The following is a 244,613-nucleotide window of genomic DNA, read 5'->3' as shown; positions in this document are numbered from 1 at the left end:
GCTCCCCAGAGGTGGGCTCTTGCCCTGCTCCGAGGTCTGGGCTTGCAGTCAGATCCCACTGTTGACGCAGCTGAGCAGGTCTGGGGCACTCAGGAGCCAGGTGCCTAATCCAAATCACACAACAGCCGTGCGGCCGATGTGCTCATGATTTGTCTTCTCAGTCAGCGGCTCTTTGCTTCCTGGGGCCTTGCAGGCACCACTCCGAGCAGCCAAGGGGTGGGGGCGGGGGCGCCGGTGCTGTGGTCCCGACTGGACCGCCTTCCCCACCGCGGCCTGCCTGCTCCAATTTCCTCTCTTGTGGCAGCCAGGAGCTTCCTGTCCTCCCTGGCTGTCTGAGCAGCTTCCTCATTTCTCTCCCAACATCTTGCAGCAAGTGTCTGGATCGCTTCTGCTTGGAAACTCAGGCTGGGGCCAAGCAGAGAGCCTCTGGCCTTGCTCAAAGGGGCACCAGGGAGGGGACGCGGCCTGGCAGGGCCGGCGGGGCTGGGGTAGCCAGTGCAGGGAGCCGGCCCTGTTCCTGAGCCGCGGCTGCTCCTGCGGGCCCCGCCCCCCACGCGCAGGCCTGTTTGCAGACAACAGAGTCGCCCCTGAGGTAGGGCTGCCAGAAAAATACAGGAAGCCTAGTTCAATTTAAATTTCAGACGGACAGCAAATAACTTGTTTACGTCCCACATAGTGCACGGAGCATACTGATACCAGAGAACTATTTGTTGTTTACCTGAAATTCACATTTAACTGCACATCCTAGATTTTTCTTTGCTAAATCTGGCAACTTGATCCTAAAATGGCTCAGTTTTCAAAGTTCTAATCAGATTTCCCAGAAAGGAAAGAGGGGGAGGAGGAGACAACACAAAAGGAAAGAAAAAAAAAAAATCCCCCAGAGAGGCATGCCTGTGACTCACGGCACCCCCTGGGTCGGGGGACTGAGGGGCCACCTGTGTGCCCTGGGATAGAGGGCCAAGCTAGGAGGGGGCACCTGACTCAGCCACCAACTTCCTGTTGGGTCACCCTGGGCAGTGGCTGGGCGTCCCTGGCTCCTAGGCCGGAGCCTTTGGCCTCCAGCACTCATTCATTCATCACACTTGTCCTGAAAAGCCCCTCCATGTGCCAGGCTCCGTCCTGGGAGAGGAGTGGGACTCCCGGGCCCTTGAGCAGCTGGCCAGCAGCTGGCATGTGGAGGATACAGACACGATCCAGGAAGATAGAATTTCTGCCTCTCTTTCAGCTGGAGAGTTCCTTGGCCCCCAGCAGGCCTTGCACCTGCCCTCCGCCTGGTGCCAGTGGCCGCTCAGGAATCTGCAGGGGCTGCCTACAGGTAGCGTCTGCTGCGATGGCACGCCTCACAGTACCCAGTGGTGGCACTGCCATTGTCAACAAAAAGCCACCCGTGCAAACTTTTCTTCTCCTGCAGCCCCCAGGATGGCGGGGGTGAGCTTGGTGAGCAGGAAGGTGTTGTGGAGGGACTTGCTTTCCCTGGACCAGCTGGACTAGGTTGGGCTGAAGAAAGCCTGTGTCTCCTAGACACCCACCTGTAAGTGTCCAGGGGCTTTGAATCACCTGGTGGGGCAGGGATGAAACTGAGGTGGGAGTCTTTGAATGGCAGGCGGAGAGGATGGTATGGTCAATACTACCTGCTTTATCCAGCTTGTATGGATGGCAGGAAACATGCAAGGAGAGAATATGATTTTTTTTCCAATTTTTTTTTCCTTTTACTGATTTTTAGAGAGAGAGGAAGAGAGAGGGAGAGAGAGATAGAAATGCATGCCCCCCACTGGGGATCGGGCCCACAACCTGGGCATGTGTCCTGACTGGGAATCGAACCAGAGAACTCTTGGTGCATGGGTTGACGCTCAGCCACTGAGCCACACTGGCCGGACAGGGAATTTGATTTTGATGACCGAGGGGACAATCCAGAAGCCACCGTTTTCCACACAGCAGCCAGAGTACTTTTTTAAAAAAGTTTTTAATCCTTTGAGACGACATGGAGGGACCTGGAAAGTATTATCCTAAGCGAAACAAGCCAAACAGAGAAAGACAAGTATCATATGATCTCACTTATTTGTGGAATATAATGAACATAACAGTCTGAGGAATGGAGTAGTCCCAGAGACATGGAAGTGGGGTACAGACTAACAACCTCAGGAGAGGGGGTAGTGGGGGAGAGATAAACCACAGAACTTATATGCATGTATGTATGAACAATGGACATGGACAACAAAGCTGGGGACAGGGTGGCGAGGAAAAGGGAGGGGGGTATCAGTGGGGGAAAAAAGAGAAACATCTGTAACAAAAATAAATAAATTAATTAATAAAAAATAAATAAATAAAAAAGTTTTTAAGCCCGCCTGTCTGGAGTGGATCAGTGGTTGAACGTCGACCCCATGCACCCAGAGGTCATCAGTTTGATTCCCAGTCAGGGCACACGTCCAGGTTGTGGGTCCAATCCCCAGTGGGGGGCATGCAGGAGGCAGCCAACTGATGTTTTCTCTTGTTGACGTTTCTATCTCTCTCTCCCTTTCCTTTTCTTTCTCTCTAGAAATCAATTAAAAAAAATTTTGTAACAAAAAATAAATTAATAAAAATTGGGAAAAAAAAAAAAGTTTTTAAGCCCAGTCAGTATGGTTCAGTGGATTGAGCATTGTCCCAGGCACCAAAATGTTGCTGGTTCAATTGCCAGTCAGGGCACATGCCCGGGTTGCAGGGTCTATCCCCAGCAGGGGTGTGCAGGAGGCAGCCGATGTTTCTCTCCCATCCATGTTTCTATCTCTCTCCCTCTTCCTTCCTCTTTCTCTAAAGAAGTCAGTAAAAACATATTTTTCAAATGTTTTTATTGTGGTAAAATATATGTATAATATTAACATTTACTATTTAGGTGTACAACTCAGTAGCATTAAGTACATTCACACTGTTGTGTAACCGTCACCACTATTTCCAGAATTTTTCATCATCCCAAACAGTAGCTCTGTACCCATTAAACAGTAACTCCCCAGTCCTCCCCCTTCCTTCTGTGGGGGTTCAGAGCTAGTCACCTCAAGGTATGCTTCTGTGGTATGCACACTGTTTTGAGTTAAAGGCAACTTCAGTTAGAGGGCAAGGAGCTGGAGTACCGCCGAGCAAAATCAAGGCCAGGAGAGGCAAGTCCTCCTCCCTCCTCTCTTAGCTCATGTAATAAAGGTGTTTGTTGTTCCATAAACAAACAAACAAACAAACAAACAAACAAACAAACAGGCAACATTAGCTGCAGGCTCAAGGGAAGCTCTGTCCACCCCTTCGCTACCTAGAAGAACTTGAATTAGGGGTCTGGTCCCTAAGAAGAGATGAGCAGAGATAACCTCTTTTGACCTATCTACAGGGCAGGACAAACTTCAGTTTACCAAGAATCTGCTCTTCTCATCATCCTGCAGTGACCCTTTGAAGCCCCCAGGCACCCACCTCATCCCTGGCTCAGGGTGTCTTACATACCTCAGTCCCCCTTTCTGTCTCTGAACCTCTCGTGTGTGTGGGGTCTCTGATTCTCCCATGTATGTGAGAATATGTATGTATTAAATTTGGTGATTCTTCTCTTGCCAATCTGTCTCATGGCTATTTGATGATTAGACCAGCTAGAAGAAGCTTGAGGGCAGAAGAAAGTTTACTCCTCCCCCACACCTCCCAACTCCTGGTAACCTCTAATCTACTTTCTGTCTCTACGAACTTGCCTGTTCTAAATGCCTCATATATGTGGAACTGTACAGTATTTGTCCCTTTGTGTCTGACTTCTCTCACTCAGCATGTTTTCAAGATTTACCCATGTTGCTCAGTTGGTGTGGCTCAGAGGTTGAGCGACGACCCATGCACCAAAAGGTCGCTGGTTTGATTCCTGGTCAAGGCACATGCCCAGGTTGTAGGCTCAATCCACAGTGGGGGACATGCAGGAGGCTGATAATTGATGTTCTCTCTCCTCAATATTTCTCTCTCTCCCTCACCCTTCCTCTCTCTAAAATCAATAAAGAAAAAAATTATTAAAAAAAAAAAAAAAAGCCCGGCGAGAATGGCTCAGTGGATTGAGTGTTGCCCCATGGATTGAGAGGTCCTGGTTCAATTCCCAGTTGGGGCACATGCCCGGGTTTCAGGCTTGATTCCCAGTGGGGGCATGCAGGAGGCGGCTGATTATGTATCTCTCTCACATCGATGTTTCTGTCTCTCCCTTCCTCTCTCTAAAAAAATCAATAAAAACATTAAAAAAAAAAAAAAAGATTCACCCATGTTGTAGCATGTATCACAACTTCATTCTTTTTTTTTTTTTGGTATGTGTCCCTAGCGGGAACCAAACCCGGAACTGTCTGATGCTCCGACCGCTGAGCCAAACCGGCCAGGGCACTTCATTCCTTTTTATGGCTGAATAATATTCCACTATATGGATATACCACATTTGCTTATAAGTTCATCTGTTGGTGGAAACTGGGTTGTTTTCACCCTTTGGTTATTGTGAACGATGCTCTGATGAACACTGGCACACAAGTGTCTGAGTCCCTGCTTTAAATTCTTTAGGGTATGTTGCTGGGTGAAAAGAAGAAACTCTGTCATGTTTCTCCTCTATTCCACTATAACACTCTACCCTCTGGTCATCAAACATGTGGGGTTTTCCCACACCAAGTAATTCTCAATTGTCAGCTGGGTGTCTTACAATTTAACTCAGTTCTGAAACTTTCTACCTGGAGATAGCCTCAGACCTCACAAGTTAAGGGCTTGGTCCCACAAGACTGCCCCCAGTTCAGATGCCAATAGCAAGTTCAGGTTGTCACCTGAGCTGAGGGACTGGCTATAAATTGGAGGTTACCACAACCCCCTCCTTAGGTTCAGTCATTTGCTAGAGTGGCACATATATTAACCCAGGAAAGCAGTTTACTTATTAGATTTCTGGTTTATTACAAAAGATATTAAAAGATACAAATAAAGGTTCCCATTTCTCTACATCCTCACCAGATGAAAAGATACAAAAGAGCAAGGTCCAGAAGGGTCCAAAGCACAGGGACTTCTGTCTGCGTTGAGTTTAAGGTGTGCCACCCTCCTGGCATGTGGATACATTCTTGTTCACCGACCTGGAAGCTTCTGAACCTATACTGCAGGGGTTTTTATGGAGGCTTCATTACACAGGCACGACCCATTAAATCATTGGCCACTGGGGATTAATGCAATCTCTAGCCTCTCCCTTCTCTCCCAGGAGGTCAGGGAGCAGGGCCGAAAGTTCCAATCCTCTAATCACATGGTTGGCTCCCCTGGCAACCAGCCTCCATCCTTAGGTGAAGTCCAAAAGTCACCTCATTAACATAAACTCTGGGGGTAGTTGAAAGGGCTTGTTATGAATAACAAAAGACACCTTTATTGCTCCTAACCTTTACGAAATTCCAAGGGTTTAGGAGCTGATAACAGAAAGACAAGAGAAAGACCAAAATATATATTTCATATTATATTACACTATCACACTGGGTCATGTGATAACTATGTTAAGCTTTTCAAAAACCGCCAGTTGTTTCCCACGCGGCTGCACCATTTTGCATTCCCAGCAGCAATGCATGAAGGTTCCCGTTTCCCTACAGCCTCACCAGCGCTTGTTATTTTCTGTCTTATTTGTTATAATAGCCATCCTAATGGATGTGGTTTGATTTGTATTTCCTTAATGATTAATGATGTTGAGCATCTTTTCATGTGCTGATTGGCCATCTGTGTATTTTCTTTGGAGAGAGGTCCCCTCAAGTCTAACCATTTCTTAGTCGGGCTGGTTGTTTTTTTGTTGTTGTTGAGTTGTAGTTCTTTATATTCCCCACATAGCAACCAGAATGATTAAAAGAACCTTTTTTTTTTCTTTATTGATTTTAGAGAGAGAGGGGAAGTGAGAGGGAGAGAGAGAAACATCAATGAGAGAGAACATCGACTGGCCGCCGCCTGCATGCCCCCCACTGGGGATCAGGCCCACAGCCTGGGCATGTGCTCTGACCAGGAATCGAACCCTGACCTCTTGGTGCATGGGTCGACGCTCAACCACTGAGCCACACCAGCTGGGCCAGAATGATTTTTTTTTTTATCCTCACCAGAGAACATTTTTCCATTTTTTGTTCAGGTAGAATGGGAGGAGGAGAGGAACATAGAGAGAGAGAGAGAAACATTGATGTGAAAGGGACACATCGAGTGGCTGCCACCCGCACGACCAACCAGGGCTGGGGACAAACTGCAACCGAGGTACGTGCCCTTAGCAGGAATCGATTCTAGCCTAGGACATGATTACCTGCCTTAAACTGCTTTTAGTTAAATTTTAATTTCAGACCATCCTTTATGGTTACTTTAGGTCTCTGAGTTTGCAAGGCTGCCACGTAGGCCTCCCCTGAGCTTGTCAGGTTAGTATGTGACCCCTTTTCGTCCACAGAGAGAAACATCATTCTCTCCCAACTGGGGATCAAGCCCACAACCAGGTATGTGCCATGACTGGGAACAGAACCAGTAACCCCACAGGACATCACCCAACCAACTGAGCCACACTGTCCAGGGCTCCAATTCATGTTTTTGTTTTCTGGGATTTTTTTTTTTTTACATTTTTTTTTCTATTGATTTTGCAGAGAGAGGTAGTGTGGAGAGAGAGCTAGAAACATTGATGAGAGAAAGAAACATGCATCGGTTGCCTCCTGCACACACCCCAACCAGAGATCAAACCCAAAACCTAGGTATGTGCCCTGACCAACTGAGCCACACCGGCCAGGGCTCCAATTTATGTTGTTTTTTTAAAAATACGTTTTCATTTATTTTTTTTAGAGAAAGAGGAAGGGAGAGAGAGAGAGAGAGAAACATCGATGTGAAAGAGAAACATCAATCCTGCATGCCCCCCACTGGGGACCGAGCCTGAAACCCGGGCATGTGCCTGGCTTCAATTTATGTTTTAAAAAAAATCATTCTGCCCTGGCCAGTTTGGCTCAGCGGTTAGAGCATCAGCTTGCAGTCCCCAGAGACCCAGGTGGACATTTTTCCTTTTTTTTTTTTTGTTCAGGTACAGTGGGAGGGAGAGAGAGGAAGAGAGAGAGAGAGAGAAACATCGACGTGAAAGGGACACATCGAGTGGCTGCCACCCGCACGACCAACCAGGGCTGGGGACAAACTGCAACCGAGGTACGTGCCCTTAGCGGGAACCGAACCTGGGTCTCTCCGGCCCGCAGGCCGACACTCTAACCGCTGAGCCAAACCGGCCAGGGCGCATCTTCTCTTTTTATTGTAATGTATAAAATAAGGTGCAAAACTGCCATTCTCTGGAGCATTATCTCAATTTATTGATATTTTGCTTCCTGGCAACTGTCAACAGTGGCTCAAACGAACTCACAAACATTCTCTATAGGTTTGAATGTTTCTTAGGTTGACATCTCTCTCTCCCTCCCTTGCTCTCTCTCTAAAAGTCAGTAAAAATATTTTTTAAGAAAAGATATCTGTACCCCCATGTTCACTGCAGCATAATTACGATTTTTAAATTGATTTTTAGAGAGAGGAAGGTAGAGGGACAGAGAGAGAAACATCGACGTGAGAATGCAATACAGATCGGCTGCCTCTTGCATGCTCCCTACAGGGGATCAAGCCCTGATCAGGAATAGAACTGGCAAAGTGCAGGGGACGACGGACGCCCAACCAACTGAGCCACACCTGCCAGGGCCACCGCAGCATTATTTACAGTAGCCAAGAGAATGGAAGCAAACTAGGTCTCCATTCATAGATGAATGATAAAGAAAAAGTGATATATACACAATGGAATATTATTGAGGCATTAAAGCAAAAAGACAGGAGATCCTGTCATTTGTGAGAACACAGATGGACCTTGAGGGCATTATGCTAAGGAAAACAAGTTAGTCAGAGAAAGACAAATACCCATATGCTTTCACTTACATGTGGAATCTATAAATAAAACAAAGCCCAGAGAAAACAAACTCATAGATACAGAGAACAGACTGGTGGTTGCCAGAGGCGGGGGTGGAGGAGTTGGGTGAAAAATGGGTGAAGGTGGTCAGAAGGTAGGAACTCACACTTATCCAATAAACAAGTCGAGGGATGCATTGTGGGCATGGTGAACAAAAGAGGCTTCAAGAGGAATGGCAGATTTCCTGAGCAAAGGCTTGTATCCCAAAGCTTGTAAAGCATGACGTCTGGAAGGCTACAGAAAAGAAAGAAAAGGACCTTCTTTTTTCTGTGGGATATTCAGGAGATATTAGGAGCTTGTGTTTCAGCCATGTGTTCAATAAGCTATTTTTCAGAGGACAATAGCACATTGTGTCATGTGCTCTGAGAGCACCTGCTGGGCCGGGACCGCCTGGGGAGGCTGCACAGAGAGGACCCATCCCCGGGATCATAAAGCAGAGCAGACCCCTGCCAAGCAAAAAAAAAGGGGGAGGAGGTGGGGGGTGCACAGGGGTAGCCAGGCGAAGGCCTGGGCAGTACCGTGGAAGTATGAGAGGCTACAGAATGCTCTGAGAACAGTGAGGACGTGGTTTGGCTGCAGTCCGAGGCACACTGGGAGCTACTGGAGTGATCGTTGGGGGCTGGGCCTTGGCTGCAAGAATGAGGCTTGTGGATTTCCTCCTGGGACAGCGAAGCCAGCACAGCCAGGCTTAAGCCAGGCCTGGGGCATGCTCAGAGCTGTGGGTGAGCAGGGCTCTCTTTTTCAGATGCCAGTTTCTTAATATATGTGTGCCAAGCACTGTGCTATAATTAAGGATTGTGGCAACGTCTCTCATTAACAGTTTTTAAATGTGTTGTGTGTATGTGTGAGGGTATATGAGAGTATGTATATGTATGTGTATGAGCATATGTGTGTGATTATATAAGCGTGTGTATGTGTGTGGGCATATGTGGGTGTGAGTGTATGTGTGTGTTTGTGTGTATTCCTCTGGTCCTTCCAGCTGTGGTCTCTGCTAAGGTCCCTTCCCTGTGGATTAAGAATAGTACTATGCAGCGGTAAGAAAGAAAGATCTCTTATCCTTTGAGACGACATGGAGGGACCTGGAAAGTATTATCCTAAGTGAAAGAAGCCAAGCAGAAAAAGACAAATACCACATGATCTCACTTATATACGGAATATAATGAACATAACAGTCTGAGGAATACGGTAGACCCAGAAACATGGAAGTAGGGCACAGACTGACATCCGTCAGAAGAGGGGGTGGGGGGGGTGGGAAGAGATAAACCACAGAACTTATATGCATGTATGCATGACCAATGGACATGGACAACTAAGCCGGGGACGGGGCGGAGGTGGGGTGGGGTGGGGGGTGCCAATGGGGTAAAAAAGGTAAAATATCTGTAACAAAAAAATAAATAAAATATTTATTAAAAAAAAAAAAAAAAAAGAATAGTGTCTGACCTTGGAGGGTTTGGTTCAGTGGTTGGAGCGGACCGGAGAGTCTTGGGTTCGGTTTCTGCTAGGGGCACGTACCAAAAAAAAAAGAATAGTGTCTGGTTCCGCCGGTGTGGCTCAGTTGTTGTGTCGATCCATGCACCAAGAGGTTGCTGGTTCGATTCCTGGTCAGGGCACATGCCCAGGTTGTAAGCTTGATCCCCAGCAGGAGGCAGCTGATTGATGTTGATGCTTCTCTCTCACTGATGCTTCTATCTCTCTCCCTCTCCCTGCCTCTCTCACTATAATGAATAAAAACATATTAGAAAAACAAAACAAAACAAAGAATAGTGTCTGGTCTGGACAAACCTGAACTGACTGGCACCCATTTTTTTTTTTTTACTTAAAAATTTTTTTATTTGATTAATTTATTGATTTTAGAGAGAGAGAAACATTGATTTGTTATTCCATCTATATACACATTAATTGGCTGATTCTTATATGTGCCCTGACGGGGGGTGGGGCTCACAACCTTGGTATATTGGGGCAATACTCTAACCAACTGAGCTTCCTGGACCGAGCTGTTTGTTTGTTTTCTTCTTTTTCTTTCTTTCTTTCTTTTTTAAAAATATGTTTTTATTGATTTTTTTAGAGAGGAAGGGAGAAACATCGATGTGAAAGAGAAACATTGATCGGCTGCCTCTTGCATGCCCCCTACTGGGGATCAAGCCCACAACCTGGGCATGTGCCCTGACCAGGAATTAAACTGGGATCTTTCAGTCCATGGGATGATGTTCAATCCACTGAGCCACACCGGCCAGGCTATTTTTTTTTTTTTTTAATTGATTTTAGAGAGAGAGGAAGTAAGAGGGAGAGAGTGATAGAGACATTGATGAGAGAGAATATTGATTGGCCACCTCCTGCATGCTCCCCACTGGGGATCGGGACCACAACCTGGGCATGTACCCTGACCGGAATCGAACTGATGACCTCTTGGTGCATGGGTCGACGCTCCACCACTGAGCCACACTGACCAGGCTGTTTTTCTCTGTTTCAAATGTACCTCTCTTCTCCAAACAACAGGGAAACCAGAAGAGAAATTCTCCCTGAGCCTGAAGTTGCCACTGCTTTTCCATCTCTGCTGGGAAGGGAAGTTGCAGACAGGATCCACTCTGGGAGGGACTTGGTGGCCTGAGTTTGAGTCAGGGGCCCTAGCCTTGAATCCTGGCTTGGTGCTTACTTTTCCTGGTTGTGTAACCCTGGACATAGCCCTTGATCTTTCTGAACCTCAGATTCTTCATCTGTAAAAGGAAGAAATAATATTTGCTTTGCAGGGCTGTGAGGATTAACAGTGCACATAAAAGGTCTTGCCCAATGGCTGTGACTTTGTAGACATTAAGTATACAGTAGTTGTTTTTACTATTAACTGCACAAGTGTGAGCAAGGCAGTGTTTTTGTTACCTCTAGTAGCATCCTCCTCTGTCTTATCTGGGACCTAGAGTTTATCCTGGGTCCCATTTCCTGTGTCTAAGGTGGGCTGTCTCAGGGACATCGATGTTGAAATCCAGGGTTTCCAGAATCCAAACACTTAACCAGAAACAAAGAAGGCAAGCTTTAATGTGGAAGAACAAGCAGAAGCACCAGTCATGGTTTCCTGATACACGGATCCAGGGGTGGGGGTGGGGGTAAGGTTTCTGGAATCATTGTGGAAGGAGGATTTAGAGGTAAGGGAGCATCCATTTTCTGTTCTCTGTGGACACAGGTGTAGTTGATTGCTGCATCCGTGTGGCTCACATTTAGTGAGTAGCTCCCATGTCTCTTGTCTGTGGTAGGTGTTAGGCTATAACAGTGAGCAGATGGATGCTGTGCCTGCCATCATAAAGCTAAATAAAGCAAGGCAGACAGCCAGAAAATAATTGCACAGAAAATAGTATTACATATGGTAGTAATAATGTGATATTTTAAAAAGGAGATGAAATTGAAAAATTATGACATGGGGCTATCTGCTTTAGACTGGGTGTTCTGGAAGGGCCTCTTTGAGGAGGGGACATTCAGTGACATTTCAGTAAAAGGTAAAAGAGGAAGGAGCTGTCATATGAGTTGGAAAGGGGAGGCCATTTTGAGGAAATGAAAGAAGGACCCTCGCCCTGCCGGTGTGGCTCAGTGGTTGAGCATCGACCCATGCACCAAGAGGTCACCGGTTCGATTGATTCCAGTTAGGACACATGCCCAGGTTGAGGGCCAAATCCCCAGTGCGGGGCATGCAGGAGACAGCCAATCGATGTTCTCTCTCATCCATGTTTCTATCTCTTTCTCTACCTTCCTCTCTCTATAATATCAATAAAGAAAAAAGCCCTGGCCGGTTTGGCTCAGCGGTTAGAGCATCGGCCTGCGGTCCTGAGAGACCCGGGTTCGGTTCCCGCTGGGGGCGCGTGCCTCGGTTGCGGTTTGTCCCCGGCCCTGGTCGGTTGTGCGGGTGGCAGCCACTCGGTGTGTTCCTTTCACGTCGATGTTTCTCTCTCTCTCTCTCTTCCTCTCTCTCCCTCCCACTCTACCTGAACAAAGAATGGAAAAATGTCCTCGGGTGAGGATTAAAAAAAAAAAAAAAAAGGACTCTCAACCCCATGTGACAGAAAGGCGGTGCTCTGGAGACAGCCCAGGAAATGAGACCAGAGAAACATGGGGCAGGGGCCAAATCATGCGGTCTCATGGAGTCCTGTTTTAATGCACACCTCGACTTCTTTGCAATTTCCACTTCTGCATTCTCATACCCCAGTCACCCAGAATGCTGCCACCAAGAGTGGAGCTTGTATCCTAAGAGCTATCTGCCCAGAGACCAACAGCCTCCAGTCCTGCTCCTTCGCCTTCTTCACGCCTGTTTCTCCACTAAAAAATCATTGTCATTTCCCCCCAAAGCATTTACCTTTCATTGAACAAAAGGCTATCATTCCTCTTCACCTTTTTGCTTCTTTTTCCTTCTTTGCCTAGGCCAGCTGGGAGGGAGGGGACCCTCCACATTGGGGGTGGTAGACTATCCTTTATAAAATTTTGACTTCTTTAAAGAAAGAAAGAAAGGTATCTCACAGGGTTGTAGTTAAGTCCCTGCCACTGGAGCTCAGGATCACCCACCTCTTTTTTGCAGAAGGGAGGCACCTGGGCAGTGAAGGAGGCTTTGGCATGGGAGCAGGTGCAGAGAGAGCTGCCGCCCCTCCATCCTCTCTCCTCCCCTCCCCACACGCCGCACCCTGGCTTTGTCCCTGTGATGATTATTGCTTTATTAGTGTTTTCAGTCAGATATAATGCTGGCATGTTCTATAATCTCCATCTTTTCACTGATACCAGATTTTATACAAAGATTGTATATAAAATTATTATGTACCCACCAGAATACATTCCCCAGCAATTAGAATGTTTAAGATGCAGCTCCTAACACTCCTTCCGCACATTCCTCATTTATTACTTTTGAAAGTGTTTTGTGATTTTTGTGTGTGGATGTGTTTACAAATCCAATAACAATTCTCATTTAGAGTTGCAAAACACGAAGCCATTTTGAACCCAGACAGATGGCAGCTAAATGAAGTTTAATTAAAGAATGAGTGCTTTGAATCAAACCACTTTAAAAAGTACAGTACACTGAGATTCTGGAGAGGCTGCATAAACAGCATCTGGGCTGTTCTGCAGAAAGCAGGGCGTGCTTGCGAGGAAAACACTCGGGAAGCCACCCCCTCCCACGAGGGCTGAGCAGAGCAGCAGGCCAGTAGCTCCCAAGCGTCCTCTGCCCTCTGCCCTCTGCCCTCTGCCCAGGCACACCTCCCAAAGCCCAGAGCTCCCGGGACAGGAGGGGAAACTGACACAGGCCACCTCTTGGTTCAGGAGCTGTGACTGGGGTGGGAGGATCCCCTTCTAATTTTATGGAATGAGGTCGGGCGCCAAGGCGAGGAGGTTTCTGCACTAACCCGTTTAATTGCACACGGCCCCAAAGGAGACCGATGGGGGAGGCGCTGCAGGCCCCAGCGCCCCTGGATCGCTGTCCTGGGCTCTCAGCCCGGCCCCCCTCCGCGCAGCCGCCCGGGGCACACGCCCCCGGAGCCGCCGCCTGCCCGCCCCGCCCCGCGGGAGCCGCTTCCGGCTCTGGCCGCAGATCTGAGCGGCCGGCGGAGGCGGCCGGGAGGTCTAGACGACCGAGAGGCGCCAGCCGCCGCCGGGAGGGCTGCGGGGGCAAGCCCCGGGACGGCCCGGGGGACTGGTGCCCGGGCTGCCGCCGCTCGCCGCCGGGCGCTGGCTGCCCTGGAGGAGAAGGGACAGAACCGTGGGATGAGAGGCAGGGGTGGGAGACAGACCCGGAGGAGCCGGCTAACACCCGGTTTAGAAGTTTGCACCCAGTGCTACGGAGTAGGAAAGCTGGGAGGTTTTTAATTCGGGGAGGGGCAGGGTGATGGGGGAGGTTGGGTTCCAGCAGAGGCGGGCTGAAGGCAAGGTGTCGGCTGCTAGGCTGGCCTGTACTTCCTGGGCAGCTTCTGCTTTGAGGGTGGTGGTTAGTGTAGGGGGGTCTACCTTCCCCTGATCCTGGAGAAAAAAGACCTGGCTCAAGGCCTGAGGACGGAGTGAGGGTTCTGGAGAGTCCTGGGGCCTCAGATAAGGGAGGGAGGCGGTGGCACCAACGGATAGTGGAATAGGTTGAGTGGGGCATGCCCAGCTTGTGGTTTCTGGCTTTTTTCATCATCTTTCCAGGAGGAAGCAGAGCCCGGAAGGCTGGGGAGCCTTCCCTCCCAGCTCTGGGCCTGGGGCTGACCCGGAGGGCTGGCAGAAGCTACTGGACCGTTTGGTTCATACACTTAGCTGACTCAGAGCTCCAAGTCTTGGGCCTCTTGCTGGACCTTAGCTGGATCCTGTCGTCACCCTGACCCCTCAACTCCCCAGCACTCCAGACCAACGGACCTTCGGGTTCTGTTGGCTGACCTTGTTATTCTCCACCTGGCTCAAACCACTGCCAGCTCTTGTGGGAACACCTGTCAGAGCGTCCACGCCACTCGCCTCTGATGCTTCCTCTCTGCAGGAAGGCAGACCCTTCCAAAATGTGGTCCAGGTCCGGCCTCTCCCTCTTCTCCCCCACTCACTGCTTCAGCACAGCACCATGTTCCCAGCCTGCTGACTGCCCCGCCCACCCCTCTGTCTCACCTCCAGCCACTCTCCTCCAGCTCCCTGCCCAGTGACTTCTTCCTGTTCTCTGCCTTTGCACATGTGGCTCGCTCCTCCTAGAACACCATCTGGCCCACCTCTCCCCACTTTTTCCCACCAGTTCCTAAGGTGCTCTTCAAGTCTCAGCTTCGAGGGCCGTTACCTGACTGCTCTAGGTGAGTCGCCCTGCCCTTCGTCAGGACCCTCAGCTCACGGGCCTATCTTCCCACCAGGAGGGAAGAGCAGCCCGGTGTGCCAGGCCCTTATGACTTGTGTTTCTGCCTCTAGTCTCACCCTTTCTTCCACCTTTCCACTTGCCACCAAAGTGGTCTTTCTGAGATGCAAACAAGACCCATCATCCTGCTGCTCAAATGCTCGAGTTCTATCAAAAAATCCACCCTACCCTCCAGGCCCAACCAAAGGCCCCTTGTCTCCAAAATGCCTTCCCTCCTGCCATGGAGATCCCATGCTTGATGATCATACTTGACAACCTGAGTTACTGGGGCCAAGACAGCCCCATACCACACCATGTGCTTGGGGGCCGGTCTGGCACTTGACCTTCCAAGGCCCCTCTTCCTGAGGCCACATGGGCCCATCAGCAGAGAAATGGGTGCAGACCCAGACACCAGGGCCTCGTGGTCAGGGACACCAACACTACTTCGGCAAGGAAGGAGGGCACTGGCAGGCCACCTGAGCTGGTTTCCTGACCTGTTCTAGGGATGGCTGCAGCCCGCAATTCCAAGAGAGAAGACGCAACAGTTAAGAGCAAAGGCAATGCTTTTTTTTTTTTTTTTTTTTTTACTTATTTAAAAAGGCCTTGGTGGCAGGAATATAATGTAAAAATCATTGGAAAAACTAAAAGGCATTGATACATATCCGAATATACACTTTGTACATAAATTACATTTCCTTTAGTCTTTCTGAGTGAGGTCCTGATTCAGCACTGAGGTCTAGTAATTCAGAGGTCCCGGCAGCTGCACGTTCAGGCCGGCATAGTCCACCATGTACATTGGCCATTGCTAGAGAGAGGGGGACAAACGGTCCCGGTTAGGACTCCAGGTGACAGAGAGAGAACACCAGAACCCTTAGCTCTGCTTTCTGAAGGGCTTCCTCAGATCCTATTTATTTTGAGGCTGCTGAAGGTCCAGAGAGGGGATGTGACCTGTCCAAGGTCACACAGTTCACCAGCAGCCATGGAGCCTGGGCTGGAGCCTTCTGACCTGTTCCCACTTGTGTCCCAGGGGCCAGTCATGTGGACCAGACATGAGGGCCAGAGGGAACTGGGGATTGGCTCAGAACAGGTGGTCATTCCCATATACTCAGCCCCCTCCAGGCCTCATGCTCCAAAGAAGCTGGCATGTCTTTCTGGGGTGTGAGAGGAACTAGTAACCTTTGGGGGCCACTTACACATCCAGGCAGTGAGAAAGGCAAAGCCTGAACTTTGGGGTTTTCCAGGGAGGGAATGAAAGGAAACATGGTCAAAGGATAAAGAAATCCTGAAATCTACAAGGAAAAAAAAATTTCTATAATCATAATGTTAACTACTTATTTGTCATGGTGATCATTCCATAATATATATAAATGTTGAATCATTATGTTGTACACCTGAAGCTAATATAATGTATGTTAACTGTACCTCAAAAAAAAATCTTTTTCCAAATGTGTTCCAGTATTCTTCCCATTTGGACTCAGGATTTCAAAGCTAATATTTTGAAATCAGAAAGAACTCTCAAGTGTATGCCCCGAATGAGGTTTTCCTCTTGGGTGGGAAGCCACAGGGCAGAACAGACGGAGCTTTGCTGGTGGGTTCTCCACCCACCACCCACTGCAGCGAGGTCAGCTCTGCCTCTCGCTTCCCGCACCCACACACTGTGGGTAGTGCCCACACCTCCCAGGGCTGGAGGGGCTGCAGCTCGAGATGTGAGCACAGAGGTTAGCCTAGCATCTGGCTGCCCGGGAACCCGGGACTCTGCTCGGGGTCCTGCTCTGGCACTGCCCAGGGGAGTGGGCACGTCTTTTTTCTTCTCTCAGCCTTGGCGTGCCCACCCACTCAGCGGGAATGTGACTTTCTGCCAGGCAACTATGAGGCCCCAGCGAGAGGGTGGACTACCCTGTGGGTGGATCAGGCAGTTGTGTCTGCAACCCCAGGCTGAGGAGCCCACTCAGAGTCCAGTGCCTCCCCACACTCCAAACCCACACCCCACAGCGGATGGCCCTGCCCGAGTGCAGGCGAAGGCCAGAAAGAAGAGTGGTCAGGTCCAGATCTGTGCAACTTTACCACGAGTGAGATCTGGTTGGTGGGTGCCACAGACTCCGGGTTGGAGGACGAGGAAGACGAAGACGAGGAGGACGAAGAGACTGAGTTCCCTTCAGAGACCCGCTTTCTCTTGCGCTTGGGGACGCTGCTGTCTTTGGCTGGTGGGAGAAAAGGTTGCTGACACTGGATGCCAAGGCCGTGGTGTCTCGGCCTCCCTACCACCCTGGAGAAGGCCTTTTTTTCAGGTTTAAAGTCCCCTTCTCAGCACCCAAGGCTCCCAACCCACCAGCTGAGGCCCATCTCTCCAGCCTCCTTCCTTAACCAGACCCCACAGCCCAATCATTTACCTCCTATTCCTGCTTACCAGTCTGCCTTTGCTAACACTATACCCTCAGCCCCAGGGAGGCCTCCCAGGAACTCCCAGAATTCCCCGGGTCCCACGGGGAAGACCACGGCCTCCAGAGCCGCACGGCCTCCAGAGCCGCACGGCCTCCAGAGCCGCACGGCCTCCAGAGCCGCACGGCCTCCAGAGCCGCACGGCCTCCAGAGCCGCACGGCCTCCAGAGCCGCACGGCCTCCAGAGCCGCACGGCCTCCAGAGCCGCACGGCCTCCAGAGCCGCACGGCCTCCAGAGCCGCACGGCCTCCAGAGCCGCACGGCCTCCAGAGCCGCACGGCCTCCAGAGCCGCACGGCCTCCAGAGCCGCACGGCCTCCAGAGCCGCACGGCCTCCAGAGCCGCACGGCCTCCAGAGCCGCACGGCCTCCAGAGCCGCACGGCCTCCAGAGCCGCACGGCCTCCAGAGCCGCACGGCCTCCAGAGCCGCACGGCCTCCAGAGCCGCACGGCCTCCAGAGCCGCACGGCCTCCAGAGCCGCACGGCCTCCAGAGCCGCACGGCCTCGGGCCTTGTGGAGAGTCACTACATGGTGCACCTTCCTTTCCTTGCCAGTAAAATATACATAAGACTCTGCAGGGCTGCAGGGAGGGCCCCATGAGAGAATGTGCTGGCTTCCAATGAACACTCAGAAACTGAGAACTGGTGTTGCTATTACTGCCGCTGTGTGATGACCCTGACCTGACAATGCTGTGACAGATGACAGTTTGCAGGTACGAGTAGACAAGGCAGTGTCCCCATGTGGAAAAAAAACAACCCCGGTTTAGAACCAGAAGTCCTAAGTTCAAATTTCACTGCTGCCACTTACCAGCTGTAGGACCCTGGAAAACTGATTAAACTTTCTCAGCCAAAAGGGGACAACAGTGTGCTGTGAGCCTCCAAGGAGACTGTGTCAAAGAGCCCTGTACCCAGTCCAGACAGAGCAGGACTCAGCAGGTGTTTCGTTGCTGCCGAGTTAAACTGATGTGAGTACATGAGACAAATAAGACTTGCGACTGTGCGCTACGTAAATGGGGTTTGGGGCTTGACAGAGTGGACAGGTCACTGAGTAGAAGCCCACCGGAAGGGTCTTAATGACACAGTGTGAGGGCAGGCTGGACCCAGGGCAATTGCTTGTCCAGCTGGTGAAGAGAAACCAGAGCCTGGGGGTCTGTGATGTGATATAAAGAGAGACCCCGGGACACAGAAGACTGGAGGCAGGAGAGGAGGGAATTCCGTGGGACAGGCGGGTGCTGCTGGAGCCTGGCTGGGCTGCCTGGATTCTGTCTGCATTCGCAGGGCACGTGCCTACACCGGACCCTGGGCTTTTAGAATCTTTCAGTCTGCAGGTACCTAGGAGACCTTGTTCAGCTCCACATGAGAAAGAAGCCTGAGGGGTGCTGGCCCAGGGCTGTGGCCAGCCTGTGGTCACCGTAAGACTTTAAAGATGGCTGTGACGGGAGAGGGCTGAGTTATCTACCCTCTGATTGTTTGTCCCAGACTCTCCTCCTCCTTGAGGCCTCCACAGGGCCTTCTACGTCTCTGCCTTTGACCTGGGAGCAGCTCCCAAACCCAGTCACCCTCCTACCCTGAGTGCCTGGTGCCCTGCCAAGCCCTTTTGATGGGCACAATAGGAGGAGGTGGTCTCTGGCTGGGCCGTGCCACCCCAGGCAGTGGAGATTCAGGTGCACCTGGACCTATGTGGGGTTGGAGCCTCAGTTTTCAGGCTGGAGTGGGGTGGCCTTGCTGAATCCCATTACTGTCCCCAGCGAGCAGCCACTCTGGCGCCTGTAGCCCACAGTGGCCTGTGGTTCAGATGGGTAGTCTGGACACGGGGCTCTAGGTGGCTCATTACATGGCCTAGGCAAGTCGTTCCCCCTCTCTGGGCCTCAGTTTCTCAGCATATATAAGGACACACCTCCCAATCACCCAGGGTATCGTCTCGGGTCCCATTGTACACCTTCTCAGTCAGAACCATCATGCCAGACAGTCTCCCAGGTTCCTGCGAACAGAAAGGTTCTAAAAGCCCCGGGGCTGGTGCAGGCACGTGCCCTGCACACGCAGGCAGAATCGAGGGGGTCCAGCCAGTCTCGGGAACCACTCACCTACCTTACCCCTGCCAGTCACGTCACCCCTTCTCTCTCCAGATGGCTTCCACGAGCCTACCTGATGTCCCCTCCTCCTGGCTCCAGCCTGCCCCTCATCCTCTCTCTAGTTGATCTGACATGCTCAGCTGTACTGTGGCAGGGCCCCCCTCCAAAGGGCACCTACAGACTTCCTGGGGCCTCTGGGAATACTGGCCCTGCAGGGGGAGATCTCAGGTTACCTGGAGCACTTGGTGGGAGGGGTATACTTTTCTCTAGGTGGCCAGCCACCTGTTGCATGCCACCTGCTCTATGTCCACCGATCGGTCCCTGAGAGATAGAAGGGTGGCTTCTTCAGCCTCCGACTTACCTGGCACCTTGGCTTCATTGCAGATTTCTGCAAAAGGTCTGAAAAAGAAATGAGGTGGCAGTTAGAAAATGAGGCTTTCGCCCTGGCCAGTTTGGCTCGGTGGTTAGAGCGTCGGCCTGCGGTCCAGAGAGACCCGGGTTCGGTTCCCGCTAAGGGCATGTACCTCGGTTGCAGTTTGTCCCCGGCCCTGGTTGGGTCGTGCAGGTGGCAGCCACTCGATGTGTCCCTTTCACATCGATGTCTCTCTCTCTCTCTCTCTCTCCCTCCCACTCTATCTGAACAAAAAATGGAAAAATGTTCTCGGGTGAGGATAAAAAAGAAAATGAGGCTTTCGCTTTTCCTTCTCACCTGCGCCCTGAATATGGGTATTAAAAAAAAAATCCTTATCCTAGGGTATTTTTTCCATTTATCTTCAGATAGAGTGGGAGGGAGGGAAGGAGGGGAAGAGAGAGAGAGAGAAACATCGATGTGAGAGAGACATATTGACTGGTTGCCTCCCGCAAGACCCTGACCAGGGCTGGGGACGAACTGCAACCAAGGTACATGCCCTTGACTGGAATCGAACCTGCGACTCTTTGGTCCACAGGCTGATGCGCTAACCGCTGAACTAAACCGGCCAAGGCTTTGGACATTTTTTGTGAGAAGAGATGCCACCACTGCCGCTGGAGTGTAGCCAGGTAAGACTGATGAAAAGGGTCAGCACCCGCTACCCCCACAGGGCAGGCAGGCGGAAGATCGCCAGCCTGGCCTTATTAAGTGTTGTGCCAGGCAAATTGCCCCTGGGGGCCTGGTTCCCTCATCTACAAAACGAGGGTGAGGTCTGACCAAGTGATCAGAATGTGTGCCTAGATTTATGGAAATGGATATTCATCACAGCATTATTTAATTTTTTACAAATCTTTTATATTTTATTTTATTGATTATTTTACTTGCAGCATTATTTACATAAACCAAAAATAATTAGACGCAACCCCAGTGTCCATCAGTAGAGACAACATGGTCCATCTGTACAGTCATTGAGGGGAATTATCATGGACACAAATAACACTCAAGTGCCATCAAGACAGACAGGAGAGACATCAAGTTTTATTTAGTCTACAGATAAATACTGTACGATTTCAGTTTCATTTCCCCCAAACGCAAGTCTAAGAGCCATTAAAAGTGGCAACGTGGAAGGAAAGCCCCAGAATGTCTGTGGCGGTTTTCTCTGGGAGGTCGGGGTGGGGTGGGGGTGGGGAGGTGGCATTTTCTCCAATGAGCTCCTGTATTTTCCAGCTGTTACTTCAGGGGACAGAGAGAGGGGAAGGAAACCTCTGTTCTTTATTGGAGACCTTTCCGAATGATTTGATTTTTTTTTTTGTATACATGCAAATATTATTTTTTTCTTCAAATAGAGTGGGAGGGAGGGAAGGAGAGAGAGGGAGAGAGACAGAAACATCGACATGAGAGAGGCACATCAACTGGTTGCCTCCCAAACAACCCCAACCAGCGCCTGGGACTGAACTGCAACCAAGGTATGTGCCCTTGACCGGAATCGAATGCATTACTCTTTGGTCCACAGGCCGACGCTCTAACCGCTGAACCAAACTGGCCAGGGCTTTTTTTTTATCTTCACCTGAGGACATTTTTGCTTTTATTTTCAGGTAGAGCAGGTGGGAGAGAGGGAGGAAGAGAGAGAGAGAGAGAAACACCGATGTGAGAGAGACACATCAACTGGTTACCACCCACACAACCCCAAACGGGGTGGGGTACGAACCGAAACCAAGGTATGTGCCCTTAGCGGGAACCGAACCTGGGACTCTCCGATCCGCAGGCCAACGCTCTAACCACCGAGCCAAACTGGCCACGGTAGCCAGGGCTTATTTTAATTTTGAAATATGTAGTGTAAAACTGAAAAGGAAATATGTGTAGGGAAATATGGAAGAAACACATCACAATGTGAACTCTGAGGAGGAGAATTATAGATTATCTTCTTTTTTCTACCTTTTTAGATTTCTCTAGTTTGTTTTTAAATCTGAAAACAATCAAATAAACTATTCTATATATTTTCTAATTAACTTATTTTTAATCCTCACCTGAGGATACTTTTCCATTGATTTTCAGATAGAGGGGGAGGGAGGGAGGAAGGGAGAGAGAGAGAGAGAGAGAGGAGACAGAGATAGATAGATAGATAGATAGATAGATAGATAAAGAAATATCTATTGGCTGCTTTCTGCACGACCCTGACCAGAGCTGGGGATTGAACTGCAACTGAGGTACGTGCCCTTGACTGGAATCGAACCTGAGACTCTTTGGTTCAAGGGTTGATGCTTTAACTGCTGAGCCAAATCGGCCAGGCTATTCCATTATTAAAAAAAAAAAAGGCTAATAAGGATATATGGTAAAACATGGACAAAAATAAAAAAATAAAATATGGATAGTGTTTATCTCTGGGTGATGGGAGCATTAAATGACTATTACTTTATAATATCATTAAAATGGGTAAAAATTAATGATAGAATCGGAAAGTCAAATTTAATTAAAATTGAAAAAACAAACACACCCACGACGGCTGAGGCTGTGTGTTTCAGTAGAAAGGGACTGTGATCAGGGCGCCTGGTGACATAGACTACATGTCAGTGTCCCCCCAAATTCGATGTTGAAACCTACTCCTCAGTGCGATGGTGTTAGGAGGTGGGGCTTTTGGGAGGCGATTAGGTCACAAGGGTGGAGCTGTCATGAATGGGACTGATGCCTTATAACAGAGACTCCAGAGAGCTCCTTTGTCCCTTCGACCGTGTGAGGACACAGAGAGAAGATGGTCATCTATAAACCAGAAAGTGGCCCTCACCAGGCACTGAATCTGCTGGCACCTTCCCAGCCTCCAGAGCTAAGAGAAGTGGTTTCTGGTCAGCCACCTGGCCGATGAATTCCATTACGCAGCCTGGACAGAGGAAGAGACCTGGGTCTGGGCCAAGCTGACCCCCTGTGACGTTCACCATCCCTTTCCTCGGTCTGGGTATCAGTTTCCTCATCTTTAAGATTCGACTGTTAAGCCAGCCTGTCTCCTGAGTTCTGTACAAGTGCCTGATCGATCTCTCAATCTCTCTCTCCCCTTCCCCAACTCCCAGCTGGGTCTGCTTTGGGGATTTCCCTCCCAGTCCCAGGCAGCACCCTCTCCCATGGCCCTTGTCCGCTCTTCCCACCCTGCCGAGGTGCTGGGGGCACTCACTGGAGCTGGTTGATGATGACCATCCGGACATGCTCCCGGGCCTTCAAGATCTTCTCCAGCCGGTGGATGTCGTACGTGTTGGGGTTCCGGAAAGGGATGTCATCGGGCAGGCCTGTGACCTCGACGGCGTCTGGGCTGTCCCGGATCAGTTTGTAAGGGACCAGCACAGGCCGGTTCAGACCCAGGGCCTCACCTAGAAGGCACAGGGGGTCAGGGTGAGGAGAAGATGCCCCCTGTTAGAGGCCAAGCCCTCTGGGAAAGGGCTGGAACCTGGCAGAGCCCAGCGCAGCAGCCACCGTGCCCCAGAGAGAGTCTATTTAAAAGTCACACACACACAGGCCATTTAAAACCCAGTTAGCAAAACGAAAAATCTAATACCCAAGGCGGACGATGAAACAACACCGGCCCGTGTGCCCAGCGCCACAGTTGAGTCCTTAAGCATTATGGAGGAAACGATCTGATGTCTTCGATTTATTTTAAAGTGCTAAAAATATCAAAGTGAGTGTGTGGGAACCGATGAAAGGAGATCGGCGAACTGCTGGTAATCACAGAGCGGGGTCTGGGTTACGCGGTGGGCCGTTACGTCCTCCTTTCTGCTTCTGTGTATGGCTGAAAGCTGCTTCCGAGATAAAATGTGAAAAAGCCAGCAGCACAGACCCCAGCAGAGAGGCTTCCCGTTCACTCTTCAGATGACATCCTGACTCACCTCAGGCCTGCCCACCTCTCCGCCACGCCAGGAACCTCGCCCACCTGCTTGCTCGTGCTACTGGCCCTCTGGCTTTCTCAAGTTGGTGCCCGGTCACTGAGCTGCTCCCTCTGCGTGGGAAGCTTTCCCGGGCATGGCTGTCCGCTCTTGACAGGAGAGTCTCAGCTAAAATGCCCCCTCTTGAGGGGCTTTCCTGTTCACCTGTCCTGAGAAGCCTTGGGCAGCCGCCTCCTAGCCCCTCCCCCTCATAGTGGCCACACGACTGCATTTTCTTTTTCTTTTCTCACTCTCTGAAATTCTTCTTTGTAAAAAATTTAGTGTTATGGCTCCTCTGCTATAATGCCAAATGGAGATAATACTAAATTGATCACAAATAAAATATAATGTATGTAGAGCACTTCGCACAGCCTGGCACTTAATAATCTAGAAAGTATTGTATCAACTGTAACTGTATTTTTTTTTATCCTCACCCGAGGACATTTTTGCATTTTTGTACAGATAGAGTGGGAGGGAGAGAGAGGAAGGAAGAGAGAGTGAGAAACATCGACGTGAAGGGACACATCGAGTGGCTGCCACCCGCACGACCAACCAGGGCCGGGGACAAACTGCAACCGAGGTACGTGCCCTTAGCGGGAACCGAACCCGGGTCTCTCCGGACCGCAGGCCGACGCTCTAACCGCTGAGCCAAACTGGCCAGGGCTGTAACTGTATTTTTTTTAATAGAGAATTTTTTATTGATATTTTTAGAGAGAGAGGAAGGGAGAGAGGGGGAGAGAGAGCGAGAGAGAAACATCGATGTGAGAGAGAATAACAATTGGCTGCCTCCTGCACCCCACTACTGAGGATCAAGCCCACAACCTGGGCATGTGTCCCGACTGGGAATTGAACCAGGACCTCTCCGTTCATGGGATGATGCTCAATCTGTATCCTTTTTTTTTTTTTTTAATCCTCACCCGAGGACATTTTTGCATTTTTTGTTCAGACAGAGCGGGAGGGAGAGAGAGGAAGAGAGAGAGAGAGAAACATCGATGTGAAGGGACACATCGAGTGGTTGCCACCCGTACGACCAACCAGGGTCGGGGACAAACTGCAATCGAGGTACGTGCCCTTAGCGGGAACCGAACCCGGGTCTCTCTGTACCGCAGGCCAACGCTCTAACTGCTGAGCCAAACCGGCCAGGGCTCAATCTGTATTCTTAACTGTCCCATCCTGGGCTCTGCCCTGGGTGCCTTCAGCACACATGTACCTCCCTCCACAGCCTGAGCCCCGACAGCTGGAGCAGACGCCTTCCTCGGGAGTCCCAGGGCTAAGTGCTGGTTGGGCAGACGGGCGTGTGCATAAATAAGTATTTGGCCGTGGGCCACGGCCTGTGCCACACAGCCCAGCCCTAGACGGGCAGAAATGCCGACTGCTGTGGCTGGGGTTCTTTGCCTCTTCTCAGACAGGGCGAATGAAGGGTCAGTTCCCATCATCACTGGCAGGCCAGCTGTGGGCCACTGGAGGCCAGACTGGCTGCAGAGGGAGGAGGGGCCACCCAGGAAAACTGGACCCACAGGAAACTAACCGTATTTCTCATTGAAGAGCTCCTTCACCTGTTCCCGAAGGATCACCTTCTCCCCGAGTCTGTTGGCATCATCTTCATCTATAAGAGGAAGATAATGGGGCGTGAGGATTGGCATGGGCTTGACCACTGGACCTGCTCCTTGTCCCATGTGGTGCCCCTGACCCCCACCTGCTGGAGCAGTCTCTCCAGGCCCCGCCCACTCCCCTGCAGCTTGCTCTGTCTCCATCCACCCATCCCGGATTCTCTGACAGCTCCCTCAGCATAAGCCCCATATCAAGCACAGAACACCGTGAGGAGAGGGAGGCAGCGCCTCTCCACTGAGGAGCTCACAGCCTAGAGGGGTGGCATAGTCACAGCACCCATCCAGAAGAGACACCTACATGGAGACATGGGACGTGAACCGTGGCGCTCACCCCCATCTGTGCCGGTCTGGAGAGGCTCCCTGGGAAAGCAAGATGCTTAAGGGGTGTCTCTCTCTCCCTCTCTCAGAAGGCTGGTAGGGGTTTGTGATGGATGGAGTAGGGCTGGGAAAAGACACCCAGGCAGAAGGACTGGCCCATGCATGGCACCCAAGGGTGAGAGGTGACAGCACACTGGATGTGGCCGAAGCACAGGTTGGTGCTCGGGGACGTGGCTGTGGTGGGCCCAGCAGCAGGTGTGACTGAGCTGGGCTAACAGGCACTCACCCGGCTGCCTCACAGACCAGGAGCCCAGGCTGGTGACTGGGGGAGAGCGCGCTCTGGGCCCCGGGGCCACGCACTCTCCCTGCCCAGGGCAGCATTTCCCGGGCCCTGCTACTTGGACCCTGTGCTCCCCTCACCCTTCTCCTTGGCCGAGAGGAGCAGCTGGGGTCAGGGGAGCCCCAGAGATGGGGCCTGGCGGGGTCGGGGATGTGGAGGGTAGGAGAGGCCAGGGGAGTGGATGGCATGAAGAGGGTCCTGGGACAGAGCAGCCTGCTGGTGTGGCCTGGGCTGGGGAGGGCGCTGGAGTTCCAGGAAGGGCACTTTGCACCATCACTCAGTAACCGCACTGGCTGGGCCTCGGGGGCCAGGGCAGGGAGGAGCCGGACACAGGCAGGGAGCCAGGGCCTGGGAGATACGGGCAGAACGGACAGAATGGGTCTGTGGAGAAAAACTCCAGCTTTAACCAGGGAAATCGCACAGAACTCAGTTCTGCTCAGGAGGCCGACTTGGGAACGGAGTCTCCAAGGCAGCAGCTGTGTGTCTGTCTGCGGCTCGCCTGCACATCACTCGCCCCCAGTCTGGGGCTGCGCCACAGGGCAGAGCTTTCCATGCTGCCAGCACCCCCCTCCAGCACCCCTTCACCCGCTGCCCCTTGTCTGGTCCTGTTCTGGAATCTAGATCTGCCGCATCTCAGAGTTCCTGACTATCTCTTTTCAGCAGTCTGGGGGTCCCAGACACCGAAAACATCGGGCATCTCAGTTAACCTCTTCCTGTGTCCTCCTCTCGGGGAATGATAGCCCTACTCAGCTGCACCAAGACCCCAAACTCAGCACCCCCAGAAACCTCCTTCCCACATGCCCCAGCACAGCCCTACCCGATGGTCTCTGGACCCCAGACATGGCAAGAACCGACCTGATCCTTCTCCAGCTCCTGGGAAGACAACTCTGACAGAGTGCTGGGCCCAAGGAACACCTAGAGCCGCCAGGAAGGTGGCAGCCACTTTCCACCTATCCCCTTGCCAACAGGGATTCCTCTGGTGGCCAGGATTCTGCCCAGGCGTGACAGCACCACATGGGACAGGGAAAGGAGGCCTGGAATCACACTAATGTGCCAGACGCTCGGCTGACAGCGTGCCCAGACACTGTCATGGCCACTCCTCACCAAAGCTGAGGACACAGAGGCTCAGAGAGGTTAAGTGACTTGCCCAAGGTCACATAGCTGGTAAGTGCCAGGAATACTGTCTGTCTGACCGCCGAAGATCTGCTCTTTCACTTAACCACAAACCCTGGGTTTCCTAAAGTCTGTCTCCCCATCTATAAAAAGAAGGGCTGGCCCTGGCCATTGTGGCTCAGTGATTGTGTTGGCCTGAGCACCAACGGGTTGCAGGTTCCATTCCGGGTCAAGGGCAGAGTCAATTGGGCTGCAGAGTCAATCTCCACGCCAGTCGGGGTGTGTGCAGGAGGCAGCCAATCAATGTGCCTCTCTCACATGGATGCCACTCTCTCTCTCTCCTCCTCCTCCCTTCCACTCTCTCTAAAAAAATCAATGGACCTGATCTTTAAGGTATTTCCCGTAAATTTTTTGCTTTATCGACTCAAAGTTCAGGTCCCTGTCTCCTCTTGAGCCCAGAGCAGAGCTGGACTGAAAGGAAGCAGACAGCACTCAAAGATGAGCCGCGATGCGGCTGCGGCTGTCTCTGAAGTCTGAGTGCCTGTTTCATGCGTCCACCCACCTCCCCCTCGAGGCTCGGCTGCCCTGTGGGTGGAGTGACCAAGACAAGACAGCCTCCTGGCCTTGAGAGGCCATGCCAGGTCCTGGAAGGGCACAGAATTGGGAGTCAGAAACCTGTCTTGTGGGGCACGTGACATCACCTTTCAGCATTTCTGCTCACTGCTCATTTGTCCCCAGTGCTGTCGCTGGTTATTTAGCATAGTACAGAAAACAGCCCTCGTCTGAGGCAGGAGACGGTGAGGAATGCTTGGTGACCCACCGGGCTTGCACACTGTCAGTGCAGGGCCCCCAGGAGACTGTGGGGGACCCAACCCAGCCAGGGGTCAGGGAGCGTTTCCCAGACGTGACAGTTGCACAGCCTCATGGGCACAGGGGGGCTCCAGGCATCCTGCGGGCACTCAACACCTGTAAAAAGACGTGAAAAGCCCCCCCTTCCAAGTCCTGCCTGGTCTGAGGGAGACAGCACCTCCACCCCAGGCTGTCGCCGACAGGGAGGAGGGATGCCACGGGGTGGCCAACAGAAGGCACACAGAGTCCGAGGCAGTAATTCAGGAGTGGGCCCCGAACTGCCTCAGGGACAGTGGTGACCCTGGGAGGCGTCCTGAACACCTCGAGCGTGGCCATAGCTGCTGCTGTGTACGAGCACTGTGCCGGGCCTGCACAGCACCGCTGGCTCCTCCCAGCTCAGCATCAGGCCTCAGAAAGGATGCTTTCAGCGCCTCCCACTTTGTTTTACTTAATTTGGAGGAAAGACGTTCCATTTTTCTTAAAAGATCAGCGAAAACAATGGGGCCAGGTAGGTTCTGGAGGTGGGAGGGCTGAAGGGGAGCATGCCCCTCCCCCCGGGTACTCAGGAAACAGGAGGCAGCTCCTCCGGCAAAGGAATGACACACTTTCGGGGAGGAAACCCGAACCGAGGTGAAGAAGCCCCTCCATGTTCCTGCTCCAGCCCCAACCTGCCCAGCTCCCCGCAGGCGACAGGGCAATGTGCCCATCACAACTGGTGTTGTGGCTCAGAGGTGCCAGCACAGGGCTGGTCTCCCCTGGTGTGAACTGTGGTCAAAGTCCACGGCCGATGCAGCTTGCCCTGGCATCTGGTTACCCCTTGGGTAAAGAATGGGGGCTGTGGGGGGGAGCTACACTCCACGATCTAGCAGGGGTGGGGAACCTTTTTTCTGCCAAGGACCATTTGAATATTTATAACATCATCTGAGGGTCATACAAAATTATCGACTTAAAAATTAGCCTGCTATATTTGGTCAGGCTACTTTAGTGAGGCGAGTGATATTAGCTGGCATTGATTTTGAGGGCCTTATACGGCCCTCGGCTTGAATGTTCCACACCCCTGGAAAGGCTAGTTATTACTATGCTGAACCCTGAGTCAGCGAATCTATTCTGGGAGTGAAGGTGCTTCCTGAGCTCCTCTGAACCTAGGTCGGCTGTAAAAGACACCAACAGTTGCAACATTTCAGGATGTTCTCCATTTGGAAACATAGTAATTAGGGCTCAAGGGGGAGTGTGTGTATGTGCTTAACATATCTGCTTGAATGCCTACACACAGTGGGGAAGAAGGAGGTCCCCAGGGGCAGTGACAGGGAAAGTCACTGGCCTGGTAGATTACAAGGCAATCTTGATTGTAACCCTAATGCTGTGTGACATTTGGAAAATCACTCAACCTCTCTGGGCCTTATTCTTCAAATGGGAATACTAGCCTGCTGGGAGGATCCAATCATATCACATTAAAAAATTTAATGTCTCAGGCCATCAAGTCAAATGGTTGCCTCAATTATCCTGTGGCCTCGGGAAATGAAATTTTACAGGAGACTCTTCCAGATAATAGAAGTTTATAATCTTAATCCCCTGGGTTTGTTTTACCCATTTCAACATCTGTTCAGACCCTTTGCCCTTTTTATTTATTTTTTTAAATTTATGAAAAAAATTTTTTTAATCCTCACCCAAGGATATTTTTCCATTGATTTTCAGAGAGAGTGGAAAAGAGGGAGAGAGAGGAAAGAGAAAGAAACATTAATGTGAGAAAGTCACATCAATTGGTTGCCTCTGGCACGAGGCCAGGGATCAAACCTGCAACTCAGGTATATGCCCTTGACTGGGGATTGAACCCGAGACCCTCAGTCCCTGGGCCGACACTAACTGATGAGCCAAACCAGCCAGGGCTGTTTTACCCATTTTGAGTACAACACTTTCTAAAACGTGCATCAAGTACCCTTTTCTTATTAAGCACACAGTGGGGGTGCAGGGAGGTCACCCTCACGATCTACCCCCTAGTGCCGTGCAGAAAGCGCTGCTGAACCTGCCCCATCTGGTGGGCATTTCTTCTGATTCATCCTGCTCATTCCAGTTCTCTGGTCTCCTCTTTCACTACTGTCTGCCCCAGAAGCTTTCATCTTGTGCTTTCTAATCTGCTGTCTGTTAGCCTGAGGATTAATGGGATTTTGCCCGGGGAAAGAAAGCAACCACGTTTATTAAATCACAGCCATACTAGATACACACTTTTAAGCCAACCAGCTCGGGGTGATGCCTGGGGTAGCCCCACAGCCTTCTCCTGGGGCAAAGTACAAGAGCCCTGAACAACCTGGTTTTTCTCCGCCTAGTTTGGGGCCTGCAGCTCAGATTGATGACTGTGCTGATAATCACGACCATTAGCACAGCAGCCAGCGCAGGGAAGGGCTGCTGGGAGGAGAGCTCTGTCCAGAAGGGCGAAGTCAACAGTCCTCTCGCTCTCTGCCAGGTGTGGGCGGGCCTGGCCCCGCAGAGGTGAATACGGAGGGAGCTCCACCGTGGGGAGCAGCTGCCTGGGGCCACTCAGGTGGAGAGGAGCCACATCCCTGTCTCAGGCCTGCGCCTTGTACACCTCTCTTTCCTGGCCCCAGACCTGTGCCAGGATAAGAAGGTGCCACCTGGGTTCACCTTTTAACCCCTTCTTGGGCCTGCATGTAGGAGCAGCAGGAATTCCGTCATCTCTGTTTTACAGATGGAGAAACTGAGGCTCAGAGAGGGGATGGCTGGGCTGCAGTGGGGTGGAGGCCCTTGCCTAGGCCTGTGACTCATGTACCCAAGAGAAACTTCTGCATATGTGCAAAAGGAAACATGTTCAAGGGTGCTAAGTGCAAGGCCGCGGGAGCAACCTGAACAGCCTAGGGCAGGAAGACAGATGAGTTCAGGGTAGTAGATCCCTGGATGGAATATCATGGAGCAGTGAAAACAGACGAGTTGCAGCTACACATTTCCACATTATGTTACATAAAGTTACAACAGCAAGATTCGGACTTGATACAGCAGGACATCTTGGTTGTAAAACTAAAAAAAATAAGCAAATGAAACAATTTTGATTTAGGCCAATATTATATGCCATAGAACAATTTAAAATATCAACTAGTCTGGCTGGTGTGGCTCAGTGGTTGAGCGTTGACCCATGCTCCAAGAGGTCACTGGTTCGATTCCTGGTCAGGACACAAGGTCAGGTTATGACCCTGATCCCCAGTGGGGGGCATGCAGGAGGCGGCCAATCAATGTTCTCTCTCATCAATACTTCTCTCTCTCTCTACCTCTCTAAAAAATCAATTAAAAAAAAATCAACCAGTGAACAATGATTATATCATGGGTGGGTGGGGGCAAAGAGCTAAAAAAGACATTTTGGGGAACTGACTGTATATCAGACAAGAGGGAGTTGACATGCTTCCTAAGTGTTATAATAGTATTGTGGGTATGTAAAAGAATCGCGTTCTGCAGAGACGTGGGAGATGTGTTGAAATATTTAGGTGTGAAGAGTCAAGATGTCTGCAACTTAATTCAAATGGAAAAAGAGAGAGAGAGACAGAAATAAATGGGGTGGGGTCTGTGTAGGAGAAAGATGAAGGGAGGAGGAAGGGAAACATGGCAAAATGTTAAGAATTAATGAGCCCGGCTGGTGTGGCTCAGTGGTTGATTGTTGGCCCATGCACCGAGAGGTCGCTGGTTCGATTCCCCACCAGGGCACATGCCCGGGTTGCAGGCTCAATCCCTAGTAGGGGACATGCAGGACACAGCTGATCAATGTTTCTCTCACATTGATGTTTCTATCTCTCTCTCCCTTCCTCTCTCTCTAAAATCAATAAGAACATATGTATTTTTTTTAAGTTAAAAAATAAAAAAGGATGAATGAGTCACAGAAAGGATATACAGGCAGTCACTACACTATCCTTTCATTTTTTTCCTGCAGTTTTGAACTTTTGGAGGCAAAAACCAAAAGAATGGTACACATAAAATTCAGATTTGTTCTGGGGAGAGGTGGACAGGATGAGAGACAGCATGTGGGCGGGTGTACCTTATTAGTACTGTTCTAGTTCTTAGATGGGTGCTGGGTTCATGGGTGTTCACTGTAGTATGCATTAACCAATTAGAAGACAAATGTGATGGAATGCCAATGAAGGAATAAAAACAATGAATACTAAATGCAATGTGGTATCTAGGACTGGCTTCTGAAACATAAAAAGGACATTAGTGGCCCTGGCCAGTTTGGCTCAGCGGTTAGAGCGTTGGCCTGCGGTCCGGAGAGACCCGGGTTCGGTTCCTGCTAAGGGCACGTACCTCGGTTGCAGTTTGTCCCCGGCCCTGGTTGGTCGTGCGGGTGGCAGCCACTCGATGTGTCCCTTCACGTCGATGTTTCTCTCTCTCTCTCCCTTCCTCTCCCTCCCTCCCATTCTATCTGTACAAAAAATGGAAAAATATCCTCGGGTGAGGATAAAAAAATAAAAAATAAAAGGACATTAGTGGAAAAACTGATGGAATGTAAGGTTTGTAGTTTAGTTAATCACATTGTATCAATCCATGTTAATTTCTTAGCTTTGACAAATGCACCATGGTTATGTAAGATGTTAATGTCCGACATGGGTCACACGGTATTTAGAAACTCTGAATATTCGCAATTCTTTGTAAATTAAAAATTATTTCAAAATAAAAAGTTATAGCAATCAATTGATCACTACATGCACAGATCAACGGCAGAGTGATTGATGTGATCAGTGCATGAGATCCATGGAAGAAGGCAAGTGTTCTCCCGGCAGTTCCCTCCGGCGTGGCTCTGTGCCCCCATCAATTCATCTCCCTTCCCTGGGGTAGATGGTGGGTTGGCCATACCTGCAGGGGCAGGTGCTCTGTGCTCCTCCCTGGAGCCCAGCAGTCTGACCTCCAGCTGCACACAAGGGGCTAAAACAGTGACCCACAGGGGGTCTCTGGCTGGGGCCTCCCTTGTCGGAGCTCCCAGGTCCTTCCACTGCCCCCTCAGCTTCCAACATCGGGATTCAAATCCTACACCTGCTGATTGCATACCCACTGGAGACTGCCTGGAAATTTACACAGTGAAGCCCTTCACTCCTCATGACAAGCCTGACCTACAGGTGTTGAGATCCCCATTTTAGATAAATAAACGGAGGCTCAGAGGAGTCAAGGTGACTGCTCGAAGCCACCAAGGACCTAAGACTCAAACCCAGGTCTCTCTGACACTTAGGGACTGCCTTCCTGTCTGTGAACAGCCCAGCACCTTCTGGGAGGGCTGTGTCTCAAACTCTTCTGCAGCCCTATGGGCAGAGTGGGCGCCAGGTTTTGCCATGGGGGTCCATCCTCGGCATACAATCCTGGGGTCAGTCACCTGCATACCCCATCCCAAGGGAGAAGGCTTCCTTTCCTCTCTTCTCCCTTCCTCCCAGGTCCCAGCTTCACAGGGACAGGGACAGTACTGACTCAAGGCTGGCCAAGGCCCAGGCAGAACTGTGGCCACCCTGGCCGAGCACAGAACCCACGCACTCAGCACGATGAGCAGGGCATCAGCACCTCTGCTGGGAAAGGCGGGCAGGTTGGGGCAGCTGACTGCACCGGCTGGGGCAGGAAGGATGCCCTCTCCTGCATTACCTGGCAGCAGCAGCCAACACTGCAGCCAATTATACAAGAATGGACGCTCCTTGGGGGCTGAGCGTGTTGTCTATTTTCAGCTGTCTCTTCACAGTTCTGGCCCCAGCACCTATAATAATGCCCGACACATCCTAGGTGCTCGATAAATACAGAAATCAAGCTCTTATGGGCCAGACACTAATCTTTGCAAGGATTTGTTCACTTACTCCTCCAACAACACTACAAGACTCTATGAGTACCTCCATTTTACAGATGAGAAGACAGAGAGGCACAGAGAAAAAGCAACCTGTCCTAGGTCACAGTGAGTGAGCAGGGGAGCCAGGATTCATCCCAGAGTCCTGACCGCCTCCTAGTACAGCCTCTCTCTGTCCGGGCTGCAAAGATGGCAGAGGAGTGTCCAAAACACAGGCTTATTATCATGCTGACTGCTTACTAGGACCTTGTTTCCACATGTGGGGAGGGAAGAGATCCTTCTACCCCACCCATGCTGCAGCCCCTTCTCACTCTTGCGCACGTGCAACCCCCAAGCCCACATTTCCAACTGCCTCCTCAGCACCTTGGATTCTGTACTTCCCCAAATAGCCTCTCCACGGGTCCCAGGCCCCACTCTCCCACGCAGCTGCTCAAGGGAGAAACCTTGGCGGTCTCAGACCCTTGGCAGGCAGAGTAGTGGCCCCAAAGCTGTGCACGTCCTAATCTCCGGGGCCCGTGACTGTGTTTCTTCATATAGCAGAAGGGACTTCACTGCTGTGATTAAGTAGAGGGTCTTGCGATGGGGAGATCATCTTGGATTATCCCAGTGGGCCCTAAATACAGGGTGGGACAAAAGTAGGTTTACAGTTGCTCATATGGAAAGCACAATAAGTAAATAATAGAAGAATAAACTCTTGTTTCGAATACTCAGAATTGTAGGCCTACTTCTGTCCCACCCTGTATGATCACAGGAGTCCTCATAAAGGAAGCAAGAAGCAGAGGATAGAGCGATGCGCTTTGAAGATGGAGGGGGGACATGAGCGGAGGAATTCGAGGGGCCAGAGAAGCTGGAGAAGACAAGAAAGTGGTTCCTCCCTTAGAGACTCGGGGAGAAACCGGCTCTGCGGATACCCTGACGAAGTCCTGTAAGACTAACTTCAGACTCCTCACCTTTTCAACAGTAAGGCAATAACTCTGTGTTGCTTTAAGCCACTAAGTTTGGGTAATTCATTACAGCAGCCACCAGAAACTCATACAAACTCCAAGTCCCCTTGCCTCCATCCACAAATCCAGGCAGTCACCACGTCCCCAGAGAAACTTCCCACAGGTCCAGCCCATGGATCAGTTAGCTCTCACCTCGCTGTGGCAAAAACTCACCCGGCCTCCTGAATCCATTCTCTGCTCTGCAAGCCAAGTTGATCTTTCTAAATAGTCTGACTGTGCCTTTCTCTTGCTTACAACCTGCTGAGGGCCCAGCCCGTGTGGCTCAGTGAACTGAGCGTTGTCCCATGGACTGAGAGGTCCCAGTTCGATTCCCAGTCGGGGCACAAGCCTGGATTGCAGGCTCCATCCCCAGAGGGGTGTGCAGGAGGCAGTCGATCGATGTTTCTCACTCATATCCATGTTTCTATCTCTCTCCTTTCTCTCTAATAATATCAACAGTAATAATAAAAAATGCTAGCAAAACAAAAACCTGCTGAGGGCTCTCTGTTGTCCACGGGGCCAATCCGTCCTCCTCCCCGGCAAACAAGACCTGCTGCTGGTACCACTCTCCCTGTTTCCCAGGTCGTATGTTTTGCCTGTCACTCTCGGGTCCCTAACTGAGAGGTCATGGGAAATGGGTGCTTTCATGGAACAGATAATGGACTCGGGTCTCCCCTACTTCATGGACCGTGAGGGGACCTTCTTTCCCTGCCCTGCCCTGCTGGCATCTATAATCCTGTGGGGGTGGGTGGGAGGACGGTACCTATTAAGGGCTATTTTTCCCTTTGAGCCCAACACTGGGTCCTGCCAAAAAGCCATCACTGCTCAGGGCCTGACCCCAACGTCCCTGCAAGATGCTCCACCAAGTCTCTGGGCTGTGGGATCTTCATGGCCACAGGGGAGGAGGCTCTCCCCTAGGGAGAAATGGGGTTTTTCCACTGGGCTTCAGGACACAGCCCCCTCCTGGTCCCCTCCCACTGACCAGCTCCTCCTCATCTTCCCCACCTATGAACACTGAGGGCACCAGGACCCCGGCTCTGACTAGACTCACTTCCAATGACCTCATGTTTCAGGGCTTTAAAAACAAGCAATGTGCTCATGATTCCTCAAATTATATAATTATACATCAAGCCCAGTCTGCTTCTGGAGCCCCCAACTTGTGCATGGACCTGTTCCTGGATGACACCCCAGACCTAACAAGCCACAGAATGAGAGCCTGACATTGCAGTCCCCCCAGCAGCTCCTCCTGCACCGCCCGGTTCGGCTACAGGCACCTCCTTCCTTCCATCTCAGTCCAAATCCCTGAGGTCAAGTTTGACTCCTCTCTCCCACAGCCACATCAGCAAGTTCTGTTGGCTTGAGCTACAAACTGTACCTAGAGCCAGTGACTCCCCACTGGGCCTCTCCTCCTTGCGGCTCTCCCTGTGTCCACCCTGGCTGTCCTCACCCAGCGGCCAGAGGATCCTGCTCAAGTCTAAACTGGATTCTTTCTCTATTCTGCTCAGAAACCTGCACTGGCTCCCAGATCACTTGCAGCAAAAGGCAGCATTCTCCCCCAGCCCCACACAATCTGCCTTCTCCCCCATTCCCACCTCATCTCCTACCGCGCGCCCTCCCTGCTTCCTTCCTCCAACGCCCTGGCAGGTGATCCCAGGGCCTTTGCAGTTGCTGTTCTCTGCCTGCAGGGCTTTCCTTGTCTTTCTCCCCAGCTCACTACTGCCCCCTTCAGGCCTTTACTCAAAGGCCTTTCCCAGACACCTACCTACCCATCTGTTGTAACTCCCTAAAAATAAACACAACCCTGTCACCTCTTCTCTGCTTCGGCTTAGCCTCACATCTACCTCGCTTTAGACTTCACACTCTGGTTATTCTTTGCATTCACACCAGGATGCATGCTCCACCAGGCAGGGTTTTGTTTTTTAAAGTTAGTGTTGAGCCCTGGCCAGTTTGGCTCAGCGGTTAGAGCATCGGCCTGTGGTCCAGAGAGACCTGGGTTCGGTTCCCGCTAAGGGCACGTACCTCGGTTGCAGTTTGTCCCCGGCCCTGGTTGGGTTGTGTGGGTGGCAGCCACTCAATGTGTCCCTTTCACATCGATGTTTCTCTCTCTCTCTCTCTCCCTCCCACTCTATCTGAACAAAAAATGAAAAAAAAATGTCCTCGGGTGAGGATAAAAATAAAGTTAGTGCTGACTGTCTGCCAGTGTGGCTCAGTGGATTGAGCATTATGGACTGAGAGGTCCCAGTTTGATTCCTGGTCAGGGCACATGCCCAGGCTGCAGGATCAATCCCCAATGGGGGGTGTGCAGGAGATAGCCAATCGATGTTTCTCACATCAATGTTTCTATATCTCTTTCCCTTCCTCCCTCAAAAAAATCAATGAAAATATATTAAAAAATAAAATAAAATCAGTGTTGATTAAATGTCCAGTAGCCAGCCCAGTGCCTGGCCCCAGATACCTGGGAACTATTCGTGGACTAAGTAACTGCCCCTGAGCTCCCAAAGTCTTGAAGGGGCCCCTCTGTGGGCTGTGCTGTCCTGGTCCCCAGCCTGGGAGCTGCAGAGGGATAGGGCTGCATGTCCCCCATCCCCCACTCCCCTCATTACCAGGCCTCTTTTGTCACCAGATCCCTCCCCAGGAGGTTGGACAGAGTCCACCCACTGAGCCATACTCAGTGCCCCGCCCCCACTTCTGAGCTCAAAGCCGCATTTATCAGGAGCAAGGGCTTCTGTCCAGCATGCAGTGCCTGGTGACCCCTCAAGCTGATCTCATTCCAGCCAAATAAAGGTGTTGGTTGTTCCTGTCATCTTGGGTGGTCCCAGCTGGGGACATAGTTTCATTGAGGTTTTCTGGAATGTTGCAGAAGACTCAGAAGCCCCCCACTGCTCCTTCTGGGGCCTGTGGAGGCCCCTAACAACTGAGGGAACCCTGAGGTCCCCTTCCCCCACCTGGCAGGGCTGGGGCCACCAACCAACCCAAGGGCCGGATGGGGCTGCAATGACCCAGCTGAGCCCCCACAGGCCAGCAAAAGGGTGGGGCCTCCTGACATCATGTCCTTCTACGGCCCACTGTGCAGCCTCTCCTGGAAGAAAGGAGGCAGTGGGCCAATTCTGGGCCTGGCAGCCAGGCTCTGTCTGCCCACAAAGGCCTCCAAGCCCCGCCCGGCAGATGCCAGCTCCTCCGGGGAAGGCAGAGGAAGATCATTACTGGAGACTAATTAACAAAGAAGAGCAGAGATAATTAAGTGGAGAAACATGTGGCTGGCGCTGGAATTGTGGTATCTTTAAAAACTTGAGAAGGACGTTTTATTTTGAGTTCTCAAGAGCCTGAAAGAGTTGAAAGGGTGGAGAGGAGGTGGGGAAGGTGACCAGAGTGAGCGTGTGACTGGGGGTGAGGGTCTGTGGGCGGTGGGGGGTGGGGGAAGGACACCAGGGAGGGCATTTCTGCTCCAGGAAACCTCAAGGCCCAGAGACAATTAGTTAACTTACCCAGACAGTAACTTAACCAAGATCACAGAGAGTTAACTTATCCAAGATCAGAGATCGTTAACTTATCTAAGATCACAGCTCAGAAGTGGTAGAACCAGTTTCTGAAGGGGCAGAAGGGGACCTGTTCCTCCTCCTGTTCCGGCCCCCACCAAACACTCAGCCGCTGTCAACCCTCCTGTCAACCCTCGCTGGCGTCCAGGCCCAGCTCAGGACCTCCTTCCAGGAAGTCCCCTCCACACCGCGCCTGCTGAGTAACAGCAGACCCCAAAGAGGAGCAGACCTAGCAGGGCGCCCGTGGGGACAATGACAAGAGGTGTTACCTCACTTGAGGCTAGGGCCTTTCCCCATTCATACCCTCCTGAAAACAAGGCCCTTCACCCACATGGGGCTTCTCAAACTGGACCCCAGGCAATGCTGGGGGTGTGAAGTGAGTGAAGTAGAAATATCCATTTTCCTCAGCAGCATGTAATTTAACATACACTGTAGTTCCTTAAATTAAAACTAAAGTAGAGTTTATGAAACAGACTAAGTAAAGATTTCCTAAATAAAGCTGGGGCCGCCCAATAACTTCAGCCCTGGCCCCCAGGGGTGCTGGGGCTCCGGCTTCGGGGACATCAGCGGAAGAGCTTGCCAAGGCCGGGTCTGCAGGGTCTAGTCCACACTGCAAAGCCAGGCCTTCCAGGCCCTCCACGCTCCGCCCGGCGGCCTCTCCGCCTCCTGCTCCGGACAGGCCATCACTCCGCCCCTCCTCGCCTCGGCTCCAGGATGTGTGCTCCGGGATGGCCCTGGGGTGGGACTTTTTCCATTTACAAGTAGGAAAACCGGAGCCCAGGCAGGCGAACCTGACTTGCTGGAATCAGACAGGAAGTCGGCAGCTCTGCTGTGTCTCTGGGGCCCGGAGCTCCTGCTCTGGGGTGGGGGGTGGGGGGTGGCTGTTCACCCACGAGTTCCCTCAAACTGCCAGGGAGGGCTGCAGCTGGGGTGGAGGAAACCAAAAGGGAGGAAGCTGGGGTTAGGGCAGCTGGGCCTGTAACTCTGGTTCTCATTCGGTTCCCAGACCAGAGAGCTGTCGGGAAGCTTGGAGCTGAGCAGCAAAGGTTAATTCAGTGGGAGTGTGAGTGTGAGCGTGTGGAGGCCCCTCCCCCTGCACCCCCCCAGGTTCCAAAGGCCTGGGCTCTGCTTCCCTTTCTCACCAGGCAGGTGGGTGATGCACCAACTCAAGGCAGCTCTGGCTGGAAGCGCCCTCCCCTCCTCTCCTGCCCTCGCCCTGTGGGAAGCGGCCTCTTTGGTGAGTGGACGCTCAGATGCTTCCCTCCAGTAACAGGGAATGCCCTACCTCCCAAGGCTTTTTTTAAGCCACCACTATTTGAGGACAGTTCTAGAATGTACCTTATTTCTTTGATCCCTCTGGTGTTGCCCAGAAGGACTCAGCTCTCCCAAGGTGTGCAAACAGCTGCCTGACACACCAGACTGGGTTCTTCTTTTTTTTTTTTTAATCCTCAACCAAGGACATTTTTGCATTTATCTTGAGATAGAGCGGGAGGGAGAGAGGGAGGAAGAAAGAGAGAAACATCGATATGAGACACATCGAGTGGCCGCCACCCACACGACCCCAACTGGGGCCGGGGACAAACTGCAACCAAGGTACGTGCCCCTGGCGGGAACCGAACCTGGGTCTCTCTGGTTCATGGGCCGACACTCCGACCGCTGAGCCAAACCAGCCAGGGCCAGACTGGGTTCTTCTTACTCGGAAATCTCTCCATTTCCTTTCCTTGGGCTCCACCTTCCTCTGTTCCTTCACAGGCTCCTTCCTTCAAGGTCCCTTGGAGGTCACAGCACTCTGAGCTCTACCCCAGGCCTTCCTCTGCCACCTTCATACCAACTGTGCCCAGCCCCATCGCCGCCCTGCCGGCTCTAAGCACCACTCAGGACCTGCCAACTTCACATTTGTCCCTGGATGTCTCACAGGCCTGCAGACTGAGCCTTGAGTACCACAATCATCCTTCCAGAAGCTTCTGCCCTCCTTTAGTCTTCACACCCTGCGGCTACCGCTACACCCCAATTCCACCCCTCTCTGGGTCCTGCAGCCCACTGCCCGGCTTCATTGCACCAAGTTGTGCCTTCTACAATCCATCCAAGGTGGGTAGAAGTGCAATTACCATGGTAACCGCAGGACAATGCAAATCACATCCTATCATGTCAGACTGCAAAAGCCTCCAATATTACAAGAGAAAGCCTGAGTCACCAGGGTTTGGGTCAGAGCCTTTTATAATTCTGGCCTCCTTCTTTTGCAACCCTCCCCCACTGCCCATCCCCTGCCCAGGCTCCCGAACAGCACAGACCTGGGCATGACGTTGACCTGGTGCTAATATGTGGCTTTACCTCTTTTAGCCTCAGTGTGCTCAGCTGCAAAGTGGAGATGAAGATACCACTGACTTCAAAGGCTTGTGTGAAGAGCATGGGGCCTGGCACGCCATGGGCTCAGCAGAGGCTGGACGTCACTTCACGGCCCCTATCTTTGTGGTGCTGCTCCCAGAATGGCATTCCCTAGCTCCCTGGGGAGCTCGCCCTGACCCCAGATGCAGCTGCTTCCCACGGGGAGTGGAGGAGGCAGAACAGTTGGTCTCTGCTTTCAGGTGGCACTGAACTCACAGGGCAGTGGCTGGGGCTCAGGACACCAACTGCTCCCCTCATGCTTCCTGGGAATCAGCCTGCATGCGGACAAGCTTCCGCACCTCTGACTCTCTGCGCCTCAGCCTCCTCTCCTCCTCTCCTCCCTGCCACATCGGACCCTGAGGAGTCAGCAGAGGGGCCCTTGCGTAAGCTCTCAGCACTCCCTCTTCTGCCCATTTGCCCCTTGGGGGGTGGGGTATCCCTCCTCTCGCCACTGTTCCCACCCTCTCTGCCACATCACTCCTCTCTCTCGAAAATCACCTCTAAAACACCCTCCTGATCCCATTTCATGCGGCAGCTCCCTTGCCATCTCTTCGGCCCCTACAAGGTCATCCGTCCCTGGTGAGTTCCATTTCTCTTCTCTCCTCTCCTGAGCCCACTACTCCACAGAGGTTCCCACCCCTCCTGAACCTGCTCTTACCCAGTTCCCCTGGGCTGCTCATCCCCCAGCCCTGTTTCAGGTCTCGAGGACCTGCCCTCGCAGCAGCCTTGGGCCAGGCGATCCCTCTCCCTCAGCAGATCTTCACCTGGCTTCCAGGCACACCACTCTCTCCGAGTGATCCACCTGGCTCCCCCATCTCTCTAACACTGACGTACTTGAGGGCCCCAGGGATCATTCTCACTGTGATCCAGTTTCTAACTTAAATGCAGAATGGCTACGTCGCTAGTGGGACCCTCCCTGCTTTGTGGATCCAACTGCCTGACTTGCCTGTCTACTTGGGGGTCAAACTTTCACATCCCACCATTGGGGCCCACCATTCACATTCTACCCCCTCTCCCTCTCCAGTTGCTCAGGACAAAATTTTGGTGTTGTGGGGGTTCAAAATGAGTCACCCCTAGATGTGCCTTTGTGGTATACAGACTGTTCTGCACTAAAAGCAACTATCGTCTTCTGACCCGTCTACAGGGCAGGGCAAACTTGTATTAGTAAATGTCTGCTCATTATCCTGCAATGACCCTTTGAAGACCCTAAGGTGCATGACCTCCTTATGGTCATGCTCAGGATGTCTTATATTCCTCAATCCCCCTTTCTGTCTCTGAACCTCTTTTGCACGTGGGGCCTCTGACTCTTGTGTACGTGGGGTTCCCACACATACGTATGTATTAATTTGGTTTTATTCTCTTGCTAAAATGTCTCATGAAGATTTAATGATTAGATCAGCCAGAAGAACTTCCAGGGTAGAGGAAAGTTTGTTCCTCCCCCGCAATGTCATCTTTGCCCTCTTTTTCTCACACCCCACACCTACCATATCAGCAGTCTTGTTGGCTCTACTTTCAAAATATGTCCAGGACCCCAGGGCCTTTGCACTGACTGGCCAGCCTCACCCCCTGGATGTTTTGACCCGGATTTCTACTTAGCTTATACCCTCATTTCTTTTAGGCTTTTGCTCTATCTGTTGTCCTCCCCAAAGACAGTTCTATCTCTGTTGTATTTGTCTCTATGGCGCTAGTCACTATTGAATATGATATTATTTCTTATTTACCTCTCTCCCCCACTAGAATATAAGCACCACAAGGGGGTAGAGTTTCGTATATTTTGTGTTCCTGTATCTTTTCAAAAAATGTTTTTATTGATTTTTAGAGAGGAAGGGAGGGAGAAGGGGAGGGAGGAAGGAGAGAGATCAGCCAGCTGTCTCCTGTATGTACCCAGACCAGGGACCGAACCCACAACTACAACCTGGACACGTGTCCTGACTGGGAATTGAACCAGCGACCCTTCAGTGCACGGGGCAACGCTCAACCAGCTAAGCCACAACGACCAGGGCTGTATTGCTATATCTTGCTTGACACAGAGCAGGCACTCAATACATTTTTGCTGTACAAGTAAATGAACCCAGAGGATTGTGAGCCTAAAGGGTTAGATAGGCAGGACCAATGTTATAGATGCTGGTAGCCAGAAGGGGGCAGCAAAGAGCCACCCAGTGTGGATGAAAGAGGGTGGGGAGAGCATGAGCCCTGGCGAGTGACCTGGATGGAGCAAGTTCCTTAACCTCTCAGAATCTCCACTTCTTCCTGTAAGACAAGTTATTGGGGGAGATCACAGGTGCTGGTATGGGCTTTGTAACTGGCAAATCATAGCACGAGGTGGGTATGAAGTGTCCAGTGTGAGAGTTGCTCAAACATCCACAGTTGGGGGACAGGGCAGTTACAGAACTAAGATGCAATCTGATGAGGGGATATTATAAAGTGTTTTAAAGACATGTTTTCAATTTGTGTATGTAACTTTTAGAGAAAGAACAATGGTGAGATGTAAAATTAATAAGCTTGCAGAAAAATCTGGAAGAAACGTATCATCATAAAAAGGAACCGCCATCCGGGCAGTTAGATTTCTGTATTCTCAAAATCTTCACCACGGGCATGCGTCTGACCTACTAGAATGTTCCGGGGCTCTTACTACACCCGCTACCTGCTTCCTTAGTCACCACTGCTTCTTCCCAGCATATCCTGAACAGCTCCCTTTGCTGTCTAGGTTTTCGAGGCCCCGGCCCCTCTGGGTTTGGGGAGAGGTTACCCTGACTTGAGCACAGAGGGCGATGCCAGGCTCACCGAGAGCCCTTCCACACACGCATCCCTGTGGCCCCTGGTGCACACCGGTTCCTGGGAGCTGGATGCCTGAGGCTTGGGGGGTAGAGATGCCCCATTGCTGTCTCCAGCTACCCACCTCTCTGGCTCCTGCCCTGGTCTCCCTATTGTAACTCAGTGCTGCTGCAGGCAGGTGGCAAGGAGCTACGACGGCGTGTACTTCTCCAGGCCTCACTGACTCGGGCTCCTGGGGACAGGCCTGGGTTACCGTGGCTCCTTGAAGTTAGGGCTGGAACTCACAGGAGTACAAGTAGGGGCCCTACATATCTCTGCAGTTCCAGGCTCCTCCAGGGATCCTGTGAAGCCCCTGGCCCACAGCTCCCCTGACTAGAGGCCTGAACTCCCTCCCCTGTCCTCCGAGGTTCAGTCCACGCCTGACTTCCTCTCGAGCCAGGTGCCTACCACCACTCAGCGTGAGCCGGAAAAGCTACCAGACACCGGGGGAGAAACCGAGACCTTGGGGGCAGATGTATACCCAGTTGAAACAACACTAACAGCCTCCCAGGGTCATCTCTTTGGACTCAGAACAAAACTGGCCCAGGAACGGCCATACCCTCACCCCACTCTGGGCCAGACCATTCCAGGCCCCATGGTGAAAGCCTCGGATTTAATGGCCAATTTATCTTCAAAGGATAGTTTCCTTCTTTCTGATTCATCTTCTCAGACGATTCTGTCGGGAAAGGCTTCTATGGAAGCCTTCAATAAATGACCTAGAAAATCTGAGAGCCATCCTTAGGAGGGTCAGAGAGTCCCTCCCCTATCTAGGGAAATGCCCCTCCTTCCCAAGCCTCACCCCCAAGCACCTCGTTTTCGCCCTCTCCAAGCACGGGTCAGCTCATGTCTAACCCAATGTGGTAGTGGCTGCAGAGGTGGGCTTCATAGAAGGTGCCAGGCCTGGGGGTGGGGGCTCAACGGGTAGGAACAAGAGGTATCTCTCCAACCATCTGAGTGGACAGTTGTTTGTCTTTTGTGGACATATGACATTCAAGACTCAATGGGCCCCCGCCCCCTAACTCTTGGTACTATGAAACAAACCCTCTGGAACTTGGGCACAAATCCAGGGAAAAGAGACCCTAAGTGGGCTTAGATTAAGTTTGTGCTACTATGTCATGGGGGGTTTTGGTAGAAATCTAGTTCAATTCTAGAAGAATAAAAAAAGAGTTCACATCTTACACTTCTGAGTTAGCAGACTAAAGTCCACTCCATATTTTTAGAAGAGAATAAAAGAGAAAGAAAAGTCTCCACGTGCTGGGATAAGGACTGCTATTGTCATGACAACCATGCCCTCCGGCCGCATGGGCTCCATCCCTTACTGGAGCCCAACCGTGACCCCCAAACACCTCTGTACCCTGTGCCAGCACCACACTGTTCTGCTCGCTTCTAAGGCCCAGTTCAATGTCACCTCCTCCAGGAAGTCTTCCAGAACCCCAGGAATAACAATAACCGCCATCCCCTTTGGCTGAGTGCTTTCCCATAGCTGGTCCCCTGGGTTGAAGGCTTTACAAACATCTCATTTGACTCAAAGCCCCCCAGAGTAGCAGGGTGCTGACTACCATTTTTCCAATTCAAATAACCTGGGGAAGCAAGTATGACTACCTCCATCTTACAGGTGAGAGAGTGTAAACTCAGGATGTGAAATAACAAACCCAGTCACATGGCCAGTAAAAGGGGTGCAGGGATTTGAACCGGGTCTCTCTGAGCACCGGCCTGTGCTTTCCCATGGCCCACATGCTGCCCAGAGATCACTGGCTCCCCCTCCACATGCCCAGGGTACCTGCTCACTAATGTCCCGCCTCCCCTAGAGACCGGAGCTCCTGCGCCAGCATCACCCCCAGAGGCCGGCCTGTATCAGGCTTCAGTGATTTCCTCATGGAAGGTTTGGAACAGCCCTTTCTGGGGCAGGAGCAGCACTCAGTGACCTCGGGTGAACCCTCGGAGGCTCCTGTGAGCCTGGACACCTTCCCAGCCCGGCATGACAAATGTCATGAGTAGGCTTGGAGCTGGCCTGTGAGCCCGTCTGCCGGCCCCTCCAGGCTGCCGCCTAGTCTGGGGCGCCAATGCCTGGAAAGGTGCTGGCCGTGCCATCCCCGAGGGTTGGGGCCAGGCCACCTGCCCACCTCCTCTTTCAGGCAGCCTGCCATCCTGTCCCACACCACGTGGGCCGAGAAAACATTTCCAAGACCTCTCTCTACACAGAGGAGGCCAACGGGCAGGTAGGCAGGCAGGCCAGCACAGAGACTGGGGGGACGGCTGAGATTCAGGAAGCTGCTCAAACAGCAAGATGAGCGCCGAGCTTTCTTAGTCGGACGGTAAGCCCCGGTTGGTGAAGGCGGTCACCCCCGAAGGACCCAGGAGCCCTGTGGTCCGGGTGGAGGCTGGAGGCTGCTGGCTGCCCCTCGGCCCTGGTGTTCCTCTCTAAAGCCTGACGCTCCGCTGTGGAATTCCATACCACCCGCCCACCATCTGGGCCTCGCTGACAGAAAGCGGGGAGCCAGGCTTGGAGCCAGCGGTTCCTCCGCTACAGGGGAGGCAGCCCGGCCCGTCGCTGAAGTTCCCAACACCCATCAAAGGGGCAGAAAAGGTGCCAGTGCGAAGCGTGGAACTTGCAGCCCGGCACACATCAGGTGTCGTGAAGACTTTTCCTTTGCTGCTTTCCAAACTCATTAAACCTGTCCATGTCCCCTTTCAGTCCTCCAAGGGGACCCTCCCTTCGGGGGAGCAGGGGCTGGGGGCCAGAGAGGGAGCAGAGGGGAGCAGGGGCTGCCTCACTGTGTTTCTATCCTTCATCAGCAGAGGGAGGCCCGGCGCTGCTCGTGGGACTGGGCCCAGCACTGACACCAGCTTAGGCGGAAATCCAAGTCAGGGCAGGCAGCGGCAAGAAGCTGACTCGGTGGCACAGCCTGATGTCTATCAGCCCTGGAGCCAGGCGAGGAGCCACAGGCGGTCAGCCACGGTCCTGGAGCAGCGCGGGTCCACGGAGGGCCGAGCAGCCTGGGGGAGGGCTGGTGGTACCGGGGCAGGTGTGTTCTGGTTCCCAGGACCAGCGAGGAGGGAGCTGTGCAAGTCCACAGGACTGTGATGTTCTCATGAGTGTTCGAGCCTTCCTGTCCCCGCCTGGCCCCTGCTGTCCCCAGCTTGCTTCCTGGTGGAGCACTCGCTTCCACTGTGGTCGCTGGACTCAGGGGGCCCCTGCTAGACATGTGACATGGGCACGTCACCGAAACCCCGAGCCCGTTCCCCCCGTGCCCATCTCAGGTCTGAGGAGTGGCCGTGATGCCGCCTCCGTGGTCATGGCGGTAACCCGAGCGCCTGCAACACTGCTGGCCCTAGGAGGGCTTCGGAAATATGTGTAACATGAACCCACACACGGCGGGCCTGACACCCGTAACCTGGTAAGGGCCACCGCGGCTGCACGGTGCTACTCCCACCTCCTCCACCTAACTCACGCCATCTCTCCACCCGACAGCTCTGGGGAAACACCTTGGGGGCCCTGGATCACTACCCACCAAATACCTCCTTTCCTCCCTCCCCAAGTGCTGCCTTCCCCCAGGCCCTGCTGGAGCCTTCTCTCAGGGACCCTCCCCCCTGCTCTTGCTCCCCTTCCCGGGGATCCTGCAGGCTGAGAGCAGCTGCCATATCACTACACCATCAGGAGGCCGTGCCCCTCCAGTTCGATGACCCTTCTCCAGAAGCCCACCAAGCCAGGCCTGGGCACAGGGAGTGACCGCTCCTGGGAGCAGGGATCACTGTGCATGCAGGGGGTGATGCGCGCTGTCTCGGGGACGGTGAACTCGGGTTCCGGCACTGCAGGTTCTTCTGATCTGAGCATGCTCTGACGGCTCACCCACTCTCAGCACATCGTGCAACCTCCCCAAGGACACAGGCCGGCTGGTCTTCACACTGGCAGTGGCTCAGAGGTGGGCATGGGGGTGAGACGGCAAGGCTGCCCTCGTCTCTCCATACACAGGCCCTGCCAGCTGGGAGTGCTCACCAGGTGGCTATGCCCCCCACAGGGACAGTCTCTGCTCATTCAGGGTTTGGGACACAGCCCACGGAGGAGATGGAGGAGATGGATGCTTTGAAAGGGGGTTAGGAGAGGCATTTTACCATTTAAGGCTGGGTGGGCACCCTTACATCTGACTGCCAAGCTCGTGGGTCCCTAGACCTCCCTCCCTCTGAGATTAGAAACCCACCTGCCACCAACCTCACCAAGGGCAACCGGACCCTTTCATCAGGAGGAGCAGGGGGAACAGACCCAGCCCCTTGCTCCGGAACTCAGGCTGGGTGAAGCTTAAAGTCATAGGTGCCGCCCACCCCCCTTTCTCTGCCCCAGGTTCCAGCTTGGTCTTCTTCCCGCCTCCTGGGATGGGGCCCAGGTGAGGTGGGAGAACACAGCGCAGGGGCCTGGCTCCGGCTTCAGGGCCCACAACCTGTGTCCCACGGTAGGCTTGGCTCCAGCCTCGGCCCCCCCATGGCTGGCCCCCCATGCCAATCAGCACTCTCCCCCCAACCGATGTCTCTTACCGGGCTTTGGGATGAGTCCTTGGAAAGGCCTGGAGGAGAAACAGAGAGGAGAGTGTCAGGGGCGGCCTGGGGCTCATTAGAAATGTTTGGGGCACATCCAAGACCTACTGCATCAGATTGTGTCATCTTAACAAGACAGCGGTGGTTCGTATGCACCAGGCGCTGTGCTGGAAGAGGGTGACCAGGGTCTCCTGTTGGCTCTGCCCTGGCTGGCGCTGTGACCTCGGGCAAACAACTTGTTCCTGTGTCCTCCCCTCTGAAGGGGGCCTAATTAATGCCTCCCCCAGGCTGCTGGCAGTGCAGTGGGCAGACAGACGGTGCCAATGACAGCCGCCCCCATTACAGTGGCTGGTCTCGCCTGTGGGGGGCCCTCTGTACCCCGGCTGGCCTACAGTCCTCCCCCCAACCTCCAGGACCCAGGGTCAGCCACTCTGTCCCGCAGGTTGTGCAGGACCAACCAAAGAAAAGGCAAGGGCCCACCGTGCTGGGCTTGCCTCCTCGCATTCCCGAGTACCTGGTGACTGTGAACTTGATCTTGTCAGCCACTGCGAGGATCCTCTCCAGGTTTTGGGAGCCAAAGGTGCAGGGCTTTCGGAACGGGATTCCTGGGGGCAGGCCCTCAATGATCACCGAGCCGGGGTTACTCTTGATGCGCTTGTAGGGGACCTGGACCGGGTACTTGATGCCCAAGGCTTCCCCTGTGGATGACGGACACAGAAGTGTCATCAGGTGCTGGAGGCATGCTGCTGTGTGGACGCGGAGGTGTGTGGGTGCTCCCCAAATGAGTATGAAATAGAAATCTGTCATTTAGTACCGAGGAGAGGAGAGTCCATGGGGCACTGGGAGGTAGAGGTGTGTGTACAGTGGCCCGAGGGGGTGGGTGTGAGCCTGTGCCTGGGCTGGACTGAGGAGCAGGCAGGAGCCATGTACCTACAGCTGCCGGGAAGTGGGCGGTGGCTAATGTGCCTCGTATCCTGGCCTGAGAATCTGAAAGTCCACCTTGAGGTTGGGACCTTGTGGGCACAGCTGCCCTTCCCACAATGCCTGACGCTCCGTCAGCCCTAGGGCTCGGCCTCAGCCTGGTTCAGGAGCAGCCTGGCCCGAGCGCAGACTGCATCTGGAGGCCAGGGAGGCAGCTCGAGGCTAGCAGGCAGCTCAGACCGCAGAGCCCCCTTTCCACATCTAGGCATTGGTGTCATTCCTGTCACTGTCTCCGTGCAGAACTGTGACATGTCTGTCCCAGACAGTACTTTGTCACACAGCTGGCCTGGGCAGTCCTGGGGTGAGGGGGTGGCTACTGCTGCCCCACTCTCTGCTGAGGCCTGCCGCCTGCTGTTGAAGCCACCGGAGGCGCTGCCCAGCTGGTCCTCCCACAGTTCCTGCCCAGGGGACCAAGGACCAGGTGCAGGCTCCGTGGCCCTGGATGCTGTGAGGCTGCCCCGAACGTCCCTAGTTCTCCCAGATGAGGTGGGGTCCACCACTGGAGATCCACAGGGGCAGAGGTCTGAGCTCACTGCAGCCCCTAGGGGGCCGGGTGAGAGATTCGTCCTCGATGGCCCGGGGTGCCCCTTGATGAAGACACGCTGCAGAGATCTCCGCGTGCCTCCCTGGCCGGTTTGGCTCAGCAGTTAGAGCGTCAGCCTACAGTCCAGAGAGACCCAGGTTCGGTTCCCGTTAGGGGCATGGACCTTGGTTGCAGTTTGTCCCCGGCTCTGGTTGGGTCGTGTGGGTGACAACCACTCGATGTGTCCCTTTCACGTCGATGTTTCTCTTTCTCTCTCTCTCCCTCCCACTCTATCTGAACAAAAAATGGAAAAGGTGTCCTTGGGTGAGGATAAAAAAAAATCTCCATGTGTCTTGCACTAGAAAGAAGCTGGACTAACTTTTCTCTCGGGGACGCTGGGAATGGTAAAACGGCCTCATTCCCTCTTAGCTCTGACTCCGAGGAAGCGCAGAGCCTGACGTGCGCCCTGCCTCCAGCAAGGACAGGGTTTCTGGGTCTTCACGTCACCTCTGGATTTGTGCCCCTGCTTCAGCCTGTCTGGTTTTATTTAACTGAGATACAATTCACATGTTATAAAGTTTACCATTTTGAAGTGTACAATCCAGGGGTATTTATTTATCCTCCATTGAGGATATTTTCCCATTGATTTTTAGATAGAGTAAAAGGGAGGGAGAGAGAGAAACATTGATGTGAGAGAGACACATCGACTGGTTGCCTCCCGCATGACCCTGACCAGGGCTGGGGATGGAACCCGCAAATCAGGTACATGCCCTTGACTGGAATTCAACCTGCCACCCTTCAGCTCAAACCGCTGAGCCAAACCCGCCAGGGCCAATCCAGTGGTTTTTCATAGACTCGTGAGGTTGTGAAATTCTCTCTATCTCATCCCAGAACATTTTTATCACCCCAAAAAGAAATCCTGTGCCCATTAGCAGCCCCTCCCCTTGCCCTGGCAGCCACCAGTCTGCTTTCTACCTCTCTGGATTTCCAGTCCGTTTTTAATTCTTTATTTTGATTTTGTTGCCCACTAATATATATGCTACTTCAAAGAGATCCTTTTTGAAATGAAAAAAAAAATTAGACCGAAAGGAAAACTGATGCCCTAGCCCCCAAACGGGAATGCTGCCACCCCCCACCCCTCACCTCTAACGCCGCTCATGCAGCAGACTCACAGACACCTGCGCTCCGGGCAGGATCCCACACAGACGACCCTCTCCCCTCCTTGAAGCCTCTCCTGGTGTCCGTGACCCCGCACTTTCCTGGTTCCCCCATTCCGGCCACTCCCCTCCTCTGGGACCTGACGTCTAAACACAGCCTTCTTGGCCTCCAGTCTAGGCCCCTTCGCCCTCCCGCACGCCCCGTGGTTCTCCTCTACTCCCATGACCTCATTTTTGGTTCTGGTCCAGATACCCTTCCAAACAGCAGACTTCATCTACACTCGCTCCTCAAACTCAACGTGTCCCAGATGGAACCCATTGCCCCCGACTCCTCTCAGTGATGGTGCTGCCCCCTCTCCCTGGCTACAGCCTGGGTGTCCACCTGTCCCTGGTGCGCCGTGCGCTCCATCCCGTCTCCTGTCATGGTAACAGGTCCAGGGAACCCAACGAGCAGGTGATGTTTCCCTGCCACAGGGACTGGGTAAGGAATGGACATATAACTCAATAGGGACCAAAGAGAAACAAGGGGAGAGCTCAGGGAATTCTGGGAAAGAAATAAATGGCTCTCTTGAGAAAGCCTGTGGAGGAGCCAGCCCTCTCCCTCCTGCCAGAGGGTGCAGATCGGATGTCTGGACCTGCTGCGGCCATTCTGTCAACAAGCGGGAAGCCAGCCTGAGATGATGCTGATACTGTGGAAAGACACCAAGGACATTCCTGGGCTGCTGGATCCAGCTGACCCTGAAGGCCAGCCTACTGCTGGCCCTCCCATGCTGTGAGCCATGGCTGGCTGTACTGTCCAAAGATAGCTGCACCATGCTCTCCCATCCCAGATGCTCCTCTTGCAGTGTAACATCCACACTCCCTGACAGAACCGGGGATGGGACTCTATAACCACCTCAACCTGCACAATACGACAGAGGTGACATCGCATGACCTCTGAGGCCACATCATAGAAGGCAGCAGAGCTTCCAGCTGGCTCTCTCTCTCAGGACACGTGCCACAGGAGCCCTGACTGACTAGTGAAATCTAGCTGCCCTGGAGTCACTGTGCTGGGAAGCCCACGTGGAGGGATCACATAGAAACTGAGAGAGCTGCCCGAGGAGCTCGTGTTCCAGCACCAGCAGCTTGCCCAGGCCAGGGAGCAGACCTGTGAGTCAGGAAGCTGCCTCGGTGGTCCCAATTCCGGCCACCTTCTGACTGCACCCTTGGAAGGTCCCCTGAGCGGGAAGGACCGACACCAGTGAGTGATAATAAATGGACATGGCTATTTAACCCCCTTTACTGTTCAGGCCAGCTTCAGTTTGCTTTTGTTACTTGAGACCAAAAAGCATCTTAACTGATCCTAACTTGTTTCCTCAAGCCAGGACTCAACTGGAGGCCTGTTTTCCTGCCCGCTCCCTGCCAATTCAGTACCAGCGATCTTCTCTGAGCGCATCGCACCTCCATCTGCTTTCCTCCCGCACTGAGGCCGGGCCCTGCCCGAGGGCATCACTCTGGCCTGAACCACCACTCCCCCCTCTGAGCTGGTCTCCCACCACCCAACCCCCTGCATCAGGTACCCACTTACTTTCTTCACAGCATCCAGGAAGATATTTCCAATGTGCAAAGTGGCTCCAGTCACTTCATTCTTCCCAACAAAATACAAAGCTGATACCATGGGCTGATCAGCTCTATTTCCAGGCCAGCTCCATGGGGTCCCTCCTCCCTCTCTCCACTTCCACCTCCATGCTTCCGCTTTCTCCCCTTCTCAGGACAAGCCTCAGGGCCTTTGCACATGCCATTACCTCGGTTGGAATGCCCTTCCTTCACACTTTGCTTGAATAACTCCTTAACTATCCTTCGGCTCTGTCTTCCAAGAGACCTTCCTTGGCCCCCAATTTAAGGTAAGCACCCAAATTATTCTCTTGAGCAGCCTGCTCTTTTCCTGCACGATCGTGGAACAACTCTTCCTTGTTATTAGATTCTGTGTAGTTGTTGAATGTCTCTCCTCACTGATCTATGGGGCCCAAGAGGGCAGGAACCGTGCGTTTTCATTGCTGCATCTCTAGTGCCTGGCGCACGGTCACGGCTCCAGAAATATCTGTAAGTGGCGAATGGTTCTCTCAGAGGTGACCAGTGGACCTGAGAAGCTCCTGCCTCCGGTCCCACCCTGCGGGTGCCCCCCACCCAGGCACCCGGGGCTCACCGTATTTCTTGTTGAACAGATCCTGCACTTGCTCCCTCAGCGTGTTGGCGATGTCGATCCTGGAGAGTCTGGCGTCGTAATTTTCTGCAAAGTGAGAAACAATTATGGATTTGGGCTGTTTAATTAAAAGGCACTTTAGTGACTTTTAAGGAGTATGATTTTCTAATTATGGGGACCTCCTTCTTTGGCAATTATCAGATCCTTGGAGTGGGCCCTCAGGCCCTTCAGAGCTAGCATCTTGAAGGAGATGTGTGTTTCCGGAAGGACGCACACTGTCACGACAACAGCAACGCACTGGAAATTAAGTTAACTGTTGACATTTGAAAATCACCACAGCCATAAGTAAGCCTGGAGGTGAGAGACAGCATGAAGAGGACCGTTCCCGTGTCACGGTGGGCTCGGAGCGGGGAGACGTGAGCCCGGATGACGGCAGCCCCGGAGAGGCAGGGCGCCAGCCTAGCAGCTCCCAGGGGTCACTCCCTCCCTCACCCGGAGGGCGTTTGTTAAGGCGCCTGTATGCCAGCACGTGCCGGGGGACCCCAGATGGGCCCCTGTCCTTGGAGGATTACAGCCTGGCACTGCCTTGTGGGAAGAGGGAGGTGAGAGAGTGGATCTGGACCCCAGTCAACTAAGAGGACTGGGTATGAGGAGCGTGGGGTGCAGTGAGACTCAACTCCCCTCATCACAGAAAGTTCCAGCGGCCAGGGAAGGAGTGAGAGAGACTCAGCAGTGAACAGCCACCCCTCTGGGATTTGGGCCCCATCTCTCAGGGCTCCCCAACCTCCAGGGCTGGCTCTTCCTGCCACTGGTCTCGCTGACCCGTCCTCTGCTCAGAGCCAGGGACCGTCGGGCCCGCCTAGGAGATGCCTGCTCACTCACAGCCGCGCCTGGAGCTGCCCACAGGCACTCGGACAGCTGCTCTCTGCCCCCCACCAGAAAGCTGAGAAGCGACACTGCACCCCCAGAGGGGAGGGCCGGGGCCTCCCTCCGAGCCTGGCCCTGTCCTGCTGCTGTTTCTCAGGTGTGGTCCACACATCACGCTTTCCCCCTTCTCTCCCTCCACACTCACTTCCTCCCACCCCTTCTGGGCCCAGCTGTGGCGCCCCTCCTCTAGAGAGCCCTCCTGGCCCTTGGCGACCTCCCCTCCTCTGACCTCAGGCAGCTAGAGCAAGGCTGACTGCCTCGGACGCAGTGGGCAGGCCAGCGGACTCCGCAGACGGGTCGGGTCGGCGCAGCTGGGGCGCCAGAGCCCCGTGGAGCCCCTCACTCCGAGCCAGGCTGCAGCCCCGTGGAGCCCCGTGGAGCCCCGTGGAGCCCTGTGGAGCCCCTCACCCCGAGCCAGGCTGCAGCCCCGTGGAGCCCCGTGGAGCCCCGTGGAGCCCTGTGGAGCCCCTCACCCCGAGCCAGGCTGCAGCCCCGTGGAGCCCTGTGGAGCCCCTCACCCCGAGCCAGGCTGCAGCCCCGTGGAGCCCTGTGGAGCCCCTCACCCCGAGCCAGGCTGCAGCCCTGTTCTCACTGCCAGGCCCTGAGGTGGTGGCCAGCCCCGCCCCCAGCCTGGCCCGCTAAACCCCGCCGGGTCAAGGTCATGGCGCTGGGACAACTGACCCCATCCTGAGCTGCAACCTTACCTTGAAAGCCCTGTCTCTTCAAGCTCCTGTCCACAAAAGGGTCCCCGGAATCCCTCTCTGGGGCGGGGGGAAAGAAGCCGGGGTGAGCAGGCAGCTAGCTCCTGGGACCCAGGGACAAAGGCGGGGGCAAACCCAATGGGCAGGGTAGTTGGGGAATGCCAGGGGAGGACAGAGGAAGCAGGAGGGGTGGTGGCGGAGGCCTGGGTCCCCTCCCACGCCCAGCCCGCACCTTAGCCCACGACCCTGTGCAGGGTACCTTGGCTGTCCGTGATGGGCTCTTTGACTCCTTCGGTGAGCAGCTCAGGCCTGGAAGGAAATACAAGTGGGGCTGTCACCAAGGTCCCTCCAAGCCTCCCTCATACTGCACAGACCTCCCTGCTGAGCCCCAGTCTACACATCTGTGCAATGGGCCCTTCTGCCTCTGGGCAGCCCAGATCTGGGGTCCCTGCCCTCCCCCCTGCAGCTGTCCTGCTGACCCAGGTGAGAGTGGAGCGGGGGGAGTCTGTGCTGGGCTCTGAGGAGTCCAGGGGGTGAGACCAGCCTGGTCCTGGCTGGTGGGGCTGACACCCTCCCTCTCGGTTCCAGGACGCTGTATGACCGCCACTGGCCAGGGTCAGCATGGTCTGGGGGTGCCCCACAGAGCAGGTTTTAAGCGGAGAACCTGCTGGGGATGACTATGTGGTAAGTTCTCAGGCACAAGGAAGGCCCGAGGTTTCTGGCTAACACTTGAAAGCTGTCATTTCACTCTGGAGTCGGGGGCCGAGGGGACCAGACCCAGCTTTTCCACTAACACCTGTATCTGCACAGACTCCACAAAGCCCTCCCCAGACATGAGGTAACCTGCCCAACGTCCCTGAGGTAGGTATTGCTTCCATCATCCCATTCTTGGGAGGAGGAGACTGAAGGCGAGTAACATGCCCAAGACCACACATCTCAAGGAGCAGAGTTCAAACTAGGTGTCCCTCTCCCCCTCACCCACACCCCCCCCACTGAGGGACATCCCCTCCCCACCCAGACCTCTGTGTTCTCATAGGAAATGGGAAAATAAACCTGAACTGGCTCAAATAGAGGGGAGCAGTCCTCACAAATCCAAGTTTGAGGAGACAATGCAGGGATGTGGAAGGTACTTGGGCCCGGGAGTCGGGAGTCCTGTTCCTGATGCTCTGAGGTGACCTCATTCCACTTTCTGAGCCTCAGTTTCCCCATAAGAAGGGGAGCGGCAGTGGCGGTCTGAATGCAGTCTGAGGCCTTTTCCAGCTCCTAAGACTACCGGCCAAGGCAGCGCTGTGCCTCCGCCCTCCCCGGCCCTACAGCCCAGCCCTATGCCAGGCACCGAGCTGATGCCCAGATGCCTGCTGCCAGGACAGGCATCAGATCCTCACCCACTGGCTGGGTGACCTGGAGGCACCATGCCCTGAGTCTGGCCTTTGGCCTCACTCCCAGGCAGGGTCTCTGTGTCGTTGCTCAGCCACCTTTGCAATGGAGAGCTCATCACTTGGGGCATCCTCACCACAGGCCCACCCTCCTACTAGACGCTGGCCTGGCGTCCTTCCCCTTCAGGAGTTTTGAAGAATAAGCTCCGTTACTTGTCCCACTGCACCATGCCGTCAGCCCTCCCCTGCCAGCCTGCCTCCCCAGTGCCCTCAGGCTGCCAGAGCCCAGACCCCCACCCTGACAGGCCGCTGTAGCTGGACAAGGTTGCACTTGAACATGAGGCATTTAGAGTCAGTGCTGTGCAAATGTGTGTCTGGTCTTTGTCCCTGGTCCCTGGGAGAGAAGCTCTAAATCTTCGGAATTTCAGGAACGACAGCAGTGTCTGCTCTTCTTGGTGAGCCTCTGGGATCACACCTATGTTTACGCTAATAAGCGAACTCAGGATTCAGGAGGAGCAACCACGTGACCTGAGAACTGGGCTTTGAGCCACCTGACCTCAGCTCAGCCTCCTGACTTCTCGTGGTGGTGGGAGCGCAGGCTGGAGACTGAGTTCATCACATGGCCCACGAGCCAGCCAAGCCTACACACTGCATCCCGGTCAACACTGTGGACACAAGCTCGGCGGAGCTGCCTGGCTGGTGAACAAATCAATGCTGAGAGGGTGCCGTGCCCCGATTTTGTGGGAGAGGGTGTGGAAGCTCTGTGTCCAGTGCCTCCCAGGCCTGCATCCTTTATGTAAAACTGTAATCATACTGCAGCCTACGCCGAGTTCTAGCTAATTATTGAACCTGGGGGAGTCATAGGAAGCCAGCTGCTCAGAAGTGTAGGTGGCCTAGGGCCCCTCAAACTTGTGGCTGGTGTCTGAAGCGGGGACATTCTTATTGGGGTCTATGCCCTGAACCTGTGGGGTCTGCCAACTTGGGGTGTCAGCGTCAGAAGTGCACTGCAGCGCTCCATTCAGACAGAACCTTCTCTGCGGCTTCCCTGGACCTGTCTCCCACTGTGAGAATCACTCATGGTTTTCAATTTCCAAAGGGTTTTTAAACTTTAGAGAATTTGATGAAAGCAAGGGACTGTCTCTCCAGAAAAATGCACAAAATCATATAAAAATTTTGCATTTAAGTTCAAGGATGTGGGTCATAATGTTTTTTTGACCAAAGGTTTGGGAAGTTTAATTTGATTTTGTGCCAACTCTCATGAATAGGTAGTGGTTGTCTGGAGCATTGTTTAGAAGGGTGTGGAGGTCAGGTTCCGGCAGAAAGAGTGTTAATCAATTAGTGATATTTCCTGCAGGAAATACTTTCTCATTTATATAATCATATATATTTTATGGGCTGAATTATGTCCTCCCTAAATTCATATATTGAAGCCCTAACCCCTAGTATTTCAGAATGTGACTGTATTAGAAAGTAGGGTCTTTAAAGGGGTGATTAAATGTAAATGAGGACATTCTGACCGGTGTCCTTATGAGAGGAGATTAGGTCATGCAGAAAGAAATACCAGAGAAAAGATCATTTGAAGACACAGCAAGGAGGGGGCCATCTATCTGCAAGCCCAGGACAGAAGGCTCAGGAGGAACTAAACCTGCCAAAACCTTGACCCTTGAACTTTTAGCCTCCTGAATTGAGAGAAATAAATTTGTTGTTTAAACCATTTAGACTGTAATAATTTGTTATGGCAGCCCCAGCAAACTAATATTCACATATACATACATACACACATATATATAATATACACACACATATATATTATATATATATGTATAAAATATATATGTGTGCTTCATTTCACATACTGTAAAATTCACTTTAAAGTATACCAATCAGTGTTTTTTACTGTGTTCAAAGTTATTTATATAGCCATACGTCTATCTAATTCTAGAACCTCACCTCCCAAATGTAAGATGAATGAGCCCGGCCAGTGTGGCTCAGTGGTTGAGCGTCGACCCATGCACCAAGAGGTCACTGGTTCGATTCTCGGTCAGGGCACATGACCAGGTTGTGGGCCCAATCCCTAGTGGGGGGTATGCAGGAGGCGGCCAATCAATGTTCCCTCTCATTGATGTTTCTCTCTCTCTCTCCCTCTCCCTTCCTCTCTCTCTAAAATCAATAAAGAAAAATATATAAAAGTAAGATGAATGAAAAGTGGCTATTTTTCACTTAATAGTCCCAACAGTATTTTTGCTAATTTAAAAAATAGGAATAACATAATAAAGATATTCAAGTATTCAATCTCTCTCCTCCAATCATCTTTTTTTTTTTAATTAAAAAAAAAATAGTTTTCTTTACTGATTTTAAAGAGAGAGGAAGGGAGAGGGAGAGAGACAGAGACATTGATGAGAGAGAACATTGATTGGCCACCTCCCGCATGCTCCCCACTGGGGACTAGGCCCACAACCTGGGCACGTGCCCTGACCGGGAATTGAACTGGCGACCTCTTGGTGCATGTCAACCACTGAGCCACACTGGCCGGGCATCCTCCAATCATCTCTTGGAATCATGCCAACTAGTCTGTAGTCCCATCACCCACCTGCCACGCTCGACACGGTCAAGCCCTCTTCCACTTGAATCATGTTCTTCTCCTGGCTTTCAGGAAACTACAATTAGTTAAACTCACTTTTTAAAAATGCTATTGTTTTTGCCCTGGCTGGTGGCTCAGTCAGTTGGAGTGTCATCCCACACACCAAAAGGTTGCAGGTTGGATCCCTGGTCAGGGCACATACCTAGGTTGCAGGTTTGATCCCTAGTTGGGGTGTGTGTGGGAGGCAACCAACTGATGTTTCCCTTTCTCCAAAACCAATTAAAAAAACATATCCTTGGGTGAGGATTAAAATAATAATAATAAAGAATAAAACTGCTATATTTTTAAAGAAATGACCTTCTCATAGAGGCAACCACATGGATAAATCTCAAGGCTAAGTGAAGGGAGCCAGACACCACACGCGGCACACTGTTCGACATGGCTTCCAGAAAGGGCCGAATGATAACGGAGCAGTGATCAGCGGCTGCCAGGGGCGAGGGCTGCCCACACAGGGGGCACAGGAAGTTTTTGGAAACTGCTTTATATCTTGATTGTGGTGGTGGTTTATGTGACTGTATGAGTTAGTCTAAGTTCAAAGAGTTGTACATTTAAAAGAGGCGAATTTTATTGAATGTAAATTAAATTTCAATAAGCCTGACATTTTAAAAAAACCCACCTCGACTGAGACCTTTACAGTGTGCCAGGTTCTTTGCTAAGCTTTGACCTGCACTGCTACCCCGTGATGCCCCATTTAACACCCCATACACCCTGCCAAAGGTCACCGAAGTAACGACTGAGATCCAGGAGACAGCCTCTCAAGTCTGCCACAGAGCCACCCGGCTCATATGCCTCCCTTTCTAAATACAAAGTAGCAATAAAAACTGCTCAAGTGCCCTGACCAGGTAGCATAGTTGGTTAGAGCGCTGTGCTGATATGACAAGGTTTCGGGTTCAATCCCTGGTCAGGACACATGCAAGAAGCAATCATTGAATGCATAAGTAAGTGGAACAATAAATACATCAACGTCTGTCTCTGTCTCTCTCTTTCTCCCCTCCTCCCTCCCTCCCTCCCTCTCTCTCTCTCTCTCTCTCTCTCTCTCTCAAATCAATAAATAAAAACCAGGAGCACGGGGGAGAGGCTGTCTCTGCAGGTAAACAATGAGGTCAGTTCACACGGATTTGCTGTTGATTTGGCGCCTACCTTCGAACTGCCCGAGTGCTTAGGCTCTGGTTTGAGGGGATGAATGAGGCACGCTGTCTCCACGTGCTACATCCCTCCTAAATGCTGACAGCTCCCAACGATCCTTCCTCACACTGACCTCTCCACAAGCATTGTGAGCCTGTTACCCACCTGCTGTCTGTCCCTCCCTGGAAGGCCTGACGCATCTCACACGTCAGACCCAGCCTGACTGCAGCCGCCACCCACATCATCTCCAGCTCAGAAAAGGGCATCACCACCGGCCCGGGTGCTCAGCCTGTACCCTTTGTCACTCAGGCCTCCATTTCTCTCACATCCCACATCTAATCTATCAGCAAATTCTTCAAAACACTACCTGAATCTGCCCTGGCCGGTTTGGCTCAGCGGTTAGAGCGTCGACCTGCGGTCCTGAGAGACCCGGGTTCGGTTCCTGCTAAGGGCGTGTACCTCGGTTGCAGTTTGTCCCCGGCCCTGGTTGGTCGTGCGGTGGCAGCCACTCGATGTGTCCCTTTCACATCGATGTTTCTCTCTCTCTATCTCTTCCTCTCTCTCCCTCCCACTCTATCTGTACAAAAAATGGAAAAATGTCCTCGGGTGAGGATAAAAAAAAAAAAAAACACTACCTGAATCTGACAACCTGCAATACTCCCACTCTCCTTTACCCAGTTCAAGCGGCTGCCCTGTCCCCTGGGCCAAGTAAAGCCTCCTTGCTGGTCCCTGCTTCTGCCCCTGTTCATACCCCCCTAGGTTCCCTCTACCTCACAGCTGGAAAATAAAAAATAAAAAACAGACCAGATCATGTCACTCTCCTTAAAACCTTCCAGTGAATTCTCCTTCAGTTTGAAATAAAATCCAAACTCTTTTAGCCAGCCCAAGACCCTGTGCAATCTGGCCCCTGGTATCCTGGGGCCTCACCACCCACCGTTTTTCCCTTGTTTGCTTTGCACCAGCCATGCTGCATCTTGGCTAGTCTTCAAACACGCAAGCATGTCCCTGCCTCAGGGCCTTTGCACCTGCTGTTCTCTCTGCCTGAACACTCTTACACCAGATACTGACATGGCTCGCTTTACTGGGTCTCTGTTCCAATGTCACCTCCTTAGACAGGTTCCTACTTATCCCTCTCTACCCCCTTACCCTGCATGACAGGACTTAGCTCTACTTGACATTATATTATCATTTTATTTGGTGAGATTGGCCAATTCAAGGGCAGGACTCAGTGGCATTTGCTGCTGTATCACAGCCTTGAGCATGGCTGGCTCTCAAGATGTATTTGCTGAAGGAAGGAACCAGTTATCTACTTTTTTTGTCTCCTGAAGCACCACCTTCCCTACTTCTCCTGGTGCAAACTAGGCCCCATGGACAGCTCCCTGTCCCATGCTCGGTCACCAGCCTGTCTCTCTACGTGTGAAGAATACCATGAGTTTCCCAACTTGAGGGCCATCAACTCCTCTAAGGGAAACACACTCCTAAGGGTCTCCTCTTTCTTGCCACTTTCAACCAAACCAAATCTAAATTTACAAGACATGACAGTAATACACAAGAGTAACAAACACAAAACCTTCCCTTCTTTAAAAAAATTAATAGCGGCCCCCACCTCTTCCAGAAGAACTTTGTATCCGAGCTGGGCACACAGCTCCATTGGGCCTTCACTGACCAAAGTGAGATGCCCGAGGAAACAAGGACCTGGAACCGTCACTGCCGTCTTTTCCAATCCTGGGACAGTGGGCAATGCCCTCAGCAACGTCCTGATGCCCCTGGCCCAGGTCACCAACACACCAGCCCAGAGGATGCTCAGAACGGTCCAGGAGAGCAAGCAGTTGGGCACATTCCTATTCCATGTGTTGGCAAACTGGAGACTAAGAGATTGGCAGGCCTGGGCTGGGCCTGGATAACCTTGTGCCTGCCTAACTGTGCCCAGACCCTGATCAATACCCCACTCTTTAAAAACAAAACAAGAGCCTGCCCCAATCTGAAGAGGGAGATGGCGATTTGGTGCTGCTCCTGGATGCTGGGCAAGCCAGGAGGGCCCATGGACCTGGCCAGGCCTTACCTCTTAATGACAAACTGGATGCTGTTGCTGGCCTCCAGGATCTTCCGGAGCTTGGCGATCCCAAAGCAGTTGGGCCTGCGGAGGGAGATGCCTTCAGGCAGCCCCACCACAAACAGCTCCTCTGGGTACATCAGGAACTTGGAGTAGGGCACCTTGACGGGCTCCGAGATGCCAATGGCCTTGGCTGCAGAGACACAGCTGCTGTAGGGCCACCCAGAGCTACGGGGCCACCAGCCTCGACTCCCACCTCCCATCTGCACAGGGGCCACAGGGGCCAGAGCCCTTTTAGAGCCAGCACTTAGTTTCCCAACCTTCCTGAGAGGTGAGTACTGTCACCCAGTCTCCAGGTAAGAGAACTGGAGCTCAGACGGGATGTGACTCATCTTCAGTCCCGGAGCCCCAGAGCTGAGGTATGCGAATCTCGCAGTATAGGGGAAAGCACTGATGGCTGGTGGGACCTGGTATTGGCGCCACCCAAGACCATGCATCCCTGTGTTGCCAGAAAGGCCCTCCAGCACCATAAAGAACCCCAAAACTCTGTGTGGCCCAACAGCACATTTTGAGAAGACAGATCTGAGGTCCAGGTCAGGTGCCGTCACACACTAGTTGTGGGGCCTCAGAGAAGGCATATCACTTCATAAGGCCTCTTTTTCCCCATCTATAAAATGGGTATTAGGACACAGGGGTTTTGTGAGATGGGATGAGAGACCCTGTGTGAAACACTTAGCCAGTGTCTGGCAAACCACAGGCGCTTGATAGAGAACAGCTTTCGCCCGGGTACTGTGGCTCAGTTGTTGAGCATCGACCCTTGCACCAAGAGGTTGCCAGTTTGATTCTCGGTCAGGGCACATGCCCAGGTTGTGGGCCCGATCCCCAGTGGGGGGCATGCAGGAGGCAGCCAATCAATGTTCTCTCTCGTCAATGGTTCTATCTCTCTCCCTCTCCCTTCCTCTCTCTCTAAAATCAATAAAGAAAATCAATAAATAAAATCAAATAAAGAAAAATTATTAAAAATAAATAAAGAACAGCTTTCAACCTGCCTTCCCACCCTTTCTCCTGGTCTCTCTAGTAGGAAAGTTCTTGCTATGTAACAAGGGTGCCCGTGAGAACAGAGGCTCAGTCTTACAGTGGGTGAGTGCCCTCTCCAATCTGAAGCTGAGGCAGATGTGAGTGGGTGTGCTGACCGAGCAGGCCAAGGTGTAGCATTTCAGGGGGTGGCATTTTCTGGCAGTGCCTCAGTCTCCCTGGGTACCCCCGACCCTCCCCCCACCCCACCCTGTTCCCGTGCAGGGAGCAACTGGGATGGGGGCCAGCCTGGGATGCCCCGCCCCCGCCCGGCTCCTTGCTCACCGTATCTCGTGTTGAAGAGCAGCTCCACCTGCTTCCGCAGGGGCCGGATCACGTCGCCGTGGCTGTCTGAAAGGCAGAAGCAGCCTGCTGAGCCTCCTCAGTGCCAGCAGCACCCACTTCTCAGCTCAGGCCCCAGCTCTGCCGGCACCAAGAATGACCCTGTGGTGGGACCTTGGAATGGGGAAAGCCAGGGGTGGTGGTGGCAGGTCACTCATTCCTTCAGAAACACCTGCCCACAACAGGTCTGCAATTCCTGGGCTCAATACCTGCTTGTGAAATCCAGTCTAGGGCATCACCAACCTGAGTGGAGAGCTGGATGGTTTTGAAGCCTAAGAATGATCATGGGCCTTCCTAGGTAAGTGTCACTCCAGACCATCTCAGCAAGTTACTTAACTAGTGAACAAATACTAAGCCTGCAAATTCAGTATGTCGCCACCAGGTGGCAGTGGACTTTTGTTAACACTTCACGGTTCCAGCTGCCAGGCTGGGTCTGAGGAAGTAAGCTGCTTCTCCCCTCTGACACCCACTCATTCCATTTCAGAGGCATACACTCCTGAAAGGAAGCAGGCCCGTCCTCACCTGGAACTCCCTACCTGGCCTATGCTCATTCTCAGCTGAAAGGGAATGAGGAGTGTTCCTAAGAATGAGCATGTCTGATGGACACGACGCCCATTGTGTGCTTTCAGGCCTAAAGTCCACCTGCTCAGGAAGACTAGACTCAGACCTCACCCTTAAGATCTTCGTAAATGATGGGAAAATAAAATAAAATCAAGGGAAAAAAAACCTTTGTGGAAAGAAGCACAGCGTGTATAAAAACAGAAACAGAAGTCTCAACATTTCCCTTAGGAGGAAGAGCTGCTGTACCTCGGACCAGGTGCCTCCTAGTTCTAGAGAACAGGCCTGCAAACCTCCACCTCAGGCAGCCCACAGGACTCCCACCCCCAGATGGGGTGTTGGAGAGACAAAGAGGAGATGAGGGCTGCAGGGATGGGGTGGTGCATGAAACGTGGGAGGGTTGTGAGTGCCTCACCCTCCACAGGCCTCTCCTCGGGCCGCAGGTCTTCGCTGGGGCCTTTGTCTGAAAGAGAACAGAGAATGCTGGGAAGTTACATTCATCATCTCTTATATCCTGAGCGCCAAAGTCAGACCAGACAGGTAGGTAATGGCAGGCTGGTGGGCTCTGACTTGAGCATGGCATAGTGACCCCAGATGGAATCAGGCACCCCACCCTCGCTCCCACGCAAGGAGGGCAGGTTCAGGGAGCTGGCACCCCATCACATTTGAAAAGCACCCCTGGGGGCCAGCCCGTGCCGTCAGCCCTTCCTACTGTGCACTACGTCCTGTTCCAGGCATGAAGGACATGCAGGAACAAGACAAAGCCATGTCCTCTCGGTGTGATGCAGACATAACACATAATGCCAGGTGGTGGTGATGCCATCAAGAGAAGCAATCAGCCCAGATGGTGTGGCTCAGTGGATTGAGCATCGTCCAGGGACTGAGAGGTCCTACGATTCCCAGTCAGGGCACATGCCCAGGTTGCAGGCTTGATCCTCAATAGGGGGTGTGCAGGAGGCAGTCAATCAATGTTTTTCTCTCATTGATGTTTCTATCTCTCTCTCCCTACTTCTATCTGTACAAAAAATCAATAAAAACATATTAAAAAAAGAGAGAGAGAAAGAGAAGCAATCAGGTAAGGGGACAGAGGGAGGGGCAGGTGGGGCATGGAGCCATCCTGGGTCAGGTGGTCGGGGGTAGGGCTGAAGAGGTGGCACTGGCTGGCAGCAATGGGTCAAGGGCAGCAATCGGGAGGTGACTGCTGAGGCTGCAGGGGGTAGAGGGGTCCCCTGCTGGCCTTGGGGTCTGAGGAGGGGGTCCTGGTGTCCAGGAAAAGCAGTGGGATGGGAGGGACACAGGCAGGGAGGGAGGGACAGGGTGGGGAGGGCTGAGTGACAGGCAGTGGGGGGGTGAAGGGGGCATGTTCGTGGAGGGGAAGGCCTTCAGCCGGCCTTCATTGCCAGGGCTGAGGAAAGCAGAGGGATTTTCAACATCGGTGACAACCAGACGGGAGCTGTGCCAGGAGGCTGGCTGGTGCCTTCACACGCAGCACTAGCCCTCACTCAACTCCTTTAAGCCCACAGCACGCCGCCGAGCTGGGGAATGGTGGAGCAGGTGGGCCCCAGGTGGGCTCTCCTGGCTCAGAGCACTGGGTGACGGGGGACGCAGGGCGCAACCCTCTGCCCCAGGTGCGACCCTGAACTGAAGGCAGGAGGCCAATCCTGGGAGAGCTGTCAATGGCCAAGGCCCGCTCACCGACCGAGGGAAGGTGAACCCGCACATCTGGGATCACCAGACAAGCCTGAACCTTGGGGCTCAGCCTGAAGAAGTTGGAAGATTTCTAGGCAGCTGCTGACATGAAAAGGTGGAGGGCCAGCCTGGGGTTCAGGCCTCAACTTTGGTCAGGGACATGGACACACCACAGGCGGTCACGCCGGCCCACCCGACCTGGAAGAACCAGCCCACGGAGCCTGTGGTGAGCGCCCTGGAAACGCTCTCAGCCAATGGGGGCGATCGGGCAGATCGCTAACCCAGCCCCCTCCTCGCCCAGCTGCCTGCAGCGGTCACACGCCTGATAACGCAACTGTACTACCTCAGTCCCCTCCCCACCTCCTGCCTGTGTTCCCAGACCAACTCCCGAGTGAATCAACGCCCTCGTCTCGGGCCAGCTTCCGGGGGACCCACTAATATGCTGGAGAGTAGGGCAGACAGGAGAGATGAGTCTGGTGGGGACAGAGGGGCAAACCCTGCCACAAGGGAGGGTTTCCTTGGGCAGGTGCTGGTGACAAGGCTTCAGGTACTATGTCTATCCTGGGGTGAAGGAAGCTGCCCAGATGCCATACCTGGAACACCTATTAAGTTCACCAGGTGGCCTGTGAGGGTTAGGAGAGGGGAGACTTAGCCCTGGAATCTGTCCTCACCAAGACCTGTCCATGTGGGCAGGGCCACCTCCCACAGGCAGGAGCAACAGTCTGGCCCACCAGGCGGGAGATGACCCGACCCAGCAATCCACAGGGGCCCAAACTGGGAGGGGCTTCTGCTGGCCTCACTGGGTCCCCCACACTGGGCTAGGTCCTCTCCTGGGGGGCACTTCAAAGGCAGTGGGAGACAACCTGGGTGTTTTGGGGGCCTAAATTCTAAACGAGGGGAACTTGCCTGATTCTCCACCAGGCCATCTACTCTGAACACACCTGTCCACAAGCTGGAAACCACGTCAGTAAATGATCAAGGGCAAGGGCATGCTGACGCGCAAGGGCACACGGCGCCCTGGCAGGTGGACTGGTTCTTTCCAGTGTCCATCGTCATCAGTACCATGCTGCCGCAGAGCCGTCCGAGGTGCGGACGAGGGGCAAAGTGTACAACACAACAACCACGTGTGTTAGCGTGTGTGCGGGAAACATGGGGGACGGGCACCAAACATGTGGGTGCCTGAGGAGGGGCAGGAGAGCTTGTCCTTCACACCCCCTCTAACCCACAGTGGCCCCGCAAACCCCAGAATCTCTGTGTCTTCAGTTCTGAGTGAGATGCCTTTAAAGGAGCCGTGGACAGGGAGTTGGCAACCTGGGCTCCAGCCTAAGGCTGGTGACTTAGGGAAGTGGACTGCCGTTGCCAGGTCTGCCGTTGAACCAGGCGGGAGAAACCTTTCCAACAGAAATGGCACCAAGCTGGTCCATGGCCCCCCACCTCCCTAGCGCCACCAACCCCGAGGTCTCCTCTAATACGGCCGAGTGCAGCCAGGCGCCATGTGACCTCTTGGCGGCCAGGCCACACTGGCGGCTCATCCTGAGCCTCGGGCCAGCCAAGCTCCCCACAGTCTCCACCACTGCTGCCAAGTCTGGTCATGCCCAGCCCGTGCCTGACAAATAACATTCCTTCTTCATTACCAAGGGGCTGAAAGCATATCACAGCCGATTTAGGACACGAGCAAGGTGAAGCACTTTACCTAACATAGCTACTGTTGAGATATTTCTTTTTCTTTTAAACTAGTGATTATGTTTTCAATGTCGTTGCCAACAGAACACACTCATTTTTGTGTCTTCTGCATTCTCCCTGGTTGCTGACGTTCAGTGGCTACGTCAGGATATACCATTAACAGCACGCCGGTAGGTGGACTGCTTCTTTCCAATTTTTCATTGTCATCAGTGACACTGCCACGAACACCTCTGTGCAGAAGATACTGTCTGTGTTTCACATGCTTCCCTAGGACTGGATTCCTGGAATTTTCCCATCTGCATTTGCGCCCTGTGAGTACCTATTTCCCCACATGCTCAGGAAAAGTTCTGTTCCATTAAAGGGTGCCAAAGAGATGCCCCTGTGCAAGTCCTCATTCCTCCGGGCCGGGTTACGTGCTGTTTGTTTCCTGGCTCTTTCTGTTGCGCTCACCATTCGTGTTGTGGTGGACACTGGGATGCACCACCAAGATCCCAGTCTGATGCCCCAGCAGCAGAGACTGTGGTTAGCTGGCAGCCCAGGGCAGTTGCCCCTTCAAGGACTGCTCTTCTGTGCCAGCCCATATCCCATAGCCAATTAAAGAGGAGGAATAAAAGCCAGGACACCCCAGTTCAACTCAGAGCAACTCTGGGGGGAGCTATTCTGGCTTCAGAGCTCCCTGTGGGGTTGGCGAAGACCCACTGGGGCCGTATCATGGCTCGGCCTCTCCCTCTGCCTCCCCATGCTTGCATTCCTCCCTTTACCTCGGTGCTGATCCCAAGGCAGCCCCCGACAAACATCCCACACATTAAACTCCATCTCAGAGTCTGTTCCCTTGGGCTGTGAATTCTTGTGCATTTCAGCCAAGGTTCTGGTCTGTCAAAGCCACAGGGAACATCAGTTTTGGGTGGACGACCCATTCCTTCCTGAGGAGTCTGCAAATTGCAGGACCCTGCTGTCTGAGGTCCCTTTATGCAACTAACTGACAAACATTTCTGGAAGGACCGAGCCCTTCAGGACAGCACAGGAACCCCACCCCTCCCCGTGAAGGTGGGGTAGCCCTGCTTCCCCAGCTGGCTCCAGGCCAGCCCGAGATCCTGATGGACCTGGAGCCAACTCACTCCTCATGCATGACCCACATGGGCCCTTCTGATGACTCAGTCATTTATGCAGAGATCTTTTCCGGAGCTGCGCCTGGGTCTGACGCCCAGCCGACCTGTGTGTAAACCCTCACCTTGAAGCCTGTTTTCCTCTGTCGGCTCAGCTTCCACCCCCGTGACTTTTCAGTGCTATGGACGGTGGATCTGAGGTATTAGCTGCTTGGGATTCAACTCCTCAGAAGCTGGAGATCTGCCCTCAGCCAGAGCAGCTCTGCGGACCCTCGGGTCTCCTTAACGAATGGGACCCTCAGGTCTGCCTCACTCTTCCCCATTTCCAGGCTATTTCCCCTGACAGAAAGGGAAGCAAACGAGGGGCGGCGATGTTCTGCCTTTCTCTGTCACCGATTCACATGGCACCCCCCGCCGGGGCCTGCAGAAAGCCTTATTTATTTTTCCAGTCATGTGTTTATTTTTAGTAGGGGAAACATTTTAAAGTACAGAGAAGCATACAGAATATTATTGAAAACACCCATGTACCCACCAGCCAGAATGAATGTACGTTAGCATATGGTCATAGTCACACCTGATTTTTTAATAAAATATTACAGTAATGCCGTTTTTATGTTTCTAACTTTAGGTAAATGCTATGTTGTCCATATCCACCTGCACTTGCTTTTCACACTGAGCATTACATTTCTGAGCTCTCTGTACGTTCATGTACACACTGCCTACTGTGCTTCTGCAAGAACTTACGCAATACCCGCCGTCCTCCCCCTCGCTCCCGATCAAGCCCACAATGGACGTCACACAGGAAAGCAGGAAATGCCATACCTCTCCGTCAAGTTCCCTGGCCTGGCCCTGCACCCTGATTACAGAGTTTTTCAAACTCCAGTCACCTGACATCATTTTCTGCCATAGCCATAAAGCTGCTCTATTATAATTTACATACTATTTAGCTTTATAATTGGTTCACTTTTTTTTTGTTTTAATCCTCACCCAAGGATATTTTTCCACTGATTTTCAGATACAGTGGGAAGCAGTGAGGGAGAGAGAGAGAGACACTGATGTGAGAGACACACTGATTGGTTGCTTCCCGCATGACCCCAACCAGGGCCAGGGATCAAACCACAACTGAGGTACATGCCCCTCACCAGAATCGAACCACAACTCTTTGGTCCACAGGCCAAGGCTCTAACCGCTGAGCTAAACTGGCGAGGGCTGATTCACTTATTTTTTTAAATCCTCACCTGAGGATGTTTTTGAAATTGATTTTAGAGAGAAGAAGGGAAAGAAAGCGAGAAAGAGAAACATTGATTGGCCGCCTCCCGTACGTGCGTGCCTTGACCAAAGATCAAACCTACAACCTGTTGATGTATGGGACGATGTTCCAACCGACTGAGCTACACAAGCCAGGCCCATGATTCCCCTTTTAAAAACTTTACCTATAATAACGCTTACTTTTATTATCTCTAATAACATCTGTTGATAATGGTTGGAGCTAGGAGTTGGGCACATGAAATACACTCAAGTATTCATTTCAGCTTTGTTCCAAAATCAAGTAAAAAAACAACAACGAATCATATAGAACCCCACTCCTCCTGCCTAGATAATTACAAGTCTGTTTCTGCCTTTGTTCCCACTCCTCTGCAGTCTATTCTCAACCCCACAGTCAGAGAAAATACTGTGATAATGTCCCTTGTCAGTTCCAACCCCCAGGTACTCCCATATGCTTGGAATCCAGCCCCCACTCCTTCCTTTGATGGACTTGCCTTGCAAAACCCAATCATCACCTCCCTGACCTCACCTTCCTCACTCATCTGCTCTAGTTACCCAGGCTTCCTTGCGGATATGCTGGGCACAGTCTACCTCAGGGCCTTTGCACTCGTTGCCTCTGATGGAAAGCTCTTTCCTGATACCCACATGGCTCCCACCTGCAGTTCCTTCGGTCTTTACACCAACGTCACTTTCTCAGTGAAGTCCACTTTGACCACTCAAGTCCTGTAGTAACTGTCCTCCCCACCCCCAATACTTCTTCTCCAGCTTCCTCCTGCCTGTGGACCCCCTGTACTTAGCACTCTCTACTCTCCATTTTACTCTTAGATTTGCTTATTGTCTGTCTCCCTGCACTGGAATGTCATTCCCAAGAAGGCAGGGACCTTGGCCTGCTTGTTCCCTGTTCTGTCCCCAGTGCCTCACACAGAATCTGGTACGTAGCAAATGCTCAATAAATACAGTTGAATAAATGACTAACTTAATCCAAATGGGAGCTCCTGGGAAAGACTAGTAACTAGACTTACTACAAAGGCCAGCTTCCAGTTTTCAGAAAGGAACCAAGGCTAGATGAGGGAATCAGGCATGCTCTGGGGTTCCTCTAAGAACAGTCAGTACCAAGAAAAGCCTGGGGACTTCCTAACCCCTCCCCGCCATGCCCCAGGGAGGTGAGTCCCTAGCCAAGCTCTTACCGGTCACCATCTCCATCCCATAACCAGAGTCTTCGGAAGGCAAATGCCCGGGCATTGGGTCTGTCATTTCCTCAGAGGCTGGCGAAGGGTCTAGAGATAAAATTCCAAAGGACGAGAGACTCTCATGCTTGTCCTACCCTGTCATGACCCCTTGAGGACCCTAGCTCAGTGTGTCCATCCACACAGCAGGGTCCTTAAGGAAGCTGTTCCCTGGAACGCTGGGAGGGCAGCCTTAATGATCAGGGGCTAGGCGGGGGCCCAGGGACCCGGAACCCTCGGGCTCCTCGTGGCTACCCTATGCTGAACCTCCAGAGGCCAAGTATACCCTCCTCCTCCTCACAGACATGAAAACTGAGGCTTGGAGTTCGAGTCTAGAGTCAAACCCAGATCCTCTTACTCCAGTGACCATTCTTCTCCTCCCTCTGCCTCCCATCTCAGGGAAGCCAGGCCAGAGAGGTCGGGTGGTGGGAGGCTGCAGCTGAGACCTGACTCCTGCACGCAGGGCAGATGTGGCTGCAGGAGGCCTAGAACACCCCGGCCTAGCCGGGAGGGGACACGGTGATTCCGGTAGGTCTAGGAGCCCTGCTGTGGGAGTTGTTCGACTCCTGTGGGCTCAGGCTGGGGCATCAGCGGCATCCTTCAGAAGTCTGTCCCTTACCTGGGACGGTGACCTGAATGATATCCAGATCCTCTGGCTCAATTTTGATGGGCCTCAGCCCACTCAGCTCCCCGGAGGTTCCTGTGAGGAGGAAACAGGAGACCCAGCTGGATGTGGACACGAGCTTGGCTGGGCCGGGTGAATCCTTCCAAACATTCTCATGTCTGTGACTTGTTAGGAGCACCCAGGAAGTCCCATCAGCCCCATGCTCCTGCCCAGACCAGGAACGGAGGCAAAGCCATTTGCCACAGATGTACCAGGAGGCAGCACTGATGCTAGAAGTTTCCTGACTCCCTCGCGGTGCCACCCGAATCCCACCTGCCCTCCCAGCCTCCCCACCCGTGAGCTCCCAGCTGCTCTGCCACTCCCAGAATGCTCTAAGGCCCGGGGTGAGGGGACGGGTGGGCAGGGAATATTCATTAGTTCTCCAGGCTCAATGTCTGAACTGCTGGGTGAGGCTGGTGGACACTGTGAGTTCTGTTCCTCACCTGGTCCACAGTCTTCAGAGATCCCACTTTTGTCTGACCTGCGGGAAGGAAGCCGAGAAATGACGTGGCACCAGCCCAGCCTCCCCCCCCGGGCTGCCAGTTCAGAATGCACCCCAGACCTGTCACTCCCAGACCCACGGGATGGCCTCTCCGCCGCCAGGTTCCCAGGGCCAGGGCCAGGACCTGCTTACTGTCCTGGGGTGACCTGTCCGGGCGTCCACTCTCCCCACCAGCTGGGAGCTCCTGAGGCCTTGCTCTGGCCAGGTGGGGAGTAAAATTTAGCATGGGGTAGGGGTTTGATCAGTGCTTTTTGGAAGGACTGAGAGTTACTGCCTGGAGGGAGGACAGGGGTCTTGGAAGGCGGTTGGGAAACAAAGCTGGGCAGGGTCCCTGGGATGGACGAGTCAGTTAATTCCCTGAGCCTGTGGGGAAGCCTGGGCTGAACACAGGATCTGGGATAAAGGCCCCCCCCCCGGTTTCCAGGGGCCCAGAGTGTGGGTGGGGGTGGGGGGCACTGATGGATGGTGGCCGGGCCATGAACTGCGTGCAGGGCCTTGTGGACACGGGTCCGACACCTGGGTGCCGAGGAAGGCTTATGAGACCAGGTGACATGCAGCTAGTTCCCAAGGGGGGACCAGAGTTCTGCAGGTGTTCTTCTCTGTCCCTTGTGATCCTCCCTGCCCCAGTGGGGTGAGGACACACTGTGTGTGTCGGGGTGTCTACACGGAATGACTGTTTGTGAAGGGCAGCGGGGGCTGGGAGATACTGGGCACAGCGTCCAGGGCCAGCCCTAGGCCTTGCTCCTCCCCGCAGTCCACCTCAGTCCAGAGTAGGGTGCCCGTGGGCTTGAAGCGGGGTGGGGTCTTACCGAGCAGTCCCAGCTAGGTCAAGGACAGTGGCACGGGACACTTCTGCAGAGGTGTCCTCTGGCGGGCTGGCTGGCTCCAGTTTGGTGGGGTCTTTGGTAAACTTGTTCCCTGTGAGTCGGGGACGGGGAGGAAATCAGGGTGAAGGCTCTCCAGCCTCCTTCTGCCTGTGGGTCACCTGAGCAGGGGCCTCTGCATGAAGGTCTTGGGAGCACCCTGGGGTGCGGTCTGGCCTCGGCCCCTCCTTCTAGCGGGCTCTATGTCCAGCGGGGCCAGGGTGGGTCCTAGGGAAAGATGCCCCCTCTGGAAGAAGGAATGAGGACCCCAGTGCCGGGGAGGCCAGGGATCTTCGAGGACTGGGGAGGAAGGAGCTGTCATAAATGACCATCCTGACCACACATACGCTGCTGGGGCTGAGGGACCCCTCGGGAAAGGGGTCTCATTCCCCCCAAGGCCGCACCATAAGACCATTCTCTCTAGTTACCCAGCAGAGGAAGGGCTCTCATCACACCCACTTCACAGATGTGAAAACTAAGGTCCATAAAACCCTGCCCATGGTCATGAAGCTGGTGGGAGGCAGGGCTGGAATGGGGACCCAGGTACATTGCACCCCAAGATCTGTGCTCCCTTGGCTGAACCAGGCAGAGCCGACCTCTGAGAGGTGTGCTTCCTACTGGTTGTGGCCTGGGCTCTGGGGCTGCGTGCCTGGCTTTGTAGCCAGGCTCCACTGCTTATTAGCTGGGCTTTGGGGAAAAGAAAAAATCCACTTCATAGGACTGCTGAAAACAAAATTAAATTAAAAGGAAGTATTCTAACAGCTTAGAAAAGTACCTGGCACATGTTAGTACTCAGCAAACATTAGCTGTACTATTCCCTGCTCTGGGCATCCCAGGTCTCGAGGGGCTGTCTGCTTCCGGGAGCTGGGGGCCTGTGTCTGCCCTGGGATGCAGAAGCCACACCAGGTCCCTCTCTATCCCAGGAGCCAGTGTAAGGGCAGCTCCAGCCCTCTCGGGGGCACCAGCTTGGTGCTTCGGAAAGATAAGACGGTACCCGCACATACCTGTGAAGATTCGCTCGTCAAACATCCTGGAGAGAGAGGAGAGACGGGCATGAGTGGTGAGGCCCAAGGGCTCCCCCAGGCTCAGGGAGCCGGCCTCCAGATGCCCTTGGTGATGGTCACTTGAGTCCCACATGCACAGCTATAGCTGCAGACCTGGGCCTTGGGCTGGCCACATGTGGACAGGAGAGAGTACGATCCAGAACAGCTGGATACCCCAAAACAGCCAGATACCCCAAACCATTTCTCCCCAGCCAGGGAAGTCATGGGCAACCCCTGGGCAGTTCTGGACGGTCCGACCTGCTCATCACGATGCCCCGGGGGCATCCTCCTGCCCTGAGTTCTCCTTGGCCACAGCTGGCGGATGACTCACACCCCTTTCCCACCAGGGCCCTGCAGGCTTTCATTCAATACTGCCTGTGTCTCAGGGACATCGTGGGGAGAGACCCTGTTCCCATGAAACTTTCTGCTGACTGCACAACCCAGGCCTGTCATCAGATCACAGATATGCAAAATGACATGGGACCCGTCACATGCATCTCAGAAGCCAAGGGGGCCCAAGCAGAATGGGGGCTGGGAAAGACTTGAGGGGAGGGGGTGGCAAGCTCAGGTGGGACAGCTGAGAGGCTCTCTAGGTAAAGGCACGGGGGAGGGGGGCTCCCCTGGTTGGTTGGTGCTCAGGCACCTGGTCTCTACCCTGTGGGCCGTGGGGAGCCCCAAGAGGCACGGACCAATCACATCACTCCATCAGCACAGAGGATGGACTGGAAGGGAGATAGATGGCTGGGAGTCTGCGGGCCGTTCAGAGACCTTTGAGTCATGCTGGTGAGATACCTAAAAAGGTGGCCGGGAAAATGAAGGGAAGGTGGGCAAGGGAGCTGGGGTTACTTGCCTACTTGACTTCAGCACTGGTGTTCTGCCCCCAGCCCCAACCAGGGTGGCACCCCGCAGATCGGGGACCCTTGGGCAGCTGGTCTGGGGGCCTGCAGTGGAGCCTGTATGCCAGGAAATGGCTGGAGAAGGGGACAGGGCTCGGTCCTTGAACTCAGGCTGCAGAGGTGACATGGGACACATGAAGGGGAGGTCTGCGTCCGACCACAAGGGGGCAATGCCTAAGGTTGGCCCAGTGGAAAATTCAAACAGATGCAAAAGAGTCAGCCACAGGAGGCAGGGCCTGGGTCACCACGGGGGTGAGACCACAGCAGGACTGCCCGTTCTCACTCTGAGAGGCCCGCAAGGCCGAGAAGCAGCCAAGGGAGGAATTCGCAGAAAAGTGGCTTCCTTTCTGAGCCCTGCTTCCTCAGCCTCCCCGTGATGGGAGGCTGCTGGTACGGCCTGTGGTTTCATTATTTATGGCTTTAGTTATGTACCCGGAGCACAGGGATGGGGGCCCGCACAGTTCCCTGGTGCAGTTGTGGGGGCAGATGACACCTGATGGCAGCTCCAAGACTGTGACACGTTCTCACAGCTGCCCAGCCTGAAGGGACCTGTCCACCTCCCACAGCGCCCTCCGGACACTGTGCTCCTAAAGTCCTACCCCATGTCGGCCCCTCAGGTGTGAACTCAGATGCCCTCAGCAGGGCTCATGTCCTGAAGGGACAGGGAATTTGGAGGCCAGAGCTTGGCACAAGTGTGAACCTGGGGGCCTGGGAGCCCCCTACGGCCAACCACAGGCCTTGTCGAGGGGCTTCTCCCTTTGGTAGGAGAGCACCCTAACCTCCCCCCACCCTGAAGACACCTGGGCCGAGGCAGAGATGATCTCTGGCTGCTTCCTAAGCCCTTTCCCCGATGCACGTCCACTAGAGTGACCTCAGGTGCTGCGTGGATGAGGCCAGGACGTGTAACAGTGGGGAGTGTAGAGGGCTCAGAACGGGGCAGCCACTGTTCAGGCACTTTACTCAGACCCAGTCATTCAGCCTCCCATCAGCACTATGTGGACAATCACTAGCCCCATTTCACAGATGAGGAAAGTGAGGCACAGAGCAGTCAAGTGATTTGCCCAAGGACACACAGCCGGGAAGTGATAGGCCAGGATCGGAATCCAGGACAGCAGTGCCGATGTGCTTCACTCCTTTATACATCAGGGGGGTGAGGTCGGGGGGAAGGACTCGTGTCTGTTGAGCATCTACTGCACGTCAGGTGGGTTATGTCCGTTTCCTCAGTTTACATTGGGGAGAACCTGGGGGAGGGGCATCATTGTCCCTGTTTTTATAGATGAGGAAACGGGGGCTCAGAAGAAAGTTGCCATTCACGGTTATCAAGATGCAAGTGGCCTCAAGCCCAGTCACCTGATGCCGAAGCCTCCTCCTCCAGGAAGCCCAAGTTTGCTGCTCAAATGCCATTGAGTCTACACCTCGGAACATGTTTTGAAGTGCCCTGGACTCATCACAGGGCGATCACCCCCATGATGGGCAGCAGCCTCTGGGGGCAGGTGGGGACTATGCTTGCTGTTTCATTAACTCCTCAGGAGAGCCCAGTGCAGGGCCGGGCCTGCAGGAGGTGTTCGGCACATCATCCCAGTGAAGAAGGAAATGAGCTGTAGTCTGCATCAGGGGAGGTGAAACACCATGGTCAGGCACGTAAGGGGACGCTGAGGTGTCCTTGGTGCTTTCTTTTCTCCTACCCCTACCGAGTCAACTGAGAGAAAAGGACTTAGGCCCTGGCCGGTCTGGCTCAGAGGTTAGAGCATTAGCCCAGACACCAGTGAGTTGAGGGTTCAATTCCGGTCAAGGGCACGTACCTCGGCTGCGGTTTGTCCTCAGCCCTGGTCGGGTCATTTGGGAGGCAACCAGTTGATGTATCTCACTCTCTCCCCCTCCCTTCCACTCTATCTGATGGTAAATAGAAAAAGTATACCCTCAGGTGAAGATTAAAAAACAAAACAAAAAGGACTTAGGCAGCAGCAAGAGGGATTTAAGCTAGACAACAATAGGCACTGCCTGATGACTGATTACATTCCACCTCCAGAATCATTCATCAAGTGGGCCCACAGCAGGGGTTATAAAAGCACATGAGATGACTCAGCCGCAGCAGCAAGCAAGGTGAGAAGTGTGCTAATGGGGGGAGGGGCATGGTCTTTCAGACTTAGAGAAAAGCAAAAGCAAGCCTTGAAAGACAGACAGGTGGGAAGCTGGTCCAGGTGGAGGGAAGGATTTCGGCAAGGGCCCAGAGGCAGGTGCAGCGGCAGGAGTTCCCAGGGGCATGAGAAGGCAGAGCAGCAAGAAGGATGGCTCAGTGGCCATCAAAAGGCCAGAGAGCGTGCCCTGCACCGAGGGCCAGAGGTGGTGAAGGGTTCTAAGCAGGAGACCCACATTGTCTCACCTGATTTCCAGACTCTTCTCCAGGGAGGCATCGAGAGCCCCACCCACCATCCTGGCCACTTGTCTCAGCCTTCCGTCCTCGCCTGGGCCGCTAACATGGGATCCCAGGGTCCACCTGGGCCCTCTTCTCTTGTCATCTCTCTCTCTCCTCCTCACGATCCCTTCCTGGCCCATGCTGACAATGTTCAGATTATTATCTGTCACCCAGGCCTCTCTCCAGAGCTTCTGATATCTCAACTTGGCTAGGAGAATTTCATCACCTGAGTTTCCCTGAGTCAATGTATCCAAAATGAACTCAGACTCATGCGGGCAATTCTGTTCCCCTCCCCATCCCAACATTCCATCCACCAGCAAACACTATCACAGCTGAAAATCTATCCCAAATCCAGCCACTTCACCCGAAATGAGGGCCTGGCCCACTGCTGTAGCCTCCTTTCGAGTCTCCCCACCTCTGCTCAAATCTCCCCGAGTCTGAGGGCCCGTCAGACACCGACTCTGGCCTCTAGCGCCCTGCGGAGGGCCTACCCACCACTCTAGAACGAGTCTCGACCTTACTCACATCCCAGCCTCTCTGCACCCCTGGCCAACCCTTCTGCCCAAACACTGCCCAGCTCTGTGTGAGGCCTCCCCTTCTCCAACTCCCAGCTCTGGTCTAACAAATGGGACCTTCTCTCAGAGACCCCCTGACCACCCTAAATAGCACCCCCTATTTCTCTTCCTCCCATAACCCTGTTTATTTCGTAAGCTCTAAGAAGGCAGAAGGTATGAGCCCAACTCGGACAATGTGTTCGTTCCTTCATTCATCCAGATACGCATCAGGCGTCAACTACATACCAGGGACTGCTCCGGTCACTGGGGCTCAGCAATGAGCCAAATAGCCCTGTCTGCAGACCCTGCTCACTTCACAGTCTAGTGGCAATAGACAAGCCAGCATGCACGAGTCAACAAGTGCACTGGGACCGCGCCCTCAGAGAGGGAACATTCCGGAACAGATGCCTGGGGAGGGACCAGTGTGGTGCTGCCTGCAGGCAGGGGGCTGGCTGGCTCGGCCTCTGGCCACCCCTCCATCTCTAACCATTAAGGAGGGAGCATCTGGGAAGTCTGAGCACTGCCTAGAACTGCAGGTGCAGGCTTGGTGGTGAGTCCAGCTATGAGGGCCAACACCCTCCCCAGGGAGGAGGTGGCCACACAGCCGCTAGGTTACGGGGTTTGAATTCTCTCCCAGGTCTGCCTGATTCGCTGTGTTAAGTCAGAAAACTCCTTCATTCCACCCTTGCCCCATCGTCGCCTCCCCAGGGCCCTGCCCAGCCCTCACACCCTAACACCCCACACCCAGGCCAGCCTGGAGCAAGGGCCATGGCCCCTGCAACGTGCCCCGTACCTCTTAATGATGAAGTGGATGCTGTGCCGCTCCTCCAGGATCCGCTTCAGCTTGGGGACCCCGTAGGTACAGGGACGCTTGAAAGGGATCTTGTCTGGGATGCCCACGATCTCCACAGCCTCTGGGTCGCAGGCGATCTTCCTGTAGGGGACGGGGACCATGTGGTCCAGGCCCAAGGCTTCCGCTGGAAGGGCAATGGCAAGGCTGAGCGTGAGGAAGGCTGCAGGCACGCAGGGCCCCAGGGCATGGTCACCACCACCTCCCATCTCTTGCCACCCAGTGGCCACACTGACGTGTCAAATCATGTCCTCTCTCAAACAATGCCCACAGGCTCCCATTTCACTCAGGGATGGTCAAAGTCCTACCTGGGCCTAGGGGGCCCAATATGACCAGGACCCCAGCACCTGTGACCTATCTCCCTTTCACCCCTCTGCTTGCTCACCCTGGTCTCTCCAGCCTCTTTGTTGCTTCCCTAACATGCCAGGCCCCCACCACCCCAGGGCCTTTGCTCTTGCTCCTCCATTTAGTCAGATATTTTTCTCCCAGATAACCATATGCTTCCCTTTCTCTTTTTCTCCAAGTGTCTGCTCAAACGTCATCTCGTCAGCCTAAAACAAACCCTCCACCCCTCCCTAGGCCACCCTGCTTTGTCGTTCGCCCCGAGTTTATCACGCCCTGACACCCCAAACATGCTCATCTATACGCTGGCTTCCCGCCTGGAACCCAAGCTCCGCGGGATGGAGGCAGGGCTGGCCCGCAGCAGCTGCTCCTTGCATTTTCTGAGTGAACGGACGGCTACGGGAAGCTCCCAGGCTCGAGGCGGCTCTTGGCAGGATGCTGCTGGCCACACAGGTGTGCCTTTCCCTCCAGAGAGGGGCCTGGCACTCCTTGTGCACTTCGGTGACATAAATGAGATGCAGGCCGGAGGCTGAGCGCTTTGCCGACAGTAGTGTAGACAGAATCCGGGCTCCTGAGTGGTCCCTGTTCTTTTCTTCCAGACTTGGATTTGGTTGTGTGCATTTCAGTCCTTGGCTCACACCCAGCTCTACTCACCAAACACTACAGAGCACCCACCATGTGCTTGATGGCACTTTTTTTTATAATTAAAAAAAGGTTTTTCTTTCTTTATTTTTAGAGAGAGAGGGAGGGAGAGGGAGAGATAGAAACATTGATGAGAGAGAACATCGACTGGCCACCTCCTGCATGCTCCCCACGGGGGGTTTGGCCCACAACCTGGGCATGTGCCCTGACCGGGAATCGAACCAGTGACCTCTTAGTGCATGGGTCGATGCTCAACCACTGAGCCACAGCAGCTGGGCAGATGCTACTTTTTTAAAAAATCGATTTTTAGAGAGATGGTAAGGGAGAGACAGAAAGAGAAACATTGATTGGCTGCATCCTGTATGCGCCCCAACTGGGGATAGAACCCACAACCTAGGCACATGCCCTGACTAGGAATCGAACCTGCAACCTTTACATGCACGGGACAATGTTCCAATCAATGAAACCACTGGCCAGGGCTTGATGCGTCCCTGTTCTCCCAAGACCTGGGAGGTCTCAGGAGATGAGCTGGGCTGGATTCCCACTTTTTTTTCTTGTTGTTGAAAGTATTACAGATGTCCCCTTTTTTCCCCATTGACCCCCTCCTTTCTGCTCCCACCCCCTCCTGCCTTCCCCAGCCTAATATTCGTGTCAACTGGCTGTGCACACATGCATATAAGTTCTTTGGTTCATCTCTTCCCACCGCTCCTACCCCCATCCATCTGAGTTATGTCAGTCTGTTCCCTACTTCCATGTCTCTGGATCTCTTTTGGTCGACAGCTTATTTTGTTCATTATGTTCCACAAATAAGTGAGGTCATATGGTACTTGTCTTTCTCTGACTGGCTTATTTCACTCAGCATAATGCTCTCCAGGTCCCTCCACGTCGTCTCAAAGGGTAAGAGATCCCAGCAAACAAAGCCCCGGCCTGAATTTCTACTCTCGCCTTGTCATTCTGATTTCTCCCAAGAATCCCCTATCTCCTCACTGTTCCCCAGACCCCTCCCCATCCTGGTCTGTGTTCCCTCCAAGTTTTGTCTGTCCTGACAGGTACCAGTCCTGAGCTGGACCTCCCTCCAGCCATGCCCTGGCCAGGCAGAGCAGAGCTGTCCGGGGCCCTCCCTGGGACTCCGTCAACTTTGTTTTTCTGTTGATGCAGCCCAGGTCTGCACTGGCGGCTTTGACAGCTCGGTCCCACTGTGAACTCACACTTAACTCATGTCAAATCAAACCCTCGAAATCTCAACAGCTGTCAAACCACTTCTTCCCTCTGCTCCCACCTCCAACCCCACCAGCCACGCCCCAGCCCCAGCGCTTGAGCAGTGGGTTCCTCAAGTCTACGTGAACTCGTGTCCAGTCGCGTTCATCAGATGTGCTGGGCCCGGCTCTTCAGCGCCACGAGCTCCAGCGGACAGAGGCTCGAGCAGCCCCGCCTCGGCTGCAGCAGGGCCGGGAAGGGGAGACCCAGCCATCGCGCATAGTCCGACTTCCCTCGTCTAGTCTCAACTTCTCCCAAGGGGACAAAGTCCTGAGGCTTCCTGAAGGCTGACCCCTCCCTTTCTTTTGTTTTCCTCTCTGTACCCTTAGCCCCATCACCTCATGCCCTCACCCAGAACTGGTGGCTGAAAGGGCAGAGCCAGAAGCAGAACCTGTGCACCCAGGGTCTGCAGGATGCCTCAGGTCGACAAACGTCCGCACCCACGGGACCCCCAGTACTGACAGGGAACCGCCCTCTCCCCAGGGCAGCTGAAGGGAAAGCTGAGACGGGGGCAAGACCTGGACCACTCTAAGCCCAACAACCCTCCTTGGACTTGGGGCCCAGGTGCTGATGTCTAGAAAAGGTTCCACGTTCCAGAAACATCAAAAGCTCACAACAGGCCAGAGACGGGCGGCTGTGTGCCAGCTGGGCTGGAGCAGAGCCCTCCCTGGCTCCTGCCCCCTGCTTCCCATCCAGTTCACACCTGCTGGGGGCCCGGGGGACAGATGCAGACCGGTCTCCAGTACAGCAGGACTGGGCAGAGGGCGGGCCAGGGGGGCCACATCAAAGGCACCAGGCTATTCCAGACTCCTCACTAAAGCCTCAAGGGCCCTGCTCAGCCCCACCGCAGCCTGAAACTGCCAAGCCCACCTGCCCAGGCCTCCTCAGCCCTAGCCTGGGTCAAAGGGCACCTCCTCCATGAAGCCACCAGTGACTGCCCAAGTCCACTGAGAATTCTCCTTCCTTCGAGCTAGCCTCCCTTTCCGAGGACTCCCACCTGTGTGCTACACATCCCAGCCTGGACGACTGTGGCTGCGGCCCGCTACTGAGGCACCTGGAGACCAGCGTTGGCCGGGGTGCCTGGCACAGGTGGAGGCTCAAAATGCACGAGTAAGTGTGAGAGCGGTACATATGTGTGAAGAAGAAAGGGAGGAAAGTAAGACTGGTGGTGATGTAAGTACCTGTGTGGTCTTCAGCTCTGGTACCTGGCACAAGGGCTCCCGAACCTTGTCATTTCCCAAGTGACGGGTGAGAAGGGCATCTTTTGTTATTCATAATAAGCCCCCTCCAACCATACCTGACAGGGCTTTGGGGGCCCACCTAGCCCAGGCTAAGTCTCAAAGAACAAGTGGGAATTTGCCCCCAAAAGATGCAAAGGGCCTGCCAGGCAGAGGGCACCGCGCAGGCACAGGCAAGGAGGCAGGCAGCGGCCCGGTGCTGTGGGAAATTCACAAGCAGCCATTTCTCATCCAACAGCCTGCTCCCGAGCTGCCCGCCTCCCCCAGCTGAGTCAGGGTCTGGGGTTCTGCCATCAGCTCAGCCCCTGGAGAAGGCAGACGAGAAATATTGACACAGCCACCCCCTCCCCAGACAGGGGATGGCATTAGCACCGATGGCATGTGGGTGACAGACAGCATATGGCTCCGGCTGTCACGTTAGGGAATACAAGTGACTGCCACATAACGAGATGCTCCACACGCTGCCGGGGCCACGCGGTGGGCCGCCGCCCACTCACCATATCTGCTGTTGAACAGGATCTGTACGCACTCCCGGAGCGTGTTGATGTCCTCGGTTTCCTTTATGAAGGCGTCCCACTTCTCTATCAAAACACAGGAGGTGCAAGTGATGGCCAGTCAAAGACGTGACCCATGGCCTGGCTACTTCATGATGAGACGCCCCGGGTCCCAGCTGGGGCTGAGTCCTGACAGCCACACTCCCTCCAAGGCCCCGGGGGCCTGGGCTTTCCCCTCCAGAGCCCCAGCCCTCCCACCCTTTCCCACCTTGGACCCTGAGGCCCCAGCCTCCTGCAGGAAGCAGCCCCACACAAACCCAGGACGCTCTGAGGGTCTCCCCATCTGCTCTCTCCTCTTGTTTCTGTCTACCCCATGGGCAGTGGACACTGCAGGCTCCGCCTGTCCATCCTGGGCCCCTCCCGCCCCAGACGGGTAGCAGGTTGGGAGAATGCTCCCTCTGAGTAAAAAGAGGCTGAGTCCTGACCTCAAAGACCTAACCCTCACACCTCACATCTGGGGTCTCACCCGGCCCAGGCCTTGTCAGCTTCCCACATACCCTCAACCATGCTGGCTTCTTACAAACCAAAGCCTCTGCCTCAATTTACTATGAATAAAAAGAGTGATCATTTGTCCTTATAATTATAAAGCAACATCTTTAATTTATTAAGTGCTTATCTGTGCTAAGTACTACACACACACACACCCCCTCCTATAAAATCTCTCAGGACAACCCTTAAATATAGACGTTATTTCTATTCTTTAGATGGGAAAATTGAAGCTCAGAGAGGCTCAGTATTTCGCCTGAGATCACCTAGCTAGGACCCAGTGAGATTCTACCCCCTTGCCCACCATGGCCTCCTTCAATGCTGTTCTATCTGGATATCCATGTCCCCTCCCTGCCAGGGATGAACCTTGTTTGGGGCAGCAGGGTCTCTATTCTCATCCCAGGGGTCTAGGTTGTCTAAAAAGAGCCTTCATTGGAGGAAAAAGAGACCTCCACTAGGCAAAACTGCTGAAAAGTCTCACTGCATCCCTCTCTGGTATAAATGAATCCCAAATTGTCCTGCTCTCAGTTCTCGGTGAGGTACTTTCAAATCTGCCCACAATTTTTTTTAATATTGTTTCAAGAGGTGGAGTTTAATTCCTCTCTCTCCCCCTTTGAGTGTGGATTGGATCAAGCTTCTGGCTTCAAAAGGGTAGTATATGGCAGACGTGACAGTGATTTCTGAGGCTAGGTCATAAAAGACATGTGGCTTCCTCCTTACTGTCTCTGGGATCACTAATTTCAGGAAACCAGCTGCCATATTGTGAGGATACTCAAGCAGCCCTGCAGAGGCCCAGGTAGTGAGACTAGGCCTCCTGCCAAGAGCCACCCACTCAGCTTGGAAACAATTACTCCAGCCCCATTCAAGCCTTCAGATGATCACGGCCGCAGCCGACATCTGGATGACAACCCCCTGAGAGATCCTGAGCCAGAACACCCAGATGAGCTGCTCCCGAGTTCCCGTCCCACATAAACTGTAAGACATAAATGCTTGTTGCTTTAAGCTAGGTTTGGGGGCAACTTGTTATGCAGCAATATATAACTATCTACACTGGTTTTACTCACAATTCCCTTGTGCAGAGCTGTTCCTCCTTTCTCTCACAAACAGATGGTAGACACATTTCTATTTTATCAAGAACCAACCCCCATTCCCAGAGTCCCACGCTGGTCTGGGTGCTGCCATGGACACTGTCCTACCTGACTTGTCATGGACAATGGAGAAGAGAATGCGCTTAGAGGCATGGACGTTCTGAATGAGAGGCCCACCAGGCCCGGGGGGCTTCTGTCCTGGACAAGGAAAAAGAAAGGTGCAGGTTTGAGGTAGGCCCGAGAAGGATCCCCAAATCCAGCCTCAGTGCACAGGCATTGGCTCTGGGGTAACAGTCTTACCCAACACAAACACCCCAGAACTAAGTCCTGTGATCATGAACTCTAGGCAATTTCCCTAACCAGTGGCCTGAGACATTCTTTAACAGAGTCTGCTATCCAAATGACAGATCAGGGAGGGCAGGATGTCGGAAGTCACCTTTTCCCGGTGGGAACAAAATAGACATGTAAGTCCCATCCCCCTGCTCAGCTCACGTGTGTGTGTGTGTGTGTGTGTGTGTGTGTAGGCATCCTTTTTCCTCCTCATAATAACAACAGTAAATATAACACAAGCACCTACTATGTGCTAAACTTTAGCCGTGTTTTAATACAGCAGTTCTCAAACTTGAGTGTACGTTGGAACCACTCAGTAGACTTGTCAAGTCGTGACAGTTGGGGCCTGTCCCCAAAGCTTCAGACTTATAGGGCTTGGTGGCGCCTGAGAACTTGCATTTCTAACATGCTCTGCCGTTTAATCATGATAACAACGCCATAAGGTAGGTACTTCTGGCATCTCCATTTTATAGATGAGGAAACTGAGGTTCACAGAGACAGAGATTTGTCCCAGGACACCTAGCCACTAAGTAGAGAAACCAGAATATGAACACAGGTCTTTTTCATACTCAGCTGTTCCTTCTCTAATGCTTCCAGTATCCTAATCCAGTGGGTATATAGTAGGTGCTTATTAAATGCACGTGACCAATTAGCATGTTTTCCACAGACTCCTCTGGGAGTCCTCTCAGTTGTCTCTTGGTCCCAGGCCAAGGACGCTGTTTACAAATGGCTGACTAAAGGCCTGGCGTAAAGAGCTAGGATGGCATTTGTCTTGCTCCAGCCTCTACCCTGACATTCCTCCTTCAGTTTGGGGAAGGCCTGAGCACTGTGACTTGCCCTGGAGGGTGCCCTGCATGAGTGACCTCTGTCCCACCCCCAGACGTGGGTCCCAGCAGCAGCTTACCACAGCAGTCAGGGAAGTCTTGGGCAGTGGGCGTCTTGGACTCAGGCCCGGGCCGGCTGAGGCCCAGGTCGCTGGGGGCAAGTGGGCAGGCGGGCACCTCCTGCTTGAGCTCTCTCACAGCGTGGTTGGGGAGTGCAGTGCTGTACAGGAAGCTGGCCATGGAGGAGGAGGTGGCGGTAGGGGGCAGGTCCTGAGGTGGCCCCTTGGGGGCCTGGCCATGCAGGCCACAGTCCCGAGACCCCTTGGCTATCAGGGAGACACCGTTCAGCTCCACCAGAGCCTTTGAATCCCGCCCGCCATCCTCGAGAGGCCTGGGTAAAGGAGAGAAGGATACACGGCGGCTTTGTGCATCTGTCCCGCTGGCTGCACCTCCTTCTGCAGCCCCTCAGCCCCCCTCACAGAACACGACAGCCCGTGAGGTGTGCAGGACAGAGGCCATGCCCCACTTCACAGATGGAGGTGCAGGCCTGGGGTGGGGCGTGATGTGTCCAGGGCCCCACGGCTAGGCCCTCTGCCTGTGCCCCAGCCCACCAACTGTGTCCTTTCAGCTGCAGTTACTCGGCTCCCATCCCCATCACATCCCTCTTCTTCCTGGCTCGTGTGCGGACAGTGGGGCCGGCGCACTGATGGCCGTCGGTGGGCTTCCCACCGCCACACCTGTGCACGGCTGCTCCTGAAGCCTGCAGTACTGTCTCTCCCAGCCTCTGCAGCACAGAGGCCCCTGGGAAGGCTTCCGTAACCAAACACCTGGCTCAGGTCACGCTCCACGACAGGGCTTTGGCCTCGCCTCCACTATCAACTGGGGGCTTTTACAACCAGGGTCCCCGTGTGGGTCTGCAGTCCCCTCCTCTCTGCCTAGGTAACTGACTACAGGTGGCTGATCCAGCTTGGAAGCAGGTCACCCTCCTAGCCTTTCCTGGCCCAGCCACCAGACCCTGGCCCACTCCCAGGCAGGCTGCCTCACTTACCTCTTGAGCTTGAAGCGGATGCGGTGGCTGTGCTCCAGGATGGCCATGAGGGCCTTGGGGTCATACTCAGCCGGCCTCCGGAAGGCCAGGCCCTCAGGCAGCCCCTGCACGGCCAGCAGCCCCGGCTCCCTGAGTAGCCTCTCGTAGGGCAGAGGCACCACGCTGGCCCTTCCCAGGGCCTCGCCTGCGGGGGCCGAGCAGAGGGCCGAGTGTGAGAGGGCGGCCAGGGTGGGTGGGGGCAGACATGCTCTGGAGCTGGGGCCATGCGGAGTGACTCCCCGTGGTGCTGGGTTCCCAGGAAACAGAACCATCAGCTCCTTAAATGCAAACTTTGCACAGAAGAACCCCCACAGGCTGGTGGGTGGGGCCGTGGATCAGGCCCCACTGTCTGAGGGCCAGGGCTACCCATCAAGGGGCCCCTGCTTCCTTTGCCTTTTCTCTTCCCTACTCCGGGCATCTGGGTGGAGGGAAAAGCAGGCCTGGGGCTGTGGGCAGGAAGTGAGGAGGGGAGAAAGGTGAGCGATGAGAGAGAAAGGACCGGGGAGAGACGGAAGGAAAAGCCCCCGGGAGGAAGGGAGAGGAGAATAAGGAGGGAGAGAAGTAGGGAAGACAGGAGGGAGAGAAGAACAGAAAGAGAGAGGAGACATAGACCAAGAAGATGTAAGGCTGAGGGAAGGTGAGCAGGCTGGCTGGGCCCACGGGGTGGGAGGCCGAGGGGCCTGGAATCGGAGCATCTGTTGTGGTCCCCATGCTACAGCCCCCACCCAGGGCCAGAAAGGGCCCCACCACCTCTGATTCTGCCCAAGGTGGGGAAGGGAGCCAGGGCAGAGTGGGCAGGGGTGTAGGGGCTCTGGGCACCAACCCTGCAGCTGGCGAAAGTGTCTGCAGTGGCACAGCCAACCACGAGTGACAAGTCTTCCTGTCCCAGGGTGGTGAGTGTGCTCACCCGGGACCTCTGGGCCCCCTACCCCCTCGGCCTCCTTCTCCTGACATCTAAACAGCAGCAGGAGTTTCCTCATAGGCCTTTGCTCCACAGAACCAAGGACTGAATAGGGAAAGGAATAAAGCAGGTCAGAGATGAATGAGGTGGGACCCTCAGGGACCTGCCCAAGGTCACCAAGGGCATGTGAAGGCTACCACTGGACCCCAAGACTCTGCAGCCCAACACTTCCCAAGAAAGGCCAGGCCTGCCCCTCCCCAGCCCCGCAGGAAGGACTTGGCTGACAGTCAGCCTTCATTCAGTCATTCAGCAAACGCCCTCGAGCACCGGCCGCCAGGCCCTGACCTGGAGGCTGGGCACCGCAGAAACAGCAGGAAGTCCCTGACCCAGCCGAGAGCAACTGGGCTAGTGCGGGGACAGGGCCCAGTGGGTCCCCAGAGGGGGCCCTAACCAGCGTGGGGGCTTCCTGGAGCTGAGCCTTAGAGTACTATGGTGTCCACCGTACAGAGGAGAAGGCAGTCCCCAAAGGCACAGTGGCACAACGGTGAGGAGGTGTGAAGTGAAGCCAGAGTGTGCCGGGGAACAGGAAGTGGTTCTGTGAGGCGGATCAGCCCAGCTGGAGAGGTGGGCGGGAGGGGCTGTGGTGGGCACTTAAGCCACACTGAGGGTGACAGGGCACCCCCAAAGGCAGTGCAGGAAAGTACATGATCAGACTTGTGCTTTGGGAAGATGCCCTTGGCACAGGTGGTGAAGGCAGCAGGGAGGTGAGGAGGCCGGGGGCCATTTCCAGGTGAGAGGTGACAGTGGCCAGTGCCAGGGCAGGAGCAGAGATGATGGCTCGGGAAATGGGCTGGGGTGGAAGATCCAGGCCAAGGGACACCGGACCCAGGAGCGCCGGTGATGCCCCATGCCTTGGAGTGCTGCTCAGGGTCCGTGGTGGGCAGAAGGGAGCCTCATCTGGGTGGGGACTGGGGCTCCCACCCGCCTGGGGGCCCCAAATGGAATGAGGAAGGATCTTACTATAAAGAACATCAAACACCTCCTCTACCATCTTCCGCAGAAGGTACACATCTGAGTTATGCTCCAAGGTAGACCGAGGGATGCTCCGGCCGCCGACCTCACTCCGAGGCACCTTCTTGTGGTGCTCTGCCTCCGGCTCCTTCCAGGGGGGTCCTCCTGTGGGACACAGGGCACATGGTGGGGCTGTGGTGAGCACCCATCTCACCACCTTCCCAGTGAGCTGGGATGTCCTTGCCCTGTGCTGAGCCCAGCAGCGGGGCACCCAACACAAAGTGCAAATGAATGAGTGAATAATTAACGAGTGAGCAAATCCTGCCCCAACGACCCTGCCCAGGGCCAGGGCTGGTCATGGGGCCTGGGTCTCACCCCTGCTCACCTCTGACTTGCTGTGTGACCTTAGGCAAGTCTCTTTCCTCCTCAGTCTGCGAGCTCTCGCGGGAGACCTGCTGGCTCAGAACCCAGAATGTCTGTTCCGCCGCCCCTTTCTATGCTCTGACACGAATGCTCGGTCTTAAGCAGTCAAGGCCCAGCTCCCTGCCCTGCCGAATGGGGGGATTATGAGGACCCCACCAGGAGGCCCACGGGCTGCAAAGAGGCAGGCTCATGCTGGGCTGGGCCAGGGTAGAGGCTCAGGAGTGTCAGTGGATCCTTGGATGGGGAAGGTGCTAGAAACAGTGTAGGAAAGGAGATGAGAGGAGGGCCCAAGGCCCCCTCCCCGCTTGGAGCCTGTCCTCCTCCAGGGATCTGTGAAGCTTGAAATAAACCAGCCGAGTTCCCAGTGCTATAAATAGTGGCTCTGCCTGGCTCCGGGAAGCCAGGTGCACCTTCCCCAGGCCCCAGTCTGGCTCCCAGCCTGCCAACTGGGGGCCACAGACCCTGCTGCTGCCCACTCTACCCTGGCCCAGTCCCCCACCCTCTGTCATGGAGAGGGTGCAGGCTCTGAGGGCTGAGTGGGATGGAGAGGCTGGCTGGGGAAGCAGCTGGACCCCAAAAATAATATGTCCACTTCAGGGGACAGCTTTCCCTGAAGTGGCTGATCCTAGGGTCCAGGCCTGGCGTGTAATGAAACTGCTAATACTGGTAAGACAGGATCTGGCATTTACTGAGTGTGAGCTAAGTGCCAGGCATTGTTCTAAGAGCTTATCGTGTATTAATTGATTTAATCCTCAGATAGACCCACGAGAAGGGTAGCACTGTTCTCCCCTTTCACGAGTGGGCAGGTTGAGGCCCAGTAGGTAGCAGGTGGCAGGGACAGGATGTGGCCCCAGGCACCTGACTCCAGGGCCCGATCTTAACTCAAGAGCTCTGAGTCCCAGATCATGGCCTGAATGCCCAACCAAGGGCGAGCCTTCAGTGCTGGGGCCAGGCCCCAACCCTGTAGAACCTACTCCACCAAAAAAGGTGAAGGTGACCTCCCCCAGCGTACTGCCAAGGTGGGACACTAGGCACAGAGGAAAATTTAGGGCACAGGAGGCTAGCGTGGTGCAGGGAGCAACCACAGCATAGGTTCAAGGGGTGGAGGGGCCCAAATGGGACCTGGGGCAGGAGGCTGGGCAGGCACCTGCCAGGTAGAGGAGAGAAGGAGGCCCTTCCCGGTGGGGAACAGCAAGGGCAACAGGGCTGGTGAGCAGCACAGCGCAGCCGGGGCAGGTACAGAAAATGCCGGGAGGACAACGCAGAGGCAGGGCCTGGGTTATGAAGGGCCCTGAAGGCTCAGGTAGCATTGAAGAGCTAGGGGCTTCCAGCTCATAGCCCTGAATGCTGGTCTCTGCCAGAGTGAACAGAACCTCGTGACAGGGCTCCTGGGGGTGCCCTGCGGCACTGCCCCGATTCTGAAGGGGTGCAGCAGCAAGAGCACGGGTTTCAGAACCAGAGGCCTGGCCTCGAACCCAGCCCGCCTCACTCGTTGGCTCTGACCCTGGGAAGTGGCTCATGCTCACTGAGCCTGCTTCTTGTTTGCAAATCAGTGGTAGCCGTGCCCTAGGCCTGCTGGGGAAAGCAAACCAGCAGCACGCGGCTGGGCCAACAGCACCCTTTACCACAGCAGCGCTCACCGTTCACTTCATCGAGCATTTGCTACGTGCGGCGGGCTCAGTCACTCCAGCCCCATGAGCCACCAGGAGGTGGCTCCAAGATGATGTTCCCGTAACAATGACAGTGCCTCCCTCATGAGGCTGACATCAGGATAAATGTGTTGGCAGAGTGAAGGCTGCTGCATACAGCAGGCACTCAATAAGGACTACTGGAACAAGTGTGCTCAGCCCCTGGGTCAGGGATGCACAGGAACTGGGCAACAACACTGGGCCTCAGTGTCCCCTTCTGTCAATGAGTAGACGGGGTTGGCTGCATCTGGCTGGCCCTGGGGTGCGGTCAGGTCAGCCAGGCTCTATCAACCCAGGGGCTGCTGTGCGATTGCAACTAAAACTGGGGCCGCCCCTGATAATGCCACATCGGGAAGCTTGCACAACCCCTCCTGTCCAGGGCATCCCCCAACACAGAGTCACCCTGGTGTTGTTCTGGGGACCCAATACCCTGGCCCCCCGGAGCCCTGGGTACTCACGGCAGAACCTGAGGAAGTCTGACTGCAGCTCCTTCCGCACGTTGAGGAACATTCTCCCCTTCTCGGTGCCCACCACAAAGGCGCTCTCATCATGCACAGCAACGCAGGCCACTTCTGCATTCAGCTTGGAGAGCGCGGAGCACTGCGGAGGGAGCAGCGGAGGTCAGCGGGGGACGGTCCCCACATCCCGGAACACCTCCATGCCCGCTTTGGGGGTACGATGTGAGTTCCCACCAGCAGCTCCAGGGGGAGGGCGCTCCTCCAACATTTTCAGTCTTAGAATCTGCAGTGGCAACCAATGAATGACCACCCCCCCGAGCCCCCGAGTTGGCCAAGGTCAGGGGGAGAAGAGAAGTTTACAGAGGCTGGAGGACAAGGGCACAGGCCTCTGCTCCTCTCTCTGCCCAGGTCCTCCTTGCTCTGGGGTAGGCTTCCTATGTCAGGCCTGGACCCAGCCCCAGAGATAATCCTGGCCTGGGCTCTCCAAGTCCTGGGTGAGGAGAAGGTGGCCCAGGAGAACCATGGCTCAGACAGATCTAGGCTTCAGTCCCACTCCAACCACTTCCTGTTGTGGGACTGGGGCAGTCACTCCCTCACTGGGCAGGTTTCTAAATCTGTAGAATGGAGCCCAGAGGGCTTCACTGGGTTTGACTGTGGGATCAAGGAGGCCTGGTTGATGGGAAAGGATTTCTAAACTGGGGCATCCCACGAGGGTGTCTAGGCAAAGAGGTATTTTTGTAGCTCTAGAGTCGAGGTTGGCAGGCTCACTGCATGGGAGGCCCTAACACAGGGGCCCTCAACCAAGACCACCAACCTGTCAGGTCTCTGACCGACCTCACCAGGAAAGCCTGCCTATGAAGCTTCGGCAGGCAGTCGGTGCCTGACACATGCTGGGTTTTATATCAGATAGGTAGCACTTTGCCGGCACAGGAGAGTCTGGCTTTTAATCATGGTTCTGCTGCTGTGTGACCTAGACATGTTCTTCACCCTCTCTGGGCCATAACCATGCCTCTTGTGCCAGCTCCAACCTGGAGTCACTGGTGAGGAAGCCGGTACATTCCCGGCCAGCAGGCCTGTCTCCATAGATCCCCTATTGAGTGGGGTTTTGTTTCCTACTCACTAAGATTAAAACAAAAACCTGCTGCTCCCTTTCCCTGCAGCAACGCCGTAGGACATTAACAAGCAAGACAAATGGATTTGGTTGTTTCCAACAAAGGAGTGGCCATCAGAGCTGGAGCAGTGTGGTCGCTTCTTAGCTGAAGGAGCTGAGGCCACACAGCAGGGAATCGACTCACCCAAAGGCCCTGAGGAAATGCCTGGAGGAGGGGCTGAAATGGGGGTGGGGTGAGGGGTGATGATGAATGGACAGCACCTGGGCTCCCTACCCCTGCAGACCAGTAGAGGACCTTGGAGGATGCCCGAGTTCAGTCACTTCCAAGCAAGTGCCTTGTCACCCATGAAGGTTCCCCAGGAAACCTGTTAAGGACCCAAAGGGCCTGTCTTGTTCATGTCACCAGGCTAGCTACAGGGTCATCGGCTCTTCCAAGCTCCAAGGAGCCTTTGAAAAACACTCTAGACCAGTTCTGTCCAATAAAACGTCTGCCATGATGGGAATGTTCTATTTCTGCACTGTGGCCATGAGCACCTGAAATGAGGCTGGTGCGAATGAGCAATGAATTGTTTACTAAATTTAATTTTAACTAGTTACCCTTTAAATGTCAATTGCCCCTTGTGGCTAGTGGCTGAGGCGATGGCCGTGTCAGCCACGCTTCCACCACCACCAGGCAAACACTGCAGCAGGATGCAGGGCTGAGCTCCTGGAGCTCCCCTCCCAGGAAGGCCGCTCTGCACCGGGCAGGGGGTGCACCCAGCCAGCTTCCCCAGGGGAGCCTACTGCCTGTGGCCCAAACACCACCTAAGTTGCCCTGGAGCCGCCTACAGCAGAACAGTCTGGAAGGAGGCCCTGTGCCCTAGAGAACTGAAGACTTTGTCCGTGAGTACACTTTAAAAACTGGTCATACTGTGTGACTTCAGGTAAGGTACTGCCCTCTCTGAATTTCAACATCACCTGCCTACCTTCCATCACAGAACTTCCCCTGGAAAAGGACAGAGGAAAATGACATCATTATTATTTCCTCATTTGGGGTAAACTGTTACAGGTTTAGGTACGTTGGCAGCGGTGCCAGAGGAGTGATTTATGAAGTCCGTTTCTCTCTCCCAGCCCCGGGAGGCAGTTACAACTCTTGCTGTAATATCGGGATTACAGCTTTCTTTTTTTCCATTGTTAATCCTCACCCAAAGATATTTTTCCATTGATTTTTAGAGACAGAGAAAGAGAGAGAGAGAGAAAGAAATATTGATGTGAGAGAGACACCTGGATTGGTCACCTCTTGCATAACCTCGACCAGGACTGGGGATCAAACTTGCAACCCAGGTACATGCCCTTGACCGGGAATTGAACCCGCCACCCTTCAGTCCGAGGGCTGATACTCTAACCGCTGAGCCAAACAGGCCAGGACGAGTACAACTTCCTAATGAATCAAAGCCCACACATTACCCGCCAGGTGCTGGGAGGGAGACGTGTGACCACGCCAGGGACAGGCCTTCAATGATAAGAGTTAATGAAACACAGACAAGGGGATGAGGACCAGAGCCAGCGTTTATTCCCAGGACTGGATTTTACATCTTTGATCTCACCGAAGCCTCCTGTCCCCTGGCATAGGCAGAGGCCCTGTTGCAGGCGGGGACACAGGGGCTCAGGTCAATGAAGGCTGATCTAAGCAGCAGAGGTGAGACTCGAACTCCAGTCTAGCCTGGGTGTCCCACCCTCCAGGGGCAGGCAAGGGCACTCACCATGGAATCTAAGGCAGACACAAGGCTGGTGATGATCTCGTCTTTGCGGGCGAAGGTCGAGTTCCAGTGGTCAGGCCCGCAGCCGTTGGTGGGGACGTCACAGCGCTTCCCCAGCAAGGCCATGGTGACCTGGCAAGAGGAGGTGGGTATGTGCCACAGGGAGTGGAACACACGGTAGGTGCCCACCCCAACGGGCCTGGCCCCAGACCCCAGGGCTGTCTCTGCTTCCCGGGGGGCTGAATCAAGAGCTGGCCCTCTCTCCTCCTAAGGGTCTTACGTGCAAGATGGAATTAGAGCCTTGTCAGGCCTGGACACGCAGCAGCTTGCACATGGCCTGCACGGGTGTGGGCACAGGTGGCAGGAAAACTGAGAGGGGTGCCCCAAGTCTGCAGCCCCAGAGCTGAGCCCAGGACCAGGACCAGTCTGCCCAGCACCCCAACCACCAACTCTCCCCATGCACACTGCTCTGGCCACAGCTCTCTCACTCACACACCCTCTGTGGTTCTCTACTCCCCATATTGTTTCTTGACTCCACTTGGAATTCCAGGTTACTGGGCCAGATACCCACAACCCAGGTATTCTAAGTGTCACTATCCCCCAAACGTATTGACATTCTTGTGGCTCCCCAGCTGTCACACGTTCCATGCTCCCTGCCTGAGAGCCTTTCCTGGCCCCTTCATCATCTACTGACTGCCCACTCAACTTTTAATTGTTGCCTCTGCTGTGAAGGCACCCCTGCACCCCACCTCCTGCCCTCTCCGGCCCCGGCTGGGTCAGGTGCTCTTGCTGGCCTCCCACATGTCCCCAAGCTCCTCCATCACAGCTCTGTATCAAGCCACAGGCTCCCCTGGGCAGGGCGGAGCCACAGTCCACTTCCTGGCCGTCAGGACTCAGTCTCAGAGATACGGAGGTTGCTTGTCTCGGACCTGGGTCACACAGGACTTTGTCCCCTCGTCAGAGGCTCCTGAGCTGCATTCCCTCAGACCAGGGCCCCGCTCAGGAATGCCACAGGCAGGATGTGGACCTGCTGCCTTGTGCCCCCCAGCCCGGCCACTGGATACAAAGGTCGGCCTCCTCAGTCCCCATTCCATCCTGCCCTCCCTCTTCCAAACCCCAGGAAACATGTCCAGGGGGCACACCGCAGGCCTCCTCAGTGCCAGTGCCTTCCTTTGAGGCAGCTGCCCCCTCACCAATCCGAGCAAAGAAGAGGGCAGAGGGTGGTCGGTTTCCCTCTCTGGACTCGGCCTCACCTAGTGCTCAGTGTGCAGGGCCCAGGCTGCCAGTTCAGGGCAGTGAGCAGGGACCAGGGCATGGGTTTGGAGGGAGCCTGCGGATCCTGCCCTCTTTACTTCTAGCAGGTCAGGGTGAAGGAGTCTGTGCACATGACTGGGGATGGGGACAGCACTGGGCAGGTGACAGCTGGGTCTGGTGCCTTAAAGGGTGCCAAGCCCGGAGTGTCTTCTATCACTGCAGCTGCTCCTGGACCTCAAGCTGTGGGGCAGCGACCAGTCTGCCTGTCACTGCTGCGCCCCCAGGCACAGCTCATAGCCAGACGTACAACATGAACCAAGGCACTGTGGTCCACACCAACGACCGTGGCCTTTAAGTGGGTCACAAAATCGATGACACAGAAGAGCAAATGTCCAAGCGCGTCCCACATAAGGTGAGAGGCGTCTGACTTCGGTTATAGGAACATTCGAAGGAATTAGGGTGCATCAGAGCTGGGCTCTGGCCTCAGTCCCGGCCCACGTCTGCTGCTTGGCTGTGGATAAATACTGATTTTAACAACTGGCCAGTCAGCAGTTCGCCAAAATGTGTATTGGGTTCACTTCTGAATGTTTATAAAATGTATTTCTTCCCCTAGGTTGCAATGTTATAAAAGTTCAAAATCCACAGTATTAAGGATGCTGAGGGTATGACAGGCAGTGAATAAGATGCTAATGGACTAAGGCAGCCAGATGCCAGGGCCAGGGGCTTCTGTGGCATGACCAGCTGAGAGGTTTGCCTGCCTGAGGCGCAGCTACCTCCTGCTTGCCAGTCTCGTGAGCCCTTCCCAGGAAGGCCTCTGGATGCAGCCTCCCAGCTGCTGGAGTCCAAATTGAATCAGGGCAAAGCAGGAGGCACCAGACAGCGCTCCAGCCCTGGCCTCCAGGTCATCCCAGCCGGCTGCCGGCTCCTAATCTGTTTAGGAAGAATGCAGGGAGTCAGAAAGGGACGGGTGGTGAAGGGAGAGAAGGGAGGCTGGGCTGTGGGCCGCTCTCTGACCCCTTCTCTTGGCCATCTGGGCTCCCAGGACCCTCTGTCCTAAGCCAGAGCCCAAGAAGGCCCAGCCCTGGGCAAGTGGGTGTGTAGGGATGAAGGAGGGAGAAGATCCCGCTGCGAACTCCCAGGTCCCTGAAAGAGGCAGGCTCCATGTGGCTGGAGCAGTGTGGCCGGGGCAGGGGGCGAGAGCGCGGGCTGGGAGCCACGAACCATGACCCCTGCAGACACCCACATCTGCCGGGACCGTGCTGGATCAACCACTTAAACTGGGGGTGGTTCTAAACTAAAAACGAGGAGGAAAGAAAGTCACCCAATAAAACCAAAAGACTATATGCAGAACAGGAAACACCAAGCACGACAGGCAGTTCACAAGGAGGCAGGTGCCTGGAGGGGGGAGCGGGAACTGAGGCCCAGCTGAGGGGCGAGGTTGGAGATAGATGCGCAAGTGCCGCTTTGGGGCACCTGAGAGAGGACGTCAGAAGCGATACCATGAGTGACGGGCAGCTAGCTCCTGACCTCGGGCACATGTGGCCAGGAAACCCTCAGTGACAAGGTCTGCTAGGGCCAAGAGGCAGGCAGAGAGACCGTGAGCACCCTCTCCATCCTCAAATACCTCCCGAGGCGGCCAGGGCACCACACACCTGGCTTTCCTCCTACCTGCAGGGCATTCCCCTCCTGGCACTGACTGCCAGACGCTATGGGTCCTGGGCCCTCTCTCCACTTCCCTGTCCCACACCCTCCCTCACTGCGAGGCAATCTCTTGGCTTTAGACATCACATATGTGCTGGTGACTCGATGTCTCTCCTGCCTCTCCTGAGATGCCACCGCTGCCTGCGTCCTCCACTGTCCAGCACCTAACAAGCCGCTCAAAGGGAGCACAGCCCATTCTCTCCAGACCTGCTTCTCTCCGGTCACCCACTCGGGGTGTTCAGGCTGAAACCCTGGCGTCATCCCGGAGTCCCTTCTCTGTCATTTCTAAAAGTATGGGGCAAGTCTGCCTGGCTCCAGAATACACCCGAGTCTGTCTGCTCTTCGTCACCTGCCCACCCAGGCCTCCATCCTCACTTCCTCATGCCCTGGCAACAGCCTCCTCCCTGGCCTCTCTGCCCTTCTGGGCCCTCACGGACCCGCCGTAAACAGCAGCCACATAAATCTCATGTCGCTCTCCTGCTCAGAAGCTTCTGGTGGTTTCCCGCTATATGCAGAATGGAAAGCAACACCTCCTCTCCCTGCAGGCCCCGGGGACCCAGGCCCACCCAGGGCCTCCTACACCCGGCTCCACCGGCGGAAGGCTGTTCGGTCTCCATCTCCCCCCGCGGTCCCTCGGCCCCATCACCAGCTCGGGAACCTTCCTGGACCACGAAGCCACAGCAGCAGCCCCTACCCTACACTCACTCCACGTCTTTTATCTTCTTCACGGGTCTGAAGTGACATGTCTGTGGGCTTTTCACCTGATTGCCCCAACTAGAAAGTGAGCTCTGGGAGGCCAGAGGCCATACCCCTCTCAGATTTACCGGATCCCCACTGTCTTAATCACTGCTGGGGTTTTCACGGACCCTCGACAAATACTCGAGAACTAACGAGGGTGGTAGCTGGCCCCTTCAGGCGGGAGCCGGGGCAGCTGCCCGCGGTCAGCAGAGCGTCTGCCAACGCTTGGCTTTGCCGGCAGTGTGGGAGATGGCAACTCTGGTCGTAGTCAGATCACAGGACAGTCCTGGAAGGGAAAGAGAGGGAGGCTTCTGGGCCAGAGGTGTTCTGGCCAGGTGCTCGTCCACGTCCTGCAGCACTGCCCACACCTAGACAGCTGGCAGGTCTGGGGTGAAGTATCACTGTGGGAGCTGCCTTCCATCAGAGACAAGAGAGGGGCTTGCCCAGATCCCCAACCACTGGGTAGTAGGGATGAAGTCTGTCCTTCTGTCTGTCTGTCTGTCCCTAAGCTCGGTCTTTTCTGTTGGGAGGACTATACTCCTCTCGCTCGCCAGGACACAGGACCAGAAAGACCAGCTGATCACATCCACAGCTGACACTCAGCCAGGACAACTAACTCGCTCTGGTTCCCCTGGGACTGTCCTGGGTTTAGCCCAGAAACCTCTTAGTCCCAGGCAAGGCAGGGCAGTTGGTCAGTGCACGACACAGGGAACCCAGGGCCAGGGGCCCAAACGCCCTCTCAGTCTCTGAGAACAAGGACAGACACCAACAAGGAAGACAAAGCAATGGACATTAGGTCCTGCCTTCGGGTCCAAAATATCCAGTTTCCCTTGATAAGGCGAGAGATGGGCTTGCGGGCTCCTCAGGGGAGGGGACAGAGAAGGGGCCTCCCAAAGGAGGGGGCAGGGCCACTTTCTGCAGGGAGAGCACAGGTGGCAGCTACTCCTGTGTCTGAATGCCTGGCATGGCCGGAGGGGACAGAAGCCCCACAGGGCAGAGCTGGAGCTTGTGGAGGGCAGATCTGGGTTCCTGGTCTAGGACACTGCCGTGGGAAGCCTGCCCCGTGGCTCAGCTTCCCGGCCTTGCTGGCCCCCCTATGAGGGAGGCAGGCAGGCAGTACAGCTGCTGCCAACACCTGTCAGCCCAACCCCCAGATCCCCGGGCCCCAGAAGCCCCGAGGTGACAGGTCCACAGTGGGGCCCAGGACAATGTACGTTTACATTCCCAGGGGATCCTGACCGCCAGGCACAGCCCGGTCCTGGGGACGCTTCCAGCTCCAACATCCTGAGCCTTAGTTTCCTCCGCTGTTCCCGCCCGCTGCCTCCCTCCCTCGCCGGGATTCCGTGCCTGGACAGTGGCCGCTTTGCTGGCCGCTGAGAGCTGGAGGCCAGCCCAGTCCCTGAGCCAGTGGTTAGCCAAACACTAGTGTCCATGTCTGAGTCGCTGCTGCTGCCCAACGCAGGCCGGCCTCCAGGTGGGAGGCACCCCCCGGAGGTCAGGCCCAGGAAGCCCACTCCAGCCAGGCCTGGGCCAGGGTGACTGGACATCACTTTGGCTGTTTCCAATCCCAACACGCTGCACTCCAGGCCAGCTGGGCGGCTAAGGGGAGGTGATCCTGAGCCCGCGCAGCCTTTCTGCTGCCCATGGCCTGGGTGCCTGAGGGGACAGGTGCCCTGGTGAGTACCTGGCCTCCCTCAGTGGCCCAGCAGGAGTGAATAGGGCTGGTGGGGTCAGAGGTCGGAAGGGGTGCAGGCAAAAAATCAGGGCTGCAGATGAACCTCCCAGCTTGGCCCATGTAAAACTCCCTTTCCCCACCCACCATTCTGGATGCTCCCTTCATCCAGGGGTTCAACAACACCCCCCCCCACTGCCAGGCCCTTCCTTCTGTCCGAGGCTGGAGAGCCACCCTCACGCCAGCCGGCCACGGCTGCCCACCAGGGCCCTGGAATGAGGCCTCGACCTCCCTTGGAGGCTGCCATCCTGTTTATGAGCACTCCGACACCCATGACCTCCAACCACGGCAGGGCGGAGGGGAATGAAGAAACCAATACCCAGAGGCAGGACATTCTTACTCAAAGTGAGTGACAAAGTCAGGACGAGATTTGGGATATATGACCCACTCCAAATTCAGAGGAATGGGGCTAACGGCGGAGCCCAAGGTGCAGTGACAGGCCAGCTGGGTCGTGACGAGGCCCGTGGGGCTGGCCACATTCCCGGCGGGAGGCAGAGAGGACCCGAGGCAGGGTTTGCACACTTTTTTTTTATCCTCACCGTAGGACATTTTTTCCATTTTTTGTTCAGATAGAGTGGGAGGAAGAGAGAGAGAGAAACATCGATGTGAAAGGGACACATCGAGTGGCTGCCACCCGCACGACCCAACCAGGGCCGGGGACAAACTGCAACGGAGGTACGTGCCCTTAGCGGGAACCGAACCCGGGTCTCTCTGGACCACAGGCCGACGCTCCAACCGCTGAGCCAAACCGGCCAGGGCGGGTTTGCACATTTGATGGCAAGGGCTCAGGTGCCAGTCCTTCATCTATGAGCCTAGGGACTCTGGGACACACAGAAGCACAGGGCCCAAGAGCCAAAAGGCAAGTGCCAAGAAAGTGGGCCCAGCTGCCATTCTCGCTGAGGGGGCTCTGCCGAGTGGGGGGGAGAGGGGCAGCAAGGCCCCTGGTATACAATTAACTCATCTTACAGAGGAGGATTTGGAGACTCAGACAGCTTGACCAAAGGCCCCAGAGCCATGACATGGCAAAGCCAGGACCTGAACCCAGATCTTGCCCACTAAACCCAGGTTCCTTTCACCCCACGACAAAGCCTTCAGCCCACTTCCCTCTGGAACACCCACATAACAGTGGGCTCCACCTGCTGGAGTGAGAAGGGACCCCATCCAATGCTCTGCTTCCCCACTCATGGGGCCCCAGGGTAGGCATAGGCAAGGAGGCCCCCAGAAGGGTCTTTCTCCTCCCTGGGCCTGAAGAGAGAGCCTGCCCCCTGAGCCCAGGGATGCCTTCCCTAGCCAGTGGCCCAACTGGGAACCCAGACCCTCCCCTTCAAGTCTCCAGGCCCCTGGACACGCCTGTCCTCTGGCTTCTGGGCCGTAGCACCTCTGCGACCTTTGTGACAGACATCCCTCCCCTTTGCCTGGCTCACGCCTAGCTGTTGTCAGGTACGGAGGTGCCTCCTGTCCTGACCCTCCAGGCTGGCCTGCTGCCCCTTGGCTGGGCACCCACAGCTCCTTCCTCCCTCCTCCCCTGCAGCTCTTCCTCTGCCAGAAAGCGGAGGCATCTGGGCCCTCATGAGACCACCAGCTCCTCTGGGCCCCCTGGGTCTGCCCAGTACTGGCTTAGTATACAGAACTGGGCCTGGAAGGGTGTCCAAGGGGAGGGGCAGGTTTGGCAGAACCAGGACACACAAAGAAGGTGGTGGGGGGGCATCCTGGACAGAGGGGCAACAGGCTGAGGCACGAGTGAGCATGATGTGGTGTGGGGTTCTCACCGAGGCTGGTGGGGAGCTGCGCAGACCCCTGAAGCACTTTAGACACAGACCATGGTCGGATGCTGGGACCATCCGGTAGGAAACACCCTGCACCGTCCCACCTGTGGCCCCAGAGCCTGGGTCTACACTTCAGAAGGTCCTGTCTGGCCCTCCTCCTAGGGAAAGGCAGTCTGCAAACCTGCAGGATTTACCCCACAGAGCTAACATCTGCCCCAGGCCATCTTCTGGGTACTCAGATCCCCAGAACCCTCTGGGAAAACACATCCCCATTCTGGGCCCCCGGGGGCCTCTTCTCTGGGTGTCCTCCCACAGAGGCTTTAAACACGACAGCAAACTCGTTGACACTTCTCCCACCAAGTGGGACGTGCAATTCCCCTCCACTCGAACACGGGCCTTAATAACTCACTTCGAACCAACAGAGTGCTCCGGAAGTGCAGCCACGTGACCGCCAGGTCCCAAAAGGCACCGCCTTCTGTCTGAGACACACACCTCTGGGGCGCTAGGCCAGCATGTGGAAGTCTGGCTGCCCTGGCACCACTGTGCTGGAGAGGCAGTGGGGATGCAGACCCAGCTCTTCCCCAGACCAGGCAACAGACCAGTACGAAGTCTCTGAGACAACCCCAGCCCCAGCCATCCTTTGACTGTATTGTAGGAGACACCTTGAAAATGAACCACCAAGCTGAGTCCAGTCAAGCCCCAAACGTGAGAGACTGAAATGAGAAAGGACTACTGTTTGACCTTGCTACGTTTGGAGCTACTTGTTACAGAGACAGATAATGGATACACTCAAGGGTAGGCCGTGCAGATGCAGGTGCACCCCCAAAGGGCAGCTGCTTCGGAGGGTGGATAGAGCTTGGATATATCTGGGGTGTCCACAGGCATGTGCAGTGTGGGGAAGAGCTGAACTGAGAAGGGAAGGGGTGGGTCAGCTGAGAATCCCCATTTGCACGCCTCTGCCTGGCTGGGATGTGCTATGGGAGAGCCCATCTACAAGAATGGCTGCTCAGATTTGCCCGCAGGGACTCGTGACAGGCCCAAATATGGCCCCCAAAAGACATTCATACCCTAGTCCCTGGAGCCTGAAACGTCACCTTATATGGAAAAATCACTTATGCCAATGTGATTACATTGATGGCCTTGAGACTGGAAGATTATCCTAGATTATCCAGGGGGCCCTAAGTGCCACCACATGTACCCTTATAAGGAGGCAGAGGGAGCTCTGACACACTCAGAAGGGAAGGCCACATGAAGACGGAGCAGAGAGAACTGAAGACGCCGGCCTGGAAAGCTGGAGTAATGCAGCCACAAGCCAGAGAATGCTGGCAGGTACCCGACACCGGAAGAGGCGAGGGAAGGATTCTCCCTGGAGTCTCTGGACGGAGCATGGCCCTGCTGACACCTTGATCTTGACCAAGCAATACTGATTTTGTTCTGGTCTCCAGAAGTGTGAGAAAATAAGTTTGGGATATTTTAAGGCACCAAGCTTATGGTCATTTGTCATAGCAGCCTCAGGAAATGAGTCCAGGAGCCCTCCACTCCCCATACCTCACTCACAAATCCAGGTCCAGTCCTGGCCAGTTTGGCTCAGCGGTTGGAGCGGCGGCCCGCGGACCAGAGAGGCCCGGGTTCGGTTCCCACTAAGGGCACGTACCTCAGTTGCAGTTTGTTTCCAGTCCCGGTTGGGGTCGTGTAGGTGGCAAACATTCGATGTGTCTCTCTCACATCGATGTTTCTCTCTCTCTCTCTTCCTCCCTCTCTCCCTCCCGCTCTATATGAAAATAAATTCAAAAAAACCCAAAAAAAACAAAAAACAAATCCGGGTCCACATCTTCAACTCCTGGACACACCGTCCTCAGCTCAGACCTCTGCAAAGCTCGAGCCTGGGTTTGCCATAAAGTTCTCCAATCCCTTCCCCATGGGAAACCCCAAAACCACCCCTGGAAAGAGCTGGAATTTTCCAGATGCCGGGGGAACACCTCTGACTCAAGTCCTACTGCCTCGTATACCAGCTGGGTGCTGGAGCTCATAAAAAATGCACTCAGCCATGCAAAAGGCAAGCATACACACCACCCAAACACGGCCCCCGCACCATCCGCTGCCATATGCTTGTTTCCTGAAAAAGAAGCCTGAGAACAAACAAAGAGAAATCTCTCCTCCTGGGGGCAGGGCAGGGGCACCCCTCCTCCCCATGAGCCTCACCCCCCTGGACACTCCATTTCCTGTCCCAGGTCCCCTCAGTGGGGATGGAATTGCCTGGTGTCCACCTATCACTGCAGCTGGCAGAGAACAAAGCGGACCACGGCCCCGACTTCCTCTCCTGTCTGTTCAGGCAGGCTCTGCAGGGCAGCTTGTTACAACATCTACAACGCAATGGATGGCGATCTAGACTTGTGGTCAAGACACCCGATTCCCAATCCCCACTCTGACCCCATCCTTCTCCCTTTCCTGCTAACAGAGTCCCCCTGTGTCCTCATCTAAAGGCAGGTGCTTGGGGCAAAAAATCTTGGGGATTCTCTGAGGCTTAGATCAAGGCAAGCCCATCATCCCTTCACCTGGGATTTATTTATGGAAAAGCAGGTAACCCCGTGCTGGCCACTGGGATATAAGGGGCTTCTAGGAAAGTTTCTTTGGCTCTTAGAATGGGACTCAAACCAAGATGTCCTCCTTCTCCTTCATGTGACACCCCCAACCATGACTGCATCCGAGGACGAGAGGAGACAGCCCAGGAGGTGAAGCCGTCCCATGGAGGACAGCAGCGTGGACGTGGAAGACCCTGGATCTGCTATGCCTGGGCTTTGAGCTGAATAATAAAGTCCATATTGCTTAAGCCACTTTTGAAAAAGATTTAAAATTAAATTTTAGAGAGGACGGGAGAGAGAAAGAGACATCGAAGTGAGCGGGAAACATCGATCAGCCGTCCCATGCATGGCCCCCACTGGAATTGAGCCTGCGACCCAGGCATGTGCCCTGACTGGGAACTGAACTGGAAACCCTCCAGTGCATGGGACGACGCCCAACCAACCGAGCCACACCAGCCAGTGGAATGTTCCTTTGCGTGCAGCTATATATACAGGTAATCACTCAGCATGCTGGACATCACACTTTTTTAAAAATGAAAGAAACAAAACATCCTAGTTAAGTCAGTCCTTATCAGTTGTAAAATCACCCATTTGTTTTTGTCTCTCAGTCTATTTTTTTTTTTTATCCTCACCTGAGGATATTTTTCCATTTATCTTCAGATAGAACAGGAGGGAGAGAGGGAGGAAGAGAGAAGAGAGAAACATCAATGTGAGAGAAACACATTGACTGGTTGCCACCCACATGATCCCAACTGGGGCCAGGGACAAACTGCAACCGAGGTACATGCCCTTAGCGGGAACCGAACCTGGCACTCTCCAGTCCGCGGGCCAACGCTCTAACCGCTGAGCCAAACCGGCCAAGGCTCCCAGTCTATTTTTTAAAAGACCAAGATCCCCTTTCCAATTGGTGGCTACAGAGTGTATGTCCCATTACACCCGATTTGGTGATCTACCCACAGCAAGAATCTCGGATTCAGTAGCAGACACTGTCGCTGGTTCACTTAACCCCCACTCAACGCTCTCCCCCGACCACAGGGCAGGCTCTGGCTGCCCAATCCCTCCCCTTTAGGCCAGGAAGACCAAAGCCACCAGCTAAGGTGGAAGAGCCAGGGAGCAGAAGTGCCAGCCCCTGTGATGTCCCAGAGCAGCAGCCCCTGGGCTGGACTGCCCACCTCCAGACTTCTCTTTACAGGAGAACACAAACCCCTCACTTCCTCAGTCTCTGCTTCTCAGTCACTTACAACCAAACGCAGCGGGTGTCTTCTCAATTCAGATTCACTTTACTACAGCTTATCAGTCTTTCAAATCACTTCCGAAACAAGGTGGGATGTAAACAAATGAACACAAATCAACCTTTTAAAAGCCCTGGTGCTGGGCACCATTCAAGGAGAGAAAAGCCCTACCTTCCCAAGGAGCAGCTTAATGAGCAAGTCATTCAATCTCCCCAAACTTGGCTTTTCTCATCTGTAAAATGGGGCAAATCAGACCCATCTCACTGCACTGCTGGGGGGATTAAATGTTAGCTGGAGGGCGTCTATACTTAAAGGGCTCGGTCTCCAAGGCTCTCATGATTGTTATCACCGCCCCTCATTTCTCGCCATTAAGGAAATTCTGTCCAAGCATCAAATCTGTTTCTTCCGCTGCAGCCCCCACTTGCTTCCTCCTAGTGGTGCATCTGGAGACGCAGAAGTTTCACAAGTTGTCCTTCCCTCTGCCATGATCCCACTCACCAAGCCTTTCTCCCACTCTAAGCCACTCCAATTCCTGGCCCTCCAAGAGTTAGAGGTATTAGAAGATAGCAGGGCTCCCAGCCCGCCCCTGGCATCCATCCAAGCTAAGTCTCTGCGGGCCCTGGCTGGTTTGGCTCAGCGGCAGAGCATCAGCCTGCAATAGGTCCCGGGTTCGATTCCAGCCACGGGCACGTACCTCGGTTGCGGTTTGTTCCCAGCCCTGGCCGGGGTCGTGAGGGAGGCAACCAGTAAATGTGTCCCTCTCATGTCGATGTTTCTCTCTCTCTCTACCTAAAGATAAATAGAAAAATATCCTCGAGTGAGGATTAAAAAAAGAGAAGTCTCTGCAGGAAGTTGGACAGATAGGCTGAAGCACTGGATAAGGGGTTGAAAGAGGTGACATCTCAGAACCACTCCAGGTTTGAGATCTTATATTAAAGCGATGTTGATAACAGTAAGTCCCCCCAAAATACTGTACACCCATGTTCATAGCACCATTATGTGCAATAGCCAAAAGGTGGGAGCAACTCGTGTCCATCTACAGACGAATGGATAAAGAAAACGTTGTATACACATATAATGGAATATTACTCAGTTTTAAAAAAGAAGAAAATTCGCCCTGGCTGGTTTGGCTCAGCAGTTAGAGCGTCGGCCCACGGACCAAACAGTTGCAGGTTCGGTCCCCAGCCCTGGCCGGGGTCATGTGGGAGGCAACTAATCAATGTGTCTCTCTCACATCGATGTTTCTCTCTCTCTCTCCCTCCCTCCCACTCTATCTGAAGATAAATGGAAAAATATCCTCGGGTGATGATTAAAAAAAAAATTTAACAAAGGAAGAAAATTCTGCAATATGCTGCAACATGAATGACCCTTTCAGCGATTCTCAACCTGTAGGTCACGACCCTTTTGGGGGTCAAATGACCCTTTCGCAGGGGTTGCCTAAGACATAACAGTAGCAAAATTACAGTTATGAAGTCGCAACAAAAATAATTTTATGGCTGGGGGTCACCACAACACGAGGAACTGTATCAAGGGTCGCAGCAGTAGGAAGGCTGAGAACCATGCTCTAGGGCATCGTGCTAAGTGACGTCCACCAGTGACGAGAGGCCAGATGCTGTACGATTCCACTTGTATGAGGTACCTGGTCACACTCACCGACACAGAAAGTAGAACAGAGGTTGCCAGGGGCTGAAAAGGGGGAAATTCAAGGGCAGTGTTTAACTTGCACCATATGAATGCACCTAACACTACTGAACTGTCCGCTTAAAGATGACGAAGATGGTAAATTTTATGTGATGGGCATTTTACCTCAATTTAAAAATAATAACAGCAGCTGCTACGGTTTACCAAGTGCTATCAAGTGGCACCGGTTCAGCCAGGCCTGGTGCTGCACGTCAGTCCCTCACCCCAGACTCCGCGACTGGTTCCCGAAGCCCCACACCAAGTCCAGGCCCCTTCACATTGCACTGGGACAAGTTACACTTCCCAGGGAGGGCTGTCCCCAAATGGAAGAACAGGCTCCCTCATCGGCACTGGGGTCCCCTGTCCTCGGGGGTGTTCAAAATGGAAGTCGCCCACATATTAGACCTTTTAAAGAGGGCATGTGCACACTTTTAGAGGAGACTGGACTACCTGCAAGGATCCTTCCACCAGTTGTATGGCTTGGGGGTAATACGGACAGAGGTCAAGGGCAGTACAGTTTGCTTGATGTAGAAAGTGAGGCAAGCTGATAAACAGGACTGCAAGGGCAAACTCCCGTCACTTTAGAGAATAAACTCTTAGTGCTTCTAAGTACACACTTGGCATCACGGGATTCAGAGCTGGACGGGCCCCTCATCCGACCACCTCCATGTGCCTCTGGGAAAACCACGGCCCAGCGGGGAGTTCTGCAGCCCAGGTCGGGACACCCAGCGCAGGTTCACGACACAGCGGGCTCTCCCACGTGCTTAACTGCCCGCTACACTTTCTTTCCTATTCACCAGAGCAGGTCCTTTAAGGAAACACTTTTCTCTCTGAAAACGGGCCATCCTTAAGACGGCATTCCGCTTTCAGTGCCGCACCCGAGCCTGATCTGCTGAAAAAGACCCGAGACATAAACAAACCACACCTACGTGCAACACCACGGTGGAATCTCTCAGACGTGACGAAAGAATCCCGGCGCAAAGGGCACACTGCAGGATTCTTTGTGCACGGTTCAGACAGGCTGACCTCTGATGTTAGAAGTCAGGATGGTGAGCGCGTTGCGGGGAGTGGGATAGACTAGAAGGGGGCATGCAAGGGGATCTGGGGAGCTAGGAATGTTCTGTTGTTGTTGTTTTGTTTTTTGTTTTTATCCTCACCTGAGGACATTTTTCCATATTTTGTTCAGATAGAGTGGGAGGGGGAGAGAGAGAGAGAAACATCGACGTGAAAGGGACACATCGAGTGGCTGCCACCCACACGACCCAACCTGGGCCGGGGACAAACTGCAACCAAGGTACATGCCCTTAGTGGGAACCAAACCTGGGTCTCTCTGGACTGCAGGCCGATGCTCTAACCACTGAGCCAAACCGGCCAGGGCTGTTGTTGTTGTTTTAATCCTCACCAGAGCCCTGGCCAGTTTGGCTCAGTGGTGGTTAGAGCGTCGGCCCTCAGATAGAAGAGTTGAGGGTTTGATTCCTGGCCCTGGCTGGGGTCGTGCGGGAGGCAGCCAATCGATGTTTCTCTCTCTCTCTCTCCCTACCTCCCTTCAACTCTCTCTAAAAAATAATAATGGAAAAATATCCTTAGGTGAAGACTAACAAAACAATAATAATAATAATCCTCACCCAAGGATATATTTACTGATTTTAAAGAAAGGAGAGAGAGAGAGAGAGAGAGAGAGACAGAAACAGAGACAGAGAGAGAGAGAGAGAAACATCAATGTAAGAGAGAAACACCGATTGGTTACCTCCTGTACACGTTCTGACTGGGAAGAGAACCCACAATCTAGGTATGTGCTTTGACCAGGAATCGAACCTGCAACCTTCTGGTGTACGGGATGATGCTCCATCCAACTGAGCCACTAGGCTAGGGCGAGAATGTTCTGTTCTTGATCTGCGTGCTGGTTACCTGGGTGATTTGGCTTCTAAAATTTATTGAGCTGTTGACTTATAATAAATGGCATTCTTTCCTCAATAAAGTTTCCCCACTTAGGCAACAAACAGGGAAGCTGCCTTGACACATCTCAGGAGGTTTAACCGAGCTCCCACCCTTTGACCCGGCACTTCTTTCCATTTACCCTGAGAAAATTATCTGAAACACAGAGATGAACATATGAAGGTGGTTCCCCAAAGCAGGTCAAACATGCATAAATACAACCGCACACAGAGCGAAAAACAGCAGACACCCCCAGTGCCCTGGGGCGCTGAAGCCAACTCTGCACAGACAACTGCCCTCAGGTGCACACGGAAGGCCTGCAATGCAGCTCCCGACTGTTCACCCGGCGGGCTGGATCACAAGGGACTCCCCCTCTACTCTTCCATATTTTGGAAGCTATCTGAGATAAGGAGGTATCATTTTTGCAATATGGAAAGAAATAACAGAAACCTCATCCTTCGAAAAGATTAAAAATAACCAACTAACCCACACAGCTGCCCCCCCTCCTTACCCTCCGGGGCAGGAAATCAGCCCCAGGCTGGGCAAAGGGCAGCCTCAGGGAAGCACAGGCCTGACGCTGCTTCCTGGGGTAAATGAGGGTGGCCTCCTGCCCTCTCCCTGGAGGAGCTGGGGGACGGGGAGGACCTGCGGCCCGACTCCTTTTCCTCAGTTCAGGGTTCCTGAAGGGAGGGCTTTATGCCTCTCAGGTGAAGAAGGGGTTCATGAAGGTGGGCTGTCTCCTCTCAGACGGGCTCCCCAGGCCCAGGCCAGGGCTATGGCTGTGCTCTGAGAGCTAAGACAATGAAGAGAACCCTTAAATTCAGATTTTGCCATTTCTCTGCCACCCCGAAGGAGATGGGAGGGGTGCTGCTGGCAGTATGGGGTGTCCTGGCTCCAGTGGGCAGACAGCTCTCTGGGGTCAGGTTTCCACCCCTTTATTTAAAGCCCTGCTCAGGCTCCTGGTGGACGGGCAGGGGCAGCCGCCGCCTGCGTGACCAGGATGAGAAATTGCAATCCTGACTCAGGCCTGCGTGCCTATGGCAACTGGCGTCGTGGCCTTGGAGACTAATCTCCAGGCTGCCAGCCAGCAGGGGCCTCCCCAGGAGGGGTGATGCTCCCAGCGAGCCTTGGCTGAGGAACGGGACCACCCCTCTCCCCACTGCAGAGGAACAGAACCTGCATCTGGCCTTGCAGTGGGCTCCTGGCCAGGCTCAGAACACACGAGTTCCCACAGCCTCGGCCCCTGCCACCCTCCCTCCCACCTCATGGTCCCTCATGTGGGGACATGACCACACACACAGAAACTCCTTCACACTTCATCCTACACAGCGCCGGGACAGACAGCAGGTGCTCCTGCCCTTGACAGAGTCCCAGGCTGGGAGGAGCTAGGACAACCAGGCTATGAGAGGAAAAAAGGTTAAAGCGCAGCATGACACACCTTGGTTCGCATGGTGGTTACATGGGTGTACACACAGGTAAAACAAATCATCATGCAGGATGCTTCAGATTTATGCATTTTACTGAAAGTAAATTATACTTCTGTCAAAGATAAAAATAAGTGGCACACAGGAAGCACAGGATGACAGGTGGGGGAGTCAGGGAGGCTTCTTGGAGGAGGTGACACGGAAGCTGAGTGGAAGGTGATGTCACAGGAGGAGCAGGGCCAGAGACCTGCGCCCAAACATTGCTCATCTGCAGTGAGATGACTGCCCCGCCCCTGCAGGGCCCACCTCCCCAGAAGTAAATGCTGAGCAAGTGTCAAGCCCCGTTTCAAGGAGTGCCAAATTACTGGCTGCCCAGGAAATCCCACCACCAGCCTGGACAGCCCACGTGTCCTTGTTGGCGCGTGGCGGCCACTGGGCCTAACTGCACAGCTCAAATGTTCAGGTCAGGACAGGACATGGGGGGCAAAGCGATGGGCTCAGTCACCGGAGCCAGGTCAAGGACCTCAGATCATCGCTTAGGGGACGGGAACCACCAAAGGGTATGGAGAGGGGGCAAAACACGGTCATTTAAGGGGTTCTGGCAGGATATGGCACTGCAAACTATGGGGGGGCAGGGCTGGAGTCAGGGAACTGGCCCTTATCAAGCTTCTGCAACACTCTGGGCCAGAGGTGGTCAAGTCTGAGGCAGCGGGACGGAGAGGAGAACGCTGCGGTGGAAAGGATGGGGGAGTTCTGGTTCCAGTGAGAGTGGATGGAGGTGTCCCCAGCCCAGCAAGGGAGAGAAGGCAGGAGGCTGTCTGAGATCCCTAGGCCCCCCGTAACCCGCGAGTGTCAGGGGCCGGGGGTAGGTGGGGGACTGGGCAAATGAGGACAAGGGAGAGTGGGAGAGTCAGGGGAACGGAGAAGGGTGGTGTCCTGGAGGTGGGAGATCAGAGGTCAGGAGGCTGGTCAAGGAACCTAGAGAAACACAGGGGAGGGGAGCTGTGCAGAGGCCGTGGGATCTAGGGAAAAGGAGGTGGCGAAAGAAGAGGGGTACAGAGGGCTCAAGAGGGCTTCATTCTTTATGATGAGAAAACCTGAAGCAATGGGGTGGATGGAGACACACAGTGTCTAAGGTGGGGGCCAGCTCCCATATGGGTCCTCAGGCCTCTGAATTCAGGACGCAGGCCCCAATGCTAAGCCAGGAGCCCCTCTGCCCAGGTCCTCGGCCAATCTAGGATAACAAAGGGTCCCCGTGGATGGCTCATTCCCTCGAGGTGTGTGCAGGATGGCACAGGCTGGCACCTGGGCAGGTGGAGGGAGGCAGTGTGCTCACCTGGGCGCAGGGATTTTCACGGCTATGCCCTAGAACCTGATCAAATACTCCCCACACACTCGCTGGGTGGATGAGCGAATCACCAAAACGAACTGGAGGTCGGCAGTGGGGAAGGTGCAAAATGCCTAGCCCAGTGCCCCTCCCCTGGCGCTGCCAACCACCACGCCCACTCTGGTCAGCCTGAGGAGGAGGCAATGCCTGGGCGGTGGGGTCAACCAGAGCTGGTGGCTTCCATGGAGACACAAACTCTCCACGCCTCGGTGTCCTCATGAGCAAAAAGGTGCCACCAGCCCTGCTGCTGTCAGCATCGTGAAGGCCGCGGGAGCGAACATGTGAAAAGTGTCTGGCACGGGCCTGGAGGCCCCGAACGCTCTTTAAAGAAATGGCAGTGATGATTGCTCGGCGCTGACATCACCTGCTGAGCTTCTGGCTTCCCCAGGGAGCTGAGCTCACCGCGTCTCCTTAACTCCAGTGCCCTGGCTGGCAGCACAGTGACATTTCTGTCCCCCCACCTGCAGGGGACCTGGCACTCAGCTGGGCAGAAGAGGACCCCACCCCGTTCTGGCTGATCCCCAGCAGCTCATCGGCAGTGTGTAAATATGTACTGGTTCTTAAGCATCTGTAGTGCTTGGGGGCTGGGTGTCAGGAGATGGTGGGAAGAAGCCAGCACGGGGGCGGTGCCAGGCCCTGGGGAGATTGTATCCCCAGGGAGCCCCCTTGCCAGACGGAAACAGGCCTCAGGATGAGCAATGAAGATGAGGTAGCATCAGGCCCTTTCTTGTCGGGAAGAGGCCGGGCAGAACAGAGCTCATCCCTCGTGGGTGATCTAATCCTGGCAACCCGGCCCCACACTCCTGAGTTGGCCTGCTCCTTCTCCTGCGGACTTCTACCCAACCCAGGGGTGGGGTCACTAAGGGTGGGGAGCAGGGGTCCCATGGACGGCCATGCCCTGCCGTGAGCTGGAGATCAGAAGGCCTGACCTCTATCTCCAGATACCACTCCAAAGCGAAGCCTGGACACTGTCCCTCTGTTTTTTTTTTTTATCCTCACCCGAGGACATTTTTGCAATTTTTTTTTTTTGTACAGATAGAGTGGGAGGGAGAGAGAGGGACGGAGAGAGAGGAAGGGAGAGAGAGAGAGAAACATCGACGTGAAAGGGACACATCGAGTGGCTGCCACCCACACGACCGACCAGGGCCGGGGACAAACTGCAACCGAAGTACGTGCCCTTAGCGGGAACCGAACCCGGGTCTCTCCAGACCGCAGGCCAACGCTCTAACCGCTGAGCCAAACCGGCCAGGGCTGTCCCTCTGTTTTTCACTCTGTAAATCAGAACTTGGGCTAGAAGTTCTGTGAAGGTGCTCCCCTTGCCCAGAGAGGGAAGGGCTTCAGACAGGGGCTGAGCTTCCGCTCTGGGGTAACAGTGAGGTCCAAGGTGGGCTTCCTGGAGGCAGCGTGGGCCCTGACGACCAGGGGGGATCCTAAAGGAATAGAGATGTCATTTTCTGAGCCAAAAATGGGGCCATGATGCCAAGATCATGGGCTCTCTGGAACATTGGGGTGGCTTATGGAGGCAGCAGAGGGGGATTCCAGGAGCTACTAGCCCCCTGGGCCGACCACAGATTGCGGGTTGTCCACTTTGTGCTTATCTGCAGCAATGGACATCTTGCCAAGAAAAAGGGAACACATTTTTATGCCCAAAGAGAAACCCCATCTGAAGACTGAGAAGAGAAAGTCGCTGCTCTTCCAAGTTCTGCCCCTGCAGAGGTGCAGGTCAGTGGGCAGGGGTCACAGGTCCTGCCCCGGCATCCTCATGCCCCCACCCACGGGCTCACAGGATCAGCTTACAGAGTGAGAACCTTCCTCTTGGGGCTGCCATAGTTCTGGATTGGCTCCCCGAGGTAGCATCGGCAGTGGGCACTTGGACACGAGCCAGTTCCAGCGCCGTGCCTGCCCCCCTCCCACACCCATCCTCACTGAAGTCTCTCGGGCTTTGGGCAGCAGCACGAGGGTGGACGCGGCCCACACGGCAGTGACTCAACACCAACACCAGGAGAAACCTGAGGCCTGAATCAGTAAAGCTGGGTCCACCCCTCTAGGCAGTCACCACCCAAGACACATCTGCCCCATCCGGTCTTCAGTACTTCCTAAAGTAAGGAATTTAGCTGGACAGTACAAGGCAGTAGTGTTACTGAAGGTGACACCAAGGGCTTCCTGGGGCAGAAGTCAGTGCCCCCTCTGCTGCCCGTTCCTGGGGGCCATCAGCCATTCCCAGACTCCACTGCATCAGCACTTGGCCCCTCTGCCTCCAGGCAGAATCTGCGCCACCCCATCCCACTACGGACTCCCTTGTCTCTCACTCGGGGTCTCTCACGTCCCTACTGTCTTCGTCTACCATGGTGTGCTCCAAAACCTCCCGCCAGCGGCCTGGTCCAATGCTCCTGCCAGTGTCCTGAGAGAGGCAGACGAGGGAGGCGCGGTGGCACCCGCAGGAGGGCAGGGGGCCTTGGACCAAGAGTCCCAAGATGTGGCTTTTGGATCTTGATTCTTATAACTCTGGAACCTTAGTCAAGTGTCTTCCCAGCCCTCGGCCTCAGTTTCCCCAACTGAAAAGGAAAAGAGGTCAGCCCACCTGGAGGCCTCTTCCCGCTCTAACAGCTCACGGCCCCAAATCCCATGGCACACGCCGTCCTGGAGGCTCAGGCACAGGGGAGGGAGTGGGGGGCCTGAGGGCGGTGGCACAAAGCTCACAGAAGCCCATGGCCGCAGCCCTAGGCACAGGTCACGTCAGCTGTCCCAAAGGACAGACCCAAACTCAACAGCCACACGTGGAAGGCAGGGTGGGAACAAGCAGAACAAATGGATGCGCTAATCCTATAGAGGGCTAACCTGGGGAGCTGGTTCCAAGTCCAGGGTAACACTCACACCCACCCCCTTACTGGTTACAGCTCTATCAGTTTTCACAAAGGCAGAGTTGTAACTGCCACCACAATCCAGACACAGAACAGTCCCATCCACACCCCAAACTCCACTGTGACCCTAGCCAACCAACCCATCCCTACTCCTAGGCAACCCCTGATCTGCTCTGTCCCGACAGTCTCACATTTTCTAAAATGTCACATAAATGCAACTGTCTAGGACGCAGCCTTTCGGGTCTGTGCCTTTCCCTCAGTTATGCTTCTGTGACTCACCCAATTGTCTGTATCCAGAGTTCTTTCATTTTCACTGCTGACTAGTGTTCCCTGGTATAGACGTACCAAGGTTTGTTTGTCCAGGCACCGGCTGAACGTTTAGGTGGTTTCCAGTTTGGGAAATTATGAATAAAACCACTACGGATACCTGTCTTCAGGTTTTGATGTGAACCTAAGCTTTGCCTCTCGGGTAAACGTCTAGGGATGGAGTGGCTGGGTCATTTGGTAAGGGAACGTTTAGCCTTATAAAAAGATGCCCACGTGCAGAGATACCATGAGTGGTTGCCAGGGAGCTGGGAGTGGGGGGAGAATGGGGAATGACTAATAGGTATGGGGCTTTTTCTGGGGTGAGAAAAACTTTCTGAGATTAGATGGTGATGATTGTACAACCTTATGAATATACTAAAAACCACTGACTACCTTAAAATGGTGAATGCTATGTAACGGCCAAACTCTTTTCCAGAAATGGCCATACCACTTTACACTTCTGCCAGCAGTGTATGAGAATTCTGGCCTAGGTCAGTTTTAATATGTTTTTATTGATTTTTTTTAGAGAGAGAGAGAGATACATCAATGTGAGAGAGAAACATTGATCGGCTGCCTCCTGCACGCCCCCTACTAGGGATCAAGCCTACAACCCGGGCATGGGCCCTGACCAGGAATCAAACTGGGACCTCTCAGTCCATGGGATGATGCTCAATCCACTGAGCCACACCAGCTGGGCTGGCCTAGGTTAGTTTTAAAGGTGAAAAGTCCCACAGCTCATTCTGGGTTGGGAAGCATGAGGAGCAAAGGCCCTGAGGCAGGACTGAGGGAGCCCCAGACTACAGGCTTCCTGGGCTGAGCAGAAAGGTCTCTGGGTGAGGAGAGAAGTCAGGGTGGCTTGGGAGGTGATTGACACTGTCCTCCCCAAGGTGTGGTCCCCTTGGGCAGCAGGCATCTGATGGGTAATGGTAACTCTGAGCTGCAGCAGAGCCAGCGGCCCAGGATCTAAGGCCCCACCCTCTCTGCATTGGCAGAGAGGAATTCCACATCCTCTCCTTACTCCTGGAGAAATGAAGGTGTTCCCACTGGTCTGGGTCACAAAGGGCAAAGACTAAGGATCTGCTTGTCCACAAGCATTCCCAAATCCATTCCTCTCCCAATAGGCCAGAAAGCTGCTGTCTCCTCTCCCTGTCTTTCCAACTCCCTTGCAGTTAAGGGAGTCGGGTTGAACCTGTGCAATACCCGAGAAGTCTCTGAGGAGGGCGTGCATAAAGGCAAAACTGCGAGAGAAGGAGTCTGCCCTAACTCCTGCTCTCCATCTGAACCATGGGTGTGAGGGCTGGAGTGGATGTAACCATCTTGTGACCATGAAGCACAAGCATAAAGACAAAGCACAAAATGCTAAATCAAAAGCACACCAGAGAGCACTTCACACCTACCAGGATGGCTATAATCGAAAAGATGGATAATACCAAGTGTTGGCAAAGATGTGGGAAAATTGGAATCCTCATTACACTGCTGGTGGGAATGCAAAACGGTGCAGCCATTTTGGAAAGTAATTTAGCATTTCTTCAAAATGTTAAACATGGAATTGCCATCATGGCCCATCAATTCCACTCCTAGGTATTTAAGCCAAGAGAACTGACAACATAGTTCACACAAAAACCTGTACACGCGTGATTACCGCAGCCTTCTTCGCAACAGCCCAAAGGCAGATACAACCCAAATGTTTATCAACTAAGAAAATGTGGTATATCCATTAAGTGGAATATTCTTCTGCCATAAAAAGGAATGAAATTCTGACCTAGGCTACAACACAGACGAACCTCAAAACCACGAAGTGAAAGCCAGACACAAAGACCACGTTATGATTCCACGTCCATGAACTGTCCAGTATAGGCACCTCTGTAGGGACAGAAAGGAAATCAGTGGTTGCTGGGGGAAGAGGGGAGGGGACGGGGATGACCCAATGGGTTTGGATTTCTTCTTGGGGTGATGAAAATGCCCTGATGTTATATTGTGACGAATGTTGCAAAACTTTGTAAATATATAAAAACACAACGAAGAGTACACTTTAAAGAAAATAATTTTTAAATAAACAAATAAAACCACCAACATGGTAGGAGGGAAAACCCCTGAAGGCATCACTGTGCCCCCATCCCAGCCTCTGATCACCTACCCATGAGCTTTTTCTTGCAGTATAAATGAACGCCTCTTTGTTTAAGCCTCTGCCGTCAGGTTTTCTATTACCTGGAGCCAAATGCACTCCTAACTAATGGATTCACCCCCTTTGTCACCCAGTGAAACGAGGGGGCTCCGTATACTGGGCAGTACTCATCCCAGGCTGGTGGTCAGGATTCAGCTAAACATCAACTCATCCAGCACAGTCAAGGCCTCCAGAATGCTATGCATAGGTGCGTACACACACACACGCACGCACATGAGTGTGTGTCCAAATAACCCAGGGGATTAACTGTTCTGAGGCTCCATGCTTGTGTTCTCTCCATGCACACCAGCTGCTCTTCACAGAGGGGAAATCCCCAAAACTGGGCAGCACCTGGCCCAGCAGACATGACACCCACCCTCACATCACCTCCCATCTCTGTGCCTGAGCCACGGCCAGGCCAGTAGAGGCTGCCCCTGGAAAAGACAGGAGCGAGTCAGCAGGAGTTGGTATAGAGGGTGGAGAAAGCCCCTCAACCCTCCGAGGCCTCACCGCAAATGCCCCAACACCTAGCTCACTTCTAATTCACGTCCTAAATCTGTACTAAATGCCCTCCGTATGCCAGGCTGGGTGCTAGGGGCTGGGACTGTGGAGGAACAGGCACGGCCCTGACCCATTGGAAAATGACAAATAAGAGGGGCCCTCAACACAAAATTAGAAGGCGCATCCGGGAAGACTTCTGGGAAGAAGTGACATCCCAGGTGAAAGCCGCGAGTGGGAATTAGTCCAGTGGAACGGACCTAGAGGTGCTCTAGGGAGAAGCAAAGCACACGGGAAAGCACAGTATGTTCTAGCAACTGAGGGAAGCTCATCACAGCCTGCACAGAAAATAGCAGGGGCTGGTCGTGCCCAGCCTGGGAGAATGGCACTCAAAGGTCCTCACCTAGATCCAACACTACATCCCAAGCTGGTCGCTGTGGGACACCTTGCCACTTCTGGAATGAAATGCTCCCTTGGCTACACACACACTGTCACCCCCCCACCCCTAGGCCCCCAGAATGCCTACCCCTGCCTGCTCCTGGGTCCAAATCCCACCCATCTTCCAGAGCCGAGCAAAAAGTCACCTCCTGTAGGCTGCCCTGAAAGTGGGCTTGTCTTGCCTACACGGAGGGTGGGCTTTCTAAAAACCAGACGCAGGACCCACACCTCTGGGTAGCCCCAGCCATTTCACGATGATGCCTAACTACACACTCCAAGGGCTGAGGGAGGGACAGACCGAGGGGGCTAACCAGTTCTACCCTTGGGGCTTTCCCAGCTTGCAAAAGCAGAAGCCGAGGCACGGCATACCCTATGCTCCATGGGCAGATGGTGAGTCCCCCACAGGGGCAGGTGCTAAGAGCAGAGTGGGAAATGATGATGTCCAGTTCCCCTCTGGGGTCATGTGTGACAAGTTGAGGAAAATGCCTGTGAATGAAAAAGGGGTTCCATGGAAAGTAACCTCACAGGATAATCTGATCATAAATTCCTAACTGGACAGGTCATGGTGGGTTCATGCTCCAGGCACATAACTTCTTTAGCAAAAGGCTCATCTCTGCCTTCAGTAAGCCCTGTCCACTGTTTCTGTGCATCTAGGTTAACACACGTTTGAAATGCTCCTTTTCTGTCCCTCTTCCTCCTAAAGGGGACACTCAAGCAAACACATACTCTCATGAACTATCCTGTAATCCAATCCCCTCCTTGCTTTCTCCCTGCCTCCACGTGATCTTCCTCATGCTTCCTCCTTCACAGCAAATGCATAAAAGAAACTGCAAACTTATTCTCCGTAGCATTTGAGATCTTGCTCCCTGGCATGTGTCATCAGTTTGGTTCAAATAAATGCTTATAAAAATTCTTTACAGGTTTGGCAATTCCTTATGTCCCTCCCCTCCCCCCATGCACTGATCCTCCCAAGAACCCTGCATCGGAATAAGCACCCTCATTTGTTCAAATGAAGCTCAGAGAGGTCACTTGCCTGAGGCCATACAGCAGGTCGGTGGTAGAACTGAGACTTGAACTCTTGTTGGTCTGGTTTCAAAGGCTCTGGTGGTTCTATGTCACCCTACTGTGAAGTGGGGAAGCCCTGAGGCAGCCTAAGGAACCCCCAAGGGGGGGCACAGGCTTCCTACCCAGGGCAACTAAGACCATCTATCTACAATGTGTCTCAGGGAGCAGCTGGCCCTGGGCGGGGATGGCCCAGGAACAGAGGGAGGATGTGGTTAGCCCACCTTCCCTGAGCCAGAGCCCACATGGAGAACAGGGGCAACCACCTCCATCCCAAACGCCCTATCTCTTCCAACCTGGGCCTCTCTGCTAAAAGCTGCCACACCTGAAAAACCAGCTCCTGGATAAACATGAGAGAGACACCAGACTGGCTCAGTCACAAGACCCCCTTGGAGCCTGCCAGGACCACCCTGGAGCTGGTGGGTGGGCGGGCAGGGGCACTGCCTGCTCGGGGCACCACCCAAGAGCACCCGAGGGCCCTTCTGCTGGAGCTAACCTGCCAGTCTTTCCAGGCTTCCCACCAAGTACAGCCCATGGACTGAACGAAGTACAGCCCATGGACTGGACAGAGTCCAGCCTTTGAGGGCACGGGGGTGGGGGTGGGGATGGTGGGATGTGAAAGGGTTAATAACGTTTTAAAGGGTAAAGGCAAAAGCTTGCAAAAGGCGGAAACTGTGAAAAATGCGTTGCTTGCATGACCTTTGCTCAGCCTTCTGTTAAGTATGGATCTGACCTTTGCTCAGCCTTCTGTTGAGTCCGGATTATCCGCAAGGCAACGAATCACCCAGCAGATGCAGGACGAGATACCAGACCAGTCCAGCTGCAAAGTGGACAATGGGCCAGGCAGAGTATGTCAACGGGAACTGCCAGAAGCTAGAAGCAGAGTATATAACCTACACCCCAATTGAGGCTGACTCCTTTTTTGGGCTCAGCCCGCCTGCACCCAGGAGCACGCAATAAAATCGATTTGCTCTACACTGGCCTTGCATTGTGGATGTGATCTCCCGCCAACTCAGACCTTTGAGGGTGCAGTGGGGGAGGTGCTGGGGACAGCCCAGCTCATCAGGAAAAGCCAATGACTTACACACACACACACACACACATACACACACACACAGGTTAAAAACCCTCTTAAGACACCCATGCAGGCCAGGCTATCGCCCATGGAGTTTCCTTTCCTTAGGGAGCCACGTGCCCTGGAAGACGAACACTCCTGCGCAGGACCCCGCCCAGGAACCCCACCGGGTACTATGGCCTCCATTTCCCAGATGGTCAGACTGAGGCTCGGTCGCGCAGCCGTACAAGTCACACACAGCAGGCAGGTGGCAGAGCTGGAGTCTGCCTGACCAGAAGCTTCTGTGACCAACCGAGATCTCAGTGCTGGTCAAACATTTAGGAGAAAGGCCACTGTTCACACAGGGCTAACCAAACCTTTTGCCAGGTAACATTTTCTTTAGAGCCCTAAGATAGCTCGGCCCTACTCTGGCTCACAGGGGTACACAGGGCGCTGGAGGCCCACCTGTCCCTACTTCTTCTCCCCCTTAGCGCCCCAGGCCCTCCAAGGCTCTGAGGAATCCCACCAGCTTGGGTCACCCCAGCTGAGTCGCATCTGGCCCTCCACACCAGAAGCTCTAGTTCTCCCGTTTACAGATGAGCAAACAGAAGCACAGAGATGGGAAGTCACTCAGCCCAGGTCACGCAGCCCTGTTGTTCCACCCTAAATCATGCTCGTGACTGTTCCTCCCTATCCCTGGAAGCCCTGCTCTTGTTTCAGGAAAACACAGAATTCCTACCCCAAGCTAACACAAGCTTTAGGAGCAGAGACCAGAGACACATGGCTAGGGATCCCCAGTCTCCTAGGGGAGTGGGGCGCAGACATGGGCGAGACACCCCAGGGCACAGACAGCTCCCCTCCCTCCAGGCCTGCTCCTGCCCCAGCTGTCCTGGCTCCAGAGCATCGATTGTTTTAGGAGCCCACCTGCATGGCGAAGGGAGGGTCCAGCCCCGAGGGCAGCCACAGGCAGGTGTAATTTCACCCGGGGCTCACTATACATGAGTCACCAGAACCAGAGGATGAAATTCCAGCTCTGTGGACAGAGGCATGCAGCTCTCCCGGCTCAGATCAGCTTGATGCCGGTGGGGATGGGGTGCAGGCGGTAATGAAAAAAAAACAAAACACCCCGTCCTCTGGGTGGTCCTGAGCCAGAGCAGGGCTTGGCAAGCCAGGTGTGCTGGACCTCCACTCTGTAGTGGAGCCACACAATGGAAAACTACTCAGCAACCAAAAGGAACCAGCTCCTGATACAGTGGGAGAGATGCATTATGCCCAGTAAACAAAGCCAGAGAGGCTGCAGACTATGTGATTGCATTTATGTGACTAGATGATACTCTGGAAGATGCTAAAGACAGAAAACAGCCCAGTGGTTGCCAGGGGCTGGGAGCAGTGAAGGTAGTTGGCTATAAATGGGCTGGAGGGAACTTTTGGGGGAGATGGAATGTTCTGCGTCTTGACAGGGGCTGAGCTATGTGAGTGTGCATTGGTAGAGCTCCTTGGATGGAATATTTAAGATGTGAACATTTCACTGGCTGTCCGTTGTCTCTCAACAACATATAACGTGTAGGTGAACTTCTCCTACCTGCTGGCCTTAGGCTGGATGCCAGGACCTGGCACCCGGAAGACCTGGCACCTGTGCAAGTTTCTCACTGGCTGGTAGACTGACAGACTGATGGACAAAGACCACCCACCCTTTATGGTAGTTCTGTCAGAAGTCAGAAAATGTACCAGCAAACAGGCCTGGCCCCCTTGAAGCCACCAGGAGAGAAGCAGCCTGAAGGGTCTCCTCCAGCTATGGGTCCAGGAGGGCCCAGGGCCCAGCTGCTCCAGCTCACAGCTCACCCACCCTCCCCAACCACAGCCTGGCCGTGCGCCTACAAGAGGCCCAGGACCCCAGCCCTCAAGCTGGGATCACTCACCTCTGCTTCCCAGCCTCTCTCCACTCCAGACCTGCACAGGGGCGACCCACATACCCACTAGCAGTTGTGAAGTCCCACCATGGAACACTGAGCTCACCAAACCACAGCACCATCTCGGGGCTCGGGCAGGATGGGTGGTATCATCTCCATGTTACATATGAGCAAACGTCTGGACTGGGGAGGAAGGGACATGGGTGGGCCACGAGACCCCGCCCTGCTTCACTTCCTGGCCATGCTGTTACATTCTAGGGTCCTCGGGTATTACAGGCCTCCATGGCAGCATAGTGGGGTGGGGGATGGGCAGCAATTCCCAGCCTCCACAATGCTGCACTCACCTGGCCTCCCTCCCTCACACCCTCTCCTACCAAGGGCTCCAGAGATAGGATCTTCACACCTCGAAGGCGGGCATCAGAGAAACCACCTCTCAGTGCTCAGGACTAGCTCTGTAAATCTTGTCTGCAAATCCTGATTTGGTTTCTGACATAACATCTCCTCCTCCTCCTAACATCTCTTCATGTGCCGTATGGACTACAGCGGCACAGAAGACAAAACCAGAGCTGCCCAGACTGGGGACCCTGAGCCCTCATATCTCCAGGCCTAACAGGAGATCTGGATCTGGGACCACAGACTGGGGATGCCTGACCGAGAAAATTAGAATCAAAGTTGCTCAATTCAAACTCACTCCAGACCATCCCCAAAGCCTTGACCTTAACTTCAGGCCTTGGCCACACCCTAAGCCCCTTCCCAGCCCCCAACAGTCTCATTGCACAGAGGTCAAAGCTATAGGGTTGCCAGGTAACACAAGACCCTGGTTCAGTCTTAACTTTGGATAAACAATGAGTTTTTAGTGTAAGTTATGTCCCCAATACCGTATTCTTAAAAATATATATATATCCCAAGCATATGTTTATTGATTTTAGAGAAGGGAAGGGAAAGAGAGACAACCATCGATGGGAAAGAGAGACACTGATTGGTGGCCTTCCCGTACATGCCCTGACCGGGGATCGAACCCACAAGCTTTTGGTGTACAGAACGATGCTCCAACCACTGACCCACCCGGCCAGGTGGCATCCCTGTTTTTATTAGCTAAATCTGGCAACCCGAAGCAAGTGGTCCTGAAAGAGGGAGACAGGTGGGCACACAAATAGCTCTGGGTCAGCCAGGCTAAGCTCAGACCCAAGAGGAAGGGTGTTTGGAAGGAGAGTTCTGCTCTCTGCCTGAGATACCGCCCCCACCAGTCGCCCCAAGCCTGGTATGGACAAAGTACAGCCTCACCAGCTCATTCAGAAAATCTAACTCATAGTGTTAGGGGCGGGAAGGAGATATAGAAGAATGAGGACTAGTTATAGTTGTAAGAAACATTAATCATGCTCTGTTAACCGTGATTGCTTTGTTCTGATTAATTAAAGAAAGCACATTCTGACCTGGCTGGGAATTGTACACCCCAGGACCTGGGAGTTAACCTCAAAATGCGGCCCATTCTCCTTATGCGAGAACTGCCCCCTCATTGTGGAAAGACTAAGAACCTGGGAGCCCTGGAGCTGGTGCAAAGGAGACAACCCATCTAGCCCCCAGCCCACATTCCCTAGGTTGTAATCTGTAACCATTTTACCCACTGTTACTCCTTTTGCCTCCTTCCCCATGTAATCTCTATCCTTCTACCCAACATAAGCAGTTGGCTTATGGGGGTGGAGGGGAGCAGATTTTTCAGGGATGACCCTCTGCTCTTCCATATTGCCGGCAATATTGGAATAAATGTTCATAAAGGATTCAACCTTGTCTCTGCTTAATTGGCTCAAGTAGTGACAGGTGGCCCGGACCCATTTGCTGTCTGGTTCCAGGAGGACTGCGGGAAGTAGGATGGATGGCACTTGGGGAACAAAGCCCCAGGCTCAGGTTTGGAGAAAGACACAGACTGGAGTAATGGGAAAAGAGGGGGCCCCTGGGAGGACCGGGAGCAGGAAGTTCAGGGAAAGAACCTGGGATTCCTACCATTGTGGGAGACCTGTTCTGGAGATGGAAATTTAGGAGCAGAAGAGTGCTTAGCAATGTGGGCCAAGACTCTGGAGCAGGACTTCATTCATTCACTCAAGTAGCCATTCAACAGGTATTTGGGTACCAGCCCTGGGGCACCAAGGAATCAAAAGCAAGCTTCAGTCCCTGCCCTGTCCCTAGGGCAACTGTGAAGACAACTGTGTAACTTTTGAATGAGATCAATGTTGGAAGAGGAAGGGCAGGATGTCATGGGGACAAGAGAGCTAGGTAGCACTTTGGGCAGCCCTGGGGATATGACAGTTAGCTATGTCCTGACCGAGGAGAGGAAAAAGACACATTCTACAGCCCCTGTGCTCCACCAAACCTAGCCAGGCAGAGCAATGAAAGAAAGCTCCCTATCCCCCTCAAGGGGAGTTCAGGAAGAACCTTCCAGGTAAGAGGAACAGCATGTGCAAAGGCCATTCAGGAAAACTGCAGGATTCAATGAGTGGGCCAAGGAGGCCTCAGGTGAACAGAAACAACCAGAACTGAGAATGAGGATGGAACAGGAGGTGTGGTCTGTGGTTCTAAGGTCACACTTAGGACATGAACGCTCTAAACCGTCACCCACCACATCACCCTGAGATCCTCACCTGGGGCTTCTGACAACCAGTCCTCTACCAAACTGTGGCCACCCTGGATGCTGGAGACAAGTGAGCTGTAAGAATAGCTGCCTCTGAGACCCCTATATTCACACCTGCCTTCCTGACTATATCCAAGCACCAAGCACTGACTGCCACTGCGTGAGGGCTGGGCCAGCTCTGGAGACTGCCCTACATGAACACATAAAAAGTGTCTGTGATTAGCACGTTGCAGTACATGTCCCTTCCTCCAGCATCTAAAGAACAGTCCTCTTAAGTAGGTTAAGTGCACCCCTACAATGCTGTCTTCAAGACCCGGTTTTTAATCTTAGGTTCCAAGTTCTCCCGCATTTTGAATGAGTGGCCACAGCGTTCCAACCCTTCCTTATTTCCTCCACTGGGGCTCTCTGGGACCCTTTGAGTCAGAGCTGAGACTTTCTAGGTCACCCTCAGAGCAGGCTCCAGAATGGGGTGTGGTCTTAAGCCTCCCACATCCCAAAAGCAGGTTGGGGGTTCTGACATCTTATCGCCTTGAGGCAGGGTCTGTTCCTTGGTCCCCATTCCCTGTTCAGAAGAGGTCAGAGTCCACCTCCCACCCTCCTGGACCCTGCACTGGATGGCTCATCATGGCCACCTGACTGACCCTATCCTTACTGTCCTGTGCCCAGCCCCTCCCAGCCAGCAGCCAGCAGCCTCTCAGCCATGGCCTCCTGCTTCAAATAGATAATCAATGCCGGTGTCCTTTCCCTTTGGGAATGACGATGCTGAAACAAATGGGCTACTTGGAGGCACCTCCCAAGTCCTGAGGCTCAATGCCAATGCCAAGGAGTGAGCAGTTAATAGCAATGGGGTCACCAAATACGTGAAGGAAGATGATGGTCAGAGGAGTGAGAGCAGCTTCTGGCCACCCCTTCCTTTTGCAGTGAGCAATAAGAGAAGCCCCTGCAAATGCCCACTCCTCTAGAAGCTGTCTGGACCCACCCCTCGCCCTGCTGCCAGGCCTAGGTCAATCCCTGGGCAGCCCCAAACCCCACATCATCCATACCACACTCCATCCAAAGCCGGCACTTCTCCCAGTGTCAGGCAGGGAGACCCCCGAAAAGGTGTACTCCCTGACCCAGCTGTGATGGGGACACAGGAGTCTCCCCAGCCCATGTCCGGTCCTCGAGCCCACTCTAGCACTGCCAGGGGGGCAGAGCTCTCAGATGGGTGGTCTCCCTTTGCCATGAGCCCAAGCCAGGGCATTGTCCCTTTCCCTGGCCGCAGGCAAGGCTGGGGAGCCCAGAAGAGGCATCAAGTCTATCATTCCCAGGGACTCAGGATTGTGGGTGGGCATCAAGCACCCTGTGTCCCCTCCTCAGCCTAGCTTCCCCGCCCATCAGCAGGAACTCAGAGATTGCCCACAGATGGGGCACCCCAACTTGCTCCTCTGAACCCTTTGAAGCCCCCACTGCCATCCTCTGAATCTCGACCCCCCCCCCCCACCAGGGTTCAGCTGCCACCCTCAGGCCAGCCCCCTCCCGGGAGACTACAACAAGAACCACTGTGCTGGGGCAGAACTCGCTGTGTAGGACTCAGTCCGCGAGTGGGGGGCACGGGCCAGGGGATGGTCCAGCCCAAGGAAAGCAGAGGTGGGAGGCGGGGGCCGCGGCCTTCCCAGCCCCCTCAGCTCCCACACTGGCGCCTGCCGCCGCGGGCAGCACAACTGACCTCATTCGCCAACTGCAGCAGCCTGCAGGCGCCCGCTGCTGCCCCGGGAGCCCCCCACCTCTGGAAGGGCCAGGGGTGACAGCTCCCGGCTCCCAACCCTTCCCGGCAGGTGGGGGCGGCCATCCCTCCCCTCCCCCGGCCCGAATTATAATCCCAGTCACGTGCCTCCCAATGCACCCAAAAGCCGGACCCAGATTCTGTAACACCTTGAGGGGGAGGGGCGGGGGCCACCGGGGTGGGAGGAGAGGGGAGAAGGGCCTGGGCGCCCGCCCCCCGCAAAAGTTTCTCCTACCTTGGAGGATCCCCAAGCGCTCCTGCCAGCGGCGCCCCGGCCCCGGCCCGCGGCCAGGACGCAGCCTCCTGCCGCTGCCTCCTTAATTAATCCGGGAGAATGGGGGACGGCGCGCGCGGCGGGGGCGGGCGGGACGCGGGCCGGGGAGGGGGCCGCGGCGGGGGCTCTCGGCCGGCCGGGGGGCTGGCGCTCGGCGGCCCCCACCCCCGGCGCGGGCTGCGGCGGAGGGCGGGGCGCGGCGCGGGGAGCGGAGCCGAGAGCGGGAGCGCGGGGAGGCTCTTTGTTCTGTAATCCCAGTAAGATTGCCAGTCATTCGCCCCGGCCCTAATCCCAGCCCCGCGCAACACCACCCTCCATTGGCTGTCATTTACATACGGGATTAGCCCGCCCGGCCCGCCCCGCGCCCCAGCCTGGGCACCGCGGGGGGAGCGCCGCTCCCCCGCCCCGCGCCCCGCGCCCCACGCGCGTGCCGCCCCAGCGCCCGCCGCCGGCGGGGCCTGCGGGAGTGGCGCCCCCGGCCTCGGCGCCCCCTGGCTGCCCGGCGAGGCCCCTCCATAGCCCTAGCGCTGGCCAGGGCGGATTAGGAAGCAGGGGCGCAGGGACCCGGCTGGAGGGTCAAGGTCACTCTGCGGGCGCGGGGAGGATCTCAGGAGGAGAGGCCGGGCCCGGAGCCACCATAGGCCCCCGCGACTCGTCTGGGGAGACCGAAGTCAGAGCAGCTGGTCTCTCCCGCCTTGCCCAGGTTATGTCAGGTTCAAATCGTGGCTTTCCCTCTTAGCATTGTGTGACCTTGGACAAGGTAGTTCACCTCTCTCAGCCCCCATAGCCCTTTCCCTGAAGCCGCTCAGTCAACCGTAGGGTGGCCCCAGGGTGGATAAAGTGATCATGCCATCCTTATTAAGCGTCTCCTAGGCGCGAGGCGTATTGCATGTATCTCGGTTCCTTACACTGAGCCTGTAGGGGTGTCCTATTGGCCTCGTTCTGCAATGAGGTGAAGTGACTTGCTTAGAGACAAACAGCATGCGAGTGGCACTGCTGGGACTGGCTCCATGGCCCTCGCTCTGCCTGTTGACCTGTGGTCCCTACACATGAGGTGCAGGGAGTAAGGCATGGATGGCCTCATTGGGCCTGGTTGGGGGAAGTTGAACCCAGGGAGGGCTGGCTAGCTAGGCTGTTGGTTTCTGGACAAAATGCTTCCGGGACCCCAAATCCTAGGGCAGAAAGCCAGAAGCCTTAGGAGCCAGGGGCCTGGAGGAGCCGAGGCCTGGTGTTTGCTCAGTAGTGCCCTCTGCAGGCAGAATCGAGAGCAGCAGTAATACGAGTGGACTGTTGGTGGATGCCGCCCGTCAGCCTCTGGTCTCTTCTCTGTGGAACAGCCAGCCTGACCCTAACCTTGTCCAGTCAGACTAGCGGCGGTGTGGTACAGCAGGAGGCCCTGGCCTGGCGTGTCTAGGCCTCATTCAGATGCATGCGACCTGGATATGAAGACTGGCTCCACGTTCACTTGCTGTGTGTCCTAGGCATCTTTGGGCCTCAACTTCCTCACCTGTAAAATGGAGCTAAGAGAGTCATTTATAAAATTTCTACAAGAATTAAATGACATATAATACAGGAAAAATGTTTAGCACAGTGCCTGCTACATAGTAGGTGCTCGATAAAGGGTAGTTCTTACTTTTAAAAATTTGTTGGCTTCATCTAGGGATGAAATCAGAGTCAGAGTCTTTGCTTGAACTGCTCTTCCTGAGTAGGTAGAAATGCTAAGGACAAGGTCATGGACATGGACATTTTTGTTAAGTTTAGTTCCTTCTCCTGAGAAGGGCAACAGTGGCTCCCTCAGCTGCCAGGAGAGTTTGGTTGGAAAGTCCTTGCCAGTGGCTACTCCCCACCTCCAGAAACTCCTGCCAGCCTTATGAAGCACATTTTCTTGTTGTTGTTGTTGTTGTTAATCCTCACCTGAGGATATTTTTCCATTGATTTTTAGAGAGCGAGAGAGAAGCATCGATGTGAGAGAGACACATCGATTGGTTGTCACCCACATGACCCCAACTGGGGCCGGGGGGGGGTGTCAAACCCGCAACCCAGGTGCATGCCCTTGACTGCAATCAAACCTGAGACCCTTTGGTCCTTGGGCCAACACTCTAATCGCTGAGCCAAACCAGCCAGGGCTTATGAGGCACAGTTGCACTGGCCCTGACACAGCCTCTCCTAGGCCTGGTCAGGTCCCCCCAACTACGCAGGTGTGGAAACTGAGGCTCCTCTCGCTGCCTTCCTCTTAACAGCCTTGAAGCCAGAGGACTTCTCCCGTTTCAAAGCCCTTTCCATGCCCTCGTTCACTTAACCAGGTGGGCCTGCCAGTCCCCATTTCACAGATGGGAATGTAGGACACCAGGTCATTTGCAGAAGTGAATGTGTACCTGAGTGTCCTGGTTCCCCATCAGCCTAGGAATGACTAAGCAGGAGCTGGTCTCTTCCTCCTGGTCCAGTGTGTGTGTTCCAGGTTCTCTGACCAGCAGACTGGCCACCAGGGAGAACTACCCATATAGACGCAACACCCTGTTCCGCTGGAGTTTGGGCCCAGTCCCAGGTCCCTGACCTATTCCATGCATACTTTCCTTTCCCACCATTCTGGACCAGTTCTGGCTCCTTGTTCCTTGGAGATGAGATTCTGGGGTGAGGGTGGGGGCGCAGGTAGAGGGACAGCCCTGCCATCCTCAACAAGGTAACGCCTCTCTGAACATTAGGGCAAACCCAGAGGGAGTTTTGGGCTGTGTTGCCCTGTATGTAACCACAAGGGACCAAAGGTGAGGACAATGAACCCCAAACCCTCACCTTTTGAGTAAGCAGACTGTGGTGCCAAGAGGCAAAGGACTGACCCATAGCAGCCCAGGGATGAGTGGCAGGGGTGGGCCGCAGGACTGTCCGTCCCCACCTGCCATTCTGTTTTGACCATCCCTATGGCTTTCCTGGTGTTTTCAGGAATATGATTTTATCTGGTAATTGCTATTTCTCCTTTAAAAATGAGACAAATGTCTTCTGGAATCAACAGCTATTTTCAGAGCAGCATATCTCCTATTCCATCATGGCAACCAAAGGGAAAATAAAATTCAGTGTTTGGAAATATGTTTTCAAGGCAGCATGCAGGATCCATGAAACAGGGCAGACCAGGTGGCCTTAGGCTCGGTAGCCTAGAGGTTAATTGTCCTGAGCCCAGGCACTCAAGTGATGTGGGGACCACAGAGGAGCAAAGGGTAGGTGATGGACTTGCTTGGGGGGACCCAGAGTCTGTGACCCAAATCTCCAAACCCCTCTCCTCACAAAGAGCTATCCCCAAGGCCTCCTGTTATATCATTTCATCCCTTGCCTGGGCTCCGTTTTCCTGGATCTTTGTCTCCATGGCTTGTCCAGGCTGCCAAGGACAGAAATCATTTCCCTCACTGGGGTATTTGATAAGCAGAGTAACCTCTCAGAGTCCTCCAAGCCTTCTGGAATCTGAGAAAGAAAGCCCTAGTATTGGGATTTCAGGCACAAGCTGGGGCAGGGACAACCTAGATGCAGGAAAGTCTTCTATTAGGACACAGGCAGAGCTGCAGCCCAGCCGTGCAGGCCCTAGGATTGGCCCTGGTGAGTAGTCTAGGGCAGTGCTGGCCAAAAGAAATAGGATGTGAGCCAAAGTGCATGCCACAGAGGAAATTTGAAATTTCCTAGTAGCCATGTTAAAAAAAGAAAAAGAAACAGGTGAAATTAATTTTAATAATGTATTTGATTTAACCCAGCATATCAAAAGCATGCTCATTTCTGCCCTGGCCAGTTTGGCAAAGCGGTTAGAACATCTGCCCAAGGAATGAAGGGTATAGGGTTTGATTCCTGGTCAAGGACAAAATAAAGCCCTAGTGTTAAAACCTGAGTTGCAGGTTCAATCCACAGCCCTGGTCAGAGACATGCAGGAGGCAACTGATCAATGTTTCTCTCTCTCCCTCCCTCCCTCCCTTCCACTCTATCTAAAATCTATATCTATATCTATATCTATATCTATCTATACACACACACATACGCTCATTTCAACATGCAATATTTTTAAAATCGAGGTATTTTACATTTCTTTCCTTGTACTAAGTCTTTGAAATCCAATGTCTATTTTGCACTCACAACATCTCAATTTGGATGAGACCGACTTTAATACGTCACTAGCGGCTACCTATTGGACAATGCAGGTCTGGGGGATAATTTTCCAATCTTTTTTATGCCACAGAGCCTTTTTCCAATAGATTCTTGCATAGAAAGTCAGTCCGTACAAGAGATGAGCGTGGTGGTGCTGGGGTGAGAGCAGGAATGGGTCCTGGAGCTGCCCTCTCAAACCCCTTCATCTGCTAGTTCCCCTGAGAACTGCTCCTCAGAGTATTGGCCTTCATGTTCTTGGAGCTGTTCAAGGTCTGGCACATGTGGTCTAATCACACAGCCACGCGGTACTGGCCCTCAGCTCATCCCTGTGCCATAGTGCACTTGATGCAGGCTCCTCTGTCACAGGCTGTCCGACTAGCCCTAGATGATAGGACCCCGATTCCACACCAAAGTGCCCTCTCTGCACCTGGCGTCATGCAGACCTGACCCTGCACCTGGGAGCTCTGGGCTAGCAGAAGGGGCACCCAATTCAGGCGAACCAACTGGACTCCAGCCTCCATGCCAACGACCCATTAGTTCAGGGCCCCAGAACATGCTAATATAGTTCTCTCCCACCCCAGGATTTTCTGGGAACCTAGGACCCTGCTGTACCTGCCTCACCCCAGGAGAAGGCTTATCATCCTTTCTCTCTCCACCTGCCTTCTAACCTCACCCCCCCCACACACACACTCCCTGAGGGGAGGTCTGGCCCAGGCCTAGGCCCAAGTCCTTCCTTGGCATCAGTGAGTGAAAGTGGGCCTTTGCAGAGTATCTTTGCATGCAGAGTCCTAAACCCAGTGCCCTCCCTGTCCCAGCCAGGTCAGCTCCTCATCCTCCAGATCTCAGCCTTCCTGACTGTGCAGACAGGGCCACCCACCCCACCAAAGCTGTCAGAGCCCCTTATGAACTCTGAGCACTAGCACTTGGTCTGGTTGAAATTTTACATTTCACATTGGGTGGGAAATTATTTCATCCCTCTCTGACTCACCTGTTAAACTCTAAGCTCATATGAGGGCAGGGGGCAGTGTTGGTCCTCAGTATCCCTAGCATGCAACCTGGCACATAGTAGGGCTCTACAAACATTTGCTGAATGAATGAATAAATGAATGAATGAATGAACGAACGAACAAAAACGGGATTCATCTGTCTGCCCTCAGATAATTTGTAGGACTCTATTTTCTCTCTCTCTTTCTCTCCATCTGTTTGTTGCTATCTTTTTACGTAGCTCTCTCCAGCAAAATGTGTGCGTGGGTCTGATTCTATGTCCTTGTTTCTGCCTTGGCCTCTTTCTCCTCTATTCTCTCTGTGTTTGATCCTAGCTATCTCTTGATTGTCTAAGTCAGCTATGTCTTTCCTGTGATGCTTGCTGTCTCTGAGCCTTTAGTTCTCCTTGGGTTTGTCATTTCTCTCTGTCTCTGTCGCTGGGGGTCTCCGTGTCCACTGCTCTCTGCATCTCTCTCTCCTTGAAGCTCTGTCTCCGTTGTCTCTGCTCTCTGACTCCTCCTCCAATTCTGTCCTCTGGAATCTTTCAAGAACAGCAAGAGGCATGTAATTGAGCTGGGGCCGTCTCCATGGTTGCAGCTGTGGAGTAACTGAAAGATCAATTTGGAACGACTGTCTCTGTAATAATTGTGCCTTAATAGTTTCTGTGAGGCAGAGTGGGGCTCTGTGTGTGATGGCCAGGACCACCCTGAGACCCTGGCTGGAAAAGACCACCAGTCCCTGGGCCAGGCTCTGGAGGGCACACTTGGCCTTGGCCAGAAACAGGAGAGAGTAGGAGCCAGTGAATGGGAAGGGAGGCCCGCCTCAGCCCCCACACCCTCCCAGTGGTGTTCCTGCCTCTCTGCTCCTACCCGCTGTGCCCCGCTCCTGTTTATAATTTATGCTTATGATCAGAATTATCAGCAATAATGATAACATGATTATAATTGCTGAGCTGCATGGCTCAATTGCAGTGCTGTTGGTAAATATTATGATAGAGAGTAGCGTGAGGTCACTGCCTCCCAGAGCTTGAGAGATGGTTTGGGGGATGGGAGTGCCACAGGGTTACATAGTCCCTCCCCCCATCCCAGCCAGACCCACCCACTCCTGTGCAGAGAACTCACTGCTCCATCATTTGCTCATCCATTTTAACACCAACAATCCTTCCTGTGTCTAACTTAAATTATTCCTGCTTTAGGCTCAGCAGTAGCCATTTAGAAGGTTGTGGGGTGTGGAGGCACATCCCCTGCCACCCCACTAACAGAGGGCACTCCAGAGCTGTGGTGGGATTTCCGCCCGGGAGGTGAGGCAGCTCAGAGGTGATGGTCCTTCCACACCTGAGTCAGGTTTGACTGGTGACTCAGTCCCCCAGGAGCTCAGGGGTGGGCTGAGGGGTCTTGGCAGAGGACCAAGGAACAGAACAACGCCACTGCCCTGAACAGGTCCTGGGAGACAGACATTTCCGGCATCCAGGGACCCCCTTTCTGTCTAGGAGAAGTGAGGCTGGAGGCCCAGGGTAGCAGCAAAGATTGCAACCTGCCTCAGACACAAAAGTAGCCCTTTTAGTCCAGCTGGTATGGCTCAGTGGATGAGCATCGACCATGCACCAGTAGGTCACCTGTTCGATTCCTGGCCAGGGCACATGCCCAGGTTGTGGGCCCGATTCCCAGTGGGATTGGCATGCAGGAGTCAGCCAGTCAATGTTCTCTCTCATCAATGTTTCTATCTCTCTCCCTCTCCCTTCCTCTCTCTCTAAAATCAATAAAGGGGAAAAAATAGCCCTTTTAAGAGAGCCCACCCAGATAATCCAAGGACAGGGTGAGATGTGCCCACTGCTGCCACCCAACGGCCCACTCTGAACTGAGCCCCCCTTGAGGTCAGTGGACCGGGGCCCTCACTCCGCCTGTGCCCCTCAGCTGCCTGGAATCACTGTCAGTCTCTGCTGCTGTGAAGTCCGTGTTTTGAAAAGGCTGGTGGGCTCTGAGAGTCAGTGAGGCCACGAGCAAGGACCGCGGTGCCTAAGGGGAGGGCCGAGTCGGTGCCGAGGACAGGACCTGCACTCCATTGCTGCCCAGTGGGTGGCGAGGAGAGGCTCAGTGCCCCTGTGTTACATCTGGGGGCTCCAAGACTCAGAGAGACTTGCCCAATTACACTGAGCAGCAAGGGGCAGGGCAGGATTTGCCCGGGGCCGCTGTGGTGACTCGGAGTCTCCTGGACAGGACGGACAGGAGGGACAGCCAGGCCCCAGTACTGACGTGCTGCATTATTCATAAGTCCCACATCCCCCCAGGCACGTTCAGAAAGAGCGTTTCCAATCCACTCGCCTGCTCTGAAAATAAATGAGCAGAGAATGCGGCACACAAGGAGGCGGTGGCCCGGACTCCTCAGGGCCCTGGGAAAGCTCACAGATGGCCTATTTCTGTCCCCTCACCCGGGGCCCTGAATGGCAGGGCCCCAGACCCGTGAGCTTGGCAAGCTGGACCGAGCCTAGAGGAGGGTCTGAGGCCAGATGCCCTTCTTTTCCCACTTTTCCTGTCCCAGGCTGGGGACAGCCCAGCCCCCAACCTCCCAGGTTGGATGTGACCCTTGGGCCTGTTGGTACAACCTGAGGATCCTCCCAGAACTAGGAAGCTGGTCAGGCCCAGAGGATGCCTTGGCTTCTTGCCAGAATCAGGCTGCTACACACTTCATTGGTGCTTTTATGGCCTAAAACATAAAGAGGCACCATGCTGCTGTCCCCGTCTCCGGGAGAGGCCCGGGGCCTCCCCTCTCCCTGAGCTGCTTCTGCACTTCTCCACCGGGCCTGTCCCCTCCGGAGGAGCTCCTTACACAGGAGGCCCTCAGTGTGGCCTGGGGCTCCAGGGGGGCCTTTCCCAGAGGGGGCATCAAAGATGGAAATGTTGATTCAGTTAAACCTACATCAACATTAACTTTAAAAATGAGGTCATGCTCTGGACCAAGGTCACAGAAAATGGGCAGATTGAGAACTGCCGATCTGAAGGTCTTGGGGCGGGGGAGGGCGGTTTGGCCAGGGATGGCCAGGAGCTGCACCTTTGGGCTGGGCTGCTCAGATAAGGGAGGAGAGGGAATATCACTCAGCTGGTGTGGCTCAGTGCTTGAGCGTCGACCCTTGCACCAAGAGGTTGCCGGTTCGATCCCCAGTCAGGTTGTGGGCCTGATCCCCAGTGAGAGGCATGCAGAAGGCAGCCAACTGATGTTCTCTCAAGTTGATGTTTCTATCTCTTTCTCCCTCTCCCTTCCTCTCTCTAATATCAATAAAGAAAAAAAATTTAAAAAAGAAAATGTGGAATATATTCAAGTAACTCATCAGCTGCAGCCCTCAAGTGACAGCAAAGCGTGTTTTCCAGTCCCCAGGTGACAAGGAGAAGTATATAGATGCAGGGAGCCAGGGACTCACCCGTTGAATCTCCTCTCCTATTCCCATAACCACACGTCCCGACCCGGGACCCCACCCACACCAGTGAGCTGAGTGTGGCCTGGATTTCAGCCCCTGTCTGCCCCTCGGCACAAACCACCCACTCACTACGGCTTTACCTGCCAGGTCCCCAAGGCTGAGGGCTGGGACCTTTTGCGATCTCAGAATGGAGTGCTCTTCAGGTGACAGGTGGGGTGGGGACTATTCACTCCATCCCAGAGCAGGGAGGCAGGAGTTGCTGTGCAGCTGTAGGCAAGTCTCTTCCCCTCTCCAGGCCTAGGTTCATTCTTTTGTAAAATGAGAGGAGTTATCTAACATTCTAATGAATCTCTCTTGGCTTCATTCTAAATAGTCTAAAAGGGGCCATCTACCCAGAACCAATGGGAACCCAGAGATAAAGAGAAAGAGCTCGTTGGCCTAGTGGTTAAGAGTGCAAATCCCAGCTCTGCCCCTTGCTAGCTTTGGGCAAATAACCTCATGTCTCCATGTATAGTGACTTCACTGAGCACAGGGGCTGAGGGGCTCATCCACCTGAAAGGAGGGGCCATGGGGACTGAGTTCCAATGTGCTCAATGGTCAGAACAGTGTCTGGCACGTAGAAGGCTCCAGGGCATTAGCTACCCAGCCTTGGCTCTAGCCCTCTGCAGCCTACAGGACCCTAGCGGGGATGCAGGGCAGACACCTGAGAGGACAGACACACTGGACGTCTAGACCTACCCTCCTGGGCCTAAATGGTCTGGCGGGCTGTGGGCAGGCTGGCCGTGGCTGCAGTCAAGGCCACTCTCAGTTTGCTGGGCCTCAGGGGTGCGGGCTGCCTGCGCAGCCAGCTCGCACACTCAGCACCCCAGCACAGCATCTGCCGAGGCAGAGCCGCTTTCCCGCTGTTTCGGAGCGTGTCAACTCTGGGCCACCAGCCCCTGCCTGCTGGCCCCTCCTTAGAGGTACCCCTCGGCCCTTCTGGACACCTGCGTCTCCTGCTCAGGCTCCTTGAGAGCAGTGCCCAGCTCTGAGAAGCAGTTTGTCCAGACCCACGCCACCCGAAGCCCCGCTGGACTTGGAGCTTCCTGTCACCTCTGACGACCGACACTGTCTTTCCCCAAACTCCTGGTCCTTTCCAGCTAGCTGTCCCCTCGAGGCCAGGGCTCTGATCTGTCTTGTTCTCTATTCTATGTCCTGTGACCAGAACACTGAAGAAGCTCAGTAGATGTGTGTTCATTGAATGAGGGGTGGGTGGGCCTATCAAGGGGCTGGAGCTGGAGCCCTGGGGCCCCTCCTCTCCGAGGCAGGATCTTCCCTGCTTGCCTTGCGATGGGACCCCTGGGGCCAGTGCCGAAAACCTCCTGGAGCTGCTGCTCAGGTGCCAGGGCCAGCCAGGCACTCAGAATCCTGAGGCTCCTGGACGGATGGCCACTGAGTGTCCTCAAAAACCCCTTGTCTGCCCGCTGACATTCCGTTCACCTCTCCAGACCCAGCTCTCCCGTCGCTGCCTCCAGGAAGGAGTCCCCAGTCTCAGGCTGCCAGCCACCTGTCTGGGTCCCTGCAGGCCCCTAGTACTCTGCCCCTGCTCAGTCTGCCTCGCAGAGAACTGGATAAAGACACGAGCCATGCCCCTTCCTGCCTGGCCCCTGAACGGTCCAGACGCAGGCCTGGGGCCAGCTGTTTAACTGCGGAATGAGAACGTGGGCTCGTTGTTCAACCAGCAGGAAAACTGTGTCCTTACAAGTAGTAAAACATAAAACTGTTTCCTTTCTTCCGTGGTCTCTCTTTTGACTTCTTATGCTGATTTTTTTGTTTCGATTTGCTATTTGATATCATTCTAATAAAAGAAAAATGAAAAGTTTAATTATTCCTATTTTTACATCTCATTCTTTACCATTCTTCTTTATGCTGTTCAGTGCCGATCTTGAATGCAGCTGTAAGAGCATTCAATTCGTACGTGGAGTCGTCGAATTTACACAATTCACGTTGTGGCTTGTGTGTGCATATGTATTTCACAAAACCAACTGTTTTTTAGATGCTCAACCGAGGATTTTTTTTTTTTCACTTATATTCAGATAGAGTGGGAGGGAGGGAAGGAAGGAGAGAGAGAGAGAGAGAGAGAGAGAGAGAGAGAGAGAGAGAGAGACTCTATTGGTTGCCTCTGACCAGGGCCGGGGACTGAACTGCAGCCGAGGCAGGTGCCCTTGACAGAAATTGAACCCATAACTCTTTGGTCTGCGAGCCAACGCTCCAACCACTGAGCCAAACTGGAGAGAAGAAGGGAGAGAGAAACATCAATGTGAGAGCGTAACGTTGATCGGCTCCCTCCTGCACACCCCCTGCTGGGGATCAATCCCGCAACCTGGGCATGTACCCTGACTGGGAATCGAACCTGCAACCTGTCGGCGCACAGTGCACAGGATGCTGCCCAACCAACTGAGCCACACCAGCCAGGCCTACTTCACTTCTTGACACGCAAACATGCACCCAACTCCCTCTACCTTTGGCTCATGATGCGTAAGGACTGAAAGGAAGAGAAAGTGAGTTGCCCCAACTTTCCTTTTCCCCCTCTGTCATCATTTTGGCTAACACGGGGAAGAAACGAGTTATAAGGCTATGCTAGGTCCTCAGACCTTTGTGTCTCTTAGAAAGCCACGGCCTTTTGGCCTCCGAAGCAAGGCCTGGTTTGAACCGGAAGCAGGGTCTCTCCAGGCTCTCAGGGGCTCCTCGACAGGACGTGCTTACCTTGGACTTGCCCGATCTCGCAGAACCCCTGCTCGTCCGGGGTCCCCCAGGATTCCGTGCCCGGGGGCGTCACCCACACTGGCTGTGAATATGGCAGCATGGAACAGGGACCCATGCTCTGAGTGCCCCCACCCCCGTTCCCATTCCTGCTCATTGTCCTGTTGGACTTCACTTACCGAACACACATTCAAAGCTGAAATTGTTAAGAATTTCCAAGACAGCAACAGCAGAGTGTTTAACCAAGAGCGGAGCCCTTCTGAGCACAAGGCTGGTGGCCCAAGAAGCCAGCCTGCCAAGGGGAGCACCGTTTGCGCATCCGCCTGACCGCACTTCCACCCACAGGACTGCATTTTCCTGCCAGAACCCTAGGGACCCACTCCAGGCCTGCCTGGGGCCCCCACCCAAGGCCAGTCAAACCATTACCCCCAGGATGGTCTCCCTGGCTCATGGGCCCAAGCTTCAGCTTCCAGAGCCCATTTGCTGGGCCCCCCAACCAAACCCCCTCCCATCCGGAGACCAGAAACCCGCCTCCCCACCCCTGCTGCTCATGATCTGTGTGACCTGGGGTGGGCACCTCCCCTCTCTGAGTCCCAGACAGAGGCCATGCCAGGGGCTCCCTGACTCGCTGGCGAGCTCATCATCAGCCAGGCCGGGGAGCAGTTGTCCTCTCTCCTCCGCCTCTTTGCCGTACTTGGGGACATTTTAGGGAATTGTCAGTGTTCACGGTCACACAGATGTCACTGCCCCTGGGCCGGGACAGCCTCGCCCTCTCCCCAGGTCAGGGTGCTCATCCCTCGGGGCACCGCGTCCCTTTGCAGGAGTTCCCACTGGCACAGCCGTGTTCAGTGCTGGCACGGCGTCTGTATTTAGGTCAGGCCTGTTCAATTCCGCCAGGGCTGGTGCTGGCCGAGACCGCCTTCCAGGGCTGACGGGGAAGCCCTGGGTTGGTTCAGCCCAGCTGGGCTGCTGAGAGTTTGGGGGTAGCAGGGGGGGGGAGGCAGGAAGGGGTAGGTGGCTTCAGCCCCCAAACTCTGGCCCATCTGAGGCCCCTTCACCCTGACCCTTCCTGGTGGAGACCCCTGACACATACGCTTAGCAGGCAAGGAGGAGACATGGTTTATGTGCCACCAAAGTGCAATATAATTTTGGCAGGTGACAACCTCTCCTGCCTCAGTTTCCTCACTGGTGTCAGAAAGGACTGCTTTGACGATGTTAGCCAGCACATCAGGACCCTGTGTCCTTGTGATCAAGAGCACAGGCTGGTGTCCTGGTACTGCCACTTGCTAACTGTGTGACCCTGTAAAGTTACTGAACCTCTCTGTGCCCAAATGTCCCCAGCTACAAAATGGGGATAAAAATAGGACCAGTCTCAAGAGGCTACTGGGAGAGGACAGAGGTATGTGAAAGTGGTCACATGGCCCCTGCCTGGTGACTGGGACTGCTCGGCAGGAGGTGACCTGCGGTAGTGATGTCGGATTTATTACTGGTCGTCCACGCCAGGTGCCCCTCACCTGCCAGCCCTCCTCAGCCCAGACTGAGCCTTAGAGGCCGTGTGCTCATTGACATTCTGACCACCAGGATCCGTACCAGCCTGAGTAAACCTACCCCGCGTCTATCGCCAGATCTGGTAATTAATACCCTTGACGGTTTTTATTGGAATGAAGCAGGACCTGAACATGACTTGCTTTTTAATTAATAACCAGTCTCCGTCCTTGCTCCCCTTCCCTCCCCCTGTTGTCCTTGAGGACAGGCTGGAGTGGGGGCCCAGAGTTGCCCAGGCCTGTTCAACTGTCTCTGGAGAGAGGAGAGCATGGCAGGGCACAGGGAAGTGGCCCTTGGTCGTCCCCCCACATATCCCCCAAACCTTCCCTGTGCAGATGGGAAGAGCCTGCTCTGAGTGGGGCCAGGACCAGGGGAGGTCCAGACGCGATCCCCGAGTTCAGAGAGCAAGTAGCTCAGGGAGTCAGACCCACAGACACCCAGACGAAGAGCAGGTGCCCTAGGAGAAGTCTCTGGAAGAACAGAGCCAGAAACAACCAGCTTGACCTGGAGGCTCCAGGGAGGAGCTTTGAGCTGATGTGTGAAGGAGACTGTAGCTCTCCTGGGGGGAGAGGAGCCGCTGCTGTTCCGGCGGCAGGGATGGCCCCTGTAAAGGCTCAGGACTGGGGCGAGGCCGGCTGATCACAGTGGGTGTTCCCTCAGCTAGAGACATGGGGGGCTCTGGGGACATGGTGGGAGATGAGAAGACCGGGCAGGACAGGCCTGAGCCAGGACTAAGAGCCTACCTTTATCCTGAGGGCAGTGGGCAGCCTCAGCAGGTTATATACAGAGGAGTGATGTGGTCAGATCTGAATTTTAGAATCACTGCCCGGGTGTCCAGTGTACGAAAGGGACGAGTGGGAGCAGGAATGCAGCGGAGCACCCTGACTGTGAGGCTGGGGTCCACGATCAGGCTCTGAGGCCTGGTCACCCCGCTAGGGGCCCAGGGGCCCAGGAGCCTGGACCTTCTTAGCGTATAGGGCCTGGCAGCCTCCTCCACTCCCCAAACACCTCCTTCCTCTTGCTATTTTTAATGTAGCACCTTGTTGAGATTCAAATGAGCATCTCCAATCTGGGCTCCTTTGCATAATTTCCTTCAATTAACATTTCCAAGATGCCAAAGAAGACAGCATGCACTCCGCACCCCTAAGTGGGGACCCCATCACTCTGGGGAGACCTGGCTTCTTGGAGAGGAGCACATTCCCGTCATCCTGAAAGCCAAGTCCCAGACAGGTTCTTGTTGAGCGTGACTGAATGCTCTTGGTGGGCCCTTGGCCTCTCTGGGCCTTGGTTTCCCCATTTTTGAAATGAGGGAGCCGGTAGCATGATCTCTAAGGAGTTCTGCCCCTTCCTGGCTCAGAAACCACACACGGTCTCTCTTCTTCGAAGGAAACCTGTGAGGATGATGAACCCATTTAACAGATGAGAAAACTGAGACCCAGAGAAAGGGAGGAATTTTTCCCTATATCACTCAAGGCTTTTCGGTGGTAACATTAGATCCAGCCCTTTCATTTCAGTCAGTGGGGTCTCCTGAGCCCTACGGGTTCCCAGATTATTTGGGGAGACCAGACCCCCATGCGAAACGATGAAAGGAAAAGTGAGGCAAGCCAGAGCCACAGTCCCTGAGGGCTGAGGAAACCTCCCCTTTTTGTTCCCCAGGTCTCAATTTCAACTTGCCTCCTCCAAGAAGTCTTCCCAGCTCTCTCGATTCTTTGAGCTACTTTGTCCCCTGCTGTCCACGTTGCCCACCATCACCTGATCCCTCAGGTAGTCCTCTTCTCCTAGGATGCTCTGGTCTCCCCCCTGGACTAAGGCTTCACTGAGGGCAGGGATGGAACCCCCTTTGTTCCTGGCCTTCCTGAATTCTGGTCCCATGCGTGGCTTAGCAAACAGGGCTGGCTGTCCCTGAACGTCTGCATTTCCAACATATGGCAGGACACTCCACCTGCGCTGGACATGTGGATGAGTGCCTGGTCACTGAGCACTGACACAGGCCACCCTCTCCTCGGCTGGACTGGATGCACCCCGAGGGCAGAGCCCACGTTGTCTCTTCTTGGCCGACAAGTCCTACCCCACGGGGCTGAGTTTACTCTTGGTGCTCAGTAAGGCACCTGGGGACTTAGGTCTCGTTGCGTCTCAGGTCCATGTCTCCTCGCTGGAAAATAAGAATTCACAAGCATTTTATGGAGTATGTGCTATGTGCAGGGCTCAGTGGTGGGCCTGGGACCCACAGAGGAAGCGGGTCTGACCATCCTCGTCCTCTTGAAACCTAAGTTGTGAGGTAGGCACGTCTAGGAATAAATACCAGGTAATTAGATCAGTGTTCTGAGGAGGGCAAGTTACAGGCTGTGGGGGCCTGAGAGAGGGGGCTGGGGCGAGAGAGGGGGCTGGGGCGAGAGAGGGGCTGGGGCGAGAGAGGGGCTGGGGCGAGAAACACTAGCGTCTGAGCTGGACCTAAATATGGGAGGAGGGCGAGGCCAGGCCAAGGGGAGTGAAAAGCCTGAACATGACCCAGGAGACAGAATAATCAGTTGTCCGGCTTGATCCAAATGTGGGAGACAAGTAGGAAAGGGAAGTGGCAGACCTACTGAGAAGGACCCTGACGTTGGGGGGAGCTCAGTTGTAACGTAGGGGGGACATGGCATAGTTTGTGGCACTTTTACCCATGTGGCTGAGGCTGTTGATGTCCTTTCCATATGCCCGTGGCCAACCTGAAGTCACCTGCCAACAGCTTCCTGTGACTGACTGCTGAGAGCCATGTCTGGCCCCAGGAGAGTGCCTAAATGCCCTGGGGAGGGGCGGGAACTGGTGACCGAACCCCCCAGCTGTCCCCATTTCAGGGGGACAATCCTGAGGCATGTTGTCCCCAGATTCCAGAGAGTCCCTAACAAGACGGAGCCCCAAAGGTCCCCTGCTCACTCATGCGCTCCTCCCTGCCCTACCCTCACAAGCACCCTAGTGCCACCTCCCAATCACGTGCACTCAACTCTGGGATTCCGCGTGCAGACAGCCGGAATTTCCTATTTCTCTGAGGCTGCCTGGGCAGGAAGGGGAAGAGGCACTGCACACAGGGAGGAGAGCAGTCTCCGGGGGAGGGGTCAAGGAGCTACAGGGAAGGGGGTGTCTGCAGCTGTCAAGGTTGAGTCACCTCAGATGTAAGGGTCAGTGGAAAACGGTGGCCTCTTCACCCTTTCATGTATACCGTGCTCTGGACTGCACCTTGTTTCAGAGAAGATTTAAAGCCACTTTTAACCACATAATTTAACACTCATGTCGGGTGGGGTCATTCTGTGCCTTATGAAGAGACATTGTCCCATGGCAGGGTTTTGATTTTTTTTTTTGTCTATTTTTTTTTTTTCCTTTATTGATTTTAGAGAGAGAGAGAGATAAAAACATCAATGAGAGAGAAACATCAGTTGGCTGCCTCCTGCATGCTCCCCACTGGGGATTAGGCCCCCAACCTGGGCATGTGTACTGACCAGGAACTGAATCAGGACCTCTTGGTGCATGGGTCAATGCTCAACCACTGAGCCACACTGGCCGGACCCATTGCAGGGTTTTTAAATACATGTTTTTATTGATTTAGAGAGAGAGGAAGGGAGAGAGAGACAGAAACATTGATCAATCGGCTGCCTCCTGCTGGGAATTGAGCCTGCATCCCGGGCATGTGCCCTGACTGGGAATCGAACCCGAACCTCTCAGTCCATGGGACAATGCTCAATCCACTGAGCCACACCGGCCAGGTCCTTTGCAGGGTTTTTAAGGTCACCATTTCAGCCTCCTGTTGTGCACACTGAGGCTCTGTGTTAACATTGGTTTGTCTGGCACCCTACCCAAACCAAGGCCATCCTCTCTGGTCTCTGCTGGGTGTGTGAGGGTAAGTTTCATGTACTAGATTTTTCCTTATTGATTTGTAGGAATTCTTTACATACTATGGATCCCAATCCTTTGTCAGTTATGTGCACTGCAAATCTTTTGCCAAACTCAGATTTATCTTTCTTCTTTTTTCAATATTTATTTATTAAGAGAATTTAAATATTTTATTTAGTAGAAGTTTTAGACTTTAATTAGGCACATTTGTCAATAGTTTTTATTAACATTTGTGCTTTTTGTATCTTGTTTCAGAAAAACTTTCTATGGCCAATTTTGTTGTGGTGTCCAATATTCGTTCTACTCATCTTCTTTGGTAACAAAATTTTAGGTTTTAGCTGGACATATTGCCACCCAGCTATAAGTCTACATTTCCCAGTCACCTTTCCAGCTGGGTGCAAAAGTGTTTTGTGGAACTTCTAGAACACCCCCCCCCCTTCTTCATTCTGCCATCTAGAAGGTAGACGTGATGGCTGGAGCTCCAGCAGTCATCTTGGACTTTGAGGCAATTTTAATATGAAAACAATATGCTAAGTAATGGGGTGGCAGAAAGTTAGAAGCCATTTCTTGATATCACTGTGAATCAGTCATAATAGTTTTTGTTGTTGCTGTTGCCTACCTCTAGAATAATTATACCTGAGGCAGAAATGATCGTAAACAAGAGACAGCTTACTTAAGCCACTGTTACTTTGGGTTTTCCAATCTAATATACTTCTCTGCTTTACATTTTCTTTTAAAAGCTTCACAACTTTTCTTTTCACACATAGTTCTTTAATTCATCTGGAGTTTTACTTCTGTGGGAGGTGGGAATCTAATTTTATTCTTTTCCATATGTATAGCTAATTGTCTTAGCATCATTTATTGAATAGTCCAAAACAAAATAGAAGGTATTTTGGAATAAATTTAGTAAAACTTGCTCAAGACCTTTATAGATAACATTGCAAAGTTAACTTAGGAATGTACATTTTTCAAATGCTTAGATAAATGGAAAGACATATCATGCTCACGGATGGGAAGATAATTCTTTCCTGAATCAATCTATAAACTCAGTACCACCCCAATCAAATCCTGCTGTGTCTTTTTCAAGTTATATATGCAAAGATAAAGTAAAACAAAAAACGAGCTGGGATATTAGGAAGAATAAGAGCATGAAAATAAGATGAAGCCAGAGGTGAGAGCAGGTGTAATTGTCAGAGGTTAGCCACACGTTTTCCATGGAAACATTTGGCAACTGATACACAGAGGAAAGCATGATGAGTTTTAATCTAAAAGATTAAAAGCACATTATTCCCAGGTAAACAGAGCTGCTACTGGGATTGATGGAAGGATTGGGGGTGAGGGCTGATGGGCAAAGGGCACAGGGTTTCTTTTTGGGGTGATAAAAATGTCCTAAAATTGATTGTGATGTTTGCACAATTCTGTGACTATACAAAAAACCTTTGAATTGTATGGTATGTGAGTTACAGTTTAAGAAAACTGTTGAGCCTGGCTGTCGTGGCTCAGTGGTTGAGTGTCGACACATGCACCAGGAGGTCGCCAGTTCGATTCCCGATCAGGGCATGCCCAGGTTATGGACCAAATCCCCAGAGGGGGAGCGTGCAAGGGGTGGCCAGTCGATGTTCCCTCTCATCGGTGTTTCTATCTCTCTCTCCCTCTCCTTTCCTCTCTCTAAAATCAATAAAGAAAAAATAAATAAAAAAAGAAAACTGTTGAGCCCTGGCTGGTTTGGCTCACTGGTTAAAGCGTCGGCCTGCAGACCAGCGAGTCCTAGTTCCCGCTAAGGGCATGTACCTCAATTGCAGTTTGTTCCCAGCCCCGGTTGGGGTTGTGCGGGTGGCAACCACTCAATCTGTCTCTCACATCGATGTTTCTCTCTCTCTCTTCCTCCCTCTCTCCCTCCGCTCTATCTGAAGATAAATGCAAAATTGTCCTCGGGTGAGGATAAAAAGAAAAGGAAAAGAACATTGTTGAAAAATAAAAGAGGAGCCCTGGCCAGTTTGGCTCAGTGGTTAGAGTGTCGGCCTGCAGTCCAGAGAGACCTGGGTTCGGTCCCCGCTGAGGGCATGTACCTTGGTTGCAGTTTGTCCCCGGCCCTGGTTGGGGTCGTGCGCTTGGCAGCCACTCGATGTGTCCCTTTCACGTCGATGTTTCTCTCTCTCTCTCTCTCTTTCTTCCTCTCTCTCCCTCCCGCTCTATCTGAACAAAAAATGGAAAAATGTCCTCGGGTGAGGATAAAAAATAAATAAATAAATAAAAATTAAATTAAAAATAAATAAATAAATAAATAAATAAATAAATAAAATAAAAGAGGAGTTCGGCTGGTGTGGCTCAGTGGTTGAGCATCGACCCATGCACCAGGAGGTCGCCGGTTCAATTCCCAGTCAGGACACAGGCCCAGGTTGTGGGCCAGATCCCCAGTGGCAGACATGCAGGAGGCGGCCAATCAATGTTCTCTCTCATTGATGTTTGTATCTCTGTCTCCCTCTTACTTCCTGTCTCTGTAAAATCAATAAAGGAAAAAAAAATTTTTTTTTAAGAAAAAGAAAAGAGGAACAAAGAAGAACACACTGGAAGGTATCACAGGTGCGTGGGAGCGAGTGTGTGGCTTCCCGGCAAGCCCTCCGAGCTGAATGCTGAATTGGCTTCAATTCAGGGAACCAGTGGGTCACTCCCTAAAAGTCGGAAATCGGAGCATCTCCCCGTTGTGACCTGGGGTGGAGGGTCTGCAGACCAGACGGTCTAGGCCTCCGGAAAGCCATACCCTCTGCCAGCAGGAGAATGCTCCCCTTTTCGTCCTTTGAAGCATTATTTTGAGGTATTACATACAGAAAAGTACACAAGTCACAAGCGTGCGGCAGGCGGAGCGCATCAGTTGAACAGTTCCATGGAAGCAGCACCCATTTCAGGAAACTATGTGCCAGGTGCCCAGAAGCCCCCAGACCTCCTGTAGTCATTGCCCTGCAGCCCAAGTACCTGGACTCCAACAGCGGCGACCACCACTGCCCGCTTCATTCCTGAGACACGTGGAGTTTTACCGTGTGTACTGTTTGCCTGTCATCTTTTTTCTTTTTTTTTTCTTTTTATCCTCACCCGAGGACATTTTTCCATTTTTTGTTCAGGTAGAGTGGGAGGGAGAGAGAGGAACAGAGAGAGAGAGAGAGAAACATCGATGTGAAAGGGACACATCTAGTGGCTGCCACCCGCACAACCAACCAGGGCTGGGGACAAACTGCAACCAAGGTACGCGCCCTTAGCGGAAACCGATCCCAGGTCTCTCTGGACCGCAGGCCGACGCTCTAACCGCTGAACCAAACCGGCCAGGGCTGCCTGGCATCTTTCAACTGTCTACTAGTTTTCTGTTCTTTATAGCTGGGGAGTGGGGGGAAAGAGCTGAACAAGCTTGACAGATGGACATTCCCGGGGGTCCTGGTGACCGGTGTGGGTCCTGGCAGGAAAGTGCTGGGACAGGGTACCTCACTGGCTGGCCTGCATCACGAGCCCACATACGAACCAATCAGAGGCGACCCCACACATGATCCCTGTTTAGGACAAACTCTGCAAGAGCCAACTGCTCCTCGACCCTCAGCTCATCAGGAGGGTCCTTGCACAGCACCATTGGGGGGCGCTATGTGAATAGCACCCCCACAGTTGTGCAATATGGCGGCCCAGTTGTCACACAGCCTTTTAGAGAACAGGACCAGACCATCCAGAAAATCCGTGTATCAGGGCAGCCTAGGGTCAAGGTGGGCCAGTGGCCTGGCGTAGACACTCTCCTGTCCTCCCTCATGCCAGCTCTCAGGACTCCAGCATCAGGTCAGACTAGGGTTCCTCCGGAGGGTGGGGGACATGGGTGGGACCTCGTGCCCAGTGTCCCCTCCTCTAGGTCCCTGGCATCCTCCTGGCATAGTGGCTCTGACTCCAGTGGCCACGGTGTCAGAGATCACAGATTCTAAAACATGCAGGTGTCTGGAGGGAGTTGGGGGACATGAAATTTTAGGCAGCCGTGTGCTTCAGTCAGATAAGGGTACTCACCCTCCTTGGGTCTCATGTGCTCACTGCAAAGCAGGGCTGTGACCATCATAGCACACTGGTTGCATGTGTGGAGATAGAACGCCTGGAAGGTTAAGAAGAAGCAGTGACTGAAAAATAAGGGTTTTCAACTGAGAAAGATCAAAAACCAGCAAAGACTCAACATCAAGAATTTTCTTTTTAAATAAAAAATATTTAACATAAAAGATGAGGACCAATGAGACGGCAACTTTAAAATATAAAGGTGAGGAGAACTGAAATATAATGCAAAGTTAAAATTAGCAAATACAAAATTAAAATGAAAAACCAGGAAGCGGGCTTAAAAATTACCCTTCACGAGAGATAAAAGTTAAGAGGTTTAAAATAGTGATAAAATAAAACGACAAAATGAATGGGATATAAGTTAGAAGATCAAAGCCTAAAGTCTGAGATGGAAAGATTAAACAGGAAAGTTAAAGACATAAGAGCTAAGATGCAGATGACCACCCATGAGATGAAGAGAGCTTTTCAAGAGGACAAGACCGTGTATGAAAAACTGACACTAAGAATGAAGACAGTTATGTTTACCTTCTAAACAAGTAGTAAACTTTAAAGACAATCGGGGAAAACCCATTTTAAAGGGAACAATAGCAAAACGCTTGAAGATTATAGATACAGATGGTCAAATAAAAGGAGATCACACACACACAAAATGAGGACAATTAAGTGACTTGTAAAAGGCTACAGGAGAAGGAATACTTGTTAGAATGCAAGGAAAGTCTGGGAATGTTTGGAGCTCAGGGAAGATGGCAAAGAGGAGGGTAGGATGGAAGATTTAGTGTGTGTGTGTGTGTGTGTGTGTGTGTGTGTCGGGGAACAGATCCATCTGACAACTGTTTATTAAGCACCTACTATGTGCCAGGCACTGAGCTAAAAGCTAGGAGTATGGTGAGCCAAACACAGTGCCTGCCCCTGCAGAGAGAGTGTCTCTTCAGACTGTGCTGCATGCCAGGAGGGGGTAGAAGTGTGCAGGGGGGAGGAAAATGGGGCGTGTGTGTGAGCGTGTGCGTGTGTGTGTGTGTGTGTGTGTGTGTGTGGTCACTTGGAAAGGCTTCTCCAAGAATGTGGGGTTTGAGCCAGAATCTGAGGGCTGAGCCAAGAGAAGGGTGTTGGGGGTACCCCAGGGAGGCCCGGCAGGAGGTGGGTGATGAAGGGTATAATGAAGTCCAGGGGAAAATGAAGATGCCCCTGGTACATTTCAGGTGCCAGGCTTCTGGGAAATCAGATCCCAAGTTGTCTGTGTGTGTCAGAGGGGAGGGGGTTCTCTGTGGCTGGGAGCGGGAAGCTGTAAGTGGCATCTAGGTGGATGGTGGTGCTGCTGGTGAGGTAGCAGGTCCTTCCCTCCATTGGTATGCTTGAGGGAAAGAGCAGAAAGCTTTGCTCGAGATTCCAGAGAAGATTCTGGAACTCTTTTTTTTTTTTTATCCTCACCCAAGGATATTAGAGAGAGGAAGGAAGAGAGAGACAGAGAAACATCAACCAGTTGCCTTTCGTATGTGCCCCAACTGGGGATGGAACCTGCAACCCAGGTTTGTGCCCTGACTGGGAATCGAACCGGCAACTTTTCAGTGCCCAGGAGGACACTCAACCAACTAAGTCACTCCAGCCAAGCTAGAACTAAGTCTTTTCATTTTTTGCCCTATCCCATGCTGATTCCTGAATTTACACTGGACCCCAAACTTCAGTCTTATGACCTTTTTGGATACTCTTGGGGAGTAGCAGAGGGGCCAGGGTGAGTGCCCAGAGTTGGGGTTGGCAAGGGGGAGGTGAAGATAGAGCTCAGGGCAGACATCCAGGCTTAGGAGGCAGCCCGTGGAGGAGAGCAGAGCCTGGAGTCAGGAGGGGCACATCAAGACCTGAGGTCCTGCTGGGGGGCGGGAGGAGGTCGCTATGATGGGAGGAGGGAGACTGGGTCAAGTCCTGGTCTACGGGGTCCTGGTGATGGAATGAATATCCACTCCCTACTTGGCCTCTGTCCCAGATGGATACTCATGTAGAGGCCAGAACCTAGTCCGGGAAGCCACAGGGACAGAGAGCTCTAGGGCTATGAGCTGGGATGTTCCGGTCCCCACCTGGCTCTGGCCTGTGAACTTGGCCACATGCCATCTGCTTTGTGGACCTCTGTCTCCCCTCTGCAACCAGGGATGGTTGCTTGATACACAGTGGTGAGAGGGCTGAGGGTGACACCTGGTGGTAAACAGGAAGCATCACATGCAAAGCTTGGCTGACGAATCACCACGGAGCCAGGGGTGCCTGTTCCAACCTCCTGCTTCAGCCCCAATTTCCTCAGGAGGAGAAGGCCAAGACCTCCCAGTTGCCCAGATGGTCCAACTGATGTCTCCTAGGGCAGGCAGAGCAAAGGAGTGAAATGGGATAAGGGAGGTCCCAGTGTCTGAGACAACCTGCTCTCTGTGAGATAGACCCTAGGGGACGGGAATGTCGCATTTGGTGGCCCGTGCAATGTATTTCATTGTCCTGACCATCCTGGAGGTGGGAAGCAGGGGCTCAGGGAAGTTTAGGGTCTGGCGAAGGTCATAAACCAGGTAAGTGTCTGAGCTGGAATTCAAACCCAGATGGTCTCTTTCTTAAGCCTGATCAGATGCCTTTCACGCCCCAAAGGGGCGCTCTGCAAGGGCCAGTGTGCTTGGGGCAGAGGCGTCAGGATGCCCTGCTCCTCACTGCAGTCCACAGTGACTCAGTGCCACACCCGAACACTGCCGCTCCCCAAGGAGGGACCTGCCTGACCCCATCCCAGGGGGAGTGACCCCTGCCACTCACGATTCCCAACACTTCCCGCTGTGACCCGTCCCCCAGCTGGGGATCATGCTCCCCGCTTGACAGACGAGGAATAGGAGGCCTTGCCGAGGGCCACAGGCCGGTTGAGTCAGAGGTGGAAGCTGGGTCTCAGCCCTGCAGAGCACAGCCTCTTGATGAAAGCAAGGCCCTGTCAGCGGCCTAAGGCCCTGTCCCACGGTTCACCAGCAGGAGTGTAAACGGGGCCCCGGTCTTGGGGTGAGAAGAAGCGGAGGACTGTCTTGGAGCAGCATTTCTCAGCCCAGGCCCTACCGATGTCCTGGGCCCGGTGACTCGTTGTTCTGGGGTCTGTCCTGTGTATTGCAGGCCTCTTAGCAGCACCCCTGGTCTCTACTCACTAGATGCCAGTAGCATCCCCCCAGTTGTGACCACTCAAAGTGTTTGGAGACATTGCCAAATGTCCTCTAGGGAGAAGCTTAGGTTGGGTTGAGAACCACTGGCTTGGAGAAGGCTATGTCCCACCGTGTGTGTGTGTGTGTGTGTGTGTGTGTGTGTGTGTGTGTCAGGGGTGCTACCTCCTGACTGAAGCCTCGTGGGAGGGGCTTTAAGAAGACCCCTTGGAGAGATTATTATGCTTTCCTTGAAGTTGAGGGACACAGTAGACAGATGTCCAACATTTTAAATCATGGATTGAGACCATGCTTGCAATCAAAGTGACTGCGATACCTTTGAGAGGCTGCTGCTGTGGCGGGGGGGGGGGGGGGGGGGGGTGTCTTCCCAGGCTCTTGTACAGGCACAGAGGTAGGAGCACCTCCATTTGAACAGGTTTCATGACAAACTGGGGGGCAAAAATAAAGTTGCTGTTATGATTATATCCTGTGAGTTCTGCTTGGACCTTTACCTTTGGTGTTCCGCACATTTAATGAAACGTGCCTAAGTGTGGATTTCTTTTTATTTATAATTTCTTGTATTTCAAGTTGATGCCTTTTGTCAATTCTGGAAATTTCTCAGGTGTTTCCTCTTTAAATGAGTCTCTTCCATTCTCTCTATTTTCTTTTGGAACCCAATTAGACACATATAAGCCCTTCTTTTATTCTGTTTGTCTCTTATTTACTCAGCAAATATTTATTGAGCACTAAGCTAGGCATGATTCTTGGCATTTGGCCTAGGTAAGCTCCCTTGTGGATCTCCTTTTTTTTTTTAAAATTGATTTGAGAGAGAGGCGGGGATGGGAGGGGGTGGGAGGGAGGGAGGGAGGGAGGGAGAGAGAGAGGAAGAGAGAGGGAGAGATCTATTTGGATCTATTTGTTGTTCCACTTATATATGTATTCACTGGTTGATTCCTGTATGTACCCTGACTAGGGATCGAACCCACAACCTCGGCACAACGGAATGATGCTCTACGTAACTGAGGTACCCTGCCAGGGTTCCCATTTTCCACCTCTGGGTAATCTTTTCAGATCTGTCTTCTACTTTTCCAATTTCCCATCAGCTTGGTTTACTCTTTTGTTCTAAATATTTAATCGAATTTCAATGTCAGTGATGAGATTTTCCATTTTAGAATTCCTAAAGAGATCTTTTCAAATTAATCTGGTCTTTTCTTTTTCTTGGTAGTATCATGTCCCTTCCTCCTGTTTTTAATTCAATCTTATTTCTTTATAACTTAAAGATAAACATTTTATATTTTGTATTAAACAATTCTAGCATTTGAAGTTATTTTGCTCCTGACTTTTGCTTTGTGCATTAAATTTTGGATTGTGAGCTTATGTTCAGTGGGATTGCTGGAGGTCTGGGATAACGGCCCATTCCTTCAGAGGGGGTCGCACTGGCTTCTGCCACGTGCTCTGTACCAGGACCACTTCAAAATTCTTTGCTGGCGTAGTGTTTCCCGAATCACCCCAACGGCATAAACTCAGACTCCCGTCTCTCATGAGACTGGGTTGTTAGAAAGTCTGTGCATTTTTTCCGCACCCAGAGTCTAGGCCAAGACACTCAAGTTTCCTTGTCACCTGCCTTTGCCAGGGCAAAGGTTTCTCTAGTTCGTACTTCTAAGGAGGTTGTAGCTCTGCAGTTTTTAACTTTTGGCAGGCACCTTGGTTCCGATTTTCCACTTTGCTGAGCTCTGTCTTCTGAGCCCTTTGTGGCTGTAAGATCCCCAGCCACTGGGTTTCTGACCCGGGCAACCGCGTGGGCAGCCGCAGCTCCATCAGCTTGCCACTCTGGCTTCCATGCCTCGGTTTTCAGCCCTGGGGAGTTCCTGTACTTCCCTGCAAGGTCAGCATATGCTTAGAAGCATGGTAGTATATTTTATCTGGCACATTATATCAAGAGAAATTATATCGAGGCATTTTTTTAAAAATGAAGTTTAGTCTGCTAGATGGTCAGAAACAGAAATCTCACTTTGTCTGCAGGCACACATTTGAAATTCTTCTGGATTCTGTGGTAGATTGTTTTCCGAGGTTCCTTCTTCTGCTGCAAGTCTCCCAAATGCGACCCCTCCCTTTGTTCTTCGGTGTTATATTGGTCCTACACCGCTGGGTTTTTCTCCCCGTCTTTCCCGACTCTCTGGTCTGGGACTAGCTCAGGCAGTGCAGACAGACAGGGTGAGGCTCTGTTTGCCCACTCCTGGGGTCCAGTCCTCGACGCCCCGGTGGAGCGTGGCTGGGAGCCCAGTTCTCAGTGTGACTGGCCCTCCGTGTGTGCCTCTGCCCAGCCTCCCATCCCAGCACCTCCTGTGAGGCCGCCATGGTCTTGGCCTCCCTCCCCAGCACACGAGCAGTTCCCTGAGGTCTGCAGCAGGGCACCCAGAGGCTTGGTCAATGTCACCAGACCACCCAGCTCCTGGCGTCAGGCTGTCCGTCCAGTTATTGCGCAGTGTTGTCAAGCACCCTCATCTTTTCCTGTCTTCGTGGCTATAGAAGACAGCGCTTCTAACCCAGTTGTGCATCAAGAAGAGAAGGGATCAAGACAAATACTGCATGCTCTCAGTTACATGCAGAATCTAAAAACAACGCCCAAACCACCAAACCACAGATCCACAGAACAGATTGGTGGTTGCCAGAGATGGGGGCGGGGGTGGGGCAAAATGGTGAAGGGGATCAGAAGGTACACACTTCTGATTACAAAATAAATGAGTCCTGGAATGGAATGCACAGCATAGCAACTGCAGTTCATAGTACTGCAATGCACATTTAAAAGTTGCTAAGCGAGTGCATCTTAAAAGTTCCTGTCCCAAGAAAAAAAATTGTGACTACATGAGATGATGGATGTTAACTAGACTTACAATGATCATCTCACAATATAACAGATGGGAAATCATCATGGTGTACACTTTAAACTAGTAAATGTTATATGTCAATTATATCACAATAAAAAATGATAACTAATACCAAAGAGAGGAGAATAGATGAATATCGTGTGGTGCTTTATACAGAGGAGCACTACAAAGCAGTAAGAAAAGAATGGACTATTGCTACATACAAGAAAGAGGTGAATCTCACCGGGGCAATGTGAGCTAAAGATCACCCAGACCCCAAATAGTATGCAAGCAACACTCATCTATGATGACCGAGGTAGAAATATTATTTATTCCTTAGTGGGTGGGGTGAGGGTGAGGGGCTGGGAAGGGGCACACAGGAGCCTGCTTGGAGTTGGAAATATTCTGTTTGGATCTCAGTGGTGATTACACTGGTGCGCGCTCATGTAAAAATCCATCAATCTAAACACCTAAGTTTTTGCACTTTGTTCATGTAAGTCAATCCTTAATTAAAAAAGAAAAACAGCCCTGGCCGGTTTGGCTCAGCGGTTAGAGCGTCGGCCTGCGGTCCAGAGAGACCCGGGTTCAGTTCCCGCTAAGGGCACGTACCTCGGTTGCAGTTTGTCCCTGGCCCTGGTTGGGTTGTGCGGGTGGCAGCCACTTGGTGTGTCCCTTTTGCGTCAAAGTTTCTCTCTCTCTCTCTCTCTCTCTCTCCCTCCCACTCTATCTAAACAAAAAAAAATGGAAAAATGTCCTCAGGTGAGGATAAAAAAATAAAATAAATAAGAAAAACAAAAACATATTATTAGCCCTGGCCGGTTTGGCTCAGCGGTTAGAGCGTCAGCCTGCAGTCCATAGAGACCCGGGTTCGGTTCCCGCTAAGGGCATGTACCTTGGCTGCAGTTTGTCCCTGGCCCTGGTTGGGTCGTGTGGGTGGCGGCCACTCGATGTGTCCCTTTCACATCGATGTTTCTCTCTCTTCCTCTCTCTCCTTCCCGCTCTGAGTAAAAAATGGAAAAATATCCTCAGGTGAGGATAAAAAATAAAAAATAAAAAAAAATAAAAAAAAATAAAAAAAACATATTATTAAATATTTCAAACACCCCCAAAATTGTAAAGGATCATTCCTTTATAGAACATTTAAGCCTGGCCAATGTGGCTCAGTGGATTGGGCGCCGTCCCATGGACTGAGAGGTCCCGGTTCGATTCTTAGTCAGGGCACATGCCCAGGTTGCAGGCTCAGTCCCCAGGAGGGAGACATGCAGGAGGCAGCCGATCGATCTTTCTCTCACATCGATGTTCCTATCTCTCTCTCTCAAAAAAAAAAAAAAGAATTAATAAAAACATTTTAAAAATAGCGGCACCCACGGAAGCCTTAGGTGTCGATGGTTCTCTCCCACTCACCCCATCTTCGTGGTTTAACTAAAAAGTTGGCAGAGGCTGCCTTGTGGGTTCTCCACTGGAAACTGGAAGTCATTATTTCTTTCTCCTATTTGCAATTTCAGGGTCAGTTTATGAAGTTTGTTGATAAATGTTATCAGAAAAATATTCCCCTAAATTTTTTTTTCTTTAAAAATGTAACAGAAAATAAAAACCCTTTCAGCTTAGCCTCAGATGCCGTGCCATTGACCTGCGGAGGGGGACAGGCCATTGGTTACTCTGACCAGCAGGACTGTAGCCTGGACCGTCCTCCTCACCCTCTTGCTCCAAGTCGCCCATTTCCTGGCCGAGGCCTGGTCGCCCTCCAGGGGTTTGCAGGCCTCCTACCTCTGCCTATCAGGTGGGCGGAGGCCGTGCCGTGTTTCAAATCTCTGTCTCCCACATAATCAATATTTTCCTTCTTCTTGTTCTTCTTCCATGCATTTCTTTTTCATTTCTAAGAGTCCTGCATGAGACCTGGCCTTCTGACTTAAGAAACCATCAACCGTCATGGAGCGCCAAGAAATAACTGCTTTTCAGCTCGCATTTCCTTTCCCTCTGTATCCGTCCTTTGTCCTTCTGGTTTTTATTCAATCTACTATTGCATTGACTTTTTCTTGCACAGTTGACACTAACGTAACAATCATTACCATGCCGAGGGTTTCTTCTGCCCACAGCACTCATTTTATTTTATTTTTTCTTTATTGATCCTGGAGAGAGGAAGGGAGAGGGAGAGAGAGAGAAACATCGATGAGAGAGAACATTGACTGGCCGCCTCCTGCACGCCCCCACTGGGGATCAGGCCCACAGCCTGGGCATGTGCCCTGACTGGGAATCGAACTGGTGACCTCTTGGTGCAGGGGTCAACTCTCAACCACTGAGCCACACTGGCCAGGCATAGAACTCATTTAAAAATATCCGAGACATTCTGTCTTCAGGAGTCTCTTCTAGAGAATATTGCATGAAAGGGGAATCCCTCTGGGTATTTTTCACTGCATGTCAAGTGGAGTGTGGTCTGGACAGCTTTGTCATTTTGTCCAGCTTCAGATGTCAGAGTAATGGTGAAGCTGGGTGATTTCTTGGTAATTCCAGAGAATGACACTGTCAAAGCCCTCTTCCCTCAGCCCCTCCCATCCTGACCGTCACAGAGCGAACTGGAGCAGGCCTGGAGCTAGCGGGAGGCAAGTGAGCAGGCCCGGGCCTCTAGCCCGCAGCGCTGCTCCTCCCAGAGCCTGCATGGGGACCTCACCTGGATGGCCCGGCCACGGCCTCTTGCCTCCTTCTGGTGCTTTCCTTCCATTCTGCACTTCCTGGGGGCCGCACCCTGGGCACGCTGGGGCCCAGGGTGCTCCCTTTGTGAGATTCGCCCTTCGCCATTAGGCCTCACGTTGCAGGCCCCCTCCGCCTTGGAGCTCTGCCCGCTGAGACGCCAGCCCCCAACTCTCCCCATGACAGTCGCTGCCCACTCCTTCTTCCTCCCCGACCCCGCACCTTCCTGTTCACGGTGGCTAACACGGTTAGACTGCTGGCCCGGGAGCCGCAGGTGGGTGGGGGCCTCGCTGATCTGACCGCATGCCCCGGGCACGGAGTTCCCACAGAACTGAGCTCATTCTCTCTCCTGCAGCAAGCTGTCCCTGGGGAGGGTGGCACATTTAGTGTCACCACCTCAAGGGACTGGGCTATGCCTCGGGTAAAATGAAAAGAAACCATAGGTCACAGTGGTATTTGGTCTTAAAAGGGAAAAACCGCCCTGGCCGGTTTGGCTCAGTGGTTAGAGCGTCGGCCTGCGGTCCGGAGAGACCCGGGTTTGGTTCCCGCTAAGGGCATGTACCTCGGTTGCAGTTTGTCCCCGGCCCCGGTTGGTCGTGCGGGTGGCAGCCACTCAATGTGTTCCTTTCACGTCGATGTTTCTCTCTCTCCCTTCCTCTCTCTCCCTCCCACTCTGTCTGAACAAAAAGAAAATGGGAACGTGTCCTCGGGTGAGGATAAAAAAAAAAAAAAGGAAAAGCCTTGCAGGCAGCAGCTCTTTGACTACAAATGCTGGGCTGGTAAGAAAGTTCTGGGACAGAGACCTTTTAAATTCAAGGCAGCAGCAGCCCAGAGAATAGGGCGCTGTTTACAATGTCTCGTGATGGATACTGTGTTGATTGCACCCACTCTGCACCCCCCACCCTGGCTGTGCCCCAGAGCTGGCCTCCCGCCCTCCAGCAGGCCCCTTGCCTTGGCTGTGGGTTGGGTTCAGCTAACAGGGGGAGAGGCATCAGGAGGAGGGCGGGGGAGAGGCCGGGGTAGACTCTTCCAGCTCCTTTGCTACCGGCCACCCACCTGCTGGAGTCCTCTCCACAGCTGCAGCTTTGGCCCAGGTCCAGTCACAGCCTCTTTGCTGTGCCCCTTCGGGGTAGCCATGGCTCCCCAGAGTCCTTTGTGGGTTCCCTTAGTCCTGTCCACACCAGCGCACATGGCCCTTCCTTCAGGTCCTGTCCCCCCTGAGGTGCCACTGCTTGTCCCAGGACTGTGCCGACACAGCACCCGAGAAAGTGCTTCTGGGCACACTCAGCCTCGAGCCTCGTTCAGCCTCCCGGGGGGCAGCCTCGGCAGCAAAGCCTGTAGATGACACCGACCTTGCAGACGTTGACTGCTGATCTGTAGACAGCTTGCTGCAGGACAGAACTCGTCACTGAACTTGAAAGTGTTCTCACCTAACTCAACAAACGTGTTAGCCCACCCATCACTACTTTGCATATCAGGAGACTTATTTCCTTCTTGCAGGCCCACTTATAATTCTAACAAATTTAAATCCAACTCCCCGCTCCTCTCAAAGAACTGCTGCAGACAAGGCGGCTCAGCCCGGGACGTCTTCAGCACCATGCCCTCCGAGGTCGGCAGCCATTCACGTCAGAGTCAGATAAGCCGGCAGCCCACGCGAACAGGACTGAGACCAACTCCTGGCACCAGCGTGCCCAGCGGGAGAGGCTGGGGAGCCCAGGGCACCGAAAGAAGCAGACGACTGCACTGGTCCTGGACCTCAGTCACAAGCTTTATTGTCTCGAGCACGGACTCGCCACACTTCAATGATTCCATTTTGGGGAGGGGAGGGCAAGGGAAGGACTTAAGGGAGGGGGCACAGCTGAGTCCACACTGGGCAGGCAGAGATGTTCACTGGGCAATCGCTTCTTTGATCCCTGCCACCTGCAAGCCCATCGGGGCTCAGCCCCTCCCGGTGTGGGCCTTGGGCTGTTAGTAGACTAATCAGCGCCTCCTTTGGGTGGGCAGCTTGCCTGATTTTGCTGGAAAGAGTAGTATTAACTCTGGGTTAGGCCACTAAAGCATCGCTCCTAGACTGTTGTTAATAAAACCGCATGCGAGAGCTACCAAAAGCCAACAGGGAGGGGCCGATGGGACAAACTGGCTGCCCCCAAGAGGGGCTGCCTGCGGGGAAGGTTGTGAGCTCCACCGCCTGCACCCGGGAGCACTCGCAGGCTGGCTGGGCCGCTCCCGGGGCAGCCCGCACACCGTCCCGGTGCACCATGGGGACATCGTGGCGGGCGTGGGCTTCTCCTGCACCCCCAGCAGTGGTGCTGCGGCTCAGGCCACACCTGCGGGCCCTCCAGCTGTACAGGTGGGTGCTGCTGGACCCAGGCTGGCTTTTGCTGCCACACACAGGCCTAGAGACACTCAGCAGGGCTTGAGAGAAGAGGGAGGGTGGTTCACTTTTCCTTGCCAACACCCCTTACGCTCTCGTTCTGGCTACAGGAGACAAGGTTTAAAAAGCTCCGGGAAGGTGCCTGGTAAGACTGAAAGAGGCTGTCAGTACCTGTGCATTCTGATGCATGTGCCTGGCACACACACCCCTGAATGCCCACTGCATGTAGCTGGGTGTGTACGTGCACAGCCAGCTTGCAGGAATGTTCATGGTGTGTGTGGGCACTACCTTGCCCAGCTTGGGGCTTGGTCCTGGAACCCAAGCGTGTGCATCGGTGTTGCCTGAGCATGGCTGACTGCAGACACCCCACCGGCATGGCCACGTGTGACCCCTCTGAGCACATGTGTCAATGGTCAGTGGGTGTAGACATCAGGGTGCACCTGCAGGTGGGAGGCCCAGTTTTGAAACATCTAGTCAGGCCGGGGGACACCGAATTACTGACCAGTTAAAATGTGTCTGGACCACCAGTCTGAACCCCCATAGGCACCCTGCTCCAGCTCCACGCCAGGTCAGTGGTGGGGGTGAGGGAAGGCCTCCAAACTTTCCTAATACTGTGGCTCCTGGCCTTGGTGACCACCCTCTCTGGCCAGCAGCTTGGAGTTATGTCTAAGTGTGTATTGGTGTTGGGGGAAAAGGTTCTTACACCCCAACTCCTGGAACTCGGGACCTCGCTGGGCAGATGAGCCAAGGGGAACTTGTACCACTGCTTGAAGGAGGCTCGGGATGTGGACAAGCACCCTGGGAACTGCCGTGGCCGGGAAGCGGCTGCAGAAGAGGGGTCCTCACCTGGCTCCTGAGGACTGGGCTTCCCTCCTTGGTGCCTGCAAGGAGACCCTGGGCCTCCTGACTCTTTCCGGGATAATGGTCTCTGGGTTTGAGGGGCACCTGGGAGGAGGAAAGGGAGGGTAGGGATGTGCCCAGGGTGCCAAGATGGTCCTCGGGGCAGCTTGTTTTGGGGAGAGGGGCCTGGCCAGATAGCCTCAGCCTCCCCAAATTCCAGAAACTGCTGGGGCATCCTGCGTGTCCAGGCTGAAGGTTCCGGGGGCCAGGCCAGGGCTGTACCGCTCTCTGTGGAAATTCGTGCTTGAGGAAGCCTCCTGGTCCAGCAGGGGGGTCGGGGGTGGGGGATTGTCCAAGGCGGTAGGTACATTATTGTTACAAACACTGTTCTTGTCTCCAAAGTGACAGTCCTGGCTGCTGCCTGGAGGGGGCGCCACCGGGGCAGAAAGGGGTGGCTCTGGTGTGGACTGGGCTGCTCCATGATGTCCCTCAGGGTCAGTGCTTGTCCTGGAGAGAGCAAGGGCTTGATCAGCAAGTGTCCTTAGGAGTGGCAGAGGCGGGTAAGTAAAAATGGGGGGCTGGGGGAGGATAACCTGCCTCTACCAGCAGAGGGAACGGCATGGGCAAAGGCCCTGGGGCAGAAAAAAATCTCTTTGCTGTGTGTTGAGGAACAGTGAGATAGGAAGTAGGGTGGGAGCTGTGTAGGGGAAGTTGAGAAGGGGCACGAGCAGATGGGTTTATAGAGCCCTGAGTTCCTGTGAGGAGGCTGGATCCAAGAAAATAAAAATTGCAGGTGAGACTCCAAGCCTTGGTTTTCATGTCTGTAAACTGGGATGATCCTTGTGCCTCAAAGGGCTGACAAAGCCACACAGGTTTAGATATCAGCATCCTGCCACTTCCCCTACAGTTCTGTGCCCCTCCCCACCCCACCCCCCCTCTCTCTGCCCCTCACCCACAGGCTTGGCACTTGGCAGATTCAATGCCCAAGGTTCCCTGTCTCTAGGTAAGCACTTGTGGCCAGGGGTTCTAGGGTCTGGGGTGGAAGGACAAGTTCCTATCCCATTCCAGCCTCACTTGTCCAAGGTCACACAGCAAGCCAGGGACAGAGCCAGTGCCGGGCTCTGCTCACCTCATTGGGCTGGCATCTGGGCCCCAGGTGGGTGACCATTAACTGTGGGTAAAAGGTATTAACTGTGGGGTGGGGACCACCAGGCACCCCCTTAAAACATAACAGTCAAGCAAAGGGAGTCACAGGCACCCTTCAGGCCCATGAAGTTCTAGAAAATCAATTTTACACCCACCATTTTATAAAATGTAGACCTGACAAACTGCTTAAGGAAGAGAGAAAATGCTTATGTTTAAATATTCAGCAAAAAGCATGGGAGGTGAAATTGAACACAGAGTGTGTGAGTTCCTCCATTAAAATGTATGTGCTGCTTTGCACCCTTCACAGTGAAGACTGTTGGCTCAGGCAAGAGGCATCCAGGGATGTTAAATCCGGAGCAGGGCTGCCCTGGCCGGTTTGGCTCAGCGGTTAGAGCGTTGGCCCGCAGACCAGAGAGTCCTGGGTTTGGTTCCCGCTAAGGGCACGTACCTCGGTTGCGGGTCATACGGGGGGCAACCAGTCGATGTGTCTCTCTCACGTCGATGTTTCTCTCTCTCTCTCTTCCTCCCTCTCTCCCTCCCACTCTATCTGAAGATAAATGAAAAAAAAATTCGGGGCAGGGAGGTTAGTGAGGAACAGGGTATTCCGATGGTCTGAAAGTCTCCACAGACTAATTGTTAGGAAAAAAACAACTATACAGTGGAGAAATCAGGTAACTCCTCGACCAGGTGATCAAAGGTCACACCAGGAGTGAAGGACAGATGGACACGGTGCCCAGTGGGGATGCCGGAGAACAGGACACGGATGAGCGCTCCAGCCTGAGGCGCAGGACCTGGCTCGGATGGACCCCCAGACAAACCCCAAATGAGGAATCTTCTGTTAAAGAAAGGAGTGGGGACTGCATTTCAAAAATGTCCATGTGTACAAATCGAAAAGAAATTGAGAACATGTTCCGGATTAAAGGAGAGTAAGAGATGTAACAACTAAATGCAACAAGCCAACTCCACCCGTAACTTGTCCTGTACTGAGGGGAAGAAGGTGGAAGACCTCCTGGGTCAACAGAGAAAATGACTATGAAGAGCAGAATGGACACAAATCTTCTATCCACGTTGCATTTGCTGAGATTGATAACTACTGCTGTTACGTATGATCATGTCCTTTACTCAGGCAATACAGACCCAAGTGTTAAGGCCCATGACACATGCAATTATAGTCAGAAGAACACTACAGGCGTTATGACAAACACATCTACACAGAGGGAGAAAGATAGAGCAGACAGGGCGAGGCGTTTACAGTGTTAAGTGGGAGAGGTTGGTGCTGGTACTGTTTTCTTTCTTGCAACTTTTTTGGTGATTTTGAAATTATTTCCAAATAAAGTTAATACATACACACACATACATACATAACAGCTTCTCATTATTCACAGGAGTTATGTTCTATAAAGTCACCGGTGCTGTTACCGAATACTGAGCCACTGGTCCTGGCGGAAACATGGGGTCAGGTTCCTTTGAACCTCTGATCACAACGTGTTCATTCACTGAGCATACATGACCACGTTTTATGTATGATTCTGTGCAAAGACACTTTAAGTAATACATACTGTTGAGCCCTGGCCAGTTTGTCTCAGCGGTTAGAGCGTCGGCCTGCGGACCAGAGAGTCGTGGGTTTGATTCTGGCTAAGGGCATGTACCTCGGTTGTGGTTCGTCCCTGACCCCTCTGGGGCCATGCAGGGGTCAACCAATCGATGTGTCTCTCTCACATTGATGTTTCTCTCTCTCCCCCTCCCTCCCTCCCACTCTGTCTGAAGATAAATGTAAAAATATCTTCAGGTGAGGATTAAAAAATAAAAAATAATAATACATACTGTTGAGTTATTAACAGCTCAAGGCCAATAGTACAGCAGGTCTTCAAATAACATCATTTTGTTATAACATTGATGAGAGAAAAAAATCGATTCTCGGCCAGGACCACTCTGTGTGGTGTCCGCATGTCCTCCCCATGTCTGTGTGGGTTTTCTCCTCGGACTCTGGCTTCCTCCCACATTCCAAAAATGTGCATGTGAGGTGAACTGTCTGGACTGTCCCCGTCTGAGTGGGCCTGTGATGGAAGGGAGTCCTGTCCGGGGGGTCCCGTCTTACGCCCTGAGTTGCTGGGAGAGGCTCCAGCCACTTGTGACCCTGAACTGGAATAAGCAAGTTGGAAAATATAGATCTTACCTTTTTTAAAAATTAATTAATTAATTTATTTTATCCTCACCTAAAGACGTTTTTTCCATTTTTTGTTCAGATAGAGTGGGAGGAAGAGAGAGAGAAACATTGACGTAAAAGGGACACATCGAGTGGCTGCCTCCCACACGACCTAACCAGGGCCGGGGACAAACTGCAACCAAGGTATGTGCCTTTAGCGGGAACTGAACCTGGGTCTCTCTGGACCGCAGGCCGACGCTCTAACAGCTGAGCCAAACTGGCCTGGGCTGATCTTACTTGTTTTTATTCTTCTTAAACGTGTGTATGGCTCACATTTATTTCAATGTTTAATAACAGAAGTGTTTGGGTCTTTCTTTAGAAGTTTGGTGGTTTTTGTGACCAGAACTATGCCGTAGGAACTTAACTCTTGTTTATATCAATTAGCCAATGGTAAAACTGCTTTGCTTATATGTCATTTCACTTAAAGTTGCAATTTCCAAGACCCTATCAACGACCTTAAGTGAGGACTTATTGTACACTTCGTGCCTGAACGCAGCTTATTTAACACACAGCTTTTCTCTGTAAGGCACAGAGCCGTCTTCTCACGCGTGGGGACACTAGACAGCACTCCAGCTCAGCAGAAAATCACCAGAACACACACAAACAGGCGACAAATGTGGCAGTGAATGGATTTCAAAGAGGACATGTTTGCAGTATGAGCACTGAAACAAGAAGGCAGAGCGTAGCCTTGTTACCTCCCAGCTGGGAACATGCAGGCCGGGAAACTCAAATGTCCTCTGCTCTGCGCATGTCCATGAATGACCACAGAATTGTTGCAAGTATTGATTTTGGGGTCACAGATAAACTCTAGTGAGCAGGCAAATTTGCAAGTATGGGATCTGTGAATAATGAGAATTGACTGTACGTGTATTCGTACATGCGCACACACACTTAGGAAAGTTCAGGAAGGGTATCACTTAACACTGCCCTTGGTCTGAATAGGAGGGCTATGAGTATTTTCTTTTTTATATACTTTTGTTTTTGTCCCAAAAGTTACCCAATAGGTATGTATTACATTATAGTAAATATTTTTTAAAAAATAATAAACATTAAAAAAAAAAAGAGAAACAAGCCCTAGCTGGTTTGGCTCAGTGGTGAGAGCGTCAGCCCACAGACCAAAGAGTCACGGGTTCGATTCTGGTCAAGGGCATGTACCTCAGTTGCAGTTTGGTCCCTGGCCCTGGTCGGGGTCGTGCAGAAGGCAACCAGTCAATGTGTCTGTCTCTCTCACGCTGATGTTTCTCCCTCTCTCTTTCTCCCTCCCACCCACTCTAGCTGAAGATAAAAATGGAAAAAAGTATCCTCGGATTTGGAAAAAAAAAAAAAGGGAAACAAGGTGAAAAAGGCATGATTAATTTTGAGTCAAGATTGTGCTGATTCCTCTGTGAGAGACCCTATTGTAAAACCTCTGCATAATGCATCTTTGTCTTTTTGGTGACTTTTCCGGTTTTTTCTGCCCGTGCGGGAGGGCAGTGGGAATGCCAGGGTGTCTTCCAAGGCCAGCGCGCCCCTTACCTCTTGTTTGTGGCCCTTGTCTTGCTGGTGGATGCCGTTTGCAGAACCGGAATTGCCGATGGCCTGTAAGAGTCATGGGCAGATGCTGAGTGAGGTTCACCGGGAAGCAGTTCCTAGTTTGTCCACCAGGTGGCGAGGTCTTCTTGATAGGATCATCTCAGGCTCCAAACTAACCAGAACTCTTCAGAATGGGGGTCCCAGGACCCCTGTACACCAAGGCTCTCAAGGCAAGGCTGCATCTCTCCCCTCAGTCTAAGATCCTCATGGTACAGCCATGTACCCCTTGGGCTGGGGCTCCCAGAGCACTTGCCTATGTCTTTCCCCTCAGACCAGGGTTTCCAGGACAGACAGGCTGCCTCCCCCCTCAGACTAGGGTTCTTAGGACAGGGCCGCCTTCCTCTTCAGAGCGGGTTCCCAGGATAGCCAAGGCTGCCCATACCGCACACACACCGCCCCCCCCCCCGCCCTGTGGACCAGGGTTCCCAGGACAGGGGCATGCTCCATGAGGACACTGCCCCCTGGCTCGCCTGGTAAGCCCAGCCCTGGCCCATGGCTCACCGGGGCCTTGTCAGGACTGCTCCTCATGGCCTCCATGAGCTTCTCCACCTGCTGAGCCTGGTCCAGTGCATCCCGCAGGGCGTCTTCTGTGCTCATCAACTGGTGCTGTAGCCGCAGGAGCTCAGGGGCTGAGGATGGGTCGATGAGGGAGTAGCGCCTTTGGTCCGACAGCGACTTCTCTTTGTCCTGGAAGTGGCCGGAGAAAGGAGGAGCATGTGTGCATGTGTGCCCATGTGCCTGTGTGTGCCAGGGGAGGGCAATCTCTCCTCTAGGCAGGAAACTCTTCTGGCCCCACCCCATCTCTGGGCCAGGCCTGAGTATCACTGGGACGCTCCTCAGGCCTCCCTCCCTCACCTGAGGGTCCCCACTGAAGCAGGTTCTGCTTTGCGTCCTCCAAGTCCTGAAATCTAGACACCCTCCTTCTTTCCTTCCTGAGTACCTCCACTCCCTCCACACTGTCTTGTATGGGTCCTTCCTATTTACCACCAGACCCAAAGCCTCATCACTTCTTACCCTCCAGCCATCTGACCCCCTCCTCTAGTGACTTCTCTACTCCTCCTCCCTGTACCCAGCAGGACACAGCTGCCCCACCCACCGTGGTCCCCGGAGACACCCCTGCTTCGTTCCCACATAAATTTGCCCCTCCTTCCTGACATTTATGTATGAATCCCCATTGCAGGACCCTGAACAAGGAGCTTTCTGGTTGATTACTTCTCTGGATGGGGAGTTCACCACCCTGCAGTAGCACATCTTACCTCTGGAAAGGTCAGATTCGTAGATAGTACCCCTTTACATTGCATCATCGACCAGGGGCCATTTGGATATTTGTAACATCATTCGAGGGCCATATAAAATAATCAACTTAAAAATTAGCCTGCTATTTTTGGTCAGGCTAATTTGGTGAGGCGTGTGATGTTAGCCAGTATTGATTTCGTGGGCCTTCTGAGACCCGCGGCCTGACGCTCCCCACCCCGACCTAGACTGACACACAGCCAGCCATGATGTCTGCAAAAGCAGCCACCTGTGGCCCTTCCACCCGCTATGTCAGCGACCCTGTGGTTCTATGGGACTTTGACTTCTCGGAGGCCTGGCTGTTCCTGGGGTGGCTCCAGGTCACCGCCCTCCATGGCATCCATTCCCCTGCCCTCACATACCAGCCCAGTCAGCTTCTCGCGGAGCCCCCGAATGTCGTCCTTGAGTTTCTGCTCCTTGATCCGCCACTCAGCCTTGTGGACCTCTCGGCTCAGGTCCCTCTCGGGCCCTGGGGAGTGGCGATTGGCCTCCAGCAATAATACCCGCAATTCGTTCAGGCTCCTGGAGAGGGATGTAGAGGCACAGAAGAGCTGCAGTCAGCTCGGGGCCCTCTGCTCCCACACTCCAGCTTTTGCCAAAAGTCCTGAGACGGCCACTCTGATGGGGAGACTGGCCAGAAGGGGTCAGAGTGGAAACACGAGGCATGAAATCATTCAACCACAGCCGAGAGGGGCGAGGATTTAGGGACAGTAAAGAAGACTTGGCCTTTCCTAGAATGTTTTTAAAGTTGTTTTTTTTTTTAAGAGAATATTTGTTTAACTAAAAAATTAAGCAAAGCAGAACAAAATATTCATCCAAGAGCTCCATGAAGCAAGACATTTTATTTTATTTCATTTATTTTATAAGCAAGATATTTTAAATGGCTGAAATCAAATGAGTTTTATTTCTCATGCAACCCTTAATCAACTGGCAGTAGCTGGTTGGAGTACTGTGATGAGAATGATTCTTGGGCACATCTAGGTTCTGCAGAAAAGAGTGTGGTGGTCACTTAGCAATATCTGCAATACACAGGATTAGAAAATAGGACATACTCCTTCTAAGCTTTTTCCCTTGCCTGTATCTACTATAGAGGAGGGGAAAACTCCTGTACTAGATGGCCATGGGTAGTTGAGAACAAAGTGGAAGGCTGCTGGTACTGCCCCTTTCCCTATCCCCCTCCTTCCTATGAATGTGATGGCTGGAGCTTCAGCAGCCACCTTGCAACTACGAGGAAGAGTACAAAAGAACCAATCAGTTAGTACTGATATTTTTAGCCACTGAACCAACTGTCATCCATACTCAGATTTCCTATGTGAGAAAAAGAAATCTCTACTTGTTAACCTGCCAACACATTCCTAGCTGATCTTCCACTCCTATCCTTAGCACCAATAAAGAAAGGCTTCAAGGAAGAGAAAGACTGTGAGCTAAGTAAGCCTTGAAGAATAGACTGGACTGAGTGAAATGTCCAAAAAGAAGGTAGGAATTGAGTGAGTGACGAGAGACAGAGGAAGAAATGAGCCAGTTAATAGCAGAAGACAGACTCCTCAGAGGAGGCAAGACTGGGCTGAGTACCAAGAATAAAATATCTGACTCGGATCGGGGAGGATATGGGGAGCAAGACAGCAGGGAACCTTGAAGGAGGAGCCTGGCTGGTCATGAGTTCATGTGGGAAGGAATGCTTCCCAGTTGCACCTGTTTAACTCCCTCCTGGGCAGGGCCACATTTTCTAGAGAGGTGCTAGAAAACTGGAAGCAAATCTAGCATAGAAACTCTCAATGTGTACATCAGACCTAACAGGACGGAAGGCGAAGAGACAGCATTTTCTTTATAAAACGATGCTTGTGCCCTGGCCAGTTTGGCTCAACGGTTACAGCGTCAGCCTGCAGACCAGAGAGAGACCCAGGTTCGGTTCCTGCTAAAGGCACATACTTCGGTTGCAGTTTGTCCCCACCCCGGTTGGGGTCATGTGTGTGGCAGCCACTCGATGTGTCTCTCTCTCTCCCTCCCGCTTTATCTGAAGATAAATGTAAAAATGTCCTCAGGTGAGGATAAAAAAAAAAAAAGATGCTTGTACTTTAACAAGATTCCTTTAAATCAGAGGCTGAACCTTAAATGTTTACAGGGCCTGGCAAACCATATCCATGAGTGAGTGAGTGGGTGTAAGTAAATAATGAAGAGGGGTGGGGGACCTGGGAGATGAGAGGGCCCTGCCCACCTGGAGGGCGCAGGTGCTCCCCAGCAATGGCTGGTTGTTGCTGTGTGGGAAGTCAGCCTAGTGTTGTCAGAACTTCCAATTTTTTAAGGGGATCTGGAGAAATCAAGATTTTATGTGCAATCTTCTGATTTTTAAATGCTCATCTAGTTTATTTGCCCTACAGCATCATATGGATCATATAAACCATGTCTATAAACTGGTACCAAGAGGTTCTCAAAGTGTGGTATGGGGAACACTCAGAGGTCCCCAAGACCCTTTCAGGGGTTCACGGGTCAAAACTATTTCCACTGTCATTTTTCTTGCACATACAATGGATTTTTTTCCCTGGGGCCGCGTGGCACATTATTGATCTGAAAACAGTATTAAAATATGCTCTTTTCCAACTACATATCACTGTAAGACCACATTTTCATAATATACTTCAACCAAAACAACGAACTACAAAGATTGAATGCAAAATGTTAAACAATGCCACTCTTCTCATTAAATATGTTTTGTTTTGGAAAAACAGTTACTTTTAATCAAAAGTATGTTATTTACGTTACGTGCAATTAGTTTATTATTTTCAAATGAGTTAATAAACATTTTTAAATTCCTCCGTTTAAATTTCTAAAATGACAAATATAAAATACATAACACAAGCAATTTGGGAATCCTCCATAATTTTTAAGAGTTTAAAAGTATCCCTGAAGCCAAGAACTTCAGGAACCATTAATCTTTCCCATAAGTTCTGCTTGGAAAACTGTGTTAAGAAGGATCTGAGGCTTCATCTGAGCTTAGCAGAGAAAGTATAATGGTCACCTGTCCCACCCAGTCCATCCTTGCCCACCTCTGGAGAAGACCGGCCAATGTCAGGTAGAGTGAGCGTCAGGGTCAGAGGGAAGAAGCTGGGTGGCAGGGCCAGGCAGGTCTGACCTACCGCCCACGGCTGACTCACCGCTCCTTCCTGAGCAGCTCCTGGCTGATGAGGACCAGCTGGCCCGAGGCGTCGTGGGTCTTCCGGGACACGGCCTCCAGCTCCGCCTCCAAGCGCCGCTTCTCTTTCTGGAGGGTGTCCACCTTCTTCTCCCCCGACTTGCACTTGCTCTCCAGTGCTGAGGTCAGCCAGCAGGAAAGAGGGAGAGGGTCAGGATCACCATGCAACTCTGTCCCACTCGAGGATCAAGGCCCAGGCAGGGAGCCAGTTTTCTTGGGGGGGGGGTCACAGTGACACACTCCACTGAGTGGGTCTCTCGTCCTGCAGAGCCAGGCAGCTAGGGGCTGAGAGAAGAGCCAAGCAGAGAAGCCCAGGCCTGTGGTGGCGGGAAGCAGTCCACCTTTCCCGAGACGGGACCCGTGTCACACTGCTGCCGAACAAGGAAAAGCTCCAGCTGCACCTTTGCCTTGGAGGAATCTGAGGTCAACTGGCCTCTGTTGGAACCAACTGTGCCACGTGAACGTGATGGGAACTAGAGAGACGTGGCGGGAGGAACCATTTCCCAGGATGGGGGCCGTCTCACGGACACCACCACTGGCACTCTGGCAGACAAGAAGCAGTGCCGGTTTGTCACCGAATCACAAATGCCAGGCCCCTGCCTCACGCCAGGCTCCCCTCTGCCCTCACTTCCCCTGTGCCTTGCTCTCCGCTGCGGCCGATGTCCTTCCCCCATTCCTACCCCCTGGTACTTCCTCCAGGGCCCGGGGGCAGACAGACTGTATCAGAGTGGCCCGTGGGAAGCCAGAACGACCTGATGGAATTTCAGAACAGAGTGGCCACTGGTGAGAGAAGCTGGCTGGGGTCCCCAACTATATTATGGACCATGAGAGGGCCACTATTCCCCCACTCACTACTGCCGCGTAGGTGGGCTGCCCAGGCCACGTTCACCTCGCGGCAGAGTGCGGGAGGACCTGACCCGTCGCCAACCCTGTCCAGTCTCCACTGTGCGGGCCCCAGTGAAAGGCCCTACCTCTGCCCTGACGGAGGGAGACTTACCACTTACTTGGGCCCTGAGCATCTCAGTCTGGGACGTCAAGGCGGTCACCTCTTTGTCCCTCTTGTTCAGCTTGTCCTGCAGGCCTGGGGGAAAGGAAGATGCGGGCCATTACTTCTCTGGGTTCAGCGCTGCGTCCGGCGGTCGCCGCCCCTCCCTCGGGTAACCCACTCTGAATGAGGCTCCGGGACTGTGTGGTCTCAGACAACTGAACTGTTCCTTGGCAAACAATGGAGATAATAATAACGATGCCCATGCCAAAGGCCATGTGCATACTGGCAACTTCAGAGCAGCTGTAAAAAGATAATGCATGGGAAGTGCCAGACACGCAGTAACTTTCCAGAAGTTAATTTGTAAATTTAATGTAATACCAATACAAATACAAACAAGGTTTTAATGCTTGTAGAACTAGATAAGCTGATTCTAAATCTCTTGGAAAAATAAGAATAGCCAAGGGAGTTTGGCATACACTTCCTCAGAGTTAATCACAGAACTACCATATACCCCCCAGAATAGGCACTAAACAAGTACCTGGATATGCATGTTTATAGCAGCATTATCCACAATACCCAAAAGGGGGAAAAAAACACTGGTCGCATAGCTCAGCTGGTTAGAGCATCGTCCTGATATGCCAAGGTTGTGGGTGTGACCTCCGGTCAGGGCACATAGAAGAATCAACCAGGCCCAGCCGGTGTGGCTCAGTAGTTGAGCGTCGACCCAGGCACCAAGAGGTCGCCAGTTCAATTCCTGGCCAGGGCACATGCCCAGGTTGTGGGTCGAATCCCTAATGGGGGGCATGCAGGAGGCGGCCAGTCAAAGTTCTCTTTCGCCGATGTTTCCCTCTCTCTCTCCCTCCCCCTTCCTCTTTCTCTCTCTAAAATCAATAAAGAAAAAAAATTAAAAACAAAGAATCAACCATAAATAAGTGGAATAACAAACTGATGTTTCTCTTCCTCTCTTTCTCTAAAATCAATCAACAAAAATTAAAAAAAAAAAAAAAGACGGAGCGTGCCTAAATGTCCATCAACAGGTGGACGAGGAGAGGAAATGTGGCACATGCATACGGTGGAATATTACTCAGCCACAAACAGGAGTGAAGCACTGACTTGTGCTACAACATGGGTGAACCTTGAATTTATTATGCTACGTGAAACAAGCTGGACACAAAAGGCCACATACTGTAAGATTCTATTTTTATGAAATGTCAAAAAATAGGCAAATCCAGAGATAGAAAGCACAGTAGTGGTTGTCAGCGGCTGGAGGGAGGGGACATGAAAATGTTTTTGAAGTTGACAGAGGTGATGGTTGTAAAATGTTGTAAATGTACTAAATGCCAATGAACATTTGCTTTAACTTTAGGTCATATTAATTTTTCCCCAATTAAAAAAAGAAAATGGCCTGGCTGAAGTGTCTCGGTTGGAGCGTTGTCCCATGCACCGAAAGGTTGCTGGTTTGATTCCTAATCAGGGCACATACCAGGGTTGAGGGTTTGATCCCCAGTTGGGGCATGTACGAAAGGCAAACAATCGATATTTCTCTCTCACACTGATGTTTCTCTCTCTCCCTTCCTCCTTCTCTAAACTAAATTTTAAAAATTATAGAATTGGCACATGAACAGATAGAAAGGTCATTGGAAAGGAACAGACAGTCCAGAAATAGTTACATAAGGGAATTTAAAAATAATAAGTTTCGCAATTCAAATCAGTAGGGAGGGGGAGATAAGTTTTTCAAATATAGTGTTGGACAAGTGGGTACTCATTCAGGAAAAAAATAAAAATGAATCCTTACCTCATACCTTATAGAAGGATAAATTCTAGATAGATCAGAGATTTTCTTTAAAACATTTTCTTCTTTATTGATTTTAGAGAGAGAGGAAGGGAGAGGAAGAGAGATAGAAACATCGATGAGAGAGAACAACTGGTCGCCTCCTGCATACCCCCCACTGGGGATTTGGCCCACAACCTGGGCAGGTACCCTGACGGGGAATCGAACTGGTGACCTCTTGGTGCGTGGGTCAACACTCAACCACTGAACCACATTGGCCGGGCTGGATCAGAGATTTAAACATAGAATTTGAAACTAAAAAGTACTAGAAGAAAACATGGGACACATTTATAAAAACAATAAATCCGGAGCCAAAAATATAAATAAATAAAAGTTCGATTTAAGAAAATTTGCATAGCAAACACTACTATAAGAAAAGCCAAACCACAAGTGGGGGGGCATGTTTGTAATATCATATATAAGGAGTTTCTAAAAATGAACAAAAGATCAATAACCCAGTAGGAAAAAACAGGCAAAGGATGCAAGTAGAAATGGAAATGGCACCTCATTCATTCAAAGAAGGGAAACTGAAATTACATCAGGCAACATCTTTTACTGTTCAGATTGGCAGAGATCACACAGTCTGATGAAACACTGCTGGTGAGGCTTGTGGGGAAACACACTTTCAACCACAGCCAATGGGAGTTAAAATTGGTGGAGCCCAAGGAGGAGGTAATTCACTGCAGCGTTGTTTGCAATAGACAAAGACTAAAAACAACCTACAATCCATCAGTCGGAAACTAAATACACGATGGTAGCTCTACACAATGGAATATTCTGCACCACGGAAAAGAATGTAGTGCCCTGACCAGTTTGGCTCAGTGGTTGAGCATCAGCCCTCAGACTGAAGGGTCTCTGGTTCGATTCCCAGTCAAGGGCATGTTCCTGGGTTGCAGGTTCAATCCCTGGCCCTGGTTGGGGTCATGCGGCAGGCAACAAATCAATGTGTCTCTCTCACATTGATGTTTCCCTCTCTCTCTCTCTCTCTTTCCCTCCCTTCCACTCTATCTAAAAATCAGTGGAAAAATATCCTTGGGTGAGGATTAACAACAACAAAAAGAATGTAGTGAAAAGGGGGAACATCTGTAATATTTTCAACAATAACTGTAATATTTTTAACATAAAAAATATGTAAAATAAATAAATTCTGAGAGACTTTGTGTCTTTAAAGAGAAGCATTCTTGCCCTGGCCAGTTTGGCTCAGCGGTTAAAGCATCGGCCTGCGGTCCGGAGAGACCTGGGTTCGGTTCCCGCTAAGGGCATGTACTTCGGTTGCAGTTTGTCCCCGGCCCTGGTTGGTCGTGCGGGTGGCAGCCACTCGATGTGTCCCTTCACGTCGATGTTTCTCTCTCTTCCTCTCTCTCCCTCCCACTCTATCCGTACAAAAAATGGAAAAATATCCTCGGGTGAGGATTAAAAAAAAAAAAAAAAAGAGAAGCATTCTTCTTAAAGGAGAAATACTGTGATTGTTTTCATGTTAAACTTGCACCACACATGATAGCTGCTGACAAGGCTAATGTGACAGAATTTACCTGGGAGATGTCAAATCAATGATAAAAAATACAAAAATATTTTTAAATGAGCAAGCAACTTAATTTTTTAAATATGGAAACTGTGATTATGTACAGAGGACTAAAGTGTGTACTGCAAATATATCAGAACGAATACAAATATTATCAAGTGCACAATTAATAAAAATACTATATAATTTTAATTTTTTTTTTTATCCTCACCCGAAGACATTTCTCCATTTTTTGTTCAGATAGAGTTGGAGGGTGGGAGAAGAAGAGACAGAGAGAGAAACATCGACGTGAAAGGGACACATCGAGTGGCTGCCTCCTGCACGACCTATCCAGGGCCGGGGACAAACTGCAACCGAGGTACATGCCCTTAGCAGGAACTGAACTTGGGTCTCTCTGGACCACAGGCCGATGCTCTACCCACTAAGCCAAACTGGCCAGGGCTATAATTTTAAAAATAGTTCAAAATGTATATTATTCTTGTCCCAGTATTAAAATTATAACCTTTGATCTTATTTGCAGAAAAAACAATTACAAAAAAACAAACAAAGCCTTGGCCAGTTTGGCCCATTGGTTAGAGCGTCGGCCCACGGACCAATGAGTCACAGGTTTGATTCCAGTCAAGGGCATGTACCTCGGCTGAGGTTTGTCCCTGGCCCTAGGGACAAACCGGTCAATGTGTCTCTCTCACATCGATGTTTCTCTTTCTCCCTCCCTCCCACTCTATCTGATAATAAATGGAAAAATATCCTCAGGTGAGGATTAAAAGACAAACAAAAAATCACGAATTGCCTGGCCAGTGTAGCTCACTGGTTGAGCATTGACCCATGCACCAAGAGGTCACCAATTCGATTCCTGGTCAGGACACATGCCCAGGTTGTGGGTCCGATCGCCAGTGGTGGGCATGCAGGAGGCGGCCCATCGATGTTCTCTCTCATTGACGTTTCTATCTCTCTCTCCTTTCCCCTCTCTCTAAAATCAATAACAAAATATTAAATAAATATAAAATTAAAAACAAAAGAAAACCACAAATGTAGTGATAAGAGTCTCCAAGATACATTATTAAATGGAAAAAAGGAAGGGGCAGAGCAGAGTGGGGTACGGCACCATCTGGTACCCATGTACTTGTGTGTTTGTGTATAAATTCTCTGCACTGGGACAGAAATCGGCCAACACTGTGCCTTTGGGAAGGGAACCAGGGAATGGCGGACCCTTCACCTTATGCCCTTTGGACCATTTGTAGCTTATACCTATTTTTAAAGTAATGTAAACCAAACGAGAACGAGGTATGCCCAGCACCCCATAAACAGAGCGGCAGCCCTCCTCACCCGGGTGAGTGGCTCGTGCATGCAGCAGGCGCCTCTCAGCAATGGCAGATGATGCAAAACCAAGTGGCATCCAGCTCAGAGGCAGAACCAACCATCCTGTCCCCACGCCCTGTCCCGCCTGCCCAGCGGCCACTCACCCTCCACAGTCTCCTTCATCCTGATCTTCTCCCCTGAAATGTCGTTCGACTCAATCATCTGAAAGGAGAGGCCTGTAAGGGAGAAGCCTGCCTCCCATCTCCGCCCCCACTCCAGCCAGCCCCGCAAGCAGACCACACCCCTGCACTACACACGGGGACTTGCTGTGGCAGGGAGCACAGATGTCCTTGATATGGCCCCCCTGACAACAGCGGACCCCCTCCTCTGCTCCCGTCACCCCAAGGCTGCTGTGTGGCTTCCACGGGAACACTTCCTACCCCTTCCTCTGTTGAAAATGTCTATTATACTAAACAGATGCCTCCTTCCCTGGGACGCCTACAGAGGTTGGTCCTGGGAATCTGTTTCCATCAACATCCAGAGGCAGGATTGCAGCCTCGGTTTCCCCGCCACGAAACGAGGTCTGACTGCCACGGGCAGCGTGTGCGGGGCACGCCCAGGGCCGGCTCCCAGAGGGACTTCAAGAAATGCCACCTCCTCTCTCTCCAACACTTCTTTTAAGCAATGAACCCAGAAGCCGAAGAAGAAAAGGTAAAGGGGAAGAAAATCTGGGCAAACAACTGGCTCCTTACTGCTTCCTCCTCCAGAGGCTCCTGGCCTCCCGCCCCGGCTGGCTGTCCCGAGCCTGCAGTTCGCCGCCGGTCACACCGCGATGAGCACGGCAGGCGCCTCCATCAACCTGCCCCTCCACTTCGCAGACATCCCAAGCCCCACTGTAGCCTCGGCTAGTGATAACTAAGCCCCTAGGCCTCTATTTACAAACACTGCGGGGACAACGAGGCACACACTAAAACATTTTTTAAAAATTCTCATGCTTGCTACATGAGGCCCAAAATCCAGTTGTCCCTGGACATGTGGGTCCAGACTGAGACCCCAAGTGTGTGGAAGTCAAGAGAGGTCTTCCGTGGTCACTGCCCAGACCTCAGCCCCAGGTCGGAAACAGGAGCAGCAGGCACCCTAAGGCCTCTGCCCCCCATGCTCCGTGGAGCCCCAGCAACCCCACCTCTCCTGCTAAGGGAGCCCGGGTCTGGGGTCCCAGGCCTGACCCCCTGCCCTGAGAAGCTGATCAGGCCATGTGCACACGGGCTAACCTGGGGCTCCCCCTTCCCTCCGCCCAGCATCCTGGGAGAGCACTTGCTAAAACCTGCCGCTGCTCAGACAAGGGGCCGGGAGCTGCTGCGGCGGGACCTCACGACACGGCACAGGCACCCTTTCCTAGAACCCCTGAAAACGGACCACAGGAACGCTAAATTCTAGTGTGGAAGTACAGGGGACCAGAAGCTCCGAAACCGCTGGGCCTGTGAAGGGCAATGATCATGCTGCTAGCTGTCCCTTCACAGAAAACTTGACTTTTGTCATGCCGGGCACCCTGGCAGCCCTCCGGCAGCAGGGCTGGGTACCACCTCTGCCGCTGGTGGGCAGAAACCCTGAGAAGGTATTCCATCCTGAGGACTTGTTGGGATCATCCATAAAATGGAGCCAGCGCTGACCTTGCAGGAGTGAAAGTGAAATGAGGCAACACCGGGCCAGGCACAGGGTGCGGTGCCCAGAGCCACTCAAAGGAGTGAACACAGCCGCAGTCTGGGCCTCCTGCGTGTGCTCAGCTGGGAAGCCCAGGAGCAAGGCTGATTGATACTGGTGGCAGTAGCCTCTCCAGGGCCACCCCTCCAGCCTTCCAGATCCCACTCCAGGGACCCCACACTCTGGGGAAGTGACCGCTGGACTGCTGTTCCCCAGTCTCATTAGGACTAGCAGGAAGAGGGATGCCCTCAGATCCCCTAGGTCGAGTTGGAGATGGGAGCCCCGGGAATGGGCAGGACTCGTCCTCCACGTCCATGCCAGCCACATGGCACAGGAGCCTGCACAGGGCATATCTGGGCATATCAGGGACTTGGGGATGGGGAGAAAGCCTCTTCTCTATTCTGAGGTGCATCTCTCTCCAGGCCTGGTCTGTGGGGGCCCCAGCCAGGTCAGCTCAGACCACCTTGGGTCCCCACAGTCACCCAGGCCAGCTGCCCTTCTGACAGAGGGACAAGAGGCACCTCCTCTGAGCCTGGTGCCCCCAGATCTCAAATGGGCATGTACCTGGAGGCAAGGAGAACGTTTCCTGGACTGGAAAAGAGAGATCAGTAAACACCCAGGCCCTCCCCAGCTGGCCCTCAAGCCCGAGCTGCTGTTGCCCGTGGCCCCCGCACAGCCCAGCAAGAAGGGTGCTGCGTACGTTGGTGTGCTGGGACGAGCACAGGGACTCGACAGCCTGGAGTCTGTTTTCAGCGACCAGCAGCTTATCCCGCAGCCTCTCGGCCTCCTGCTTGCTCTGGGCCTCTGACCGCTGCAGCTGCTCATAGTCCAGCATCTTCTTCTCAGCCAGGGAGATCTGCTCCTTGAGGAACTCGATGGCCTGCGCCTGGCCCCGGTACTCTGCGTCCAGCTTCTCCAGCTCATGCACCCGCAGCTCGGCGTCGCGGCGCTGGTCCTGGGTCTCCTGCAGCTCCAGCCGATGCTGGCTGGCCTGCACCTCCAGCTGGGCCCGCCAGTGCTGCTGCAGCCCGGCCAGCTCCTCCTGGGCCTCCTGCAGCTTCTGCCGCAGGCCCTCCTTCTCCTTCACGTGCATGGCGGTCTCGATGTCGTGCTTGGCGCGCAGGTTGCCCAGCTCCAGCTGGTGCTCCATCTTGATGCCCTCCATCACGGCCTTCAGCTCCCCAATTTCCTTCTGCTGGGCGCCCGGGCCTGAGTTCAGGGTGGCCTTGAGGTCCTCCAGGGACTTCTGGTGGTCCGAGGCCAGCGAGTCCAGCTTGGACTTCCAGTTGTCCATGAGCCCCATGTTCTCACTGGTGGCCTGCTGGACCTTGGCCTTGAGGTCCACCACCTCCTGTGCATACTTCTCGTTGGCAGCCCGGAGCTTCTCCACCTCCGCCTGGTAGGCCCTCAGGGCCTTCTCATACTTGTCCCGCAGCACGCCGCTCTCCCTCTGGTGCTCCTTGCTGGCCGACAGCAGCCGCTCCCGCAGCCGCAGGGTCTCCAGCGCCTCAGGGTGGTCAGCGGGGGGTGGGCCCGAGTGCAGCAGGCATTGCTGCAGCTCCTCAATCTCCCCACGCCGCAGGTTCAGCTCCTCCTCCAGCTGCAGCACCCGTGACTTCTCGGCCACTGTGGTGAGCTACCGGGGAGAGAGGGAGGCAGGGGTCAGCAGGCTAGCAAGGGGGATGCAACAGGGGATGGGGGGCTTCCTCACCACTCAACGGCCCCAGCCCCAGTGGGGAAGGTCATGATAAGGGGAGGGCGTCCAACCCTACCTGAGTGCTGGCTTTTCTCAGTAGCCTTGCCCACCACAGCTCCAGAAAGACCACCCTGGCTTGTATTCTCCCCACCCCGCAGTGATTCAGGGAGTCAACTGTCCCCCTACACTAGGTTTGGGACGTATCGGTGGTTAAAAGAAACCACCTATTTGAGGTAGTGGCTTTCTTTCAGTTCACATGAGTTTTACAGGCAGAAACAAGCGGGAATCCGCATCGCCCTGCTCTGGAAAGCCCCCAGCTAGAATGGGTGGATTCCGGGGGCTGTCTGGAGGGGTGGCCAAGCAAGGGCCGGCTGAAGGCCTGAAGCAGAACAAAATGCCTGCTCGCAGACCTGCCCCCTCATGGGAACGCAGCAGAGATCCCCCCTCCAGAAACCCACACCTCGATCGCGTCAGTGGTCACAGATTTGGAAACAAAATATTTAAAAGTTTTAAATCTTTTACAAGCTTAAAAAATGCTGTCACTGAAGCTGACCTTTAGTTCAATAAACCTGTTTTTGTTTTTTCGATCAGGTTGAACCCTAGAGTAAGACGCCTTGCTGTGGAAGGCTCCAGCCTGTCAACCACGACTGGGTCAGTCTCTGTGCACACGCGTGTGTAAGGCACGAGCACGCACCGTCATTGGGCAGCCGTGTGTGCGTGTGGTGACCTCTGTGTCTCCAGAGGCCCACCACAGGCACACACTCCCTTGTGCTGAGGCCAGTGTGCAGAAACTGACCACTGCTCACGCACACCCGCACGCTGCTCACGCCCCGCCACTGCTCGCTGCCAGAACTGCAGCCGGGCTGTCCCCTGGGCTGGCGGGTCAGCCGCTGGATGTGTGTGCTGCACAGGGGCCGGTGCAGGACTTAGGAGCTGCGGAGGGGCCAGCTGGGCCTGAAGCCTGAACTTGGAACCAAGCCTGAGGCTTGGGAAGAACTCACCCCAGACAGACTTTCCCTAGCCGAGACCTGCTCCCTGGCCCGTCATTTCACAACCGCCACACCCTGGGCTGGCACAGGGGACACCCCCACTCCGCTAACCCCAGGTCCTTCAGGGGGCCCCTCCTACCATCATATTTAAGACTCCCCAGGCTACAGTCCCCCAACCTCCAGCCTTCCCCAGCTGGGAGAAGGGATAGGCTGTCTCCGTGTCTACCCAAAGAAGGCAGAATGTTCCCAAGAGACCCCCGATTTCTGAACATGACAAAGCCATGTCATGGCAATGCATGGGGAGGAAGGAAGGCAGAGGGTCTCCCAGGACATTCCCAGCCACGGGGACCAGCTGAGAGCAGTCACGGAGGCCAAGCCCTCTCCTCCCCGTAGGCAACGGTGGCTGGGGTGTAAGTACGTTTCTGACCCTCCACTTTCCTCCTAGAAAGGGCGCGAAAGGAAAAGAAAAAAAAAACAAAAAACAATGAGGACAGCAGTGAAGGACAGAGAAAATAATCAAACAGAGGAGCCCAGGGGTGTCCACGGGCCAGGGCTCTGGCGGCTGGAGGCGGTGGGCGTGTTACCCTGTTGTCGGCTAATTCTCGGAGCAGCCGCTCGGCCTGCGCCTTCTCCAGTAGCAGGCTCTGCTCCAGCTCCCCAATGCGCGCGTGCTCCAGCTGCGTCTGGGTCTGGGCCACCCGGGCGGGTGGGGAGGTAGGGACAGGGCAGAGGGCACAGGGAAAGGAAGCCGGAGGAAGAGAGAGAAAGAGAGAGAGAGGCGGCGTCATCTACCATGAACAAGACAGGAAAACAGGTCAAGGAGAGGAGGTGGCCCAGGGAAAGAGAGGTCTGGGGAGGTGGGCCTGCCTCCTGCCCCAGCGTCCCGGCCGGGTTTCCTAAGGGCAGAGGACAGGCTACAGCACCCTGCCCAGGCTGGGAGGCAATGGGCACCCTGGGTCCCTTTTGTCACCTGCAGGAGGCCCTTGCCCTTGCAACTCTGGGGAAGGGCCACACCCTGCTCCCAGTCCCCACAGGGACCCTGAGGGCTGTTCCTCATGCCAGGCACAGGCTCCTGCACACAGGAGGCCACCAGGATGGAGAAATAAGTAAAGGACCCCAGGGTTCCTGGCCCCAGGCCTGTGCTGAAGGTGAACAAACCGAATGAAAGGTTTTCACAAATATACCCACACCATCCTAATCCTCCCAGCCTGGCCTCCCTCGTGGAGGCTGAGCTGTGCCTCCCACTGCCCGGCCCCAGCCCAGCCCTGTCAGTCCCACCCCCCACGGCCCTGCAGAAGACTGAGGACGCCTGGTCTCCCGAAAGCACAAGGGCATTTTTGTCCCAGCTTCACAACCCCCACTTCACACACTAACAAAGCCTGACATTCTCCGGGCATCCAGGCTGGCATGTGGGTTTCCCATGACAGATCTGCGAGCACCCGGAGCAGTATGGAGGCCAAGTTCAAGGTAGGGGGAAGCAAGAGGCTCCTCCTTATCCTCCGCTTGACCCATCGTCATCCAGGAGAAACAAGGGTAAAGCAAGTCTGTGTGGCAGTTCTGAAGAGCTTAGCACACAGCATATACTCAGAAAAAAAAGAATACACACCCAACAGGAGCAGGGCTGATGGAGGCCCTGTAAACGGATACCACTCGTCCCAGAAATGCTCCTGCAATTCATCAAGAGCTACCAAGATGTCCATGTCCTTTGGCCTGTGACCTTATTTCTGTGAATTTCCCTACAAGAGCAACCGAGAAGTCTCCCTCTTTCTCTCTCTCAAGGGGGCAGCATGCTGCGGCAGGAACAAGCGCCACGCTCAGTGTCTTTCAGAAAATTACAGGCTGATGATGGTGCCTCAATCCCAGCCTCTCAGGCCACGTCCCGCCCTCCTCTCCCCAGCGGGCACAGTCGCACTGGCCGGAACCCACGCTAGAGGGAGCATGATCATCAATTCCCTACCGGAGGCCCCATGGGCAAGAAAAAGCCCCTGGCTTCACAATTTCAAGGGCAATTTCTTTTGGTACCCCCCAACAGGAGTCTCTCCTTCACTTTCAGAACTTCTAGCCCCCTGGTCCATGGGCTGGGGGTCTTTGTGGGGGCACAGGGGAGCTCAGTGGAGTTGCTTCCCTAATTAAGATAAATTCAACTGGCCCTAGCCGGGTAGCTCAGTTGCCTAGAGGGCTGGCCCAATACACCAAGGTTGCAGGTTCAATTCCTGGTCAAAGCATATACAAGAATCAACTAATGAATGCATAAATAAGTGGAACAAATCAATGTTTCTCTCTCTCTTTAAAGATCAATCAACCAATCAATAAAGATAAATTCAACTTGGGTGGGGCAGCTTTAGAGGTTAGATTTTAGGCAGGGAGGACAATTTGGCCTTCCATTCGGCTCCAGGGACACTGCCCAGGGCCAGAGGAGTGGAGGCCACCACACTTCTGTTTCCGTCACTGCCAGGTCCCCTGGAGTTAATGTTCTTAAAACCACATCAAGGCAGCCTCCCCACCCTGCAGGAGAGAGGTCACTCCAGAGAGAAAGCCTCAGGCTCAGAATCAACCTCGGGCAGCACAAGGTCCAGACTCAGACTGCAGGACCCCAGAGCAGGCGCCTTTCCCTGAACCAGCCTGACCCCACAGAGGGGAGGCAAGGTTTCGGGCAGCAACCCGGAGCAGTGAAGGAGGCTCCTGAAGTGGGGGACTCCGTCTCTCTGCCCCGATTCCAGTCCTGGAAGATCAGTCCAGCCCGCCTGAGTCCCTGACCTGCAGCTTCACATGAACGGAGTCTACCCCACTCCAGAGCACAGCTGCGTCCTGCACGTTACTGTTATTATTATTAATTAAATGAGGAAGGAGTTTCCCCGACTGCACGAGGGGCCCTGATGGTCAGGGGCACACTCTCCTTTTGATGTCCCTTCAGGCCTCACACCAAATCCTTCTCAACAGATAGCTGATTCTGAGTCCATAAAACTGGCTCTTTCTGTTATAATGGGTATTCCCATGCAAATGAAAAATAACACCGAGGGGCTGTTTAGTTAGCAAAACAATAGCCTGAAACCTGGTGGCAGGGAGTCGCACAGGTTCCATGGTGCAAATGGCAACACCCATTTGAGAACCACAAACACATCCCAGCCTGTGGCCCAGGATCCCACTCCTGGAGAAGCACCTGTCCCTGCTCCAGCATTGGGGACATAAATGTAAATAAGACAGGCAGGGTCCCCACCCCCAAGGGGCTCACACTCGAGGGAAGGATGCAAACAATAAGTCATTAGTGAAGGTAACTTCGGTTGTGACCGGAATTAGGAATAGCACCGGTGCAGGGCAGGCAGGATGGAGGTAAGACAAGGAGGCAGCAAAGGCCTCCCTAAGAAAGGATTTAAGGTGAGCTCTGAAGGAGAAGCAGGGACCAGCTGACCCAGGCAGGGGGTGGAGGGGAAGTGAGTGTTTCAGGCAAGGTGGCCAGAGCTTGGGGTGCCCCGGAAGCAGAGAGGGGCCCTCTGTGCCTGGAGCAGAGGTGTGCGGCAGGGCTGGGTCCCCAGGGTCTTCCCTGGGCCATTCGACAGAGCCTGGCTTTTATCTAGGGCAGTGGCTCGAGATATGTGAGCAGAACAGGGATAGGATCTCATTTACATTTTTTAAAGATTTGGTCATGTGTCTGCGGTTTGCTTCAGAATAACACGAGGGGACTGGGGGGGAGGAGGTATGGCTGAAACAAGCCATGAGCTGAAAATCACTGATGCTGGGTGATGTGTAAATGGTGGTTCATGACATCATCCTCTACTTACTTAGAGGCGCAAAAATTTCCAATGTTAAAAATAAAAGGTGTTGGGGTGGAGGAAGAAAAAAGAGACAGAGGACTCATGGACATGGACGGCAGTGTGGCGAGCGGGGGAGGGGTGAGTGGAGGTGGAAGAGGGTATAGAGGGGATAAATGGTGATTCAAAAATAAGATAAATAAAAATGAAGAGATATTTTAAAAAGTCCATCTGGCTTCGGTGTGAAGAATGGACAGTTGAGGACTCGGAGCGGAGCCGGAGCAGCCCCACAGAGGCAAGGCGCTGTGGCCTGCCCAGGAAGGCGGCCAGGGGGACGAAGATCATTTTGGCGGCAAGGTCAAAAGGATTTCTGAAGGAGGGATAAGGGAAAGAGAAGGTTCAAGATGGAAATGAGCTGCGGAGCCTGAGCAACTGTGTGGATTGTGGGCCAACTGTGAGATGGGAAAGGTAAGGGGTGGTGTTAGGGGGAGACAGGGACAATGGAGAGATCTGTTTGAGACATGTTACATGTGGGCCCCTGTACTGGGTTGAATAGCATCCCCCCACACTTCATACCCACCTGGAACGTCAGAATGTGACCTTGTTTGGAACGGGGTCTTTGCACATGTAGTTAGCTCAGAGGAGGTCATACTGGATTAAGGTGGGCCGGAAACCTTATGAGAAGGTCATGTGATACACCCAGGAACACACAGGAAGAAGCCGTGTGATGATGGAGGCAGCGCTGCAGCGACAAGCTGAGGGCATCCAGGGTTCCAGCAATCGCCCAGAGCTGGGAGAGAGGCCCGAACATTTCCTGCAGGGCCTCCAGAGGGAATGACCTTGCCCACACTTTGATTTCAGACTTCTGGCCTCCAGAATTGTCAAAGAATAAATCTGTGTTGTTTTAAGCCACCGAATTAAAATAATTTTTTTTTGTTTGTTTTTACTGCAGCCCCAGCAAAGTGCTACAGATGCTTGTCACTTACTTGTCCTGGTGGAGATGTCCGGCAGGCGTGCCAGCGCAGAGCTCGGGAAGACTAGGGAATAATGGGCTTATAAAGGGCATTTAATGTCACAAACTAGGAGCTCTCAGGGAGAGTACAGACCAAGAGGCAAACGGGCCCAGGCTGAGCCCTTGGACAGGCCAACATCAGAGGTCGGGGAGGAGGCTGAGAGGCTGGGATGGGGCACCTCACGTGGCTGGGGGAGTGAGGTCAGGAGGAGGACAAGCAGAGAGATGGGGTAATATAGCTGGAGTGGGCCAGGAGTTCTGAGTTTTATTTTTTACTTTTAAAATGAGTGAGGATGAATGGAACTTGGGTCAGTTTGCCTTTGGGTTACTAGGAATATGGTCACAATAATAAACAGCAGCAACAGGACTCTATTGCCCTTGGCCTGAATTAGCTGTCAGTCATTGTCTGCCCCACCCACTGCCTCTCCCAGTAAGGACCAATTGGATCTGGGGTGGATGCTGATCTAAAGTCAGCCAGCTCATTGGCTAGCCTGAGACCAATCAGATTCACTTGAGAGGACAGCTAATAGATGGTGGATGCTGGAGCCTCAGTGGGGCCAGGAATCTGGGTGATAGGGAGAGGGAGCAGATGTGCCAAGGGACATGGAGACACAGCGAGAGAGACAGACAGACACGAAGCCTGACCACAAGTCATGAGAAGGAGACCCCTGAGCAGGAAAGAACGGGCTTGGATCCTAATGTTTCTTTTCTATGTTTTTTTTTTTTCTTTTTTATTGATTTTAGAAAGAGGAAGGGGGAGAGAGAGAAACACTGATGTGAGAAACATTGATTGGTTACTTCCTGTATGCGCCCTGACTGAGGATCAAACCCGCAACCTGGGTATGTGCTCTTACTGGGAATGGAACCCGCCACCTTTTGGTGTACAAGGTGATGCTCCAACCAAGCCACAGCGGCCAGGGCCTAATGCTGTTTCTTGTTCCAGTTCCCTGAACTGCCTGTGAGAGTTCTCTGCAGCCTTTCTCCCTGTTGACTGGAGTTCGCAGGAGGGGCCTCTGTTCCTTGCACCTACAGGCACTTTTCCCAGAAACCCCCACAAGCCCCGCAGGAGGCAGCCATCCAGTGGGAAAACCAGCCAAACATAACCATATGACCTGCCCCCTTGGCTAAGAGGAAAACATCCACGAGAACACCCTGATGCTGGGCTGGGGCTCGTACACCAGGCTGTACCCTGACATCCGCCCTTTAAGCTCAGGAAGCAAAACCTGCTCCAACAGGGGCAGCTGCCAGTGACCCTACACAGATTATACATGTCCCTCCCCTGGATGGAATCATCTAGGGGACAGGACAGCCATTCGCATGCTTTTGCTGTGTATTGGAAGTCACAGGGGTCTTTTACAGTATCAGAAACTTCAATTTTCTATTTGAGCTCAAAATGACCTAGTGCAGTGATGCCCAAAGTGTGGTCTCTAGATCAGCATCACCTGGGAGCGTGTTACAAACACAAATCTCAGCTTCCACCCGGATCAGCTGAATGGCCACTCTGAAGCTGGGGCCAGCTTTCTGTACCTGAACAAGCCATCCAGGTGACGGATTCTCAAGTCTGAGGATCACTGACCTAGTTCAACCTCTTCATTTTGCAGTAGAGCAAACTGAGGCCCGGGAAGGGAAGAGGCTGCCCAGGGCCAGTCAGGGCAGGTCAGCATGTGGGGAGGGACTGATTCCCTGTCCCCTGCTCCATCTGCCAGCTCCAGGAGTCTGACAGACCCAGCTGTGGCCTTGCGAGCCCAGTCGTCTCCGCATGGTTTAGTGAGGAGGGCTGGGGTGGGGAGGGGTGGAGTGCCTTACTGACTGATGTGAGCACCCCCTCTCTCAGCTCAGAAAGGGTAATTTGGATTGAAGAGTGAAGGTCCACCTGTGCCCAGACCACTTGTCCAGGTGTTCTAATTGGCCATCCTTTTGGGCTGAGCTCAGGAATCAGGAAGCCTGGTCTCGGGTCCCAGACGCTGCTGACTTGCTCTATTACTGGGTGAGTCCATTTGCTTTTCTGAGCCTGTTTTCCCATCTATAAGTTCTGTGACTCAACAAGTGAATTTTAGCCAAAATTTTGCCTGGAATCTAAGATGAACTAAGGGCCCAAGGGTCACCTTTAGGGCTATTACCCAATAATGCTGGGACTGGGGAGTCCAGTTAATATGTCCTTAGGCCCAGCTCTGCGGATACACTTGGTCCATCCCGCCCAGTGGCCAACACAAGAAGTACAGCCCCTCAGGCTCCTGGAGCCTAGCCATTCCCACTTATGACACCTGAGTCTCTCATGACCACCCCCTCCCACTTGCCCAGGATATGACCTTTCACCCTTCTTGATTTCTCCCTCAAAATCCCCACAGCCCCCTCCCAGGGGGCCCGGAGTTGCTTCCTGGACCTCATTGCCATTTGCCCTACAAAGACTGGGCCTGCGGTGCCAAGCAAGCCAGGGGCAGGGCCTTTGACTGTTACCTCCAGGTCTCCCTTGGTGATGGACTCCTCCTCCACTCGGAACTGCAGGTCCTCCACTTTCCTGCGGGGGGAGATGGATCTGAGCAGGCCTTGCCCAGATAGGTGGGCTTCCCCAGGTCAGCAATAGCAGAGGGGCAAGGCCACAGATGGCCCCGAACCCACGCTCAGACCACACATAAGGCGCTGTCCCAGGGGAGCAGACACCTGCCCAGAGCTTCATAACTGACGGGGCAGAACCCCTGCAAATCTCCAGCCCTCCCAACTTCCTGACCTGTGCTCCACGCAGAGACCACCAACTTCTCTAAAACAGGCGTGTTTAATGCAGCATCCTTCCTCCCCAGGGTGGTTGTGGGAGTACATGATGGAATGATTGTAAATGGAAGCAGAGTGATGCTTGTGACCACTGTTGTCATCACTGCAGGGAACAGGCACTGCCACATTGAACAGTGTGTGTGTGGGGGGGGGGGCAGGGAAGGAAGATAGGCTTCTTCCCCTGCTGACCCTGTGCTCATCCACAAGCCTCAAATATCAGGGCCAGAGTCCCAATCCTCACTGCTCCCTGAGGTAGATGGCACCAGCCTCAGGGAGACACATTCACCACCTTCATGCCAGGGGAGACACAGGCACATTACAGTTCACAAATCTGCTCTTACTGGAGCCTCTGACAGCTCCCAGCATACAGATGAGGAAAACTGAGGCCCAGAAAGGGCAAGTGACCTGCCCAAGGTCACCCAGCCAGTATAGGGCAATGCTGGGACTTGTACCCAGGCTCTTCCTGAACACAACTCTCAAAATGTCTTTAAAATCTGTTTTTGTTTTGTCGGCATCAGGCATGTTGCCATGGGAACCAGATTTGTAGGCCCTGACAAGCATCTCAGGAAGATATAAATAAGCCCTCCCCTCCCCAGTCAGATGGTAACAAGAGTCTGTGGAGCATATGCCTGGCTGAAAGCCCCAAAGCAGACCCGTGGTGGGGAGCTGAGGATGGGGGCTGTATGGGGGAGGGGAGGACGCTGCAGAAATCTGTGTCAGCCAGGAGACAAAGAGAAACCCTCCTGGGACAGGGTTTCCCTGTCAGCTCTGTGTCCCACCAGGTGATTCAGGACCAAACCAGGCCAGAGGACCCACAGAGAGGGAACCACATCCCCACCAGCCACCGTGCCAAGGCAGAAAGAACCAGCAGCACAATTAGGCTGGTGGCCTCGGACAGGTTCCTTTCCTGCTCTGAGCCTTGGTTTCTCATCAGTGACATGAAATAGTAAAACCTGCCTCCTGGGCTCAAGGGCGACTGAGGGGATGCAGGTAAAGCACTCGGCGTGGGGCTGGCGCCCAGGTGCAAGGTGTTTCAAGCATCCTGCTGCTGCTGCTTCTCTAAGCCTCAGTTTCTTGACATGTGAAATGGGAATGGAGTCGGGACAGGAACTATGAGCTCCATGCAGGAAATCTGGCTCAGAGGGGTGCTCCAGTACCTGAGCTGGTTCAGGGGGTGGGGACACTAGGTCTCCTTCACAGTGCATGTCTCCCCAGGGGCGTGGGGCATGAATGCCACCCTGTCCCTAGGGCATTCCCATGACAGGCTGCCCAAGCTGTGTGGGGCAAGAACAGTGAACCCCACACAGGTGGGGAGGATGGTGTCCCCATGTGTTAAGCACCATGTTGGGTGCTTTTCTGGAATTATCTGGTAAGTCCTCCCAACAGTAGAGATGGGGATCATCACCCCACTTTACAGATGAGATGACTGAGGCCCGTAGAGCTCATGCCACTAGTCCAGGAGACAGGAAGCCTGTCAGTGGTGGAGGCAGGATCATCCTTACGGAGTCGTCCTTACGGAGGCTCAGAGGAAATGTCCTCCCAGGACCAGGGCGGGGCAGTGCATACCTCCTCTCCTCCTCCAGCTGGTTGGACAGGTCTACCTTCTCCTTCCGCACGTTCTCCACCAGCAGCCTGGCTCGCTGCAGCTTCTCCTCTGCTTCTGCAACATACTGGTCCCCAGCAAGGGCCAGAAGAGGGTCAGCCTCCTTCTGGGGACTGGGGCCAGGTGGGGGGGTGGGAGGGAGCAGGGGTGGTATGAGGAGTCAGGCCTAGAACCCCAGCCACCCCTACTCCCCTGCCAGCTCTAGGTGGGCATGGACTGTGAGCCTGATATGAGGGGGTGGGCCCAGCTGACTGCCGCACCCAGTGGGAACCTTCTGTCTACCTGCCCCCATACCTAGCACCTCAATATCTACCACCTGCCCAACCCCCAAGGGCCTAAAACACACTGTCTTGTGAAGGACCCTGTCACGGCACACAGGTGAGCTTGGCCTTATCCATTCTAGCACCCCAGAGAGGGGTGAGCTCGCCCCAAATGGGGACAAGGGCCCAGGAGGGGGCTCTCAGGTAGGTGACAGACACCAGGAAGGAATAGACATGTGACGTCAGAAGGCTATGGGCGAGGCTGACTTCCCTGAAACCCAACCCACGAATCTCCTCGAAGGTACAATCTGAAACGTGGACATGAGCATTATTTAGAAGTGAAAAATTGGAAACAATTTTTTGTTGTTTTTGTTAATCTTCACCCGAGGATATTTTCTCCATTGATTTTAGAGAGAGTGGAAAGGAGGAAGGGTTGAGGAGAGAGAGAGAGAGAGAGAAACGTCGATGTGAGAGAGACACATCAATTGGTTGCTTCCTGCATGTGCTTTGACTGGGAATCGAACCCACAACCCTTCAGTGTGTGGGCCAAAGCTCTAACCACTGAGCAACACTAGCCAGGGCTGAAATCGAAAAAATTAAAATAAAGCAGGGGACGGCCACATCAGCAAGAACGAGCAAACGGGGAACTTTCCACGGCTGAGGAAATGCACGCACTGAGGAGGTAGGAGAAAGCAGGAGACAGTTTATATCCAGGTTCTTACAGTGTGTGTACCTATCCACTGGAAGGACGTTCGCCAGGAGGAGGAGGAGTCTGCTCTGCACACCCAAGTTCTCCACTCTGAGTGTGACTGACCTAGGAGCCTGGCCTGGGAGGCTCTTGGTGCCCTCTGGGTGCCCACAGCCCCGCCTGCCACCCACCTGCTCATGCTGCGCCTTGAGCAGGGCGATCTCCTTCTCCACCTCGCAGATGTGGCTCGTGGCCTTGGCCACCTCAGCCCGCTCCAGGTCCCGTTCAGCCAGCAACTGCTCAATGTGCTGCTGCTTCTCCTTCAGCGCCTCCTGCAGAGCAGTCGTGCCAGAGATCTTGCGGGCGTAGCGTGAAGAGGTCTCCGTGAGCTGCGGGAAGGCATGAGTGCAGGTGGGACTCAGAGATCTGGAGTGCCATCCAGATAACCCGAGCTACCCCGCAGATGGCGGCCCAAGTGCCTGGACTCCCCGGGTCCTGTTCCTCACCCTGCTAGTGCCCCTGCCTACTTATGCAGGGGGAAGCATATTATTTCAGGTTCAGGAAACTCCCCCCTGCCAGGAGAGTCATAGCTGGGGCTCTGCCTCATGGTGGGCTCCCTCGTCTGGGCCACCTTCTCCTGGGCCAGGAGGAACCTTCCATCCTAGACTGAGCTTGGACAGAAGGCTCCCTGCCCAGAGGGGCAGCCTCACCTTTCCCCCCACCCAGCGTGGCTGTGGCAACTTCTTTGAAACCCCTGCCCTACCTGTGTGTGACCGTCCTTAACTCCCAGGAAAGGGCTTAAGCTACTGACAAATCAATAATATGAAAATAACAATAATGTAAATGGATCAATTTCCATTATTAAAATATATACTTTCATCTTGGCTCAAAAACTCCAATCAGGGGATGCCTGGAACCAGTGTAAGTCAGGGGCAGACTGGGACACCTGGGTCCCTCTTTCCCCAACCCCATACGTATACCAGAGCACCCCACCCTGGGCCCCCCCTCACCAGGCCACTGCGGCTGGGCCGGCCCCCGACAGAGGAAGCCACAGAGCTGACAGAGCTGATGGAGGAGCTGCTGGGACTGTGGGTCAGCGCTGAAACCCCCATGGCCATACGCTTGGTCTTCTTGGCTTTGGCGGGGCTGGTGGATGGGAAGCCGATGCGGATGACCTTGTGGATGGGCGCGAAGAGACCAAACTTGGGTGGGCACTGGAAATACCTGGGAAGCAAGAGAGACCCATGCTCCCATCACGGCTGCATAGTCTGGGGCCTCGCCTGCCTCCCCACCTCTTTAGAGCCCAGCACACAGGCTCATTCCTGGGGCCCAATCACACACATCCCAAGACCAATAGATGGGACTCCCGGAAAGGAAACAAAGGTAAGCAGGGCTTGAGATTCTTTGCAGCTGTGAACAGCCACTGGCATATGGGGGGGGGGCAAATAACAATTACTGAGCACATGCTCTGTGCCAGCCCCTTTCTTTGAATGCTCATTTCAAGCCCCCAACCACTCATTTCACAGATGAGGAGACTTAGGCTCAGAGAGGTTAAGTAACTTGCCCACAGTCACAAAGCTGGTCAAGTGGCAACACTGGGACTGACCCTCTAGCCTGCTGGGCTCCAAAGCCGACTATGCTTGGCTCCTACATACCCTTCGGAGGCCACCAGCAATATCTGCAGCCCTGGGCCACCCCAGACCCAAGGAACCCCATCAGCTCTCTGCCCATGGAGCTCCCTGCACAGAGAAGCAAAAGCCCGAGGGAGACACTGGGGGGTGGGGTGCCGGCGGCCAGCCAACTTGCCCCCTAATTCAGAAAGCAGAAGGCTGAAAGAACTATCTGTCTTGAAAACAGGGAGGCAAAGTGTTGTTATGGAAACTCTGGGTGGTCTTCTCTTAAAATCTCTCTGGTCAAGGATTCCGCATAAGACCAAGGGAGTTCGTCCTGTCCAGTTTCTGACTCACCTTGATACTGCCACCCCATCCCTCCTCTTCCCACATTCAGGTCTTTGTTAGGGCTGTGCCCCAACCTAGCATACCTTCCTTCTCAGGGCTGACCAGCCTCATCTGGGCCAGGGACTCTAACCCAGGGACAGCCAATGCAGGAACGCAGGCCACACAACCCTGACACTGCTCACCCATCCTATGACCCCCCAACGAGCCCAGTCACAGCCTCAACCCTCTTGACCCAGCATTCCTGGCAGTTAGTCCCCTTTAATCAGAGATGGCGTAGAACCCGGAGCCAGCTGTGACCCCACCCTTGGCTGTAAAGCACAGCCCACTGATTCCCTGTGTCACCAGGGGAACCCCAGAAGGCAGCCACCACCACCTCTCCTAGGGTTTGCCTCTGACTCTGTGTGACCTTGAGTAATGACCTCTCTGGCCGACGTTCTCTCATCTGTAAAATGGGGATGACAGTCTCACCATCTGCCCTGTGCCCTGCTGTGACAGAAAGAAAAGCAGCATCTATACTGCGGTGTCTGGCACAACCACCCACACACTCAACACTGGCTTCCTCAGATGCCCCTCCCTGTCCCCTGTCCCCATTCCAGGCAAAGACAAGCCCCCTCCCACACTCCTGGGGGAAGCCCACCATACCTGGTGCCCGCCACCGCCCCATCGTTCTTCCCAAGGGGCTCGTCCAGCTCCACGCCACACCACTCGCCCTTGGCAAAGTCCGTTTCCCCCACGTACCGCACCACGCCAGTCTTTGTCCCGCCAACCTGTTGGCACACGAAGAGACTCAGGTCTAGAGGATACAGAGGGCACAGGCAGAGACGGTGCAAGGACCAGGTGCCCAGGCTCATCCATCCCTCCCTTCTAGTATGCAGGCGAGAGGGGAGCGGGGGAGGGGAGGGAGAGCTGGGAGGGATACAGATATAACCAGTACCTCCCAGGGCTGTCCCAGGCAGAGCTCTGGAGACAGACAGACAGACCTGCATTCACACTCTACTCTGTGAGTTTGGACATGTCCCCTAACCTCTCGCCGCATCAGCATCTTCATCTAGAAAGGTTTTGGTGAGGACTAAGTGCTGGATGCACAGTGTCTGACAAGCATTAGGGCCTCAATACATCTTAGCCTTCAGAATGGTTCCCGTGGTGGCTGCCAGGGCGGGCAGGAAGAGGGAACTGAAGAGCTGTCATTCAGTGGGACCAGAGTCTCAGCTCTGTGTGATAAGAAAGGTCTTGGATCTGGTGCATGACAAAGTGAATGGACTTAACATGACTGAACCGCACACTCAAACTACTTAGGAAGGTAAATTTTATTGTGTGTATTTTACTACAGTTAAAAAAACTCACAGGACAGGCTAATAAGTGTGACTATTACTGTAAAAACAGTTAAATTAAAAAAAAACAACTAAAGTTATTGCTCTAGCCGGTTTGGCTCAGCGGTTGGAGCATCAGCTTGTGGACCAGAGAGTCCCGGGTTCAGTTCCCACTAGGGGCACATACCAAAAAATAAAAATAAATAAATGAATAAATAAATAAATAAATTTTAAAAAACCTAAAGTTATTGCCCTGGCTGGTTTGGCTCAGTGGCTGGAATGTCAGCCTGTGAGCCAATGAGTTGCGGGTTCAATTCTAGTCAAGGGCACGTACCTCGGTTGTGGTTCGGTCCCCGGCCCTGGTTGGGGTCGTGTGGGAGGCAACCATTCGATGTGTCTCTCTCGCATCGATGTGTTTCTCCCTCTCCCTCTCTCTGTCTCCCTCCCACTCTATCTGAAGAAAAATGGAAAAATATCCTCGGGTGAGGATTAAATAAATAAATAAATAAATAAATAAATAAATAAATAAAAATTAAAGTTATTTATACATAGATTAATGAGTCAAATACTTCCAAAGCCTTAAAAAGCCCTAGACGTTTCTCCACCTCTCCCCAGAAGCAAAACTCGAACTCATTAAGCTGGACCTTTTGGTAAAACTCCATGTTTCTAAATGACATGCGTAACTGCTGCTTTTTGCCTTTTCAGTTTTGGGTGCCACTGACTGACTTCCCATCAAGGAAGGGGAAGTGTTAGCATCCCATCACCACTGCTCTACACCTATTTCGGGCTTGCCGCCCTCTTCCACGCCGCTCCACGTGTCTTCCTTTTGATCCGATGGGTTTAGTGCTGACTAAGCAAGCGCTCCGCACAGGCCCCGCTCCCGCGGCCGCGACAGGTGGGAGTCTCTGGCTCCAGCACCCACAAGCCCTCCCCAGCCCCAGGGAGGTGCTGCTGCAACCTGAGCCCTCAGCTTCTTCTGGAGCTGAATTCTTTTCCGTCCTCCCAGTCTTCAGGGAGGTATCCTCTTAGGCAGGTATGCTCTCAGAGATGGGAGCAAAGCAGAAAGAGTGGGACAGTTCCCAGAGGGGATGAGTGCCTGACCCCTGCCGAGGTGTGACTCCCTCACTGGGACCCAGGCCTGTCCTCCAGAGTGATGAGACTGCCCCTTCTCTTTACTTATTACTTTCATTATACTTAAAAAAAAATTTTTTTCCATTATTGATTTTACAGAGAGAGGAAGGGAGAAGGAGAGAGAGATAGAAACAACGATGAGAGAGAACATCGGTTGGCTGCCTCCTGCATGCCCCCCACTGGTGATTGGGCCCACAACCTGGGCATGTGCCTTGATCAGGAATCGAAATCGAACTGGCAACCTCTTGGTGCATGGGTCAATGCTCAACCACTCAGCCACACTGACCAGGCAATACTTTTTTTTTTTCTAACTTAAAAATATAATAGACTTTATTTTTTAGAGCAGTTTTAGGTTTACAGAAAATAAGAGTCCCTTTATACCCCCTCACATCCCTCCCCTAGAGTTTCCCCCTTATTAACACTTTGCATTATTAGTGTAGCCCATTTTTACAATGATGAGCTAACACTGATCATGATTATTAACTAAAGCCCATAGTTTACATTATAGCTCACTCTTGGGTTTTGACACTGTATCCACCATTATAGAATCAAGCAGGATAGTTTCTTGCTGTAAAAATCCTGTGCTCTGCCTATTCTCGTCCTCAACACCCCCCCTCCCCACCACCAGTTGTGCCTTTCCCAGAATGTCATAATGTTGGAATCATACAGTCTGTAGCCTTTTCACATTGGCTTCTGTCACTACGTCATAGGCATTTAAGGTTCCCTGTGCCCTGAGCCCCCAAGCACACTAGCCCCTAGGAGGGTCCCTGGGCCGCTCCTCCCAGCCCCTCCCAGCTAGAGCTGGGTCTCACACCAGCCTTGCAGTAGGTACCCCTTAGCCAAGAATTGGGATCCAGGGACAGGAAGAACACCAGCATTTCCAAGGAACCATGACATACCAGGATGCTTTCTTAGTAGGTTTTTATAAATCCTGCAAAGTAGGACTATCAGCCCCATTTTAAAGGTGAGAAAACTGAGGCTCAGTCCCCTGCCCAGGGTCACACTGCTGTAAAGGGCAGAGCTGAGCTCACAACCAGGCTGTACAACCCCTATGCCTAGCTTCCTACCACTTTGCTACCTCGACATCCCCTGCTGGGTGTTTGACCCAGGGACTTTGGGGGCAGGCCTGGCAGAGACAGAACCTCATTCCTCATCTCTCAGGGCAATGTTCCTGTACCTAACTGGGCCAGCTGCCAACGGGGCTCCTGGAGGGACACAGCCCAGGGGAGAACCTGCCAGCCCAGGGGAAAGGGTGGGCTGGGGCACTCCGGGTTATCTGCAAGGTGAGGCTGGCCTCGGCCGTGAGCTTGAGATGTGCTGGGACAGGGTGCCTGCAGTACAGGTGGTTCTCTGGAAAGGTCCCTTGGTCCGCCCTTCTTGGGATGCCTCTGTGGCCAGCACATGAAGAGATGCGAAGGGAAAGAGACTTCACCCATGTGGAGCTGCTCCACACAGGTCCTGCTTCAGGGAGACCTCGCTGCCCTCCTCCGAGCCCCTCCAGACTGACTTTTGGTGCAGGACCCTCTCACCTGAGATGACACCTTTCCTGGAGCAGCCACTCTTGGTGACTGCGCGAGGCAAGGGCAGAAAGGTGGACACCTTGGCTCAGCACAGGGTGCTGTGATGGACAGTCTCGCTCCAGCGCTCCCCTGGTTGGCCAAGGCTCTATCCAGCCTGCAGGCAGTCTGACTCCTCCTTCTGCCCAATCTGCCACAAATATTAAAATTTCTAACGAGCACTGGCCGGTTTGGCCCACGGACAAAGAGTCTTGGGTTCAATTCCAGTCAAGGGCACATAACTCGGTTGCAGTTTGTCCCCGGCCCTGGTCAGAGTCATGTGGGAGGCAACCAGTCGATGTGTCCCTCTCATGTCCACGTTTCTGTCTCTCTCCCTTTCTCTCCCTCCCACTCTATCTGAAGATAAACAGAAAAATATCCTCGGGTGAAGATTAAAAAAAAAATCCTAATGAATATCTGCACCAAACCCACCTCAGCAACCACGTCTGGAGAACCTGACCTGCCAGCGCAACCCAACCTATCTGACATCTCTGGGGGTCAGAGAGCTCTCCCACCACTTCGCGCTGACATCTGTCTCCCTGTCCTTTGGCCTCTTGGAGCCACCAAGTAGCCAGCCAAGCTACTTCCTTCCTGAGACAGCTTTCTCTTTTTCTTGCTAATTATACCCCATACTGTCAACTGCAGATGACCAAGACGTTTCCATCCCCCCACCAGACCACTGGCCACACCGAAGGTGGAAGACACAGGGAACATTCCTGGGCTGGTAGGTAGAAGCCCAGAGTCCCCATCCCAGCCTTGCCCATGCCCTGCTGTGTGACTCTGAGCAAGGATTTGCCCTCTCTGAGCTTCTCCGTCCTCACCTATACAGCACACAGGGCTGGTGGTTTCCGCCCCAGCAGGCCTGTCTATGAGTCTGGATCGGTTCTCACTAGTCAATGACTCTCAGGTGGAGTTATCTTCCCAACACCTCCTGTCACCAGGTCTCAACCTGCCCTCTTGGTTCCTGCTGCTCTGTAATTCCAGCCTGGAATGTCTTTTGTCTTCCATGACCTCAACCCTAAACGGGTGGCTGTGTGGCTGGCCCCCGAGTCTGCCATACCAGGCCACGCTGCCTCTGAAACCAACTTCCCTAAAACCCATGCAGACAGACCACCTCCTGGGAAGGACTTTCAGGACCACACCCTGGGGTTCCTGCAGGCCCCAAGGGGGACACACACAACAGCTCTCCTCGTCCCAGGTCAGCCAGGCAGCCAAGAGCCCTCCATGTGTTCCCTGGAAGGTGCCCAGGACCAAAGGCAGTTGAGGGCTACCCCAGGCAGAAGAAAATGGAGAGGGGGCCTGGGATACCAGGGTCCCGTCTGCTCTGGGTCCTGTCTCAGACCTGCCTGGCATGGCCTAAAAGACTGTGTGACCTTGGACAAGTCACTTCAGCTCTGTGCTCTCCCCTCTGCCAGGAATACCCACCCCAGACACCCAGGACCTCTGAATGCCCATCCAGAGCAAGACCCCAAACTCGCCCAGGCCAAGGTCTGAGAAAACTTGGGAGGGAGGATTTTATTTTATTTTATTTTTTAAGTGTTTTTTCTTTATTGATATTAGACAGAGAGAGGAAGGGAGAGGGAGAGAGAGATAGAAACATCGATGAGAGAGAACATCAATTGGCCACCTCCTGCATGCCCCCCACTGGGGATCAGGCCCACAACCTGGGCATGTGCCCTGATCAGGAATCGAACCGGTGACCTCTTGATGCGTGGTTCGACGCTCAACCACTGAGCCACACTGGCCGGGAGGGAGGGAGGACTTTAGAAGAGGAAATTGGGCAGAACAGAGCAGATCACTGCTGGAGGAATTTCAGGCATTAGCCAGAAAGGTTATCTGTGTGTGTGCTGGGCTGGGGAGGGGCAGAGGCTGGGAAAGGACAAGGCAGGCAACCAGCCTGTGGGCCCAGCTCAGCCGCTTCCAGTCTAGGTGCTGGGGAGACCTCGGGTCTCTGAGTCTCAGACCTCGGTCTGTGAAATGGGCGATCATGAGAACAAAAGGGTGACCCGTGCAGCCCCAGGCACAACTCCAAACTGTACTTGAAAACTGGCTCAGACAGGAATGTGATGACCCTTCCAACTCGTAAACAACACTATTCCGGGAAGGTGAGGCATGTTTCTCGTGTGGCCTCCAGGTCCTCTCGCCCTCCAGAGATTCCTCCAGGGCCCGGGGCCTCACGCAAGTGCTCGACCAGTACAGGCCAAGGACATTCAGGCCATCATGAGCCACTGTGTGACCTCACGAAGCCTCCCTGATCTCTGAGCCCCTCACTGCACCGGGGACCCTGCGGCCGAGAGAATGCCCACCCATTATGAACTTTAATGCTAACAATAGCTAACACTTCACAGAACTTACTTGAAGCCACATAAGGCAGGTGAACTATTATCCCTGTTTTAGGTGAAGAAACGGAGGCAGAGACGATAAATAACTTGCCCGTGATTATTTAGCTAGTACATAGACCTCATGGAGTGGTGTTGAGGCTCAAATAAAACCAAGATCCAGAGATATCTTTAAAGGGCAGCACAAATGGATGAATATAAATACTGTTACTTATGTTCATAAATAACAAGTACTGCTCACACCGTTGACCCAGGTCGCAAGCAGAATCTGTGGCTGGTGAAGCTAAGAGCTCAGGCCTCAGGGACCCTCACCTGCACTGGCCTCTTCCAAGGCCCTGACAGTGCATTCACGAGAATCACATGATTTATAAAAATTTGCAAAAGCAATATTTTGTCATATTGTTTTTCTTAAAGTCCCCCCTCCTCAAATGGTATAAGTTCACCCACATCCAGGATATAATTTTTAAGGGTGGCACAGAAACAGGAAGGTGATGTGTCAGATGTTCTTCACAGCAGGTACAGGGGAGAAAGGCAAGTTCTGGGGTCAGCCAAGCCAGCTGGGTCCTGGCAGAGCACAGTGGACCAGGCTGGAGGACTAAAACCAAGGGAAGCTGCAGACTAGGGTGGGTGGGGGACAGGTGAGGCCCATTCCTGTGGTAGAAACAAACCCCTCATTCAAATTCCTCTCCCCAACCCAGAATCCAAGGACATCCAGGGCAGGCACAGTTGATGATGAATCAAGGGATGAATGGCCCACCACCTTCTGGCGGAGTGTCCCTGGGCAGGCTGTTTTCCAGGGCTGAGCCCAGTTTCCTCAGCTGTGAAATGGGGAGGATAACCCCTACTTTGTAAGGTACAGGGGGAGGACCCAAAGAGACGAGGTACAGAAAGTGCTGGGCACGGTGCTCAATGAAGGGTACACCCCCAAGAAAGCAGTGTCTCAAAGTGAGGATTCAACCGCTTGTGGGCTGGGAAGTCACTGGGGCCCGTCTGCTGCTACTGTTGCCAGTTCCGATGAAGGGCAGGGCCTGGCGGAAACTTCCAAAGCAGTGCCTGCCTTGTGCCAGCGTGAGTGTTCCCCGCCCAGTTAACCCAGTGCCCACTCCCTGAAGGGGGAACAAGTACAAGGTGAGTTCCAGGCAGAATCAAATGGGGTTAATGCCCCTGTCTCCCAACCTGGGGACCAATGAGGGCTGGTCAATAACCCCCACAGCCGCCACTTCCCACCCCCACCCCAAAGAGGTCGCAGACCCCGCCTGAGGCTCTCCCACGACACTAACCAGGCCTCGCACAGCTAGAGCCCTTTGTAACCGTGAAGCACTTCCACGTCCCCTGGATCTCTCAATGCTCCAACAAAAGCATCTCACGCGCCAGATGGCTACTAGACTTATTGTGGTGATCACCTCATAAAATATATAAATGTCTAATCACATATTATACACGTGAAACTAATATACTGTATGTCAACTGTAGCTGAAAAAGAAGTCATTTTTTAAAAGCATCACATAGCTGCTAACTATACCATTTTGCTGAATGGACAGATGATGAATGAATGAATGAGGATGAAGCTTAGTTGATACCACACAGCTAGGATGTAGCAGAAAAGGTCACAAACCTAGGCCTAATTTCCCTGCAGTGCCCACAGCCAGCAGGTGCCCTTGGACCCCGGGCATTCCCAAGGACAGCTTAGTGATACTGTAAGCAGCTTGCCTGGGTCTCGTTAGCTGGGGATGGCTTCCCAAGGAGCCACAGTAGGAAGAGCAAAATGATGGCTTCAGAACAAGCTCCCTGGACAGGAAAACACAGGGGCCTCAAGGGTCCTGCCTCCCCCACCTCGGGTTCTGCCACAGCAGCCCCGACACTCTCTGCTCCTCTATTACCTCCTCCCATCCTGTCCCTACCAAGCAGTAAGCAAGATGTGCTTAAGCCTTGGCCGGTTTTGCTCAGCGGTTAGAGTGTTGGCCTGCAGACCAAAGAGTCACAGGTTTGATTATGGCCAAGGGCATGTACCTCAGTTGCCGTTCGATCCCCGACCCTGGTTGGGGTCATGCAGGAGGCAAACCAATCAATGTGTCTCTCTCACATTGATGTTTCTCTCTCTCTCCCTTGCTCCCACTCTATCTAAAAATCAATAGAAAAATATCCTTGGGTGAGGATTAAAAAAAAAAAAAAGATGTGCTTAAAACGTGAATCTGCTTATGCTGCTGCAGAGCCTTCCACCGCTCCTTTGCTCTTAGAACAAAACCCTAACTAACCCTGCACCTGGCCTGGCCCCATGAGGTCAGCCCGCACCAGACTCCTGAGCACGGTCCTGCTCCGGATCCCTTCCTACCTACCTGGCCTCCTGCTCTTCTCTGTTTCTCTTGTGTGTCTCACCATAGGCTTTTGCCAGTGGGATGACTCTGCCCCAAGTCGCCAGGCAATTCCCCTACCTCAGCCCTAGCACTGTTCCTGGGGAAGCCCGACACCAGTTCCCTCCATGACGGTTCTCAAAGCACTGTGCATCATTTCTCTGTGGCACTTACCAGAGTCTATAAGGAAATACTGACGTCTGTGATCACATGGATAACGGTCTCTCTCCCAATACACTGTCAGCTGCTGGAGGGCTGGGACCCGTCTGGCCACGCCCACCACCAGATCACGGGGGCTGGGAGGGTTGGGAGTTTCATACGTGGGGAACCAGACTGGCAAAGCCCAGGGAGGTCACCAGGGTAGAGAGACATGGCTTAGTGCCAGTAAGGAAGGCTTTGGGGGCTGCTTTGAATCTTGGCCCTGCTCTGTCATCTCAAACAAGTTACTAAACTTCTCAGTTTCTCCCTCCACCAAGTGAGGATCAATCACATCACAGTATGGGCTTGAGGATTCAATGGGGCAATGGGCATAAATATTTTGTCATCCTCCACCCAAATGCTCTTCCCAGAGCCTCCAGGAGAAGCCATGGCCTTATGTGAGGTCTCCGGAGTAAGGAGGGAGGGTTCCAGGCAGTGATAACCTCTTGGGGTGCCCACACTGGGATTCCAGAGCCCCCCAAACCCTTCCTCACACAGCCTTAGAGCTCTGGGCTGTGCTCCCCACCTTAAGGGGAACACCTCCACTCCCCGCCAGGAAGTCTCTCTGACCTGAGCACAGGAACCTCTGCCTCCACCAGCTGAGACCTTCCCTTGACTCTTCAGACGCCAGGCCTGCCCAGCACCCTTCGGGGACGACCCCGTGTGTTTCTCTCACCTACCCAACACTGTGGTTCTTGCAGGACAGGGTCAGCCTGGAGCCACCTCGGCCACCGGGCCCTGGATTTGGCCCTGTAGGTGCCAGGAAAACACTCCTGCATTCATACTACAGAAGGATGAATCCAGACTCTCAAGGACTTGGGGGCCACTGCCCCCTTCCAACCTGGCTCCAATAGCTTACTAAGTATCAGGCACCATCTAAAGGCATTATATGTATTAATGCATTCCAACTTATGAGGGAGCTACTATTAAAATTCCCATTTTATAGATGGGGAAGACTAAGGCCCAGAAAGGTTAAGTAAGACACCTACTCAGGGTCACACAGCAACAGTCTCCCTGGTTCTAACAAGGAGTGGGTGACCCAGCCTGGACCCTAACTGAACCCCTTGAGTCCCCTCCCTGCCAGCCCCCTAGATCCAGCTTGCCCAAGTCGGGTGCAGCAGTGGGGGGAAGGGACTCACCAGCACGCGGTCTCCCAGGCGCAGGTCCTTGTCACCCCGCTTCACGGAGCCACTGTCTGAGAGGTTGGAGCCCGACTCGTTGCCTGTCTTGACGGAGCTGTTGAGGACACTCTCCCGAAGCGGAATAACGCGGCTGGTCAGTGGGGGTGTGGCAGTGCCGGAGTGCAGTGACAGGTTCTGGGCAGTGAGCGACTCCACCGAGTGGGTGTCACTGCCCGAGCCCTCAGTCGTGGGCTGCCGGGTGAGCTTGGAGGGCCGCGTGAAGATGCCCTGCAGCACCGGGCACTCGAAGTAGCGCACACCGCCCACGGCGCCATCGTTCTTGCCCACGGGCTCATCCAGCACCACACCGGCCCACTGCCCGGGTGCAAACTGTGTCTCGCCCAGGTACTGCACCACGCCCGGCTTCACGCCGTTCACCCACACCCGCTCGCCAACCTCGAAGTCCCCCACAAAGTCATCGCCCACTTCGGCCACCTTCGGGCCAGGCTTCTCAGGGGCGGCGGGCGCGGCCACGGAGGAGGGGCCCGAGGCCTGCTTGTGCAGGGGGGAGCCTGTGGGCGAGGAGAGAGGCAGCGGTTAGGGCTGAGTGCTGGCTACCTGATGGGAAACTGAGGCAGGTGTGGCTGGCAGTGTGGCCTTGGGCAGGTCTCATTCCTCATGGGCCTTTGGCATCCCTAGGTCTCCCCCTACTCTTCCAACCCCTCTGGAAAGTTCTAAGGATGAAAAGCTCAGGAAAGGGCCTCCTCAGAAGCAATACTTTCTTCAGCTCAGGTTATTCAAACTCAAGGGCCAGGAATGGACCCATGATTGAGGGTCACAAGCTGCTACCTCCCTGCCCTGGCGGACTCAGATCTTATGAATGGTCTCTGTGCCCCCTACGCTCTGGGCCCTACAAAAAGGCTCCCAACTTACTCTTTGACAGCTGGCCACAGCCACAGCCACCTTGGGGCGAGGAGAAAAGCAGCCGGGAAAACCCTCTTACTCCACCCCTAAGCCTCCCCTCTCTTCCCTCTTCCTTCCCAAGCCTGAAGCCCCAGGGCTGTGCTGACCAGGAAAAGTGGGAGGGAGGAGGGCAAGAGGAGGAAGCCAGTGTGTAATCGCATTCCTAGGACTGAACTCGGGTTCTCTGGCCTGAGCTGGGTCCCCTGATAAAGCCCCTCCTTAGAGGAAGAACGACCCTGAGGCTTAGAGAGGCAAGGGCCTTGCCCAAGGCCACGAAGCAGAAATGGGGCTCAAACTCGGGGAGGGGCCCCCCTCCCAGGCCTGGGCTCTGATATGCTCCAGACACCAGAGGAAGAGAAGGAAAGCACCTTGCTCAGGCTCCCTTAGGAAATGACAAAGCAGGGCTCGGCCCCACCACGCTCTGTGTGTCTGGCTCCTGGGCCCTACGCTCCTGGGTAGGTGGGAGCTCAGAAAGTCTGCCTATTAGCTAGTGTCTCAAGGTCTGAGGCTGTCCTTCCTTCTTGCCAGGCCAAGCTTCAAGCAGAGAAGGTCTCATCCTTCTCCTCCTCTACTCCAAAGGCTGATGGGCTTGTGAAACACAGACAGGGACAGGAGGCAAGCAGATGCTGCCACACCCCCCTCAGAGATGCTTATGTTTCCGGTCCTTCCCATGGGCAGCTAGTGGAGGGGGCACAGGACGGCGGCTCCTACCCGACTCCTCCTTTCATCCAAGGCCAAGGAACCCTGGGTCCCAGGCCTGGCTGGATGCTGTCTCAGGGCTGGAAGCCAACCATCAAGGACACAGCTTCCAGGGGATGAGGAAGCCACACAATTCCAGGGCAGGCCCAGCACACATGGCCACACAGGCAGCAGTGGTGGGAAAGCACATGGCCACCCAGGGCCTGGGCAGCCTGGACAGGGGTACTGAACAGGGGGAAGGGCTGCCTGTAAGCTGGGCTCCTGGGACATCAATGAGCTTTGCTGCTGAATTTGATTAACAACCACAGTCATCATTCCAATTAACTGATGATGCTCTGCACTAAGAGGCTGACTTATAGCAGCTTACCTAACCCTCACAGCTAACCCTGTGATTTACTGTCCCAGCTTTACAGATGCGAAAACTGGGGCTCACAGGTAACAGGTGCTTTGTCTAAGCTCCCAAGCAGTAGGCAGCGGAGCCAAGCTCTGGCCACAGGCCCTGGCTCTTGGTGCAGGGCCCTTTCAATCATCTAACAGATGTGTACAAAGTGCCCACAATGTCCAGCCCCAAACTATAATCACCCCAAATCTTGGACTCCTCTCAATGGACCTATTTCCCAGAATCTGGCTAAACCCTACAGTTTCCTACCATCAGAAAATAATTTCATCTTTTACTTCTTCCTACATAAGAATGCCCCCTTCCATTTCTTGCTTAGAGGAGAGCCCTGAGTGGGACCCTGGTTGGGGGCCCCTGAAGGCTCTCTTCCACCACCGAGGTCCCATGAGGCGGAGGTCACAGTGGCTGAGGGTGCAGGCCCTGGAGCCCCACAGACCTCTCTCAAACCCCGCTGCCCCCAGCCCCACCTGTGTCCCTCACCCGCACCTTTTTCCTGGGCCGTTGTGTGAGGCCGGACAGTGCCTGCCGGCCCATACGTGTGCCCACGAGCGCTGACTATTGTTATGTTCATGAGAAGGACTTACACAAAAGCTAAGGGACCAGAAAAAAACTGAAAACCACAAAAGGCCCAGGAGGCGGAAGGGCTTCCGGCAGGTTGTGGTGACCTCAGGCAAGTGGCTGTACCCTTGAGTAAACGGGGGGTCTGAGGCCTCTGAATTGACACACCCCGAGTGTAAGTCGGCCGACAGACTCCGTCCTGCTGGTCCCCTGCGCCTGGGTGAGCTTCGGGAGTCCTCTGAGCTAGGACAGTCCTGTGTCGCAAAGAACTTCTGCTGGGATCTGGAAGCCCGCCCACTGGGTCAGACGGGCACCTTCCTTAGGCAAAGCTGCTCCAAAAAGCAGCCAGAAGGGAAGGAAGCCCCCAGCCCCCTTGTAACACTGCCCAAGGAGCCCCGCCTGAGGGGTCCATCAACAATGAGGTGTCAATGTTGTCATTATTAAAACAGCTGCCCAGCCAGTGTGGCTCAGTGGTTGAGCATCCACCCATCCACCCACGCACCAAGAGGTCGCCGGTTCGATTCCCAGTCAGGGCACACGCCCAGGTTGTGGGCTCCCCATCCTGCATGTGGGGCGTGCAGGAGGCAGCCAACTGATGTTCTCTCTCATCGATGTTTCTATCTCTCCCTCTCTCCCTTCCTCTCTCTCTAAAATTAATAAAGAAAATTTTTTTTAAAAAAAAACAGCAGCTCTACCATTTATGAAGTGCTTACTACATGCCCCCAGAGTGGACTGCGTACTTTTGATAGACTACATTCTTATCTTGCAGATTAGGAAACAGAGGTTAGGAAACTTGCCCAGAATTGCTTACAGGAATCGGCCCAGCTGGTCTGGCTCAGCACTCTCCTCTCGATGGCTCCCGATGGCCCCCCAGTCGGGCACGTGGCAGACAGGAGCCAGCGCTCCCACATCCAGACCTAGAACATGTCCCTGTGCCTGGGGCTGCCTCCTGTCTGCTAACTGAGCCGCACGGTTGTGGCCCAGGTAAGGGCCTTTCCCTGCCTGTCCTTCTGCTTAGAGAGGAGAGTCCCAGGTCCAGGGGACCCAGCTCTTCTTGGCTATTCTTGGCAAAAAGCTGCCTACTCAGCTGTCCTCCCCAGCTGTCCTGACCCAGGCAGACCCTCAGGTAATCTTTCTTCCCCACCCCGCCCCTTCCAGGGGCCACAGGCCCGGGGACCAGTTGTTTCAACAGCTGCTAAAATCCAGGTCACAAGCCTGTGGCAACCACGCTCCGGTATTTTCTCCATTTTTCCTCTTTGGTGCCTTTGGCTGCCCAGCTCATGGGGGCAAACCCTCATCAAATCCCCCTCTCCCACTGGGGTGCTCTCAGAAGTCTGGGCTTGGGAAGGCACGGAAAACCCTTACAGAGCCAAAAAAGGAGGAACTCTTACCTTTTGTGACAGCATGGATGGACCTGGGGAGTATTATGCTAAGTGAAATAAGCCAGCCAGAGAAAGACAAATACCATGTGATCTCACTTACATGCGGAATCCAATGAACAAAATAGAAACAGAGGCATGGACACAGGGAACAGACTGACAGCTGTCGGGGGGGGGGGGAGGGATCAGGCAAAAAAACATATGTATATATATGACACACATACAGACAGACAACAGTGTGGTGACAGCCAGAGGGAAAGCGGGTGGGGGAGGGGGCAAAGCAGGGGATAAATGGGACTGAAAGAGACTTGGCTCTGGGTGACGGGCGCATGATGCAGTGTGCAGATGATGTTTTGCTGCATTTTGCACTTGAAACCTGTATGGTTTTGTGAACCAATGTCACCCCAATACGTTTAAAAAACACACCTAAAATAAATAAATAAAATAAAAACGTAACTTATAAAACAAAACAAAAATATAACCCTTACAGAGCCTCTTCCCTCCAGGGAGCCATTATAACACACTGGCTAGGCCTGGCCAAGCCCCTTCTCATACCTGGGCCTCAGTTTCCCCATGAGAGGACGAAGAACTGGTCAGAAATAGCCAGGGTCCTGTAGGCCCTGCCGTGCTGCGGGCCCACTCTGCTGGAGGAGCTGTGGGGAGCACTCCAGCTATCGGACCTGACCACACCCTCGGCTCTGAGGCGCTGAGGCTGTGGCAGGCTCTGGAAGCTCCCTGGAGCCAGATCTCCCTCCAAGTTCCTGCAGAGACCAGCAGTGGCTTAGCGAACCCCCAAGGGCAGCGACAGACCTAAACCTCACAGGAGCAGCTGACCCTTTCCCAGACTCAGGCATGAGTAAATTTATTGCTGGTTTCAAGTTCAAAGTAGAACTCTGATGACAAGGGCTAATGGGCATGGTGTGAGGGGCAGCAGCTGGTGGCCTGATCCAACAGGGGGTGGGGGTCCAGACGAGAAGGCATCCTCCCGTCCTTCCACAACCCTCAAGCCCCACCCTGCCTGGGGAAGCAGGGACAGGTCTTTTCCACACCTGCTGAGTCTCAGCCACCAGGGACGCTATTCACTGAGCACCCAGGGTCAGACGCTGGAGATGACAGGCATGACCCAATGAGGACCCAGGAAGGGGGGTCAGGAGAACAACAGGACCATAGCTACACCTTGGCTGGCCTCCTGCCTGACTGAGGAAGGAACCAAGATCCATGGGCGCCTGGGGTTGAGATGAGAAGGGTCATGGCTAATGGGGGTGGGAGCACCTCCCAGAACCAATTGTAAATCCACACAATCCGATTTGTAAAAACAATGGCTGTGTTTAACATGTGGCTGGCAAAATCCCTGGGGTTTCACAACTGGTTCTTATGAGCCAGCGTGGATTGGTGCTTCCATATCACCAGCCCACACCCTGGATGGGTGCCCCATTCAAGACCCATCTACATTCTCTATATACCCCACGAATGAGAGACAGAGAAGCACCAAGTCCCTGACTTGTCTCCCTCAGAGGGCAGGTGGGGAGAGGGGGAGAGGCCGGAGAAATGTCCTCCTTCTCTGGTCAGTACCTGGAGAGCCCTGGCCTACACTATGTTCCCCAAATAATCCTACCCTCTCCTGAGGCTTCAGCTGCTGCCTGTATGCTGACACACTTCTGCTTTTCAAAGACACCAATAAATTCTCCTTGTAAGAATCTAGATGACACAGGAAGGTACCAGGCTGAAGCCGGGCCCCAGCTGCACTCTCCAGCCCAGATCCCTTCCCTGGACACCAGACCTGCCCACCAAGCAGCTGCCTCCTCCAGGATGTCCCCCAGAACCTCACACTCAACATTCTGAACCAAAGGAGGCCCCCCAAGAGCTCTTCCTCTGTCCCCCTCATCTTGAGAATGGCCCCTACCCATTCATTTTCTCAGGCCACAGACTCTCCTTGCTCCTTCCCCTCTCACTCCAACAACCCAGTTATTCATCAAGATCCAGCAACTCCACACAAGAAATAACTCTTAAATCTACACCTCCATCTAGGGTCCCAAAGGCCCCTCCCAAGATCGGGCCCTTGAGATTTCATACCTTGCCCAGCATGGCAACCTCCACAATGGTCTCCCAGCCTCCAGTCACCCACTCTGCTCCAGGCCCCTCCACAGCCTTCAGACTGAGCCCCCCGAAAGGCAAACCTGAGCACATCTCATCCCCCCACCCGACCCCTTTGAAATCCTTAGACACAGATCGCTTTTTATGTGAACTTTTTGCCTTTTTAATGCTACTTTTATACTAAAATACAATAAAAATGAAACACAGTATTTTCAAAAAGAAAAAGTAATATAAGGAATGTCATCTTTGGCTCATTTCCCAATGAAGTAATTTCGAAATAAAACTCTGACTCATTGTCTTATCATTCACAAAACCAACAAAAAAACAAAACCTGAATCTAAGTGCCCCGAAAGAGGGGATCAGGGATGTCAACGACAGTCAGACCTTTCAGACTGTCCATCAACCTTTAAGAATAATTCTCCCGAGGGAAAGTGTTTCTGATGTGACGCCTGATGAGAAAGCCAGGTTTCAGACTGTCCCCCCACACACTGAGGCACCAATGCCTGGGGCTGGGGGAACGGAAGCACAGGAACAGGATAAAAAGGAATCGATTTGAAAAAACACAAGCAGGGCCTCCCAGGGACCCACAGTGTCAGACATGCTGTGGAGTCTGCCCTCTGGCCCTGAAAGGCCAGAGGAAACAAAGCGTCCCCAGTGCTAGGACCTGGTCCCCAGGAGCTGGTCAGTTTCCTAAATGTTCCACAGAACATAGTTGCACAGGGTGTTCACAGGTATAAAGGAAAAAAGTTAATCTCCACATTCAAACAAGCTTGAGAATCAGCGGCTTAAATCAAGTTAAGGTTATGTTGCTGCAGGACTTTTCAGAGCCTTTAATGTGCGCTGTGACTGCTTAGGAGGGGCTATAAATAAGGTAACCACATGATTCATCAGCCAAAACCAGACACCTTGGAGAGAATAAAGGTGTCATTAATATAGCATTGTGCCAAGACCACAGGCATACACTAGGGCTGTCCCTGGCAGAACATGGTCATCCTGGCCTTAAAGTACAGCATTTTCTTCTGTCACCTAAGGAAACCCTGCTTGCTTATCAGACCAGCTCCAACAGCCTTCTTTGGCAGCCACCCCAGGGCTCCATTCTTTCTTGTTTTGTACAACCTGCCTCCCAGGATGCAGGGGTACGCATCTGCAACCCACCCAGAACACAAGCCCTGGGAAGTGGGGCTCATACCAACTCCCCTCTCCGTCCTCAGAGCCCTAGGACCAGACTGAAATGCAGGCTGGCCATGAGGCTCCCCTCGCTGGTGGCCCCAAAGCAACACACATAAATGCCCACAACCCTTAAGCTGCTTCTGCTCTAGGGGCTCCCTCCTCCCCTGCAAGTGCTCAAGGCAGAGGTCACGAAAGAAGGGATGAGGTTTCCGTGGCATTCCCCAGCTTTCCCACTGGGAGCCCCCAGCCCAATTCAACCCGAGGTCAGTCCTGACGGCGCCCGCCAACATGGCCTCTAGGGAGAACTGAGTCCATCCCTCCCAGTGCACCCTGACCAGACCACCCTGGGCACACAGCCTGCATCCCGCTGCACTGCCTCAGCCACCTACCCCTGGAGAAGGGACCAGCTATCCACCACTGAGGGGCGGGCTCAGGCCCAGGGATGGCTCATCATTCTTCCTGAGTCAGATGGAACTCAGAAGCCCCCTCCCGTTCCCCCTACTCCCAAATCAGGAGGATAAAGCCCCGCACAGCAGACCCAGCTGGGGACCCAGGGAAGAAAGAAGTGGGTGTCTTACCCTGGAAAGAGCAGAGCCAGCTCCCCATGGAGAAGCCCTGCTGCGGCCACACACAGCAGGCAGTGCTGGCAGCTGGGCCCCCACCCCCTGGATCAATACCAGCGACGTCAGGAGCTTCGCTGCCCCTCCCCTCCCCCCAGCCCAGCCACAAAATAGCTCAGCTTGGCTTTCCCCATCCTGATGCCATTAAAAAGTTTAGGATGTGGTCAGGGAGAGCCAGAGAGGTTGACCTTGAAGGGAGTGAGTGCTGCCTGGGGCTGTGCTGGCTCCGGGGGCAAGGCTGGAAGAGGCCCAGCTCTGCCCAGGTTCGCACAGCATCTGGAACAAGTCACTTACAACGGGGATGATGCCTGCTGCCCTCCCAGGGAGCATGGGTACCAAAGTGAAAAACAATTCCCTGGGGAGGGAGGGGGAGGGGTCAGTGTCTAAGACTAGAGGCCAGCTCGGGGACCTACCCGGGGCAGGGCAGGCTGGCTGCCATGTCCGGAGCACCAGAGGGTGCAGGGTTTCAGACCCAGCCCAGTCTGAGTCTCAACTCCAGCCCCACCTCTCTGGCCCTGTAACTCTGGGCAACTCAGCTGAGAGCCCCAAGCCTCAGTTTTTTCATCTTTAAAATGGAGAGAAGAGCAGTTACCTCACTGGGTTGTTAATGAGAAAGAAGTGTGATAAGATGTCTGCTGCAGAGCCTGCTTGTGACACAGCAAGTGTCAAACGTCATCCCTCCTAGACAGGACATCTCTGGGGCTGGACCACACTGCAAGGGAGGGGAAAGGTCCTTCAAGGACCTACCTGCCCCATCCGAGGAAGCTAGTGGCCTGTGGTGCGCTCGAATCCTCCCCAGGTCACTGCAGTCAGCCCTTCTTGTTGGGGCTAAGAGGGACACCCAGGTGGCCCCAGTCGCAGCTCCCCAACTTCCATCTGGGGCCCTGACTCCTGCCCTGGCCCATCAGTGACACTCCCCCTTGGCCACTCAAGCTGCTCTCTGGTTCTCAGACATCTCACACCGCGGGGCCTTTGCAGCACTATTCCCTCTGCCTTGGTGCTTTCCCCAACTCAGCTGGGCTGGCTCCTGTCACTCAGAGCTGTGCACCAGTGTCACCTCCTGAGCAAGACCCCCCTTGACCTCCTGATCTGAAGCAGCCTCCAGGTGCCCCATCCCGTCAGGCTGGGATGCCCCGGACCTCGCTGCCCCACCTAGGCCTTTGCCCACTGGGGAGTCTCAGGCCACCCTCCTGTGCACCTGCTCTGATCACCTCTAGTATGAGAGACCCCCTCCAACAGCTCCCTTGGCTCTGCTGCTCCCTGGGTGTCACAGCTCTGGGGACCAACACAGGCCTTCCCATCTCCAAGGGGCAGGATTGGGGGCATCAGTCCAGGCCCAGCCCTTGACCAGACCCCCTGCCAGGAGGCTGAGCTCATGCTTTGGGAGGCAGCCACTCCCCCCATTCCCAGAACAGACTCCAGCTTTTTCCTGTCCCCTATCCCCAAACAGGCTCCGGTCTCTGCCAAACCCATCTCTCAGTGCCCTGGTGACACTCACACGGGGTCCCAGCCTCCGACGGGGGCAGCACCTCCAGCACCTTGGAGAGCAGATGGCCAGTTCCAGGGGGTGGGGGAGGCAGCCTGAGGGGCCACCAAGAGGGGGGGAGCGCAGCCCTGCCCTGGCGCCTCCACCCACCCCTCCTCTCCGGAGACTCTTGTTCTGAGACTTGGAGCAGGGACAAAGCAGCTCTGGGTGCCAGAAATCTCCCTTCCCCTCTCACAAGGCTTCTCTGCCTCTGCCAACTCTCCTGGCTCGCCACTCCCTCCCCTAGCCTGGTGTCTGCAAAGGCAGCTGGTGCCAGAGGAGGGAGGGTACCACGAAGCCCAGCTGCAGCCTTTCGTGCCCACGTAGAACATGGGGGCATGGCTCTGTAATCAATCTGACATTCACAGAGTGGTACCTCCGCTCTCTGGAACAGCCATTTGGGTAGGAGGGCCCAGGCCAAGTCAGACCACCCAGCCCCCACCCTCAAGAGCTCCCAGGCCACTGGGCACTGTGAGTGGGAAGCAACCAGCACGCCACACTGTGCTCCATCCCCATTCCCTTGAGGAACTACTATGCAGCCATTCAAAAGGACGGCAAAGACATGGCAGGCACAATCAAGGTGGGAAAGGAAAATGCAGATATGGGTACAACCCATGATTTAACTACTTAAACAACACGTGCGATAGGAAAACGGATGGGAAGGAAATACACCACAGTGGTGGCTGTGATTAGGTTCAGTGGAGGGCTGCTTCTTCTTTTATCACTTTCAAGTTTTTCTGTAATGAGATTATGGGTGGGTGAGGGTCAGGGTCAGGCCTGACTGGTGCCTTTCTCCAAAGAGTGGGCTACACAACCGCCACCACCATCTGCACCCCCCACTGGACCAAGCGCAGCCCATTTGGTGCCTTTGCCTATGCTCGCTCTTCTCCACTGCCTGCAAGTCCTCCTCCTCTCCAGCACGTACACTGCCCCCGTTCTCAAGGCTACACTCTTTCAGGCTTCCTCCAGGAAGTCTTCCCTGATGGCCCACTCATGGTCGTGCTGGTGAGCCCCTTGACACCTCAGAGCCTCAGCAGTGAATGCAGACATCCTCACCTGGGTGAGCACATGTCACTGGTCTCCCCAAGCCCTGCTCTTAAGCCCTGCAGCCCGTTCTGCACAGGGCAGCCTCAGGGATGTGTACATTCCTCTGTTGATACCCTCCAACAGCTCCCAGCACACTTAAACCCAAACCCCTGCCCTTCATAACTGGCCTCTGCCACCCCCCCAACCTCATTCACATTCCTCTCTACCCAGACTGCTTTCCTTCCTAACAAACCAGCCTCTCCTGCCTCTGGCCTCTGCATCACTGTTCTCTCCACTGGAACACCCTTCCCGCCTTGTTTGCTCTTGCCTGGCTTCTCATTGCCCAGGAGTGCATCCTGTGGGCAAAGGAAGATCTGCCACCTCGGAGGGGAAGTCTGGACCTTCAAACGAGGGTGTGCCGGGCAGACCTGCCCGTGTGGGTCACCTGTGGGCCGCACCGCACAGCCTCCTCATGCTGTCGTGCTGGCTGTTCACTCTGCCAGGGACCCGGGTCTGTGAACTGCCCAGGCCTTTGTCTCAAAACTTTCCTTGACCCAACCCAGGACCCAGATTTCCCAGCCTGGCCTCTGGCTACTTTTTATGTCTCCAAACGTCTGTGCCAATCACATGACATGGACAGCATCTTACCTTGATGGCTGCAGTATGATAAGAGCAAAGATTTGTGCCCAAAGATGTTCATCACAGCATCATTTATCAAAGTGAAAAATAAAAAACTATCACAATTTTCAACCGCAGAGAATGGGTTAAACATTTTCCCCATTCCTTCTATCATGTTCCTTTGGATTTATAATCCTCCCGTGGCTTCCCACTGCTATTAGGATGTTAGTAAAACGCCCTGCCTAACCCCAAGCTGCCCCCACCCGGCCCACCATCTCACCATCACGCTTCTCACTGATCATGTTCCAGCCTCACTAGCTTTCTTTTCCTCCCTTGTACTCACCATGCTCCCTCTTGCCACTGAGCCTTTGCACGTGCTGTTCTCTCTGCCTGGAACACCCTCCCCTCTCCATCCAGTGAGCCATCACCTTCCAGACCCCAGCTCACATGTCCTACCTCCCATCTCCTGGGCAGGCCCTTATTCCAGGATATCGTGACATTCAGCCTCCCCCACTGGACTGGCAGCCCCCTGAGGACTGGGACCACCCAGTTTTGCTCGGAATGAGTGTTCCAGTGGTCAGGGGTTAGGACTGTGTCAACAAGGCGGGCCCTTGACTTATATTTGTTGAATGAATAGAATACTTTTTTAAATCCTCACCCGAGGACATTTTTCCATTTTTTGTTCAGATAGAGTGGGAAGAAGAGAGAGAGAGAGAGAAATACTGATGTGAGAGACACATCAACTGGCTGCCTCCCACACGACCCTGACCAGGCCGAGGGACCGAACCACAACTAAGGTACATGCCCTTGGCCAAAATCGAATCCGTGACTCTTTGGTCCATGGGCCAATGCTCTATCCACTGAGACAAACAGGCCAGGGTGCATGTGAAGTTTTAATGATGTGAAAAATTTACCTGATCCTATCACATGGAAAAAAGCAGATTTTCATGTTGTAGGTGTAGCATGATTAGAAATAGTGAGAAAAAAAAGAATAAGTACATAAACCAAAATAATAGTTGAGTCCAGGGAGTGGGATTATAGGCAATTTTACTCCTGATCAAACTTTGACACATCCCAAGGGTCTATCTTGTACTTTTATGATCAGAAAAAGCAAGTTACTAACAGCTGTTCTCTACCAACTTCCCGCAGAGCTGGTGCCTCCAGCCAGAGTGCCCCTGCCCACCGACAGGAAGACTGGAGGTCAGACAGGGAAAGGTTGAAGGGCATGGTTCTGGGGGGCAGATGGGGCTGGATCCTCTAGGACAATCTCGGACCCTGGAAGGAGAATGAAGTGAGGCAAGGAAGCGGTGGAGTGTGAGTGACCTTGGGCAAGATGCCAGGCCTCCCTGGAACTCCAGTCCTCACCTGTAGTGGAGCCAAGCATGGCACCTGCTCCTGGGCCGGGGAGGAGGGCACCCGCCTCCTGGGCTGGGGGGGGGGGGGGGAGGCGGGGTGGCACCCACCTCCTGGGCCGGGGGATGGGGGGCACCTGCCTCCTGGGCCGGGGTGGGGGGGCGCCTGCCTCCTGGGCCGGGGCGGGGTGGGGGGGGGTGGCACCCACCTCCTGGGCCGGGGAGGAGTGCCTGCCTCCTGGGCAGTGGGGGGGGGGGGCGCCTGCCTCCTGGGCTGGGGAGCACGCCCAGGAACAGTGCACATAAAGCATGCCTTAGTGCTTGTCACTAGTTAATTGTTCAAGGAATCAGTCAGACAGAAAGAAGAACGTCCCTGTGCCGCTGGCCTCCAGGCTGGTCACAGGGCGGCTCTCTGAGGAGAGCCACACCCTCACCCACCCCTCACCCTACCACTCTGGGCCCCGCGCACCTTCCTTGGAGCCGGTGGCTGCCGCTGTGGCCGAGGCCGAGGCTGACCCAGTGGACGTCCGGCCCATGGGGCTCGAGTGTTTCCCCCCACGGCCGGGGGGCTTCAGGCCGCTGGGCTTCTGCATGGTGGTGCCACTCAGTGGGTGGATAAGGGCCCGTGCAGGTCACGTCCTCTCTGTCATCGTCACTCACCTGCAGGCAGAGAACAGGAGATGACATCACAACATCACCCTGATGCCGACACAGCAGGATTCCAGCACTGCCAACACTGTGAGGTACAGACCATCAGCACCCCCTTTTCCGACATAGGGAAACTGAGGCACAGAGCAGTGGCAGCAAGGAGGCGAGAATCAGGAGCAAACTGGCCTGGGGTCTGCAGACTGCGAATGAACCCAGGCAACCCCAAACTAGGATCAGGAGGACCAAAAGCTGAGCACGGCTCACCACAGAGCACAGACTGGTGAGGGTCCTCACACAGCAACCTGGTGGCTACTCTCCGTAGTCCTCAGACTCTACAGGACTGGCCAGTAACTCACATCCCTCCTGGTGCGGGCTGGACAAAGCAACACCCCAGGTCATCAGCCAGCTCCCTGCTCTGCCTCGCCACCCGGCCGCAGTTCTCGGGCTCGCCCTCCCAGCACTGCCCACTCCACCTGGCATGAGGACACAGACAGGCCTCCATCCTCGCCAGGATGGACTCACCTGCCCTCTGCCTGCCCTCCCACCATTATAGCTCCCTGCCTGCATGGCTACATGGAGACACGCATATGGTGTCCAGTGTGTAGGGGGCACTAGTGTCTGACAAAGGGGACTCCTGAGAGGGGAAGCCTCCAGTCTCCAAGGTGATCAGTTCAGGTACCAGATGCCAGCAAAATAGGGCTGGCTGCAGGGAGACTGAAGGGGCGGCATAAAGGACAGCCCCCCTTCATCCTCTGGCTCCACCCCCACTGTCCGGGTGCACACCCTCTATTGCACCAAACGTCTATGGAGGGCACACCATGGGCCAGGCCCATCCTGCCCCAGAGCCACAGGCCTCTGCCTTGGAGCACACTGTCCAGTGGGGAGAGGGAATGCAAAGCACGCAGGATGCACGGAGGATTCTGGATGAAAGCTCCACCCCACTCTGAGGGTCAGGGGTGCCACACCCTCCGGCAGTGCGGCCGGCCGTCTTCCTATCGCACCCTTGGTCAGAGAACATTATTCCCTTTTAGAGAACCCTTTCTCCACTCTTGAGCCACATAACGTATGTGGGTTGACCTCGCACACACACCTGGAGTAGACACATGACCCAGGCCTCCCAGGCCTCGTCAGAGACCCTGGGGGAAGCCGAGGGGAAATCACGTGACCCAAGGAGCACCAGGGCCTGGGCGCTGGCTGGAACCTTTAGGAAGAAGTGCTCTTGCTCTGGGGCTGCCTGGGTGCGGGACGGACGCCAGGAACTGCGGGGCCATCCCAGCCACCGCGTGGGAGAGCCGCCAGGAGCGATCCCACACGAAAGCAGAGCTGAGTCACTGAATCAGGAGCGCCTGGATCCAGCTGAGCCTGAAGATGGTCCCTAAGCACCTCGCTTACATCAGCCACCAGTCTCACACACGTGGGCATTGTTTTCTCTTTTTGCCTAAACCTATTTGAGGGACACTATTGCTGGCTAATACAGAAGCCAACCTACAGTGCTCTCGGAAAGAATATGCAGTGTCCTCAGAATGGCTCTCAGGCCAGCAACACTATCCCCTGTCCTGGGGAGGATCAGCTCCTTCTGTGGGGCTGCCAGCCATAGGAACAGAGAAAATAAGCTCCCCCAAGGCACACAGTGGTGACACCCACATGTCCAGGTGAGCTGAGATGAGGCCTTCTTGCCGACCCTGACCTGGCCTTGGAGCCTGCAGATCCAACACTACGATCTCCTGATCCACAACTCTGACACCCTGGGAATTCTGGGGCCCGGGGACATTTGGCCAGGTTAGAGCATGAGCTGCTTCCTTGCTCCCCAGAATCCAGCCCTCCAGGAAGCTCGTTCACTGGGGAATTGCCCCATAGTTCGAGGCGTGCCCCTCTGTGAGCCTGGCGGGGTTGGGTTGGCATCCCCAAGCCAGAGAGGGACTCACCGAGCCAACAAGGGCATGCGAGGCGGTCTCTGGTAACGGCGAATGGATGGCCACCCGAGCTTCCTGCTTCCCGGGTTAGCCGGGAAACCCTATGACCTAGGAAATCTTGATGCCGAGTCCCACGTACCCGAGGGAGAGGAAAGTGTGTTGCTGGGACTGAAGCGAGGAGCAAAGAACCCCTCCCCATGCATGCCCCTGGCCCCTTTTCTGCCCAAGACCTTCCCAGAGAAGAAAGCTACAAATCATATATCTAATAAAACACTTGTATTCAGAACATACAAAGAACCTTTACAGTTCACTAATAAGACAACCTATGAAAAATGAACAAAAGATCTGAATGCCATTTCACCAACCGAGGAAGACATGCAAACAATGAGCACAGGAAAAGAGGACCAACATCATCAGTCATTAGGCAATGAAGATCAAAGCCTCAAAGAGGGTGCCCTGGCCCCTTTGGCTCAGTGGTTGGAGCGTCAGCCCGGGGACCAAAGAGTCGTGGGTTTGATTCCAGTCAAGGGCATGTACCTCGGCTGCGGTTCATCCCCAGCCTTGGTTGGGGTCGTATGGCAGGCAGCCAGTCGATGTGTCTCCCTCACATCCATGTTTCTCTCTCTCACTCCCTCCCATTCTATCTGAAGATAAATGGAAAAATATCCTCGGGTAAAGATTTAAAAAAAACAAAAAAACAAAAAAAACACCTCAAGGAGATACCACTTCACACCAATTGGAAAGGCTAAAAATGGGAACTGACAATATCAAGTGCTGATGAGGATATACAGCAACTGGAACATGTGTATTGGTGGTGAAAATGAAAAACGGTACAACCACCTTGGAAAACAGTTTGGCAGTTTCTTTTTTTTTTTTTTATCCTTACCTGAGGACTTTTTTTTTTCTTACATTTATCTTGAGATAGAGCAGGAGGGAGAGAGAGAGGAAGAGAGAGAGAAAAACATCGATGTGAGAGAGACGCATGGAGTGGTCACCACCCACAGGACCCCAACCAGGGCCAGGGACAAACTGCAACCGATTACGTGCTCTTAGTGGGAACTGAACTTGGGTCTCTCTGGTCCATGGGCCAACGCTCCACCTGCTGAGCCAAACCAACCAGGGCGTTGGCAGTTTCTTAAAAAGTTAAATACAAACCTACCATATGACCCAACCACCCAAGAGAAATAAAAACGTATATTCATATAAAGATTTATTTTTACATGTTCATAGCAACTTTATTCATAATAGCCAGCAAATGGTAAAAAGCCAAATGTCCATCCTCTGATGAGCGCACAAACAGAGCATCTATACAGTAGTACAGCGCTCAGCAATAGGAAGGAAACACTGGCACAGGCAACGGTATGGACGAACCTCAAAATGCACTATGCTAAGGGATCCACGTATTGTAGGATTCTAGGCCTATAAAATCTCAAAACTATCGACAGAAAACAGGTTGCCCCACTGGAACAGAGATGGACTGAAAACGGGTGAGAAAACTTCCTGGGTGGAAGAAATGTTCTAAAACTGGATTGCAGTAATAGCTGCACAACTGTGTGTTTATATCAAAAGTCATCAAACTATACACTTAAAATGGGTGAATTTTATGTTCTATAAATTAAATCTCAACTTTGACAAATTATATTAAAAATATCCTTGAAGGTTCTCCATGAAAGTTAGTGCAGTGGCCTTCAAGGTCCTCCTCACCTCCGACCCTCCCATTATTGACCCTCCCTCACCAATTCCACTCAAGCCTCAGCGGCCTCCGGCCGCTCCTGGATCACACTAAGCATGGTCTAGCTTCAGGGCCTTTGCACATGCTGTTCCCTCTACTTGGAGTGCTTTTCCCTCAAATATCCAGGTGTACTGCTCATCTCCTTCAAGAATCTGCTCCGACGTTCCCATCTAAGGTTACAACGTCTACCCAGTCCTCCCCACCCTGACTCTGTCTTGTTTTTCTCCACTGCACCAGGACAGGGACTTTGGTCCGGTTTGTTTGCTATGGTACCCTTAGTTCTGACAAGGGTGCCTATAGGAGCATGTTAAATCACTGTTGAACAAATGAGTGATGCTGGCTCTTGGCAGGGAGAGGCCCAGAAGGTCCCTCTCATCTCTGCAGGGCCCAGTACTCAGGACTGAGTGGCTTGTGGTGATCAGCCCAGCTGGCTGGCTGATGCCATGGCATTTCATGTAGCCAGTCTGACCTCTCCACTAGCCAGTGTGCCCTTGCAGACAGTGACCAAGTGTTACAACCATGTCCCCAACCAGGCTTGCTCAATTGATACTTCCCCACCTCCCTTCTCTCCCACCTGCTTCACCTTACCTATTCCAACCACCTGTGAGAACTTCTAGCCTGATGCCTCCTCCTCCTCCAGGAAGTCTCCCAGGAGTTTGGCCCGCAGACACCTCAGGGCACACTGAGCTAGGAGAGAGGATATTGTTCTCATTTATCTTCATCTTGCCTCCTGAGAGCTCACAGGCAACCACAGGTGGGGCCACAATCTCCCCTCAAGAACCCTGCCCCAGCATGACATCTGACACAGAGCCCAAGACCCAGAAACTCAATAGAGAGCACACCTTCAGCAGCCCGGAGGACAAATCCCCATGGACACTCCTCCCAGAAGCTTCTGGAAGGTCCCACAGTGGCCCTGCTGCCCTCCGACCCTGATGATCCCAGCAGCCTCCAGTGTGAAGAATCTGTATCCGGCCTTGTAGGAATGTGGCCTCATTATCCTCACGAGCCCTCACGAGCCAGTGCCCACCTTAGAGCTAGAGTCTCTGAAGCTCAAAGTTCAGGAATTCATCCAACGTCACACAGTGGCTGAGACCAGACCCCAGTCTGTCCCTCCGCTGGCTCCCACATGGCCAGGCCCAGGCCAGGAGTAACATTTGTGAGACCCCTGACCTCTGGAGAAACTGTCCATGTGCCTTGTGCCTCGCTGACAAAGGGGACCAGGGAGCTGGCGGGAGGAGAGCGGACGCAGCACTGACTCAGTGGCGGCCACCACTGCAGGGGCGGGGCAGGGAGGGGAGGCAAGCAGCCCATCCCTCCCTCCCCCACCTCCCCTAGGGCCACCCCTGCAGGGGAAGCATGGGGAGGGGGAGATGAGGAGAGAAAAATGGTGAACAGGAAGAGGGGGAGGAGGCTTCGGGCAACCCAGCCTTAGTGACTCAGCCCTGTTCTTGGGGTGGAGGAAGAGAAAGGGTTTCTTGGAAAAAGCTAGACATGGTGATAAATTGGCCTTTGGCCACAATGCAGCTGATGAGGGAGGCCTGGGAGGCAGGGGAGGAAGTCGATTTAAGCTTCGTGGAGGTCCAAACCCCAGACCCAGAGTGGTTGTGGGAGCTTGGCCCAGTGCCTCAGTTTCATCACCTGCAAAATGGGGTAAAAGCATTGCTGCCTCAAAGAACGCAGCCCACAAGCATCCTCCATGCCTGGCACACAGGAGCTGCTGGGAAGGGCCACTGTCCCTACTGTCAGGTCTCTATTACGGTCTCTGAGGGCCTGGGGTGCCCACTCCACCTCCCCCAGGGACTCGGGCCCAGACAAGGCGGGCGTGGGAGAGGCGGGAGAGGGCGGGTGGCATTCAGACCAACAGGCCCCCTTTGTGCTGCCCTCAATTGCCATTTACTGAAGACAAACCCAGGCTGCATTTCAGGGTTTTCATTTCAGCTGCCCGGGGGGTGGCACACCAAAGTTTCAGTGGAGATGAGGACCAAGAAATTTCTGCCAACTGGCAGCCCAGGGTGCGGCCCCGACGGAAGGACAGCCAGTGCCAAATAGGGCACCAGAAAGCCCATTTCCACATGCCAGCCTGCCCAGAGGGCAAGAGAGGCGGCATCCAGAAGGGGGCTCCCAGACTCTGAAGGGGGACCTGGCCATGGTTCACCCCTGGGCCTCCTGCTGGGAGGGCTGCCGGCTGAGGCAGCATGGCCCAAACCTCACGGCAGCTCCCCTGAGCTTCACTTCCCCTCCCTCTTCAGGGGTCCTGGCAGTCAGGGTACCCATGCTCGGCTCCTCTCCTAAGCCTGTGACAGGAGTGCAGGGGCGTCCCTGCCCACAGGTTGAAAGCCCCGAGGCTCAGGCACAACACACCAAGGGGGTGGGACGGGGACGGGGGAGGCTCCGAGACTAGGGTGGGGGGCAGGTCGGGGGTGTTGGAACAAGACAAGGCAGAGACCACACTCCGTCCAGTCAAACAGCGGAGGATCTAGTGGCTAAAATGTGTGTGGAGGGGTGGGATTCAGAGACGAAGGGACAGTGATAGGGAGAGGGGTCTTCCGGTGCTGGCCACCAGGTCAAGGGTACTGGAACTGAAGCTGAGCCCTTATGTGGGTATGGCATGGGCTCCCCTAGTCCTGCCCCACTGCACCCCAATGCTCACAACTACTTCCAGGAATCAGGCTGGAGGGTTGAGGAGCCACGGGGGACATTAAGCAAGAGATGTGACAGACCAGATGTGCATGTTCACAGAAAAGGCCAGGGACACAACAACAGCGAGGCCGAAGGCAACAGAGAGGAGAGATGCTGAGTAGTGCCTGGTGGCCAACAGTGAGGGTGGGTGGGGCGCTCAGGGTTCCAGCAGGTGGCAGAATCTCTCAAACTGGGAGGGGCCCACTGGGAGAGACCCAGGAGGAACAGGAAGGAGCTGGAAGTGGGAGCTCAGTTTGGGACATGCTAGGTGTCAGGTGACTAAGGGACCCTGGCAGGGCATGGAACAGGAAGCACAGTGATGGGGACAGCTGAGGCTGGGAGAATGAGGGGCACAGGTCCAGGGCACCCACCGGCAGACAATGTGAGAGGCTGGAGAGAAGAAAGGCATCAGAGGGTATGGACTTGAGGGCACCCCAACAACAGAAGGGCATGAATGGGGCAGCTTTCGAGGACAGGATGTCCAATGGAGCCGCTGGGCCTCCCAGTCATCAGGGAAATGCAAGTCCAAGCCACCAGGAGCTCCCGTTTCCCACCCAATCAGATGGGCAACAAGTCAAAAAGCCAGGTGATACCAAGTTCTAGAAAGGCCTCAGAGCAAAACTGGTGGGCTGGCACAGGCACAGTCTGGGGGGGCCCTGCAGGGGCGGAAGACCTAGCCGTGCACCCTGGAACGTGCACCCCGGAACGTATCTGCAGGGAGCTTATCACAGCCCTCCATGCTACAGCTGGGAAATGCGGTTTTGGGGATGGGGAGAGGCCTGGGCGGGGTAACTGGGGCTTCATTTCTATTTATAAGATTTGTTTCTTAAGTCCTACAGGATGTACATGGATGTTCATTGTATCTTCTCTATTCCTTTATTTGAATGCCTAAAATAATTTCATAATCACTTTTTAATAAAAAAAAAACAAAGAAAGACAGATATGAGAGGAGGGGAGAGCAAACAGTCCCCAAACAGAATGAACCCCCACAGATGCTGGCCACCAGGCCAAGGCTGCACAAACTGAAGGTGAGCCCTTATGTGGGCGGGGCATGGGCTACCCTAGTCCTGCCCCCCGGGTACCCCAACACTCATGCTTGCACCAGAAACCAGGGCTATCCAAACCCCCAGACCCAGCAGGCACCCCAGAGATGGGTGTGACCACCACCTCCACAAGTCTACTCCCAGCTGGCACCTGCTGCCCGTCCCATCCAGCTGGGAAGGGAGGTTCATCCTGTCTGCGGCTGCCCGAGGAGCAGGAAATTGCCCCGGTGGTAACGCTAGAATCCCCAAGCACAAGCCGAGAGCAGGGCGGGCCGGGCCAGGCTCCTGCAAGTCCTGCCAGCTTCAGTCAGAAGCCAAAGCTCTGAGCCTCAGGCTGGCTACCCCTCCATCCTGGGAGAACCAGAAAGATGGCACCTGTGTACCTGGGCCCCTGTCCCTACACCCACCCTCTGCTCTCACTGGGTCAGCGAGGCCCTGCGGGAAGCTGCAGTCAGTCTGGGCCATACATGCTCAGCACGCTTGCCAGCCAGAGGACAGGGGGCCCCAGGATGGGGTGGTGATGGACCCTGCTTGGGGTCCCGAATTGCCCTGGGAGTACCAAGGGGCCTGGCAGCCATCCAGAACAGTGGAGAAGGGATCCTCCCAAGCCTCAGAGCAGAGCTGCGGCTGAAACCCAGGCTCCATCAGCCGACATGGCTCTGGAGACCGGGAGGGAGAATGAGGCCGGGACGATGGTGGGGAAAGCAGAGCACACTGCGCCAGCAGCATGTTCGAGAGCACGGGGCACTCACGGTGCTATGCAGGGAAGGACAAACCCAAGAGCCCCAGGCGACTCCTATCTTTTCTGGCACCTGCAGCTGGGAGACAAGCAGGGCCTGAGTCCAGAGCCTGGCTTCCAGCCCCATGTGCCCACCAGCCTCACAGCCTCCGAGCTCAGGGTCGCAGTTCCCATTTTGTCAAGTCAGTATCTTCCCTGTCCTGCCAACAACCTGGGGCGACTGCAGGGCCCTGGGAATGGCCAGTCTTGCATGAACGGGACACACGGGATGTGACCAACTTTCCTCAGGTTTGGAGGGATCCTGTCTGTCTTCCAGCAAAGAACAAAGGGGCTCAGGGTTGCGTCAGGTCTAGGGAGGGGAAGGAACGTCAATATTTCCCTGAGTTATGTAGGCATGCTCAGAACCAGGACACAGCCAGGGCCGCACAGCCTGCTCCTGGCTGTGGTCACCGACAGCCCTGCCAACTGGACAACTGGAGCCCTGCTGCCAGTAGCCCACGTCGCTGGGCAGGCATCAGCCTGGCTCTGCCAGATGGGGTCTCCCACCAGGCCTGGGCAGAGGGCTGGGGAACAACACAGCTCAAGTTGCCCTCTGACCCGCCTTTACTCCCATTTCAAAGAATGAGAAATTGAGTCCCAGAGCGGATTCATCCAAGGTCACAGAGCAAGCGAACAGCACATGGAGATTCAATTGCCCAAAGGAAGAAAACCAGTGCTGGGCAGGAGGGTCCCTGAGATCAGACAGAGGCAGAGGCTCGAGGAGAAGAGGAGCCTGCTGAGATAACCCAGTCATCAAAACAGAAAGGAATAAGCTCCAGTGTCCTGCCTCCCAGACCAGGACGGTGACCCAAACGTCTTTCACGATTGCCTAATCCACTTCTGATTTCTGTGGCAGCTCCATCCAGGACATCTAGACCAGGTGGCTGCAGAACACCATCCCATCTCCTGGGATTTCCTCCCCAACCCAGCCTGCACAAGCAACAGAAAAATTATCCTTGAACAAAGGACGGTCTTTACAGGAAGTGGTGCTGGGTCAACTGGAGAGCCACATAGGAAAAACATCACCATCCCTCTGTGGTTGGCAGAATGGCCCCAAATAATGCCCCTGCCATAACTTGGGAACCTGTTTACATGGCAAAAGGGAACTAAGGTTACAAAGGAGATGACCTTGAGCTGGGAAGACTCCTGTATTCTCCAGGCAGGCACAAAGGAACCACAGGGGTCCTTACAAGCGGAAGAGGGAGGCAGGAGTGAAAGAATCAGAGAGACAGCAGTGTGCAAAGAACTCAGTCCAACATGCTGGCGTTGAAGGTGGAGGCAGGGGCCACTGGCCAAAGAATGCGGGCAGTCTCTGGAGGCTGGAAAAGGCCAAGAAACAGAATCTTCCCTAGAGCCTCCAGAAGGAGCGTGGCCCTGCTGACACCCCGATTTTGGTCTGGTGAGATCCATTTCAGACTTCTGACCTCCAGAATTGTAAGATGATACATTTGTGTTGTCTCAAACACAAATGTATCATTTGTTATAGCAGCAAAAGGAAACTAATAAATGTACTTCACATGATACACAAAAATCAGTTCCTCCTGGACAGCAGACGTGAATGCGAAAGGTAAAACAACAGTCTTTACAAGACACGGAAGACCTTCATGACACTGGAGTAGGGACAGATTTCTTAAACAGGACACCGGAAGTGCTAAAATAAGGGAAAGATGAATAAATTAGACAAGATTAAGATTAAGAGCTTCTGCACATCAAACGATACCACTGAGAGAGAGGGCTGGGCAAGCCACAAAGGGGGAGAAGACAGAGCAATCCCTACATTCTGCAAAGGTCTCATTCAAAATATTAAAAGAACTCTGACAAGTCAAGTTAGAAAAATCAGCAAAAGACTTGAATAAGCACTTCACAAAAAGAGGGTATTGAAAAGACCAATAAACATATGAAAAGATGGTCAACCTTTATTTGTCACCAGAATAACACCATCTATCCACCAGAATGTATAAAATGAAACAGACTGACCATACCACGTGTTGGTGAAGATGTGGATTATCCAAAACACTCACATTGCTAGGAGGAGTGTAAACTGGTACAGGTAATTTGGAAATCAGCTTGGCATTACATACTAAAGTTGAACATACCTAACCCTAAGACCCAGCAATTCCATGCCTAGGGCAGAGCCCCAACAGAGACAGGTACATATGTGCACCAAGACATGTTCTTTCCTAATATTCCCAAACTAAAAATAACCCAAATATCCACCACCATTAGAATGACTAAACAAGTTGTCACTTAGTCACGTGTGTAAATAAATTCACACAATGGAATAAAATAAAGCAATGAGAATGAATGAATTGCAACTACAGGTAACAATGTGTAGGAATCTGGCAATTATAACCCGGAGTGAAAAAAGCTAAATATAAAAGAGTACATGGAGCCCTGGCCGGTGTGGCTCAGTTGGTTGAGCACTGTTCCATGCATCAAAAGGTTGCTGGTTCAATTCCCAATCCAGGCACATACCTAGGTTGCAGGGTATATACGACAGGCAATAGATCAATGTTTCTCTCTCACATCAGTGTTTCTCTCTCCCTCTCCCTTCCTCTCTCTCTAAAATCAATAAAATCATATTTTATTTTAAAAAGAGTATATGGAATAGGATTGTGTGTTTCCATTTTTTTCCACACCGATGTGAGAGAGATACATCAATTGGCTGCCTCCTGCATGCCCCTTACTGGGAATTGAGTCTGCAACCCAGATATGTGCCCTGACCGAGAATCAAACCAGGACCTCTCAGTCCATGGGACGACGCTCAACCCACTGAGCTACACTGGCCGGGTGTATGTTTCCATTCATTCATTCATTCATTCATTCATTTTTCTTTATTGATTTTAGAGAGGGAGGAAGGGAGAGGGAAAGAGGGATAGAAACATCAGTGAGAGAGAACATCGATCAGCCGCCTCCTGCATGCCCCCCACTGGGGTTTTGGCTAACAACCTGGGCCTGTGCCCTGACCAGGAATTGAACCAGCAACCTTTTTGGTGCATGAGTCGATGCTCAACCACTGAGCCACACCTGACAGGCATGTTTCCATTTAAAATGAAGTTCAGCCCTGGCCAGTGTGGCTTAGTTGGTTGGGCGTTGTCCCATGCACTGAAAGGTCATGGGTTTGATTCCTGATTGGGGCACAGGCCTGGGTTGCAGGCTTGATCCCTGGTAGGGCGTGTGCAGAATGTTACGTGCTCACATCGATGTTTCTCTCTCCCTCTCCCTTCCTCTCTCTGTAAAAATCAATTTTTAAAAATCTTAAAAAAAAAAAAAAAGTTCACATTACTAAGATTAAAGAACAGAAAACTAACAAATTTTTACAGCTTAGGACATATTTTGGGCATGTAATATATTGTATTAAAGTATTTCCTGTTAAAATAAAGTCAAGGGCAGGCAATATTTATTTATTTATTTATTTATTTATTTATTTATTTATTTTTATCATCACTGGAGGATATTTTTTCATTTTTTTGTTCAGATAGAGTGGGAGGCGGGGAAAGAGAGAGAAACACCGATGTGAAAGGGACACATCGAGTGGCTGCCACCCGCATGACCCAACCAGGACCGGGGACAAACTGCAACCGAGCACATGCCCTTAGCGGGAACCAAACCCGGGTCTCTCTGGACCGCAGGCCGATGCTCTAACCGCTGAGCCAAACCAGCCAGGGCTGGCAATATCTATTGATGGTGTTAGAAATCAGGGAATGGGTCATGTTTGGGTTGGGCATATTGACTGGAAGTAGAAACAAGAGGGGTTTCTGGGAGCCGGCAGGTTCTGATTCTGGGTTTGGGTGGTTTCACAGTTATTTCACTGAGAAAATTCAACAAGCAGTGCACTTCTGACATGCACTTTTCTCTATAGATGTTGTACTTCAATAAAGATTTTTTTTTAATTTCCTGGGAAGAAGTGGAGGAAGTAGGGGTGGTCCCTGCTGCTCTGGGACCTTCCTACCCACTAGACGGCCCCAGCTGGTGGAACCTAACCACATGGACCTGCTTGAGTGTCTGCCTCCCCAGAGTTCTGCAAGCTCCCTGTGGGAGGCCCCAAGCCCCATGGACTTCAAATGCCCAGGGTCTGGCACACAGTGGTGCTATGCTCCCTGAACCAACTTCCCAGGCACCAACCGGCCCTAAAGAAGGCCAGTGGTCAGCACCTGGCCTCCTCTCGCACCTGAGCCTTCCCCTGCAGGGGGTGGGGAGGAGGCTGAGCCCACTGAGGTCCAGGTTTGGCCCCGCTGTCGCATGAGAGGCCCAGCCAGAGGGGAGAGGCTGTGAGCCATGGCTCACAAGGAAGAGCCAGGGTGTGACAGCCTGGAGAAGGAACAAACCAGCCAGGGAGATGAACCAGAAGGGATGAACCAGCCAGGGGGAACATCTACACCTCTAAAGGGCAACCCAAAGCTGCCGGAGGGCAGAAGAGGGAAGGATGGAGAAGGGGCAGAACTTGGTTGCCCTGGCGGTGAGGTCAGTCACTAACAAGTCCTCAAAGTAATGCTACTTTTTTATTGCTTCTAGAAAGGCAACCCTTAACCTCTACTACCCCCAGCCACCAAATTCTACAAAATACCAGACACCCACCCACACCCATACAGACTGTCACACCTCCAGGCCTCTACATAGGCTGTTCCCTCTGCCTAGAATGCTCTTCCTCTGGCCTCTGGCAACTCCCTCTGCTGCCACTCAGAGCAGCTTCCGAGGGCGGGTTCTCTGCAGGTCTTGTTCACTGCTGGGCTCCCGGTACCTAGGACAGCGCCTAGTACACACAGGAGCTCAGAAGTTTAACAAAGAGACGAATGAATGAAAATGCCCTCCTCTGCCACCCTTATCCTCCCACATTCAGCTGGAGGCCCACAGCAGCTTGCTCACAGCCCACGGCGGCACTCACCGGCTGGCTTGAAGCCATGTCTGCGAAGGACAGAGAGAAGCAATTCAAGGTTCTGAAGGACTCGCATCCTGCAGGAAAGCTGGCACCAGGCACCTCTGCCGCGCACAGCGCACAGCGGATCCGCGCCGCCGTGCGTCCAAAGAGCAGAGTCAGGCAGTGAACCCCCCATCAATGGAGGGGATTAAGCAGAAACGAAGGCCTGCTCTCAGAGCAGGTTTCTGCTCCAGTTGGCACGGGGGCCACAGAAGCTCTCCCCAACTCATGCAACTATTACGACTGTCAAAACCGCACTCACAGGAACCTGCTGAGCAACCCTCCACCTCCCAGGGCCAGCCCACCACAGGGGGAGGGCGACCCATGTCCACACCTCTGTGTCCAGGACTTTGCTTCTTCACTGTGCTTGACTCTGAACTTGTGTGGGTGTAGGCAGTGTGGGGGGCTCAGGGTGGGAGGAGACCCCATCCCCCACGGAGCTGCTCCAGCCTGAGGAGCTGCAGATCAGTAATATTTGTTCTACTCCACGCATCAGTCTAAGCGATTTATAAAATTAACCCATTTAACCTTCACAACAGCCCTGTGAAGATGATACTATTATAAGCCCCAATTTCCTGATGGGGAAACTGAGGCCCAGAGAGGTCAAGCCAGTGCCCAGGTGCTGCCACCAATGAGTCGCAGAGGTCTCACTGCAACTTGGCCCCCTGGCCACAAAGCCTGTGCTCTTAACCTCTTCTCTTTACCTCTTCAGAACCAAGACCAATTCTCCTCCAGGTACTGGGGTCAGAGGGACAAGGGCAAAGATTTAGGGAAGAGGGTAAGAGGGCAGCCCACGGCCCCCAGTGCCAAGGCTCAGTCTGTAGCATTTCTGCCTGCTGACCCGGCCCTGCCTGCCCTGGCCTTGTTTCCTGGCCCCCTTCCCCCACCAGCACCCTGCATTCCAGCCTCCCTAAACTTCTCAGTGCCCCCTGAGACACCCTACCCCATCGCTTGTTCTGACAGGAATGCTCCACCCTCTTCTATCCCTTGGCCGACTCCTGGGGTCACGTGGTATGCCCAGAGCTCTCTGCACAGTCCTGTATATGGCCCCGTGCCTCTTCGCAAGTGGGGATTCTCAGGGCAGGGACAGTCTGGCTTCTGGTTCCCCAGGTCTCATCCACCCCTAGAGCACAGCAGACACTTGAGGGGGCTGGCTGTGAGCACCAGCACCAGCTGCAGCTGCTGGCCAGGACCCTCCAGGAGGAGGATTAGAAGGATCAGAAGGCGGCTGCTGCCCTCCCTCCCACCCTCTGCATCCTGGACATCTGTCTGTCCCAGGACCACACTATCCGGCTCCTCCCTGGAGGTGCTAGCCCTCACTCAGGCTGCTGTTTCATATACAGCATGGGCTTATACAAGTCCATGTGACGATACAAAGCCACTCCAAAGTTCCATCCCCCTCAGATCTAACTGCTAGAAAGCTCAGAGTCAAGTTACTTCCAACAAAGGGTACAGCAGTCCCCTTGGGCTTCGTTTGACTTTACTACACTGGGCTTCCTCTTGCCCCAATTTCCTCATGTCTTTTTTGTCTCATTATACTGCGTTTTTCTTTGTAAATCACCACAAGTCCTTTCTGGAATCAGACAAAGAACACACATGACTCTCTCGAATGTCTTCCCTCCTCTGCTCCCGTTGCCCGAGCCCAGCACAACTGCTGGTCTGAAAGAAGCTGAATGTGGGCTGAATGAGTAAACCCACAAACGATCCAACGTACGAAGGGAACAATCTGCATTAGAACCGGACCTGAGCAGAATCAGGATGCAAGGTAGCCCCAAATCTGAAGACATCAAATGTCTTTCCTTCCCTCATCACAGGGTCCCACAACTAGACGTCCACTTCACACTTCACTTGGAAGACAAGTGGGCTCCTCACTGAGCCCCTCAGCTAGGGGCTCACTCTGCTCTCTGCTGCCCCAAATTCTCCAGCTTGCTCCCCTTGTGCCATCAGGAAGGCCCTCCTTAACTGCCCCAAGTTTGCCCATCCTTCCGGACACAGCCCAGTCCTCGTCCTCCAGGGAGCCCCCAGGGCCATCCCACCCACTCAGTGCCCTGCCGGCCTGAGTAACACTTAGAATGACTTGCAACCACTGCCAGGGCAATGACGCCACTGGGCACTGGGGCAGCTCTTCTACTCGGGCCTTAAAATGTTTCTCAAAGGTGCTGATCTTGTTTACATTTTCAGGAAGGGCACGGATTCTTCCTAATTCAGGAAAAGCTCCTCGAAGGCAGGCCCCAAAACTGAAGTGCACTGTGCTCCCCACACACGGAGAGGCTGGTTTCTGCAAAGCCATCACACACTCCCACCCTTAGTGACACATGTTGGGGGGCGGGGACTGGGGCATCCCAGGGAGGAGCTGGGGCCAGGCCGAGGCCACGCAGGAGCAGATGAGCCCGGACACTCATGGGACTGCCGCCTCGGGAGGTTGAAAAGCCAGGCTACTCCTCATGAGCCTGAAATGCCACCCTCTCATGGCAAAGAGGCCAACAGGGCAGAGGCAGAGTGGAAGAGGAGTGGGTGTATTTCTGGCTGCGGCTGGAGCAAAGGTAAGATTCCAGGGGGGGAGCAAGGGCTGCTCAGTGCAAACGGAAGCCAGTAAGTGGACAAGGCCCCACATTTATGCCTTGTTAATAAAAACCACCTGCCACGCTCTGCATTCTATTCCGAAGGGAACCATTTCACTACCATTTTGCAGCATTTCTTCTGAAAACATGAGTTTTGTATTACTGTTTCTGTGTACTGACCCCGGCAGTGTAGCCCAGAGAAGGGAGTGGTGGGACAGGGCAGGTCCCATGCTGGAAAGAGGAACCACCGTCTCCAAGTGCTGAAGGGAAGAGCCTCCTTAGCTCCCAAGCCAGGGCTGGGGAGACCCATGGGGCACAACCCCCACCCCAGCCTCCCCTGGAGACCAGCACACTCCAGTTTCTCCCAAGGGGCCACGGTGCCAAGTGGTGGAGACCCACACTTCACAGCCTGTGGCATCTTGGTAAATAGGCCATGGGTCTGCCTCTCCCATCATACTGAGAGCTCTCAAGGAGGCGATGCCCCTATTGGCCCATCCTCCCCCAGAACATTCCACGGGTCATAAATGCAGCCGACACTATAGCAGCTGTGCCCAGCACTGTCTCCCCCCGAGCCCCAGAGACCATGTAGCCTGCCCCCCACCAGCTGCATGGACAGGGTGGGTACCCTCACGCAGACCAAGCCAATCAATTTCTCTGGCACCCCAAGACCAAGACGAGTGCTCCTGGGAGGTCCTGTGGCCTCAAGCTGGAGCCACCATTCTGGGCAGCCACGCCAACAGCCCAGAGAGCCGGCCCCCAGGAAGAGAAGGCTCAGAGACAGCAGGAGAGGTGGAGAAAGTGAAATGCAGTCCAGAGAGGAAAGCTGGAGGGGCTGCCTGCCAGCTTCCCGTATCCTGGGGGAGGCAGGCTGCCTGCAATTGTTTGCTACACCAGTTCCCCTTCCCTCCTCTTCACTCTCCTTTCACTTAACCTAATTGGAGGTTTCTGTCCCTGGCAACAAAATTATCCCAGAGACATGTTTAGAGCCTGCCCCCTTCCCGCTCCAGGGCAGGCCTACTCACCCAGCCATGCCCGCTACTCAAGTTTACAAGGTGAGGGGGGTCTAGGTAGGGCTGCACCAGAGAGCATGCTGGGAAGACAAGGCACAGCCAGCTGGGGCCCCAAGAGCCAGAGAGCATTTGGACTTTGGACTTGAGCGAATGAGGTGGAGGTGTCTGAGAATAGTGTGGCCAAAACTGTGCTTTAGGGAAATGAATGAGGAAGTGGGCTGAATGGCATGTAGGAAGGAGGCATGTCTCCTAGGTACACAGTAGGTGCCTAACAAATGCATGGAGGGCAAACCAGGAAACCTCTCTATGCCTTGATTTCCATAGGGAATGTTTTTAAGAGATCCACAAACTCACACATGCATTTAAAGAGCTTAAAACAGTTCCTAACATACAGTAAGCACTCAATGTGTTTTGTTTTTATAAACCTACACAAAGACTGATGTTCTCCCCAAGAAACCGTGGGCAGGTGCTATGGTCTGAATGTTTGTGTCCCCCTAAGTTCATATGTTGAAGACTAATGCCCAATGTGATGGTGTTCGGGGGCAGGGCCTTTGGAGTGATGAGGTCATGAGGATGGAGCCCTCATGAATGGGACTAGTGCCCTTACGAAAGAGATCCCCCCGAGTTCCCTAGCCCCTTCCAGCATGAGAAGATACAAGGAGATGGCTGCAGCCTGGAAGAAGGCCTTTGCCCGACCACACTGGCGGCCTGATCTCAGATTTCCAGCCTGCAGAACCGGGAGAAATAAATTTCTGTTGTTTATAAGTCTGTAATATTTTGTCAAAACCACAAAATGGCAGGGAACCAGGAGGGACAAGAATGTAGCTCCTGCCCTGGCTGGTGTGGCTCAGTGGTTCAAGCATTGGCCCTTACACCAAAGGGTCATGGGTTCAATTCCCAGTCAAGGGCAGGTACCTGGGTTGCAGGTTCAAACCCCAGCCCTGGTCAGGGTGCGTATGAGAGGCAGCCAACTGATGTGTCTCTCTAACATCGATGTTTCTCTCTCTTTCTCTCCTTCCCTCCCTTCTACTCTATCTATCTATCTATATATATGTGTGTATATATATCTATATAAAATATTCTCTGGTGAGGATTCACACACACACACACACACACACACACACACACAATGCAGCTCCCCTCCTCTGGGCATAGAAGCAGAGGTAGGGCTGATGGCATCAAAAGGGCAAGGTCAATCTTTAGGGTGGCAGGGCCAAAGAGAAAAGGCCAGAAGGGAACTGTTCTCCACACTGTGGATCAGGGAACAGGGATGGCTAGGGCTGTGGGGATGGTGGCCATCCCACTGTCAAGGGAGGTGCACCAGAGTGGAGGGGCAGCTGAGGGGGGAGGCTGCAGTGAGGCAGAGAACAGGGCCTGGCCAGGGCTAACAGGCAGGATTGCCTGATGGTGGACCAACAAATGAGGAGGGAATGAGCTCTGTGTGTGCGTGTGTGTGTATGAGTGTGTGTGTGTGTGTGTGTGTGTAGAATGTAGGGCCACCCAGCATAGACACAATAACAAACATTGGGCATCTGCTCCATCACGTGAACATACTTCACACACATCCATTCAATTCTCTCAATAACCCTAATAGGTAAATACTGTAAGTATCCTCAGTTTTATAGATGGGACAATTAGGTAAAAAGAGAGGTATAGTGATTTGCCTGAGGTCACACAGCTAGTAGATGGCAAAGCGTGGGATTTGAACCCAGGTTGTCAGGGCCCAGCATCTGAACTCTTAGCCACCAAAGTGGACAGGAGATGCTAGAAAGGGATTGGTGCCCAAGGGTGAATCCCCGACTTGGGATTTTAGGCTCTGAGTGCAGAATTCTAAGCACCATCTTCCCGGTCTGCTGGGAGGACCTGGGAGCTTACAGGTGAACACTTGTGTGATTTAGGTTCCCCCCAGGTCCCCCCTACCAGGTTCTTCTGCCTTTGAAACTTCTCTCCATCTCTATCCCTCCCCACCTGTCACAGAGCCTACACCCCACCATCACTTGTAGGCCAGGCACTGTTGACGTAATGCATCCCGGCTCACAGCTCATGGAGGAGGGTATCTGAGGGGCACCACCTGGGAAAGTAGGAAGGACAGGACAATCCCTTCCTTCAACAGAACTCCTCTGCCTTAAATCCTATGCTCCATCACCTAAATCCCTCACTGCTCCTCTAACCCAAGCTACCAGGCCTCCTGCCCCGTTCTCTAACTCCAGGCCCTGGCCATGTTACATCCCTCCCTGAAGCCTCTTTGGCATCGTGGTGGCAAACTTCTGCACTGGGCTCCATCAAGCTTCCTCTCCACCCCATCCTCCAGATGTCCCTCTTCTGTGCTCCCAGCTCCCCCACCACTTCACTCAGTGCTGGGCCAGGTGACAGCAGCTGGATGAAGGGTTTGTTGTTTACATTACAACTGGTGGGGAGTGTGTCACACACATGAGGTGAGGCAGCCCCACGTGGTGCTCCCTGCACCCTCCTCCTCCTCTGCCAGCAGCCCTAGGCCAGCCCCATCCCGCTAACCTCCCCAGGACATCTTACAGAGGTGAGAGGTATCCAGCACCCCTCATTTGGACTCCCATTTTTCACCCAGAAGGGAGAGGTAGGGTCTCAGAGATTGGGGGATGGGCAGCTGGGTGTTTGACTCCCCACAAGGTGCCCCTCGGCCCATCCTCGCCAGAGTGCGGGTGGGGCTGAGGCCTGCGTGGCAGTGCCCAGTGAGTACCCGCCCCACCCAGGCCCCGCCTGAAGGGCCCAAATGGGCGGGTGCTGGAGGCCCAGCAAAGCATCCTTGGCGGCTGCGGCCCCTCCCTGTGGGGAGGACAGAAAATCTGCTGCCTCACCAGCCATGAGCGCCAGCTTGAGGGGGGACACCCCCTGAGGGAAGCCGCCCCACCCCAGTCTCCCCCTAACCCTCTCCGCCAAGCACTTCAACCAAGTTTTGCAAAGGGCATTGGCCAGGACTTCAGCCTGGGGGTGAGGGCTCCATGTTCTCCCAGACCCCGGGTTTGGAGAACGGGCTAGGGGACCGCGCCCACCAGGCTGTGCCCCTTGGGCCTGTGAGCCCGGAGCCCTGCGGCGCGTCCAACCGCCTCCGCTAACCTTGGGAGAGGGGCCAGGCGACCCTCCAGCAGACGCGGGCCGAACCCTCGTCTGTGGATGGGGAACCGAGGGTGCTGACGATGTCCTCACCACGGGGACACGCAACCTGGGAAGTGCCTCCCAACGCCAGCAGCACCCCCTCCTCGCTTGCAGGCGCGCGGAAGTTGGGGTGCATCCCAGGACAGGCTCCGCTCACGCCCACCCACCAGCCCGACCCCGCGGCCTCTCCCACGCTCGACAACGTCCCGGAGCCGACCCGCTTCTGCCCAGGCTGGGGCCACCACCGCCTCCCGAATCCCTCGGTCCTTTGTTGCCCGGCAAGCCCCTTCCTTCGGGGTCCCCCCCGCTGCTCCTACCTTCGCCCCTCCAGCATCAGATTGAGTGGCGGAGACCCGGAGCCGGCCTCCTTCTCTGCGGGCCCGGCCGCCGCGGGGGGAGAGGATGCTGCAGCCGCTCCCCGCTCCCCGTCGCCCCACCCCCGGCTGAGCCCCGCGGGCGCCGGGACACCGGGCTCGCGCCCCGGACCCGGGCCTCGCGCCGCGTGTGCGGCCGGCGGGGCAGGAAAGCAGGAGGAGCTGACCGAGGCAGCCCCGCCGCCGCCTACGCGCCTCGCGGCCAAGCCCTGCGAGCGGAGCGGAGCGAGCGGCCCGGCTCCGGGAGGGAACAAAAGGGGCTGGCGCTGGGAAGAGCGCCGGAGGGCGGGGCCTGGCGCGGCGGGGGCGGGCACGCGGGCGCACGGCCTTGCGGTTCTCAGGCCAAGGCGCCGAGCCGTCCGTGGGCGGGCGGGCAGAAAACGCGCCGGCATCTCGTGGCCCGCTCGCAGCCGTCAATTGCGGGTGTCCGGGTGCTCCAACACCCATTTCAGCGCTGGGCACCTATTGGTGTTTCAATCGTGTTTGGCGAGAGAACATTCTTCAGCCTTGCTCTGCGTACAAGGATGTCCCAGCCCATTGGGAGGGGTGGAAGCTTGGGAAGCTGGGAGAGGGAGGGGTGGGGGTGGGGGGTTGGTGTATGTACGTCTGGGAAGGCTTCACAGAAGAGGTGACCTTGGTCTGGACAGGAAGAGATGAAGAGGGGACGATGTGACCGAGGTTTGAACTCCAGGTCTTATTGAGCTGTTCTGAGGCCAAAGTGGGTTCTCCGTGATTTGCTCCGAACATGTCTTTGCAAAAAGTGGTACCCAAGGCACAGATGAACCCTGAGCCCAACTCCTCGGGGCAGGATCTCTCTCCTGCCATATCCAAGAAGTGGACACTGCTGCAGGATCCACCCCCCTGAGAAGTTAAGTGGCAGCCCAAAGATAATAAATGAATCCCAACACCCGCAGGTGCCCGGCTGTAGTTGGCCTCTCTGCCTTTGTGTCCCTTTTCCCCCCTTGATAAACTAAACTTTTGAACCTTTGCCTTGCTGGTTCTTCTACCACAGTGCCCCTTTCCTTCTCTGTTAGACAAATCATCCTTCCCCTTCAACTAGCTCAAACTCACCTTCATTTCCCCTGGGCATGGGAATGTGGGTGTGTTGGGGGAGGTTGTGGTCTATACAGTGAGATTGGCTCTGGAGGGCAGGCACCAGTCACAGTCTTGTTTATATCCCCTGAGGTACCCACTACAGTGCCTGGCCAAGGGTAGACATTCAATGACACTTGTTGAATGAATGAATTTTCTAAGTTGCCACCAACCATCCTTCCACAGCCCTGGTATCCATAATCTTTGAGAAGTGAATTCACCTCTGAAACTCAGTTTCCCCACCTATAAATTGGAGATAGTGTTTCACTTCAGTTCAGCAAATATGTAATGGTATAATGATGGAGCCTGGGCATGAGCCAGCCCTAAGGAGGTCCCTAGCTGGTAAGGGGTGCCAGACCTGGAGCCAAGGCGGGAAGAAGGTGCAGAGTGAGCCCAGAGGGGAACAGGCTTCTGGAAGAGGTGTCAACCTGATAGGAAGGGAGGGTATTTGAGGTGCAAAGGGCTATGTTCAGACACGAGGGAGCAAATTGTTCCATGTGGCTGGGATGAGTGGTCTGGATATTAAGAGATAAGAACTAAGGCATCAGGCAGTGGTAAGAATCCAGCTCCATCACCTCCAGCTGATGGGCAATACTCCCTGGGCCTCTGTTTTCCCATCTATAAAATGGAGCTAGTGTTAGACAGCCTTCTAGAGTTGTTATCAAGGTTGAACACATTAATCTATATAAAGGGCTTAGAACAAAGAGTGCCTAGCCCAGCCAGTGTGGCTCAGAGGATTGAGCATCCTCCCATTGACTGAGAGGTCCCGGTTCAATTCCTGGGTTGCGGGCTTGAGCCTGGGATGGGGGGGGGGGGGCGTGCAGGAGGCAGCCGATTGAAGCTTCTCTCCCACATCCATGTTTCTATCTTTCCCTTTAAAAAATCAATAAAAACATTTTTAAAAAGAAGAACAAAGAGTGCCTAGTGAGTAGTTAGCATTCAAGAAGTATGAACTTTTTTCAAAGAGCAAGGTCATTAAAGGACTTTGCATATTCGGAGTTTGGATTTTTCTCCTGTGAGTGGGAAATTTCAAACGGGGACTTCTCTCCCAAGAAAAGGAGGAAGGACAAAGAGTGAAGAGCAGGGCTTTTCCTATTGCTCTTCTGCTCCTCAGTGGTGGGAAGGGAGCCCAGGATGGCTGCGAAGGCCGTGCGGGTCCCGATGATGGAAAGCAGGTGAGGCCCAATCTGAGACCATTCTGAAAGTTCTCCTAGCAGCTCAAGGGGACTGGCTGAGACTTGGAGAGACAAGTGGAAGGCTAAAGCCTAAAGCCTAAAGCCGGGGTGGGGGGAGGGGAAGGAATGGGACTGGGACACTAGGGTGAGGGAGCAGCAGAGCCAGCCTAGATCAGGTTTTAGGGCCATTCTTTTGACATTGAAATCCATGGAGACTCCCCAGAAACGTGTGATATGCTTACGTGCCAGCACAGGTGTGTGCGTGCGTGCACACACACACACACACACACACACAGTTTTGCAGACAGGTCCATGCAGTTTACAGACCCTTTGAAGCACCATCTAGTCTGTACACCCAGGTTGTAGGGCAGGAGAGAGTGCTCAGAAAAAACAGAGCAGATGGGAGGTAGCTGAGAGTGTGATTTGCCCAAATGTGTGGGTTTCTGACCCAAAGCAAATGGAACATGGAACCTAGAGGCACCTCTCCCTTCTTTGACACCTGAGGCTTCTGGGACCAGGAAAGTGACCAAAGTTCTTAGGACATCAACCCATCATGGATGGACTAAGAAGTTTTTTTATTAGAAACTAAACCATCATTTCGTCCTGGCCCCTCTTTGCACGGGTGGGGAAACTGAGGTCTAAAGAGAGGCAGGGATTTCAAGTCACACAGATCCTACTGCAATGCACCTGAGTTCACCTGCACCCCGCCAGCAGCTTCAGCTAATCCCCCGTGGGTGAAGGCCCACCAGCCCCCTCCCTCACTGACAGCTCCCAGTTCCCGCAGACTACTAACTTCTCCTTCCCGGGCTGGGTGGGCAGAGCTGCAAAGGCACGGCTCACCTGAGAGGGGCACTGATTGCCCTTGGCCTGTTCTCCACGAGAGGCTATATTGGGTTTTGTGCTTCCTGCAGTCAGACAAATGATGTCGACATGGAAGGTGAAGCTGGGTATGATGCCCTGGGCATCAGGCCTGGGGATTGGTGGGGGGCTAAGGGAAGGAGGGCTCTCCCAACAGACCTCTCACTCAGGCCTTTTGTCTCCACAGAAAGTGCTGATTTGCCCATTTTCTTGCTGACACTGGTGATGACCAACAGCCCCACAAGGGAAAGGAAGATTATGGGAAGAGCACATTGGGAATAACGGGGGTCAGAACAGAGGTCTCGCCCTGGCCGGTTTGGCTCAGCAGTTGGAGCATCGACCTGCGGACCAGAGAGTCCCGGGTTCGGTTCCCGCTAGGGGCACGTACCAATAAAAAAAAAAAAAAGAACAGAGGTCTCAGAGGCCTGCAGTGGGGTAGCCACAAATGGGGCCTGGCTGCCCTGCAGGTTACTGCCTCTCTGATATACTTTTTATTGTTTTATTTTATTTTTTAGGACCAAGAGGACTCCACATGATGGAATATTTTATAGTCTCTGAATCACTGTTTGTAAGAAATTTGCATAAATGAAGAAACACTCTTGTATTTATGTCAAATGAAAAATGTACTACAGCCCGGCCGGTGTGGTTCAGTGGTTGAGTGTCGACCCATGCACCAAGAGGTCACTGGTTCGATTCCCGGTCAGGGCACATGCCCAGGTTGTGGGCCAAATCCCCAGTGGGGGGCATGCAGAAGGCAGCCAATCGATGTTCTCTCTCATCAATGTTCTATCTCTCTTCCTTCCTCTCTCTCCAAAACCAATAAAGAAAATAAATAAGTAAGTAAGTAAATAAATAAATAAGAAAAATGCATTACAAACCTGGCTGGTGTGGCTCAGTGGACTGAGTGTCACCCCATGGACTGAGAGGTCCCAGTTTGATTCCCAGTCAGGGCACATGCCCAGGTTGTGGGCCCGATCCCCAGGGGATGTGCAGAAGGCAGCCGATTGATGTCTCTCTCTCACACCGATGTTTCTATTTGTCTCTCCCTTCCTCCTGCTCTGAACAAACAAACAAGCAAACAATATAAGCATATTTTTTTAAAAAAAGAAAAATGCACATCAAAAAAATTGTGGATACAATAAAATCTCAACCACGTACTGTTGAGGGTAAAAACTGGTCACTGTGATGGGCTTTGAGTGGTGGGAATCCATGGATGTTTTCCTCCCCTTTTCTGCATTTTCCTAAACAAGCATGTTTTACTTTTAGAATTAACAAAAGCAGTTTATATGGAGAAGCCCAAAGATTCCACCAAATAACTACTAGATCTGATAAATGAGTTCAGTAAAGTAGCAGAATACAAAATAAACATCCAGAAATCAGTTCCATTTTTGTACACCAATAATGACCTATCAGAAAGGGAAACTAAGAAAGCAATCCCATTTACAATTGTATCAAAAAATATAATACCTAAGAATTTAACCAAGGATGTAAAAGACTTGTACTCAGAAAGCTATAAGACACTGAAGAAAGAAACTGAAGAAGATATAAATATACTGTGTTCATGGATAGAAAGAATGAACATAGTTAAAATGTCCATACTATCCAAAGCAATCTATAGATTCAGTGCAATTCTTATCAAGATACCAATGTCATATTTTATAGAACTAGAACAAATAACCCAAAAATTTATATGGAACCACAAAAGACCCTGAATAGCCACAGCAGTCTTAAGAAAGAATAACAAAGTTGGAGGAATCACACTACCTGATATGAAATTATATACTATAAGACATAGTAATCAAAACAACATAGTACCACCTGGCCGGTGTGGCTCAGTGATTGAACATCTACCCATGCACCAGGAGGTCGATGGTTTGATTCCCGGTCAGGACACATGCCCAGGTAGTGGGCCCAATCCCTAGTGAGGGGCATGCAGGAGGTGGCCAATCGATGTTCTCGCTCATCAATGTTTCAATGTCTCTCTCCCTCTCCCTTCCTCTCTCTCTAAAATCAATAAAGAAAAAATATTTAATTAAAAAAAAAAAACAAACCTGCATGCTACTGGCATAAAAACAGACACACAGATCAATGGAACAGAATAGAAAGCCCATAAATAAACCCTTGCCTTTATGTGCAATTAATATTTGACAAAGGAGGCAAGAACATAGTATTGGATTAAGATGGTCTATTCAATAAATGGTGTTGGGAAAATTGAACAGATATGAGCAAAAAAGAAATTAGAACACCTTCTTACACCATACACAACAATAAACTCAAAATGGATTAAAAACTTACATGTAAGACTCAAAACCATAAAAATCCTAGAAAAAAACATAGGCAGTGAAATCTCAGACATTTCTCCTAGTAATATATTTTCTCAGGCAAGAGAAACAAAATAAAAAATTAACAAATGGGACTATATCAAACTAAAAAGTTTTGCACAGCAAAGGAAACCATCAACAAAATGAAAAACAACCCACTGAATGAGAGAACATATTCACCAATGATACATCTGATAACAAGTTAATATCCAAAATTTATTAAGAACTTATAATACTCAACACACACACACACACACACACACACAACCAATCCAATTAAAAATGGGCAAAGGATCTGAATAGACACTTCTCCAAAGAGGACATAAAGATGGCCAATAGACATATAAAAAGATGCTCAGTGTCACTAATCATTAGAGAAATGCAAATTAAAACCACAATGAGCCCTGGCTGTGGACCAAAGAGTTATGGATTCGATTCCTGGTCAAGGGCACGTACCTCTGTTGCCAGTTCGATCCCTGGTCCCGATCCCCGGTCCCGTCAGGGTCGTGCAGAGGCAACCAATCGATATGTCTCTCTCACATCAATGTTTCTCTCTCTTTCTCTTTCTCTATTCCTTCCTCCCTCCCTCCTACTCTATCTTAAAAAAAAAAATCAATCAGGTGAAAATAAAAAACAAAACAAAACAATGAGATATTATCTCATATCTGTCAGAGTGGCCATCAGCAATAAATCAACAACCAACAAGTACTGGCAAAGATGTGGAGAAGAGGGAGCCCTCATGCACTACTGCTGAGAATGCAGACTTGGTGCAGCCACTGTGGAAAACAGCATGGAGTTACCTCAAAAAATTAAAAATGGCCCTGGCCGGTTTGGCTCAGCGGTTAGAGCGTCCGCCTGCGGTCCGGAGAGACCCGGGTCCGGTTCCCGCTAAGGGCATGTACCTCAGTTGCAGTTTGTCCCTGGCCCTGGTTGGTCGTGTGGGTGGCAGCCACTCGATGTGTCCCTTTCACATCGATGTTTCCCTCTCTCTCTCTTCTTCTCTCTCCCTCCCACTCTGTCTGTACAAAAAATGGAAAAATGTCCTCGGATGAGGATTAAAAGAAAAAAAAAAAATTTTTAAATGGAACTGCCTTATGACCCAGCAATTCCACTTCTGGGAATATATCTGAAGAAACCCAAAACACTGATTTGAAAGAATGTATGCGCCCTGTGTTCACTGCAGTGTTATTTACAGTAGCCAAGATTTGGAAGCAGCCCAAGTGCCCATCAGTAGATGTGTGGATAAAAAAAGCAATGCTACATTTACACATGGAATACTACTCAGATGAATAGAAGAAGGAACTCTTACCTTTTGCAACAGCATGGGTGGACCTGGGGAGTATTATGCTAAGTGAAATAAGCCAGTCAGAGAAAGACAAATACCGTATGATTTCACTTACCTGTGGAATCCAATGAACAAAATAAGTTAACAAACAAAATAGAAACAGACTCATAGATACAGAGAACAGACGGACAGCTGTCAGAGGGGAGGGGGGTTGGGGGCTGGGTGAAAAAGATAAAGTGATTAAGCAAAGAAAAAAAAAACCTCATAAACACAAAAAAGAAAGAAAAGAAAAAGAAATTTAAACCCAAACCCTTTTCTGTTGAAAACACAAAAAATGATTGTTTGGGTGTTGTCAGTGGCCTGGTGCTGGGAGCACATCACCATGGAGATATCAGCTGAGGCCATCAATCTGGAGGCCACACCCCTTCTCTCAAACACGTGGGTTTTGCCTGAGTCCTGCTCCTCCTTCCCGGGGAGAGGAAGTCAAGGCACCACCCTGGGGTTGAGACAAGTCCGTGCAGCCTGTGGAGGAGGGAGTCCAGCAGTGACAAAAGGTGTCTGCTATTGGGTGGTATGGGCACTTCCTGCGGGGATGTCCCAGCTCCTGGGGGTCTTTATTCGTGCAGTCTCCTCCATTTCCTAAGGGCTGCTGAGGGAACAAAAGCAGGCATTTCTAAGTCAACTTACTACAGGGTAGGTTTCAAGCTAAGAACTTTGCACGAACTGCGGAAATAAAGAACACCCGGCTGAGAACAGGCAAAGCGGGGAGTCAGCCGCCACCTGTGCGCGGCAGTCACCGCGGGCGGGGGCTTCGGGCCCCAGCGGGAAGGCGCGGTTGTGCCTTCACCCAGCGGGTGTTGGCTGCGGGGCTGGGTGCGGGATACCGAGAAGCGGGACGCGTATCTCCTCTGCGATTGGTGAGGGGAGCGTATCTGGCTTTTTCCGGTTGGCCCTGAGTTGGAGGAGGAGGCGAAAGCTCAGGAAGCTGGCGGTTCTTGATCGGTCCCGGCCATCGGGGGTTGTCATTTGGCTTCCTGGGCTGGAGGCCGCAGAGAGGGGTCTGTTCTCTTTTTGTCTATGGTCTGGCTGTTGGTCTGCTTATGTATCCAGTCGTCTCTCCGCGTTAACTCACGTGATCCTCACCAACTACCCCGCAGCTGGTGTGATTATGATGGAGCTTCAGAGAAGAGGAAACCAAGTCCCAGAGAGGTTAAGGTTAAGGGACAATGTGCTTAAGGTCACACAGCTTGTGAGAGCAAGGTGAGCCAGGACGCCAGGGCTGGGCTCTCTGCTGACCACGAGGGGACCTCAGGGAGATACCACCTTGAACCCCATTCTGAGCTCTGCCACCCGCCAGCTTTATGACCCAGGGCAGGTAACCCAGTAAACCCTCCTCCTCCCCGGGCCACAGAGAGAGCGATGCTGAGAGGGGGCTGAGTGCCGGTTCCACCACAGGTGCGAGTTGAGTGCCTACTGTGAGCTGCAGTTATTGTCTACCGTGTGCCAGGCACACGTCTAAGCACCCAAGATCCTGTAAACTCCATGACCCTCAGGACAGCCCACAAGCAAGTCTGTTACCGGCCTCATCTACAGGTGCAGTTCTGAAACTCGCCCACGTTCAGCAGCAGGTGGGGTGTGGCCCCATGTGGCATCCAGGCCGCCTGGGGCCAGAGCTGGTGTTTCAGTCCCTGAGCTTCCTGCCTCTCAGATGACACAGAGGCTGTGAAAGGGCAGCCAGGGGGGCACCTGACATAGTCCAGGTGGCACAAGCCCTCAGCTGAGGCCTGATAAGGTGAGTTGCTTCTTTTTGAGTGACTCCTGAATGGGCTTCTTCAACTGGGGGCCCGGAAATGAGGGAATTCGGAGGGAAGAGACACCCCCTCTGTGGGTGGATGACACCCACAGTCACTGAGGACCAGGTGGACTCATGTTGAAGGACCATGCTGCGGGGGTGGAAATTCACCTCTCAGGGGAGAGGCCTACGGTGCTCATGGCCTCCGCTCCCCCTGCGTTCCTTACTCCTTGGGTCCCGAGCCGAGCCTCAGGCGCCCACCTCCTTGGCCTCCTTCCCAGGGAAGTCTCTAGAAGATGCTGTCTGTGGAGCTCTTCAGTCCCTCAGTTTCCAACCTCAAGGCTTCACAGCTGCTATTCCTCATGTCCCCAAGTGTGCACATCTGTGCATTATGCCATTCACCCGAGGTGGTGACACACCGGAGGCATGTTCACTCTGTGTTCCTGTGAGTCCTTTGCCTGGGGACACTGCCAGTGCCTTTCTCTGGGCACTGGCCCCTGCTGCTCCCAAGGCTGTCCACCCCTCCCAAGACCGCACTTTCTCTACAGCCCAGGTATAAGGGGACATTTCTTTTCTTTTTTGCAATTTTTGTTAAAGATATTTCTCCTTTTCCCTCCTCGACATCCTCCTCCCGATCCCCCTCCCCAACATTGTTGTGTATGTCCATTGGTTATAAGTTCTTTGGTTTATCTCATCCCTCCCCCCTGCTCCCTCCTCTGAGGTCTGTCAGTCTGAACCTTACTCCTTTCTATGTCTCTGGGTCTATTTTGTTCATTATATTCCACAAATAAGTGAGATCATGTGGTACTTGTCTTTCTTTGATTGGCTTATTTCGCTTAGCATAATGCTCTCCAGGTCCCTCCACGTCATCTCAAAGGATAAGAGATTTCTCTTTCTTACAGCTGCATAGTACTCCATTGTGTATATGTACCACAGCTTTTTTATCCATTCGTCTACTGATGGCCACTTGGGCCACTTGGGCTGTTTTCACATCTTAGCAACTGTAAATAGTGCTGCTACGAACATGGGGGTACATATATTCTTTCCGATTGGTGTTTCAGGCTTCTTAGGGTATATTCTTAGAAGTGGGATCACTGGGTCAAATGGAAGTTCAATTTTTAATTTTTTGAGGAAACACCATATTGTTTTCCACAGTGGCTGCACCAGTCTGCATTCCCACCAGCAGTGTATTAGAAGGGGGACATTTTTTCGGGTCTTTTGGGTCCTTCTGAGAAGTCACACAAATCAGTCACCCACCAAAAACACAGACATTAGAGAATGACAGAATGACAGTTTGTTACTTTACCATGAAAAGAGACTGGATGAAAAGGATGTTTTAGCACCAGGTAAAAGAAGGAACATAATTTTGGGATACTGGACAGCCCTTTAAACTAAGTAAATCTGGCTTTCTGAAAAAGTCCTGTTTTGCTCACGTCGCTGCTGATGGAGGAGCACTTGGTCAAGGTTGGCAGCTGTTCCTGGAACTGAACGTTTGGGAGCTGGTATCCTAAGGAGGCTCACTCTGGCTTCGAGGCCCAGGGCCCGACTTTCCTAGTCCCACTCCCGCCCCTTCCTGGTGCCCTCAGCCTCCTTGGTTTCCTGAGAGGATTGCACTGCTTTGTCTGGCTCTTCTTGAACCAATCCATGCACCTTTCCATCCTCCCCCACATATGCACCTTCTGGGGCCCCCTGAGCCTTGGATGTCTGTGAGCCAGATGTTCAGAGAGAAGCTGGGAGGTCATTTGTCCAATCCCTGTTGCTTTTCAACAGCAGAGATAGAGTACTATTAGACGAAGCACCGTTAGGAAAGCTATCAGCCTCCTGTCTCTACAGCGACTTCATTGTTCATAAACTGCCCCTTCATCCTACAGATGTGGTCCAGGTGTGTATAATATACAAAAGTTAGAGCTCATATTCAAACTTCTGGTGTCCTAGCAACAAAACCCCTTTTACTGCTTTTAAATCCTTTAACTCCTTTTCTACCCAGTGTATGACTACAAAATACTTTGAAAAGACCGATACACAGATACACACAGTATAAAGCGGTAAGAGCTCTGATAGTTACCCGCAGGGTGCTTTGGGCCACATCTCATCCTCAATGTGCGGGGCCAAGGACAGCTTCCTGGAGAAGCCCAGATGTGCCTTGAAGGATAAGTGTGTGGCAGGCAGAGGGAGCAGCCCAAAGGTGATGCTGTGAGGGACCTCGAAGAACTTGGGCCACCAGAGCACAAGGGAACGAAACCGAGATGAAGGCAGCGGGCAGCGGGCCTCTGCCAGAGAGGGCTTCCTGTGGCTGGCTGTGCAGTTGGGCTTTTTTCTAAGAGCAACAGGGAGTCCTGAAGGACTCTAGGCAGGGGATGGGCATGTATTTTAGACCTGAAACCTGGCTTCCTAGGCCATGCAGGGACAGTGTGATGACGGTTAGAGGAGCAAGGCCATCAGGAAGGAGGGGGTGGGGGAGTGGTCATGTGGACAGAGATGAGAAGTATGGCTGCCACCCTGGCCTCTATGCCTGGCAACATGTGGGCTGAGAAAGAGCAAGTCGTGGAAGACAGGACCCCCACACTCTGGGCTCCCAGCTCCCCCTAGCGAGAGGAGAAACCCTAGTCCCTGGTGCCTCTGAGGTTGAGGGGAGGGTTTTGCTACAGTTGGGGTGAAGGATGGACCTCAGCTGCCTGCCTAAGAAAGCAGGGCCAGGGACAAGAACATATTGTTTTCCAAACCTGCTGCCCCACTGTGAAACTCTCCATTCTCCATGCGCTCCTGAAAGGACATTGTGTTAGAATCTCCCACTCTGTGGACAGGGCTCCCTGTGACCTTCAGGAATGGAGGCTGGATCCAAGGAATATTGGTACCACATACAAGATGATTCCGGGCAATGCCAGTAGGTGTAGGGAGCACCAGCTGGGAGTCCCTCTGAAGCTTGGGTACAGTGACACCAAGGCACCCTTCGCTTTGAA

General features: G+C 53.4%; 2 protein-coding genes across 6 annotated transcripts; both read right to left on the bottom strand.

The window, feature by feature from the left end:
* Nucleotides 1–15,314: 15,314 nt before the first annotated feature.
* Nucleotides 15,315–126,023, bottom strand: GTF2IRD1 (GTF2I repeat domain containing 1). 2 transcript variants are annotated; one of them, XM_036279217.1, is made up of 27 exons: nucleotides 125,776–126,023; nucleotides 93,429–93,557; nucleotides 90,576–90,717; nucleotides 88,016–88,171; nucleotides 86,056–86,239; nucleotides 85,088–85,398; nucleotides 83,962–84,051; nucleotides 82,223–82,306; nucleotides 78,190–78,373; nucleotides 73,492–73,517; nucleotides 72,434–72,542; nucleotides 71,566–71,603; nucleotides 71,078–71,158; nucleotides 70,420–70,509; nucleotides 63,904–63,951; nucleotides 62,874–62,939; nucleotides 61,524–61,707; nucleotides 54,579–54,628; nucleotides 54,323–54,379; nucleotides 52,695–52,778; nucleotides 48,363–48,546; nucleotides 47,849–47,877; nucleotides 25,087–25,164; nucleotides 22,817–23,009; nucleotides 19,606–19,643; nucleotides 16,800–16,936; nucleotides 15,315–15,540 (listed from the first exon to the last, which is right to left on the bottom strand). In XM_036279217.1, the coding sequence occupies exons 2-27, from the start codon at nucleotides 93,549–93,551 to the stop codon at nucleotides 15,472–15,474; spliced, it is 2,835 nt and encodes a 944-aa protein (XP_036135110.1). In that variant the 5' UTR covers nucleotides 93,552–93,557; nucleotides 125,776–126,023; the 3' UTR covers nucleotides 15,315–15,471. The 2 variants fall into 2 exon arrangements, with proteins under 2 accessions (XP_036135110.1, XP_036135111.1); XM_036279218.1 differs by lacking the exon at nucleotides 54,323–54,379 and having other exon boundaries at nucleotides 15,350–15,540; nucleotides 125,776–125,822.
* Nucleotides 126,024–157,031: 31,008 nt separating this feature from the next.
* CLIP2 (CAP-Gly domain containing linker protein 2) lies at nucleotides 157,032–233,175 on the bottom strand. 4 transcript variants are annotated; one of them, XM_036280228.1, is made up of 18 exons: nucleotides 233,074–233,168; nucleotides 217,224–217,322; nucleotides 212,812–213,002; nucleotides 199,960–200,513; nucleotides 190,578–190,702; nucleotides 188,988–189,201; nucleotides 188,169–188,366; nucleotides 186,993–187,096; nucleotides 185,115–185,175; nucleotides 178,481–178,585; nucleotides 175,912–176,847; nucleotides 173,675–173,732; nucleotides 168,868–168,951; nucleotides 167,833–167,989; nucleotides 165,043–165,202; nucleotides 163,889–164,074; nucleotides 163,331–163,393; nucleotides 158,950–158,970 (listed from the first exon to the last, which is right to left on the bottom strand). In XM_036280228.1, exons 3-18 carry the CDS (start codon nucleotides 212,933–212,935, stop codon nucleotides 158,959–158,961), a joined length of 3,141 nt encoding a protein of 1,046 aa, XP_036136121.1. In that variant the 5' UTR covers nucleotides 212,936–213,002; nucleotides 217,224–217,322; nucleotides 233,074–233,168; the 3' UTR covers nucleotides 158,950–158,958. The 4 variants fall into 4 exon arrangements, with proteins under 4 accessions (XP_036136124.1, XP_036136121.1, XP_036136122.1 ...); XM_036280229.1 differs by lacking the exon at nucleotides 233,074–233,168 and adding an exon at nucleotides 217,663–217,772; XM_036280231.1 differs by lacking the exon at nucleotides 178,481–178,585 and having other exon boundaries at nucleotides 157,032–158,970.
* Nucleotides 233,176–244,613: the final 11,438 nt, after the last annotated feature.

The sequence above is a fragment of the Molossus molossus genome, unplaced genomic scaffold (assembly GCF_014108415.1).
Source record: "Molossus molossus isolate mMolMol1 unplaced genomic scaffold, mMolMol1.p scaffold_m16_p_3, whole genome shotgun sequence".
NCBI lineage: Eukaryota > Metazoa > Chordata > Mammalia > Chiroptera > Molossidae > Molossus > Molossus molossus.
This window is presented reverse-complemented; position numbering and strand designations above follow the sequence as displayed.

Bases quoted from the DNA above. Each gene is read 5' to 3' on its own strand.
- GTF2IRD1 (XM_036279217.1), bottom strand. From the start codon at position 93,551: ATGGCCTTGCTGGGGAAGCGCTGTGACGTCCCCACCAACGGCTGCGGG. The intron at 71,604-72,433 runs GTAAGACCCCAC...TCCTTCCCGCAG, and splicing joins GACCTAGCTGGGACTGCTCG to GTCAGACAAAAGTGGGATCT. The intron at 47,878-48,362 runs GTACTCGGGAAT...TTTCTCCTCCAG, and splicing joins ATCAAGTTCACAGTCACCAG to GCCTTTCCAAGGACTCATCC.
- CLIP2 (XM_036280230.1), bottom strand. From the start codon at position 212,935: ATGCAGAAGCCCAGCGGCCTGAAGCCCCCCGGCCGTGGGGGGAAACAC. The intron at 200,514-212,811 runs GTGCGCGGGGCC...CCTCGCCCACAG, and splicing joins AGCCACCGGCTCCAAGGAAG to GCTCCCCCCTGCACAAGCAG. The intron at 163,394-163,888 runs GTGAGCCATGGG...TGACTCTTACAG, and splicing joins GCAGTCCTGACAAGGCCCCG to GCCATCGGCAATTCCGGTTC.